Source organism: Lacerta agilis, chromosome 13 (assembly GCF_009819535.1).
Source record: "Lacerta agilis isolate rLacAgi1 chromosome 13, rLacAgi1.pri, whole genome shotgun sequence".
NCBI classification, from domain to species: Eukaryota; Metazoa; Chordata; class Lepidosauria; order Squamata; family Lacertidae; genus Lacerta; species Lacerta agilis.
Window position 1 is genome coordinate 15,463,328 of NC_046324.1, and position 248,655 is coordinate 15,711,982.

At 44.5% G+C, this 248,655-nt stretch overlaps 5 protein-coding genes and 1 pseudogene across 7 annotated transcripts; 1 reads left to right on the forward strand and 5 right to left on the reverse strand.

Moving 5' to 3' along the window:
• Positions 1–6,714: 6,714 nt before the first annotated feature.
• TLNRD1 (talin rod domain containing 1) lies at positions 6,715–10,167 on the reverse strand. Its single transcript, XM_033167164.1, has 2 exons — positions 9,039–10,167; positions 6,715–8,857 (listed from the first exon to the last, which is right to left on the reverse strand). Exon 2 carries the CDS (start codon positions 8,448–8,450, stop codon positions 7,392–7,394), a length of 1,059 nt encoding a protein of 352 aa, XP_033023055.1. The 5' UTR covers positions 8,451–8,857; positions 9,039–10,167; the 3' UTR covers positions 6,715–7,391.
• A 3,853-nt stretch (positions 10,168–14,020) lies between these two features.
• On the forward strand, positions 14,021–21,940 carry MESD (mesoderm development LRP chaperone). The gene is made up of 3 exons (XM_033167480.1): positions 14,021–14,218; positions 19,668–19,900; positions 21,215–21,940. The coding sequence occupies exons 1-3, from the start codon at positions 14,036–14,038 to the stop codon at positions 21,477–21,479; spliced, it is 681 nt and encodes a 226-aa protein (XP_033023371.1). The 5' UTR covers positions 14,021–14,035; the 3' UTR covers positions 21,480–21,940.
• Positions 21,941–30,091: 8,151 nt separating this feature from the next.
• CEMIP (cell migration inducing hyaluronidase 1) lies at positions 30,092–190,662 on the reverse strand. Its single transcript, XM_033167983.1, has 29 exons — positions 190,329–190,662; positions 100,372–100,478; positions 94,118–94,267; positions 91,757–91,895; positions 90,587–90,823; positions 88,448–88,627; positions 85,532–85,602; positions 83,067–83,162; positions 81,262–81,380; positions 80,125–80,266; positions 77,826–78,017; positions 61,833–62,008; positions 60,833–61,042; positions 54,222–54,427; positions 52,302–52,371; positions 51,420–51,548; positions 50,183–50,268; positions 46,225–46,356; positions 43,476–43,511; positions 43,211–43,366; positions 41,971–42,151; positions 40,497–40,712; positions 40,088–40,299; positions 39,210–39,395; positions 36,916–37,120; positions 35,805–35,888; positions 34,688–34,845; positions 32,632–32,732; positions 30,092–31,664 (listed from the first exon to the last, which is right to left on the reverse strand). The coding sequence occupies exons 2-29, from the start codon at positions 100,427–100,429 to the stop codon at positions 31,537–31,539; spliced, it is 4,056 nt and encodes a 1,351-aa protein (XP_033023874.1). The 5' UTR covers positions 100,430–100,478; positions 190,329–190,662; the 3' UTR covers positions 30,092–31,536.
• LOC117057223 lies at positions 83,621–83,691 on the reverse strand (annotated as a pseudogene).
• On the reverse strand, positions 113,528–190,154 carry LOC117057164 (cell surface hyaluronidase-like). Of its 2 annotated transcripts, XM_033167985.1 has the most exons (22): positions 189,344–189,982; positions 186,778–187,336; positions 184,061–184,230; positions 180,449–180,637; positions 179,164–179,333; positions 178,630–178,839; positions 176,012–176,217; positions 174,315–174,384; positions 173,458–173,586; positions 172,075–172,160; positions 169,828–169,959; positions 168,982–169,017; positions 167,592–167,744; positions 161,653–161,830; positions 159,166–159,381; positions 151,978–152,186; positions 134,962–135,144; positions 131,038–131,260; positions 127,029–127,130; positions 126,158–126,318; positions 122,504–122,613; positions 113,528–114,102 (listed from the first exon to the last, which is right to left on the reverse strand). In XM_033167985.1, exons 1-22 carry the CDS (start codon positions 189,531–189,533, stop codon positions 113,888–113,890), a joined length of 3,897 nt encoding a protein of 1,298 aa, XP_033023876.1. In that variant the 5' UTR covers positions 189,534–189,982; the 3' UTR covers positions 113,528–113,887. The 2 variants fall into 2 exon arrangements, with proteins under 2 accessions (XP_033023876.1, XP_033023877.1); XM_033167986.1 differs by lacking the exons at positions 113,528–114,102; positions 122,504–122,613; positions 126,158–126,318; positions 127,029–127,130 and having other exon boundaries at positions 131,151–131,237; positions 189,344–190,154.
• Positions 190,663–214,512: 23,850 nt separating the features above from the next.
• ABHD17C (abhydrolase domain containing 17C, depalmitoylase) lies at positions 214,513–238,611 on the reverse strand. 2 transcript variants are annotated; one of them, XM_033167965.1, is made up of 3 exons: positions 237,401–238,610; positions 220,924–221,103; positions 214,513–216,038 (listed from the first exon to the last, which is right to left on the reverse strand). In XM_033167965.1, the coding sequence occupies exons 1-3, from the start codon at positions 237,919–237,921 to the stop codon at positions 215,819–215,821; spliced, it is 921 nt and encodes a 306-aa protein (XP_033023856.1). In that variant the 5' UTR covers positions 237,922–238,610; the 3' UTR covers positions 214,513–215,818. The 2 variants fall into 2 exon arrangements, with proteins under 2 accessions (XP_033023856.1, XP_033023857.1); XM_033167966.1 differs by lacking the exon at positions 220,924–221,103 and having other exon boundaries at positions 237,401–238,611.
• Positions 238,612–248,655: the final 10,044 nt, after the last annotated feature.

A 248,655-nucleotide genomic window follows, 5' to 3' on the forward strand; every position in this document is an offset into this window, starting at 1 on the left:
GTGCTGGAAATTGTTAGAAGACCCCTATCCCCCCCCCCTCACAATCCCCAGAGTTGTGGCATCGTAGTACTTTTAATGTGTACTGTGGACAACAATGCACAGTGCAGTGCAAATGGAGCCCGGGTCGCCACCTTATAAAACACGGCACGGAGCACAGGCACCAAACTCGAATTCTGTGCCTGTCACTGGCGACTCCAACTGCCCTTGTCCTGTATTTCCAGTGCCAATGGATCCCAGCCACTGCTGCAAGGAAGCCTCCGCACAACTGCGAAGAACCCTGAGAAAGCAACAGATCACATGTACAGGTGACACTCGAAAAATCAGAGTATCGTGGAAAGGTTCATTTCTTTCAGTAATTCAACTTAAAAGGTGAAACTAATATACGAGTTAAGACTCATGACATGCAAAGCGAGATATGCCAAGCCTTTACTTGTTATAATTGTGATGATTATGGCGTACAGCTGATGAGAACCCCAAATTAACAATTTCAGCTTTGGGGTTTTCATCAGCTGTACACCATAAACATCACAATTATAACAAATAAAGGCTTGGCATATCTCGCTTTGCATGTCACGAGTCTATCTCATATATTAAACTCCAGTAGCTAATGAAAACAATTGCTTACATAAATGGACTTTTCCATGATATTCTAATTTTTCGAGTTTCACCTGTAGAACACCCTTTGGACGTTGCCCCAAGCTTTCTTTCCGTCAACCACTTTGCCACCCCTTCCCTACCATAGATCCCTAACCCTGCGTACACTTTCCTCGGGATGTCGCGTACAAATGTAGCAAGCAGGGAACCCACTTTCACAAACCACAGCTGAGCTGCAGGATCAAATACTGTACAAGTAGAACTTGGCCGCATTACTGCAACACCGCCGCGATTTTCTTCTTATGGTCTGCATCGGTACTGGAATTGTTTTCTGAAGTTTGGTCCGTTTGCTACCCTGGGCTCCTTTGGGAGGAAGGGCAGAATGTCTATTTAATAATAAATTGTGTGCTTGTGTATGGATGAAACAAAAGAAAAAAACAACAACATTATGTAGCAAAAATGAAGGGCAGGCAACATACAGGATTCCTTTAAGGGCCAGTTGTAATGGACCAACCCTGTGCCTGGGTGTGAGCAGGTGCCCAGCACTCGAAGAGTTAACACCCACTCTAGATGACTGGCAGCACAATCGCAGAGGCGGGTCTTTTCCACCTTTTAAAAGGGGAGAATGGCAGTTGGGGCGGTGGTTGTGGGTTGTGGGTCAGGGAGTGAGGGTGAGAGGGAGAGCGGGTTGGAGGTTAGGCTTAGGTTAGGAAAGGAAAACGTTTATTCCTGTTTAAAGTTGTATCCAAGCTTATGTACCTAAATGAAGAACATTGTAACCGCATTCTACCTTAACATCCTTGGTTTAAATGTTACCTCAATAAACATATTTTGTTTTGTTTAACATTCGTGGACTCTGGCAGTGTGTCAGTACCTCTAGAGGTGACATTGAGGGGAAAAGCACATAGAGGTTTCCTGAGAGAAAGGGGACGGGTGGCTTATTTTCCCTAACACACAGAGGACTGGGCAGGGAAGCCAAAGGTGGGAGGAAGGGCAGAATGTCTATTTAATAATAAATTATGTGCTTGTGTATGGATGAAACAAAAGAAAAAAACAACAACATTATGTAGCAAAAATGAAGGGCAGGCAACATACAGGATTCCTTTAAGGGCCAGTACATCCTAGAATGAAGATCAATGAAGCAAGAGCTGGATTAAATGAAGTCAGGTAAACCAGATATAATCCCAGCTCAAACCTCAGCTATCTAAACTGCATTTTTAAATATACTTACGAGAAGGGCTGTAGCTCAGTGGTAGAACATCTGCTTTAAATGCAGAAGGCGCCAGGACTTGGACAGACCCTTGCCTGAAACCCTGGAGGGCTGCTACCAGACAGTGCAGACATTACTGAGCTAGATAGACCAATGGTTTCACTCGGCATGAGGCAGCTTTCTATGTTCCTAAAAGGACACAGCTATATAGACAGCCCTGTTCTCTTCCAATGTAGGGTAGACGCTTTTTTTCTAATTGGCAGAGACACCAGGACTTTTTACTCATCTACCCTAGGCAGAAATTATATAGGCACAACAGTGATTTGCAGTGGTGAGAAATGGTTCCCCTCTTGGGTTTTTGCCTGTTCAACTATCTGTTATACAAACACTAAAACAAATTCTCTTGCATTTAACAATTACTTTTTTTAAAAAAGAGACACTTATTATAGATCTCCTCTTCTTTAGCCACACCAGGCTCCTTTGGAAGGGCAGGTTATGTAGTCGATGAAACAAATATACAAGAATCATGCCAACAAGCTTGCTGTGGGTATTTACTGGTTTGGTATCGTAGCATGGGAATAAGCCACATGCTTCCAAACGGAAAATAAGATCTACAAACCATTTTGATCCCCCAGCAAGTTTCAATCTGTACACAAACCACAAAGATGAAACCCACAAATATGGTGCATTTTGGTTATTTATTTTTTTAAGTCGCCTAAAATTTTTACTTCCAAAGCAGACAAATATTGCCTTTTCCAGAATTGTACATAGGTACTTGGTTGTATGGCACATCCAAAGTCTACAGGTGAGCAGTTATGGATGGATGATTTACACAGACTCCCTCCGCCTCCCTCCAGGGGCTGATGGGTGCAGTCACCACTAGGGATCAGCAAATATGATAATAATTTATTCTTTGTACCCCGCCCATCCGGCTGGGTCTCCCCAGATTTTAGCTTCTAATTTCTGAAATTCAGTTTTCTACATCAGTCTGCTAGGCGCAGGGGGTTAAACAGTCCTCTTGAAAATTAAACTGTATTTTAATACCAAATTCTCCCATCTTTATGCGGCAATTTCTGCTAATATTTGTATATGTTTAATATATGCGTTTATCTGCACACTTTGTGCATTTTTGTACATGCTCTTTGGCTGGAGAAGTGCATTACAAAATATGGAAGAGGTGTGAATTCTGAAGGTTTGTCTGCCTATCTTTTCAGAAAGTGCAAATTAAGTAAGCTCGCCTTTAAATATGAGCTGGCTCCAATCTGTCCCCCATCTCTTGTCATCACACACATACCACATATCACATCCGAAAAGTGGAGAGGGGGCATGAGTTTCCTCCCCCTTGTAGTGCTGGGTGCAGAAAATTAAAATTATTTACCCAACCCAGCACTGTGATGTTGCTTGCCAGCCTCTGACCCCATTTACCATAGGTGGAGACAGTGCACAAAATGTCTCTCCTCGCTACAATTCAGAGTAAATCAGATCCCTATAGGAATAGGAAGGAGCACTCTGGCATGCTCTGATGTAACCCAAGCACATGACCATCACTCTCCCATTCTCTGAATGCTCCAAAACTACAGGATTCTTTGGGGGGAAGCCATGACTGTTGGAAGTGGAATGGTGCAGCACTAATTGTACAGTGCAGATGGAGCCTCCGTTGCTCTAAACTAGTGGCTTAAAAAAAAAAAAACAGCACACATTTTGCCTCTAAGGAACACTTTCAACATAAGTGCACCTGCCACAGAACCCCTACAGAGACAGGGAACTGCCCAGTTCCATAACACCACTAAGAACATGCCCTATAAATGCACCCAAAGCTCCTCTGAGTGGAGACCAACAATGTGGAGTGGGCAGTTTCCTAGGGATTTCCTAGGGACAGCGGACAACCAGACACCTATGGGAAGCTTGTAAGCATCACCTAAGGACAACAGCAGTCTCTCCATTTATGACTCCCAGGGACTGGTATTCAGAGGCATACTGTCCGCAACGATGGAGGGAATATAATGAACAGAGGCCAACTGCAAATAAATATTAGGCAAGCTTGGCCGCTCAAGGGTTTTTAAGCTTTGTACAGAGACATCACCTTGCCAACAAAGGTCCGTATAGTTAAAGCTATGGTTTTCCCAGTAGAGATGTATGGAAGTGAGAGCTGGACCATAAAGAAGGCTGATCACCAAAGAATTGATGCTTTTGAATCAGGGTGCTGGAGGAGACTCTTGAGAGTCCCATGAATTGCAAGAAGATCAAACCTATCCATTCTGAAGGAAATCAGCCCTGAGTGCTCACTGAAAGGACAGGTCCTGAAGCTGAGGCTCCAATATTTGACCACCTCATGAGAAGGGAAGACTCCCTGGAAAAGAACCTGATGTTGGGAAAGATTGAGGGCACAAGGAGAAGGGGACGACAGAGGATGAGATGGTTGGACAGTGTTCTCGAAGCTACGAACGTGAGTCTGACCAAATTGCGGGAGGCAGTGGAAGACAGGAGTGCCTGTCGTGCTCTGGTCCACAGAGAGTCGGACACAACTAAACGACTAAACAACATCAACACTAAATACAAGTAAAATGAACATGCTAATATAATTCCCTGGGGTATCACAAAACTTTCCAATGCAAACCAATATTGTTCCAGTGCAAATTACACTCATTTTTAAAAGAAAATCTTCGAATTCAAAAATTTCCAGAAAACCCACATTCCTGGTAAAGACTGAGAACATTGGGAAGGCTCTTTCAGAGAAACTTTGCCACCATTACCAATAACCTCACATAGGAACCCCTGATAGGTGCCCAAGGGACACCCTAATAAACTTCCATGCAAAATTCAAGCCACTACCCTAGATGGCTCCAGCAGGAATGGATCAATGTGCTTTTTGAAAAAGAAAAAAAAGAGAGGTGCTGGTGCAAAGAGAAGATAGAAATTAATGTTTGAGCAAAACATTAATCAGTACCAAACTAGCTAAAAAGGCAAGTCAACGTTCAGGACAGAGGGGGCCTGAAAGCAATATAAACCCAATGTCAACAACACAAAGCAAAACACACCTCTTGAACAAATCAGATCACAAAATGTATTATTGAGTATGATACTAAAGCCTGGGAGTTTTAGTTTTGGAGCCTGTCCCTACAGTATATATGTTGACTCAAGAGCAAGTTCCATTATTATTGATTTCATTTATATTCTACCCTTTCCTCAAGATCAAGGCGACCTATTTGGTTCTCTCTTCATTTTAGCTTAAGAACCCTGTGTGATACGTCCATAATCACCTAATGAGCTTCATGGCCAAGTGTAGATTCAAACACAGATCTCCCCAACCTACGTTCAAAACCCTGTCCACTACACACCATGCCAACTCACTGGCTCTTCCTCCCTATACGTGCCCTCAGGATTCCACATTTATAATGCAATCCTATACAATTCTGCTCAAAAGCACGTGCCGCTGAATTCAATGTGGATCACCCCTCTGTAAGTGGGTATGGGATTCCAGCCTTAAAAAGTTAAACTTTCAAAGGCTGCAATACCTAACATACTTTAAGCAGCAAGTCCCACTGAACACAGCATAAGACCTATTTCTCAGTATACGTGTAAAAGATTGCAGAGCATGTTCTCTCAACAGCACAATCACATACACGCCAACCTTGAAGTAAGCTCCACTGAGTTCAGTGAAATGAAGAACACAAGAGCCCTGCTGGATCAGACCAAAGACCCACCAGTATCCTGTTTTCACAATAGCCAGCCAGGTGCCAATGGGAACCCCACAAGCAGCATCCAAGCACAACAGTACTACCCCCATTCATGTCCCCCAGAAACTGTGGCTTGAATGTACCACTGTCTCCAACCCTTGAGGTAGGAAACAGTCCACTATGGCTGGTAACCACAGCTAACCTTATCAACCACGTACCGTACTTTTCCGTGTATAAGACAAGGTTTCCCCCCCCAAAAAAACAATGTTAAAAATGTGGGGTTGTCTTGGCGGGAGATTGGTGGCTGCGGCAAGGGCTGCTGTCGATTGGTTGCCGCTGCAGCAATTGTGTGGGCGATTGGCGGCTGCTGGCGGCGAGCGGGCAGACGGTTGTTGGCTTTGGCGACACGTGTTATTCAGGCGGGTGAGTGATTTTCAACAACCCTGGGAAATCAACAACTCTGGGCAACCCACCAAAAAAAAAAGCAACCTCCCATTTTCTTAATGAGGAGTCCCAAAAATAGGGGGCGTCTTATACATGGGGGCGTGTTATACACAGAAAAATATGGTATTTGTCTAAGCCATCCAACACTGTGGTTATCACTACGTTTTGCACAAGCAAATTCCATAGTTACCGAAACCCTTAGGCCAATTATCAATTAAGCGCAACCTGAACCCTTCAGTGCCACCAATACCCCACTTTGAAATATTCTCTTCAAACCCCCCAGTTTTCCGATTCAACCTTTAAAAAACAAAATTCACCTAAGCAAGGTGGTTGGGGAGGGATGAGAGAAGCGCAGAAAACCGGAAGAAAGTGCCGTGCTAGACGCCGTACGATTTTTACCTGTATTTTCATTGCTTCTCTTATTACTTTATGTTATATTTTTATAGTACAGGTATTACAATTTGAACCCCACAGAATTCAAATGGTAAGCGTTCTCCTCAGCCACATTGCGAACCACCTAAATGGAACTTACGCACCACCGTTTGGGAATCCCTCCCCTAGGGATCAAGGCCTACAGCAGAAAACAAGGAAACTGTTGTCATTTCAAGTATTAAGAGTCACAGAAAGACATCTGAGAAACAACATTTTAATAGATGAAATAAATACTCCAGTACATGCAAGATTTTTTTTAAAAAAAAAGACACTGAAAAATAATAATAATTAAAAAACCCAAAACATTTTCTTGTTAGGAGTGTATTATTCCCCCACCCCGTTTTAAAACACTCACAGTAGCTTCCCACCCCCACCCCCAACTTGGAAATCACATCCAATCTCCACTCTTTTCCCACTCGACACAGCCAATGCACTTCTAACCTAACACTTGATTCAAAAGTAACCATACAGAAACCAACATAAAAAACAAAACAAAAAGGTAGCTACATCCATCATTTAAAGTTCTGCTTCTTTCAGACTGTATGAAAACTGAGGTAACGGGTTTTTGTTTTTTTCCTTCCTGCGCAACTGAACAGTAAAATTTAGAAGGGAAATTTTGGAAGACCAACGAAAAAGAAAAAAAGTTTTAAAAGCACACCCAGCGCAATTAAGGCCCTTTATCCCACCCAATCTCGATAAAACCTTAAAACTGTTATTACCACTCGCTTGTTTGTAGACCTTGTATTCTACAAAAGATGCAAAACTGAATCAACTTTGATGGTTTCTCTCTTCTTCTTTTTAAACAATCCCTCGCCCCAAATTATCAGCCATTCAATGCTGATCTGTTTCTACATAGGTTAAAAGGTAAATCTTTTTGCTGCCTACCCCATTCAAAAAAATATTTTTTTAAAAAAAATCAAAAGATTGGGCTGATCTACACAAATTCTTTGGTATACATAAAACAAAGGGCCAGTTGAGGGGAGCCTAAGTACATTTGTGTTAGCAGTGACCAAGGTATACCTAAACTGAAAAGATTAATTCACAGAAATTGAGTTCGCTGGCGGTAGAGTCCGAGGCGAAGATCTTTCCCTCAGTGCCTGAGATAACAGATTGCAACCATCCGAGACGGCGCAAGCCGAGTTCCGCAACCGTTCCCTGTATTCAGTTGTTTTGGAGCTACTTTCGGAGTGTTGGGCTATATCCCTGAGGCATTGGGTAAGGAGCACACAAGCCGAGACGACACTCATTGCGCCCCCTAAAATGGCGGTCTGCACGGCTTTACCTTCCGGGTTGATGGCGGCCGCTTTGCCCAAAAACTGAGGCTCAGTGGCAAAGCCCACCAGCGCACAGACAGACTGCACCAAGGGCCCGCTGAACAAGACGCAGCGGTTCCGTGTCAGCTCGCTGGGCGAAGTCTTGACCTCCTTGACGCAGGCCAATAGGGCCGAGGCGCTGGTGCTCATGCACTTGACGCTCAGCTTGAACTGCTCCTTGGCAAACTTATCCTTGGATTTCTCACTGGCCAGGACACAGGCGTCCGTCAGGAATTTCAGGTTCTTGGACATGTTCTGGGAAACCTCCAGCAGGAGCTGAGGGCTCATGTCAGCCAAAGGGGTGGTCTTCAAGATCCCACAACCGTGCTCCACCTCATGTTTGCACCGGGTCACCTTGTAGCGATCCACCAGGCCGGGCGATGCTGGCTGAGCCCCCGGGGTCTCCACCGCCGCCAGGTAAGCGGCATGGGCAGAGCACTCCGTCAAGGAGACCACCAGGTCCCCCATCTCCACCAGGATGTCCCCCACCTCCGCGAAGCGCCCCATGTTGAGCTGGCTTTGGACGTCGTGAGTCAAGATGGAGAGGCCTTTCGTCCTGGCGATGATGGTGTCCCGGCATTTCTCGAAGGACTCCCCAAAGACAGACAGGCTATCCGTATTGACCGGCCGGCTCTCGCTGGACAGCAGCAGCAAATCCGCCACCAGCTGCATCTTGCTCTTGCAGTGGTCGCAAATTGAGATGAGCTTCTTCCGCTGCAACGCACCGCTGCTCGGGGTGGATACCTCGCTAGTGGACTTGCCAGAGCCGCCGCTAGCCATAGCGCCTGGGGGGCACACGCATGCCTCTTGGGACCCCACTGCTGCCGCCACCCCTCCCGCTCCTGATGCCTCCGGAGGAGTCCCCACTCAGCCTGGCAGGATCTCTCTGCCTTTTCCGCACCATCATTCCATTAATCTCCGCAAGTAAAAGTAAAGTCTTGGTGGGCCAGAGGGAGAGGCGTGAGCCGGCCGGAGAGCAACCCAATCCAAAGGGAACCTGATGCTACTCCACTTTCACAGTGAACTAATAGGCTTGGAAACAAGCGACAGGTTTCCTGACTCTTGGGGAAGACTGGATCCTCAATTCCACAACGGCATGATCAATTATCGTTCCCTTTCCTTCCCCATCTGCAGATGGACCGTTCTTTGGAGAGAAGCGTTATTAGCAAATAATCCAAATTGAGCTGCTGCAAAAATAACAACAGGAGCAATCATTTAAAATTTTAAAAAAGTTTCCAGCTGAATAAATTACAGTGGCACATTTAAATTCATGAGGAAAAGAGTTTGGGTGGGATGGGTTTTCTTTTTTGTTTTTTTTAAAAGAAAAGAAATGGGAAGAGGGGCTGAAATAGGCGACGATCCTGTTACCGTTTCACTCCTTTCCAATCCAAGCTGTCCCCGTGGCCCGGAAAGCGGCGAGCCAACGCCATAGGCTCCTTTAACAGCTCCCGAGAAGGCAGGCAGGCATCTCTTCCTCTCCCCGTTGCTATCAGGAAGAACAGCAGAGGGTGTGGCCCGGCGGAGCTGTGGCTGGGGGAACTGGCCGCGCGCAGGAGGAGGAGGAGGGTTGCCGCTTTGATTTGCTAGGCTGGCCCCGAAGTGTTTTGTGCGCACCTCACCTCCGGTGCAAAAGAGGACACGGCAGATCGTGGAAGGCGAGGCGAGGAGGGCGGGCGGAAAGCAACGATTTCCTCTCCCCCAACACCACCCGGATCCAGCCGCTGGTGGAGAAGGAAGGCAGGAAGGAGGGAGGGAGGGAGGAATCCTCAGCTTAGCTTGCCGCTTTTGCTTTTCTTTTTCGCCACCTCTCTCCTCTCCCGCTTTTCGCTCCGATCACGACGCCCAGCGTCCCCGGGAAAAGCGGCGGCGGCGGCCCTCCAGGGGCGTTGGCGTACCCGATCTCCGCTCGACGGGGAACTTCAGGCTCTGCCCGCGAACAAGGGCGGCGGCGGCGGCTGCGCTGGGTGGCCTTTGCAACAGCTGCTGCGGGAGCCCAGCCGGCCTCCCTTCGCCTCCTCTCTCACCATACTGTATTTCCTCGCTCGGCTTTTTCTCCTCCTCCTCCTCCTCTCCAACCCTCCCCGGCTGAATCACCAACTTCTGCGGGGTGGAGGGAGGGAGGGAGGCAGAGGAATCACGAAAGGAGGGCTCCCCGCCCGCTCACCCGCTTTCCACTTCCCAAACTCTCTTTCCAGCCTCTGCAGTGGGGCTCTTATCAGCTGCCTCGGCGCGGCTGCTCCTGCATGGTCGGGGAAAGGGCGGGCGCCGGAGCCAACGCGCCTGCTGCTGCCTTTTTTCCCTTCCTCTCTCTCTCTCTCTTTTTTAATGCTTCCTCCCCGTTGCCTCCACTGTAACCTCCCTGTAAGCCTATAGCAATCTTTTGTGCGGCCTGTCGCCGCCCTTCGTTTTAAACGCTGCGGTCTTCTCCACGCCCGCTGCTGCCTTGAAGGCTCCACCCCAGCAGGAGATGGGGCGGGTGGGAGAAGGGAAAGAGGCGGTGTCACCGCCCGGTATAACAGGCGGCGGCGCCCTTGCTGTGGTCGCCGGCTCGATTGCGCTTTTACGCACGCAGATGCGCTTGGATCAGGAGAGGGACGTGGGAAGGTTCTGGCCTGTGTATTCAGCCCAGCCTGCCCGTTGCTTCCCTCCCCACCCCCGATTTTTTTTAAATTAAAGGAGCATAATCTATCCCCGCCCCCTTTTTGCAATATTAGCTTCCCAGCTGTCAGCAAACATTACTTGGAAGTCCTGTTGAAATCTGGGATACCTTTCTAAGGAACCAGGCATAGGATGAGGTCTCTGCCTCTTTCCCACCGGTGTTGGAAAAACCACGAACATCTTTCGAGCTACGAGATGGGCGCTGCCAGTGGTTTATTGGAGCGTTTTGAATACAGAAGCATTTCTTTTGGTTTCTCCTTATGGAGGAGAAAATGAAAGTGTGCAAACCTAACGGGGTCAGCCTGTGGGCACTGCCACCTGATTGGATTGTGGGTTTTTTGTTGTCCAACTAGGCTAGAGAACACTTTACTACTACTTTAAAAAGACAATATTAGCATCCTCCCATTAGTTGTTGGAAGCTGCCCAGGCTTTACAGAGATGTTAACAGTCCACATAAGTGACCAAAACAATGTGTGATAAAGATAATTAGCAGACCACAATTTAACAAGCTGAGAGCGTATAAAGGCCTGTGGGAGATTGAAAGCATGGTTCCAGAAAAGTGTTTTAATGTATCCCTGAGAGGCAAGCAAGAATGAGCAAAGGTGAGCTTGATAAGGAGAGAACAGGGGTCTCCACCATGGTCTAGGCCCTGCTCCATGTATCTTTGCCACTTCCCTCACAAACCAGGATGTGATAACTTATTTACTTCTAGCTATTTATCAAGATTGAATGAAGAAAATCTCAGTGGTTTACATTAAATAGTATAAGCTGACTCTCCTTCACTGGAGAGGTTGGATGGTCATTGTCAGGGATTTTTAGATGTGATTCCTGCGTCGCAGGAGCTTGGACTAGATGACCCATGGGGTCCCTTCAAACTCCACTCTTCTATGATCCATTAAAAACAGCAATTAAAAGCAAACTTTTAAAAGCAAGTAGATGTAATAAAATTGTGAAAATACAGATAAAACCAACAGTTTTGGAAACATAGAATCATAGAATCACAGAGTTGGAAGAGACCACAAGGGCCATCCAGTCCAACCCCCTGCCAAGCAGGAAACACCATCAAAGCATTCCTGACAGATGGCTGTCAAGCCTCCGCTTAAAGACCTCCAAGGAAGGAGACTCCACCACACTCCTTGGCAGCAAATTCCACTGTCGAACAGCTCTTACTGTCAGGAAGTTCTTCCTAATGTTTAGGTGGAATCTTCTTTCTTGTAGTTTGAATCCATTGCCCCGTGTCCGCTTCTCTGGAGCAGCAGAAAACAACCTTTCACCCTCCTCTATATGACATCCTTTTATATATTTGAACATGGCTATCATATCACCCCTTAACCTTCTCTTCTCCAGGCTAAACATACCCAGCTCCCTAAGCCGTTCCTCATAAGGCATTGTTTGACTATTTTGGTTGCCCTCCTCTGGACACGTTCCAGCTTGTCAGTATCCTTCTTGAACTGTGGTGCCCAGAACTGGACACAGTATTCCAGGTGAGGTCTGACCAGAGCGGAATACAGTGGTACTATTACTTCCCTTGAGCTAGATGCTTTACTCCTATTGATGCAGCCCAGAATTGCATTGGCTTTTTTAGCTGCTGCATCACACTGTTGACTCATGTCAAGTTTGTGGTCTACCAAGACTCCTAGATCCTTTTCACATGTACTGCTCTCAAGCCAGGTGTCACCCATCCTGTATTTGTGCCTTTCATTTTTTTTTGACCAAAACAAATGTGCATAATATTGCATGTCCAGGTAGGCTCACCTAAACAGAAAAGTTTTAAAACTCTAAAAGTTTAAATAATAATAATAATAATAATAATAATCAAAAACTGTCATCACCACCCCTGACCATTGGCTAGGGCTGATGGGAGCTGCAGTCCACTGGCATCTGGTGGGCCACCGGTTCTCCACCTGGGACCTTCAGCGTGCAAGTGCCTTGTCTTGTCATTGAGCTACACCTGCTCCCATGGCATGTTTAAGTATATATTCTCAAGAGCCACTTTGAGCTTTTGATAGGGGAAAGCCAGGGTATAATTTCTGCAAATAAATTAAGCTCTACTTGCCATTTCCAAGGCATGTTTTGGTGTGAATGGAGATGGTACTATCGAAAGCAAAGGGGCTGCTTTAAAAATTATAGCTAATCTATGGGTCTGGAGAATACAAACAATGCCTTTGTGAAAAGTCAATCTAATGCATTTTAATATACTCCGGAAGGCACCCAGAGTCGCTGCAGGACATAACACTTCAATTATATAGTCCAGCTCAGGAAGGGTGGGGGTCCGCTTATTTTGTGCTTGTGCACTGTAGTCTCCTTTGATGTTTTTTTTTTTAAAGGCCTTAAGGGTGCGCCCGCAAATTCCTGTTCATGGTAGTGACTCTTTTATTTAAATCAGTCATGTTATCCATGCAGACTGCCCTGAAAAGTGCTTATGTTTTTCAGCCTAATAAGACATCGTGACTAAAGGCATCCAGACATTGTCTGCTGTGGTCCTGCATTTGGTGCGTAAAATGATATTTGTCTCTACACCAAACTGGTGACTTTTCTGTGCACAAAACACTAATAAAGTTCCATACTTTTATTTTCTTCTTCAGAAGTAAATACCTATCTGCTACTTTTTGTAAAGTAACTTAACAGAGCAATCCTAACTACAGCAAGCCAGTGTTATTATGGGATCCTCAGAGGAGAGAGCTTGATGGGAGTTGCTGCCCCTTCTCAATGATGTCTGTTGTGGTTGGTCTCTAAGGTGCTACTGGAAGGAATTTTTTTTATTTTTTTTATTGTTTTGACTATGGCAGACCAACACAGCTACCTACCTGTTGTGGTTTTGGCTGTCTTGGCCTCAGCAAAGAAAAATCTCTCCCTGGAAAACACACACACACACACACACACACACACCACTTAGATCAGGAAACAGAAAAGATACCGGTACTTGGTTATTTTATTCATATACCATATTTCTGCCAAGCTGCTGCTTGTCAGTGTAGACCAGGGTTTCCCAAACTTGGGTCTCCAGCTGTTTTTGGACTACAACTCCCATCATCCCTTGCTAGCAGGACCAGCGATCAGGGATGGTGGGAATAGACAACACTGGGTTAGACCAACATTAAAATAAAACAAAAACACAGGATTAAGATAATTGCTAGGCTTTGCTAAGTATAAAATGTTTTGTTCCCATTTATTTTGCTGCTGGCCTTCATGTGTTTGAGAGCCACCTTAGTATTTCTTCTGGAAATGGAAAGGCAGTATATAAATTTAAAATAATAAGAATAGGCATTAAGGAGATTGCATGGTTGGCTGGATTCTGCACCTACAGTTGTCAGGTTCTCCATTTTATTATTGTTATATTTATTTTTATTATTTTTATTAAATGTGCATTCCGCCCTTCATCCAAAGATCCTAGGACGCTTCACAACAGAGAAATATGGTTTCCTCTTTCCCTTCAGAAACAAATGTAAACGGAAAAGAATTTCTGTTCTATTCAATTTCGAAAACATGGTTCGTCCCGCTCCCCCCGCAGTCTGAAGTGGTACAGCCCTCCGCCCTTCGTTCTTTCCGGCTCCTTCCCACTCTCCCACCCACCTCCGCCCGTAGTTTTCAAATCTGGCTGTCCCGCCCACTTCCTCCTGGCGCCTGCGCAGAACTGGTAAGGAGGCGGGAACGGGGCGGAAGAAGGTTTCCCAGCCAGTACCGGCGGCGTCGCGCGGCGGGACAAGATGGCGGCGGCCCACCGATGGCTGGGCCTGGTCTTGGCCCTGTGTGCCTTGGCGGCCGCTGCCTCCGCAGCCGAAGAGCCGAAGGAAAAGCCCACTGAGCAGGCGAAGAAGGAGAAGAAGAAGAAAAAGGACATTCGGGACTACAACGACGCCGACATGGCGCGGCTGCTGGAGCAGTGGGAGGTATGTCCGTGAGGGAAAAGGGGGCATACCTATTTGACTGGGTTGCCCCAACAATTCCGGGGAGCTTCCATATATAAACATAATATAGCACTACATATGAAGAAGCTTCCCTATGGTTATTTTTATTTATTCATTTAGCAGGATATAAATGTTCCTAACTGTTGTGTGTGTGTTTTTAAGTAAAAGAAAAACATTTCCGTTATTTTTTAAAAAGGACAGATTAAAACAAGACATTTAAAAGCATTCAGAAGGTGATTACAATTAGCAGTAGCTAACAGAGAGTGGGCACTTGCGACTTCTGTGTGCCCAATCCATTAATTTCAGTGGGTGTGCTCCGAGTAGGGCATAGGCACAGGCACAGGGGGAATAGGAGGAGAGAAGTTGGTTGGAAGGGGGTGAGGTTCAAGCCTAGAGCTAGTTTAATTGAATGTGGGGATAGTAAGGAAATAGTCCTGAAGGAGAGGCTGCCTCTGAGCATGTGTGGAGTGTGTTGGTCTTCATTGGGGAAGAGTAGGGTTGGCAACTGCAGTGTGATGGTCTAAGAAAACCAGGTACAGTATTATGGAAGTCAGAACACTTCCAGTAATTTAACTGGGGTGTACTGCAGGGGCGTACCCAGGATCAAAACTAGGGGGGGGCAAGCCATGGTCCCCCCCCCCCGTTTTCCCAGAGTTGTCGACCTTTTGGCTGGCGGGGTGGCATGACATGGGCCCAGGACTCCCGTGATGCAGGGGGCAATAACCAGAGGCGTAGTAAGGTTAGGTGCAGGGGCATCTTAAGCATATCCGGCGCCGGAGTACAAAGATCCCTCCAGAGGGCGCCTCCCATTTCCCACATCATACATTCAACACACATTTAAAGCACATGATTTCACCCAGAGAATCCTGGAAACTGTAGCTTCCCACTCACAGAGCTACAGTTTCCAGGATTCTCTAGAGGAAGTCACGTGCTTTAAATGTGTGGTCTACTCTAGAACTGGCATCAGCGGCTGAACATCTGCTTGACATGCGGAAGGTCCCTGGTTCGGTCCCTGACATATCCAGGTATGCTGGAATAGGACTGCATAAAAATCCCAGAGGGCTGTTGTCAGTCAGTGTAGACACTATGGAGCTAGGTAGGCCAGTGATACAACTCTGGTTAAGTTATCCCTCTATAAAAGTAATATTTCATTTCCTCAGGTCATGTGTCCCTTGTTAAACTGGCAGAAAAGGAGGGGCCCCACCCATTTTTTGCACCTGTCCTGCCCACCACTAGTATGCCACCCCTGAGAAATGGCCCTTCATGGAAAAGGTTACCCATTCCTGGTTTAAACTACCTTTTTATGAGTAAAAGTAATCCTAGCTTCATTCCAGAATTACAGTATCTGATGTTTACATAAACATTTTGGAAACAGATTTGTCAGGGGTTGGCTTCATAATTTCTCAAACTTTTTGGAGTCCTCTGTCCATAGGAAGCCCAAGTGAGCCAGTAGTATTTGCTCAAGTTTGCTTGGCATTCTTCTTCCTCACTTACTGGAAAATTAAGTGTCTTCCTTGTATTTTTGAAGTAAAAGGTAAAAGGTAAAGGACCCCTGGACAGATTAAGTCCAGTCAATGGTGACTATGGGGTTGCGGCGCTCATCTTGCTCTATAGGCCGAGGGAGCCAGTGTTTGTCCGCAGACAGCTTCCGGGTCATGTGGACAGCATGACTAAGCCGCTTCTGGCGAACCAGAGCAGTGCACAGAAACACTGTTTACCTATTTAACTACTTGCACTTTGACGTGTTTTCGAACCGCCAGGTTGGCAGGAGCATGAAAAAAAAATGGATTAAGCAAATAAGAGAGCCAGGGAAGTATAGCAGTTAAGAATGTTGGGCTAGGTCGGACCTGAGGGAGGCCCAGGTTCAAATCCCCACTCAGCCAAGAAGCTCATTGCATGACCTTGGACCAGTTGTCCTCTCTCAACCTTGCCAACCTTGCAAAGTTGTTACAAAGATGAAAAGAAAATCATGTTTACTTCCTTGGACACCTTGTGGGAAATGGAGGAGTATAACTGTAGTAAATAAAGAAAACAAGCAAGCAAACAAACAAACAAATATGGACTGTGTTACTGGAAAGGTACTTTTCCCCAAGTCAAACCATCTAGCTCAGTACTGCATACACTGACTGGCAGCAGCTCTCCAGGGTTTCAGGCAGGGGAGATTCTTAGCCGTACATGCAGATGCCAGGGAGGAAAACTTGGGTGCAAGGTGTTCTAACCACTTAAGGGGATGACCCTCCCCTTAAGACATAGATACATTGGAAGCCACATTATGCAAAATCAAACTCTTGGTCCATCTAGCTCAGTATTGCCCACACTGACTGGCAGTGGCTCTTCAGGAGTCTTTCCCACTTCCCAGCCCTAACTAGAGATGCCGAAGATTGAACCTGGGACCTTCTGCATCAAAGCAGATGCTCTGCCACAGAGCTATGACTCCGCCCCCTGCTTTATTTGCAGATTAAATAAATAGCTGGAATGTTGGGAATTAGAAAAAAACGAAACAACCAGTTATTCCCAGACTAGCTGGTGGGGGGGGGCACTCCAGCCATGCTTAGGGCCATTTGCCCCTCTACCCGCCTTACCCAATTCCCCCTTCCCTACCTGGCTGACTGGGGAGTGGGCTCCACTCTGCCAAGGGGGGATGCAACAGAGGTTGGCACCCTCTTCCAACAGAGCCAAGTTTGCTCATCTAGTCTTCTCTTGTTTCCCCCACCTGGCATGGACCTGGGCTGGGAGGGATGAGATGGAGCTTTACTTCCCTCCTTCCCCTCCCTCTTTGATTCCAGGGTGTTGGGAGGGGGGTGTTTCCCCCAATGCATTGCCTTTTTAACCCTTCTCTGGCCCCTTCAGCCACAGATTCCTATGAAGGTCACTATGTAGCATCTTGGTCAATGCTGAGGTTCATGGACAGGAATTTTGAAGTCGTTTTTATATGTTGCAAACCCCGTTCTGCCCTGTTATGCCTTGTTCCTGCCCCACCACTGTTACAGTTTCACAATATGAGTATTTATTATCATCGCCAGCCCACCTTTTATTATTTTCACAATATGAGTATTTATTATCATCGCCAGCCCACCTGGGAAATCCTTCCCAGGAAAGTAACGTTTTTAAATGCATTGAGAAATTCATTTTAAAAAATTAAAAAAAAATTCCTTCCAGTAGCACCTTAGAGACCAATTAAGTTTGTTCTTGGTATGAGCTTTCGTGTGCATGCACACTTCTTCAGATACACTGAAAAAGAAGTCACCAGACTTGAATGCAAACTTGATAAAGACTTGAAGGCAGGAAAGTGGAAAACAAAGGGTTAAATGCTGCTGGGCAAAACAGCAACTAAGGAACAGGGAGAAGCCACAACAAGGAGGGTCTTAACAACAAGGTGGTTTTAACACAGCAAAAGGCAGGGAGGGCTGAACAACAGTAATTGCTAGCGGCAGGTAAAAGGACGCTGCGAAACACCAACCCAGGAGATATTTTTGCTAGCGGTAGAAAAGCAGGGATTTTAAACAACTCAGAAAAAGGGGGACAGAGGGAAACACCAACTTCAGAGCAGTAAAGTAACTTTAAAAGGGGCGAACCAGAGGAGTTGGGGTGAAGGAATGACAGACAACACAACGCCAGGAACAGGCAAGCCCTCCAAACGTGTTAATATTCCCAGAACACAGGGAGGGAGGGAGGCGTGAGAGGGAAGAGCGAAGCCTGACGCAGAGGCAAAAGCACAGCGAGCAGAGCCGTCCCCACAGCAGCCCGCCGCTGTGAGCGCGCTCCTCCTTGCCTCCGGGACAGGAGCTGCCTTGGGCAAGGGGGGGGGGCAAAGGGAGGAACTTGGGCGGCAGGGACAGCAGCCTCCTTCTCCGCTCCTCTCCTCCTGCCCCGCTTCTTCCTCAGCCTAAATGGACGCGCCGGGCAGCCCGGGATGCGGCTCCTCTTGCCCGGCGCCGATCATTTTTGCTTGGGGGGGGGGCAGCTGGCTTCTAGGGGGGGGCAGCTGCCCCCTCCTGCCCCCCCTTCGGTACGCCCATGGTGTACTGTCCTTGCAATGTGTGAAACTTAAGTTGGGGTTTCAGGTTCATAAACATAATATTAAGTTCAGTAGCTTGAACTGTTTCAGTTTTGTTTTATGTTATACATATGTTTGTTTGTTTTATGATATTGTGTAAATGTGTGTTTGTTATATAGAGAGAACGCGAGAATGCTCCTGGATAGCTCAGTTGGAGCATGGTGCTGATAACACCAAGGTTGCAGGTTCGATCCTCGCATGGGACAAGCTGCCTATTCCTGCATTGCAGGGGGTTGGACTAGATGATCCTCAGGGTCCCTTCCAACTCTGCAATTCTATGATTCATATATGCATGCTACTTTGAGCAGAGTATGGATTTTAAAGTTTAAATTAGGAGCTGTTCTCTGAAATAAGGAACAGGAAGCAAGCCTACTGAAAAGTTTAAAGGACTATAAGCAAAACTCGATAATAATTAGCACCCCTCTTTGCTTTTGTAGTGACAACCACCAGTGCATTTTGTATAGCAGAATAATAGATAAAGCAGTAGTTTCATATGATTCGGCTCCTGCATTTTGCATCAATAGGCTTTTGGACACATTTCAGGGGTAGCCCAACACAGGCTGCATCGCAGCAGCCCAATTTCTTTAGTATCCAATGCACATGTGATTAGCAGGTTAATCTTTTCCCAGAAAAAGCTACAGGTGGTACACCAGCTGTACTTGGCAAAAGCACTCTGCCCCCACCTATCTAAATTTCAGGAGTAGTCTGAAACTGCTTATTTTTTCAGATGGAGTTTCATGTAGGTGGGATACATCTTTTTGAGTCAGTTTTCCCATTAGCGTTCCCTTATCTGAATTAATATTTCATTTTGCTTCCCACATCTAGATCCTCTGTGATCTCTGGTGCTGTTAACTAGCTTGTTGAGTTGGCAGCTTCACACATAAAGTAATGCCATGCACTCATTATCCAGAGTGCTAAATTGAATACCAGATTTCTATTTCTGAAACAAAAAAGGTAGTATTCTATTATCTCAGCAACTAGAAAGCTAAATTAGATAAACTATTCCTACATATGCATACAAAATATGCATGGTCTTCTAAATTTGAGATCTTTCAATAAGCCTAATTTTTCTAAGACATACAGTGGTGCCTCGCTAGATGAAAATAATTCGTTCTGCGAGTATCTTCGTCTAGCGAAGCACCAATGCAAGTAGCGGTTTTCGCGACGAAATTTTTTTTTCCGTCTTGCGAGGCAGCCCCATTGACAATTTCGTCTTGTGGGGCAGCCTTCCGCTAGCGAATGCCTTTCGTCTAGCGAGGCATTCGTCTAGCGAGGCATTCGTCTAGCGGGGCACCACTGTACTTTGTTGCATCAGGATACGACAGCCTGTTCCATTGCATTCTTAAGTGTTCTTTTATTTTGTTTTCAACACAGAAAGATGATGATATAGAAGAAGGAGATCTTCCTGAGCACAAGCGTCCATCTGCACCAATAGACTTCTCCCAACTTGACCCGGGCAAGCCTGAGAGTATCTTGAAGATGACCAAGAAAGGGAAGACTCTTATGATGTTTGTCACTGTGTCAGGAGAACCTACAGAAAAAGAGACAGAGCAAATTACTAATCTGTGGCAGGGAAGTCTTTTCAATGCCAACTATGACGTACAAAGGTAAGATTTTTGTCTTGGAGTTACACACCTGCCCTCACTTGCCTGGTTTAATTTTCATTTTGTATGGGCTGTGTTTATATGTCTGACCATCTAAATTACTGCTTGTTTTAAATCAATACCTTCTTTCTTGTATTTTGATCTGTATTAATGAGGATATGAAAAATGGTTTGAAAGTTTTCAAAAGAATGGCATGCTCAGTTAGGAAAATGGATATAGTTATCATAATTAATAGCTTTATTCTGTCTTTTTCCTTTGATGTAACCTCCCCCTCCTGAGACAGAGCCGCAGTGCTTATTCTTGCTGAATACAGTCTAAAGCAGTGTGGAATTTTATTAACAATTAGTAAAAAAATTTTTTAGTAATTTTCATTTGGTAAAAATAAACTGTTGAAACAGCCTCATATTTTCCTATATGAGGAAGGAAATAATCTAGAACCCATTTCAAGCATGTTTTTTTTTAAGTGCATGACTTATGGCTGCAATCTAATATACACGTACCTTGTAAGTCCCATTGAACATAGTAGGACTTAACTGTCGTAGAAACATACTTGGATTAGTTTGGAAAAGCATAGTCAACTTTAAAACCTGTTACAGTTTGCCAGTGGCCTGTGAAAATGGATGCTTGTGGCTATTTATAGGTAATACTCTTCTCACATGTGGATACACATATACTCTCTCCCCCCCCACCCCCACCTCGATTGGAATTTGAAGAAACAATGTAAGAAAAGCCACCCTGACTTGGATCAAAGCCCTATCTAGTTCAAAAAGAGACAGAGAAACAAATGTGAACTTGACCTTTGTACAGTAAGATAGTTTCTGCACATACCCTACTCTGTCCTCCATCAAAGCAAAGGGCCATAACACAGTTCAGGGACACATTCTCTTGCTAGGCAATAACATTCAGCGTGCAAAGCAGGGCCAGTGCGGGATGAAGAGTTTCAAGGGCCAGATAGGGAGACTTGGAGGGCCACATTCAACCTTGTGCCTGAGGTTCCCCATCCTTTGTTGCATCTGTATGTCTCCCCTCCACCATAAATTTGAATAAGAAATGCAATAGGCTGTATTTTCACAAGGTAGTAAATTGTAATATTCTTACTTAGGAAAGGGGTAATAAAGCCTGCAGTGCAGTTTTTTGGTTTTTTCCATTCTGAGACAAACACCTTGCTTTTAAGAAATGCAACATGCCATTTAATCCTTGGGGTTATTTATCATTCCTTTTTTGTGAGGGATGGGGCGCAGACTCTTCGCTACCTGAAACGTAAATGTTCATAACTTCAAAGGCCAGGCACTAATTGTATGCCCTTTTAAAACCTAGGTTTATCGTCGGTTCAAATCGTGCCATCTTTATGCTGCGGGACGGAGGCTATGCGTGGGAGATCAAAGACTTTCTGATAAAACAGGAGAGGTGTGCGGACGTAACTCTGGAAGGTCAGGTGTACCCTGGTAAAGGAGCCAAGGAAAGTGAAAAAGGGGAAAATGAGACCAAGCCCGAAAAATCCAAAAAGAAGAAAGATACTGAAAAGAAATATGGACCCCTCAAAGACGACAACCGTGCAACCAAGCCAAAAGAAGAGCTCTGATAAGTTAATTTGACTGTAGAGGAGGATGGTTTGGAAGTTTAGGAAGGAGAAAATAGGGTGGCCTTTCTGGGTTTCAATTCAAGGGACCAGTTTACTTATTAATGAGAGGCATTTGTTCAGTAACAGCAACGTTAATACTTAACATCAGTGGATTGCTTCTTTTAGATCTGGAGTTGGTATATTGTGCCTTGTCTACTTTCAAGCAGTTGGTTTTTCCCCCCAAACAGTTGTCTGTTTAAAGTTTAAAACAAGCACCTGTATGTTTACCTTTAGTATTAAGGACATTCCTCAAAGTATGAGAGGGGAAGAGGTGTTGCAGTTGGATTTGTGCTGTCAGCTATTTTGGAGGAGTCAACAAGGTGAATGTTTCATTGGTGATAAGAAACAAGACTTTACTTTCTAGGAGTTTCTACCTTTGCAATATTTCCATTAATGAAAATAAATGATACCCATTATTGAAAGTGGCAACCTCAGAATGTCAGCTGTAGTGCCAAAGCAGATTCTGGAAAGCACAGGTTTAACACATGCAATAAGTGTTTTCACTTCTGGTGGTCAAATGCCCAGCTGAAGTGGGAAGAAACTTGTCTATCGAATTAACAGATTTAGGGTTTCCATAGGCTCATGGTGGGCCAGTTCACTTACTCCAACCTTTCTCAACCTGGTGCCCACCAGATGTTTTGGGCCACAACACTCATCACTTTCTGAGCATTGGGCTTGTTGGCTGTGGCTGTTGGAAGTTGTAGTTTAGAACATTTGGCAGTAGGCTTAGCCATGTGATAAAATGCCGAGCCAATCCAGTAAGAGGAATGTAACAACAATAGCAAATGTATGAAGATGCAGTTAACCCTGACACTAATTGAAGAGTTTAATTCCAAAAGGGGCTTAAGTCAATTTTGACCAGTATTCCATTTGGAAGAAAATTATTTCTGACTACATTAGTACCTTGGTTGTCAAACTTAATCTGTTCCAGGCGTCCGTTTGACTCCCAAAACAGTTCAAAAACCAAGATGCAGCTTCCGATTGGTTGCAGGAGTTTCCTGCACTCATTGGAAGCCGCGTTGGACGTTCGGCTCCCGAAAAACGTTTGAAACTGGAACACTCACCTCCGGGTTTGCGGCATTCAGGAGGCAATTTGTTTGGGAGCCAAAGTGTTCAACTATGAAGGTACCACTGTACAGTCTTTCTGAATGCCAACACAATTTTCAAGGCTTTTATACAAGTTCTCCGCCCCGCCCCTTATTTGTAGCACTCATGGCAAACATCTACAGGCCAAAATTGGATTGTTTTTGTTAAAATTGACTTAAGCCCCTTTTGGAATTAAGCTATTCAATTGCAAATGGGCTCAAGGCATTCCAGAATTGCAGTGACTATAAACGGGGGGCTTATTCTGTTTAAACACAAGAGGTTGTGCTGGTTTCCTTCTTAATGTTAATTTGAAAGGATGCTGCCTTGGTGCATTTCAGATTTGTGGACACCGCACCAGATTAGATCATGCCACGTTTGATCTTTTTGAATATAGCTTGCATTTTTCTGGTGCCAAAAATACTTCCAATACTTAGGGTGCCCTAATTTGTTTATTCATATATAAAGTTTATAGATAATTGGGAAAATATTGCTGTCAACATGAACACTCCCTCCGGAATGTCAATAAATTTGTACCTTTTTCAGAACAAATTGCTGTTTGACATACGGAGTCCTGTGTCTGGGCACAGCTGTCTTGTGATGTCTGTATCTGCTCAGAGTGGCCACTAGGTGGCACCATTATGTGCCAAATTCAGATGTTGAGAAGCCTTCAGTGGCTTCTATCCTCTCTTGATTCTTGGACCAATTATATATGAATACCATTGATAAAAGCTCTCTCCTGCCCTAATTTAAGGCTTTGAAGCAGATGAGAGGTTAAGTGTTAATGAATAGCTGAGTACCATGTTTGTCCTGAGACTTCTATTTATTCCTTCCCCCCCCCTTTTACTTTCATTTTTACTTGATTTTTAGGGATTTTGCTTTGAAAGGGCTCTCCTGCATTCCATTCTGTTGTTACAAAAGAACAGGGAAATGTTGAGAAATAGAATCACAGATGTGGAAGGGACCCCAAGAGTCATCAAGTCCAATCCCCAGCAATGCAGGAATCTTTTGCCCAATGTGGGTCTCAAACGCATGACCCTGAGATTAAGAGTCTCATGCCATACCAACTGAGCTAAATGTAGATGCATTTTTTGCTGTTCAGAGGCGCTTAAAACTCACATGCAAGATGTGCTTTTTAAAAAGATGCCAGTTTTCGAATATGCTGCCTGCTAAATTTGTCTGGTGTGTGCCTGATGAAAAGCTGGCTGGTCACCTGTGGTAAGTAAAAATTTCTTCCAGGCGACTAGGTGGCAGCTTTTTTAAGGACACAAACAAAAGGCATAAGCATAGGTGGCAGCTTAGCAGGCTACAAAATGCCCCGCAGGGTTTGAAACAACCAAATTCACATACTTTATATCCCTCTGATTTTAGTGGAGGGGGAACACTTTTGTGTTGGGGTCACTGGGGCTTGAAGAGCACCAATTTTCCCTGGTTGCCTTTGGCTGGGAAGCATTTGAACTGAGAGGCAGTGTGGTGTAGTGGTTAAGAGCGGTAGACTTGTAACCTGGGCAACCGGGTTCGCGTCTCCGCTCCTCCACATGCAGCTGCTGGGTGACCTTGGGCTAGTTACACTTCTTTGAAGTCTCTCAGCCCCACTCACCTCACAGAGTGTTTGTTGTGGGGGAGGAAGGGAAAGGAGAATGTGAGCCGCTTTGAGACTCCTTTGGGTAGTGAAACGCGGGATATCAAATCCAAACTCCTCCTCCTCCTCTTTTGTGTGTGCCTTTTTCCAAGCCATCAGTATGTCCAAAACAACTAACCAGGTTAGATGTGGGCATTCAGACTAGCAGTTCTTGATGATTGATTGATTGATTGATTTATTTATTTATTTATTTATTTATTTGCAAGGCTTAATCGTTAGCTGCATCATGCCTTGGTCTTTTGGTTCTGCTAAGTTCGTGTGACTACTCTGCACACAACTCCCAACTGCAATTGTTGCAATTGGTTTTTTATGCAGATTGCAGTTCCTTGAAGCTAGCATCCCGGTTCTCCGGTTTGAAAGTTAGAGATGAGTGGCTCTGCAAGATGCATTATTCAGAATTGATTTTGTCAGTTTCTTTGACTATTTAAGAGCAATCAGGTGTGTTTTATTTTGTTAGACTTTTTCTAATTATGGGGCCCATAACCCCAACATCTTCTTTGCATGTGCACTCCCCAATTCAAGTTGAGGGAGGCAGGGGAAAGAGAGCGGAGTTAACACAACTGAGAAGACATCTGCCTGAAACTTTAGAGACCCATTAGTAGTTGGTACAGTGGTACCTCAGGTTACAGACGCTTCAGGTTACAGACTCCGCTAACCCAGAAATAACGCTTCAGGTTAAGAACTTTGCTTCAGGATGAGAACAGAAATCGTGCTCTGGCGGCGCGGCGGCAGCGGGAGGTCCCATTAGCTAAAGTGCCTCAGGTTAAGAACAGTTTCAGGTTAAGAACGGACCTCCAGGACAAATTAAGTTCTTAACCTGAGGTACCACTGTATAGAGAAAACTATTACTTTTACCAACTAGTGGCCTGACTTGGTATCAGGCAGCTTTCATACACAGGTAAGTAGATGAGCAGCCAGAATGAAACTTTTTCTCAGCTTGATTAATGCCATTGTTATGAAACCTACAGCTATTTCAAGGACAAAGCATCCTTTGACAGAGAATCTGGTCTTGCTTTCATCTCTTCGGTTGGCGTATGGCCAGTGACATCCACTCCTGTCAGCACTGCGGCGAAGAGACAGAGGTAATTCTGTTCTTTGTAGCAGATTTGGTGAGTGACAGGTGGGACTTAAAGGGCAACTCATTCAAGTAACGGTGAAATTGTAGGAACAGGAAAAACAAATGAGTGCCATAAATAAATCAGAACAGTTTCTGTACATAAACACTATTAATGTAGGGGTTTACATAAATACAGGAAAAACATACCTTTTTTCTGATTAGCTGCTATGTATCTCCTGAATGAAGAGGACACAGGTGGCGCTGTGGGTTAAACCACAGAGTCTAGGGCTTGCCGATCAGAAAGTCGGCGGTTCGAATCCCTTCAATGGGGTGAGCTCCCGTTGCTCGGTCCCAGCTCCTGCCCACCTAGCAGTTCGAAAGCACGTCAAAGTGCAAGTACCGGTAGATAAATAGGGACCGCTCCGGCGGGAAGGTAAATGGCGTTTCCGTGTGCTTCTCTGGTTCGCCAGAAGCGGCTTTGTCATGCTGGCCACATGACCTGGAAGCTGTCTGCGGACAAACGCCGGCTCCCTTGGCCTATAGAGCGAGATGAGCGCCGCAACCCCAGAGTCGTCCGTGACTGGACCTAATGGTCAGGGGTCCCTTTACCTTTTTATCTCCTGAATGCTTTTGTAAATGCCATGTCTCTAACAGTGGCCCTATGTCATGTGGCAAACATGTTTTGAATCTGAACATTGAGAAGAAGCTGGATGTGGCATGACTGAAGTCTGCTGTTAAAAGTAAAACAAATTCCACAGGAGGCATACAAGCTCTAGAGTGAGCTTGAAGTAGTTTTACAACCCAGCTAGAAAATATTTGTAGTGTGTTTGAAGTGGACACCATCTTGTGGTTTTTGATCACATGATACACTTGGTATTTAGCTGCATGGAAATGAATCCAAGGCGTAGGCTTATAATAACGAAACTTTAATAAAGTTTTAAGGCAATAAGGGCTTAAATGGCATGAAGTTAGAGAGGTCAAGAATAACCACAAGCTTCCTACTACCCTACCTGGGTTATGATGGTAGCCTTCCCAGGAACCACCTCCACCCATTGGCTGCAAATCTAAACACGCTTACTAGGAGACAGATGCCACTGAACACAGTGGAACTTCCTTCTGAGTAAACATGCATAGGATTGCAGCGTTAGTAGCAGAAACTAAGCCACCTCAAGATTTTATTAAAGCTTTTTCGTAATACAGTGATAAAAGAAACTAAAAACAAAAAGAGAAAGAAGAGGAAAATGCAGTCTCCTCCCTCAAAGTCTTCTCTTAACCCTTGTCTCACACTGAAAGTGGTGGACCCTGCCAGTTCTCAACTGGGAGTTTTCTTCTCAGTTTCTCACTCTGGAAAGTCTTCCTTTCCCTGCCTCTCTTTTTTTTTGATATAATTTTTTTATTTTTTTATATTAAACTACAATTAATACCACATTCAAACAAAAATTTCTTACATTCATCTTTGGCTAACAAGCCATGACTTCCCTCAACCCCTTCACATGGCTTTCTAATTATATCTTAACATTATACTTCTTAAATCAACCATTGCTTACCACTATCAAACAAAAAAAAGGTTTTTTACTTCTATCCTACTTACAATGATAACTCTACAAATTAGCTACAAAGCTTCTTGAAATCCTATTAACGTATTCAATTGTAAATTGTCTTTTAAATAGTTCGTAAACTTTAACCAGTCTTTGATGAACTTCTGGTCCCGCTGCTCCCGGATTCTTCCTGTCAATTTGTCCATTTCTGCGTATTCAGTCAGTTTCACTGTCCATTCTTCTACCGTTGGTAATTCCTCTTGTTTCCATTTTTGTGCTAGAAGGATTCTAGCTGCAGCCACAGCGTATTGGAAAAGTCTAGTATCCTTCTTTTCAATGTCTGTACCTACCATACCTAGTAAAAATGCTTCAGGTTTCTTAACAAAACTATATTTCAACATTTTTCTTAATTCAAGATATATCTTATCCCAATACATTCTCACCTTTTTACATTCCCACCAAACATGATAAAAGGTACCAACATTTTCTTTGCATTTCCAACACTTATTATCTGTCTTATACATCTTTGCTAGTTTAACTGGGGTAATATGCCATCTATACATCATTTTTAACAAATTCTCTTTTATTGATGTGCTTGCTGTAAACTTCATTCCTTCCCTCCACAGTTTTTCCCAGTCTTCTAGCATAATATTATGTCCAATGTCCTTTGCCCAATGAATCATCACCGACTTTACTTCGTCATCTTTCAAGTTCCATTCCAACAGCGTTTTATACATCTTAGCGAGTACTTTAAAGTCACTATTAAGTATTTCTACTTCAAACTTTGATTTTGTCTCGCTAAATCCTGCCTCCTTTCCCTGCCTCTCACGCACGGTTGGTTCTTCCACCAGCTTTGTGTGTGTGTAATCCTTGGACCCAAATAATGGCCCAGTACAGAGAACACCAAATAAAAAGAGAGAGATGGAAGAAGGGGAAAAAAGGACTTCCAACTTTCCGATGGTCAGTTACATAAAATAAATTATTCAAAACGTTCACTCTAGGGTGACAGCCAACTAACTGTTACACTTTCCCCGGTCTTCAGATCCAAATGTCTCAAATAAGCCCCCTCAAACGGATGGGGGCGGGGGGGGGGAAGAGAGGCAATATTGGGTTGTTCTTACTAAATTTATGTAAATACAGAAGAAATAAAAAATTAGCTGCATTTTTAAAGTATCACCAGCTAGCTTGACTATTTGAGGTGTTAAAAACCCTTAGAAGTGGCCTGTATAAGGTGTGTGCATGTGTGCCATTCTGTTCATGTATGCAAGTCCATCAGGTGGATCCCATGAGAGCTTTTTTTTGCTCAAGCAAACTTCTTCTTGCCTGGAGCTTTGGCAGGATGTTTCTGCAGCTGCCGCTTGCATCTTTGAGAGATCATGTGTTCATCTCTCAGGTTTATCTTTGTCTTTGGGATTCTCAAGTCTGCTTGCCATTTAATTAATTTCCCTGCATTTACAGCAGTGGGAAATCTTTTAAGTCTATGAGACTTAGGTGGTGGATATGCTCTGCTATTGGCAGCAAACCACTAGAGGGCAGTTGAGCATAAGGAAATGTCGCAGTAAATTTCTGCTCTTGAAGTCCAAATCGGATTATATTGGCTTGCTTTGCCTTCCAGAATGGCCACCTAGCAGGTTTTCAAGTGCCTTGGCCAGGTTTTCAATATTTTTGATTTCTTTAGACCCACAAGATGGGAGTTTTGTGCGCTTCATCTCTGTTGTATACTTAAAATATCAATGGTGATTTTCAGTGTGTGAATTAGATTTGTACAAAGGAGCAGTGACTGAGTAAAAACCCCAGGCAGGGCTGTCATTTTAGATAAGAGCAGGCATATCCAACTCCAAAGAGACTGTGATCAACTCACGTTATAAAAATATTGGCTGTGGTCTACCCATTGTTATTGACAGGCGAAGTTGTTGAGCTTTTTTTTTTTTGGGGGGGGGGAGGTAAAGTTGTTGAGTTTTCTTTAGGGGAGCCAAATCTTTCTTTGGGAGAGGGGGAATCACTAAGCGTCTCGCGATCTACCACAGATGTACCTGTTGGACATGCCTGAGATGGAGGAACAGTTTGGACGGGTTTTCTGCCCTTAGTATTTCAGTCACTTGGGACCAAACTGCAGGATTGCTTACATTTCTGGTCTATAGGGCACATTGGTGAATATGCACCAATCACCCTTCCCTTTGTCTGAAATTGGTGTCTTCAGGATATATACTTCACTACCCAGACATGGAAAAACCAGAGGTGGCTTACAACACCTCTGTGCATGGGAATCTTGTGACCGTGAACAAAATAAATTAATTCAAATGGTACTGGTTAGGGATGGGTGAATCTGTTGACTTCAGTTTCTCTGTTTTTATTTTCAGTATTCTTTCCCGTTTTCCATATCAGTTTGAGGTTATTTTTACTCAACACTGTTTCAGTGTAAGTTTCTCCTAATGCAGTTTTGCCTAGTACATGGTTTTTTTTGCATAGCGATTTCCCCTAATGCAATGCATTTTCTATGTTAGTGAAAATATGCAAAAGAAAATGCACACTTTACCTCACTGTGTACATTTTTGTACACGTTATGTGGCTAGAGGACTGTATTGCAAAACTTGGAAGTGTGAATTTTAATGGGTGGCTATCTCGTTTTGGAAAGTGAAGATTCTTTGAGTTCACCTTTGATTTAAGAGAGCTTGTCAGCTTCTGTGTATGGAAGGGTTGTGTGTTTTTGTTTTATTTTGTGCTGTGCCTCAAATGGCAAAGTACCTTGGGCTGGTCCTGCTCATTTAAGAGGGACTGAATTATCATGTTCAAAGTCAGACTTTTTAGCCTGTAAAACAGGTGATGATGGAGCCTCTTCTGCCCAAGAAGCTGGAGAGCTGCTGACAGAATAGACATGGTACCTACACAAGGAGCCATTGTCTTCATTGCAAATGTCAGCACAGTTTCTCCTCGCTTTGTCATGGCCTCTCCATTGTGGAAAGGAGAGGGAGCTTAACAAACAACCTGGATAAGTCAAGGTTCTGGATCTGAAGGGTTAATAAGGGCCTCCTGCCACGGAGGGTTGTGGCAGTAAAGGGAAATAGTATCATGGTGGGATTACTGATGCTACGCACCTTTGGGTTAGGGTCTAAGTGACATGACACCATCCACAGACTGATAATATGCATTATGCTGGCAGGTGTAGATCAATTGTTTGTGGGTGATGATGGTCTGTGCTATCAGTTCATTGTGATAAAATAATCCAACACAAGTAAACGGCACACACACATGAAAGAGTTGCATTGAAATTTTATTCCAATAAATGTGTATTCCAAACAACTAAATGTTAATTAAGTTGTAAGCGAAAACATTTGGAAGTAACATTCCAAGAGTTTTTGTCCTCATACAAAACAGGCTGCCAGGGGAAGTACCACATTCTGCAGCCCTTTGAAGTTTTCAAGTGCAAAGCAGATTAGCTGAAGAAACATTTCCATGACCTTACCCTATTGTACAATTCCCCCCCCCCCATAACAACATTTATCTCTTCAGCTTTAATCTTCTTTGTGCCTTTTGCAATAAATTAATAGAAAATTAAATCTTTTTCAGCAGGAGCTTTTAAGAAAATATACAAAACACTATACATCTAGTTCCGAAAAAGGACCAGCTATTTCGGGTAGAATACTTGGAGTGACGAACACACACATAACACACAACCTTCCCCAAGGCTCTCGGAAAGCAGTATTTCTACAATGCAACCTTTGAAAAGCAATTTTACAGATTGTGAATGGTCAGTTGCTAGTAGAGACCATTCAAACTTCAATCAGTCACTCAATTAAAAAAGAGCACCCAATGAAGGCAATTTGTTGATGACCCACAAATATTTTCTCCTCCCTTTTCAATTCTTTTTTAAAAAAAACTTTCTGGGTGACAGCTTCACTTCTGAAGCAGTTACATATTGGCAGGGTGAGGGGACATACTTTGATGTGCTTTTATTAATAAAAAAGTGGCTGGTAGCAGGAAGCCCAAGCACAATTTTTTCTTTGAGAAACTGATAACATTTGTCCTTCAAAAGCTGGTCCTTCGGCACAGTGATTTGGTCCTTTGTCACAAGAGACTCTTTGTGAAGATCAGGCAACCTCTGCAATAGCCTGAACAACTGCGGCATTCAGGTAATCGCTGATGCACAGGCAGAGATAGGATATCAGTCGGTGCTTATGAAATGTGCTGCTGACAGTGAACGCCAGCACACCAGAAAGTTTGTGAGGAGATCAACAAAGCATTTTCAGTTTTTGCCATTGTGTCTGATACTGACTTCTGCTTACATTTTCATATATACATAGCCAGGAGCTCAACTTAGAAGTGCATGTTTTTTCCTGAGTAGATGTCGGAAAGATGAGACCGGAGAAGGAACACTTTGTACATTTCTACTGATTCAAAACCTGAGACTCCTACGGACAGACACGAAGGAGACTATTGCAGTACACCAAGGCAACATGATGTGAAATCAAACCTTTCTTATCACAAATACGCTTGTGAGAGGAACAGACCTATTACTAACTGTATCCTGGACTGCCTACGGAATGTTGGTTGCCTGATGTGGCCATTTAACCCATTCACAATAAGGTTTCTTCTATGTACATCATCAAAATATACTACATCTTGAGCACACCATGTGCCTCAATGCATTTTCATTGAGGGCGTGCTAATGAGCAGGAACATACAATGCTGGTCACTTTCTCACAGTTTCATTTTCTTTACCACTGGAACTGGCAGAGCTTGGAAAATTCTCACTGCTTCGTCATCCGTCTTCAGCGTAACCCAGAAGGGCCGGAAGCTGCCCTTATATCCAACGAAACCCATTTTATCTGAACGAAAGGGAAAAAAGGATAGTTGAGAACCTCCAAATGACTGCTTTGGAACCAGCGAGAAGGGAGGCAACCATGGACATAATTTTAAGTGGTGCCGAGAACCTGGTGTATGATACAAGTGTTCTTGAACCAATTGGGAACCGTGATCATGGTGCTATCAAATACAACGTGTCTGTAAGTGGACAGCTGCCAAGGAAGTCCAACATAGTCACCTTTGACTTCAAAAGGGGAGGCTTCTCAAAAAATGAAGGTACTGGTTAAAAAAAAAAGGAATTTGAATGATAAAGTCAGGGGGTGAGTTCTCTCCAGAATGTTTGGAGAATGCTTAAAACCACAATAATGGAAGCTCGGCTAGAATGTATAATGCAGATCAGGAAAGATCCCACCAAGGGCAAGAGGATACAGGCATGGCTAAGGAACAGAGGCAAAGAAGCTATTCGAAGCCTCTCTTGGAAAACTGAAGTCTTGCCCCAATGAGAAGAACCCAAACTTTGGCAACAAAAATGCAAGCACGGTTGGGTATGCAAAGAAATAATTCTGAGGATCATTAAATAAACAACAACAACCCAATTTCAGAGTGCCATTCCAACACAAAAGCCCAAAGGTGTGCTGCCTGTTTCGTTAAAGGAGGTATTATCCCTTCCTAAAAATTATTTTGCTTTTTGAGGTACTGTTCTCTCCCCATGAATTCCCTAAGCCTTCGCATCTTGAAAATCAATGGCAATACAGCAGCTCAGATCTGCTGAGCCTGAAATCTGAAGTGGTAAAACACTTCCTCTAGCCCACTGTCCCCAACTGTTGAACTACAACTCCCATCATCCCCAGCCCAGTGGTCAAGGATGATCACCTGGGGAGCAAAGATTGAAGAACACAGTAAACTGAAACGCTCAACACTTTTGAACATCCTTATTAATTCTTGGAAATGTAACTATAACAAAGGTTATTTTATAAAATAGCTATTCACCTTTCAATTTAAAGCCCCTCTGTGCTCCAAGTTTCTCCAGGACGGTAGTCCACGGACCTCTTGAAACGAACCTTCCTTTAGATGTCATCACCACTATAGAACTGCAGGAGACAAAGGTATCCATAAACCATCTATTCTTCCACTGAGTGATTTAATTTGGTAAAAGCTACCAGTTGTGCAACTCTGGGGTGCTGGTCCCTGTATTAATCCAATCATGTCTCGCCAGGCATGCATAATTTATTCTGAAGATTAGCAAGTACATCCAATTAGGTCACCTTACATCTGTTATCAGAAATGGTTGGTACGTATAATGTTTGCAGGAGCAATGAGAAAATCACATGGGTGCTATACGACAGCATGTGGCTTGTTAGGCTACATCTACAACCACTAGGTTTTCCAGCTGTTCCATACATCCCAAGAATGTTTAGTCCATATGTGCCAGAACACAGACTTAGTTAATTTCCCCTCCCCCCCAAAAAATATATATCTGGATACATTTTGCCTTGATACAGCAAATGCCTACCCAATACCGTATCAAAAAGCATAACTCACATTGAATTTGTAAACTGCATTGAGGTGAGGTTTATTTTATCCCCCCCCCCCAGTAACAGTAGGTAAATTTTATTAAATGAGGGTTAGTGCAGAGTGGGTTTTCCCACACCTATCTTTAACATTGATCGGGGTGGGGCAATTTCCACTCTCAAATCAAGTCCTTTTTCTGGTTCATGTCTGTTTTGTATGTACTGTATCGATAAATATGTTGCATCCTGTTTTTGTGTTACTCTGCACAGATTTATTTTTGTGGGGAATCGCAAGATTTGTATGAATTTTACCCCAGAGTAAATATTGGGGGGCATATTTTGAGCCAAGAGCTATGCCACAAAATTCGGTGCAAAACCCCAAAGAAGAACTTCATTCTGATCCACGTATTAGTCTGAGGAGTGCAAATCAGGCTGGTTTGCTTAAAAATGCAGACTGAACTAAGTCCTTGAACATCCCTAACTCACTTTAGAGTGAATTCTGCTTCACAGTATAGCCAGGGTCTGGGTGGGAAAATGTGTTCATTTAAAAAACATTTTCCACACTAACTTTCTGAAACCATCATGGCTTCCATTTTGCCATGAGGGTGCTGGCCCTGTAGCAAGAAAAGCATGCATGAGTTGATGGGCACAGACCACACCACTTCCCATAATCCATTGCCCATTATTTCTGCTGAGTGCTCCATCTTTCAGAATATTATTATTATTATTATTATTATTATTATTATTATTATTATTATTATTATTTTGCTTTCACATGCAAGCTTGAACCGGTTAAGATGTTCAAGCCTTCCTATAATTAGTTATTTTCACTCTCTCTCTCTCTCTTCCTGGCCAGCAACGCCAGAACGTTTGGGTCCCTGTTCTGTACTGACTTTGTGTAGCCCGGGGTTGTTAACCTGGTCCCTACCGCCCACTAGTGGGAGTTTCAGGATTCTAGGTGGGCAGTAGGGGGTTCAACGGTACAAGCTGAATCCTCAAGCACTGGTGGGCATTAAGGAAATTTTACCATCAGGAAAGATGCATTAGTGGACAGTAGGTATAAAAAGGTTGACTACCCCTGGTGTAGCCATTCACTGTCTCTCTGCATACTCGCCAATGATGGTTTGGCTTGAGGAGTGCTAATCACCTGCTTTTATCCAGAACTCCACCGCTCTCCTCACCCGCTGTGTTTCAGTCTCTGCCTCTCCACCCTTCCGGTCCAGAAAATGTAGAATTATGTTGTTAAAGCTGACAACATAGAACACTGAGCACCATATACATAGCACACTAATATAAGGAGCCACCTGCACAGTTCAAGGTATTACATGTAAGGTTCCAGTAAGAGACACACTCTCCTCAACACCTTTTGGCCCGCAAGTGGTTGGATATGGATCTGGATCCAAGGCACAAGGGGCAAAGAGCTTCCATCGAAGTTTGTTGCAGGACCTTTATTTATTTATTTTTAAAAAAAATGTTGCTCAAAGATTTTATCTACTTTTCCTGAACTTGAATGCCCTCATTTCCTATTAACTTACTTTTCCCGAATGTTATGGACATAGTTGATCATCTGTGCTGGGATTCCTTGTAGAACTGAGTTTTTGAAACTCATCCGGTCAACAACTCTCCCATCATGCCCATTGATCACAACTACTTGGATACCATCTTCGGAGAGATAAAACTTCCTGCCGTCAACCTGGGGAACAAATCAGTTCTTGCTGTTATCAGGGAGACCAGAGCAGTAACAGCTGATAATTCTGGATTTTCAGAAATAGAGGTTGGTTTGAAATATCGTGTAGGAAAGAAAGAAAAGAAAAAGAGAGGCAGACCTCGAAATACGAAAAAAATTGCAAACTTTTACATTTAACTTTGTGTTGCTGATTTAAGGTGCAGCACTGGAAATAAGTCAAAATATATGTATTTCACACACCCCTTTCCCATATGTATTAAGCACCTGGAAACACTGATGAAAAGGGGGCAGGGAAATGAAATATAAAGTATCTACCAACCCCATAAAAACTTATTTTTGAACAAGTAATGCTCAAAAGTATTGCTAGAAAATGATGTGGCAAAACAGGCTGGTGAGGTATCCCAACAGACCAAAGAACTGAGTAATGATGGAATATTAAAAACTTACAGTATATTCCCCCCCCCTTTGATTCTAAGGCAGTCTTGTTGGGCATTAGGATAAGAAAGCAACAAACCGGCAGCAAGCTGATTGCTGCTATGAAAATAAGACTGGTTCCAAATTGCAGCAAAATGTTAAAAAAAAAACAATATTTATACCAACCAAGGAGCATGTGATCACGTATAAAATCAAACATCAAAGTCCAGCTTTAATTATGACTTGGTAGAAAATTAAGCCCAATTCTCAATACTGTATCAACTTGCCTTTCTAGTCATACGAAATCCATTCAGATTCTGTTCAACAGTACTTTAAAAGAATTCAGGAACAAATACAGATTCTTCCAGATAAGCCTTTGTTAGATCTGTTAGTTTGCTCAATTATTTCAAGTTTCTTTCATCAACTGTATTTTATATATATTATTACAAATTGTGTCCCATAGAAGACGACTTTTGGCTATGTTAAAATATAATGAAAAGTTTCTAAAACATAAGAGAGTGTTAAAAATACTCAAGAGCAAAGAGACTTACTGAGATATACGCAAAATCATCCCTGAGATGGAAGTATTTGGTCTTGTAGCTGTCCAGCTTCAGTTCTACAAAATGGTCCTTGTTCTGTTTTAAAACAGAAAATAAAGTTGGTATTTCAATTGACTTTCAAAACCTTTCTTTTAGACATGCATTCTTTCAAACACACATTTATTTTGGGAGTTTCATGAACACATTTTGTGGTTCAGTTCAAATGCCTCAAAATGTTATTTTAAACAGGGTACCCCCAGTTCATGTCTTGCCAGGAATTTAACTCGTCAGCAATTTTTGGGGAGTCTTATGTGGTAAAGGTAAAGGGACCCCTGACCATTAGGTCCAGTCGTGTCCGACTGGGGTTGCGGCGCTCATCTCGCGTTACTGGCCGAGGGAGCCGGCATACAGCTTCCGGGTCATGTGGCCAGCATGACGAAGCCGCTTCTGGTGAACCAGAGCAGCGCACGGAAACGCCGTTTACCTTCCCGCCGGAGCAGTACCTATTTATCTACTTGCACTTTGCCATGCTTTCAAACTGCTAAGTGGGCAGGAGCTGGGACTGAGTAATGGGAGCTCACTCCGTCGCGGGGATTTGAACCGCTAGCCTTCTGATCAGCAAGCCCTAGACTCTGTGGTTTAACCCACAGCGTCACCCGTGTCCCACGTCTTATGTGGAATGATCTACAAATCTGATAAGGGACATTCAGAATGCCTGGGGGCAAATGGAGAGCATTCTGGACCCCCTCTTGCAATAGCTTCTGACAGCCAGTGGAGGAGAGCTGTTGTACACTGCTCCCCCTACCCTGAGAGTATAATTCCAGGTCTCCCCCAGACCCTTAAAAAAGTAGCGCACAGCAAAGATGAAACCCTGGAGAGCTGCTGCCAGCCAGTGTAGCCAATATTACACTAGGTGGACTAATGGTCCAATTCAGTACATAGCAGCTACCTAGTTTCTCAATAGGAATGTTGACTTTCCACTTTGGGCAAAATAGACTGTCCATAAAATGGGACTGAAGTATGTTTGATGAGCTTCCAGAAGGAAAATTATCCAAGTATTCCAATTACTGGTAATTGGAAACAAAGACCCAGGAAAATGGCAACAGTAAATCAGCTACTTTACCAGGTGTGTGCTTGGCAACTTTTTGGGCATTGGCACATCCACCGAAGGTTGCTCCTCATATTTGGGGTAGGCTCTCGCTTGGCAGTCGCTGGACCCTGCTTTCCTGGGGATGTTGGCTTTGATCCTGATTCGCTCGCAACCTCTGACGGAGCAGAAGGCAAATGGCTCCTTTTCGTGCTGAGCCTTTAACTTGAGAAACAGCAACCTATGGGGAAAGATGGAAGAGCTGTGAGCGTCTGTGACGCTGCCGTAGCTGGAACGGAACAAAGCTCATCCTGGAAATGGCAGGTATTAAACCCTTCCACTGCACCATTAAAGCACATTGCTATTGCCAAAGAATCCTGGGAACTGGTTTGTTAAGGGTGTTGGAACTGTATCTCTGGAAGGGGGAAATCTTTTTTTTGGGGGGAGGGAGCTTTATATGCGCATTGGGTGTGCTTTAAATGAATGATGTGGCCCATTGATACAAGCATTTCTATACATCCATCCCAGGCAGGTGCTCTCCTACACATCATTCTCACTTCCAGGTGCAACCACTACATACTATTAGAGGCTGCTCAAGAAATTTGACATATACAAGTATCTGAAGAAGTGTGCATGCACACGAAAGCTCATACCAAGAACAAACTTAGTTGGTCTCTAAGGTGCTACTGGAAGGCATTTTTTTTATTTTGTAAGACAAGACTTAACCAGCTTGGCGCCCTCCAGCTGTTTTGGACAAAATCTCCCAGCCGACACCCAGTCCCTTCACTGCCACCGATGCCCAGCTTTTTCTTTTCAAAACTTTTGGGTGTCGGGGCTGATCTTCTATTTATCTAATCTTTAGTGTTACAGTCAATGACATCCACTTTTCCATGCTACCACTGCAACCTGCTTGCTTTAAACAAAAAAACAAAAAAGCACTTTTTGGACAGCTTGGCATGATGCAAAGTTCTCCAGCAGCCAAAGCTCCAGCTTTCTCCCGTTTTCATTTCCTCCAAGTGGCCCCAGGCCCCATGTAGGCAACAAAGACATTTTAAGGAAATGAACAAAGCAGGTGGCTGAAGACCAGCAGGCACAGTGATCTGCCACGCACACTGCAGCTCACTGCTATTGCCAGCACCCCATTAGCCGGCTGCTCAGCTACCACTGGTTCCCTGCTGCCAGCCCGATGGTCCAGATGTAACAAAGCAACTGGGCACTTAGCTTCTGCAGTGGGGCCACAGTTCAGTAGTGGAGCTTTGCACTGCACACAGAAGGTCCCAGGTTAAATCCCTGGCAGCATCTCCAGGTCAGCCCCAGAACGATTCCCTGCCCGAAAGCCATGGAGAGCTGCTGCCAGTCAGTGTAGACAGTACTGAACTAGAGGGGCCAATGGCAAACCCTCCAAGGGTCCCTATTTTCCAGGGACAGTTCCGTATTTACAGAAGCCATTCCGGTTTCTGATTTGATCCTGGAATGTCCTGCTTTTCCTTAGGACGTCCCTATTTTCATCAGAGAAATGTTGGAGGGTCTGGAGTTATGTGACCCCTGAGCCAAGGAGATAAGTAACAATACAACCTTTAGAAGTCATCTGAAGGTAGCCCTGTTTAGGGCAGTTTTTAAAAATGTTTTATTGTGTTTTTATATATTTGGATTGGAAGCCACCCAGAGTGGCTGGGGCAAACCTAGTCAAATGGGCAGGGAATAATAAAAATAATGGAACAGGAAGTCCCTATTTTAATCGGAGAAATTTGGATGGTATGCAATGGTCTGATTCTGTATAAGTGTCCTATGCACTTAGGCCCCATTATTTTAAAAACGGGGTACAAAGGAAATCGTGGCTACAGTGGTTAGTAGCCATAATGGGTATGCTCCACTTCCATTGTCAGAAGTAGTGTGTCTCTGAATTGCTGGGAATCACAAGCAGCGTATATATAGCACTGTTGTGCTCAAGTTCTCTTCATGGGCTTCCCATTGGGTCATCTGGCTGGCTCTTGTGAGCCCAGAATGCTGGACTCTGTCATCGGGCTGATCCCCAATTTACGTTCTTATGCAAATTAACCATTCCATATGACAAGGTGGTCAAAACACTGCCACAAGTTAAGAGGGACCCAAAATGGCATGGCGTTACTTGTTGAAGAGGAATGATCACCAAAGATGGAGAAATTGCCACCAGAGCTGAATCTGAGAGATGGCATATAGACTAGACACGAGGATGTCATTTGTGCATCCATTTAAAACAACCCTTCACCCAACGCATCTCTGCAATGCTCCAAAGCAATTCTGTGCTTCAGAGAGCTTTAGGACACGGGACATGCTTGCTCTTTCCTTACCCAGTGTCCTCATCCCAATAGTAGTATCCCTTGGAAGCATATCGATACTCAAGCTTGTCCATCTCATGAGCCTGGTAGAATGTCCCTGTTTTGCTGGTTTTCTTCAAAAGGCGATCGTGGATGTCGGAGAGAATGGAAAATGTCGTCCCTTTAGGATAGCAAAGCCCAACTTGGATCCAATCATTCCTAAAATGATAATAATGATAATGATGATGATTGCAACAATATCAACCCCAAGCTCTATGACTATGATTTTTCTGGAACATGTTGCAAGTCAAATCCCACTCAAAAATAAATACATTTACTTCCAAACTGGCTAAAAAAAATTCAAAGAGGGCCAGATTTGATGGAAGTGAGCTTTTTTTTTTAGGATTGAAGTTGTTGAGCTTTTTAGGATTGAAGTTGCTTTTTTTAAGGATTTTACCCCAGGACATATACTGCCACGGGTCCCAGATTGAATCAACTGGCGGGCTAAATTAGACCCCCAAAACGGACTTTGGACATGCCTGGGCTAAATGTTTACATGTTGGGCAGAGTCGATTCCAAAGAATCTAAAAATCCCTTACAGCAATACAGAGTAATGGCTCTGTGGCGAGCCACCACCTTCTGAGTCAGGGATTAACTTGGCCCACGCAGTGCCTCGAATATTTATCGCATGACTTCTTTACATCCATTCTAAGGGGACTTGGATGTTTAGGTGAGAAGATGGTAAAACTTGCAGAGGGTTTCCTGGAACAATGATGTCAGGCCTGGAAGAATGCAATGGCTATTATAACATCACCATCACACACACAACCCTCCTGGCTTTCTTTAGCAACTTGAAGCTATATTCCTGGATCGAAATGCTGTTTTTTTTTTTAAACAGGCCACACACTCACTTGTTGAAGTTAATGAGCCAGATAGCCAGTTCCTCGGGAGCCGTCCTGTCCCAATGGATGGTGTAGCCCTTTTGTAGAGTGATCACAGGCTGATATTGCTGGTAGTGGGCACTCTTACTCAGAGCCCCCTCCAAGTACAGAGGATGTCCGTAATGGTCGTTTTTTATTATTTTCATTCTCAGGTTGGCTGATTTGTAGGCTTGGATGTACACCTGAAGTCAAAGCAACGCAAAACTTACTTCCTTTTAAAGAGCTTTAAGGGATATAGCGTGTGCAAGAGAGAGAGAGTGCATGCATGCATAGGAGAGAGACCCGTAACCCCACAGCAATGACCTGCTGTCGAGATCAGAAATGCAAAAGAACTGTGAACCAGCAAGATCCAAATTCTGAACACGCCCATCAGTCTTACCTGTGCATATCGACCACTACAGATAGAACCCCTCCAGTCAGGGACATCAATACAGTCTGGGTGCCTAATCAGCCAGTTATCTTCCTTTATAAGATACGACCCAGGATATTCAGATACAGAGCCGTCAACATCATGGAAAACAGATGTTTTATCCCCATCCATATCCAGCCCATTGAACCAAGGTCCTGGTTCTCCGAAAAACACTCGAGAGGTTATCTGAACAGAAGGGGAAATATGACACATTAACCAATTAATTATGAACAGATAGCTTAGTAACTGCCTGGAGCTACCCCCCGAGTTCAGAGCTTAACACAGAAGCTTCCTATTTTTTCTGCAGTCCACTTGTGCCCTGAAAGGAACACAGCAGCCCTGTGTGAGTTGTCCTGGACTCTTGGCCATGGACTCTTTGAGTTCAAAACAGCTTGAGGGCTACCCATCCTGAAATCCTACCAATTAGTTTCCAGGCCCAATTTGAAGTTCTGGCTTGGACCTATGTAGTCTTAAATGGTGCAAGACCCCAAGGGAAGCCTCTCACCGCATGAACTCAGCTGGACCCTGCAATTGTCATCTGAGACCCTTCTTTGTGTGCCCCGCTCCATGCGAGGTCTGGAGAGCATCAACATGGGAACTGGCCTTCTCAATGGTGGCACCCTGCTTGTCGAATGGCTTTTTACAATCTATGGCTTTTTGCATGGGTGGGAAGTTTTAATGTATGTATGTATGTATGTATGTATGTATTGCTTAAAATATTGTAAGTCATTTGGAGTTGCTGTGGCAAAAAAATGACTAATAAATGTAATAAATAATTGTAATAAAAATACAGTCGTACCTTGGATCCCAAATGCCTTGGTACTCTGGTGTTTTGGCTCCCAAACGCTGCATGCCCAGAAGTGAGTGTTCCAGTTTGTGAACGTTCTTTGGAACTCAATCGTCTGACAGGGCTTCTGCGGCTTCTGATTTGCTGCAGGAGCTTCCTGCCGCAAATCAGAGGCCATGCTTGGGTTTCCGAACGTTTTGGAAGTCAAACAGACTTCTGGAACGGATTCCATTCGACTTCCAAGGTACGACTGTAATACTAAATTCACTAATAATAATAATTTCGCTAAGGCTTCTGGTCCTCAGGACTCTTTTTATGCCACACCTTCTTACAGGCCACATCTTCCTCACAGACTACCCCCCTCTCCAGTCCTTGCATTTCTCCAGTTCCTTAGCCTGGCTGCAATGTGTCCTTAAACTGTAATAAGGCCTCTTGCTTTCCTGGAGAGATGTACATGTAGGAACCTCTGACTTTTGTATGGCTAGACTACAGCCCACTGTACAAAAACAGGAGTTGCACCTGCTGCCACGCCCACCACTGCCACGTGACCCTCAGAAGGTGGCCAATGATGGATTGCGATTCTTCTGTTGCAAAACGTCCTCCCTCCACATGCACTGAGCCCCGTGATGGGTGAGCCTGCATTGAAAGCCAACTCACCGGGACGTCCTCAAAGAATATGTTTGTGACATTGTTGTTGGGGCAGCTCTGCCAAACGTTGTTCAGGCGGAACGCCAAAGCGCTGGTGTGACGGCCTTCCAACGCGGCAAACTTTCGGAAGGTGCAGTTCTGGACATTGATGGGTCCATCGTAAAACTGAATGCCTCTAATTGGGAAATTCCTAAAACACGTTTTTTTCAAGCGAGAGAGAGAGAGATACGAAGTTATTAATCTCCTTGCAGTGAGTTACTACTGTAAACGTAAATTGCATTGTAGCTACTCATGAACTTCAGCTGACAATTTCACACTCCACTGGAAAAACTAGCTTCTATAATCTGCTAGGTCTTTTTTTATATACATGAGGAAAACTGTGATTCTTAACAAGTTCAACTCGGGGTCTCTCATGCCTTGGCAGATCATACTTATTTGCTTGGCATTCTTAGAAGGAGCTTTGGGGAAAAGTTAGGCCACTGACCTAAAAAAGGAATAATATCCGCAAGCCAATCAAAAGCAAAATTTGAGCTTGGGCTCTGGTCTTTTAAGTAGTCAGCTGCTTTATTACTCATTCATTCATTCATTGCAGGGATAACATCCCCAAAACAGAGACTTAATGAGCTCCGAAATACAACATTAAACACAGAGCCATTAAAAGTGAAATAAAAATGCAGCTCTTTGTCAGAGGTGGTTTTAAATTGGCCAGGACGCTCCAGAGCCTGTTGGGCATGAAGCCAAACCCTAAATACCAACTCTGGAATAGGGGGGAGGGGGTGGAGAAGATGGGTTGCATCCAACATAACGCAAAGTTAAGAGTCACTCAGCAGAATGCTTGTCCCACTGGTGAAATGTTTGTGCCTGTGGGACGTGGTTGCACAAGAGAATGCACAAGTAGTTTGCTGGTAACTTTATTGTGAAATAGTGCACTCTGCGCAACAGGATTCCCTCTGTTGCACAACATAAAATCCAATTGCCCACTGGCCTAAGAACCCTTGCGCTAGCAGAAAGAGAATATTGGGCAAAGCCTACATACTTTGTGAAAAGGTACTTTCTTTTGTCCATCCTCAATCTACCAAGATTCAGCTTGGCTGGATGTCTCAGTTCTAGTGCTATGAAAGAGGGGGCGGGGAAACTTTTTTCATTTTCTCCATCCACAGTGATTTGGGGTGGGTGGGAGGGGGAAGCAAAGCCCTATACTCTCCTGGAAACCTGAACAAAATGGTAAATACAGAAACTTAAGACGCACTGGCCAATGGGAAGAGTCCGCCCGCTGTGGTCCAGGCCCCCAGGTCCCCAGACATTGTTGTCCATTGTTTCTGTCCCCGGGTTTCCACTTTCACCTACAAAGAGGCTGTTCTTAATCTCTTGCTTTGATCCGTCGTCATGTGGGAATGTTCCACCACTAGAAAGGATGGAATTGCACATTAGCAGAAGTGCTTTGGTCAAATCCTGCTTTCAACAACTTATGCAAGTGAAAATACAGAAAGCGTAGAAGCGCCAGGAGCACTTACCTGGCCAAAGTGAGCCCGATGCCATTATCAGCAAACCTGCAAGGAAAAGAGAACTTTAGAACAGATGCCTGGTGGGTCTTGGGTTCAAGACTGGGCTGTGACACATGACAAACTGGGTTATCTTCTTTCAATGTGGGTTATTCCCTCCCTCCTATCTATTATGTAGAAATGGAGGCATTTTCTTTTCTTACGGTGCATAAAGTGTGCTTGAAAATGCACATATCAGCGAAAGCAACATGAAAAAATATTAGCGAAATGGGTTTTGCAAAAATTGTATATTAAGGACAAATTCACACTAAAGCGCTAATGAATTTTCATGAGAATGTAAAAATCTAAAACTGATGTGACAATGTAGACAACCGAAGACTGGAAAAATAGGAAACCGAGAGAAACAAATGGAAAGTTTTTTCTATCCCTGCTCTGGAGTAGTTCCACAGACTGCAGAAATGTCTCTGAACAGAGGGAAATTATAAATGTGACTTATTGAAAGCACAGCAGAGGGGCGAGAAAGATCTGCTTTCACTGATGCTATTGTGCCACAAGAGGGCAGAGACGTCACACGACTACAGTTTGCACAGAATTCCTGTAGCTTCCAGGGCTGTCTAGTCAGTGTTGAAAGATGTTGAGTGTTGCAATTCACATTAGCATATATTGTTCTGGTGTAATATATTACTGTAACAAATATTAAAATGGCTAGAACCCCACGTCTATAAAACACTAGGTTACGAGAGCTGGAGGCTGATTTGAACTTTGCCGAAATAAACTCTGCCAAAAACTTAACAGCATGGAAAATACTTCTGTGCTCTGCTGAAGGGTTTGAGATATTAAGGGTTGCTTGGCTATGAGGACATTTGGGGGCAGCAGGGAGAAGGCAGCTAAACAGAAAAAAAGTTGGAAGCAACCCCATGTGGCTGCAGTGTTAGATAACCCTCCTCAAATTTTACTTATTTGTATGGTACTCTGGCTTGGTTCAGTCGTCACAGAAAGCCAAACTATGGCATACCAGGACCGCTCAAGCATGCTGGCCTCCAGAGAGGAGCTTGAACTCACTTTATTCCTCCCGCAAGTCTTTCTAGGTTGGATTTGGCCTGGCATATTGTCTGAACCCAGAATATTGATTCAGCTGCCTCTTCCTCTACCACAATCTGTAGTTTAAGAACAACCTTGCCCACAGATCATGGTTGGGCTTAGCGTTACCTGCAAACGCAGGTGATAGTTAAGGATCATTGATTCAGTTCCATCAACATGCATCAAAAAGCCATTTTTTTGCAGGTATCAGTATTGAGTCTGGAGCAAGGAAATGCCCAGGTATGGTTCTCACCTGCAAACAGTGGCATGAAATCAAAGCCGCATAGAGAGACAACTGTTAAGCATCTGTCTCTTGAGCGACATGCGCCATTGCTCTGTCAGAATTAGCTGGCTATGCCTCTCTTTAGCTCTGGCTCTGCCCACTTCCTGCACCAATCTTGCCCCTGCCTTCTGCGCTACCAGTCCCAGTGGGCACTGGCCGCCATTGGTGCAGGCCCCCCAAATTTGGGATTGTACCAAATAAATTGAATTTGTTGGAGAGCAGTGTTCCAGTGGCTCCCTTTCCCACAAAACCTGCCTTCGCCTGCACATTACTGCAGGGGGAATGAATGGAAGCCTTCGGACATGTGGCTGGTTGTCTCTCGGAGTTGGCAGGTTGCAACCATGAGAGCTTCCTCGTCTCTTTTAACACTGAGAACCTGCACCCCTTCCCCCCCCCCACCTCCGCATCAGCCTCAACCAGTGTTGCCAATGGTCAGAGACAATGGGATTTGTAGTCTGCCAACATCTGAGAGCCCCACGGGTTCCCTGCCCCTGCTTTAGGTTCCCCTCCATTTCCACAGAGGCCGAAGTCGTGGAAAGTTGCAGCTTCCTGCCTGTTAGAATAAGCATGGCTTTGATATGACTCTGCAGCAGGTAGCAAAGGAACAAGGGGCGTAAGGGCCGGAGGCAGAGAAAGGCAAGGAGGTTAACTGAAGAAGGGCCGTAGCAGAAGGCCCCAGGTTCAAGTCCTGGCATCTCCAACTACAGTTGGGGTGGTCCCTTGCAGGAAACCCTGAACTGCCACTGCCTGCCAGTGGAAACAGTGCTGCGCTTGATGGATCAATGGTCTGATCCAGTATAAGGAAGGATCCTAAGCTCTTATAGGTTTTCTTTGCTGGATTGGGGGGTGGGGGTGGCAGCTTTGCAGCCATGCAACAGACAGGTAAGATTTGCAGGAAGCAACCTGACAATCTTGTCTCGGAGAAGGAGAAGGCAGGAAGCGTCTGCTCCCATTTCCAGACTCTCTAACCGCCTGTTATTTACACAACCCTTCTCCAAGCTGCACTGTCTTATGTCTTACCTCCCTGGCACTGGAATTTTTGGCAATAACACGCTACCACATAAAACAAAACCATTGGCTCAGCTGCTTATATTTTATTTCAGGCTCAAGCAGAAAAGGTTTATTTAAAGTCCCCTTTCTGCCGCAGCTCATTGTAATGGGTCTCGATCACACGTGTATGCACCCAAACAACACGACAACCCACACGCCCAGGGGTTTGTTTCTGCAAAACAGCAAGGTGGTTTGCTTTCTTCCTGGTTCCCTTTCTTTGGATTCATCTCTGCCGGATGAAAGACGTGAAGCGTTATAAACAAGCAACACAGTCCTAGCCACACAGCCCTCTGCTTGCCCATAAACACCCAGCTGAACTCCGGAGGGTTGAACTGAGGCCACACTCACTGGCAGTCGTCCAGCCACACATCTCCTCCCCTCAGCCAGGCGCCGTGGTCCTGGTTCTTGTAAGCAATGAAGTGTCGGATGAGAGCAGGTTCTCTGGGCTTCAGAGGGTCAGCGTCCTTATGCGGGCTGTATCTGGAATTGCAACAGGTGGAAGGAAACGTCAGCAACCTGGAGACCACTGGCCCTCAAGAGATTTCAGAGCTGATAACACGGGGCGCTTCTAAGGCCACACTGCATATTTATTTCCAATATTTACAGACAAATGTTCACCACGGGAGGTCCCCTGTCACCCTATGACACTCCCAGACCCTCCAAGCGCCCCTATTTTCCACAAACAGTGCCAGATTTATAGACGCTGTCCAGGTTCTGATTTAATCCTGGAATGTCCCGCTTTTCCTTAGGAAGTCCCTATTTTCATCAGAGAAATGTTGGAGGGTATGGAGTTATGCGACCTCCCCAAGCCAAGGAGATAAGTAACCTGACAACCTTTAGGAGACATCCGAAGGCAGTCCTGTGTAGGGAAGTTTTTGAAAAACGTTTAATGTCTTATTATGTTTTTAATATAAAAACTGGAAACTAAGTTTGGTATCCCCTATCTACAAGAAGGGAGATATCCAAGATCCAGCAAACTATCACCCTGTAAGTCTCCTGGACATCGCATACAAACTTTATACCCGCTACCTACTAAATAAGTTGGTGGACTGGGCGGACCACTCTAACCTGTTCAACCAGGAACAGGCAGGATTTAGAAAGGGACACAATACGATAGGTCATTGCATGGTAAATATATTTTTGAAGCTGCCCAGAGTGACTGGGGCGGGGTATAAATATTATTATTATGTAAGACGTTCCTATTTTCATTGGAGAAATGTTGGAGGGTATGCATTGCTTATCCACTGAGAGGAGGCAAGGACCAGATTGGGACCCACAGAAAGATGCAGCTCACCAAGTTAGGCTACTTTCAGGTGTAGTCAAATTCTACAACTGAACATCAGATGAAAAGAAAAGCCTGTCTGCTCCGAGCAAAGGAGGCTTTCCTGAATAATAATAATAGTAATAATTTATTATTTATACCCCGCCCATCTGGCTGGGTTTCCTCAGCCACTCTGGGCAGCTTCCAACAAAATATTAAAATACAATAGTGCGTCAAACATTAAAAGCTTCCCTAAACAGGACTGCCTTCAGATGTCTTCTAAAAGTCTGGTAGTTGTTTTTCTCTTTGACATCTGGTGGGAGGGCGTTCCACAGGGAGGGTGCCACTACCGAGAAGGCCCTCTGCCTGGTTCCCTGTAACTTGGCTTCTCGCAGCGAGGGAACTGTTAGAAGGCCCTCTGCGCTGGACCTCAGTGTCTGGGCTGAACGATGGAGGTGGAGACGCTCCTTCAGGTACACTGGGCCAAGGCCGTTTAGGGCTTTAAAGGTCAGCACCAACACTTTGAATTGTGCCCAGAAATGTACTGGGAGCCAATGTAGGTCTTTCAAGATCGGTGATATGTGGTCTCAGTGGCCGCTCCCAGTCACCAGTGTAGCTGCCGCATTCTGGATTAGTTGTAGTTTCCAGGTCACCTTCAAAGGTAGCCCCACATAGAGCGCATTGCAGTAGTCCAAGTGGGAGATAACTAGAGCATACCCCACTCTGGCAAGACAGTCTGTGGGCAGGTAGGGTCTCAGCCTGCGTACCAGATGGAGCTGGTAGACAGCTGCCCTGGACACAGAATTGACCTGCACCTCCATGGGCAGCTGCCAGTCCAAAATGGCTCCCGGGCTGCGCACCTGGTCCAATACATTTGCTTCTGCAGTTCCCTATCCAAGCTACAAAAACGTGTTCATGTCAGAGATGCTTAGCCATAGCAACACAAAACACTTCCTTAGCGTTTTGAGGAGCTGTTGGAGGGGGAAGTAGCGAAAGGAAATTGTAAGAAGAGCTTCCCCACAGCTGCTGCCTATCAGCTGCCACTCTGGTGAAAGAAAACTGGGGTAGCCCTGGAGGGAAAATGCTGGGATGCCATCTATTCCTTTCTCTTCCCGGAGTTTCAGCTGCCTTGGGCTGTAGTGAAAGGAGTTGTCCTCCGTGGATCACAATGCAGCTTGGACAAACACGACGGATTAATAGTGTTAAGTACAGATAACGCTAAAGAGTAAAGAATTCATGACTCAGCAAGGCAGGCAGAGGAAATTTGCTCCGTTTGCTGACAGATATCCAGAAAGCCCCTTTGCTTCACTTAATAAACCAACCTCTTGAGCTAAACTGGGAAACGGGAACCTGGCAACCTGCAGAGTTCCAGAAAATTAACCTTATTTTGGCAGGCTTGCTGCAATCAGATTGTGGCCTTCACAGCTGGGGAGAGCAATTCCCTGATTAATAGGCTTTCCTTGCCTAAGTTGAAGCTACACACTGATGCAAATATGGAGCTGGTCCCAAATAACCTTCCCTGCTAGAAATGAGTCACGGTAAGATAGATGATTATCCAAATTAAGGTGAGGTGTAGATCTCAAAAGCTTAAGGGAGAACTTTAAGCTACAGATGCTAAAGGAATAATAGTGACTAGCTCAGTTGGTTAGAATGGGGTGCTGATAAGGCCAAGGTCGCAGGTTCGATCCTCATATGGGACAGTTGCATATTCCTGCATTGCAGAGGGTTGGGGGTGGCCAACTCCTAAGAGACTGTGATCTACTGGCAGTAATCTACTGCGATCTACTGGCAGTAATCTACCCCCTTTTGGGGGGTTCAGGTCGAGGTTGTTGAGCTTTTCTTAGGGAGGCCCAGTTTTTTAAGGGTTCCGGTCAAAAATGTTGAGCTTTTTTTAGGGGAACCAAACTTGTTGAGCTGGGGGGAGCCAGTGATCTACCAGTGATCCACCACAGACGTCCAGTGATCTACTGGTAGATCACGATCTACCTGTTGGATGTGCCTGGACTAGATGATCCTCAGCGTCCCTTCCAACTCTATTATTCTATGAATACCCTGAACCCATGACACAAAAGGGCAGAGTAGAAAAGCCAGGCATCAGGTGCGGAGCATCCTCTGTGCATCCCGAAGGTGCCAGCTTCAATTCCTAGGATCTCTAGGTAGGGCTGTGAATGTGCCCTGCTTGAAACCCCGAACAGCTGCTGCCAGCCAGTGTGGGAAGCAATGAGCAAAACAGACCAAAGGTCTGACTCAGAAAACAGATATGAAATATTGAAGCAGAGACAAAGGGGGGGCAGAGATATCAGCAATACATTCCAGACTTATAATAGAAATCATTAAATTAAAAACACCATTGGCATGGATACCTTCCAGGGAGATGAGCTGCATTTCAAGCAAACCTTAGTTTGTGAAGCTGCAGGCATTCCTACTTTATTGTATTGTCATTTATAGGCTGGCAAAGGGAGGGATTGACTTAACTTCTGCTTTAATAACTTAAGCAATAAAATAATACCGAGCAGAAAGAACTTTTATTTTATTGATATTTTTATGGCTCTTTTGTTGATTTTATCCTTATATGTTGCACTCCGCCTTGCTGTATTAAAAAAAATGAAAGTGTGGGTTGTAAATTCAAAAGTAAATCAGCAGGGAGAGGTTTAACACAGGACTGGAAGAGAACTTGGTGCATATATGGCAGGGGAACAAGAGAAGGACTTGAAAAGGCTGGCATTAAATTCTGCTGGGAGAAGGGAGTTGGCTGAAGGAAAGTTAACAGCAGGTCCCCGCCATGCATTTAAAGGACATGACTTTCCCCCAAGAATCCTGGGAGCTGTAATAAAGTACCCAGAATTCTTTGGGGGAAATCACATGCTTAAGATGTGGCTGGATGTATGTGAATCCGTTGCAAATCTCCCCCTCCACACAGGCACATAAGTACCCCCCCCAAGACAATTAAAAGGTTATAACGGTTATGATCAGCATTCATTCCCCAGCCTGAGCTGCAAAAAGGGGACTTTGCTTTCCAAATAAAACCGATCAAAATCAGATTACCTCCCCGCGATCAGAGTCAGGATGGGCCTTTTGTCCTTGGCAGACGCTGGCGTCGTTTTAACTCCATTGTCAATGATCATTCCAGCCTGGAAAAGAAGGGAAGGAGGGAGGGATTCTGTTAGCCAAATCCTTAGGAGGGAAATATATAAGCATGCAAACTTATATACGTATACGCACATATTTTCAGTGCATTCGCTTTACACCAGCAAAAGAATTTGGAACGTTGCCTGGCACAAAGCAGATTGTACCATCATTTTGTTTTAATGCACCTGAGGGCTTGAATGTTTACCAGCTCTCCATAATAACAAGCTACGTTAGAGAGCAGAAGTGGGGAGCCTCTGGCGCGGGGTCCAAATGCGGTCTCCCAGGCTCTCTATTTGCCCCTTTAGACTATTCCCCAGGCCCAAGCCCCCTACAAGACCTAAGTAAGTTTTATTTACGGCCATTGGCCCAACACATAAAAATACAATTCCAAAACAACCTATAATATTTAAAACCTTCACCAGAGGCTGAAACCCTCTGCTCGTTACTAAATAAAAGCACAGACTGTCCGACTATCTATTTTCGCATTTTGGCTCCTGGATTAGTGGGGTTCTCCTGACCTATTATGTGCCTTCCTTAAGAAGACTGAATACTGTAATTGTTTCAGCATCTACTCATTCTCTGCTCACCCCAAAGGCCAAACAACACGACACATTAAATGAATATTTTTTCCCCAACATGTCTAGTTTCACACCCCCTCCTCCTAAACAGCCCTTGGGGGTAACCAGCTACTGGACACATGGAATACATTAATGCATTTAACACCTTGTCTAGTTTGGGTCCTGAGTTCAGTACTCATTGTGTCACACACACGTTGGTTGCTGCTTCAACAGATCTTGGCATTTGAGAAACAGCACATGTTTGTTTGTTTGTTTGTTTGTGTGTGCATGCCTATTTAGTGAAACTTACAAATACAGACAACAGCTGGGAATTAAAAGAGAAAAAGGCCTCTTTATCCATCACTCTCCTCCATCTAGAGCCAAAAGTTGGAGCTAACTAAAAACAGCATTCGTAGATAAAAATGCTCGGAGTGGGGCAGGGGGAGAACGTACGCTGTTGATATTATGGAAGCAGGAATGGTGGCCAATAATGGCTTGACACTGAGATTGGAAAAGGGAGCTGGGGGTGGGTGGGGTGGGGACAGCATTTGGAAAAAGAAGATAGGAACTTAATTTCCAATTGCATGTGTACTCACTCGGTAGTTCGAATGTGCCCGATTGTTATAGAACGTCCCCATTGGAATGTGCTCGGAGTAGCCAGGGGGATACATTCCTGCAGAGAGTCCCGTCGGTACGTGATGCAAAACAAACCAAAACCCGGTTTCCTGCAAGAGAGAACACAACAGATTCAGCCTATGCCAGACTTGGGATATGTGAGATATTAAAAACAGTAAAAAGCAGAAGCCTGCACATTGGTGGGGTGGGGCGTGTGGAGGGAACAAAGTACAACCATCCGTTTTGGGAAACATTCTGCCAGCACAAGGATTGTTACTTCTGTCAGGGAACTTGCCCCCTCCTTTCCCTATGTGTGTCCCACGGCCTCTCCAAATCTGCACTTAAAGGTTGTGATGGGAGAGGTAGGGTTGCCATTATTTCAAAAAGTAAAAACCAGGACACCCCGGATGTATGACCAATGAGAAGTTGGTGGGGAGTTCCATTACGCAGCCAAAAGTCCTCACACTAATGGAACAGGTTATTGAATGCTTCCATCTGTGCTCCAAGATCTAGCACAAGGCAGGTGGGAATGAAATGAGTCAGGATTTTGTTTCTACCCCAAACTGAATTAAGGCATTGTGCCTGGTTTTCAGAACAGCCCCCAAACAGCTTTTGTTTCATCAAGTACCTGAAGGGTTGTAGTGGGGTGGAGGATTAGAATCCCAAAGTTATTCCAGCTGGAATCATAGAATTGTAAAATTGGAAGGACCCCAGGGGTCATCTAGTCCAACCCCCTGCAATGCAGGAATCTCAAAATACAGTCCCCCATCCAGTTTAAAACCATGCCAGACCCTGGTCAGCTCTGCAATGTGCTAGCCGTTTTATTGCTGCACCACTAGGCAATTGTTTCCCTTTGTACTCACTTCGGATCCTGCAGCTGCACAGTTTATAAGGTTGTTGTGTGGGTTGGCCAGCCAGAAGGTAGAGACTGCACTGTTGGTTAGATGGGAAAAGACAAGTGTAAACAAAAACAAAAACAAAAACACACAATTCCCAAATGGAGTGTGCAGAGGGACAGGCATTACAGCCGTGCCTTGGAAGTCAAACAGAATCTGTTCCGGAAGTCCATTTGACTTCCAAAATGGTCGGAAACCAAGGCGTAGCTTCCGATTGGCTGCAGGAAGCTCCTGCAGCCAATCGGAAGCCAAGGAAGCCCTGTAGGATGTTTGGGTTCCAAAGAACATTCGCAAACTGGACCAATCACTTTGCGGCATTCGGGGGCCAAAACGTCCGAGTATCAAGGCGTTTGGGATCCGAGGTATAACTATATTTATTTATTTATTTAATCAAACCAAGCCAAGTTATATAACTCAGCAGAGGCATTTTCCTTTACAAAGCATAGTAACTTTGATCTCTCTCTTTCTCTCACCACCACCATGGAAAAGATCCCTAGTAAAATGGCAGGACACCTGCTTTGCCTGCAGAAGGTCTGGGGTTCAATCCCCAGCATCTCCAGGAGAGCTGCTGCCAGTCAGTGCAGACAGCACTGAGGTAGATGGACCCATGTTCTGACTCAGCACAGGGCACCTTCCTGTGTCGCTGTTATAGCATCCTTACAGCTGTCACTCTTGCGACACAGCCCTGCCTTGAAAGCCTTTAGGAATCGCAGAAGGAATCTCTATGGCTATGAAACTATCCTATATCAATTCTCTTTTATGCCGCGATGAATGTTTCCGCGTATGGGTCAGCAAAAAAAGAAGCAAAGGAAAACCTCTAGGAAACCCCGAGTTTGCTAGGGGTTGCCTTAAGTAAGAACCTGATTGAATTTTTGTGCTTTCACAGTACCTGAAATTTAAAGGTACTTGTCTGGCAAACAGCTTGGTTTTCATGGTCACTTGCTTTGCCAAGTCCTGGCTGGCACTAAAATTATCTCTCACACTGCCTATTTCCTAGGATTCACATGGCTATTTAAACATAATGCTATAAAATGTGTCTGTTTCCAGCCAAACTCCCTTTTTGAAAAGAATGTATCTTTTTGCTCAAATCTCATGCACAATCCTACCATGAAATTGAGATATAGTTTGGATGCAACACTAAGCCAAACCACAGCTAGGAGTGAATGTGTGAACACGGGTATTTGCAAGGGGGGGGGGCGGGGAATCACACCTGCCTTGCTCCAGGGGCGTAGCAAGCCTCTTGAAATTTAGCACAACATGCTTGTATATCGGTCAAAAAGTCACAGTTCCCTAACACAGCAGGTACTGCTGTGTGAAAGGAACATTAGAAAACAGGAGAAGCACCAGCATTATAACCAGGAAAACTAATGCAATATTCCTCTCGCTTGAGTGTGTACCCAAGTCTCTCCCCACTGAGACTTGAAGGACTAAAAATGCTTCATTTTGGCTGTGATTTTCAAGGGGGAGAGAGAGGGAGATGCAAAGTGGAAATTTAGGTGATTTCTCTTTTCAAGCAGGGCATAGGCAGACAGATCCTGAAGCCGAGGCTCCAATACTTTGGCTACCTCATGAGAAGAGAAAACTCCCTGGAAAAGGCCCTGATGTTGGGAAAGATTGAGGACACAAGGAGAAGGGGACGACAGAGGATGAGATGGTTGGACAGTGTTCTCGAAGCTACTAACATGAGTCTGACCAAACTGCGGGAAGCAGTGAAAGACAGGAGTGCCTGGCGTGCTCTGGTCCACGGAGAGTCAGACACAACTAAACAACTAAGCAACGACAATAGGCATAAGAAGCTCCCCAATGGGCTGTAATGGTACACTAAGAAACACCAGGCAAATCAGTTCTGTAAGCCAAAGGAAATTAGAGGTTTATTTTTTGACTCACTTGCAGTCCTGTCTAGGTTTGGGGATGTATCCTGGGTAAGCTCCTTCTGTAATTGTCTTGCACATCCTTGTGTCTCGGTCAGAGGGCAGCAACGTGCTCGGTTTCACCAAGAGTCCAAGGCAGTGATCAAAAGTGTTGCGTACCTCAGGGCCATCTTCGGTAAAAAAGCAGTGTCCCAGCGTGTCGTACCCAACAACATCCTTGACCTGTGGATAGAAAAAAAGGGAGAGGGCACGGATATGAGGCTGGTCTTCCTAGATGCTCAGGTGTAATGTTAGGCATTAATGATGTTCAACTTAAAAACAACCTGTGAAACGATGCTGAGAGTATCTAATGGGACAGGATCATGAGAAGCTGCCTTATACTGGGCCACATCCAAACTATGCATTCACAACACTTTTAACAGTCAAGGCTTCTCTCCCCAAGAATCCTGGTAACTGTAGCTTGCCTGAGCTACAATTCTCAACACCTTAACAAACTACACTTCCCATGATTCTTTTGGGAGGGGGACCACGTTGTGGATGCAACCTTTGTAGATCCAGCCTTTGAGTATCTACTCTGGCTTGCAGCGGCTCGGGCAAAGTCTCTCTTATCACCTGCAAGCTGATCCGTTTTAACTCAGTGTCCCAGGGATGGAGCCTGAGGACCTTCTGCATGAAATGGATGTCCCCAAGATAAAAGGAACCCTGAAAGGGAAAGGAGGTACCATCTATAGCTTGTCTACATTACGGTTTGGACACATTTCTTCTTTAAAGCTGAAAATAGAGGCAAGTCATTACGTCTTATTTCCATCAGAGATGAAGGTGGCATGATTCAGATCAGCCGATGATGATTCAGATCAGCATATCATTCCATTGCTGGAGTGCATAATGCTCATTTCGAAGGGGTGGACACACACAAGGGTTTTCTTGCATCTGCATGTTGTTGGCTGAAGCCAAGTGTGCCCCTGAGCATGTACTAAGAGCCCTTCATTGACTTCATTGCCACTGTAATCAGGAACTCACATTGCAACATGTGAAAACCACGTCTGAGAAGATCGTCAGGATGCCCCTAGATTTGCTGGGAATATGTATATATTTAAATCACTTTCTGTCCATGCACATATAAAGTGGCATGGCTTTAAATCAGAGGGTTTATAAATGCTGGACTCCTAAATTCAGGGGCGGACTTCATTTGGCATTTGTCCTTTCCAGCAAAGGAGCATCGTCAATCTCAAACCGAATTAATGACACCAGATGCAAGCATTGCCGCAGCTAGCAGGCCCTCGTGTGTATTCCTCAGAGTATTATCTACCATGAATCTATAGAGTATGCCAATAGTTTCTGGCATGACATACTCCCTGCATTCATCCAATCCCCTCCGCAACAAGCCTCGGTATAAATCAGGCCAGAATTTAATGTTGTGGCTCAGCAGATTGTAACACACACATTTGCAAAGTAATGAGGAAAGCAGAATGTGGTGGGCTGTTAACGCACTGCTGCTGGCGAGAGTAACATTTCAGACGTTTTTACATGCAAAAGGTGGCATGAGCCCAAGCCTATCTAGATTTGCTCCGCTAGCAGAGGATGCAATTATGTAAGATCATTTAAATCTTCTTCTTCTTTGGCGATCACTCGTAGACGATTAAGATTGTCTTCCATAAACACGATTTTAACAATGAGTCCGTAAGTGACTGTGAAGGCCAATTCTGGATCCACACGTCCTTCCACAGTGGGGACATTGGTTTCCAGGCGGGAGTTGATCATTGTGTGGATTTGCCAAGCGTGCCTTCCTCTTAGCACATTTCTCCCTTGCGTCCTGAGTTTGAGTGTATCCACCGCCCATGTGTTGGTTCATGACTAGGGGCTTCCAGGTTTCTTTTCTTTTTTTTTATGAAGAATTTATTGGCATTTTTCGTAACAAAACATACACCCAAACCCACACCCACAAATACAAAACAAATACAAATATTGCCAGGATTCTTCTTCTTGTTTGCATACGTAAAGAAAAAATTTCTATTTCCGAATCTTGACCGTTGACTTCCCCTGCCTTTTCACCTTCGGTTTTAAATCCATAATCTTCTTTTTTTTAACCACTTTTCTCTAAAAATTAACTTCAGTTAGAAATAAAACAATCATCTTAATCCTCTTACTTTATCATAAATCTTAACAAAATGTTCTCAAAAAATCTATACTAACTTCTTCTGTCCTTTATCTTGCTGCTAATAACATAAAACCTCGAATATCTCCTTACTTATTCAAAATAAACTTAAAACTAACCACCTTCGCCCTCCGATTTCAGAATACCATGACAAACCATTTAAATTTTACATTTAATACTTTATCCCACTCCCCCTCTGTCCATTGTCCTTCTCTGTCTATCGCCGGAACCCATCTTCCAATTGTCCACTTTTCCCATATGTCCACAGATCCAGGCACAGTTCACATCAATCCTCGCATCGAGCATCAGGGTACCCATCTCCTCCTCTTTCGGCTCCTCCGCTTCTTTGTAACATTCTTCTTCTTTTTGTAGATATCTTAATTCCTTGTCCCTTGCCCCCGAGCTCACACCTCGGGGTCTGGATATAGCAAATCTTACCGTCCCGGGGCTGCCACCCCCAAAGAACGGATCATTTACTCGGAGTCGCCCTGTCATCTCTCTCCATCCTTCAAGCATCCCTTTCAACTCTTTGCCAAGGTTTCCTTCCATTGAATAAAACATTTGGAAAGCCTCCTCTGTGGGAAATGGATTTTTTTTATTTATTACCCCACTCAGGACTTTCAGTTTCCGATTAAGCAGTTCCAGCTCCAAGACAGTAAGCCTTTCTTCATCCGTTAGTTCAGAGTTCAAAATGAGTTCAAACACAAAGTCCAACATATTGGGGGAGGGGGTGATTGTCAAATTTCAGTTCCTGTCTCTATGTTCCTCCCTTTGTTACAATTGTTTCCCACGTCAATCCAAATTTTCCATCGCCATTTTTCCTGAAGCCAGAGCGCAAAGACCAAAACTTTAAACGGAGATATTTTCTACAGACTTGCTCCCCAAAGGGAGATCTCAACAGTCTCACTTTTCAAAGTTCAAATACTTTGTATCCATTACTGTAGCAGCAGTCACTTAAACTGGTTATTTTCTTTCACCCGAAGGGAGGGAGGCAGGCTTCCTTTCCTCTTCCCCCCGGATCGTCCAAAAAACATAAAGTCAAGCCATTCAAATACTCACGACCACCGGGTTCTTTAATTCCATTAAGCACAGGTAGAACTTTGACACTCGTCGCGGGGGTGACCGCCGCATTTGCGTCCCGGTTGGGGCATGTCCCCTATAGCCCGGCTCCGTTGTCCCTTCACCCCCACTCCCCCTTTACAGGGGGAGCGAGGGAAGGGTTCAGAGCACTAATGGGCACAGCCGGGGAGCCCAGGGTGCGGGACGCTCTTCCCGCACCCCACCGGAGCCCCGCTTTGTGGTAGCGGGGCTCCAACCCCCGGGACGGACTGGGTCGCCTCGCAGCCGAGGCAACCCACGACCGCTCCGCAATGGCGTCGCCGCCGGAAGTCCAGGGGCTTCCAGGTTTCACAGTCCTGCCCCCGTTACAATTAACTGATCACCATGGGACTTTTGGGGTTGGGGATGGGTTTTTGGAAGATGCCTGTGCGTGAATTTGTTTTATGTGTGTAGATCAGTGCACGATGACCAACGCACAGTCTTCGCAGTAGCGCTCTGTTCTGGTGGCATGAAGTAGTCACAACAAACTGGTAGATTCCTATCTGCTGCAGCCTTCATCTGCCTTCACAGCCGTTGTAACATACCACTTGTTAACATCCGCCTGTTCTGCCATTGAGGACTTCTTGGATCATTCTTTGTCTAGCTCCTTCCCTTTGACCTTACCGCCTTGGGTGACCCTGCTGGGAGTACGAGATTCCTGACGGCTTCGCTCACAAGGGTCATTGGAACACGCAAGTCCTCTCACCACGACAAGGTGATGGTCCAGCGAGTGGGATCATTTAAATACAAGATTAGCTAGCCCCTTAGTCTTTGCAATCCGGATAGTCACAGACAAGCTAAGGGGTGGTCAGAGAGCCACATCTTTACAATGCATCTTATGGTTGAAATGCTGACTATATATTTATTATATCATTTCTGCTGCAATAATTTTGTCAGCACTTTCGCATCCAAATCCCTAAACTGTTTTACTTGGAGAACAGCCCTGCTATTTTGGTGGAACCGATTCCCCAAGTACGAGCGGCAATTCTATATGCATTTGCACAAGCTCCCCATGTAAGTACTGTTTTACTCAGGAGTAATCTTAACCGAGTCCAATGAGGCTTACTACCACAAATGCAGTGTTATCCTTTGCTGGCAGTTAGATACACACAAGTTTAAGAAGAAAGAGAGAGAAAGTGGTACGTAAGGAGGTCAAATGGCAACGAAATGTAAAAAGAACAGGCTGTGAACATCCAATTACATCTCAAAATGGATGTAAAATAAGAGCAGCAACCAGAAAACCCCTTAAGGTAGCTGCTTTCTTCATTCCTATCAACTTGACCATGTTTCCCAGTTGCTTGCTTTTTGGCTGTGGATGTGCCGAGGAAGGAACGTGGCTCCTTACCAGAATTTCTTCGAACTAAATATAATTTTGCTCCTTGGAAAATGGCAAAAATGAGAAGCTGAACGCTTCCAAATCCTCTAAAACCGATCCGCCCATTTGAGCCACTGCAATGTCACACTCTGAATATTTGAGTTGGCGGCGGCAGCAGCACCACGAAAAAAAAATTGATCTGTGCAGGATCAGGGCTTAAAATTAGAATCGGTGATGAGGGTTCGGATTGGCCCATGTTAATCAGCAGCTGTGCGGCCACTGCAGAGCAAGTATTTACGGTACCATAACCAGGAGGCATTCTACCACTTAACAGGCCTCTGGCCACCCTTGCTTTGCAGTTAATACGTCCATTAGGTTCCTTGCTCATCTGACATGCTGCTCTCCCCATGTGGCTACAAATCGGAAATCAGTCGTAGTAACAGGAAAATATAGCCAAGACTTTGATCTATGGCAAATCTGACTGTCACATCTCTTCCTGGAGTCTATGACATTCAGTCAAGCTAAAGCTGTGATCTCTCAAAGACTGAGGGACATTGCTAGACAAGATGATATTGCCCTTGTGAAACCTGGGGTGTTTTTTGGAGATCAGATATTCCAGATTTCACCAGCCCCCTATCTGGCGGAAATCCACTATGTGGAATACCACAGACTCCTCACAGCCACTAGGTTAAATGTTCTGGAATTGGCGGTTTTGTGGGGAAGAGACAGGGGAGTTCCATATACCCAGGGATCCTGTCCCTGTGCCCAGGGAGCGGCTGAGTCAACTGAACATATCCTTTTGACCTGCCCATTTTATGCAGATCTTAGACAAAAATTTATAGCTCCACTCCTAGGCCAATTTAGCCTAGTAGACAGAGAAAGACAGGTTTTGTTTTTGTTGAACAATTTCACTGGTACCACAACTTTCTTGGTTGCCAAATTTATTTATTTTTTTGGCCCTTAAATGCCATAAGGTTAAAATCGACAGTACTGACATGGGTCTAAATGTATAATCTACTTCTCATTGTATGTTTTAGTGTTAAGCTCCTTGAGATGTTTAGACATTTTAATTTTTGTATGGATAATGATTGTGTACTGGCTGACGGTTGAATAAATTTTATTGATTGATTTATCGATTGATTGATCTATGGCAAATTAATAAATGCTTAATCTAAGAAGAACCCTCTCTCGTAACGCTAGAATCTGTAGACATGCAATGTTGGAAGATTCAGGACAGACAAAGGGAAACACTTCTGAATGCAGCACACAGTTAAACTTTGGAACTCCTTGCCACAAGAGGCAGTGGTAGCCACCAACTTGGATGGCTTTAAAAGAGAATTAGACAAATCCATAAGAGGAGAAGCCTGTCCCATCATTGCTATCCTCTGCCTCCATGGTTTAAGCACGCCTATCCAGAAATGTAGAATATTTATGTTTGATTTTAACATATTGCTGATTTTAATTTTTTTAAAGTGATAATTTCATTGTTTCATTCCCTTTGTAAACCACTTTGTGGTGTGTGTTTCTCACAGGCAGGCAGAATTTAATATTTATGAAATAAATAATAAAAATGTAGAAGGAAATGCAGCTAAAATCCCTGTAGCGGGGGCGTTGTTGTTGTTTAAAAAAAACCTGAGTAATAATAATAATAACAATAATCATTATTTTAATGTATCCTAATATCTGTTGGAAGCCACCCAGAGTGGCTGGGGAAACCCAGCCAGATGGGCAGGGTACAAATAATAAATTATTATTGTTGTTGTTGTTATTAATTATTATTATATGGTCTCGGCAGCCACTTCCTTTGCAAATTCAGTTGCAAAGGCCAGCCTAAAAAATATGGCTTTCAAAAAACTGGTAGGGAGTTTCTCAGGACAAGGCCTGCCAAAAGGAAAGCCTGGCCCCTAGTGATTGTTTTGGTGCATTAGGAATCAGCCCTTCTGGTACTTTGGCTCCAAGTTATTGAAGTGATTTTGCGCCTAGGTAGACCTGCAGACCAATAGCACCAACGCTTTGAATTGTGCTGGAAGGGGAGGTGAACGAATCTCAAGTTTCTTACCAGCAGACCATTGGAGCCATGGATGGTGACGCAGCGAGAAAAGGCATGGTGGATGGAGATGTCCTTCACGTAGGTAGGAGGGTGATAGCCGCCCTTCTCATCCACATCTCCGGACATGTGGAAGTGGATTGGGTAGTGTCCCAGTGACTGCTGGCCCATGTGCTTCAGTTCAATCCCTTCCATGTGGACAGCCTTGAATCCAAGGCCAAGCTAGAGAACAACACACACACACCATCATCATCATCAACAACAACAACAACTACCTGCGGGTTCAAAACTTGTGCAGGGCGCTTTCAGGGTTGTTGTTTCCGTTTGTCGAATGAGTGTGATCCAGGGCTTTTAAGGCCACACCTGCACTATACATTTAAAGTGGCATCAAACCACTTTAAGCACTCGTTGCTTCCTTCAAAGAATTCTGGGAAGCGTAGTTGTTAAAGCTACTGACAGTTGTTAGGAGACCCGTTGAAACTAATGGATCTTGAGTAGAACAGTGGATGCAATCCCATAAGGACATAGGAAACTGCCTTAAACTGAATCAGACCATCTAGCTCAGTACTGGGTCCATCTAGCTGATGTACTGTCTACACTGAATGGCAGGAGCCCTTGGGGATTTCAGACCAGGAATTTAACCTAAAACCTTCTGCATGCAAAGCAGACCCTCTACCACTGAGCTTTCCCCCAACAATTGCTTTTTAGAATTGTTTGCTATCGTTTTGTATGCTGCTTAGGAGACTGCTGTTTGGTACAAAAGGACACATCGGTACAGGAGCTGCATAAATAAATTCTCATCTTGAAAAGTATTGCACTTTAAATGCCCATAGATCTATTGGCATGATTGTGCCCACGCTCCATAAAATTTCTGCCGCCGACATAAAGTCTGAGATTGGATATGTTAGGTGCAAGTGTTCAATGTCATTTCAGACTCCCCCCAGCCACATGGAAGAAATTTCCCAGCGCAGGGGTGGGGGGAAGCCAGCAATACATAGACACCAAGCAATACCTTGATATGGCCTCCAAAGGTGTCAAAATCAAAGAAGGAACACAGATCACTGTTGTAATTGTAGCATTCCTTGGCCATCTCTCCCATCACGAGAATGTTGCGACTTAGCAAGCCTACTTCTGCTCTCATGTCCACTCCATCGATCACCTCTCCCGTGTGAAGGTAGTTTGCTTTCCCTAAAGGAGCAGGAAATGAAAATTCGCCATTAACAAATCCATTTTCTAACTTCTATTTATTTTAATTTATTCCACAAGATTAATTGCCCTACGACCACAAAGCAGTTAGCAAACATAACAAAGCAATGAAATTATCAGCAAAATAGGCACCCCTCCAGATCAGTAGCCCTTTGATTTGCTGGCAACTGGATTCCATACTTCCAAGTTTGACTGTTCCAACTATTCCAATGAGATGCCACAGAACTTCGGGGGGGTTTACAGCTTAAGTGTACTGCTAGGAACCTTACGTCACTTCAAAAATCGGTCCAGCTGATGATAGGAGGCTGCTTTGTACTGAGTCAGACAACTGGTCCCTCTCATTCAGCACCCTCTGCATCAGGGATGAGTCAACCTGTGGACCTCCAGGTGTTCCTGAACACCTATCAGCCCCCGACAGCATAGCCAAAGTTCAGAGATGATGGGAGTTGTAGTCCAGGAACAGATGGAGGCCACCACAGGGACTACCCACTAGTCTACACTGAACAGCAGAAGCTCTTCAGGGTTTTCTGGAAGATGTCTCTTCCAGCCCTACCTGGAGAGGCCAGCGATGGAAGCCTTCTGCATACTGAGCATGTGTTCTACCGCTGGGCTATTATGGTTTTATAATTTGTTGCAAACTGTCCAGAGTGGCTGGGGCAACCCAGTCAGATGGGCAGCATATACAGAAATCATCATCACAACCACCACTATGAATATTCACTGCAAAGTAAGTGGATTCATTTACAAGTGTACACACATAGGATTGCAGCTTACATATTGCAGTTCATACACAAGCACACACACACATATATGAATGATTCTTTCCTGCTTCTTCCCCTCACCCTCTACAAACCAGAGACGACTTTTTAAACTTATCCCTCCTCCATATGTCACTGTGTCTTTTACACACGGACGCACCATGTCTTCCCTGATTCAGCTGTTTTGCAATGGGGTGAGGGGGGGTGGGGGAGGAAGGAAGCAGGAAGAGATTATCTTACTGCCCACATTCTGAACTGGTCCAGTAAAAACAAGCAATACACTCATTAAATAAATGCTGTGCTCAAAGAGCATATATGTTTTACACTTGCAGATATTTTCTTTCGGGAGAGGCGTGCACACTCAACATTTATAACTGGAAACAAATGCCAAAAGCTCAGAAATAGCCAAGTCAAAATTGTTCCTTGCAAAGAAGATATAGGAGAAGTGTTATCTGCTTTAAAACAAGAAAACAGGCAGAATGACCATCATTTTTACAAGGAGGAATGAATATTTCAATGTGCCTGGAAGCTGCTATGTGTCTCTCTGGGCCTGCCATTCAGTGGCAGGGACGCGGGTGGCGCTGTGGTCTAAACCACTGAGCCTCTTGGGCTTGTTGATCGTAAGGCTGACAGTTCAAATCCATGCGACGGGGGTGGGCTCCCGTTGCTTTGTCCCAGCTCCTGCCAACCTAGCAGTTCGAAAGCATACCAAATAAATAGGTACCACCATGGCGGGAAGGTCAACGGCATTTCCGTGCATTCTGGTTTCCGTCACGGTGTCCCGTTGCGCCAGAAGCAGTTTAGTTATGGTGGACACATGACCTGGAAAGCTGACTGTGGACAAACACCGGCTCCCTCAGCCTGAAACATGAGCTCTGCACCACATAGTCAAATTTGACTGGATCAAACTGTCCAGGAGCCCTTTATCTTTACCTTTTTACCATTCAGTGGCAACCCACTGCAGAATTGCCATCAGTGAGAGGTGATGAGCTTCAGCATATGGTTTTGCCCTAACTGCAACCGTGTCCATGGGCTCAGTATTTAAGTCCTCTGTCACAGAACAAGGGTGGGTGTTGTAGCCCTGTTCCGTTGCCAAGCAAGCAGGAGCTAGGAGTCCCCGAGGAACTCTTGCCTGAGAGCAGAATCCACACACAAAGTCTCACAGTCCAGAAGTCAGGGGGTCCAGATGATCCAAGAGTTAAGGGTCCAGATGGGAAGCAGGAAGCAGCAACGTAGGACCAGGAACTACGGGCATTGTTTCCAGCATCTGGCTGCTGCTGAGAGCTCTGTTTAAGAAGGCTGGAGCCAGCTGGTTCTCATCAGTGCCTTCTCCTCTTGTGTCCTTGAAAGCTGCTCAGCTGCAGGTGGAGTCACTCCCCCTTCAGGCTGCTGTTCAGCAGGTGAAGGTGAATCCTGGCCCATGACAGTGGGGAAACTCTGGCCAGTGAGCAAATTTTTGCCCACCAGCCATTTCCCCCAAACCATGCCCGTCTGTCATCTGTTGACACCACTGTCAAAGTGTTCCCTGCAGGGAAAGAGCTGGAAAAGCAGAGAGCAGGACTGAACTATCCGCTTATCCTGCTTTGCTTTGCCATGGCATTTCTTGTGAGGAACACGCTGGTGAAGCAGACCCCACAATCCCAACACCGCCACCTCACAGGTCAACTTTGAAAGGAGGACAGGACTTCTCACCTATCAGTCAGCTCACACCACCAGCTGATTGACATGTAGGTGGCCCCACCCACCTGCCAAGTTTGCCCACCACAGTCCCGGGGCCGAAAAGGTTCTTCATTCCTGTCACAGAGGACAATATTCACTTATAGAGGAAACCTAACGATGGCTGCGCTAGAAGGACACTACCAAGTGAGGACAAAAACTGTCCCATCTCCTAGGTGGCTCCAACTTGAGACCCAAGCCTGCCATTTAACCTGTGCAGGCCCACTGTGGTTCCGAATTCTCAAGCCACAGTAGGATGGAACAAAGCAGGTGGCCAGAAGACTCTCTCAATGTGCACAAAGACCCTTGCTGCAAATTGCCATCATAGCAATAACAGATGCCAGCTCCACATCTTGGCTACAACATGCCTTTGTGTCACACAAGGAGGGCAGAGGGAGCTATCCCACCCACTTTCCGGTGCAGTTTTCAGTGAACGGAGAAGGTGCTATCATTTGAGCCTGCTGCGGCTGTTGTTTGCTGAAGCAGATCTGAGCACAAGGTGTTATCAGATGGAGACCTGGTGGAGCCAGAAAGGGGAGATCCCTGCAAAACTTCATACGGAACTTTGATAAGGAGGGCAAAAGAATTCATCTGTGTCCAATGGTGCAGATAGTAAATAAAAGTGAGCGTTTCTCCTCTGTAGTTGTTGCTGCTGTCCATCCATTTTCTGCTGCGTCCTCCCTCAACCCCCAATTCCTGCAAGGCTTCATCTCTCTCTCCCCTTTAAAATAAAAATAAAAATGTACCATTTCCTCCAGCCAACTCAAGTTTTATTATGTGCATACGGTCTACAGACAAAAAGCCTACAAAATTAACTGGAGGGACATACGTGCTTCAAATAATTGGCTATCTGCTCAGGGCCATTATACAGAAATACGTTTTCTGCTGTCAGTTTGCTATGTGTTTTAATCGCAGCAGTGAACAGATTTAGCTATTTTTCACCCTCTGACATAAAGGCCTGGAATCTGCAAATAGAACTGGCATAAAAACCAGAAGACATTCCTGGGTAAGGTTCAAGCAGTGGACAAATAATCACTTAACGTAACCCATTGCAGAAGTTGCATTATTCAATTCAAGCGCTCTCTCTCTCTCTCTCTCTCTCTCTCTCTCTCCCTCCCTCCCTCCCTCCCTCCCCTCCCCACTTCTAACGTTTTTTTAAATCTCCCACAAGCTCCAGCTTATTCTCGATCTTGTCTTGCTGGACGCATGATGTTTATATGGCACATGATTTTTATATTGCATTTTAAGTGCACTGGAGTGGTGCAGATGCATTGAAGCAATGTGGTTGCGGATGGGAGAGAAGTTCGGGTCTGTTCATCTTTGAAGGCAATTCTACCTAATTCACACTATTCCAAAAAAAGCAATATGCAAAGTGAAACACATCCATCCTTCAAAATTCACACTCCTCTAAATTTCCCAGTGCAGTTCTGAAGCCAGGTAACATGTGCAGAAATAGATACACTAGGGTAAATCATGCATAGAAATGCATATATTACTGCAAAAAAATACAAAAACACATTATATTAGGGGGAATTGCTTTGCAAAAAATGCACGTATTAGGCAAAATTGCATACAAACATGGTGAGTTGGGAGAAATTTGTGCTGAAATGCTGGTTTCAAACTAATATGGAAATCTGGAGCACTGAAAACTGTGGGGATTGGAAAAATGAGGAAAGGAGCAAAACCAGAATTTGTAAGATTTAGCTATCCCTAGGCATGGGGCAAGCTTCCCAAAATAAATGTCTTGGGGATTCTACAAAACTCTTTTTATGAAAGGTACACGTGCCTGGGATTTAGAATAAGAAGATCTCAGGTTTGCATGTGCTTGGGTTTTATTTAACACCTGCAGAGACATGCTAAGAATGCTAAATGCCAACAAGAATGTTGACTATGCTCTAAGGGAGTTCTATATATAAAACTCACACGCTGGGTGTTTGTTTTCTTGTTGTGCTTTTGCCGACTCGGGGGAAATTCAAGATAAGGAAATGGGTCTCAGGTGGTTTCTGTCCTCCGCTGCCCTCTCCTTACGGAGTATTGATACCACATTCACCCCAGACAATAGCTTTAAACTGGGTTCCTGGAATGCTTGATGGTAAATTAAAACACACCAAGAACGTCTATTTCTGCAGGAGGTTAATTTGGCAAGTGATGCCATCAGCAGGGAAACTAGAAATTTGTGTGACACACACACAAAGACACACACAAATAGCCAAGAACCAGGCTGGGATGTTCAATAGGACTGTTCCAGACAGAACCCAGGAATGACTTGTGCTTCCCTCTCCTTCCTCTTCTGGGTCTCGCATTCAGCTTTCTTCGTTTACCTGCTCTTAAAACACTGATTGCCTCCTTCTTCAATCCTATGCATCCCCCTTCCTCCTTCTCCTTTTTTGCCCTTACTCAATATTTGCCACGAAAATCCCAGGATTTTCCCACCAGAATAAACGACGCAGAATCAAATGAAAATCTTACTCGGGAACCGGTTCTTGCAAAATCTCGGCATTCTGTCAAGTTTACAACGTTTGCATTACTCACAGCTGAGAAATTTGCTCCCACAAATTGTCAGGATGGCCCCTGACTCAGCCAGTTTTAAAAGAGGATTGGTCAAATTCACGGAGGGCAACGCTATCATTCATCGCTAGACATAGTGGCTTTTTGTACTACCTCTATTGTCACAGGCAGGTTGCCTCTGAATATCAGTTTGCTGGGAATCACAAGTGAAGAGAAGGCTTTGGCACTCAGGTCTCGCTTGTGGGCTTCCCAGACATGTGGCAGCCCCTGTCGGCAGCTAGACTGGTGACTGCGAGTTGCCGCCGGGACCACATAACACCGGTCCTGAGAGATCTACATTGGCTCCCAGTGCATTTTCGAGCACAATTCAAAGTGTTGGTGTCAACCTTTAAAGCCCTAAATGGCCTCGGTCCTGTATACCTGAAGGAGCGTCTCCACCCCCATCATTCAGCCCGGACACTGAGATCCAGCGCCGAGGGCCTTCTGGTGGTTCCCTCATTGCGAGAGGTGAGGTTACAGGGAACCAGGCAGAGGGCCTTTTCGGTAGTGGCGCCCACCCTGTGGAACACCCTTCCATCAGATGTCAAGGAAATAAGCAGCTATCCTATTTTTAAGAGACATCTGAAGGCAGCCCTGTTTAGGGACGTTTTTAATATCTAACGCTGTATTGCTTTAACATTCGTTTGGGAGCCGCCCAGAGTGGCTGGGGAAGCTCAGCCAAATGGGTGGGGTACAGATTAATAATAATAATAATAATAATAATGCCGATTTTCCTTAAAAATAGTTCAAAAGCGGGTGTTTTTTGTTTGTTTGTTTTTGCAACATTGCCAAAAAGGCTCATCAACTTTTCTGCCCGGATTTTTGCCATATGAAGTATGGAAACCCTACCATAGGTACCTGACCACTGTGAGAACAGGATTCCTTGGCATTGTTCCCTCATTGGAAGTTCCAGCTTATTTAACATCTCTCTCTATTGCTAGCCACCGCTTTACTTTTATCAAAGCACGTTTTAATGACTTCCCCTCAAACGTCCTTTTTCATAGATTTTGCTAAGGGCCAAGTCTCGGCTTTATGTACCTGTGATAACCGCTCGATTGAAACCCTACATCACATAGTGTTTATTTGCCCTCTATATTGTGCTGCCCGAAAGAATTTATTGCTTCCACTAATTCCAAAACTGCCGGGGCATTTAGAAGAGGCTCACCTTGCTCTTTTGTTGCAAGATTCTGATACGATTGTAACTCAAAAATTTTAACCTCAGTAGTGACACTCAAGAGACGCAATGGATTGTTATACACAACTTGAAATTTTTAAATTTCCATTATAAGTTATTTAATTTGTATATCTTTTAACCTATTTTGTTGTTAGCAATTGTAAATCAGACTGTGCGCGTTTTCTCTGTTCTTGTTTGTTATGTCTATGGGCTTAAAGCCGAAATAAATAAACTGAACTGAGAACAGGATGTTCAACTAGATGGTCCTTTGGTTTGATCCAGCAGCGCTCTTCTTATTTTCGTACAATGAGATGAATCTGGAGTGGGTGCTGTAATATGGATTACTAGGTACGCATAGTGCCCTTATTGCAGGGGACCTAAATTATCCCGGAACCTCTCCTCATAGAAACTCCACACCATGACTATTAAAGGGTCTGATCCATGTTGCTTTGCTATGGGAAGTAAAATACATCTGTGGCATAGACCAGGGGTTTCTGGGTGGTTGCAATACAGTGTCCCTGATGAGATTTCTTTATGTAGCTCATTTCTGGCTTTTAGAAAACAGCAGAGTGCTATATTGGAAATCTCAAGATCATTGGATGGAAGAATGTTTTTGACCCAAACTGCTTTTAGATTTATTTATTGTTTATAATTGTTTTTAGAACGTTTCTGCTTTGTTTGCCACCCTGCTTCCTTATGGAGGAAGGGTTGGATATAAGTTCAGTAAATGACAGCTATCATTTTCATCATCCTGTTCCACCGCTGGGATACAGAATCCTAGAACTGTAGAGTTGGAAGGGACCCAGAGCTTGATAGTTTAATGCTCTGCAATGCAGGAATAGGCAACCACCCCATAGGGGGGGTTTGAACCTGCAACCTTGGCGTTATCAGCACCCTGCTCTAACCATCTGAGCTATATGTGTACTTTCTTATGCTGCTATTGTTTTGTACTGTTTACTTTTTAAATTTTTTATCCCTTTTAGCTTTTTTGGGGGGGAAGGGGCAGGTTTTATTTTCTTTAATGTGATATCCATAAACCCAGAGAGAGGCAGCATAGGGTTTTGTGTTTGTTTTTAACGCACAAGAGACCTGTTGTGGCAAGAAATTCTGTTTTTGCTCTGTTTGGGGCAACAAGAATGCAGGGCCAGCTGCCAATTTACATTAGGCGCTTGGTGAGCAACCAGCCCCATGGGGCACATCAGAGAGACAGATGTGAAAGAAAGCTCTTCATATCGGAGGCAAGAACATCTCACCCCAAAGAACTGTAAATGAGGTCTGCGGTTAGAGTGTACCGTCAAGGCTTTCGCTTGGTGGATGCAGACAAACAGTTATTGTGACACCAGCCACACTGTTTAGTTTTGCACACTCTTCCACACATGGCCTGCTGTATAAATTAGGGGAGGGGAGGGGTGCGTGGGTCGCAAGCAGAGCACGTGTAATGCATTCAAAAAGTTTCTGCTGGATTTAAGCCCCAGGTTGTCTGGCAATAAAAGACCTAAGGTGGCAGTTCCCGTGGAAGTCAATTCTGTTTCCTGATGTTTCCATAACTGTTAATTTCCTCACTATATTTTAGCTTCCCTGCCAAAAGTATAGCCAAATATAGCACAAGTTTAGTGCTTATTTCCATGTGATTTGCAAACATATTTTTTTTTTCTGAAAGCAAATAATGTGGAAACGAGCACTAAACTTGAGCAATCGTCTGCTGCATTTCTCGAAGTGACTTCTTTGTTGTGTAAAAGCTCAAATGTCATACGGATATTAACAGTCATGACTACATGACTACGAATGCAGCCTAAGACACATGAAGCTACCTTGTTACCGAGTGAATTTAGTGAATTTCGTGCATTGGTTTGGCAGGCAACAGCTCTGCAAAGATTTCGACACAGGGTTGTTGTTTTTTTCTGAAAGCTGTGCTATCAAATATTATGATGACCTTCCTCTTGGAGAATTTAATTTGGGGTTTTTTTTTACATGCAAAGCAAATCACTTAACACTGAGCTTCAGGCCTTGGAATGCAGTCAAAATATACTGTGCTAGAAAGAACAATCTGCATCCATTTGTAAAAGTAGCAGTCAGTCCACGTGCTGGCTAGAGCAACGATCTGACTCAGCAGAATGCAGTTTTATATAATTACATCTAGGAAATCCATGAAATCCATATGTACATTGCCGCATGGGATGACTATCTGCACACGCAGGTGTGATGATGTAGATTATCACACGTGTGCGCATTTCATTGCGTGCACATGCAGTGTACCAACAACAAAATAATTGCATGTGCAGCCATCAGAAGCGGCAACCTAGCAGAATATATTTCCTGTGCTCCAGTTAGCACTTTGGCAAACCTACTCGTGAAGAGAGAAAGAAGGAACACAAGCATAGGAGGACAGGTGGTAACTGGTGTAGCACAGATGATAGAAAGAGAATCAATTATGGAAACCAGGAAGTAGCTATAAGGGAGAAATTTGATTCAGTTCACATTTAAAGCAGCGCTTTCCCAAATCCCACTTTCTAAAACAAGATGCAAAGTGAGCCTGCAAAACTCACACTTCTCTGAATTTTGCAATGCAGATCTCCAGCTGAGTAAATGTCTACAAATAATGCATATACTAAGGTAAGGTTTGCATACGAATGCAAATATTTGTGAAAATAATATGCAAATACTATTAGGGATAATATTTCATTTGCAAAGATGTGCATAGTAGGCGAAACCGCACACTAAAATTCGCAGTAGAATGCTGATGAATTTGCATGAGGGGGGAAAAGTGGAGCACTGAGTTTAAGATTGGAAAAATGAGAAACAGAAAATGATAAAATCACACACCCCTATCAGGAAGTCTCTGGTTTAAATATCTCCTCTCTCATTAACTCAGTAGATGGCCTTAGGCAACTCTCTCTCCCCACTCTCACCATCTGCAGTATGTACTTCACTTATCTCAGGGACGGGGAACCTATGGCCCTCCAGATATCACTGGATTACAACTTCCATCATCCCTGACCATTGAACATGTTTGCTGCGGCTGTTCGGAGCTTAAGCCCATCTGGAGGGTCACAGGTTCCCCATCCCTACCTTGCAGGGTTGTTGTGAGAAATGCACCTAGATCATGTACACAGAGCCAGTGTGGTGTAGTGGTTAAGAGTGGTAGACTCGTAATCTGGGGAACCGGGTTCGTATCTCCGCTCCTCCACATGCAGCTACTGGGTGACCTTGGGCTAGTCACACTTCTCTGAAGTCTCTCAGCCCCACTCACCTCACAGAGTGTTTGTTGTGGGGGAGGAAGGGAAAGGAGAATGTTAGCCGCTTTGAGACTCCTTCGGGTAGTGATAAAGTGGGATATCAAATCCAAACTCTTCTATTATTATTAATTATTATTATTATTATTATTATGGATCACCACCTTTTTGTCCTATATGTTCAGATATTTTGTTACCACCAGACAAGTTTGGAGAAAGTTCTCCTATCACTTGCCATGATAACCACTACTCATTGACTGCTTTATCATATTTTATATACCTATTTATTTATAAAAAAATATATATACAGTTATTCATTAAAAAAATCAGAGTGGTTTGCAACCACAGCATATAAAAACCATGTAAAAGAGTTAAAACCAGAATTTTTCCAACTACTGTACAGTGATACCTCGTGTTACGTACTGTCCCCGTTACGAATGCTGCGGGTTACGCACTTTGCTAACCCGGAAGTAGATTCCCTTGTTGCGACCTTTGCCCTGGGATGCGAGCGGAAGTTGCACTCCGACAGCATGGCAGCAGCAGGAGGCGCCATTAACACAAGTGCACCTCATGTTATGAGCAGTTTCCTGTTATGAACGGACCTCCAGAACCGATTACGTACATAACACAAGGTACCACTGTATCTCAATTGCCTGCCTAGGCCTGATGAAATAAAAGAGTTTTCAACAGGCATTTAAAAATTGAAACAGAATTTGCCTGCTGAATCTCTATTGGCAGAGTAGTCGATAACTATGGATTATAATACATGTCCGAGATGCAGTCAGCCACCAAGGACAAAATGGCCTCATTTCCTTCTAAACAAATAAAAAGGGTATAGATGGGCAAACTCGTGAGAAACAAGCCCCACATCTGATTTGAGAAATGTCCAGTTCTAATGAGCTTTTCCCACACTTTTGGATTCCCACAGATTGAGCCGCCTCGGAGGTCTGCTGATAATCGGACTTTCACACAGTCAAGATACATTCACAGATGAACTGTAACCAGCCATCTATTATAAGGGTGTTCTGGTCTGAACAATGACACCCACCAGTTCATTCATGTTATTTATTATCTCGTACATTAGAAGGGCGTTGCATCATTTCTGCCCGTTTGTGAAACTTATCAAGGGTTGGACACTTCACATGTGGCTCCGTAGCTGCAGATAAGGCTGGGAATTATTGCTGTTTGATCTTCTACCCTGTCCCACCCTTCCTGCCTTCCATTTTGCTGCCTTTCGCTCTGGGCATCTCCAGAGTTCTTCGAAATCCAGATGCACAGCATGAAAAAATTTGAATCCATTCCCTGGGGGCAGCGAGGACACAAACCATAGAAAAACAACACCTAATTAGTGATAGGAAAGCTGAGAAACATCGTTCAACTGAGAGGGACTTTGCCGAACCTTTTTGCCCCATTCCCATGAACTGGAGGCAGAATTCTGCATGAAAATCAGCTGTGCAAAGTATGTAGAAGCGGCTTATTATAGGGTGAGGTAAGGAAAGAACAGTGCCCCCCCAAAAAAGAATTATGGGAACTGTAGTTTGTTAAGGGTGCTGTGAGTTGTTGGGAGGCACCTAGTCCCCTCACGGAGCTACAATTTCCTGAGTGGTTTAACAGTCAATCTCTCTTCCCAAGGAACTCTGGGAAATGTAGCTCTGTGAGGGGAATGGGGGCTACTAATAAGTCTCAGCACCCTTCACAAACCACATTTCTCAGGATTCTTGCAGAGAAGCTGCTTAAAGAGGTATCACACTGCTTTAAATGTATAGTGCAGATGCAACCTTCAGCTTGTATGATCCTCAAGACCTGGCATGGGCCTGGTGTGAGGAGGAACCGTGATCTTCCTGAAACTAAGCAGATGTGGTCATATGCCTGCTTGTGGGCTTTCCCATGGAACCCCATTTGTATTGCTGTAATATCTGTGAAGGAACAATGTTGAATATAAATGTACTAATAGATAAACCTGCTCCTTTTGCATATTTTTGCTCCACAAAGCACCATGAACAATGACAGTGCGGGACAAATTAAGTCCATGGAGAAGTTTTAAAAATCTAAATCCTTTTCTTTCTTTTATTAAAAAAGTACACTGTGCATTTTTTTAATTGTTTGCAATAATTTTCTATCATTTCTTTAAAAACCAATTTGTCCCCATCCAATAGACCCTGATTTAAACCTAAAACCTTCTCACATGCATCCATCACTGGAGGTCAGTGCAGCAAATCTTTACTGATTAATCTGTTCCGTCTGAGGTGGGTATTCAATGCTTTGGGAACACACCTTATTCCAAACTCATGCTTAGAGATAATTTGTGAGAAATTGACTCTTCCCCCACTGGCAATCTCTTCTGAACTTGTGCAGAGTCTCCTCTAGACCAAATAACCTGTGCCTGAAGTTCACATAATGATGGTTAAAAAGGGTGAGATTCTAATAACTTAGACATCCATGTTTCGACAACTTCACACGGAAGCTCACCTCACTTTTTCTGTTCCTTTGAAATTAAAATAACATCAGCAACATTGACAGCATACAGGAGTGCCAGCTTGGCCCCACGGGCGATGGGAGCCATGCTGTATGCATGTCCCTGGCACTGAAATTTGTGGGTGCCTGGCCCCTTCATGGGGAATTTTGTGGGTGCTCAGGCACTCAGGGCCCCAGGGAGTTGGCACCTATGACAGCATATGATGAAAGCATGAGGTGGAATTTTGCAGTGGCTGCTCGAGTTAGGCAACTCCTGTCCCGACATCAATTTATCAGTCTTCTTCTGGGTACAACGCCTCAATAGCTGTCTTCACTTACACCACTCAAGTTATTTTATCTTCACTCATTCAGGGTAGGTGTTCATGTGTGAGAGTGTGAAATACTTATTGCACACAGCTGAACGCTCCACTCCTGACCGCCTGTAGATGCCCAGTTCCCGTCTGTTTCTCTGAAGTTTTGTTTGTCAAGCCAGCATAATTTATTAGCAGGAACTGTTAAAAACAGCTCAACTCATTTGGCCAAATATCCTAATGCAGAGTGCATGAAAATATCGCTAAACGATGAGGACACTGGTTATAATTAGCACTTGACTCAGTCACAAAAGGCGTTATAAAACCACAAATCTCTAGTTTAACCATTAGGCGGTTGTATTAGGCGGATGTTATTCACGCAACAAACTTAACAGTTACCACCATTCCCCCTTTGTGTTTTTATAGTGGCATGGCAGAAATAAATTCAACTCATACCTGGTACCCCAGCAGAATCTCACCTTGCCCAAATTTTGCAAGATAAGGATCCTCATATGACCTTGCAAGTGGCAAGGTACCTGGTCGCTGTTCTCTCCCAAAAGTGACGCAAAGGATTACTGCACAACTAAGTAAAGGTATATTATGTTATCCCACTTTATTGTAAATACACATTTATTTTTATCTATTTAATTTTTTAATATCATTTGGGATGACTGTGGTATGCGATATGTTATATCAGCTGATGTACCTACCTTGCATAAGTTTGTTACCTACCATATTTTTCGCTCTATAAGATGCACCTGAACATAAGACGCACCTAGTTTTTAGAGGAGGAAAGCCCTGCTTTTTTGAGTATCAGCTGAAAGTGGTGCAGCTTTTTTGCAAAGGGAAAAGCCCTGCTTTTTTGAGGATCAGCTGAAAGTGGTGCAGCTTTTTTTGCAAAGGGAAAAGCCCTGCTTTTTGAGTATCAGCTGAAAGTAGTGCAGCTTTTTTGCAAAGGGAAAAGCCCTGCTTTTTTGAGGATCAGCTGAAAGTGGTGCAGCTTTTTTTGCAAAGGGAAAAGCCCTGCTTTTTTGAGGATCAGCTGAAAGTGGTGCAGGTTCTTTTTCAAAGAGGAAAAGCCCCGTTTTTTGGGGGTTCAACTCACAGTTCTGCAGCTTCTAGTCCTACAGCCATTTCTACAGTTTCCAGACAGATAATCTAATCAGCCAGTCACATGTCACTCGGGAAACAAACAGCCTCCTTCTGCATTCAACAATAGAGGCCAGGGCAAGGGGGCGGGGCTGGAAAGGGAGCCTTATCTCTCCCCCGATCACTTGCTGAACAGCTGTTCAGCGGCTTCCTTTCAACACCCCATTCTCTCTTTGTAAAAAAAAGAGCACAATCTGCTTTTGGCCACTAGGCAATTCGGCTCCAGGGACCATGCATTCGCTCCATAAGATGCACAGACATTTCCCCTTACTTTTTAGAAGGGAAAAAGTACGTCTTGTGGAGCGAAAAATACGGTATGTGTTTTATTTGTATGGGCCTATGGCTGTAAATAAACATCTATCTATCAACTGATACCGCTTTCCCCAATACCAGGCTGTAGCGGTGAGAAGAAAAGAATATTTACTAGTTGCAATTTTGTCTGCTTCAAAAACTCAGAAGCAATGCCTATCCGTAGCTGAGCTATCATCTGTTTAATAATATTACTAGAAACCATTACAGAATGATTGACTCCAAACCTGTTGAAGTGCAACAGGATTCCGCGGAAGACATAAAACTAAGTCTTTGTTGTTGTTCAGTCGTGTCCGACTCTTCGTGACCCCATGGACCAGAGCACGACTTAGAGTAAATTAATTAACATGACTAAGTTAGGTCCATTGATTTCTATGGGCCTATTTTGTATAAAACTTTGTTGAATACATCCTTTATCCCTAACTCTCCCTGACTAATGTTTATCAACACTTTCTATGAGAAGTCCAGGAAAAGATATTCAACAGTTCTCCTGTTTCTATTGCACAGGGCAGTGAACTAGAGACAGGAGGAATTTTCCATCGATGCCACCTCATTATGCAACCGAGGCCAGCACTGTGCAACCAACTTGGATTCTCAGAAGCCAGCCAACACTTCTCCACTGCAAAGCAGTGCTGGGAGGATGCCATTTTTAGCAGAGAAACTGCAAATGGAGGGGGGGGGGAGGTGCTTAACCCTTCTCCTGCCACTTTCCTTCTGCAACTCCCCACTAGCATGGTTTTCAGATACTAGTGGAACCCAAGCAATACACCCTGTCCCAGCTTTGTTTTCATTGACTACCGCCCAAGATTGTTCTCATGACGTAACCTGTGTCACAAGCATTTCATGTGGTTTTCCCAATCATCCAAGTGTTTCTGGGGAAAGGGGGAAAAACACCGTCAACGCTGCTGATACATTTTTCTCACAGAGAGCCTGCCATCTTTAGTCATGAGCCTATGATGCATTTGAAACCAGAATAACATTTCCCTTGGCACAAAGCACCAAGCTCCTTTCAGCCCATTTCACAAAGGGCCAGCTACAGGTCTTACTGAGCAGGTTACAATGTATATAATGGGGGCATGTGGTTGTCAAGGAGTGACCTATATTTGGGGCTGTGTTTTGTATAGCACGGTGTTGACCAAATTTCTGACAACAACAGGACCACTGCTTATATTTACATAGTGCTGGTTGTTCATTTTATCAATGATCCTTACAACAATCCCATAAGGTAGGCCAGTTTTATGCACTCCATTTCCTCCCTTTCATTAGGGTTCAACTTCTCTGAATAACACCTCTATCATCATCATCAACAACAACAACATCATCATCATTGCACTGACTCCTTCACTGTTACATTCAATCCAAGCTTTTTCTCTGTCTCTTGGCTGCTGTTATTTATCTCCTCTTTTCCTCCTTGTCCGCTTTGTTTATCTGCTATCCAATCTTATTTTAAAACCCAACATCCCAGTCCCTTTTCCCTAATGGAAAGACACAAGCTTACAAGGAATTTGAACGGTTCACTGATTTTTAGGCACGAGGTTTAAAAATAACGCAGACAAAAAGAGAGAGGGTGCTTCTAGACTGTTGCCATTTGTGAAATTAAAGCTGATTTTGTGTTCTTGCGCAACAAACCTGTCTGCACCCCTCCCCCCCCCACCATCACCAGACATTTTGCAATGAGGAAAGTAATGGGAAGAGATACTGAAAAGTGTGGGGCAACAACTGCTTGACGCAGTACAGTGGTACCTCGGGTTAAGAACTTAATTCGTTCTGGAGGTCCGTTCTTAACCTGAAACTGTTCTTAACCTGAGACACCACTTTAGCTAATGGGGCCTCCCGCTGCTGCCACACGGTTTCTGTTCTTACCCTGAAGCAAAGTTCTTAACCCAAGGTACTATTTCTGGGTTAGCGGAGTCTGTAACCTGAAGCGTCTGTAACCTCAAGCGTCTGTAACCCGAGGTACCGCTGTATCATCTAACCTCCCCACAAACACATCAGAATGAATGCTCAGTAAATGGGAAACCTCATCTAATCTCCCTGCAAATAAATCGGGCTGAATGCTTAATAAACAGGTCACTGGGAAGCAGCAAGAGACACAAACTGTGCAGCATCATTGACATCAAAATCATGAATTCCAGTACGATGACCTACCCGCCACTTTGACTTCATGGGGTCCACAGGCTCTGCAGGGCAAGATCTGGAATTCTTCGGCTTGATACATGGAATAATCTGTACTGGCCACAACTATCTTGTCTCCAACCTTCCATGACTGCGCATTATCAGCCAGTCTCAAGATGGTGCTGTTTACATTGGTGTCAACCATGACTGTAAGCTTGGGTCTCACTGGATAGCCAACACAGTACACACACACACAAAATAAATAATTGGGGAAGAGGGGGGGGGGGGTTGGAGAGACAGGATATTTAAAATACTTCACAGATTGTTCACTTAATCTTATAGGACATGTTTCACACCAACAAAAGTGAGTGGTTGACTGGCCCCAAGGAAATACAAGACAACTCCTCCAACCATGCCGCCGGGTTCTTTTTTAATGTGCAAAACTCAACAAGCGAAACAAAATAGGCTCCATTCATTATTTACTGGCAAGTGTGTTTTTCCACTAACCCCTTCACTAAATTTAAATGCAGCTCTTTGTGGGCCCACGGCACCACACCCTCACAGACCCAGCATTTACGGTTGCTCAGAGCTGTCATTTAAAGATGCTGCAGAAGCTGTCTTCAGCATAATACAATGGTTTCCTCATGCTGATCAACAAACAGCCATCTTTCTTTTCCTTCTATTTTTGCCTTTTGAAAAATGAAGGTAAAAAGAACTGCATGGAATCACTGGCTTGCTTAAAATGAACGGCTGCAAAATAAAACAACCGCTTTCTGAAATAATTGTCGCTTCTCCCGTGTTGATGGCATTCACCACAAGAATTAACCCTCCTGCTTATATTTGATGGAGGGAAGAGATATTGAGCACCTTGTGAAACACTTCAGTGGAGTTTTAGGTGGGTGTTGGTGATGCCAATGTGCCACTCTTGGAATTGTTGAGCATGTATAACGGAAAGTCCTATCTTGACTAGCATTCTATGTAGGCCACACTATTGTGATTTCCCGTATCCTTTTAGAGACCTTTAAGATTACAGTCGTACCTTGGTTCTCGAACACCTTGGTACTCGTACATTTTGGCTCCTGAACGCCGCAAACTCGGAAGTAAGTGTTCTGGTTTGTGAATGTTTTTCGGAAGCCGAACATCCAACACGGCTTGCATGGCTTCCAATTAAGTGCAGGAAGCTCCTGCAGCCAATCGGAAGCTGTGCCTTGGTTTTCGAACAATTTGAAGAGTCAAACGGACTCCCGGAACGGATTAAGTTTGAGAACCAAGGTATGACTGTACTAGATGCTTTGTGACTAACTGCTGGGAGATGTGTGTCAGGATAACTTTTTTTTTAAATTATATTTTATTAAGGTGATTTCAGTAAAAAGAAATTAAGTGATACAGAAAAGAAGGAGGAAAAGTGAAAGGGAGAAAAAATAGCAAAGATACATATGAAAGCGAGAATATGGAGGGGGGAAAGCAATATATGATATTCCCATACATTCTTATATAAATTGGTATAGTGTTATTGTCCTAGTGCTTATGTAAATGTTAATAAAGGTAAAGGTACCCCTGACCATTAGGTCCAGTCGTGTCCGACTCTGGAGTTGCACACTCATGTCGCTCTATAGGCCGAGGGAGCCAGCGTTTGTCCGCAGACAGCTTCCAGGTCATGTGGCCAGCATGACTATCTAAGCCGCTTCTGGTGAACCAGAGCAGCGCATGGAAATGCCGTTTACCTTCCCACCGGAGCGGTACCTATTTATCTACTTGCACTTGACATACTTTCGAACTGCTAGGTTGGCAGGAGCAGGGACCAAACAACAGGAGCTCACCCTGTCGCAGGGATTCGAAACAATGACCTTCTGATCAGCAAGCCCTAGGCTCTGTGGTTTAGACCACAGTGCCACCCATGTCCGTAAATGTTAATAGCCTACTACATTTTGTATAAACTCATTCCAAATGTTAACGTATTTATCCATACAGAGTCTGTGCCTGTAAGCAGCCCATTAATGAATTGTGAGTGATGTCATATCATCAGTCCATTGATTGAAAGGTATCATACTTTTATTTTTCCAATTCCCCAATATCAATCTCTTGGCCACAGTGTGTCAGTATAAGTTGGTGCATGAGGACTAGAAACTTGGTTGGGAGAATGGGAAGCTAGTAAGCAGAAATGGAAAGTGTTTGGATGAGAAAGACACCACAGAATTAGAAGGTGTTTCAAACTCATGGAAAGCCTCCATTGCTGAGGTATTTATAGTTCTGAGGTAAAATGCTACTTCCTCTACAATAAGTAGGCCAGTAGAAGCAACTTTTGCCCAAGCTTTTAAAATGATTCACATACCGGGCTTGCCACATAAGAAGCGCACTCTGTAGTTACGGCAGCCTCCGGGAGTCTGTCCTGGGCCACGGCAGAAAAACCTATAATCTCGGCCACTTTTGTAGTGAACCTCAGTTGTCAGATTCACTCCATCGAGTGTGACTGCCTGGAAGGGGGACAGAAACGCAAGTTGAGTAGTAATCGAGCGTGAAAAATAAAATAAAAGTTGTGTGCTCAACAACACCTGTGCAATGAGGGGGAAAAACAGGTGTTTTGCTTTCACATGAAACTGTACACCTGCTGGATCAGACCAAAGGCCCATCTAGTCCAGCTTTCACAGTAGCCAACCCACAAGCAGGATCCAAATTCAAAAACACTCTCTGCACCTGTGATTTCCAGTAACTGGTACACAAGAGACATATTGTCTCCAACAGTGGAGATGTTGAATCAAACTACAAGCTGCTGCATAACAATGTTTTTATTATTGTTTGTGCCACAGAGATACCAAGGCTCTCTCTCATTTTGGCAGCTTGTTCAGCAGTTACCTCCACTAGCAATTGTTTTATTTCATGCCGCTGCTTGTTTTACAAAGTACTGGGTCTGTGAAAGAGTTCGCTTTTTCAGAACAACATCTTAACCAGACCGGGAAAATAGCATAACATCCAGAGAATCCTGGGAAGTGTCGTTTGTTACGGGTGCCGAGAGTTGCTGGGAGACTCTCTCTTCCCCTCACAGACCCACAATTCTCACAGTCCTTTAAAATTCAGTTCCTGAAGCTCTGTGAGGGGGGAACAGAGTCTCCTAACAGCCCTCAGCACCCTCTCAGCACTTCCCAGGATTCTTTGGGGGAAGCCTTGACTACAGTGATAGGATAATGCGTTAAATGTATATTGAGGGCCGTGGCTTCAGTCCTTGAATGAGAAACAAGCCCTAGCTCCCAGCTGGCTTTCAAAGCGTCTCTCTGGCAAGCATCTCTATCACACCCATCTACATAGAGTAGTTAGAAAACCAGAGGCTACCCAAAAGCCGTGTGGTCTAATAAACTGTTTTCATTTTACAGCTATAAACTCAATATAAAATGGTTGAAATGGTTGGTTGACAACTGGAAAGGGGAAGAGGGATGCAGCAGCAGGGAGAGGTCGGTCCCCTTGGCTGTCCTACCTGGATGTCAATGGGGTGATCACAGACTTCGGGGTGAGCAGCCCGAAAATCTGAAAGTCGCTCTCCGTCTTTGGATTTTGCTTTTTCAGGCTTGTCAAACCATTCTGTCCATTCCACATCTGGGGCAGCATTGGAAGGGGAGGGGGGAGAAGAGAAGGAAAAGCAGTCAACATGAAGGAAGGTCATTTTGGACGGAACAACCTTAACCAATGCGACAAAAATGTGTTCCACTGATGTTGGTGCCAAGCACCGTTAGCAAGTCTCTTCCACAACTGCCCACTCCCTGGCTCTGGTTGTGGGTCTGTCAGCTGCTATTTGGGGATGCTGTGAAGTGCGTCAAGCCGTGTGTGTGTGTGTGTGTGTGTGTGTAGGGGGAAGCATGGTGCTATTATTAAAAGTTGCATGGATTCACAACACAAATACAGTATAAGCTTAACAGCTTACCCATTTGTGCTAAAGTTAAGTAACTTTAAGTCAACGGCATTCCAATACTGCACTAAAAGTGCTCTGCAGAAACCTAGAACAAGTGAAATGATGCAGCTTATAGGGGCTGACAGCCGCCTATGCTACTGCAAACTCTTAAAATAGTCACATTTTTAATCTGACACAAGCCATATACACACCATGCAACTGATGCCACTTTAAACTGTCAATGCTTCCCCTAAAGAATGGTGGGAACTGTAGTTTGCTAAGGGTGCTTAGGAGTTGTTGGGAGACCCCTATTGCCCTCCCAGAGCTCCAATTCTCAGAGTGGTTTAATGATCAATTCCTCTTCAAAGGGAACTCTGGAGAATTATAGCTCAACGAGGGAAACAATTCTCAGCGCCCTTAGCAAACTACAGCTCCCAGAATACTTCAGGGACAACCAGGACTGTTTTAAAGTGGGATCATAGCACTTTAGATGTATGATGTGAATGTGGTCATAGTTATTCAGAGGCCATTTTGCTGCCCTGCTGCAATGAAAGCCTAGAGGAGAGAGAGAGAATGAACTGATGAATGGGGAAAGAGGGGGAGGGTTGCCCACCCACCTTTTACATTAGCCCCACCCATTTTTATTTTTATTTTGCTGTGGTCCCACCTACTGCCACCCAGGGGAATGTGGCCCTCATGCCCGAAAAGGTGACCTACCCCTGGATCTGAAGGAATGGTTTATGCAACAATGAAGATGATTCCAAACTGCTCTATTTAGCTGCCTGCACAGTCTGATCATATAACCACACCATATAGTTACAGCACATTCAGTCCACATGACTTCCTCCAAAGAGTCCTGGGAATTGCAGTTTGTTGAGCATGTTGGGCGTTGTTTGTAGTTTGCGGACTCTTTGGGGAAAGTTATGTACTTTAAAAGGGACGCGGGTGCCACTGTGGGTTAAACCACAGAGCCTAGGGCTTGCCGATCAGAAGGTCGGCGGTTCGAATCCCCGCGACAGGGCAAGCTCCTGTTGTTCGGTCCCTGCTCCTGCCCACCTAGCAGTTTGAAAACATGTCAAAGTGCAAGTAGATAAATAGGTACCACTCTGGCGGGAAGGTAAACGGCGTTTCCGTGCGCTGCTCTGGTTCGCCAGAAGCGGCTTTGTCATGCTGGCCACATGACCCGGAAGCTGTACACCAGCTCCCTCGGCCAGTAACGCAAGATGAGTGCCGCAACCCCAGAGTCGGACACGACTGGACCTAATGGTCAGGGGTCCTTAAAAATGTACTTTAAATGTGTGTTGAATGTGCCCCATAATGTGCATTGTGGATCTCCCCACGCTTCAGGGTAGTGAAAAATAGTGATGGTGCCAGGGCTGGGGGTGAGGCCTCACCTTGAACCCACTCACTGGTTGAAGAGACATTGAAATGCTCTCCGTTGTCTGCTTGGAAGAGTTTGAATACCTTGGCAATGGCTGAGCCTCGGTGTCCTGCAAAAGGCAAAGTACAACAAGTTACTAGCAGCCCCAGCCCTTCTGGATGAGTACAGAGAGGCTGTCGACACTTCAACATTCCTGCTCCTCTTGGGATTTCGGACTGGTTTGGTAAGTACCTGCAACATTTCAAACACAAGTGCTAGATCTTGGCATCATTCCTCCCATCCATTATGGGGTGTTTGCTCCCCTGCTGAAAGGGAGAGTCTGCAAAATCAGCACAAATAGTCAGGGTGGAGAATTAGAGATTCCCCCCACCCACCCACCCCTCATCATATTCTAGCTCCAGAACAGGTCCCCCTGACGTCCTCCTGCAAGAACGTCTTAACAATACAGCAGTAAGGGCACATGGAAAGTTCCATTCCAATTCATCTTTTTTAGGTAACACATTCATTTAGCTTTTGCAAGAAATCCAAGCGTCTTGCCTCAAGAGGTCCTGGAGGGGAAACTGCATTTTCCGCAGGGGCCATGCTAATCTTCTCTGTATCATTCCAATTTTAAGTATATGTGCTGCCGAAGCGAGCACGGGAAAACTGCATTTTCCAACCACTCGAAATGCAGCCTTTAGAAACATCTAAAAGGATGAGCAATTCCCCTGACCGTTAGGTCCAGCCGCGGATGGCTCTGGGGTTGCGGCGCTCACCTCGCTCTATAGGCCGAGGGAGCCGGCGTTTTGTCTGCAGACAGTTTTTCCGGGTCATGTGGCGAGCATGACTAAGCCGCTTCTTGCAAACCAGAACAGCGCATGGAAACACTGTTTACCTTCCCGCCAGAGTGGTACCTATTTATCTACTTGCACTTGACGTGCTTTCGAAATGCTAGGTGGGAGCTGTGACCGAACAATGGGAGCTCACCCCATCGCAGGGATTCAAACCGTCAACCTTCTGATCGGCAAGCCCTAGGGCTCTGTGGGTTAGACCACAGCGCCACCTACTTAATTTTCCACTACTAGTTTCTTGCAGGTTCTGGGAGATAAACAATTTGACAGGTTGTTTTTGCTTTTTTTTTTTAAAGTTAACCAGGAAGGAGGAAGAACTTTGTGAAACGCCTTTGTGTCTGCATTCATGTGTGCTGTTTGCGTTTGGGGAAACAGCTCTTGCTTTATTGCCCTCTTTGCATGCCTGCCTGTCCTCCCATCCACGGCTTGTATATTTTGTACCCCTACACTTGTTACAAAGGCAAGTCATTGGTACACTCTCCCTGCAAGGAAATGGGCTGCGTAAAAACTGGAACTTCCTACTTGCTATGAAGTTGGGAGTGCAAAAGAGCAGACAACATCTGGGTTCAGATGTGCCACAAAAACAAGGTTTGTTTAGCTGAACTGTGGTTTTGCTTTATGTCTGAACCCAAACCTGCCCACAAGCTGTGGTTTATTTAGGGCCGACAAACTAAAACCACAGTTTGAGCCAGGTCTGCAAACTGTAGCTGTTACCGCATCTGAATTTAAGGCTTTCAAATGAAAGAGCCCCTGTTCTGCCTCAAGAACTATTGCACTATGAGCAACAGAAGTAAACTGATGAAGCTAAGTCCTGAGGAGATCGGATCCGAAAGCAGGCAAGCAGCTCTAAACCTTGATTTGCCTGCTCTGTTGTCTGGGAACTCAAATCATTGACTTGTCCACACCTCTGCTTGTCCCTGCACCGATCCGAGCAGCTTTCTGTTTGTCCTCCTACTTTTCCCTGGAAAACCCGCTCTTTAGCACTGAATCAGAGCAAATGTTGATCCGTGGAAAATCCAATTGACATTTCCTCTGATTTGGTGGTAAAGATCTCTCTCCCCCCCCCCCAACCCCGGGAAAATGGCAGCCTGGATTAGCCCCATGGTGTGGGTTCTTAATTATGATTTGAACAAACCATGGTTTCAGATTATATTTGCCCCAGGTCAATGCATGTACTGTGGAAGCCATTCTGGTCAGAATGACTAATTTGTGGAAACCTCTCATAGACTTTTCGTGCGAAAAAGAAAATGAAATAATGACATTTACAATTGAAGATTGAAGATACTGTTTGTTTCTAGAAAGTGGCTTCGTTGTGTGTAATATTCGAGTGGATGAAGTGAATACTGTTTATATGTAGTGGACAAAGAATCGGAAGTTCCTTACCTTCCGATTTTCTCTCTCCTCCTTTAAACCTCTTTTTATTTCTTTTTCTTTATTTTTCTCTCTCTCTTCCTTTAATCCTTTCTCTCACCACACCCTTTACATGTTTTTATTGTATTTATATCAAAGTCTTAATTTGGACAAAAAGGAAGGGGGGGAATTTGACGTCCAGTTTTGTATTATTCTCTATAAACCCTAATAAAATTTATTCCAAAAGAGAGAGACTAATTTGAACCTCCAGTTTCAAAAAGTTATTTACTTTAATTACCTTGGTACTCTATGTGGTCTTCAACAGAAGAGGAAGGGTTCCCCTTTACTGTAATAAAGCTCCAAGGATGCCTAGAAAATCAAAACAAAAAACATATTTCATATTTATTTATGTACAGCATAAAGAAGTGTGCAGTGTATTAGAATACTTCATTTCAATGCTGCCCAGCCATCCGGATTTATGAAATGTGCCAAGTTATATAAGGGTAATGCCCTTTCCTACCTCATTTTTTTTTCAACTAAGAAGAAAAGATACTGACAAGGAATGCTTTTCCTTGTCCAAATGCCCCTTATTTCCTTCAGCTCATAACACAGTTCCCACTTTTAACCGAGGATCCAGCCTTGCAAATGCCAGGCAAACATAAACCTGGGCAGTCCGAAAACTACTAAACATTCAAACTTGGTAGGGGAAGCTTTTTAAAAGCTCACTGACGATCCTCCAGAGAAAGTTGTTTGAGGGTCAGACCCATAAAGAATTCGTTATGTGACAGAGTTCTGCAGAAATAAATGTCCAAGAAATGGAAAATAGCTGGCCTGCACTCTATGGCCTTTAAAAGAATCTAGATTTGGCAAAAGATGCAACGAAATACAAAAAGGGTATTAGTGGGAATGTTCAATGTATTAACATTTTATTGATTAGCTGGCAATCTGTTGTTTTAAAGGGCCTCAGATGAATCTATGCTTGCCAGTTCTCTTGAAATGCTGAAGATTTAGGAATTAGAAATTAGTTGTTCTTGTCATAATTTGGCTATTATTGGGGGTATACTGGAAAACTAATAAAACGTGTGTGTGTGTGTGTGTGTGTGTGTGTGTGTGTGTGAATTAGGTTTGCGTGTTCTAATCAACTCCAGGTGAGCAATACGTGCTTTTTCATGGCTGCTGGAATTCTTAGGCACAGCTTTGGAGATCGCTAAGAACATTAGCAGAAGAATACAGATTGCATAGAACAGGCACAAACAAGGACTGGATAATCTTGGCAGTTCGTGCTTGGGAATGGGGTATAAGCAGATCACTTGATCAACCAGTTTCACTACATATATAGAAAAGCCACGTTGCAATTGTGCAAAGTCTTAAAGTCTATAGGTCGTCTAGGATACTTTCAGGGTCCCAGAAGACATATTGGACAAACATTCACTTGTGAACTAGAGTTTGTGCACTGGAGACATCTCTGTGTTGCAACGAACAGTCCAGAGGGTAGCATAAAGCTGTTGGCATCCTCCTCCTTCGTCTCAGCTTCCCCCCTTGCAGAACTCAGCAGGAAGGACAACACTCGAATCAGTTGTCTCTGCCTGTCATTGGCTCTGGCACCACCTACTGTTGGCCTCCCTGCTTTCCACCCTACTGGCTCCAATGGGCCCCAGCCATCACTGTCTCTAAGCACCACTCCTTGCAACCCTGTGCAGCAAACCCAAAGAAAGCTGCAAATATTAAGTTCTTGAGACAGATCTGCCAGGGAGCCAGGTGCTTCTGCTGGAAATGTTTTGCTTCATACCACATGGCAAAGGCATTTAGAAAGCTATGATCTCCCTCCAAATGAGCGGGGTGGGCTGGTGGGAGAAAGGGCATGTCAATTGTTTAAAATGCCAGGAGAATTGTTTTTATTTTATTTTTGCTGTTGTTTTTTGTACATGGCTCTCTGTTGGAATCTGAACACATCAAATGAGACCCATTTGATTAAGTCAGAATGGAGAGAGAGAGAGAGAGATTAAAACACACACACACACACACACACACACACACACACACAGACAAAAATATGGCCCATTTAGTTAATACAGGGCACAGTCTCTTGCAGTGCAAGTCTATGCATGTTTACTTGGAAGTAAGCCCTATGGTGCACAGTGTTGCTAACTCGCAGGTAAGTTTGCAGCCCTACTTGCCAAGAGCACCAGGCAAGCCTGAGAGGAAGAACCACCTGAGATGTGGGTATCAAAAGAGTTTCTTGGCTGATGTGGCTAGACTCCCTGCAGCTCGGTCTTTTTTGGAGAAGAGCAGCTGGATGGGGCACAGGGGGTGAATTGATGCTGGCCTGATACGGAATCAGACCCTTGATCTATCTAGCTCAGTACTGCATATGGGCACCTCCAGGCTGTGGAAGCAATCCAAGTGCGTACTTGGAAATTTAGGTATATGCAAATAAAGCAGAATAAAGTGCCATGTCGTGCTGGCACAGCAAATCCAGAAAAGAAACTGACTTTTTGCCATTACAAAAGTGACAAAGAAATGCATTGTAAAAACGTGGGATGAGCAAATGATTCATGGGTAGGAGAAATATGCTGCAAACAAATCAGGATGAATGCTCAGTAAAGAGTGGATATAGGCTGGATCTAGACACGTCAAAGAAGTGATTCAGTTCAATGCATTGTAAACTCATACAGGGAAATTCGATAGGGAAAGACAGGACTCCACAGCGCCATCTGGTGTCACAGTGTTATATCGCATATACAACACATATAAAACACTTTTTCTTTACCAATCTACCTGAGTCCATAGTCTAACCTCCATGTCAGCTTTGTGCTAGCAAATCAGGTTGAAGAATCAACAAACAGGTCATCTGGAAAATCCCTACTTTGACCTGTCAGCCGTGCTCCAAGCTTTCAGAGGAACCCAGAGATGCCAAGCCATTTAACCTGGAAATGTTTGCATGCAAAACAAGTGCTCTGTCACTATGGCTTTTCCACCAAGTTGGGCAATAAGTTCTCAAGTCTCATACTGAAACATGCTCAGCTGAGCTACTGAATCTCTTTCAAACGATCTAATTAACTTCTGAACACTCCAAGTGGCAAGAAGAAGGGAAAATCACTATGTGAGATGTTTTTGCTATTGGGGGTGGGGGTGGGGACGCAGAATTATTTTAGGTACAGGCAGGATACAATAGGGCCTCTGTGTTGGTAACATTGGCAGGCCAGACTCCTACCTAAAACCAAGGTGGAGGAAATGCTTGCTGCCCAGTCTGGTCATTGCTTTCCTGGCTGAATCATCCAAATTTTTGGATCCTTCATCATTGACCGCAACTGCCAGGATCATGCCGTTGTGAACTGCATTCAAATACCGGACGAGTCTGATGCTTTCACCTTTGAGTTTGTAGGTGTCAAACCTAAAGAAACAGGCAGGAGCACATTAACAGCAGTTTGCCAAGATAGATCCATCTACAGATATAGCTGGAAACAAGTAATAAGAAGGCAAAATGAAAGGTTTAAGACCATAAAGTAAGCTGTCCCATCAGGCTTAGTTCACCTTGTACCACTCAGTCTACCTGAGAAGCCATTCTTGTGTTCCTATACCAATAGCTTGGGGACTTTCACCGCTGTAACTAAGCCAAGTTTTACTGCCTGTGCGACCTTCACTTAATGCTGGGTGGAAAAGCACATGAATTTGACCTTTGGAGAGTTTGTAAGTAAACCATTTTTAGCTTACTGAACATGTGGTATTTTCCTATGCTGGGGAAAGAGGGTAATTCTGGACTTCACTAGGGCATATTTTAAAGGTCTAGCAGCTTATTCTTCCATGCTTTGCTTTGCTTCATGTTTTGTGACTTTAAATCTCTGCTGGGGTTCACTCACCAAAGGGTACTTTGGTGGTATTTCTTCCTTGCCACCAATACATTCTGGGGTGCTTCATTTCCAATCAGTACATACCCTGCAACTTCCTGCTGAAATCCTGCAACTATTTACAGCACAAATTGTTCTAGTTTCTTTTTTGTCCAGCTCTTGTTATGCTGTAGCGCAATAATGCAACAACCCCATGGAAGCATCGCAGAACAACTAATGAAGCGAAATTATGTGTGGATGGACCAGTATAATTTCCACTATCCATGCCGTATTACTATGTCAATGACATGTTGCAGAACATACCCTCAAAAAGCCCCTCTTAGTTTGGAGGGACCCAATGCTTCACTGGGCTTGCCACTGTGTCTCCCAAGCAGGATCATTAATGCAGTACAGAAAAGCTCATTAGCAATACACAGGGCTTGTCCACGCAGTCTAAAAATGTGACTTGTAGGTTGCTCGTTCCTTCGTTTTGGAGGTATGAACCACCTGATGTTTCTACTGTCCAGGTAGTAGCACAGAAAGGTGTTCTTAATCAATACCACGGCTCTGAAGTCAGCAGCCCAAGCAAGCATCAGTACATTAAAGCAATCATTCCTCCAGGAAAAGTCTTCATTCCCCAAGGGGGGGGGGTGGCATGCCTGGCTGACTCATGTCTGACCTCCAGAAGATGAGTGAATTCCTGAGAAAGGGAGCCACGGCAGAATAGGCCCTTATCAGGCCATCTGGGTTTACATCTGTTTCATGTACGTGCAGTAAAGTATCCAATAAATCAACGCAGAGAATGCCTAGAAAGTCCCATTACTAGCATTCTCCTTAGATGCTGCTAGTGTGGCAATTGGGAGAAGAAGTGCATGGGAGGGGGATCGCCCCATTTTTTGAGCACGCATATATTTAGGACCTATGTCAGCTAAAGCTAGCTCCATACAGGTACAGATCCCAGTGGGTTCAGCTACAAAGAGCACAAAGAAGAGATAAAGTAGCACTTGGTACAATTCGTCTATGCTGATTAAAATATTCACACAGTTAACGTGGGGTGGGGAGAAATTCACGTCAGTTCACATTTAAAGGCAAATCTGCCCAAATTGCACTTTATGAAACAGTATGTTTTGTGATATATAATTACAGAATCATAAGAGTTTGAAGGGACCCTGTGTAGACTAAATCACAGCCATTCTTCAAAATTCACACTTCTCTGAATTTTGCAATGTGGTTCTCTGGCCAAGCAATGTGTACAGAAATGCACACACTAGAGTAAAGTGTGCATCTATTTGTGAAAATAACATACAGAAAGGTACTGTGTTAGGGGAAATCGTTTTGCAAAAATGCGTGTATCAGGCAAAAATGCGTAGACAAATGTGTATGTTCAGGGGGGAATCGCATTAGAATTCTGGTGGGTTTCATGAGGACTAAAAAAATAATCAGATTGATGTGGAAATGTGGAGAATTGCACATAAGACTGGAAGAAAGAGAAACTGAGTAGAATTGGAATTGAGAGATTGACTCACCGATCAGAATGGACAACTGTCCCTGTGTTCGGGTCAATGACATGGACAATAACACCACGATGTCCCCAGCTTCGTTCAAAGTAGTAGCCTCCTTCTTGCATGCCACCTGGGTTCAGGGTCTTGTTTAGGAAAGTCCACGATAGCTTTCTCTCACCATGCACCTCAAGAGTCCCATTATCGATCACCCCAATATACTTCTTTCCAAAGTAACTGTCTGGTTGGCTGCCATCATCAGCACTAAGGGGTTAAAGGAAAAACTAGATCATTTGAGTACATAATTACTAATGTGAAGGTCTACATAATTTAAAACTGTCTAGCTAGATCTTGGTAGTTCTCATATTTTGCTTAGATCTTCTGAAAAGCGACACGCTTTAAGTATTGGTTCCTTGAAAGAATGTGGAATTGTAAGGGCCATCTCTAAACATTTTGCTGTCTGTGTGTGGCAGATCAGCACACTGAGCCTTCCTCCTAGCCAAAGCGCATTGTACACAAGGTAGCCAAGTTATTTTGGCACCAGAGGCAGAAAACCCCTTAAGTGCCTTTCCTAGACAGTAGCAGAATAATGATAATACTAAATTAAATAGCTAAGCATTTGCTGCTGTTCCTTGGCTACCTCACTCTGCCTAAAGGTAGAGCTGGCTTCTGAACTAGTCTTTCTTTTCATCTGAAATGGTGTCCAAAAGTCACACCATCATGATAATCTGCATTGTGTGAAATGTATGGGTGGCATCCAATTAAGTCCTACTTAGGGTAGACCCACTGAAATTAATAGACCCAAGTTAATTAGGCCTATTCATTCAAGTGGGTCTACTGTTAGTATGACTGCTAGCAGATGCAACCTTATGCTTTTATCGTTGTCCTAGATGTGGTTTAATTTTTACGGTACCCCAAATATAATCCTTCCTGTGCTTTCTGTACTTGGGATGAATGGTCTGTGGTTCACAATGTGTTTATAAACCTGTTAAATTTTGGGTGTGGTCTTTGTCCTGCCATGATACTCCCAGATGCCTCTCGGGAGATTAGCACCTCTTTATGCCAACACCACCATAGCAACTCTCCTGCCAAGAGCTCATGAGGAAGCTTGGACCAGTGTGTGTGTGTGTGTGTGTTTAAGGGGCCTAGGAAGCCTAATCTTCAAAATTATGGGATGAAGCCTGTCTAATTACATACCGCCCATACAAGATGATTGTCAGGTTGCTCCGGAAAGGACAGCTCTCACTCCCGACATGAAGCTCTCCATCATTTTCGATCAAAATATGTCGAGTGCGCAAAACAATAGGGCCTGTGTTGTCTTTAATCACTAGCTTTCCTGGAGGGGGAAAAAAGAGTTTTGCTTTGATGGTGTGGTAAGATTCAAATCAACCAGAATTCAGAGTATCTTTTTATTTACTACATTAGTTTGGGTTTCCTAATTTTGCCACTTTTAATAAGGCACAGCATAAACATGTCTTTATTGTTTTAACTGTGAAAAACTCTATATTGGGTCCTTTCTGTTTTTTTTTTAAAAAAATCTGTTGTAGGTTACCTTGGAAGCTGCCTTATATTGAGTAAGACAAATGGTCATTTTTTGTCAGTGTTGTCTACTGGGATTGAAACTGGGATTGAAACTGGGAATGTCTGCATGCAAAGCAGATGCTATGGCCTGTTCCCCTCTAAATTTCTCTAAAGATTTCCATCTCAGACTTTCAGTACAGGTTAGAAAACATGTCACATGTGAATGTGGCGTTGTCAGGGCCAGCCCCAAGCATTTTGCTGCCTGAGGTGGATTAGCACCTCCCACCCCCACCCCCGTGAATACATCTATGCAATCTGCTTTCGAGCCTAGATATTTGCACCTTGGGAACATCAAGGTTGTTTTCTTCTTAAGCCCATGCACACCGTGGTTTACAGCAGGCATAGGCAAACTCGGGCCCTCCAGGTGTTTGGGACTACAATTCCCATCATCCCTGACCACTGGTCCTGTTAGCTAGGGATGATGGGAATTGTAGTCCCAAACATCTGGAGGGCCCGAGTTTGCCAATGCCTGGCTTATAGCCCTGATTCAGTGTCTGTTTTTGCACTAAGAAAACCTGAATTCTGACACCAACATATATTAAATTATACAGATATGTTATTTTGCTTCCGATAGTCACAGGGAGGAGAAATCTACCATCAGATCATAGGAAGTCTTACTCAGCACCTCCCACTTTCCAAACCAACCTCTTGCAATTTCAGCAGGCAAATAGCCTCACACTTTGCCATAAAGACAAGAAACTTGTTTTTTAAAAATCCTCTGAAAGCTGAGAGTTTCAAAGTGCTCAATTCTGCTTTGAGCTGTTGGCACAGAATATGAATTATGAATATCCCTGGCCTTGCTTCTTAACCACAGCTCGAAAAATTATTGGTCACCCTCTCCCATCTTTGGAAGAACTATACCGTTCCCGTTGCCTTAAAAAAAGTAAACAATATTTTACAGGATCCATCTCATCCGGGATATAGTCTTTTTGCACCACTGCCTTCGTGCAAGAGATATAGAACAATTACATCAAGAACAAATAGATTGAAGAATAGTTTCTACCCAAGAGCTATAACCATCTTAAATGCTGTAACCAAATAATATGACCTTAGAGAGTTGTGATGGGTGTGTACGTATGTGCATGTGTGGGTGACAGTGTCTTTCCTTTTTTTGTTTTTTTGTGCTTTTTTTTTGTTTTGTTTTTATGGGATGGCATCCAATTTCGTTGCACTTGTACAACATTGTACTTGTACTTGTACAATGACAATAAAGAAATCTTATCTTATCTTAACGTTGGCCCTGCTCAGCAAAGCCAAAGAAGGACAGAATAAAACTCTATTTCAACATCGCGAGCAAGACCTTTGAATCAGAGCTTGAAAGGGAGCGGGCCAGAGTGCGTCCACTTCCTTATAGCTCTGCAGGGCAGTGCTGATCCTCTCCAAGTCCTCCTCCATGCAAATGGACTGATGCAACTTGAGCCATGTTGTTCTACAAGCAGAGAAGCACTTGCGGAGCAAAAAGCTCACATGGATAACATTGGTTGATGCTACCAGCCACTGCTGACAGCACCAGGGTGCCTTTTTATAGCAGTTTGTGCCTCTGCCCCCATCTTGTAATTACACACACAGTGCATAATTAGCAGGGCGTTGAAAGAGGAAGTCACAAAGCAGCAGTGATCAAACATGTTGGGTCGCCTTTGCAATTTCCCCAGCCAGAAAAGCAAAACAAGTTCAGATGCACACAACATAGCTGATCAAATCTCATGCGCCGCAACATCCCAAAGCTGGGTTTCTCCTGGATACGCTGCCTATTAAGTGGATTTGTTTTCATGTGCGTGTGTGTAGAGGGGAAGCATTCAATCCTGAGTGTGTGTAAGCTGCTTTGAAATTTTATTATTTTCTGCAGAAAGCATGCAAAGGACGTGCTGTAATGGTGAGCTTTATGGGCACCTCCTACAGAAGTTTCCCTCCAAGGCAACGTAACGCCACAGCCAATTTACCCAACTATTAACTTTGTTTTGGGCGACCTAAGCTTACCTCCATTCGTGATGTTGATGGAATGGACCGTGGCAGAAGACGATAAGAGGAGCTTTCGGCCTCGGCTGATGTTCACCTGGTTATCTTCGTCATGCCCAGGGTTCCAGAGTTCCAGCTCTGGATCCAGGTCAGGACAGGACGAGGCCGCTCCTGCGGGGATAAGCAAAGGAAGCGGTGAGAGACATGAGTTTGTCTGTCACTAGGCATAATGGGGGAAACGACACCACATTTGGCAGGCAAAGGGCCTGGCTCATCACAGTAGCTATTCTGCTTTCACCCCACATTTCCTCCAAGGAGCTCGAGGTGCCATATGTGGCTCTACCCCATCTTCATTTTATCCTAACAACAGCCCAGTCTGTTAGGTTAGACTGAGAGACAGTGACTGGCCCAAGGTCACCCGGTGAGCTTCATGGCTGGTTGGAGATTTGAACCCTGATCCTCCCAGGTCCTAGTCCAACACTCTAACCACATACCATTCAACGTTTTACAGCTGAACATTGGCACCACTATTCTTGCACTCCAGGTTCCGCCAGCCCCATTTCTGCCACCTCTTTCTCTTTGGGGATGGACCACCGCTCCATGGTTAGAGCACCTGCTTTGCATGCAGAAAGACCCAAGTTCAATCCTCAGCTTCTCCAGGTAGGGCAGGGAGAAGGAAGCCTGTAGGCCAGTGTTCTTCAACCTGGGGTCCCCCAGGTGTGGGCGGACTACAAGTGCCATCATCCATAGCCAGCTTAGCCCAATGGTGAAGGATGATGGGAGTTGTAGTCCACTCACTTCTGTGGACCCCAGGTGGAAGAACGTTGGTCCGTCTAACTCAGTACTGTATATACCAATGACAAAGCAGCCTCACAGGCTACACATGCACGCACACAGAAACCCCGAAGTTTATTCTATGTCTGCTGTGAACCCTAAACTTTACAATTTAACCTCTTCCCTGTTGGCTTCTGAAGCAGCCGTTTTATTAAAGTGGGCTGTAATCGTTCTCTTTAAATAAAAACCAAGAATGCTTAAGCATATCAAATCTCACAGTGGAACTGGCTGTACTTAAAGAAGCAAGCAGTAAAACCTACCAATATATAAATATACTTGCAATGCACTTGGAAGAACAAACACATGAAAATAGGACAACGAACATAGTACTAAGGAACAAGCAGTTATAGATCTGTTTCAACCGCCAAGTCTTTTTCAAATATTTCCCAATTAGTAGTAAGTCCTTGGGAAAGTGTTCTCAAAGCAATTTTCTTTGGGGAATGGGTCCAAATAATTCTAATTGTTCGTCAGGAGCTGGTAACAATTATTTTAGCTGATCAGTAAGTAAGCTAAACAGGGAGGATTTATTTGGGCACACTTCCCAAGGAATATTTTTTTGAAAATCTTTCTCAGTGAGTTAGAACTAATTGGGACATATTTGGAAAAAAAGACTTAATAGTCAAAATGATCCATAATTGGGTGTTCCATAGAATTAATTGCCATTGTCCTATTTTTATGAGTATGGTCTTTGAAATACTGTATAAGGACCCTCAGTGCATGTCATACTCCACTTAAAGAAGATCCGGTGCAACTCAGCACACATTCAGTCTACAATTCTCTGTACACTTTGCTGGGAGTCAGCTCTGGTGAGCACAGTGGGAATTACTTCCAAGTAAACATTACTTTCAAGTAAACGCGGGTGGCGCTGTGGGTTAAGCCACAGAGCCTAGGGCTTGCTGATCAGAAGGTCGGCGGTTCGAATCCCCATGACGGGGTGAGCTACTGTTGCTCGGTCCCAGTTCCTGCCCACCTAGCAGTTCGAAAGCATGTCAAAGTGCAAGTAGATAAATAGGTACCACTCCAGTGGGAAGGTAAACGGCATTTCCTTGTGTTGCTCTGCTTCGCCAGAAGCGGCTTAGTCATGCTGGCCACATGACCCGGAAGCTGTACACCTGCTCCCTCGGCCAGTAACGCGAGATGAGCGCCGCAACCCCAGAGTCGGACATGACTGGACCTAATGGTCAGAGGTCCCTTTACCTTTACCTTTAAACATGCATAGGGCTGCATTGTTCTGATAATTTTTGGATTGGCAGTGGGCTGGGGTTAGGAGCCAGTGTGCTTTCAAATGCGCAGGCTTGAATTAGAGATCGACACCCAACATGCTCAGAGTAGACTTACTGGAATCAATGGGTTCCCAGAGTGACTTAATCAATCTCTTTTCCCAGGGATCTCTGGGAATTGTGGCTCTGGGAGGGGAATAGGGGTCTCCTAGCGACTTTCAGCACCCTTAACAAACTACAGTTCCCAGAATTCTTTGGTGGGAAGCCATGACTGTTTAAAGTGGTATCGTGGTGCTTTAATTGTATGGTCCAGATGTGTCCTTTAAAATTAACCTGACAACCAACCCCAATTCCTCCCTGCCAAGTCTCTCTGAAAGGAGGATCACATTTCATTCTTTTGCCCTGTAAATAGTTTCCACTGCAACTATTCAGGAAATTCTCTGACTGACAAGAGTCATACTGCTGTGTGTGTGTTTTTCTTTTCTTCTCTTGTGCCATTGGAAAGATAAATTGAGAATTCTAAACAAACTCTCTCCATCTGCATTGAGTTTCCTGTCACATTCCAAAAAAACAAACAAGTCCAGGGCAGAAAAAGAGACCCTGGAAAGGGATCAGTCAATCTGCTGGCTTGTGGTTTCTCGACTGAATCCACCTTCGCTCTTCTCTAGCCTCAAGTGACCAGCTCTAAAGGACAGAGTTCATACGTTCTTATGAGTTCCATAGAGCAGGCATGGACACGGGCTATCTTGGTAGATCTTCGAGTGATTATCAATAAATCCGGAATCCAGTAATTTTATGATAGTAAGTAAATAGCAGAACAAAACCCAAACCGACTTTCATTGTGCTAATTTCTGTCCTGTAAAATATTAATGGTTGGCTTTGATCAGCATTCCCCTTGCGCAACTCTGCAGGTCAGTCTTAATATATTTCATTATGTTGGTTTTAACCGCTGAATGCAAAATATTACAATATTTTTTTGAAAAATTTTTTTAATGTAATTTTATCATTGCAAGATGCCCTGGATTCCCTCTGGGAAAGAAGAGCAGGATTTAACTCTGAAGTATATAAATAAGTGAAGAAAACATATCTCCTTTGTCGCACATGCTAATCCTCCCCTCCAGGTTACCACAGAGGCAAAATATCCTCCCTTTGTTTTCCTTCTTCCCTTTGACTGACAGCCTTTACATTCAAAGGTGCAGAGAGTTCACAGATTCCTACCATGCTGTAATTTACTTTTTAAAAAATAACACATTACTATATATATATATATATATATATATATATATATATATATATACATACATACTATGCAATGCAATATCCCAGCTTAACCCAGAAGCTAGGTTATCTGTATAATGTTGTTATATGTGGAATAGTTTTTTCATATTTTTTTAAAATGAAAAAAGATATACTTCTGCAAACCTGAGGAACCCTAGAGTATTCTGAAACCACTGCATTATATCTGGGTGTCCCGCACTTCCACACCAGGCTTCCTAAATTATAGATACAGAGCTACTTAGGCACAGTGTTAGACAAACTCTGAATAGGTAAAGGTAAAGAGACCCCTGACCATCAGGTCCAGTCGTGTCCGACTCTGGGGTTGCGGCGCTCACCTCGCTCTATAGGCCGAGGGAGCCGGCGTTTGTCCGCAGACAGCTTCCGGGTCATGTGGCCAGCATGACAAAGCCGCTTCTGGTGAACCAGAGCAGCGCACAGAAACACCGTTTACCTTCCCGCCGGAGCGGTCCCTATTTATCTACTTACACTTTGACATGCTTTCGAACTGCTAGGTGGGCAGGAGCTGGGACCGAGCAATGGGAGCTCACCCCGTGGCAGGGATTCAAACTGCCAACCTTCTGGTCAGCAAGCCCTAGGCTCTGTGGTTTAACCCACAGCGCCACCTGGTCCCTATAAACTCTGAATACCAGGGGCCAAAAACATCAGGAGCCGGGTCTCCCCCTCATGTTCTCTTCTAAACTTCCTTTTTGGCATCTGCCTGGCTTCTCCTGGAAACGAAACGTTGAGCTAAAGGGATCATTAACGAACAAACTAATGAAAGGAAGATTAGATGCTCTGTTGATTGGGCTATAAAAATATTTCAGGGAACACCCGTTTGGGCTCCTAGAAGGAGATGCACAGCTGTATTGAGCAGAAGGGACAGTTTTAATAGCCTATAGTAATGACAGCTTAAGCAAATAATTCAAGAACTGCATGAGAGAATTTCACCTAACACAGATGGCGGGTGGTTAGGGCTTAGGAAGCAAATCAAAGAACTGACCGCCTCCTCTTCTGCCAGGGAGAGAGACAGTTTTACAAGGTGCATCTTTGCATCTCTCCTCCCTGCTCCGGCACCCGTTTGCCTCCATCACAGATGAAATTCCACACCCAGCTGCGAATTTCCTCTTCTCTCCCTTCTCCTAGGTCAGATTGTATTCTATCCCTGCTCTGTCATTGCGCAGGGATTAGAAACAACGGGCCCGAGTATAGCATTAGGTTTTTTTTTGCTTCCTAATGAAAACTTCCTGAGCACGAGAAGCAAAACAGGTAGTTAAAGAGAGAGTAGCAATTTTGAATCCTGAGCGTTCATTTCTGGAAATGTGTTTCATAAAAAAAACAGGGCACGCTCTAAGGCAGAAGGTGGGAGCTCCTGCTCTCCAGATGTTGCTGGACTTCAATTTCCCTCTTCCCTGTCCATCAACCGCACAGGCTGGGAATGATGGGAGTTGGAGTCCAGAAACAACTGGAGAGCGCCTCCTGTTCTAAAGCAGTGGTTTTCAACCAGGGTGCTGTGGCACCCTGGGGTGCCTTGAATGATGGTCACAGGTGCCGCGGGCAACACTGGCCTCTTGTCCCTCTTTCCTTCCTTCCTTCCTTCCTTCCCTCCCTCCTCCTCTGCCCTCTCGTGTCTCAGCCTCCCAAAGGCTTGCACAGCTGTTTATTGCAGCAGCCCAGGCTATAAGCTCCGTAGGTGAATGTTGCCTCTGGGAGGCACCTCTCTTTGGGGAGGGGGGTGGGCAGCTCAGAGACCAGGGGTGGCAGCTGTGGCTGCCTGGGGGACTCCCAAGGAGAGGGGAGAGGAGGCTGAGGGAACCCTCCACAACGGAGGGTGTTTGAAAAAGGGTGAGAGGCTGCCAGTTCTGCAGGCAAGGGGTGACATAACTGGGCTCCTGTGCCCCACAGGGATGCCGCAGAAAGAATGTGGTTGGTTAAGGGAGCCGCCATCTCCAAAAGGTTGAAAACCTCAGTTCTAAAGAGTAGATACTGATGCAGCAGAAACTTTGATGAAACGAAGCAGGACTGGGTCTGGTCTGGGTCTGGATGAGACACCTCACCGTGGCCCCACAAATGCCACCCTGAGTTCCACAATGGAAGACATGAAGAATAGAAACCAAGGAAGACAAAATAAAAATATGTTCAATAATATGCAGCTTCTGTCGGTTTGAGGGAGTGGAGAGTTGTGGGGGGGGGGGGTTCTTTAAAATCCTAAGCCACCCACTTTGAACCTATGGGATAAGCAGCATTTCCATTTAAACAAACTCTAGCACTCCGTGTTTAATGGCTTGAGCACCCGTACCATCCGTGTAAATGTAGAAAAACATCAACAGAGAGGAACTTTAAAGCTATTTTGGCCCTGAGATGAGTTTTAAAGCTGCCCAGTGACTGAGAAACTACAGGGACCCATACAAATACCTTTAAGCCTTTCAATGAATTATCTGCTTGGGGGGGGGCAAAACAGGTGACACTCCTTCCCAGAATAAAACTCTATTAGTATTTATGTGCCGATTTAAAAATAGATTTGTGTGTGTGTGTGTGTGTGTCATTGTAGTTGTCATTTTTTTGAAACAAGCAAATAAATAAAAAGGAGGGTGTTCCTAGCACTTTGGGGTTATGTGCAATTTATGAATCCCATCATATTTCACAAATTAAAATTATGGGAAGTTTTTAATGTTATAATGTTTTATTATGTTTTTGAATATGGTGGAAGCCACCCAGAGTGGCTGGGAACACCCAGTCAGATGGGTGGGCTGCAAATTATTTATTATTATTATTATTATTATTATTATTATTATTATTATTATTATTATTATTATATATACAAACAATTTTTTAAAAAGTGTTTTATTTGCAGCCTCATGAAATAAAAAATAAAAAAAGCAGAACACAAAATGTGGAAAATAAAATGAATATTGTGGCCGTTCAATTAAATCCATCCAGACTTACCCATGTGTACAGCAGGGAGCATAAATACCAACACAACTAAGCAGCTGGTCAGGAACATGTTTGGGTGTGGAAATGCTCTTTGAAGATACCCCTTGTCTTCTGGAGACCTGTAAAAAGGAGCAGAGGGGACGAAAAACAGTTTGAGAATGCTTCATATATATTTTTTGCAAAGATATGGATATTTAGTTATTTATTTTCAATAAAATAAAATAAAATGAGGTAAGGTTAGGCTTGATTGTATGACTAAGCCTATATTGGTTTATCCCTTTTCTTGACTCAGCAGAGCTAAGATAACAAGTGTGCTTTCCATACCGCACCTCAGTCTTAAATTTTATGCAGGCTGCTTAAGATAACATGAGCCGCCATTTAGGATTTTATATATATGTACTAAGTATTTACAGGCAGAGGGGAAGCTAGCTGCTCCATTACCTGGAGCGGTGCATATACTTTGCACCCGGGGGCAGGGCTAGCCACCCACGGGGGCGGGAAGAGCATCCCAAGGGGGCGGGGCGAGCATCCCAGGGTGGCACCGCCCATGACAAGTGACAAGGGGCAAGGGGGGTGCTGCCCACAGTGAGCATCCCAGGGGGCAGCGCAACGATGTCACCCCCCTCAGGCATGTAGTTTTAGAGACATTGCTATAGCCAAGCCTCCCCTGGCCCGTTCACCCATATGGTCGCTAGGTTTTTGACTAATGTGCTATTTACAAAGAAGAGGAATGGTTCTCTTCCCATTTATGACAATGCAGAAATTAATTAAGACCTATTATTGGGGCGATAAAATGGGTGATAAATTAATTTTAATGGGTGTTTTTTTAAAACTATTTCAGTTGGACTACTCAGATCTCAGTTTGACTTAAAGGGAAGGGTGTAAATGGGTTGTTTTAAAATTGGTTTCGCACTGTATTGTTTAAATTTGTTAAATTGTTTCACTCTGTGTGTGTTACGATGAATGTGTTTTGCGATGTGATATGGGCCACATGACCGAAATAAACCTACCTACCTACCTACTACCCCCCTCAGGGATGACACCCAGGGCAGGCCACACCCACCACACACCCCTTCCTCTGCAAGTGTTTACAGGGTGAGGCAGAAGAAGGAAGAATGTGGCGTGTTACAGGATAATCCAGAGGAATGCGGCATGGAGAACACACAAGTGATACAGCTCAGCATGTAAGGAAGGAGGGAAAAACTCGGTAAAAATTATTGCCAAGGTTCAAATTCGGCAAACTAGTGTCAGCTTGAAGTACATACACACCACAGCACAACAAGCAACAGCAGCCAGACTTTACAACCACACAAGCAAGCATTCGGGAGAATCAAGTTAACTGGCTCCAACAACACAAATGAAATCACAACACTGTGTTTGTGTGCGTAGGGTTTTTTTGTTTGTTTGTTTTTTAAAAGTATTTATTAGTAGGAGTCACATTCATTTATATACCGCTTCGTTGCCAAAGTGGTTTCTAAGCAACTTACAAGTGTAAAACCAATTACAAACATACATTTGTAACAAATGCACAAAGAAACAATTCCATCAAAACATTCGGCGAAATCTCCACAATTATAATGTGAAATAAAACAAGCCCATTAAAACAGCACAAGAATTAAAGCAATTAAATCCAGGAGGTTCAGGACAGGTTCATTCATTTCCTGGGCAGATGACAATACCTCATAAAACATGACAAAGTAATAATGAGGAGAACCACTACTGACGACAGTATGAATCACAGCACTTAAAAAAAAAAATGCATCAGAGTTTAAAAGCCCAGGGAAATCAAAATTATTATTATTATTTTATTATTCATTGAATTTATATCTCACCTTTCTCTCCAAAGAAACCCAGGGCAGCAAACACATCCGTAATACCCTGCCCCCCCCTTGCAAAGTATTCTAAAACTGCAAAATGCTTTAAATACAGTTAAGAGTGGAAAAGATCACCTGATGCCTGAAAGACTATAGTGTAAGGACACTCCGAAATGTCCCTATTTTCTCGCAGGATTCAATTACATACCAGCAAATGGAAGTTGTTTTGGGCTCCACCTTAACACAACATTGTATAACCACCCCACCAACAAATCAGAATGAAAGCTCAAGAAATAACCGGCGTAGTCTAACCTCCGTGTAGACAAATCAGGACAAAATGCTCAACACACAGGTTGTCTGGAAGCAACCTAGGAGACACGTCAGCTTCCCTGGGTCCCACAAACGAGTCTCACAAATGGGGAAACATGATAGAGAAGGCATATCCCTAACCCAACACACTGTCAAGATGGTGGGGGCACCCATACAATTGGGGGGTGGTTCTTAAGTTGTTGTGGACAGTATGATGGGGAGGAAGCCATCCCCAAAAGTATAAAACGAATAAAGTCGGATGCAAACCAGAATGTGCTATATAGGAATAAGCTTGTGCTTTCCGCGATTGTAAGGTCGCAAGAGGTTAAACTTCTGAGTGGCCTCAGCCCTGCTGCTCCCTGACAGGTGCTGCAGTCTTTAGACCAGCAGAGATGCGGCAATTAAATAAAAGGATGCCAGAAAGCTTGTTAGGGAGGGGCTGAGCAGGAGGGGTAGTCGGTGAAAGCACACACAAAATGGGTAGGAAGCTACTGTGCCCAGTTTTACACTTTAAGGGAATCAAAATGCGGGGGGGGGGGAATTAATAGGATTGTGCAGAAACCAAGTGCACGGCCAACGTTTTAACAGTGTTGACATTCAGTAAGCCAAGGATGTTATAACAAGACTTTGCTGCAATTACCCTAAAGCACACCGGCCGCCGTTAACACTGGCCAATTTTTTTAAAAAAAATATTACTTCAGTTTGAAATACTACCACTGCATATAGGCAAAACGTTATGATTCATTATGATACACATTACCACGCCACTTTAAATGTAGATCGGTTGTGGGCACTTTATTTTTTGGCAAATGTGCTTTGCAAGCGTGAGCAGAAGTTTGGATAGTGCCCTCTTAGTGTACAAAATAGTGCCAGGGCAGGGTGGTCTGTTATGGCAAATGGGGCACTGCCCCATCAATCTTAGTTTGCCCTCGGCCAGTCTCCACCCGCCTGCCTCTTAACAACCAGTTCCAGGGATCGGACCAGGCTGTCAACTCCTTTCCTCCTTAGGGTCACGTGTTGGCTTTGAAAAAAATCAGCAGGTAGGAAGATGGGGAGAAAGCAAGAATGAATGGTCTCTGCCTATCAATGGCTTCAGCTCCACCTACTTGCGGGGCTCTCTGCCTTCTGCCCTCCCAGTCCTCATGGTCACCAACCCTTGTGTTGATAAGGGAAAATGCAGAGCCAGAGAGAGAAAAACTCAGATCCAACTCCAAAATTTCTTGTAGATCCTGTTTTACAACAGTTCTAACACAGGTCTACACGGACTGCCAAGTGGCTCTCCTGGGTATTAATTAGGAACATTTCATAGTCCCATCTGGAGATGCCAGATGGGATCTGGGTCCTTTTTGCATGTGCTTTACCACTGATTTTAGATCATTCAGGGAGAGTATGTTGGACCCTGGAAATATCAAAACTGGCCACTTCTGAGTCAATTCTTCCAGCAGGCTGATTTGGTTCTGAGAAAGAAGCGAATTCTCTGTCCAGTGGGTGTTTAAATCCTCCGTATGTCAATCAAATTAAAGTTTTCCACCAATTTGAAAAGGGTTACGGGTAGTCTCCCTTCCTTAGTTTCAGTTTTCCTTATTGTCCTGTCCATTTTTAGGGAGACTACCCCATTCTAATGGAGATATGAGCTCAACAGGGAATTTGGCGAACAAGACACACACTTCAGGCAAAAGACTGACAGTACTAGTTTAGAGTCATGCATAAGTATTTGATTTGGGGTGGGGGTGGGGAGAGTAATTGCATTCTTTCAAATTGGAAAAAAAGCCCTAACTCTTTTATTTATCAGCACCTAAAGCCAAGAAGAATTTCAGAATATTGCCAGCTGGCTGTTTTCTTAAGCCTTACGACTCCAGAGTCATGTGGAAATAAAGCAACTGCATTTTATCTTAACTTGAACTGCTGCCCTGCTATTAAGATCTACAGTGAAGTAATCATTTCTGTCATCAGCTGGCCATATATTTGAAAAATATTATATAGGAGGGCCAAAGCTGAACAAGAACACTAACTTGCCCTCTTGCCGCAGTGAGCATATTGCTATATAAAAATGTTTATATACCACTATGCAGTGCTTTTTTCGGGGGGACGGACGGACGCAGGGGTACGGATACCCCTAAACATTTTGTACTTTTGTCCATTTACTGTATTTATTTCCCCCGATTAGAACTATAAAATTTTGGTTTTCTTGAGTCAAAATGAGAGTACCCCTAAACATTTTTTTAAAGAAAAAAGCACTGCCATTATGCCAATAAAATAATCAAAGAGGTTTACAACAATAAAATATACATCTGTGCAATATGAACCACATGAAAAGGCACACTTTGAATCTCTATTTTGCATGATGGTTCCTGAAATGAAGAAGCGGGTTTTCATCTGTTTGGATACAATTGGGTGCCGTTTTATATTAAGATGGTGGACTGAAGTGCACTGATTTTAACCACTGATTACAAAGCTGCAGAGATGGGTTGTTGTTGTTGGTTTTAACTTACAACTCCCATGCAATGCCAGGTACAAGGCTACTGATTGACCTATAAAGCCCTAAGTCAGGCATGGGCAAACTCGGCCCTCTAGATGTTTCGAGACAACTCCCATGATCTCTAGCTAACAGGACCAGTGGTCAGGGATGATGGGAGTTGTAGTCCCAAAACATCTGGAGGGCTGAGTTTGCCTTTCTATGCCAGCCCTAAGTAATTGTTTCCTGTCAAGGAGCATGGAGCTTGATTCTGTGTCCATGGGAGCCCTCTGCCACCTCCTGTTACCCCTGTTTTTCTCCAAGCCAAGTCTTCCCTCCCAAATGGTTGCTTTGGGATGAAGGGAGACGACTGGTTAAAGTGCAAATGCGTTTTTTAAAAAGTCCAATTCCTTTACAGGACAATCAGCACGACGCTTGCCCATCCCTAATTAAAATAATGAAGTAGGACCTCGATTATTCCCATTTGTCCATTGTTTAACCACTCACAGAAAACTTTCTTGTTTTCAAACATTCAGCGTGACTCCAGATGGCAGAAACATGTGATGAACAACAAAAGCCAAGTCCTGCAGACCTTACATAACTGCTAGGTTTCAACCTTCGCCAGGACACTTGCTACGTGTCCTGCTTTTAAAAATGAAGTTTGCATTGATTGGCAAGGGGAAAAAAATCAAACAGCAGAATATAGAACAGGGTTCCTGAGTAACCAAATTTGGCCACGATCAATGGTAAACATGCATTTTAAAAATGATCTTGATATTGTGTGTTTATATTGTAAGCCTCTCTAGAACCTTAAGGCATGAAATAAATCCTATCAAATACCTATTTGCATCTCTCTCCTGCATGTGTGTATACATTCACACATGGAAAAACACTCAGCAGATGAATTAACCTGCACTGTCATTTGAAGTTTGCTACCACTTCCTGTTCAAGGCAGAGCTAAATAACAGATTAGTGGGTTTATAATATCTACTAAACCTTCCTCATAGCACCCAAATGTATCAACCCCTTTCTCTTACTAGGCCAACTAGTAAGAGGTGAACATCACTGAGCACCAACCAAGACCCAGATCCATGCTGTAGTACCACTTAGAATAATGGGATTTTAGAGTCAAATGGGACCCAGAGGAACATCTAGCCTAGGGGTGTCCAAACTTTTTTCAAAGAGGGCCAGATTTGATGAAGTGAAGGGCCAACCAAAGGGCCGAGACCAATGCTGTTGACCTTTTTTAGGATTGAAGTTGTTGAGCTTTTTTTTAGGATTTTACCCCAGGAAATAAACTGCTACAGGGGCTGGATTAGGCACCCAAAATGGACTATGGACATGCCTGATCTAGTCCAACTAGGAATATGCAGCCGTCCTATGCGGGGATCGAACCTGCAATCTTGGCGTTATCAGCGCCATGCTAATTTAGAGACACTCCCTAACAGTGAACATAGAGATAGGGAATTTAGAATTTAGAAGGGATCTCTAGAGCAGTGTTTCCCAAACTTGGGTCTGCAGCTGTTTTTGAACTACAACTCCCATCATCCCTACCTAGCAAGACCAGTGATCAGGGATGATGGGAATTGTAGTCCAAAAACAGCTGCAGACCCAAGTTTGGGAAACACTGCTCTAGAGAAGACCATGCAGCTGCAGAGCCCATTGTTGCCCTCCCACCATGAGCTTCCTGGGCATCTTTTCCCTTCCTCCTTACTTGCCTTCTCCAAGCATGCAAACTATGGCAAGAGCGAGGGGATGAATGCAGCATCACAGCAATACGAAAAGAGGCCTGCTACATCAGGGTAACGGCCCTTCTAGTCTCACAGTAGCCAATCCATTGTCAATGGCAAGCCCACAAGCGGGATCTGACTGAGTGCAACAACATTTTCTGCACTGTGATTCCGAGCAACAGGTATTAAGAGGCATATTCACTCCAACAGCAAAAGTAGAATGTAGCTGTTGTGGGAGCTGTACCTTTAGCTTCTCGGGAGGCAGAGAGCGATGCATTTTCCAGCATGGAAATGCAGTGATGGGGAAAGCAGCATCAGCTTAATTTCTGCCTCCAAGGCAGCACTTTAAAAGGTTTTTTTAAAGAAAAGAAAAGAAATAAAAAAGTGGCAGGCTTATCATGCAGCCAGCACAGTGAAAATCTTGAAGGTCTCTCCAGTTCCAGCTGCAAATTCTCCACTCGGCAGAAAGAAAGCAAAACTTAGCCATTAAAAAGCTGTTTGGCAACAGCGAGAGTGGGATTTACATCTCTTATTCTGGCTAGAAGCTCGCTTTGAAAAGATTCCCAGCTGTTGGGATCTTTCCAAAGAGCAAATATTAGCAGACAATGCTAAAAGTAGATACAGGAAGCAGTTAGTCAGGGACCTTCAACAGCTGTTTACTGCAGGTGTCAATCTCCTGATATAAAATGACTGCAGCGTGAGATCTCAACCCTGTCCCTATTCCGAAGGACAAATTAGCAGGATTAATTGTATAAATTAAAACCCCACAGCACCCAAATATGATGGTTCCTGTCCTCCTTCCCCTACATCTGCCCGATTTGAGCTATTCGGGAAAGGTGGGTGCTCAATGGGCTTGCTCTGCAATCTTCAATATCAAACAAAAAAACGCATTGTCAATAAGCTTTGATTTTAAAATTAAACCAATTAACCTGAGTTCACTTGCTCAAATTACTTTAGCCAACCAGTACTGGGGGAGATGCAGCTGTTCAAACAGAAGCAGATGTTCTGCCCTGGATGTGTCTTGCATCAGACCATTGATATTATCTAGGCCAGTACACGCTAGGCTCCAAAAGACAATTTTGGCACTTGGCGTGGAAGGATCTGTCTATTTTGGTTCACACAGTTTTTCACTTAACCCAGGTTAAATTCAGGTCTGCACATTTTGGCAGCAATTCACATTTTATTTTTTACAAAAACCATGAGCATTCACCAGCATTTTTTTCCTAATGCATGAATGCCCCCTAATAAGTACATTCCTGTATGCAGTTTTGACTAAAGTACACATCCCCCCCAGCAATTAATCCTAATATAATACCTTTTTGTACGTTATTTTCCAGAGCGTATTTTAATGCACAGTTCCCCTTACTACATGCATTTGGTTGGAGAACAGCATTGCAAAATTCAGTGCGAATTCTGCAAGGTGGTATATTGTTCCAGAAACTGCAAATTTGATTAATTCGGCTTTAAATGAAAGCTGATCAACTTTATCCCCAACCCTTACCTAACTTGGCACCAATGGATTCCCATCCGTGGCTAAGATAAAAACAAAAACTTCTGGAGATCAGAAGCCGGACAGTCCTAATCTATTCAGAAAATCAAATTCATTGCAGACAGGACAGGTAACAGCTTGAAGAGTACCTGCGATCTTCCTGACAGCTCAGCTGCATTTGGGCTTCCTCCATCGATTCTTTGTGGATCAAGAGATTATTATTTTTCCTACTCGGCCCAACAATTGCCTTTCCAGTGGCCCAGCAGGTTAGCAGCTGAACCCATCTGCCATTCCCTGCTCCTGCAACTGCTTGCTTTTATGAAGGAGGGTGGGGCCCTGGTTGTTTTCCTTTGTGCCTTGGTGGCACCAGCCTTGTTTACGTGTGGCTCACCTCACCTGGCCTCCCCCCTCTTTTTGGAAGGATTTAGTCCATATGTAATTTTCCAGAAGGTCAAGCTTATTGTTCCTTCTGCTTCTGTGCTGCGAGCAATTCTGCCTTTGCCTTGGAAGGAAAGTTTAGGGCATTATCATAGTGGTGAGTAGAGGGCAGGCTTCTCAGACATAGCAAAAAGGGGGGGGTGTTATCACAAAATATGCTTTAGAACAGTTTTGTCTCAGTTTAAACCCAGGAGTGCTTTGTTTAAGTATGACTTCTCTCCTTCCCACCGCTTCCACCTTCAACACAAAAAAATCCATTTCTGTGTCAGGGGTAAAATTATTATGTTTCCTGACATGATGGTAGCAGCAAAAAATGTCTTCTTGGAAACATGTAGGCAAAAATCTGGAGCTGCTCAGATTGGTTGCCATATGACAAGGAAATAAGTAATTGGCAGGTTTGTGGGTTTTCTACAGTTGCATGAAACTGGTTATTAGATGCAAAATATAGCATTCTAAGCACCTCTAGGTTTTGTTTCCTTAAAAAAAACCCCAACAACTTCTGGTCCTGAAGGCTATAGACGTAGGCTTGAAAGCATGTGGGCAATGCCTGAAGGAACCGAAGAAGAAGAAGAAGAAGAAGAAGAAGAAGAAGAAGAAGAGGAGGAGGAGGAGGAGGAGGAGGAGGAGTTTGGATTTGATATCCCGCTTTATCACTACCGGAAGGAGTCTCAAAGCGGCTCACATTCTCCTTTCCCTTCCTCCCCCACAACAAACACTCTGTGAGGTGAGTGGGGCTGAGAGACTTCAAAGAAGTGTGACTAGCCCAAGGTCACCCAGCAGCTGCATGTGGAGGAGCGGAGACACGAACCCGGTTCACCAGATTACGAGTCTACTGCTCTTAACCACTACACCACATTGGCTCTCAGGAGAGACTGAGCACATTTTAGCCCCATGTCCACTGGTAGAGCTCCTACAGCCCACAGAGTTTTCTGCATCCTGCCGTGATAGAGGTGGGGGAAGAAATTCAATTCAGTGCCTATTTAAAGGCAAATTTGCCTAATTTGAACTTTCTGAAACAATATGTAGAATGGAACACAGTTGTTGTTCAAAATTCACATCTCTGAATTTTGCAATGTGCTTCTTCAGTCAAGTAATATGCACATTTTTTAAAAAAAATGGTGAAGTACGCATTAGTGAAAATAATTTTCAAAAATGCATTATATTAGGAATATATAAATATTAAGAGGGAAATGCTTTGCTAAAATGTGCATATTGGGCAAAATTGCTTACTAAATATATACTTTAGGAGAAACTTACACAAAAATGCTGATGCATTTTCATGAGGAATTAGAAAAATAAATAAATCACAAAGTGAACTGGAAATGTGGAGACCTGGATTTCATATCAATGGGGGGAAATGAGAAACTGAGAGGAATCAAAATCGACAGATTTGCTCAGCTCTCCCCACGACAAACACAAGCAGAATTCTATAGGATGTTATGAAACTCATAGCAATCATTTAAACACAGAGATCACAGAATCCAGCATTTCTTGCTGTAGAATTTCTAATTCCTTTTAGTGTACAGTGTAGCCAAGCTGCCTCACTTACCTGGCTAGGTACCCAGTTCAGTGAAGAAAGCTTGCTTGCATCTGACCTTTTATTATATGAGGTTTTCTCTGCAGAAACCTGCAGCTGAAGCTTTTCAGGGCACAGAGTTTAAAAACAATCAGCGACAGCTGCTAATTGCTGCAGATCAAGCAGCACCCTCCCCAAACAAGAATACCAAGGATTTTCTTTGGCCAAAGGCGCGAAAAGTCAAAACAGGTATAAAACTGGTATATATTCGTAGTGGGCATAGAGGTATTTGAAGAATGCATATTCTGTGCACCACTTCGTTTGGTTTCCACCACCTCTAAATACTCCCAAGATACGGTACATTTAGGAATTCACATTTCTGTCAGCAGTGACACATTTATTGTGATGGATATGCAATTACTGCTGGGCTATTGTAGCACACAGTGTACGAAATAGGAAGCTGATATAACAGCAGTATTAAGCCTGGAGTGCAAATATGCAAGATGTGTTGGGTTATCATATGTCCAAGGTCTCCTCTGACAGCTCTCTCCAGAACTAAAAATACCTAAAAGGGGGGGAAAGAAGAAGAAAAACAGCTCCCTTACCTGCCCGTTCAGCAAATCCCTCTTGGGTTCTCCTTCTCTTCCTCAATCTGTTTCCTTTCTGGCAGTTATCAGGTGTCCTTTCTGCCACACAGCACTCAGGGGGGAAAAGGAACCCTGTTTTATTTGACACACTTTTGAGCCGCGTTAGCAATTGGTGTGCCGTGGTTTGGAAGCAAGTCAGTGGAATGATGTCAGGCGGACAGGCAAGACGGCCAGCTCAAGAGGGGAACTTACTCACCACCAGGGAGCCAAACTTTGGCCAACAACAGTTAAGCTTAAAATGAACAGGATATTTCTATGTCTTTTAAAGGCAGGGGTCAGGAAACCTTTGTGCCAGGGCTCAAATGTGGCCCTCCAGGTCTATCAAGTCCTCAGGATACCCAGAAGGCCATGCCTCTTGTCAGCCCTGCACCGTGTGCTCCTTGAGTGCTTTGGCCTGGATGGAGGAGGGATGGACATGTGTGTAAATCTCTGATTTGCGTGTGGAAGGCAGCTTGCTGTACAAAAACGAGAGTGGCATCCATGGCTCCGCCCACTACAAGCATGGGACCTGTTCAAGAAACCCTACTCTGGTTACCTCAGCAAAAGCGACCACAACTCAACAAGTTGTGTGCTGCACCAGTCTCACCAAGAGTTACCATTTCACGTTGTCCTTCACAATCCCACTATATAATTATACGGGAAGAAAATATTTACCCCCTCAGGAAGGGGGAACATAGGAAGTGCAGTTTTGTTCAAAACAAGCCTCAGAAACCAAAATAGACCTTTCTATCAAGGTCATTTTTTATATGTAGATCAACGTACAGGGTTCCACAACACCTGGGTCAAGAGACCATAAGCTTACCAGAAAGAAAACAGTGGTTTTCAAAACTGCCCCCCCTTCAGATAAACCTGTCAGCACCAATTTTCCACTAAAACATGGAATGAAATCCCTGAACATTGCAGATGACTCTGGATCTTGTTAGGAACATAGGAATTGGACCATTGGTCCATTTAATGCAGAATTATCACTGACTAGCAGTGAGCCACCAGAGTTTTAGACCAGGGTGTTTCTCCACAAGACTTGGGAGATGTCAGGGAATGGTAGTTTGCTAAAATAGCTGAGGGTTATTAGGAGGCCTCTATTCTCTCCACAGAGCTACAATTCCCAAGTTCCATGGGAAGAAGGATTAACTGTTAAGCCACTCTGGAAAACTGTAGCTCTGTAAGTGGAATAGAAGGTCTCTTAACATCTCTCAGCATCCTTAATAAAGTCCCAGTCTCACAAATCTTCTAGGCAAAGTCCTGGCTGTTTAAATTGGTATGATACTGCTTTAAAATGCAGAGTGCAGATGGGGCCTGGGTGACCTTGAACAAGCCACCCTTCTCCCTCTGCCTAAACTACCTCACAGGGTTGTTCTGAAGTCAAAATCGGGAGGGAAAGAATCGTGTTCCTTGGAAGGTGCGGGTATATATAAATAGGATGGCATGGTAAAGAACCTGGAGCCTGAGCCCAGGGAAGGGAAATTTATTCCAGACTGAAATGCTTACAAATCCAGCGCAGAATTCACAAAGCAGATGGATAAAATTATATAATCGTTCACTGCGCGGCACATGCCAAGTTAAATGGAAAAAAGGAAACTTTTACTCTGAGATTAGACAACTAAGTAAGTGGGTTTGTCGCCTTCCATTTCGCTTTATATAAGTGGAGCTCCACACCCACGGAGGTTTCTTGAGACCAACAATTATTTATTTATTATCACATTTATATCCCTCCAAGAAGTTCAACATGAGGCACACATAGTTCTCCCCCTCATTTTATCCTCACAACAGCCCTGTGAAATAGGTTAGAGACTGGCCCAAGGTCGCCAAGTGAGTTCCATAATTTGAAACCTGATCTCCTATGTCCTAGAGCACCACTCTAACCACTACACCACACAGCCCAATGGCACAATGAATGTAATTATTACAGTGACATTCCCCACCTTAGAAGGTGTTCTTGTCATATACTGTATATTATTAAGCTTTAGATCCATTCACTGATGAACTGTTTTGTGCCTGGATCCCAGAAGCAGTAATTTTGTTTTGTAGGAAATCCTATAGGATTTCCTATAGGTAGGAAGCGATTCCTACTGCAAGCGATTCCATCTAGGCATGTCTTAATTGGAACTTAGTCTTAGGCCCATAATATGTAAACTGTCTGGATTATGGATGCAAGGAGGAAGCCATTTATGTGCTGTCCTGTGTTCATCTCAACCAGCGCCGTTTCTGTTCCACTACAGTTCAGCCTCTGCTGAAACCCACATTATATGTCTTGCTGGCTGAAGGTGACATAATTTTCAACACATTTCCATGGAAGGGAAATGCCAAGGCAATACAAAAACAAACAAGTGGTATTCAATTAAGTTTTATTCAGAGTAGACCCACTGACACGAATGAGCATAACAGGTCTACTGTAAGTAAAACGTAGTTGAATACCAACAAACACAGTTACTTACCTAAATTCATGCATTAAAAAACAATAGTGAATTCCGCTCATATCTGCTTGCATAATATCCATTCCTGACCTTGGGTGAACATGCAAACTGTGGCAATGTCTGCTCTCATTTCAGTCTTTGACAGAATTATCTGACATGCCTAGTCTGGATTTCTCTTAAAGCAATTGAAAGAGCAGATACAAGATGGGCTGCCATTTCCCTGATTTTGCCATTTAGAAAACACACATCAACTAGAAGAAAGGGAGAGGAGCTACATTTAAAAAAAGAAAAAGATGTTGGGCTAGCATTACCCACCCCCATAATGAGATTGCCAATGCAAGCACTCAGTCCTGGAATACACTGAAGTGACAACAAAGAGTGCCTCTGTGCAAATGCAGAATGCATTTTTGTTCTTCACTGATTAATTGCACCTCACCTCCGCATTTATAGGATTAAAGAACAAAGCTTCCAGGAAAGAGGTCTGGCTTCCAGCCAGACTTAAACCACAGCACTATTCTGGATAGAAACGAAAAGAGTACAGGCTCTGAAAAACAAACACACACACACAAACTACACTTCCCCTCCCACTTTGTAATATCAGAATATATTTATTAGCTGCAAAATAAAGTTTTTTGTTTTTTTTTACAATCTTGTAAAAACAAGAAGACTAGACTTATGCCCCCTCCTTACAGGCAAGCCAATGAACACAGCACGGTTCAGTTGTGTTTGTTTTCTAGCCTTTGTGGAGTTTTGCCCTCCTCGGTTTTCACAAAGTCTTGAAGTTTTGTTGCATCAACTGAGCATCTGTACTCTCTCAACATCAGGGGCACGTAATATTGGAGAGAAGCGGATTTCTGATCAGCAGCGTGGTTGTGGATTTTAATCCAGGAGGGTGTGGGGTTTCCTTTATATCCAAGCATTGCAAAACTACCTATAAGGATGGAGAGAGTGAGAGAGACAGTGAGAGGGAGGGAGAAAAGGAGTTGGGGAGAATGGATGTGATTACTATCAGACAGTCACGCAAATAACCTAAGATAATCCTTACAATTTTTGCAATCTTAGATTTTCCAAATTCCTGTGGAGTCTTGATCACATTCCTTGAAAAAAACTATCAGTAACCAATTTGTTCTCCACATAACCAACTTTTTTCTGTCTTCAAACCTTGCGTTTTAGTTCACAATAAATACAATGGTTTGTATTTATGGAAGGAGAAAATGTCAAAACAACAACAGATCCATAAAAAGTCCATAAGCATAAATAAAACCATAAAGAATACATAGACATAAAGATGGATATAAAACCATTACATGATACTTTCGTATTATCACTAAGATAGAGGTATTCCTCTAACTTATTATGCCATTATATACCAAAAAAATGAATGCACTCAGTTTTTCAAATACATAAATAGGTTGCATACTTCCCCCTAACTCTTGTACGAACCAGCTATCAAACCCTTAAATCCAATCCTTTAGCAACGGTGTTTATATCCCCCCCCCCAATATTGTGGCATACAGTGGTCCCTCGACTTACGAAATACTCAACATCTGAATTTTTCGACTTACGAATGAAAAAAGTGGCCACACGCCAACGAATTTTTTGACATCCGAATGGAAATCCGTTGGCATTTTAGATGCGGTTTCCTCAACTTACGAATTTTAGATGCGGTTTCCTCGACTTACGAATTTTTCTTTTTAAAACTGCTTCAATGCATTCCTATGGGGAAATCGCTTTTTCGACTTACGAACTTTTCAACCTACAAATGTGCTTTCGGAACAGATTAAATTCGTAAGTCGAGGGACCACTGTATTATTATGCTAGCAGCTGTTAAGAGATGTATTATCATTTCTGTATCCTCTAACTCTTTCATACTGCCAAATAATAAAATTAGTTGATCGTAACCTAAAGGGGTACTAATTTTATTTAATACAGCAAAGCAGAAAACCCTTATTTTAGAGCAGAACCAAAATATTAGACAACCAACTTCAATTTACCTTTTTCAATACATGCATGCATCTGAGAGGAGCTATTAACAAAAGCAGACACAGGTTCTGTATCACATACTCATGCACACACTGTAAACATCCCTTATGTTGGACACTGCTCAGCATAATTACAGCCCAAGCTTCTTAAAGCCAGTTAACTTGCAGATCTGATATCTGAGCGCCCCTGAACAGAATCTGAAGAATGGAATCATACAGACAGAATAAAAGGACCCATTGCTAGTGAATCAATTCTTAAGAGTTTGCATATCGATTCCTGGACCAGTCCATTGCCCACACTGGCTTTCATCCCAGTATTAGTGGAAATTTCTTAACATTTGAGTGGCACTATTTATTTACCCACTCATTTATTTACTAATTAAATATCCACTTGCGGACGGCCATCTGGGGTGTGTGTATTAGGACCCACAAGACTCTAGGGGGCCCACCAGCCCCAGAAACCACCTTAAACTGTCACATATGATAATCTGATTATATATGCAGCAGTTATCCAACATTTCTGGTTTGTTTTTAATTTTCCTCTGACAGAAGCATGCCAAATCTGAAGCTTGTCTGCCACTACCAATCAGAGAGGCCTGCAGTGGGAATTTCCCAGAGGCTAAGACATGCACTAATGTAGTGACATCATGGCACATGTCTTAATGCCATCCGGCTTTCTAGTACTTTTTTGGAGAGCTTCTTGCCACGGGCTTTCCTACACTGGAGACTACTTGTTTGGTCTGCCTCCCTTTCTGACTGCTATAGTTGCTTACGTTTAAATGCAGAGTGGCAACGTGAAGGAACTCCTGCTCCTGGCGTGGAGCTTTGTTTAGTTTCTGTTTCAAAGTGTTCACCTAACTACTCCAAAGCGGAACTTTCTTTCCTACCCAACTCACATCCCCTAAATCTGTTCTGAGGGCTCCTCAAACCCTCTAAAGCAGATTTGGTGATGATTTGGGGGTGAGAGCAGGGAGAGGAAAGTGGGGAACAGAGGCACCGCCTTGTGCCCAAGATTGAGGGGACCTGGTGTACACACCATGTTGTATCGTCAGGAGGAGACCAAGCATGGAGCCCAGCATGGTGAGGTTTCACTAGCCAGCAGCTCCTCCTCTCTCACACTCAGGAGGAGTTTGTGCCATGCTTGGCTCCACACTCAGCCTCCTCCACCCCCCAAACATTGAGGAGGTCAAAGACACCTTAGCCTTAATTGGTGCACCCAGTGGGGAAGAATCCCATTGTGCTAGCACAAGAATTGAGTTGAATGCCGCCCTGGTTTACTGTATATAAATGCAGCTGTTAGCAGACCGAGTTGCTAGATGCTGAGTTGATAAGATGCTCTCCCATTCACAAACTAAATTGGGAAGAGGGACCAAAACGTCTTTCACACAATGGCCTACAACGCAAGTATGGCTATCACTGATGCTTTGCCAAATGTAGGACTGGGGAACCAGCAGCCTTCTAAATGTTGTTGGATTCCCATCTCCCATGGTCCATGGTCCATGCTAGCTGGGAGTTGAAGTCCACAAACAGCTGGAGGAGCACAGGTTCTCCACACTCAGTAGCCTAATGTACTTACAAGGACTCTTCTCTAGAATTGCACAATTGCAACATGATATCATGAATTTCTCGTATATCCAGTTACAGGTAGGTAGCCGTGTTGGTCTGCCATAGTCAAATCAAAATAAAATAAAAAATTCCTTCCAGTAGCACCTTAGAGACCAACTAAGTTTGTTCTTGGTATGAGCTTTCGTGTGCATGCACATTTCAGTGTATCTGAAGAAGTGTGCATGCACACGAAAGATCATACCAATAACAAACTTAGTTGGTCTCTAAGGTGCTACTGGAAGGAATTTTTTATTTTATTTTGATTCTCGTATATCACATGGGTATCTTGAGAGGTAGGAAATTGCCCCGGAGACCTCCAGAGGAGAAAGCATACCTAGATGACTTTGACTGCTAATGCTAAGAATTTCACACACAACTGAAATTGGGATACTTATTGACACAGAGATTTTGAAAGACAGCTCTGTGCCAAAACACAGAGGGAGATCAGGATTGCTTTGGTCAGCACTGCCCTGACTTCCCTGTTGTTCCTGTATTGGGATTTCCAATTTGCAAATGATCTAACATACCGTAAATAGGCCAGAATTCATATGATCAGAACGTTGCAAAATCCCATGGTGCAATGGGATTAGCCTATTTGGACCTCTGTTAATAACTCCAGTGCATGATGGCAGGGAGGGAAGCAGGATCCTAAGGGAAGGGCAGGTTGCCGCAACTGCACTGCAAATATTGGTTGGATGCCAACCTAAGCCTAACGAATCCACTGACGGGGAAAACCTGGTATTGTAATTATATGGAAAACATTTCTTCTCCCATTATCACTTGCATGTGGAATGTGACAGTGCTTTTCAAAAATGTAAAGGTAAAGGGACCCTTGACCGTTAGGTCCAGTCGTGGACGACTCTGGGGTTGCGGCGCTCATCTCGCTTTATTGGCCGAGGGAGCCAGCATGACAAAGCCACTTCTGGCGAACCAGAACAGCGCACAGAAATGCCGTTTACCTTCCCGCTGGAGCGGTACCTATTTATCTACTTGCACTTTGACGTGCTTTCGAACTGCTAGGTTGGCAGGAGCAGGGACCAAGCAACGGGAGCTCACCCCGGCACAGGGATTCAAACCGCCGACCTTCTGATTGGCAAGCCCTAGGCTCTGTGGTTTAGACCACAGCGCCTTCGCATCCCTTCAGAAGTGTAGGACAATGTAATTAACAAGCGTGAAGGCAAATAACACCACACACCTTCAGACTGGCAGGCGATGGGTTTTTAATCAGCCTGACCGTGATGATCCAGACAGGAATTTGTCTAGGATGGAATGTGGACTATGGGGAAAGTTTAAACACCCCTTCTCTGTGGTCCCTCCTCCAAGTGCTCTCAAAGTCGTGAATGACATTGCCCCACTAACACTGTGTTGAGGAATTTATGCACTGCTAAGGAAAGCATTGCCTACCACAAGTCCAGTGCCTTTTGCTTACAAAGGCATTTTTGTGAATGTGTTTTCTAATTGCCACCCCACCTTAAACTAAACTCTGTATTTCCACTACAAAAGCAAAATACTGTATTGCCAAATACTGTAGGAATGCACAACTCTCACACAAGTGCAAAGTCAGTTGCTTAGCTGTCAATAAGGGCCAGAGGCAAAATTAGCTTGTCTGTGCCTAAACTATTCAGCAATATTACAGAGGCAATTCAGCATGACTACTTTTTAAGTTAGGCATAGGGGAAAAAATTGTACCAGTTTGCATTTTAAGGTGAACCTATGTAATGCACATTTTCCAAAGCTATGCAGACTGAAAGGTATTTGTCCTTCAGAATTAGCTCATCTCTGAATTTTGCAATGCTGTTCTTGCACTGCAAAGAGAAAGAAAGAAAAGTGTATATACTAGGGCAAAGCATGCATACATTTGTGCAGTGTTTTTTTCCCCCTTAAAAAATGTTTAGGGGTATTCTCATTCCATCTGAGACTCAGGAAACACCATGACAGGAAATGAGGCCGCTATCAGAGGCAGCAACGGAACTGACAATTCACGGTGCTAGAGAAGAAACTAAAAAAAAATTAAACATTTTAGTTTCTTCTCCTGTTAGATTCACAAAATGTTTAGGGGTATGTGTGTTCCTCCAGGAAAAAAGCACTGCATTTGTGAAAATAACACAAAAATGCATTATATTAGGGGAAATTGCTTGCAAAAATAAGTTTATTACGATCAAAAAGCTGATAAATTTTCCTGTGGGTCTTTTTTTTTAAAAAAAAAAGTTTGAAAGCCAGTGTGGAAATGCATCAAACTGAACTTAAGCCTGAAAAAAATGGGAAACTGAGAAAAACCTAAACCAACAGATTCATCCATCCTTATTTTGACAGTAAACTTCAGGCCAAATTTCAGTCTGAAGTTCTTGTTTGATAGCATCAGCTTTCCAAGGGTGGTGCTAATGAAAACCACAGAACCAAAAAGCAAAACAACGCTACTAATCTCTGGCTGGAAACAAAATCCAAGTCCACTGTTGACCTCTTAAGCAACTAAGCTGACCCACAGGCAGCTGGCTGGGCTGACGGCGTTATCAATTAAAGAGTGTTACAATTTTTACAAGAAAAAGGAAAAAGAAGTGAAATTTGGCTATATTGCCTGCCTGCTTTTTCAACTGAATTGCTGTAGGGAAAAATCAAGGTACAATAAGGCATATACAGGTGAAACTCAAAAAATCAGAATATCGTGGAAAGGTTCATTTCTTTCAGTAATTCAACTTAAAAGGTGAAACTAATATCAATCAATAACAATTTATTCAACCGTCAGTCAGAACACAATCATCCATACAAATTTTAAAAACCTGAGACAACTCAGAGGGGTTTACACTAAAACATACAGTAAAAGTAAATTATACATAAAAACCCATATCGATACCATCGATTTTGACCTTACGCTGTTTAAGGGCCAAAAAAAGAAATTTGGCCACCTCAAAAGTTGTGGTGGGTGAAACTAATATGTGAGATAGACTCATGACATGCAAAGCGAGATATGCCAAGCCTTTATTTATTATAATTGTGATGATTATGGCGTACAGCTGATGAGAACCCCAAATTAACAATCTCAACTTTGGGGTTCTCATCAGCTGTACGCCATAATCATCACAATTATAACAAATAAAGGCTTGGCATATCTCGCTTTGCATGTTGTGAGTCTATCTCATATATTATACTCCAGTAGCTAATGAAGACAATTGCTTACCTAAATGAACTTTTCCACGATATTCTAATTTTTCGAGTTTCACCTGTATGCCAATTACCTTTGCACAAAATACCATTTAAAGCACATTTTTTATGTCAGACTAGCTGAAACAGATTTTCTGACCTGTTGGGAGATCACTGGGATACTTTATAAAGATCCTTACAGAATGAATGGATTGGTCTTGCTGAGTCTGTTACTCTGAAAAGACAAGCAATTTCCAGCTGCACAACTGCATGGTTTCTTGAAACAGATTCCAGCAAAACAGCTTTCAGGGTGTTCAAGGGCAAGCAAAGTAAAATGATGATACAGAAGCTGGCATTTCTTGCACACCAGGCCAGATTTATCACATCCCTTTCAAACTGAATGCCCAGTCCTATTTTGCAATGAAAACAGAACAAAACAAAAACTCAGAAAATTAAACTAAACCCTGCACCCCCTTTCTCCAACTGCAATAGTGAGGGGCCTAACATGTCCTTGTCCTTACATGACCCCTGGGACCTAATTCCACTTGTGCACTTGAACTTCAAAAGAAAAAGCGCTGCAGATTGGAATGCCAGAGAAGAAAGCTTCGGCATAACTTTGCAGTTTGGCCTGAGGAACAAGCAGAGTTATGAAGAGGCAGCTTTTGGTTCCTAAACGACACAGATATGTAAGGCTTGCCCTAAATGGTTTTATAGCTTTAGAGCAATGGTAGGGAGTTTGTGGCTTTCCAGATGTTGTTGGACTACAGCTCCCATCCAGCAAGGTCAGTAGTCAGGAATTATGGGAGTTGTAGTCTAACAACGGGGGTGGGTGGGGTGGGTGTAGACACAGGTTAGTGATAAGGGACTTCAACTTCCTGACTCTTCAGGTGACTAGACTGGAAAGTGAGTTGTTGACAAGAGTCCTCATATTATAAAAGCCCTTTCCTGAGTTACTCCTATATTCAGTTCCACCTAGTAAGGTAATATGAGAATATGCCTTGTTTGCAGATTGTGGCTTGTTTGAGTAAAACAATCCTGACTCCCCAAGCTTGGGTGCAACAGTAAGCCAGAGATGGTGACTTGTTTCTCCCACTCGTTAGCAGGCAAGACTGACACACTAACAGCAAGCTATTGGCTACGGTTTACTGTGACATGCTAATGTACTCAGTGTATTTCAGATGCAGTTGGGGCATTTTAGACTCTTCTTAATGGTCTGAAGGGAGGTGTCCCTCTTTAGGTATAGCTTTGAAATGTGCTCAAGTTCAGCCCTGATACAGTTGAGGCCCTGCCCCCCACTGCCCCTGTTCATTCTGCTATGGGGCACTAGGCTTCTGCCATGCTGCCACCTCCATCACAGAGAACTAGATGTTGGGAACAACTAATAGGGGAGACCCACTGCCTTCATGCTGCACTTAAGAACTTCAGTAGGCATCAGGTTGTCTATTAGATGGACTTTTTCTGAATCAGCAAATGAAGTCTTATCTTCTGATTTAGCTTTGGGGAGCCGTGTGCAACCAGTGTGGCACCAAACCTTGGAATAATCACTTCACTGAAGCCAGCAGGGACAGCCATCGTCGTCAAGCACCCGGCAGTCAAGGCTAGCCAATTCCATCTGGAGTAATCTGAAACTTATCTGTTCCTTTTGGGTCTGAAAACGAGCCTCTGGCATAACAACTTCAAGGATACAGCTGAACAAGGACGTGTGTCTGATTTCCAAAAACGTCTGTTTCTAACCTTGAGCAGTGAAGAATAAAAGGTCACTTAAAAATGCTCTCCATGCAAATGGTTTTCACTGAATAGGATCAATACTGAAACACAACTGCAAAGAGCCCATGTCACCTTTTCTTACATACTTGCTTCTGAGCTACAGAATTTCCCACTATACTGAAATCATTATTATTTAAATGGAAGGTGGCAAAGGTCACATCTGCACCATACATCTAACAGAAGAACACAAGGACAACCTGTTCTATCAGGCCTGCAGCCCACCTAGTCCAGCATCCTGTTCTCACAGTGACCAACCAATGCCCAAGGAAAGCCTGCAAGCAGGACCTGAGTTCAAGAGCACACTCTCCTCCTGTGGTTTCCAGTAACCGATATTCAGAAACACATATATGTTAAGACAGATGCAAATAATTCACTCAGCATCTCTCCCTTAAAATACTATGATACCACTTCAATAGTCACAGCTTCCCCCAAAGAATTCTAGGAATTGTAGTTCATTAAGGGTGCTGAGAGATCCTGTTCACCTCACAGAACTGCAATCCCTTCACAATCAATTTTTCATCCCAGGGAACTATGGTCTCTGGACTACGATTCCCATCATTCCTAACCATTGGCTGTGTTGGCTGGGGTTGATGGGAGTTGTAGGGCAAAACGCCTCAAAGGCACCTGGTTGGAGAAGGCTGCTGGACACAGCCAGCACTGAAACAATGGTGGAAATTGGAATTGCACTAAATATGCATACAAGCTATTTTTCTCTTCTTTAAATGAAGACAGCACTGGAATGTTGCTGTCAGAACGATTTCAGCCAAAGGTTGCTGAGCAACGGCTTCATACAATTTATGTATTTCACCATATGTAAAGTCACGTAATTCATATAGTCACCTTTTTTGTGGAACGCAATCGGCTTTGCAGAACCTAACGTGGTGAACACAGGCATTAAAGAGGTTCCCATGACTTTGGCAGGGTCTCTAGTACACACAAGAACAATAGATCTGGAAGAGAAGAAAGAGAAGAGAACAGTAGCATGCATACCACAATGGGAAGAATGGCATCCTCTTTCTCTCCCCAGGAATTGTTAATAATTCAAGGAAAGCCTTACACAAGACGACCCCCAGAATTAAGTGATAAGCATGAGCTCCGTTTCCATGCGCTGCTCTGGTTTGCCAGAAGCGGTTTTGTCATGCTGGCCACATGACCCGGAAGCTGTGCGGAAGCTCCCTTGGCCGGAAGCTCCCTTGGCCATTAACGCGAGATGAGCGCCGCAACCCCAGAGTCAGACACGACTGGACCTAATGGTCAGGGGTCCCTTTACCTTTATGAGCTCCACTTAACCCACAGCATCAATAAGACAGGGAGTGTGTCGCAATCTTAACTTAGCAAAAATGTCAGGTGTATCAGGCAGGGATTTAGCCAGCCAGTTGTCACAAATCTCAGAGAGTTTCTCCCCACACATTCTTTACTACTGCCCAAACTCTTGCTGAGTCCATCCTGCCCATCAGCACTGGCATTCTGCCGGCTATGTTTAGGGCAAGCATACCCCTGAACTTGACCTTCTGAGCCTGTTGTGTGAATTGTTATGCTTTTCAAGTGGCTTATTTCATTGTACATTTCAATGAAGGATGTTTTCTTGTATATTTTATTCATGGGTGTTTTTTTAAAAAAAAAATTGATTGTAAACATCTTAGAAGCCATTTTGGCATGTATGCAATATGTAAATTTAAATGATGAAGTGACTAATAATAATGTTGAATACAAGACAGCTCTCGGTGCTACAACCCCTTCTTCCTCAATCCCCCAGGGAAAGGCAGTTCCCCCTCCCCTCAATCTTGAAGAGTTAGGTCTTCCTTAACCTTTTATATCCTTCTCCCTGAAGCTTTGTACAGCTGGCTAATGTGGTTTCTGAACCAGAATTGTGATATCTGGTTCCTCCCACAGGATCTTAACGCCTTTTATATCCCGCCTCTGCCTTGCCCCAGCTCCCACTGAGTCACCAACAAGTTCTGGCTAAAAAGCAAGGAATGGCAGGCCAACACTACAAGCCAGACCAACAAAAGAAACCTCTCGCATGACAAAAACTTTCCCTCCCATCCCGCCCCCACAACTGCAAGGATTATATAAAGGCTGGTGTTGGACATTCAGACAAAGATCTAGGCTCCAGTTCCTGCTCATTCACAAACTCCACTGGGTGTTTTAGGACAAGTCACTGCCTCTCAGCCTACTCAGCTTCACAGGGTTGTTATGAGGAAAAAATTGGCTGAGCCTGTACTGTACTTGCTGCCTTGATCTTCTTAGAAGAAAGATGGGGTGTAAACAAGGCTGTACTTCTTAGAATTAGTACAAAGCAACAAATACTGCATGGGCTTCAACCTGGGAAGTCAGGAGTTCAAATCCCTCAGGTTACATAACATCATCTCAGGCACCTATTCATAAGATGTTAGCAGCCTTTATTAACAAATGGTGCTTGCAATGTGCAATAAATGTGAACAATGACAACGGCAGAAACAACTATGCTGCTGCTACTGTGGGCTCCTTTGGGAGCAACAGCAGGACAGATTAGCATTATTAATTAATTAATTAATTAATTAATTAATTAAATTTCTATACTACCCTTCAGCTGATTTACCACAACAATTCATACCATAATAGCAAAGAAAAACAAGAACCAGTTTAAAAGGTTTAAACACACAGTTTAAAAGGCCATAGATTGTTTAAGTAGCCAAAGGCCTAGAGAAGGGGAATGTTTTTGCCTGGCAGCTAAAAATATGGAACGAAGGCACCAGGTGAGCATCCCTGTGGAGAGCATTCCACAAGAGGGGAGCCACCACAGAAATGGCGCCATCTCATGTTGTTACCTTCTGGGCCTCAAGTGATGATTGCAGGGACCAGGTCAAGTCATAGGCCAGGTCAAGAAAAGGCAGATTTTGAGATATTGTGGTTCTGAGCTGTTTAAGGCTTTATAGGTCAAATCCAGCACTTTGAATTGGGCTTGGAAACTAATTGGCAGCCAGTGCAGTTGGACCAGGATGCTCAAGCTATCTTGCCCCAGTGAGCGATAATAAACCATCATAATAAATATTCAAAAGAACATTGAAGTGATGCACAAAACAGAAATAAATATAACACAATAGCAATAACCAGATGAAGTCCGATTGAAACAATATTATACAGTTCCAGAATAAATAGCAACCAGGCCAGGATTATCCTGCTAGAAAGGGCTAGCGGAATAAAAATGTGTTGTATCCAACCATATTCATACTAAAGAGTAGATCCAATGAAATCAATGAGCATGACCAGATTCAATACTCTGAATAGAACTTAGTTGGCGACAAAGCTATGTCTTCAAAAGCAGTCAGAATCCCCAAAGCGTTGGCATCTGCCTTAAATTCATCAGTGGGGACTGCTTCTCCAAAAGCCACAGGTTCTACTTATAACAATGGAATTTCTCTTCCCTCTCCCTGACATCTGCTCTGGAAGTTCCCCAAAGCCTCTGGAGCAAATTTGGGCCGGGGGAGGGGGGTGTATGCCAAGGGTGCACAAGAGGGCAAGCTCTTTTGTGGAACACAACCATTTAGTTGGATTTTAAACCCTCATCAGTGTTGCTACAGAATGCATGTCAAGGGCAAATGGCACTATAATAAGTGCTTCCAACCCCTCATGACTACACCAGTTATACACTGAGATATGAAAGCTGCAGATGAGTCAAGTCTGTGGCCATGAACTGCTCTGGAACGTCCTGGACACAAAATCTGTTTTCAGGTTACTTGACCTGCTTTTGCCTGCAGCCTGGGTTTGTGTGTGTGTGTCTATAAACCTCTGTTGTTCCATGTTTATGTGGCGACGCAGAAGAAACCACAAGGAATGTGGAACAGATGCAGAAAAGGAGAGGAACCCGCTCCACTTCTTAAAACACATCCAAGTTGCAAAAAGACTCCGCAGGGCAGACGGACGGGGCATGTCCAGTCGGCAACTTGTGTTAAAAAAAAAAAAAAGGAGAAAGCTGGGGGAGAGAGAGAAAAGGAGGTTGGGGGTGGGGGAAATCTCACACCAAGTTTTATTGGAAAGTCTAGCAGCACCTCTGATTCTAATCTCTCAAAAATGAAAGAGAGGGAGGAAGGGAGAAAAAGAGAACCTGGCAGGAACAAATAGGACAGGATTCAGAAATGGAAAAGAAAGAGAGAGAGAGAAAGAATTATTGGCTGCTGGGAAATTATAGACTTGGGCACTTGGTGAAAGTTACAGAATCGAGAATGCTTAATAAGATGACAAAAAAATAACCATTCTTATCTATCGTTTGGTGGAAAAGTAGTCATTAACTTCCCAGTGGCTGCCAGCTCCTTTGTCGCTGCCAACTTTCCAGCGCTACATTTCCACCCGCCGTGACCTAGGAGGCAGCCTTTTGAGACACACATAGTTTGAAGTTTTCATTAGCTTTTGTTAGATTCTTCCAGACGTACATTTTAAGTTGCAAAAAAAGTAGGTCATTTCCCTCCTGCCGACCCCCACCCCCATTCAGCAAACTCTTGCTCCATCGCCCACCTCTCGTTTATAGTTGTTTCAACATAATTGGTTACGGTGCTGGCAGCCTTTGAAGTGGTGGCTGCATCAACATGCTGCCGGCTCACAACTGCGCCCGAGCATGCGTCTAGAACCAGGAAAAGTATCCCCTGGCCATGGAACAAGAAAAGGTCGTCGTTGACCTGCAACACAGAAAAGGGCAGAGTTAGCTGCAGGCAATCTATATGCAAATATCAAAGGGTCCTATGTGGCAGTTCCCAGTCTACACTGGGAACTTAACTAAGCTAAGCTCTTGTCAAATCCAAGGAACAGCCTGGGAAATCTGTGTGTAACAGTGGTACCTCGTATGAACTTTCGTGTGCATGTATCTGAAGAAGTGTGCATGCACACGAAAGCTCAAACCAAGAACAAACTTAGTTGTTCTCTAAGGTGCTACTGGAAATAAATTGTTATTTTGTTTTGACTATGGCAGACCAACACGGCTACCCACCTGTAAGTGGTACCTCGGTTTAAGAACAGTTCGGTTTAAGAACGATCTGGTTTACAAACTCCGCAAAACTGGAAATAGTGTCCCGGTTTGAGAACTTTACCTCAGTCTAAGAATGGAATCTGAACGGTGGCAGGGCATCAGGCAGCGGGAGGCCTCATTTGGGAAAGTGCATCTCAGGGTTATTTGTGGGGCATAGGAATTCGTTCTTTTTTATTTATTTTTTTCAAAATATAGTCCGGCCCACCACATGGTCTGAGGGATGGTGGACCGGCCCATGGCTGGAAAAGGTTGCTGATCTGTGCTCTAAACAACTACCAGTATAACCCTCTGCCTCTACTGGTATAACCCTCTGCCTTTCACTGTAACGCATTTGGTATAGCTGCCATGCCTATTTGCACATACCTTAACAAAAGCCGCCTTTGAGTAGTTCTCCAGGTCTGCCCTTCTGACAGACTGGATTTGGATCCGAAGGTATCTAACTGAAGGTGTACTAGTAACAGCAACCTGCAATTATAAAGGAGGAATTGCCACCTCAGTTTAAACACACGACATTCATTGCCTTGGGATGTTAGTGTGAAACCCTGCAGGACCCCAGATGTTGTCAGGCCCAGATGTTGTCAGACCATAGGGCCGTGCTGGCTGGGGTCGGCAGGAGTCATGACCAAGGATTAAGATAAATCAAGACCGCTGGAGCCTGAGAGACAAATAAATTTCAGGGAGAGTAGCTCCCTCGGGGCCAACAGCTGGAAGCAAATTGTTTTATTTATGAATGAAAGTACTTGTGTGCTGTCGTCTTGTGAAGTATCAAGGCGGTGTGCAGTAATATAAAAAACCATTTAAAGCAGTGGAGAACAGTGAATGGCTACTCTAGAAAAGGCTGAACACAGGCCTAGGTGCATAAAAAAAAATACTTCCAAGTGTGCACATGAGTTGACCCAAAGAATTCTCCCTCACAGAGCTAGAATTCCCAGCACCCTTAAACTACAGTTCTCAGAATTCCTGGGAGTGGGGCAGGGTGTTCTTTAAATGTGGTTTAAGTGTGGGTTTACATGCATGGTGTGTAGGCAGCTCAAGAGACAGCCCCTGGAGGTCAACCTGCAGCAAAATGGCACACTGTGGAGTATTCCTGTTCAGACAATCATGAACTTTCCCAAGACTACTCCATCCTATTCTCTCCCCCTTGTTTTTTATCTACTCCCCCCCCCAACCGTCAATGCCATTGAGCACGCTCAGTCCTCTTTACCCGTATTTGAGGGTTCTCTCTCCTCCCCATTTTTATCTTTTTGTGCTTCTGCAAATCCCTTGGGGTTCCCCCGAAGCCTGTGGATACCTCCCCCTCCTGTATGCCATTTTGGCTACATGAGGATTCGCGCCGAGAGAAAATGCATTTGCTATTAGTACATGGGATGGAATGCCTGTGGTCAGGGTGACGACCTCATTCACAGTTGCTGGGCGACTTCAAGAGAAAACAGCTCGGTTCAAAAGGTTGGCAGACCACATGCAACAGCTTGCAAGGGGGGGGTGTATAGCTGCACAGCCCCACCCACTCCCCAAATGCTTGCAACCAAGCAAAGGATCACATAGAGGCACTGGTTTTATGAACAATAGCTATACCGCACATATGACGGTATCTGCTTTTGTACTCTGGCACACATGGAGGAACCAAGTTTACAGACTCCGGTGCAGGCTGGAAGATTTGTAAGCAAGCTCTAGGGGCTCATACCAGGATATGCATGGGATCCACAGAATGTTAGGGGCAGGCCAATAGGGGTATGGGTTGTGTGGCTCCTTCAGGCACGTCCTCCCCCCCCCCCCAAGTATCCGCATAGGAGGCACAACACTAGGCCTTTCAAATGACCCAACATGGCAATTATATTCCTAAAAATGAAGTCAGAGGGCACATCCTTCAGCAGATGGTTTAAGGGTAGCAATTTTGCACAACTGCAATTTGGAACACTCATGGCAGCCACAGAGCACACTGTTTCCCTGTAGGGCAGGGGTGGGCACCGTTTTTAATCTCACAGGCTGCATTCCTTCAAGAATGATCCGTCAGGGGTCGAATGCCAACCACAGACAGGGCTGAGCCCAGTAGTGGGTGAGCCCACCTTCTCTCTCTCTCTGGCTGCATACACACTATACCATTAGAGCACAATGGAAGCACATTCTCTCCCTCAGAATTCTGGGTACTGTTGTTTGCCCCTCACAGAGGGGTTACCATTCCCAGCCAGTGGCGGAGCTTCATGCTCTGGCACCGGGGGGGGGGGCAGAGAGCAGGCGGAGGTGGGGCTGGCGCGTGTCCCGGGAGCAGGGCGCACTGCCCGCAGGGGCGAGACGCGCATCCTGGGGGCATGGTGCCCAGCGTGGGCGGGGGCAGCCGCGATGGCACCCCACCGGGATCGCGCTGCCAGGGACGTACGCTCCCCCCGCACTCCTCTTCCTCCGCCAGTGTTCCCGGGAACCCTTAAACTACAGTGCCCAGAATTCTTTGAGGAAAGGATGTTCTTTCAAGGCACAGTGTGTACACAGCCAAAGCCTGCTGTTTTTTTTTCTGCCTCAAGCCCGTTTCCACCCAGAGGTCTGAACTGATCACTTGCAGAGAGCTTTTTGAAATCAGGCTGAGGGTCACAGGGTACCCATAGGAGACCACTGGATCAACACACACACACACACACACACACATGGTGTCTGTAGCTAATAGGGCTTACAGAAAAGGCCTCAGCACAAGGCGAGGAAGGGGAAACCCAAGGATCGGTTTGACTCTGGATAATCTTCAGTCTGCCATAGCAATGGAAGATCCTGCCTTTCAAGCAACAAACTCTGAGATGCAGGAAAAGGGGAGAAATTGACAAAAACAGAAAGGCTAAGAAATATCTCTGATGATTGTAGCAAGCTAAGGATCAATACAACAATGATATTCTGTAATTACCACCTTGGGCTGTTTTCACAAGTGTAAGGTGCAGGGAGGAGAGAACAATCTTTTAAAAATTTGTCAACTCTGAGTGATAACTGCATAATACAATTACTTGCAGGATTGCCTGACCCCCTTATGTGCTCACTTGACTTCTTTGATATGTGGAGATGGCACTCTTACTTGTCCCGCACTCATGAGAAATTATTATTTTTTTAAGGGTGGCAGCACCTACACTTTGGAACTCCCTGCCTATTGACACCGGGAAGGTGTCTTCACTATGCACTTTTCAACAACTGCTTAAAATAATTTCGTTCAGGCAAGCCTAACCACATACTGTAGATGTTGATGTGATTCAATCTTTTTTTTTTACAGTTCATTTTTATTATTGTAAAATGTTTTTAATTGACAACTCCAATTATTTATTGCAAATTTATATATAAATTTAGTTCAATAAATAAAAGGTACTAGGAATAACAGGAGCTTGCTCGGATTAGCATGAGGAGATTCGCTGTACTGCATTATTGAATCAGAAGAACTGTTAATTGCCTGGGACTCAAGTTTCCAAAGGAATTTTAATTACATTTGCTAAGAGCTTGCAAGCAAGGTATTTTCCACAGATTATATATTTAGGATGCACTTGCAGTTCTTCTGTATAAAATACCATTCTCGTGGGCTGTTGTCTGGCTACAACGAAAGGAAATTACCCACCACTGATGTTTTCATGCACAATAGAGAAAGGAAAGTATAGTTTGCACAACTATTCTAGAAATTATTATTTTTTTTAAAAAAAAAACAACTTTCAGTAATATTCAGGATGAAACTACAGGGATTGGAGCCCAGGAGAGTGGCAGCGGACAACATATCCCTGCACTCTGCAGCTGGGGTACTGCTAAGGGTGGCACATGCCCCAAAAGTGTCCTTGGTACGTACTAGATGCCAGGGTTTAAGTGTTGCACCTCCAACCCTCTGGAATCATCTACCAACTAAAATTAGACAAGCACCTCGTATTTTGACATTTAGGCCAGTATTGAAGACGTTTGTTTAAGAAGGCTGCTACTGAAGGTTGACCCAGTCATTTTATGTGGAAAAAAACAAACACAAAAATTCAACAATCGGTTTTATGGCTTTTTCTTTACCGAGTCAGTCGTCTCTTGCATCTTATTTTGCTGCAAACCGCTTCAGTAGCCTTTGGTTACTGTCTGCTCAGTTCAAGTGCCGCTAAGTGCCGAAGGAAAACTTACTCTCCCCCTCTCCCACTTTTACTGGTTTTGCATCTTGAAACAGGACTTGGGATTGTCCATCCCTTACTATGGAAGACACAGGGTCCCCTATATTAGACTGCTATACTGAGGCCCCAGCTTAAGAACCAGGTATTTTGGTCAGAATGGGCCTCAATGTGAGGGAGGGACAATGGGAGCCAGGGACCTCTCCCCAAGAATTCCCATAGAACACCTATCTTTGTCCCAATTCAACCAATGAAAGAAAAACACTATACTGTACCCAAGGAGCTCCGCAATGACTGCAAGGCACAGCCTGGTGCTGAATTTTTGCAGGCTGTGAAGCTTTCCTTCCGATGTCTTTTTCCAAAAAGGGATTAGGAGCACAACTCCAGGGACGTCCCGCGGGCATCGAGGCTGTTATCTTAAGGCGTTCGCAGCCATGTTGAGAGCAGTAGCTGTGTCCCTTCCGAATTTCATGTGCTTGAAGTTGGACAAAGAGATACCTATTAATATGAAGAGCATGACAAAGGGGGGGGATTGAACCACAGTTGCTGGTCAAGTTCACACATCACATTAAACCATAGTTCAAAGCAAAGCTATGGTTTAGCGTGAATGAGCAGCAGTGTGCTGTTGCATGCAACTCAGAGAGTTCCTGCAGCACTCCTCCTCCACTCCTGTGGCTGACTCGGTGTAGACAAAACAAACCTGAATCTGGTTTGTTGCATCATCTTGAACCTAGGCTTCATCCTTAGTGAGTTCATGGTAGAAGCAAAATTGAAACCCAGAGACTTCCCAGTTTGAAACTCCTTCTCTTAGGTATACATAGAAGAAGCTTCCTTCCTTATAGACCACCCTAGGGATTAAGATCACAGTAGCTTATGCCAGGGCCTTCTCAGTGATGGCTCCAAAAAATGTGGCACTCCCTCCTCATAAAGGGACACCTGGCACCACCTCTTTTCAGCTCCTGCTGGCTGCTGAAGATGCACCGCTTTATCTTGACCCTCAAAAATCGAAGAATTGATTTCAGTGTCTTTCCTGTAATTTGTTGTATGGGTGGCTGATTTTGGGGTTGTCGTTGGGATTTGTGTTTTGTTTTTATGTACTATAACCTGCCACCTTTTGGTGAAGGATGATAATGATAATTTAATACTATTTTTTAAATATATATATATATCAATTATTAATTTAAAGCAAATAATAGTGTTATCAATTATTACCGTGCATTAAGATGTACCTGAAAAAAGTGAAAGGAAGATTCACTCTCAACATAAGCTACAAAAAAAATAATATCTCACCTGGTTCTGTTAACCTAAGAAAAACAAAAAAAACAACCCCCAGCAGAATTTTGCTGCTACAGTACTTAGTAAACTTGCTGAACCCTGGGATTCCATTCAGGTCACAGCCAAGATAAATAAAAATAATAATCAAATCCATGTGCTTAGCTCTTAAGGACAACAGATGACACGTCCTCGTAAGTAACTGCAACTAGTAAAATCCGCACGCTGGTAAACAACAAGTTTACATAATTTGTAGACATACAGTTCTACAAGGAAGGGCCAGGAAAAAACAAGCATTGCCCAATTCTCATTGTGAAAGGCGCAGGTACAAGAGAGTCCTTTCCGATCTGGGACACTCGTGCACTCCAAGCCTTGACGGGTCAACGGTGCCGTGTCTAAACATAGAACTCAAGGTTCTATTTTTAACTCGGCATTCATAAATCGAACGCAGCCTCCGTGGTCGGAGTGAAGCAATGCAGATGCAGAAAATACATTTTTGAACACAGTGTACATTTGCCCTTAAAAAAAAAACAAAAAAAACCCAAAACCCTACTTCAGCAGATGATTCTATTGTCTCCCCTCCAGTCACACTGGGCTTAAAAATAAAAATTTAACTACAAGCATGTGGTTTACACTGTGGACCAAACATATGTAGCTGTTACTATTATTAGTAAGCTTCTTTATTATTGATACCAGAGACGCACCAAAAGTTCATAACTGAGCTTGGGGACACATAAATATGCACATGTGCAGCACATGGGCCATGAGAGCACTGGGGCCGTACGGAAAGCACAGTAACTCTGTGGTACATCACATGCTATGGATACAGGTTCAGTCCCCAGCATCTCCAGACAGGCATGGAAGAAATCCCTGTTTGGCAGCCTCTGTGTGGACAGTACTGAGGCAGGCAGACCAATGGTCTGACTTGGCATAAGCCACCTTAGTGTGTCCTATGCTCGCCCAAAGCAACTACAGGCTTGATAGCAGAGTAACTACTAATCCTTATAGCTTGCACCACCACTAAGGCAGTTTTAATATATATTAAAAACGTGATCTTCTGTTACACTTTAGCAGGGACAAGAATGAGCTCCCAGCCTACACAAAACAGGAGTATGCATGGCTTTTAATGTCTTGAGTCACCAGGGAAGTCAAGGGAGACCCTACTGAATGCTGGGGGGATGCTAAGGAAACTTCCCTCCAAATTTCACCTCTGCCATGAACTCAGTAATAGATTTAGGCAAGCCCTCTCTGCTTCAGTTCCATCCCCAAACTCTGCAATATGGAAAATAATATTATTGTTTTACCTTACGCAGTAGCTGTAAGGATTGCAACGAGACTATGCATGCGAAAGACTCTAAACGCTTTGACGGACTGTACAAATGCTCAATATTATCATTATCACCCTAATTCTGTCCAATGGCACGCACGCACACACACACACACACACACACACAAGGACTTGTTATATTCTGAATGGATCCGCTGAAATGAACGGGAGCTAAATTAGTCACATCTATTAATGTCAGTGGGTCTTCTCAAGAGCATGACGAATATCAGATACAACCCAAAGCATACAAAACAGCAAAAAGAGATACTTAATTCATCGTTATGCTTAAATATATTCAGCATACCGAAAGCAGGGGGACTATTAAAGGCTAAGTAAAGAGTAGGAAAATGTAGTGGTCCAGGTTCAAATGTTTGCGATAAACTTTAGATTGAAAAATGGACAGACTGGAAGGATTAGGCATCTCGCATCAGATTCAATATACTCAAAGTGGTGATGGCCACCAGCTTAAATAAACAAATGGCATTCAAAGCTGGTAAAACAAAGGAACATAGCTAGACCACTGAGCCATCCAAATCAGTATTTTCTACTCTACACTAACTAGCAGCAGCGCTCCAGGGTTTCAGACCTACCTGGAGATGCTGCAGGGACTGAACCTGAGACCTTCTGCCTTCCAGGAAACTGCTCTGCCAATGAAATACAGCCCTTCTGGTCATATTCATGGAGGATAAGGCTGTTAATGGAACCTCCATCTTCAGGTGAAGTGTATCTCTGAATATCAGATGCTGGAGGACAGCAGCAGGAAAAGGCAAGCTGCCTTCATGTCTTGCTGGTGACTGGTTGGCCAATGTGGAAGAAGGATGCTGAACGAGATAGAGCTTTCTGGTGTCTATGTTTTTTGCCTCTTTTAAACTTTATCGGACACACAAGCAAATAGGTGCCATTCATTTCTATGGGGAGGAAGTAAAGTATTCCACTCTGAAGCACGACCTCCTTCTAAACAGCCACATCTCCAAATGCAGCTTCTGGGGTGGGGAGAAGAGAATGCAACCCTAAGGCTCCCTACGAAACAGAGACATCATGTGTCTGTATTTAGGAGAAGGGACAGCAAGGGAGATTTGGAATGGAATAGCTGGCACTGCGCCTTACAAATCTGCTGACTGCTCTGGCCTTCCAGCGCACAGAGGGGATTTCTCTGCTACAAACAGATTCTCCACCAATGCAAATGGAGAGGCCTGCCCATGCAGGAGTTCTTGACACACACAGGGCCATGGATCGGGACACTTCAGCATGAAAGCAATGTGGGGGAATAGGGCACACAAGCTTGCCTGTGAACCATTGGCACATTGGCAGTAGAGACTGACCTGACATATCTGTGCTCTTTAGGGAAAGGCAATGGCTTAGTGGTTTGCATGTAAAAGGTTCTCTGGCAGCTCCAGGTAGGAGTGGCAGAGCCCTTATCTGAAACCTTGGAGAGTCACTCTAGACAGTAGGCCTACTGAGCTAGATGGACTAACAGGCTGACTCTTCTCTTTACGTTTTCTCAGATGACAAGGATTAGGTGTATGCAATACAGGTCTTTGCGACTCACCGGCAGCACTAACGGTAAAGGAAAAGGCGCCAGGTAGACAGGATCACTCACCCTGTTGTGTTGTCAAAATAAAAGAGCCGCTCATCAGTCCCATTCAACACACTATGGTGGGATGAGGCTGCCTGGTAGCGCATTACGCTGTGCGCTCTCCCCGTCTGCCGCTGGTAAATGTCCCCCACAACAGTGAACACCGTTCCCTTTGGGTAACACAAAGCAACATGGAGCCAGTCTCCCCTGATGGCAGAAGAAAAGAAGGTTAAACATGTACACCGGAAAGAAAACGTTTCTCATCTTTCAAGAAACTGGCTCCAAGCTGAGAGATCTATCTTCAAGGGGGTGCGGGGTGGGGACCATGAATGTTCCTTGCAATCCCCAACCCAACCCTTTCTCTCTCACGCCATGGAAGATTCACATCTGCTGCTGGTTATTATTACTGGACTGGCAGAACATCCAGGGAAGCTGAAAGGAAAAGGCTCCCTTTGGTTCTTCAGGCGCCTGGATTAGGCCTCAGACAGTTGCCCCAGGACTGCTTTGCAATGACTGGCGTCTCATAAATTGTGATGAGCAAATAGATTTGTTATGAGAATTGAGCGTCTGGGAGCATCGGGGAAGAGGCCTTAGCTCAGTGGTAGATCATCTGCTTTGAATACAGGTAGAGCTGGGGCAGAAGCCTGTCTTGAAACCCCGAAGAAATGCTGTGCATCAGGGTAGACGATACTGAGCTGCAGTCTGACGCAGCAGAAGGCAGCTTCCTATGTTCAATAGATATTTCCTCCACCTACCGCCTTCATGAAAGAAGGTTGCAGGTGGGAGGGTCCCCCATGTTGTTAACAATAATGTGGTGAATTCAGTTTTGTGGGCCTGTGAAACTTCCTATCGACTGAGATTAGACAGGTAGCCTCCTTGCTGAAGTTCAGGTACATGGCTAATAATTTCTTGTGCAAGCAGGCATTTAAAGGCAGTGTTCAGTTTTATAATTTTTTTCCCTGGGGATTTTTTTTTAATGCACCCCACTTAGAAATCTGAATGATTCAAGCAGCATATTAATATGTTAAATAAATATATCCTGTAGGCCTAAAATTCAAATACAAAACCCAATGCCTATCAGGAATAAGTGCTTTCAGCCAGCCTTCTCCTCATGCTAGCTTTCCAATCGCATGGACATCGTTTTGGAGAATTCACCAGGCGTGGTGTCATCCATAAAATATGGTGCCATAAGCCTTTTCGTTTTTGTTAGGAGCATCTGAAAGCTCTGTGGTTTAAGAAAAAGGCACATGATTTGGATGAAAGCTCACAAAACACTGGAACAAAATGTACAGTGGTGAATTTGTCATGGCACTCTTCACGGTTAGCGTTCAAATAGGCCTCAGTTCAATTTACCACAAAGCCACAAGTGGTTTCAAACGTCACCTTCCACATTCATATATAAACTCCTGTCTCCCAAAATGGCAGCCATCTTTCTGATGACAGCCATACAAGGAGAGACAGAGAAGATCAAGCTTGAGGCCCTACACTCCTGTTCATCCTCTCTGTATTAGTTTCAGCATCACCATGGCTACACGGGCAAGCAAGGTATAAACCCTATATTAAGCCAGGGCCAACAACCAAGCTATGAAAGGAAACACAGCTCAGAGAAAACTCAAAACAGTGAAACCTTCCCAACAAATGTCTTCCTGGAATTTATGCAACCTGAAGAAGTCTTGCCAGAAAGAACATGTTCTGGCCTGGTCACAACGTATATATATATATATATTTAAAGCACAAACCAAGATCACTTGGGTAGTTTCTTGACCCATATTCCATTTTCAAAAACTGTGACTCACTGATTCTATGTGTGAATTCTGGTTTACAGAGACAGAGGGGGAAATGTCACACTGTTGTTTTGCCTTAATGATACATTCTTCTCCCCAAATTCATATGCTTCACCAATTGCCTCTTTGGAGAATCTGTATTTTTCGGTATATGGTCCTATTTTGGTGCTCCCATTTTGACTTTGGGGGAAACCTTTTTAAAATGTTGTGGGTGGCTGGGATTAGACCGACAGCTTGCTGTAATGGTGGCCCTGAACTGCAGATGTGTGTGTACATCCCTCTTCACATTTAGGCAATCCAATAAGGCTCACATGTGCATTGCAGTATATAAATGCTTATTCATTCAAGTGCCCCTTAGTGGGGGAGACTACCACCCCCCAGACTTAGTGTCCCTATTCTGGGGCATTATGGGAAAACAAAATGGAGGTTAACTGACTCGGCCACCCAGCATGGAGAGTCCAGGGCAAGTGGCTTACATCTGCCTTGCTGAAATGAGGCTTAAACTTTTTGCTATTTATTCAATTTATTAGTTGCTTGCTACATGAAGGCTTCATATACATCATACGTTTAAATCACATTCCACAAAAATAATACTGGGAGATGTAGCTCTGTGTATGGTAAACTCCAGTTGTTGTTGTTGTTGTTGTTCTTCTTATTATTATTATTATATGCAGAATTCATCATGCGAAAGGCTGGACTGGATGAATCCCAAACCGGAATTAAGATTGCCAGAAAAAATATCAACAACCTCAGATATGCTGATGATACAACCTTGATGGCAGAAAGTGAGGAGGAATTGAAGAACCTTTCAATGAGGGTGAAAGAGGAGAGCGCAAAATATGGTCTGAAGCTCAACATCAAAAAAACTAAGATCATGGCCACTGGTCCCATCACCTCCTGGCAAATAGAAGGGGAAGAAATGGAGGCAGTGAGAGATTTCACTTTCTTGGGTTCCATGATCACTGCAGATGGTGACAGCAGTCACGAAATTAGAAGACGCCTGCTTCTTGGGAGAAAAGCAATGACAAACCTAGACAGCATCTTAAAAAGCAAAGACATCACCTTGCCGACAAAGGTCCGTATAGTTAAAGCTATGGTTTTCCCAGTAGTAATGTACGGAAGTGAGAGCTGGACCATAAAGAAGGCTGATTGCCGAAGAATTGATGCTTTTGAATTATGGTGCTGGAGGAGACTCTGGAGAGTCCCATGGACTGCAAGAAGATCAAACTTATCCATTCTCAAAGAAATCAGCCCTGAGTGCTCACTAGAAGGACAGATCCTGAAGTTGAGGCTCCAGTACTTTGGCCACCTCATGAGAAGAGAAGACTCCCTAGAAAAGACCCTGATGTTGGGAAAGATGGAGGGCACAAGGAGAAGGGGACGACAGAGGATGAGATGGTTGGACAGTGTTCTCGAAGCTACTAACATGAGTTTGGCCAAACTGCGAGAGGCAGTGAAGGATAGGCATGCCTGGCGTGCTCTGGTCCATGGGGTCACGAAGAGTCGGACACGACTGAACAACAACAATTATTATTAAGTTATTAATTATTATTAAATGGATGGTGTGTACACAGCCAAGAGTCTCTAAATGACTTACAAAATGTGGGGTTTTTTTTTTAAGCATAACATACAATTGGTGGGAATTGTTGTTATCAGTAGCGGAATAAGAACACAGGAAGAGCCTGCTGGATCAGGCCAACAGCCCATCCATCCCAGCCTTCTGTTTTCACAATGGCAACCCAGATGCTTGCGGAAAATCTGAAAGCAGGACCCAAGCATAATTGCACTCTCCCCTCCTGCGTTTTCCAGCAGCTAGCATTCAGAAGCATTACTGGCTCTGACCATGGAGGCAAGATATAGTGCAGGAATCATCAGATCACTGGGGGGGGGGGGAAATACACCAGACAGGTACAGAATCAGCACACGGCATCTGTGGGCAACTGTTGTGGTGCCAGCATTGTCCAGCCTGGAGGCCTTCTGTATTAGATGGATGGGTCTCAACGCTTCTCTACTTTTAATTACCCACAGTGCTCCCAATGTACGTAGCACTGCTTCAAGGCACCGTGGAAGATTTAAACAGTTCCAAGTTGCCTGGCATCTGCTGCAATATTGCTACCGCCCACCAACCCTGCCCAACTACATTCAGAGGCACAAGGAGCAGAGAGTGCTTTGCTGAGGGCTTCGTGAAACCTACAGCTGGCCTCGTCACCATCCCTGTCTCTGCGTACTTAGATGAAATATTGCTGCATCGAATGGAAAATATGCTCTCTTTTGCAAGCCTCCCTCGTATTAATTTTTTGCTAAAAACAACAACACCACAGCAGAAAAGCAGCAAATCTTAGTAAGAGACTGCCAGAATTCAAATAAACAAAGGGGGGGCATGATTTGCTCAACATGTAGCACAAAGTCGTCTTACCTCTACCCCATACTTTCTTTGCCAAAATATCCATTATTGTGGGGTCATTCTCTGAGCTTATTTGGGCTGCTGCTTCTTCCTTTTTTTTGGTGCACCACCACTTACTATTTCTAAAATTGGTCATGAAAAACAGTCTCTTGAAAGCAAACTGGATTTTCAAAGTCACTCCCCCCCTCTTCTGTCCCCATCAAAATCAAACCCCCCGCCCCCGGTCAGTTAACTCACTTTGGCCAAACAGCTTGTAACAATTGCAATGGGAAATGTGTCCAGAGATTCTTCACTCAGCTGTTGTTATACCCCACTCTTCCACATTCTGTACATATTCTATTTTTATTTCACACTTCTCCTTCGGATGGCAACATCCAAAATGTTGTAATGCTGCAAAGCTACTGCCAAATTCCCTGAACTTGAGAACGTTACGGTAGTCCTAGCTTCAGGAACTCAGTGAGTGTAAGATAACGCAACTTGGGGGGGAAAGCCTTTCTTATAACAACAAGGGAATGGAATGGAATGGAGTCATTATCCAAAATAAAGAAAAGAACAGAGCAGTTGTGTCTGCAAATTTCTCCATTTGCAGTAAATTCACAACTGAAATGGCTTTTTTTAAACGAACAAATACCAAGAGGGCACTGTTTGGTGTAAGCTGCAATAGACAACAGAAGGTCTATGAATCTGAATTTGGTTTCCACAGCCTAGAACAACTTGTCCTTAATTCTTCCTCCCTTGTAAAATATGATAGATCTGTTGACCTACTACGCAGTATGATGGAAAACCCAGGAATCAAACAGATCACGAAGGCCTGACTGGCGCTTCCCCTGCTACTAATGCAGCCTAAATTCATGTTTCGTACTCTTTGTGTTTGCAAACACATATTTGTTTGGCTCCATTTGTTTGAAAACAGAGGGGGCAAGTAATTCAGGACTTGGGAGTTGTTAGGAGACCCCTAGTCGCAGAGTTACAATTTGCAGAGTGGTTTAACAATCCATCCCTCTTCTCAAGGAACTCGGGAATTGCAGCTCTGTGCAGGGGGAAAGGGGGGTTCTAACAAGTCTCAGCACCCCTAGCAAACTGGAGGAAACCCAAGACTGTTGAAGTAGTGTGATACTGCTTTAAATGTATAGTGCAGATGGAGCCTAACTTAGGTCCATTAATTTCAAGGCATCTGCTCTGAATAAACTGTAATTGGGAGGCAACCCTCAGGAAGTAGACTGCATGAGGCGTCCACAGCACTTCCAAAGGAAAACTAATAATAATAATAATAATAATAATAATAATGTATTGAGGAACTGGGCATAAAATTGCCAGCAATTAAGAGGATTTATTCTTGGGAGAAAAGCAATGACAAACCTAGACAGCATCTTAAAAAGCAAAGACATCACCTTGCCGACAAAGGTCCGTATAGTTAAAGCTATGGTTTTCCCAGTAGTAATGTACGGAAGTGAGAGCTGGACCATAAAGAAGGCTGATCGCCGAAGAATTGATGCTTTTGAATTATGGTGCTGGAGGAGACTCTTGAGAGTCCCATGGACTGCAAGAAGATCAAACCTATCCATTCTTAAAGAAATCAGCCCTGAGTACTCACTAGAAGGACAGGTCCTGAAGCTGAGGCTCCAAGACTTTGGCCACCTCATGAGAAGAGAAGACTCCCTAGAAAAGACCCTGATGTTGGGAAAGATGGAGGGCACAAGGAGAAGGGGACGATAGAGGATGAGATGGTTGGACAGTGTTCTCGAAGCTACTAACATGAGTTTGGCCAAACTGCGAGAGGCAGTGAAGGGTAGGCATGCCTGGCGTGCTCTGGTCCATGGGGTCACGAAGAGTTGGACACGACTGAACGACTGAACAACAACAACAAGAGGATTTATCCAAGAGTATGTGACAAGATTGCTGGGTTTTTTTCTCCTCCTCACTTCATTCCTACGCCTTTAAACAACAGTCTGACTAATAGAAGGCTTTTCCCATCACACTTCCATGGCCGAAAAAGCCTTACCACCAAGACGTCTGCCTGAATGGCAGCTGTTAATGGCACATGAGCAAGGCCAGAAGTTTTTTAAGAAAGGTGGCAAACCATATTAGTAATCAAAAGACAGATTGTCTGTTTAAGCTGATGGTGCGTCCACTGAAATGAAACTAAACTTAAGTAGAAATCAAGCAAAGGTAAGGAAATATATCTGTTCACTGTCTGTTCTAGCAATATGGTTCAGTTCACTTGACCATCAGGGTTTCTTTGGCTTTTTATTATCAGAAACATATTTGCTTCTCTGCCTTCCATTCCAAATATTTGCCTTTGAAGAAGCAAAGCTGAATATTAACCGCTGCAAAGTTACCAAATAGCATGGCAACATGAAACATCTCCAAAAGTGGTGTTAAACTTAACAAAAATCCAGTGACAAGAATTTCAACTCTACACTTCTCTCCTAGCATCACTGCCATCCAACAATCCAAACAGTTTGCTTTATATTATATATATACACGTGTGTGTGTGTGTGTGTGTGTGTTTACATCCTCCAGGTAATGATTGACAAGTTAGACCTAGTGGCTGTTTTGTGCTGTCTCTTCTTAATTGCAGTGTTGACATTTGCAGGGTTTGGCATGCCTGAGTGAAACACACACACACCTGGTGTAATGCTAAAAAAAAAAGAGGTCTCTTTGGAAGGAAGCACAAAAAGGTTGTATTAGTCAAGAGCAATGATGCTCAAGGATTTCATCATGGCATTTTAAAGCAAACCAACCCAACTTCCCAAAGCAACTCATGAATTGGAACGCAGGTGTCCTTGAGTCCTAACTTCAAAAACTGTGCCAAACATGCATAGGAAAAATATATGCATATTTCAGGATAAAAATCAAATGCAAACAAAAATGTGCCTTTTGTGAGAGGCAAATATGTTTAAAATCATGCAAATCTCTATCTGGTGAGGGTTTTTTTTAATGGCGAGTTGATGCAAAAATGGGATGGAATGGATTGATGGATTGATACATGTAAAATCAACATGCACCAGAAACAGACTGGTCCATCAGCATCCCTAAGAAGGAGACAGACCCAAGCATAGCTTCCTCAGAGGTTTGCTGACAGCAGTATGAGAACCAAGAATTGCTTATGGTATATATGCTTGGGTAAGTCCCCCATACTATGGACTTCTAAAGGTTTCATACCGGTTGAACTTGGATTTCTTTCCCTCAGAGAGGAAGGAAGGATCCTGGGAAAGATCAGGTCTGGATTTTTGGCAGGAGCCCACACTGCATTCAGTTTAGCAAAGGGCACATAGAATTTTCAGGTGGGGAAAGTTCCTCAAGGGTTGGGATTGACTGTCATGCCAATCTAATGAATTTACACACAGAATAGCTACAGAGTTGCCTAATGGTCTTGTGGTGGTGCTCTTCAGATGGAATCGGGCTAATTATTCACTCACTTCAAAATTTGGTAACCTGGTCCTGCTGAATTTGAGGACCCTCCAGCAGCTCATCCTATCTGGACAACTACTTCAAAGTCCAGCCAATGGCAAAAGGAAAAAGAGAAACCACAGTACGTATCACAAGCACAGGACATTTGCCCCACAGCATCTCTCATTCTTTCTTTCTTTTTTTTTGTCCACCTCTAGCCAATATAGTGGGACGCGGGTGGTGCTGTGGTCTAAACCACAGAGCCTAGGGCTTGCCGATCAGAAGGCCGGCGGTTCAAATCCCCGCGATGGGGGAGCTCCCGTTGCTTGGTCCCAGCTCCTGCCAACCTAGCAGTTCGAAAGCACGTCAAAGTGCAAGTAGATAAATAGGTACCGCTCCGGCGGGAAGGTAAACGGCGTTTCCGTGTGCTGCTCTGGTTTGCCAGAAGCAGCTTAGTCATGCTGGCCACATGACCCAGAAGCTGTACGCCGCCTCCCTCGGCCAGAAAAGCGAGATGAGCGCTGCAACCCCAGAGTCGGACACGACTGGACCTAATGTTCAGGGGTCCCTTTACCTTTACCTTTAGCCAATACAGTATAGAAATCATTGCTGCTGTTCACATCTGCTGTGAAGAATACTGCTGCCCAGAGTACCACAATATATTATTTTGAGGGAATAAGGGAGATCAGCAGCTGATGTGCCCTTTCCCAAACTGACCTCTATCCCCACTCCAATGGTGGTAACTACCAGAAGTGAAGGGGGAAGGATTCACTTTGAGATATCAATTAAATGTGAGAATCAGCCCTAAGGGTCCACATTTTGTATAGGCAATTATAGTTGCAGGGGGCACATGTTGACGATACAACAGACTGTAACCCCGAAGACCTAGTTTTTTAACCAAGATTGACAAAGCTGTAGCTCAGCAATGGAGCTTCTGCTTTGCAGGCAGAAGGTTCCAGGTCCAATCCCTGATTTCTCCAGTTAGGAATAGGAGAGACCCAGGTCTAGAACCCTTGAGAGCTGCAGCCGGTCAGTGAAGACCAGAGATGGGGTAACTTTTGCATCCATAGAGGACTGTCTTTCTTCATGGGCAACCTTCCAGAGGCAACATGGGCAGAACAAAGAACATGACTCCTTGCTCTGTAAGCTATGCTGCAGCCATGTGAATGCAGATATTTCTTTCTACAATATAAACACCCCACATCCCTCCAGGAAACCAAGAGACATTATCAAGTTCAAGAGCACTTGCAAAAACACTTCAAGAGAGTATGGAGTGGGGCTGGGCCCAGGGGTCGGTCCTGAGTGCCAGACATGGAACCCTGCACTTGACCTCCAAGTCTAAGGTCTCTCTCTACTGAGCTAGATGGACCACTGGTCTGACGCAGGTGCTACTATGCCAAGGCCGCTGTTGAAGGGCCGGAAAGGAATTTCCCTGAACTAGCAGGTTTTGCCTTTCCCATAGCAATTTGTCACAACTTTGGCGGTTTCAGGCCTTGGGCGGAATCCTTTAGTCATCTTCCTAAATGGGGTGTGGGGCAGTGATTCCATGCCCCCAGTGTGGTGGCGATAACAGGGTTCCCCGTTAAAGGGGTATTGGGGGGAGGCATTGTCCATACGCCGAGAGGTTGTCATTGCTCTCCCCCACCAGTGGCGGCAAAACAGGGGGTGGGCTCTCTGCTTGAACATATGTTCTCCAGAGCTAGCCCAATCCCCAGACATTCTGGATAACCCTGACGTTTCCCAGATCCCCGGCTGGGGGCTGGGAAGGATAAACACCCAATGCCTGAGCCAAGGTCTCCCTACATCTGAATCTTAATAAAGTTGTGGCCAATTTTAATCCCATAGCACGTTGTCTTGTGTCATTATTCCTCTCGGGGGTCGCCTAGGGTTTGGGGGACTCCGCCTGTCCACGCAAATAAGGGAGCTTCCTATGTTCCTAAGCGATAGCATCCTTTGCCATTGCTTCCACATCAGCTAGGAAAAGCAAGTCTGTTAATTCTGCCCACAATGGAAGGGGCCAAGCAAAGGCCTTTCAGAAAGAACTTTGGTGTAGGTCATTTTAGGTGGAACCATCAGCTGAAACACTAATTGGAATCCTAATTGCAGAGCGCATCAAAGCACTCAGCTGCTGATGGTTCTTAAGCTCGCCAAGAGGTTTTTCTGCCCTCCCATCCTCATCCTCCTCCTCATTTACCCCTCCCCTACCAAGTGTAAACACAGAGATGATTGCTCACGAGCCGGGGTGGAGAGAAATAAAATAATTATAGGAGCTGGGCATGTTTGCTACAGGCTTGCTCAAGCCTGGTCTATTATCATCTCTTTTCCCCCTGGAACACATCACTGGCAAAGAATTTAATCACTGCATGATTAACAGCTTAGAGAGCAAGGAAGAATAACACTTTAAAAGGAGGGTGTGATCAACAGAGGCGAGCAGGACACATGTTCATGAAGACTGAGCAAGCAGTAGCATTGGCAAAGGCAGAATGAGGCATTCAGAAGATGTGCATGGGTTGGGGAACGTGCCCCAGACCACAGCTTCTTCCTGAAAATGCCAGGCCCGAGCTGTGGGCAGAGGTTGATTTAAGCACCCGTCTTCCCACCCAGCACTTCAAATTGCACCTACCAAGCAGCCACCCACTCTGCTCTCATTTGCTTACCTGGGTCCACATCATCTGCCCAGATGTTTCTTTTGGAAAACTGTAGTATGGCCTTGTGGTACCCTGGGCCAAAAACATGCAAAATTCTCCTCAGGGTTTCCCAAACTTGGGTCTCCGGCTGTTATTGGACTACAACTCCCATCATCCCTAGCTAGCAGGACCAGTGGTGAGGAATGATGGGAACTGTAGTCCAAAAACAGCTGGAGACCCAAGTTTAGGAAACCCTACCCTAGTTCAACGAAACAAGTTACACTCCCAAGCAAAACTAAACTTCTGTGTTTGTCTATAAAACTGAAATCCGCCTCCTCTGTTTGCTACTGTTGCCTTCAAAGCTCTTCAAACACTCCTAAGTGTTGTGCCAAAAATTCCCCCTGCATTTCCCATCCCCTCGCAACCATTCTCCAGCAATTGACCCTAAAGAAAACGGAAAACTATCAATGAGGAGAGAGAATCTTGGTGTCTGCAGGAGTGTCCTTTCGTTTTACAAATCAGCTCCATTCTGCAGTTCTCCCAGATTCCCATACTTCAGTCCAAAACCCAGGAGGAGACAACATGAGGCAAAGCCTCCCAAGGGATTTTTCCAGGTCAGGAAGTGTGGGCAGCTAGGAAGGTTGCGGAGTGTTGGAGAAAACTTTACCGGAAAGAAACACATATATATCTCTTATCTCAGAACCATAAAATAATCTCAAAACCGCACACTGACCCACATTATAAAGAAACTCCCAAGCACCCTGAGAATGAGGCAGGAAAATTGAAGCCTCTTTCACAGAGGAGGGGAAAGCACTCGCAAGAAACTGGAGAGCACATTTCTGCACAGCACTAGAATATACGCCAACACAATCAGCCCACGTAGGAAACTGAGTGGGGGGGTGTTGAGGCTGAGAGATGTCCTAATGCTACCTTAGCAAGCTCGTGGCCAGGGCAAGATTTGAACTGGTGACTTGTGCCGGACCATGATTCATAGGTCTGCACTAGATCTTCAAGGATTCTCATCCTCTCTTCTTCCTCCTCTATTTCCCATAATGCCCAGCCTGGAAAAAAACCAGTCAGGGGAGGACTGAGCATGTTCATTGGGCATGGAATGGTGGCTGACTATTGGGGTGGGAGGAATGGTCCATTGGCGGCACCCTTAACAAACCACTCTTCCCAGGATTCTTTGGGGGAAGCCATGACTGTTTAGAGTGGCATAATATTGTATAGTGCAGATGGGACCAATGATGATGAAAAAGGAGCTGCCCTTCTTAGCAGGACCCCAAGAGCAGTAGAGCATCAACTTAGTATGCAAGTTCAATCCTCAGCATCTGAGAAAGATTCCCTGCCTAACATCCCGGACAGATGCTGCCACTCAGTGCAGACAACGCTGGTCTAGATCAGGGGTAAGCAACCTAAGGCCCATGGGCCGGATGCGGCCCAATCACCTTCTAAATCCGGCCCATGGACGGTCCGGGAATCAGCGTGTTTTTACATGAATAGAATGTGTCCTTTTATTTAAAATGCATCTCTGGGTTATTTATGGGGCATAGGAATTCGTTCACCCCCCCCAAAAAAAAAAATATAATCCGGCCCGCCACATGCTCTGAGGGATGGTGGACCAGCCCACAACTGAAAAAGGTTGCTGACCCCTGGTCTAGATGGACCAATGGTCAGACTCTGTATGAGACAGCTTCCTATGTTCTTCTATCTCCTTTTGCAGCCTCAGCCACTATTTCTACGTTACAATCCTTGCCAAACTCGCCCTGAGGAGTCCCACCTCCTGAGGCCATGCCAATAAATCTTAAGCAAAGAATTTTAATATGCGCATTCCTTCCAATCTTATGTTAAACATTCCAGCACTTCATATGGCCGGAGTTTTAGGCTGAACAGCCAATTACAGCCTCTTTTTTTGGCCTTTTGTTCTGCTCAGTTAATTTTAATCTCAACCGACTTGCGACGAACCAGCTCAGATAAGCTTCTTACAAGGATCTCTGGTTAATGTTGCTATTGTTGGTTCAAGATAGAGTATGAGCCTGCAAACTTTACTGCACTTGACTTCACTGCCAATTACACTGCGGGAGAGGGGGAAACTTATGAGGGTTTAAGATCAGAATCAATAGTGGCAGACATTCAGAATCTGCCCACATTATCTGCAGGCTTCTCTCGGTCCCAAGTTAAGAGGCAGGAGTTGCTAGCTTTTCCAGAGAGAAACCGTGGCTTCTTTGAACCTTAGATATGAAACGTGCGAAGTCCATTTACAGACTTAGTCCATATACCAAGCTCAAGCTCCAATCCATGGTGTCTCCGCATCACATGACTTGTGCTAGTACAGCAGATATTCAGTTATCATGGAAGAAAAGCAGTGAACTCCAGCACACCCCTGGAGTGGAGGAGGAGGCAAGATCCTAGTCTGGTCTGGTTCAGATGTAATGCTAAACCAGAGATGGGGAACATCAGGCCCAGGGGGCCCCAGACATCTCTATTGGGCTCTCAAGTGGCTTTGGGCTGCCCCATCCCTCCTTCTAACCTACTTCACATGTGAGAGAGACTAAAATGGGGGAAAGAACTACATATGATGCCTTGGAGGGTGGGTGGGGTAAAAACAAAATAAGTAACGCATAGAACAGGCTTCCTCAACTTCAGCCCTCCATATGTTTTTGGCCTACAACTCCCATGATCCCTAGTTAGCCGGACCAGGGGTGATGGGAACTGTAGTCTCAAAACATCTGGAAGCCTGGCATAGAATCATAGAGCTGGAAGGGAACCCGAGGGTCATCTAGTCCAACCCCCTTGCAATCCAGGAATCTCAACTAAAGCATCCATGATATCATCAGTAGTGTAGATGAGATCCATGCTAAATAAAGACCCCAAGCTTTATTGAACCAGCCGTGCCCCATTAAACATGCCTAGACTTCTTAGTAAATATTGCAGCGTTTTTGGAGCCCAATTAACAGCGCCACAAAACAGTCCACCAAAACGGCAAACGCAACCCACCACTTCAGTTCTCTTGATGTTTTAAATATGTGTGCCTTTCAGCCTGCAAATAAAGCACCGATGGGCCAATTTACTCAGAGTCGGAGATGTTATTCAATTTCACCACTTTCCAAGCAAGTAAAGGCAAAAGACTGGTGTGCAGGCAGTAGCTTGTTACACCAAGTCCTTACACCTTGAGTTCATGCCATGCCCATATTTCCACCCACTGCCAGCTGTACCTATCCCCCCCCTCCTCCTCCTCAACCTCTCCTTTTGACAGTCTCCTCTTAACAAGTTTAATGTCTATCTTGAACATAGGTGTGTTGGGGTGTTTTGTATAGTTCTGGTTTTGTTCCTGCAAATGGGCATTCCACGTAAGCCAATTCCTTTGAGCAATTCCCCCCTACCTGCAATTTTGGTCCTTAGGCGATGTGTGCATGAAAGAGAAGGGGAAAGAGTATGCTAAGTATGAAGTTGGCCTGCAAACAGAAAGAATCCATTGTGCAAAGATCCTAGGCCTCTGGACTTGGAAGGACTTTACACGTGTAGTCAACACAGGCAAAGAACAAGGACCTTAATCAGTTCTACAGAAGACTGACTTTTGTTCTGAGCAATTAAAATGCCAATCAGCCCTCTATGTTCTTCTGCCAAATATCATCAGACTGTCCCGCTTTCTCCTCCCGCCCTACCATGGAACAGTATCAAGAAGTTTTGAATTGCACAAAGGTTACTATTGCGTGTCACTGTCTCAAATTTTTCACCACTCGTGGTGCTTCCATGCATCGTATTTTGTTCTGAACAATCCCTGTGATAACTCTTGGTGGAGGTGAGGCAGGGGACCATAATTCCCCCCATCCCAGAGTTTAAGTGTCAAACGTTCATATGCTTTGGGGATTTTTAGTTTAGAGAAAAGGCAAGTAAGAGGTGACAGTACAGAAGTGAATAAATTTATGCACAGGGCAGAGAGTTTTCCTTCCTCTCTCGTAGCACAGGAACTCGGGGACATCGAATGAAGTTGAACATTGGAAGATGCACAGTTAAACTACGGAACTCAATCCCACAAGAAGCAGTGATGGCCACCAACTTGATTAGGCAAATTCATGGAGGATAAAGCAATCAGTGGCTACTAACCCTGAAGACTATTTTTGCCATGCTGCTTTCCCCAGGAGAACTAACTCTTTAACGCTATATCGGAACAAACTGCAATTCTGATTTTCCACAGAATTGTTTTCAGTAGTAAAGAACAGGTGTTTTTTTGCGGGGAACACACCGGGGCAAGAACACAAAGAAGAAGAAGAAGTTCTTGGCTTTAATTAATAATAATTTAAAGCGCGGACCTGTACCTGGAAACGTGGCAAAAAAGTAAGGCTGGATGAGCCCATAGGTGAAAACAAATACATTGGACAAAAGCTTATCTGGTTAATAAAACAAACACCTTCCAAAACAGAAAGGCTTATGAATTATAATTCCCACAATTCCTGACCATTGACTATACTGATTGGGGCTGATGAGAGCTGGAGTTCATTATCATGTGGGGGAGCCACAGGATCCCCATCCTTGGTATATAGAGTTCTGATCATTAGTGTGTTGAGTTAGTACTATACCTTCAAAGCATATTCTTTCCCTCAAAGAATTCTGGGCACTGTAGTTTTATCACTCACCAAGTTATAATCCCCAGAAACCCTTAGCAAACCACAGTGCCCAGAATTCTTTGAGGGGGGCAGGATTGCTTCGAATGTGCTTTAAAAATATAGAGAGTACATAACCAAAGCTGTTCCTCTTAAAAAAAATCCACCTCTTCCTATTCATTCCAGGGGTTTTTTTTTTCACACCTCTCAGGTGGGCGCCATTGCCATTATAAGAGAACATGGGAGGTGTTCATGGTGAATTCTGGCACGTATTTTCCTAGGAAAACAGCAGTGATTTTGCCCTTCCATTACTTCTGGTGGATTCTTGGCATTCTAGCTTCAGGAGAGGAGTTAACCAGGGAAGTCTTGAGTGTCAGAATTACAGATGACCTCAGGAACAGTCTAAATTCCCGTCGTTAAATTCTTTATTCCCCTATGAGCTTCCCTTAGCCAATGTCAAATACGTATTCCAGAAACATGACTGTTGCCTCTCTGAAACCTCAGCATCCCCCGCTATCTCCGTCCATTGGGGTAAAAATAACTTAATTATGCTATCAAGCTGTGCTTAGCAAGACCAGGAGACTGACATTAAGAGTGTCAATCATGTTGTCTCCTCATTTTGCACCATATGCATTTTGCACATTCTTTCCTGCATCGAAAAAGCCACTGGTGTGTCGGGGCTAATCATCAGCCATATTGTTTGTACAGTTTCCCCCATCAACTTAAAAAAAATGGGAGACCTACTAAAGAAGGTACGACCTGTCTAGTCTTGTTGACATATGCAAACATTCTAAAAGTAACTGCAATGTGCCATTAAAAAAAAACAAACAGGTCAGTTGCTAACATGAGAGCTTTGCGTAGACACGTTCATTGATTCAGCAAATGACTAGGACTACCATTCCATAACAACGCACACAAACAGGTATTCAGTGCAGAACACAACTGATTTCTAGTCTTTAAGGGCTTGTGCAAAACTTCAAAACCTTAAATTCTTTTTATATCTGCTGCTTTTAACTTTTCAATTCTGCAAAACCACTTGGGATAGTTCAGTCAGAAGGGCATGAGACTCTTAATCTCAGGGTCTTGGGTTCAAACCCCACATTGGGTAAAAGATTCCTGCATTGGAGGTCCCTGTAACCTCGCTTCTCGCAGTCTGAGAACCAGCAGGAGGAGAAGAGTTTGGATTTGATATCCCGCTTTATCACTACCCAAAGGAGTCTCAAAGTGGCTAACATTCACCTTTCCCTTCCTCCCCCACAACAAACACTCTGTGAGGTGAGTAGGGCTGTGAGACTTCAGAGAAGTGTGACTAGCCCAAGGTCATCCAGCAGCTGCATGTGGAGGAGCAGAGACGCGAACCCGGTTCACCAGATTACGAATCTACCGCTTTTAACCACTACACCACACCGGACCTCAGTGCATACAGGATAGACAAACAACTTTCCAAATATACAGCAGACATAGACATATGCACTGATAAGACACAACTGCACTGATTTCTTGGGGTGTGTTTTTTTTGTTTTGTTTTTAGAATTCCTGAGCCATGTCAGGAAAGAGGCAGTTAGTGAGTGTGTGTACACACATACATATCCTTCCTAGCCTTTTTTTGTAACAGAAAACAGCAGAGAAAAAGATGGAATCTGGGCCTCCCTTCTTGTTGCACTCAAACCTATTACTCTTCCAAACTGCTGTCTATCAGTTCTGAATTATTTCAGTAGGGAGGGTCCCGGTGTTTTGTTTTTCAGGTTTATATAACAGGGGGGAAATGAAATAGCAATTGCAGTGTTTAGACTACTGGGGAAATGCAAGCCTGCATAGGCAATCTTCATAATCACTGCTGCCCTTTACAGAAAAAGGGAGAGGTGGGATATAAATCACAAGCGGAGCAGCTAGTGTAAACTAATGAGAACGAACAGCATGCCAGGGATCTGCTGGATTTAATCTTGAGGCCGGAATGCCAACAGTAACTCAAATCTCTTCCCAAAAAAAACCTTACTGAAAGGGAAAACAACACTGCACATCAGAGAGATGGCAGCAAAAGTTAAAAACAGAGGCATAGCTTCTTTGTTGGTCTTTTGTTAATGTCATTTTTAGAAGCCTTAAGTAGGCCAACTTTCCCAAAAGTTTGAAGAAGAAAAGTCAGCAGGAACCTGGAACAGCTTTTAAAAACAGAAACCCCAGGAAACACCACAGAGCTCATCGCGCCACACATTTTCCATCAATGGTACCTATTGAAGTTGACCGGGTAAAGGATGACATCTTCTGGTGCCCTGCCATCCCACTGGATAATATAGCTTTGCTCCAGCATCACCACAGGCTGGTACTGTTGGTACGGCACCCCTCTGTTCACTCCGTGTAGCCTCAGAGGATGGAAATGGTATGCGGCTCTGGCAATTGATAAGGTCAGATTCTCAGGACGCCTGGCTTGAATATAGAGCTGAAAGAGAAAGCGGGGAGAGACCTATGTTGCAGCCAATCGAGCTCAGTTTTCACATATGCATTCGATCAGCAGCATGCCCCTTTCAAGACTTTTGCCAGCAAAGGGCTCTGGGCATCCATAGCTGTAGCCAGGGGACCACTTCCAACATAAATAGCGACACAAATAGCATTCTGAAGAGTTATTTCTTGGAAAATAATAATAACCACAGGCAATAGAGGTTGTCCCCAAAATGGGAATCACTTAAGACCTGGGATAGCTCAGTCGGTAGAGCATGAGACTCTTCGCCTCAGGGTCGTGGGTTCGAACCCTACATTGGGCAAAATATTCCTGTACTGCAGGGGGTTGGGCAATATGTTCCTCATGGTCACTTCCAACTCTGTGATTCCCCAATGGGAAAACAAGAGAATGGGCAGTGAAATGCTACTTGCAGAAAAAAACAAAGCCATGTAAGGTGCCAAAGAAAAATGTGGCCTCTGCAAAATGAGCCAGGACACATAAGCAAAGTTTGGGAGCTGCGAGGAGTTATTATTCTAGAATTATTCTAGAATTGTCAGGTTGCTGTATAAACTTAGAAGGTTTATAATCTTAGAAGGGGCCGGTGGCTGTGAGAGGGCATGGCTGTGATAATCGAGAAGGGATCCTGAATTAGCCACTACACTACAGATGACGGCGTAAAGGTCCGAGTAAGTTCACACTGGGAGAGACATCCCATAAGGTATGTGCCCCCAATATATGCTAACAAATGGCATTTATGGTAGTTCTGCATTACATGCTGTGCTTCACACGAGGCAAAGAGACTAGCAGTTGCTGTTTCTCTGACAAGGATGCAGTGAGTGTTACGAAAAGAGAGAGAGAGAAGAAAAAGAGAGAGAGAAGCTTTGCGGTTAGTCAGAAATATTTCTAGACTGACTGCACTTCTAACTGCAGCCAACACATGCAAAATTTCAAGGATTATAATCAAGACCATTTCTCACTTTCCTATATCTAAGCAGTCAACATCGAGGCCTGCATGTTCATTCTTTTACTATGTAGTTTGGAATGACTGACAAGTCCTTTCTTGCATTGCAACTATGATTAAGAAATGGTAGCATGCAGGTGAACGCAAAGATAACCTGACTGCAGGCTGGTGACCAATGACATCCTCCACCACCACCACCACCCCAAAAAATACCTGGTTTAAAAATATAGGGTAGTATTCAGCTAAAGTTTACTTAGAGTAGGCCTACAAACTTCTATTGACCCGCACATTTTGTGGCCTTTTTGCCAATGCTTTTAATATAGGACTACTAGATGACAACAGGGAGATTTCTTATTGATGGAGGACGGTGGGAGGTGGGAGAGATTATCCCACCTTTTGGCCCGAAGATACTGAATGAAACTCACACCATAAGCTAACGCAACCAACAAGATATGGCTAATGACGGATGGCGGTGAAATAAAATGGGAAAAGGAACAAAACACCACAAAATAGGGCAGGAATATAAAATAATGCCGGTGGTAAGGAGAGGCTTTAAAAGAGGATTAAACAAATTCATGGAGAGGCTAGCCATGATAGCCATGCTCTGCCTCCATGTCTGGAAGCAGTAATGTCGGGGTTCGGTGCTGGAGCTCCTCGTGCACAAGCTTAGGCTGCCCATACACGAGGTACCAGTAGCGGGGGGAAAGCGGCCAGCGTTCCGTGTGCTTATGAGCACGGGCGCCGGCCAAGTCTCACAATCTGAAGGAAGCTGAGTAAGACGGAAAATGACTCCGAAGGTGCATGAGTTCTTAATTGCCTTCTAACTAAAATAATGCCTCGAGAATAAGCGGATACCCTGAATCTGAATTAGATAAATCAAACCAAGGATGTTAAAAAAATTTCTTTAAACCTTTCTACCCTTTTTCCCCCAAAGGAAGACAGACACCGGCTATATCTTTAGTGGCTTTGGCAAAACCCGCGTAGGCTCGTCTTCTTGCCCTAAGCTAAGTTTTCCTAAGCTCACAGTCCATGCGCGCCCAATCTTCCACGAGGCTAACTAAATAATACTAAACCGAAATATCTTCCGCAAGCCTAGCCCTAGGCTAAACCTAAAAGCCTAACTAAAACTAAACCGAATAGATCTTCCGCGAGCTAACTCTAACTAAAAGAAAAACCCATCCAACCCATCCAGCCCGCTCCCAATACCCTTAAACTAAACTTGACCTAACTGAAAGAACCAAGGAAAAACGTGCGACTAACCAAAAAGAACGTGCGACTAACCAAAAAGAATGTGCCTAAGCGGGGAGCCTCAGCCTTTTATTAGGGAACAGTTGTGACATCACGATCAATACTTCAACCAATAAAACCACTGTTGCTGCCCTCCAAAAAGGCGGGAAGCAGATTTAACGTTCATTGATAACTTCAAATATTGCCGGAACTACAAATTAAAGGCGGATTAATCTTATAGGTAAACCAACTATTCATTCTTACTTTCACTTTTGCTTTCTCGTGTATAGATACCAAAAGTAGTTCTCAAAACCCATTAAAATAAATGAACAATCGCGGATCTTTTGACGGATCCACGCAGCGTATTCCGACACAGTAATGCTTCTGAATACCAGTTGCTGGAAACAACAGGAGGGGAGAGGGCTCTTGTGCTTGAATCCTGCTTGTGGGTTTCTCATAAGCATCTGGTTGGCCACTGTGCAAACAGGACGCTGGACTAGATGTGGCCTGATCCAGCAGGTTCTTCTTAGGCTTTTCGTATGTGATTCATAGTGTACGGCAGTGGTTTTCAACCAGTGTGCCGTGGCACCCCGGGGTGCCTTGAATGATGGTCAGAGGTGCTGCAGGCAACACTGGCCTCTGTCCCTCTTTCCTTCCCTCCCTCCTCCTCTGCCCTCTTGTGTCTCTGCCTCCAAAAGGCTTGCACAGCTGTTTATTACAGCAGCCCTGGCTATAAGCTCCGCAGGTGAATGGTGCCTCTGGGAAGCACCTCTCTTTGGGGAGTGGGTGGGCAGCTCAGAGGGGTGGCAGCAGCAGCTACCCAAAGGACTCCCAAGGAGAGGGGAGAGGAGGCTGAGGGAACCCTCCGCAAGAGAGGGTGTTTGAAAAAGGGTAAGAGGTTGCCAGCTCTGCAGGCAAGGGGTGACATAACTGGGCTCCTGAGCCCTACAGGGGTGCCGCAGAAAGAGTGTGGTTGGTTAAGGGAGCCGCGGTCTCAAAAAGGTTGAAAACCTCCCTCCCCCTCCATCCCTAATACATGTGCACACAGAACATACGTGTAAGTTTGGACTAAACTCAAGAATCAGCATAAAAATGATCAAAACACACGTTTACTAAAAGGGGGTTTCACCTGTCTGTTACCACCAAATGAATACAGGGTCTTTGTCTCCTGAATCCAAAAACAGGAGGGGAAAGAAAAGCAGATTTGGTCATGGAGTTTCCAAAGATCAAAGGGAAGCAAAGGGTTTCGCAGTCCTCCATGATTGGAACTACTCCTTTTTATGCCTTTCAGAGCAAAAAAATTCAGAGCGTGCACATAACACCAGTCTGTCTAAGCAAGACGGATGCTGCCTTTAGCTTCTGAAAGTTGGTGGCATTTTGAAAGCTAAAATTTGTGCTCCGTTTCAAAGCAAATACCTCTCCCTGCGCTCGTGCCAAATTCTTATGCGTTCCCTTCAGTCCAGGCAAGTCCTGAACTAAATTTCCCCGCAGCTTAGATGCTGATTGGATGGGAAACTCTAGTAAAGAAGGGACAGGTCCCAGAGAAAATGACTGTTTGTTCTTGCCTTACACAGCCAAGGAAAGTTCTTAGGACGGAAAAAGGGTCTCACTGCATGGAGTGCCATAATGCGCTTATAAAAATAGACCCAAAAAAAAGAAGAGAGAGAAAGAAAAAGGGGAGGAAAGAGCTTATCTTGTTTACAGTTCAGAATTTTTATGCAGCACCAAGTAGCTAGATGCAGAGCCATTGCCCATGTGAAGGGTGGAGCTGTGGCTCAGTGGTATGGAACATGTTTTGCACACAGAAGGAACTGGGCTCAAGCCTAGGCATACTCAAGTAAGGATGGGCGGATATGTCGATTTCAGTTTCTCATTTTTTACAATCCTAAGTTCAGCTCTCCACATTTCCACATTGGTTTGCAATTTTCAGTTCATGAAAATTCATCAGCATTTTTGTGCTAATAGCTTCTAAAACTGATTTTTTTAAAATGCAGTTTGACCCGGTGTACATATTTATGCAAAGCTATTTCTCCAAATAGAATGCATTTTTGAATGCTATTCTTCCTAATATAATCATTCTTTTGCACACTTTATCCTAGTGTATAGGGTTGGTTTTGTGTGTGTGTGGGTGTGTGTCCGTACGCATTATTTGGCTCGAAAACTGCACTGCAGCATCTAGAGAGGTGCGCATTGCAAATGATTGCATTTGTTCCGATTTACATATTGTTTTGAAAAGTGCAACTTCTTTTTATATGTCACCTGAATCAAATTTCCCCCACATCCCTATAATAATAATAATTTTTAATAATAATAATTTATTATTTGTACCCCACCCATCTGGCTGGGTTTCCCCAGCCACTCAGGTTGGGATGGGAATTGCCAAAATGCAGCACCCGACCTGGCCTTTTCATGCCTGAGATGTATATTTTCAGGATCCACTCTGGGTTTTTTTCTAATTGCATCTTTAATTTTTTAAAAAAATAATATTGTTATTAATGTTGCTTTTTAAATAGTTGTAACCCATCCTGGGATCTTAGTAGATCATCCCTGTCCACGAGATTGCTACTTGCCAGTGTAAATATGGGGACAAGCTTGCCCATGACGGGTTTCCAACATAGACGTCAAACTCTGTGTGTCCCTTATGTACAGTGCCACATATACTGAATGTAGATGTCTGTTTCACCATGTTGGATAGCATAGGAACCAATTCCTAGGGGCCAAGGTCCCTTCAGCCCCCAAATAAAATATTTGAGGGGGCCGGGCCACCACATAGTTGTTGGGCATTGCCATTCAAGTGGTATTTGTGCACCGTGTCTTGTGATCAATTATGCAGGGTGGGGCTTACCTGCCCCCCCCATATTTTACACAGCAAGCAGTCCCGATGGATTCTTTTGCCAGGTACACAGGGCAAAATAGACACAGAGGATGGGACACAAGAAGCATCCAAAATCAGGGCCTATCCACACTTTACATTTGGTGCAGCGCCATACTACTTTAAACAGTCATGGATTCTGCCACAGAATCTTGGGAACTATAGTTTTTCAGGCTGCTTGGAGAAGACCCCTATTCCCCTCGCAGAGCTACAATTCCCCGAGTGGTTTAACATTCAACCCCTCTTCCTAGGAAATGATTTTAAATGGTAGTGCAGATGCGGCTTAAGAAGCACGGTGGCAGCTCTTACAGACAGATTTGTGAAAGCTGGGGTGGGGGGTGGGGGCAGAAAATGGGTCTGGGTCTAGCTCCTTTGCAGTAGATCATTAAAGGCTTCTGGCTCTCAGCTGTCTACCAATAACAATTAAATGCTTCCCCCCCCCCTACCCCTGAATTAGGTTGCTCAAAAGGATTGCTATTCAAGCAGAATTGGATACATGGGTCACAGACTTCTTCTCCTTCTCATGCACAACTGTGGTTCAAATTATTTCTTAAAGGAATAAATAATAAGAGCGGAGAAGCCCAAATTTCAATGAAACTGCAGAACATAGAGAGGGGAGGTTTAACTCTTCCCTCCCCAGCTGTGGTTCCAGAAAAAAAAAAAACCCTAGCGGTGCAAATAGTGTTAGAAAGCTCCCATTAGTACCCATGAGAGTTTCCTCCTCCTCCTCCTCCTCCTCCTCCTCCTCCTCCTCCTTCTTCTTCTCCTCCTCCTCCTCCTCCTCCTGCTCCTCCTCCTCCTCCATATATATTCATTTAATCTGGGGTGGGGACACCGGTGGTCCTCCAGATGTTATTGGGCTCCGTCACTCCTCATCAGCGTGGCTAATCTGGAGGGACACAGGCTCCTCATCCCTAATGTCAGGCTTCCTCAAACTCGGCCCCCCAGATGTTTTTGTCCTACAACTCCCATGATCCCTAGCTAGCAGGACCAGTGGTCAGGGATGATGGGAACTGTAGTCTCAAAACATCTGGAGGGCCGAGTTTGAGGAAGCCTGCCTAATGTATTGTAACCTGCAGCTTGACCCTTAATCATGCATCGACTATGTTCCCAATCGAAATGGTTCAGCCAGGGCAGGTAAAATGTAAAAAATGAAACTACTTTAATCCAAAAATGAAACTATATGGATGAAGATGTAGGGTGGCCTCAGGCCAATGAGGACGGCCAGAACATGCGCGCGCACACATATATATCTCAGCTAAATTGACTTTTGGGGACAATAAACTATTCCTATTGACAGGTTATCCCAGCACTACATGCCAAGGGGAAAATTGCCCTGTAAATTATTCAGGGAAGGATATTAAGCAGATGCTAGCTGGATCTGCAGCCCAATGTCATGTTTTAAATTCCCTTGTGCAGCCAGGAATTCTCCTTGCTAATGAGAAAGTCCTGGAGAATGTTAATCACATATCTGAGGCTCTGAGAGACAACACACAACAACAACAACTCTCTCCCGCCCTGTTTTTGGCAGCTTTTGACGCTCCTGCTTTCCAAACGCTCTTCTAATGCTAACCAGCAGAGCCATGCAAAAATGTGCAAGAAGTGAAGAATTGAGAAAAGGAAAAGTTGGACAAGGCTGTAGGTGGATACATTCATTTTCTCTCTGTCCTTCACTCTCTCTCCATCCATCACTCCTTCATTCTCTCTCACAAATCCCCATAGAGGCCCCTCCCTTAGCAGCTAGCTTTTCTCTCTCTGGGACTCCCCAGCCTCTGTTCATGCCAGCCTCTCTCCACTCCCTCCCTCCCTCCCTCCCTCCCTTCTTTCCTTCCTTAATTCATCCCTTCAGCAGCACCAAAGCTTCCTTCTATCATCCCACTGAGAACATCTCTGCATAACCATCAATGGTCCAGCCTTACCTGTGCATATTTCCCAGCACATATCATTCCGTTCCACCTCGGGACGATAAGGCAGCCCGGGTGACGAATCAGATAGTTGTCCGACCTGCCCACAAAGGTGCCTGGATAGCCTGTCACTGAACCATCCAAATCATGGAAAATCGAGACCTTGTCGCCATCATTATTATTGACTCCAAACCACTGGCCTGGACTGCCCAAGAACACTCTGAGCCCAACCTTTGGAGAAAGACAGATAAGAACAGAGAGTCATTATTACTGCAGGAACTCTATTGCATTTCAGGCAACTAAAATAGCTATTCCGTGCTTATGTCCCAAGTTCACCTATAGATTTCCATGGTGGAAATGACAGGCCCCCACCATGAAGGCTCTGTGATTTATCAACTGCACAGCAGGCAGAAACTCAACAAGTGCGGCCTTCCCATCACTGCACCTCTGCACTGGAATGAATGCATCTGATGAATTTCCACCTGCCATATAGCTCTTAAAGCAGGTTTGGGGGACCGGGGAGCCCAGATGTTGATGGATTTCAATATCCGCCATCCGGCGTGGCCAGTTCTTAGGAATGGTGGGAGTTGTGATCAAACAACATTCAAAGGGCTACTCATTCCCCAATGCTATTTTAAAAACAGAAAAGTTATGTAAAGGACAAAACATGGCAGTCTTGCATTGTTTGCTTGACAGTTTCCCACTACTTTAGGGTACTTGGTGTATGCACCAAGGAGCTCCAAAAGATGCAATGGGGTATCCCATTTGAACCTCGCAACCACCATGCAAGCTGATTTAAGCTGAGAAAGAACCAACGTGGCCAAAGGATACCCAGTGAGCTTGGTAGCCAGAGAGAAACTTGAACCCAGGTATCTGCAGCCCAAATCCTGTTGGATGAGGAGTTTGTGCCCATCTAGATGCTGTTAGACTCTAACTCCCATCACCGCTAGCCAGTATGGCCAATAATCACAGGATAATTGGAGTTGTAGACCAAGAACATCTCGAAAACCACAAGTTCTCCATCCCTAGTCAGTCTTGCCTGGCAATGACTCTTCCCAGTTCCAGACAGGGTTCCTCACAAATCTTTGTTGGAAATGCTGTGGATGCTGAAACCTTCTGTCCTATCTACAGAACCCTGCATCTACATTGCTTCTTCATTGGCATCCTTGCACTCTGTGCCCCCACCAAGCAGCATAAAATGAAGCTGAGCAAGGGAACGCAAAACATGATTCCACCCCGACACATTCAGTTTCTCCAGATGTCTAGAGGAGAGCAGGAGGAAGAGTGAGCCATCCTTGTGGTGAAGGGAAGTTCTGGTCCAAGTCAACTCAAGCAAAGTTTGTGATATTCAAGAAGCAGACTGCAAGAGCAGAGCCTCTTGCACTTGCTCTCCACAGCTATCAAGCTCCACGTGGTTACGGGAGGGCGCAACCGAATGAATTCCTCACCCTCCGTCTGACCTTCAACGGGCAACGTTTAAACAAGTTCAAAAGTGTGTGATTCACTGGAAGGCAGGAGGCCAAAAGAACTTCCCTTTACCACAAGGATGCAAGGAGCAGGCACACCTAAACTTTGCACACAAAAATTAGGAACCCTAATTATCAGTGCTGACCATGCACTATGAACATTACTCAGGCACCTGAATGCTATGTAGGAATCTGCCTTACAACAAGTCCAACCAGTTGTCCATCTAGCTCAGTGTTGTCCTCACCAATGTTCCTCAGCTGTGGATGTTGCACGACAACTTATATCATCCCTGACCACTGGGCTAAGTTCGCTGGGAATGATGGGAGTTGTAGTCCAACATAATCCGGGGAACCAATGTTGAAGAACACTGGTCCACGCTGACTGTCAATGGTGCTCAAGGGTTTTGGGCACCGTTCATTCCAAATCCCAGTCCTATCTGGAAATACCAATGTTTGAACCTAGGTCCTTTGGCATGCCAAGCAAGAGCTCTGCCACTCAGCTATGGCCCTTCTCCAGCTTACCTTTAAAATCATCTCCCATTAAAAAAGGCCAGCTTTGCCCCAGCTTCACAGATGTTCACAACATTCAACAAACCACGTGTATTTCTGAAGTGTAGGCCTGAGATTTCCCTCACACTCACAATCAAGGTAGGCTATTTCCTCTCTTGCCAGGTCTGTCAAATGCCGCTGTTTTGTGTTCACCAGCCTCAGAAAGATTAGTCTCACATTTGCATACAATACTCCATAGGAAGTAAAAAAAAGGGGGCAAATGAACAATTGCGGCCCTTTCCACCACGCCCAGGGGAAGTTTAAATGACCGGTGTGGGGGGCCTTTCAGCCTCTGTCTCACTGGACCGGTTTGACTATTCAAAATAGGTGGCAAACGGCGCAGAGATTCCTTTGGAAGTGAGAAGCGGGCACAGAAATTGTTTAAATAAAAATAAATGCACACAGGAGAATCAAGCAGGGGCACATTCCCTATTGCCAAACCCACACAAAAAGAAGATGGGCCCAGTTAACATCTCCCCTGACTTACGCTTCTCTCCATCCTGACCAGCGAGGCGTTGTTCTGAGGGCTTATCTGCCAGGCGTTTTTCATGAAAAAGCCAATGGCACTCGAGTGCCTGTCTGCAGTGGGGGTAAACTTTCTAAAAGTGCATTTTGTCAGCCGGACAGGGCCGTCGTATATCTGGAAGCCACGGATCGGAAACGTCCTATGAAAGTTACAGAAACGAAAGCAAGAAGGGGTGGGGAAACATGGGTTTTTAGCTCTTCCAGAAATGTGTTAGTTCCATTTTATCGTTTATCAGGTTTTATTTACCCTCCTGAGGGGCTCACTAAATGAGACTCTCTCATTTCCTCTTCCAAGAATTGTGCAAGGCAGATTAATTTAGCAGATAAGGGGGGTTCAAATGATAACCTTTATATGTAGGAATAGACAAATCTGTCAGTTCTGGTTTCTCTCGGTTTCCCAATTTTCAGTTCTGCACATCAGTTTGCATTAAAAAAAAAAATTCCTCATGAAAATTCATCAGCATTTTCGTGCAATTTTTTTGGCAATATGGGTGGTGGCCATTTTGCACATGACCAGCGAAGCATGGGTTCTTTTGGACCCAGAAGAGGGCAGAACCAAGGTGTAATGGAGTGGGCTGGGGTGGGGCATAAAGGGTTGTAACAGGGCAGGATGGGTTTATGCATGCTCTGCCAACCCGCATGGGGGCCAGGAACAGAACCCCTGCACAAAATGGTCACCACTTGTATATGAACGTTCATATGCAATCTTGCAGACAATTTTTCCAAAGAATAATACATATTTGTACGGTACTTTCACTAATCAATGGCATCTTAATGCACACTTTAGTGCATGGATTTGTGAACACATTACCTAGTTGGAGAACTGCACTGCAAAATTCAGAGAAGAGCAAATTTCGATGGATGGCTGTGTTTCAATTTTTGCATTCCTCCCCCCCCCCAATGTGAATTAGGGTGGGTTTGACTATGAATGAAAATCAAATCAAATTTCTGCCCCTTCCTTAGTCAGGTGTCTGCTGGCCACGCCTCCTCCAACAGCTCACCCATTCACAGTGTAAGTGAGAAAGGGCAGCAGCAGCATCTGTAGGGTTTTTCCACCTGATTGGGCAACCCTGGCCAATCAGGATTCTCCAGCCAGGTGGAGTCCATTGTACGAACTGCCCCTTCCTCACTAAATCCAAATTTGTAGCTGCCAGGGGGGCATGACTAGGGAATGGCCAGCACACTTGCCCTCAATATCACTTCACATGGTCATTCAACACATGGAGCATGTTTGACTACCTGTATTTAATTTCCCCCTACATTTATTTTGTCTATTAAATTTCTATAATGCCCTTCGTACGAGGATCACATGGCAGTTACGATATAAAACCACAAAAGCACATAACATACATTGCTCTTACTGCTCCTGTGCACTTTTATAACAATTCTGTGAGGTAGGTTTGGCTGAGAGACAGTGACTAGGCCCAAGGTCACGCTATATGAGCCTTGTGGCCAAGTGGGGACTTGAACCCTGGTCTCCCCAGTCCCAGTTCAACACTGCAACTACTATGTCTTTCTGGCTCTTTTGCTACTCTGAATGGAGCCCCTGCATTTTGAACAGCATGCCAGGCTCTGGCCGTCTTTCTCAAGCATTTCGGACATGGCTAAGCAACACAGACAAACACATGTCAATATTTATACAGGTGGTTCAGCGTTCTGAAATGCCCCTTTTAAGCACACACACAACCTCATTTGCACGTCAGCCAAACCGTGGCTTAGACTGCACTGAGCTAAGGTATGGTTTGTCTTAACATGCTACTCAAACCCAGGCTCGTGGCTTAGATTCCTCCAAACCAAAAGTTGGAACCAAGATTTGTCTTCTGGTTTACAAGTTCTGCTTTGTTTGGAAAGAGGGACCATGTGCCTGGGTTCCAATGACATTCCAAGTCAAACCATGGTTTAGCTCAGCACAGAACCAAGATGTCTGAGGAGGAGCAAAGCAGCTGTGATCTCCTTCCTAGGAGCCTGCAAGTTTCCTCATTTGCACCGAGCTGTTGTCTGCCTTAGTGTTACGGGCAAACCGGGTCAGTATACGCTTCCGCGATGCTCTCGAAACTCTGCTTTCTACATTTCCTTCTTGTTTCTACTCAGCGATTGTGCATCTGTTCACAGCTTTGTTTATTAGCTCGTTATTCTTGCTTTTGGTTTGGGTTTGACTTTTACAACACTTCCCTCCCTCGTTCTGCTCTGTTAGCACATGCACACGTACGCATCTTGGAGATCCTCTCTCCTTCGCTTTTGGCAAGTTCCCGCCTTCCTCGTTCTGCTTCCTGAATACATGCCAACTTAATTCCCCCATCTACAGTCAGCGTATTGTACAAATTTTATCTATGACTATTTATCTTTCTTTTCCGTATGACAAAAGACCATTGCAATTTATTGAGGCATGGTCCTCTGCAGCTTTTCACACCCAGACACCCCCACCACTCAAATGCGCCCCATCTGCACTGGGAACTGTAATTTGTTAAGAGTGCTGAGAGTTGCTCAGAGTCCCCTGTTCTGCTCCCAGAGTACTTTCATCAATCCCTCTTTCACGGGGAACTCTGGGAATTGTAGTTTAGGGAGGGGAAGAGGGGTCTCCTAACAACTCTCAACACCCTTAACAAACTACATCTCCCAGAATTCTTCAGGGGAAGCCATGACTACTTGAAGCGACGTCACAGTGCTTTAAATCTATAGCTCTTGTTGCAGAGTCCCACTTGTTGAACTCTAAGCTCCAGTGTCCACAGGGTGCAACATGAGGCACAGTTGGAGGGCTAAACTCAACCCACACTCCAAACACTGGAGCCTCCAGGGCATATCCTCCAAAATTTCTCTGATGAAAAGACGAATGTCCTATTCAATAATAATAATAATAATAATAATAATAATAATAATAATAATAATACCCCGCCCATCTGACTGGGTTGCCCTGGCCACTCTGGGTGGCTCCCAACACATATAAACACATAATAAAGCATTTAACATTTAAAAACTTCCATATACAGGGCTGCCTCCAGATGTCTTCTCAAGGTTGTATAGTTACTTATCCCCTTGGCTCGGGGGTAGCATACATTTGTCCAATGAAAATAGGGACGTCCTAAGGAAAAGCAGGACATTCCGGGATCAAATCAGAAACTGGGGCGGCTTTTGTAAATCTGGGACTGTCAGTGGAAAATAGAGGCACTTGAATAGTCAGCTAGGCTCGGACTTGCCTACCAAACAAGTATGTGCCATTCCTGTTACGTGAAAAGCAAGGCACTGCATTTGGGGGCAACACTGTAGAGGGGGCGACTGTCCCCCACACCTGTGAGAAACATAAGAAGCTGCCTTATACAGAATCAGACCATTGGTCCATCAAGCCCAAAATTGCCTGAGCTGCCTTGCGGTGGCTTTCAGGCAGGAGGCAATACCAACCGTACCTGGAAATGCTGAGGATTGGACCTAGGTCCTTTTCTATGTTCTACCATTCAGCTTTGACATTCTGCATGCCAGGCAGATGCTCTACCCCCAAGCTACAGCCCCCCTTGATTCCCACTACCCACTGCCAGATTGTTCTTCACCCTCCAACCAATAGGAACAACTTCCCTTCACCACGAGGATGCAAGCAGCAGACACACCTAAACTTCGCACACACAAATTAGGAACCCTAATTATTAGTGCTGGCCATGCACTATGAACATTACTCAGGCACCTGAATGCTATGTAGGAATCTGCCTTACAACAAGTCCAACCAGTGGTCCATTTAGCTCAGTGTTGTCCTCACCAATGTTCCTCAGCTGTGGATGCTGGACTACAACTTTTATCATGCCTGACCACTGGGTTAAGCTGGCTGGGAATGATGGGAGTTGTATTCCAACATAATCTGGAGAACACTAGTCCACACTGACTGTCAGTGGTGCTCCAGGGTTTCAGGCACCAATCTTTCCAAATCCCAATCCTATCTGGAAATACCAATGGTTGAACCTAGGTCCTTCTGCATGCCAAGCAAGAGTTCTGCCACTCAGCTATGGCCTTTCTCCAGCTTCCCTTTAAAACTATCTCCCATAAAAAAGGCCAACCTTGCCCCAATATTCAACAAACCAAGTGTATTTCTGAAGTTTAAGCCTGAGATTTCCCTCACACTCATAATCAAGGTAGGCTATTTCCCCTCTTGCCAGGTCTGTCAAATGCCGCTGTTCTGTGTTCACCAGCCTCAGAGAGCTTTGTCTCACATTTGCATATAATACTTCATTGGAAGTAAAAAAGGGGGCAAGAATTGGGTTGGGGACAATGGTATGATTGAAATGATAATTTGGTTCAAAACGGAAGTCAACCATAAATTTGTTTTGTAAGGGCTGAGGTGACCTTGTGAACAGAAATTCTTGTTAACTGGTTGGGCACACATTGGAAACTGAGTTGAACCAGGATGTGTCCATTCACTTCACTTCACAAGTGAACACTCTGTAAGGCTGGTTTCCATATGCACTGTTTGCTAAGAGTTTAGAGGACAATCAATCTTTTCCCAAGTTTGACTAATCCAAATATTCACTGGAAAGAGCAGCCTAGTCGTTTCACAAGACCATACCACCTCAGATCTGAAAGGGGAAGTCAAACGTCTTAAATCACCCCATGTTAAAACTTATTGCCTCAGAGAAGATAACCAGTGAGATAGGGTGTTTCCCCCCCCCCAGAAGTGTTCTGTTCTGGTATGGGGCACAATTTTTACATGACAATGTTTTTAAACAAACATCTCTTCACACGAGAAACTGAGGTGATAGAATCATGAGAGAAAACAGTAGCAAGTAAGTCAATGAATGTTCCGATTACCTTTCGGTCTGGCACCCCTGCCCAACAACATACTCTGGACAACCCAGGTGCCAGAAAGACCACCTCTCCCCTTATACACCTGCCTGGAATTCAAAGATCCACAGTCCTCTGAGAATATGGTACATGGTAACTCACAAGGGAGCATTCTCAATGCTGGAATGCTGTCAGGTGCTTGACGCAACACTAATGGAGTTTTGGCGCAAACAAAAATGTGCATTTGGCCAGAGCCATGCCCCATCACCTGGCTGATTTACTAATGTAGTTAATAAAGAAGATCAAGAAGATCAAACTTATCTATTCTCAAGGAAATCGGCCCTGAGTGCTCACTAGAAGTACAGATCCTGAAGTTGAGGCTCCAGTACTTTGGCCACCTCATGAGAAGAGAAGACTCCCTGGAAAAGACCCTGATGTTGGGAAAGATGGAGGGCACAAGGAGAATGGGACGACAGAAGATGAGATGGTTGGACAGTGTTCTCGAAGCGACTGGCATGAGTTTGGCCAAACTGCGAGAGGCAGTGAAGGATAGGCGTGCCTGGCATGCTCTGGTCCATGGGGTCACGAAGAGTCGGACACGACTGAACGACTGAACAACAACAACAACAGTTAATAAAGTGCTTGATCTGATGATGAGTTGTACTTAAACCAAATATTGATTTATTGTACTTTAATGTTCCTCACGTTGTGTTAACCACTCCCTGGAAGGCCCTTTCCATCTGGATCAGGGGGCCAGCCCAGTGACTGCTTTTAGATGTTTTTAAATAGTTGTAATTTGTGGCGTTTTAAATTTTGTTTTATGGTTTGCTTTTTTGCAAAGCAGATGCTCTACCATTCAGCTTTGACATTCTGCATGCAAGGCAGATGCTCTACCCCTAAGCTACAGCATCCCTTGATTCCCACTACCCCACTGCCAGATGTTTCTCCAACCTCCACCAATAGGAATGGCGCAGGTGTTGCAGCCCCCAGGGCCACCACCCACCAACAGTCTCCTCATCATTATAATCATTACAATTTTAAAAAGCATCCACGATGCATTAGTCCCTTTTCTGGAAACTTGTGTACCAAATCATATGGCAATTCACCTCCAAAGGAAGCCACGATCCGTGAATAACCTACTTGTTTCGGGGCAGTGTCCTATATTCTCCGCCAGCTCCTTTCCCCCAGTAGCTGTTTTGTCCTCCCTGAGAGCCAACATTGTTGCTCTCGCCAACAAAGATGGAATGAGTCACTTCTAGGCTGCAGCCTTCATCGATGGGGAAAGTTCCATCGCTATAATTAGATGAACACGGACAAAGAAACACACAAAAATCAGATGGCAAGTATTAGCGCAGTCCAAAGCTATTCTGCCAGCACAGGTGTAGCTGTCTTGAAATTAGGTAACAGGAAAAGGACAACCTAAATTGGGGTTTAATAAACTTGGATCTCCAGCTGTTGTTGTTTTTCCAGACTACAATTCCCATCATCCCTGACCACTGGTCTTTCCAGCTAGGGATGATGGGAGTTGTAGTCCAAAAACAATTCCAAGTTTGGGAAACACTGACCGAAATGATCCAAGACACTGAAAAACCTTCTCTCTTGAAGAAATGCTAAATCGTTTAGGGGAAGGGGTGTAGCTCGGTAGCAGAGCATCTGTTTCGTATCTTGGTTCAATCTCCCGGCATCTCCAGGTAGGGCTGGGAAAAGCTCCTGCCTGACACACCAGAGAGCCACTGTCAGTCACTGTAGGCAATACTGAGCTGGATAGAACAATGGCGTCCACTAGTATGAAGCAGCTTATATGCTTTTTTCATTTGCAGGGATACAGAAAAACTGCCTTAAACCAGCTCAGAGTTGTCTTGCATCTAGGCCAGTATCATCTACCACAGAGTAGGAGAATCTGTGGCCCGTCCAGATATTGCTGCATGCCTCTCCCATCACTGCTGACCACTGGCTGCGCCACCTGCATCTGACAGGAGTTGGAATCCCAAAACATCTGCAGAGCCACAAGTCTCCCATCCATGACTTACTCCAACCAGTAGCAACACTCCAGCGTCTCAAGGCAGCCAGAGAGAGGGGTCATTAGCATCAGCTTAGATTAGAGAGATTTACAAAGGTGTCAGCTGATAAAAAGAAGTTTTTCTCCCTCCGTGAAATGGTGGGGTATCCAATGAAACTAAAAGGAAATAAATTCTGGGCTGACCAAGAGATTTGTTTGCTCAGTGTGCAATATATGAAGGGGTTTGTTTGTTTGTTTGTTTTGAAAAGTCTACACAGTTCACTTAGGGCAGATCCATCAATGGCTATTAGCTATGGCAAGATACAGGCAGAACTTCTGGCCCTCCAGATGTTGGCGTACTCCCATCAATCCACACCAGTATGGCCAGTTGATAGGGCTGATGGGAGCTGTGGTCCTCAACATCTGAAGAGCCACAGGTGCCCCCCCTTTCATTAAGAGACCCTCTACCACCTATTACTAGACAGCACTGGTTCCTTACAAATATGCCTCTATTAAGAAAGGACAACTTACCTGGCTAAAGTGAGTCCGATCCCATTGTCTGCAAAGCTAGGAAGTAGAGAAAACATATGAAAAAGTAAGTTCGAGGGAATGCAAAATGCTACCCCCCCACAAAAAAACCTTACAGAGTCATTTATTTATTTGCAGGTTCATAGAACACCCTTTAGGGCACAATCGTCTCTCCAAAGCAGTGCACAAGCTATTGAAAATGCAAACCAACATCCTTCATTTTATTTATTTGACAAATTTCATATACCGCTAAATTGTCACAAAACCCATAACTGGTTTACAAGAAATATTTAAATTATCAATAAAAGCAGTTACAAACAAGTACAGTGGTATTTTGGTTGTCGAATGGCTTAGTTGTCAAACAAATAGGCTCCCGAACGCCGCAAACCCAGAAGTGAGTGTTCCGGTTTGCGAACGGTTTTTGGAAGCCAAACGTCCAACGCAGCTTCCGTTTGAGTGCAGGAAGCTCCTGCAGCCAATCAGAAGCCACACCTTGGTTTTTGAATGGTTTCAGGAGCTGAACGGACTCCCGGAATGGATTAAGTTTGACAACCAAGGTACCACTGTAAAAATATTTTTAAAATAGTTAAATTTATCAAAAAAAAACCTAAATTGCATCATAAAATCCACGTGTCTGGATAGGCTTGCTTAAATAAAAATATTTTAACCAGGTGCCATAAAGAGTGCAGCAAAATTGATCTAATTTCAGAGTGTAGGTAAAAGATCTATTAGTCACAACTGTGGAACGAGGGAGCAGGTAACAGTGCCAGTTCCACAGATCAAAGAGGACAAGTAACTTAATTTTAACGCGGCAGAAAGGAACAAGCCTGGCGTTCTCAAGACACCTACCCACAGTTGCGGAAGATAACGTCTCCTCCCCTAGCCCAGGCTCCATGGTCGTTATTTTTGAAAGCAACAAGGCCATCAATGAGAGCGGGAACCCGTGGCTTCGCAGGGTCGGCGTCCTGATGTGGACGGAATCTAGGGCAAAGAATCCAGTCAGATCACCAACAGCCCAGGAGAATGGGAAATAAGGGACACAAGGGGGAAACATCAATCAAAAACCACCATCCATGATCCCAAAATACTTGAACTGAAACAAAGCTCCAGTCTTCCAGCAATTTTGGCCACATAAAAACGTACGTTGGAACGTGTTCAACAATGCAAACTGAGTTTATGTTACTGCATATGGTACTTGCATGGCTAAAAATAGCAAGTGTTGGAATTGTACAGTAGAAAGAAACCTCTGGGCTATACGCCCCGAGGGATTTCGATAGTTCATCGTTTTGGAAGCGGTCCCAGAAAACTCTTCACGTAACTCAGCTTCCCAATTCTTCTCTCTTCCCAGATCCCTGACCAAATGCCAAGTATCTGAGATTCTCCAAATGCTCCAAACCCTGGGCTACTTCAGACGTGCATATTGTTGTTTTAACAATTTATACAGCCCTTAATTATATTCATCCCTGAGCAAACAAAAAACCCTCAATGCGGAGAAAATAAAAGTCGGTTAAAATTATAAAATCAAAATTCAGTAAAAATGCCTCTGGGAATTTTTTATTTTTTATTTTTTTAAAAAAGTTTTTGGTAGACAACAAGAGATGGGGTCTATATGACCTCAACTGGAAGGAAGTTTCATTAAACAGAGCCCAAATACAGATTGCATGGTGGCTTGTGACTCCCCACCCTCAAGTCCTCCGTGATCAGCAAAAGATATAAGGAATCAGGCATCCCCGGGGCATGCTGGGCCCAAGTTGTTAAGGGCCTTGCAAATTAATACAAGAACCTTGCACTCGCCATGGTAGCATGCAGGGAGCCAGTACATGTTTTCGAGCATCAAAGTTATGTGCTGGCAACAGCCTAGCTGTAGCATTTTGTGCAGTGTCACTGGGTTTCTCCTCACCTGCCTCTGTGAGCTGATGCCACTGCAAAGCACTGTGTGTGGAATTGGCTTAGGCCACATTCACAACGTACATTTAAAGCACTATGATACCACTTTAAACAGTCATGGCTTCCCCCAGAGAATTATGGGAGCTGTGGTTTGTTAAGGGTGCTAAGAGTTGCTTTTTGTTGTTCAGTCGTTCAGTCGTGTCCGACTCTTCGTGACCCCATGGACCAGCGCACGCCAGGCACGCCTATCCTTCACTGCCTCTCGCAGTTTGGCCAAACTCATGCTAGTCACTTCGAGAACACTGTCCAACCATCTCATCCTCTGTCGTCCCCTTCTCCTTGTGCCCTCCATCTTTCCCAACATCAGGGTCTTTTCTAGGGAGTCTTCTCTTCTCATGAGGTGGCCAAAGTACAGGAGCCTCAACTTCAGGATCTGTCCTTCTAGTGAGCACTCAGGGCTGATTTCTTTAAGAAAGTATAGGTTTGATCTTCTTGAAGTCCATGGGACTCTCAAGAGTCTCCTCCAGCACCATAGTTCAAAAGCATCAATTCTTCGGCGATCAGCCTTCTTGATGGTCCAGCTCTCACTTCCGTACATTACTACTGGGAAAACCATAGCTTTAACTATACGGACCTTTGTCAGCAAGGTGATGACCTCTATTCCCCCTCCCAGAGTTCCCCGGAAAGTGGGACTGATAGTTAAACCAATCCAATAGGAGCAGTGTTTATTGTCAAGGAGTGGGGTGGGGGGAGTCTTAGAAGCAGAATCAGCCCCACCACAATGGGATACACACTTCCTTCCTGCACACCAGACAGACAACACACAAGCTATTTGCGGGCAGTTCCCCCCTCCCCATCCCATCTGTCTCTAAGGAGCTGACACGCACCTCACCAATTTTATCATCACAACAACCCCGTGAGGTAGAAAAGGCTGAGGAAACAGTGATTGTCCCAAAGTTGCCCAGTGAGAGTTTTGTGGCTGGAGTGGAGATTTGAAATAAAGCCTCCCCAGGCATAACCTGACACTAACCACTCCGCAACACTGGCTTGCACATCCCCTCAGATTTCGAACATTTTGCTAGTTAGTAGACTTGAGTGCCCACCCCCAAAACACGAAGGCAGAAGCGCCGAACAGACTGGAAATCCCCCTAAAGCAATAAAATTAAACTCAACGCACCGCAAAGGCAGCATGACACTTTGTTTACACACCTGGCGTTATCCACTGTCAGATATTCTCGAGGATTTTCAGCACTGGCTTTCGTCGTCTTGACTCCTTTCCCAATAAACAAGCCAGCCTGGAAAATTATTTTATACACACACAGAGACAAACGTTCACCATCTGAGTTCAATTATTTCTGAACAAGCAAAGTGTACCATACTTGGTAAGGAAGTTCTGGAGCCTTTTGCTAAGGGAGCGGAGATTAAAAAAAAAAAAAAAACATAGGCAGGTATTGGCACAAAAAACAATGGGCATGCTAGCACCTGTGGACCTCCAGATGTTGTTGGACTCCAACTCCCATCGTCCCCAACTGCTGGCCATGCTGACTGGGGCTGATGGGAGTTGGACTCCCATTAACATTCTCTGAAAGTCCCAGAAGCTTATGTGATATTTTTGCTTACAAAACCTTTCATACTTCTGCACACCTAGGGAGTAGGGATAAATGAATTTCTCAATCTTTGGTCTACCTCATTTTTCATTTATCTTAAATTCAGTCCTCCACATTTCTGCAGCCATTTGTGATTTTCAATTAAAAAGAAAAACCTTACTAAAGTTCCCCAATGTTTCAATTCCAATTTCTCACAACATGCACAATTTTTGACAAATTTGCAAGCCATTTCCCCTAATACAGAGCATTTTTTAACATTAGCTTCACCAATATACACAGAATTATTCATGTTCTGGTACTGTATATGCATTTTTGTACACATAGCTTGGCTGTAAAAAAAAAAAAAACACACTGCAAGATTTAGAAAAGTGCTAATTGTGAAGGCTGGCTATGTTCCAGTTCACCCACTATTTCAGAAAGTCCAACAGGGATGAGGGTACAGCCCGTGCCAACGAAGAGGTAAGAGCAGGCAGAAAACTGCCTCTGAGCCTACCACTGACTGCTCAAATCCTAGAGCAGGGATGGAAAAACCAGTGGACCTCTAGATGTTGCTGGACTACAGCTCCCATAAGCCCTAGCAGGCATGGCCAATGGGCAGAGATGACGGGAGCTGTAGTCCAAAGCAACATCTGAGAGGATCCTTTTAAGAAGGCAGGGGATGAAGAAGGGAAGACAGTTGACCCAAGGAAAAGAGAGGCACAAGCACCACCTAGACCATGGTTTGGGTCTCCAGCTGTTTTGGGACTACAATTCCAATCATCCCTGACTGCTGGTCCTGCTAGCTAGGGATGATGAGAGTTGTAGTCCAAAAACAGCCAGAGACCCAAGTTTGGGAAATTCTGAGCTAGACAAAGATAAAACCCACAATCCTCTTGTGACCATGTCCATCAAGGCACGTACGTGGTCCTTGGAAGGTCACCCACAATGGAATCTTGGCCTTAGTTCACCACCCTTGCCCTGGTATTTACAGAAATTTGCAACATGCCTTGAAGTTGGAGTGGACTCGGTTGTTGTGAAATGCCCCCAGAGGAGTCAGTTCAGACTGCCCGGCTGGATACTGTCCTTCAGACTGTCCGGTAGGAACCCGATGGAAGATATACCATATTCCAACGTCCTGGAGAATAGGGGCAAGGAGAAGATGCATAAGAATCTCCAGAGTGAGCAAACGTTACTGAATTAAACTTTGCTGCTAGCTTACACTAGCAGGGGGCAAGGGCATTGTATTATATCAGGGGTCAGCAAACTTTTTTAGCAGGGGGCTGGTCCACTGTCCCTCAGACCTTGTGGGGGGGGCGGATGATTTTTTTTTTGGGGGGGGGGAATGAACAAATTCCTATACCCCACAAATAACCCAGAGATGCATTTCAAATAAAAGCACACATTCTATTTATGTAAAAACCCCAGGCAAACCCCACAAATAACCCAGAGATACATTTTAAATAAAAGGACACATTCTACCCATGAAAAAACACGCTGGTTCCCAGACCGCCCACGGGCCGGATTTAGAAGGCAACTGGGCCGCATCCGGGCCCCGGGCCTTAGTTTGCCTACCCGTATTATATTCACTACAATGGGCTGTATCCAATTTAAATCCTACTCAGAGTAGACCCATTGAAATTAATAGACCTAAGTTAGCCATGTCCATTACTTTCAGTGAGTCTATTCTAAGTATTGGATATGACCCCATATGTCTGGCAACAGGCCTGTAAGAAGTTCACAGAACCCAAACAAAACAACAACAACCCCACAATACCATGGAGGGCAAAATGGAACCTGTTTAAAGAACAAGATTTAAGATTCAGGACTGGAGACAAGCAAGCACACAGCCTTTATCTGTCTTACCTGAGCACCTGCAGCTGCATTCTCTATGAGATTATTATTTGGGTTAGCAATCCAGAAGGAGCTGACAGCCCTGGGGGGAGGGAAGCGTGGAGATTTATTTTAAGTCACTGAACAGGAAGAAATAAAAAAATGTTATAGCACCGCAGTGGCTGGCGTTTGGCCACAATACTGCCATGAATCCTTAAAAGTCTGCAAAGTCCTATAAATGACACTCTTTATGAGAAGTTCAAGGCGTTAAGTGATGTCAGGCAATCCACGGAAGCTCATTACGGACCGAGTTGTAAATTACAACTAAGAAATCGTTAGCGGAGAGCTCGGACCCACGGGAAAAACAGGATCCCCTGAATTCTTTGGGGGGAAGTCATGTGCTTCAAATGCAGGGTGTGTACACAGACTAAAGGCAGCCCACTGGGTCCATCTAGCTTAGTAGTGCAGACTCTGAGTAGAAGCTGCTCTCCAGGGTTTCAGGCATGGAGTTCTAGCTGGCGTCGCTGGGGATTCAACCTGGAACCATCTGCAGATGTTCCTTCAGAACAAGGCTGTTCTAATTGAATCACTAATGACAGCAGGGAAAAACAAAAAGATTTGTCCCAGAAATTATATGCATCCCCCCAAGAACGGATCCTGATTTCGCCATCACTTGCTATTGAGCACTAGCTACAGTACCTATGCAGTCTCTCATTATTCAAACTTTCTCATTCCCAGATCGCTCTGCTGGATAAAAACATGATCTCAGCTGGCAGAACAGGCTCAAAACCTAGCCGACTGCACATAACATCTGCGACAAAGCAATCTCCTTAGTCATCGCCACCAATTTGATGAGTTACTCCAGGAAAACTTCAGTAGGAGGAAGAGCACTCGAGAGTGCTATCTTATCAAAAGTCCAGATATAGATACATCGTACCAGTATGTCTGCATGACTTCTCCATCCCGGCTATTCCACTGCCTCACATGCAGACAGTGTAAAATGCAATCAACGGTTAAACATTAAACTCAAATGACATGTGTCATTAGAGGAGTGCCAGAAGGTAGACCTTGCTGGTAGATCTCTGGGTGGTTTACAGTAAATTGACACAGACTCTTGACTCCCAAAGGTATAACCCTAACAACAACAAAATGACTCTGTCCCTAATTATATTACTGAGATAAAAAGAGTGCTTGAGGTAGCCAGGAGCAGAATTATTTTCGGGGGCGGCGGCGCTGAGCTTTGTTCAGTTCTTCCCATTCCATTTTTTCCAGTATTAAATTCAGTGCGCCCAATCTGCAACTTTTTTTTAGTGCATGCATGTTGCCCAACAGATGCCATTTTTGCATACTGGCTCAGTCAGCAGACCATGAGACTCGTGATCTTAAGGTCGTGGTTCGAGCCTCGCATTAGGCAAAAGATTCTTGCACTGCACTCTCCTGGGCCCTTCCAACTCCATGATTCTATCATTTCTTCTGCAAACGGTTTTGCAAGCGAACACTGTCAGCGCTGCAAGATCCTGCGTGAAAGGTTCTTGAGGAATCCCCAAATGCTGCCTCTTTATGGGACAGGTGTGTGGATGAAATAAAACCCCTTAAGTGAGCTACCAGGCTGTACAAATCAACTGCTTGATCCTCTACCCAGCACCTTGCTTATATTAGAAAAAACCCAGAACAATTCCATGCATTCTATGGAGATGTGCAACAATTCCCCCGGCTGGAGTTTTACTTACATGCAATCGGTGCTCGGGACAGGAACATACCCTCTATACACATTCTCTCGCATCGCGAGGCACATGGCCTCGTTGCGGTCAGTCGGCAAGATTGTGCCTGCTTTGGTAAGGAGAGCCAGGTTGTGGTGAAATGTGTTCCGCTGCTCTGTCCCGTCTTCCAGGAAAAAACAGTGTCCCAGAGTGTCATAGCCGATGGTATCTTTCACCTAAACAAGCCGCCCACGTCAAAAGAAGGAGGGACAATTGTTAAAAATAGGCTGCACTCATCAGAGGCGAAGCAACCTGCTTCGGTTCCCCGAGTGGCACTCGTCCCAGAGGGCGTGGCACACATACCAGGGGGCATGGTGTGCCGCCTGCAGGGGGCATGGCGTGCATCCCGGGGGGCATGCTGCCTGCGGGGTGGGGCGCACCACCCAGGAGGGTGCACAGCGAGTGGCTCAAGCCCCGGAGGGTGCCGCTGATCGGGGGTCAGCATTTTGTGTTCCTCCCCATTTGGAATGGCACCAGGGGCGGGCCGCTCCCCCGCCCCCCCTCGGAACGCCCCTGGCACCCATGAGCCTGTGTGTGGAGACAGCCAATGGAGTGATCTACAGATGCTGCTGGGCCACAACTCTCTCTCTTTGGGGGGGAGGGTTTCTGCAAACATAATTTTTAATTCTCATATATATATATATATATATATATATATATATATATATATATACACACACACACACACACACACACACACACAAATTTTATTGAATTTTCTGTTTTACAATTCAGAATATTCATTTAAATATTCTTACGATGTCAGAGACTTCCCTTCTTCTCTTTCTGTGGTTCATTTTGCGAATCATAAACTAAACCATTCAGTATTCCATTATTACATCCATCAAAACTTGTTTATGCGGTTGAATCTATCTTAATGCTGCCAACGTTTTCAAGCGTACACAATTTCCCCCAATATATTCAATAAACATTTTCCAATCTTCTTTAAAAGTGAAGGATCCTCATTCAAGAGAAGGGAGTTGTAAAAAAAAAAAGATCGATTTTTACAGCTTCCTTGAATGCCCACAATGATAAGAAGATAAGATGCTAAGCATTTCAGCTGGAACAGTTTCTTGGGCATGGGGCTAAGGAACCCTAAAAAGGTCCTACTCCTTGCACACACCAGTCTGATTGCTCTCAAAGACAGGAATACAAAATCTATATCAAGTCACACTGAAGGAGAAGCATTTGACATTTGGGATTATTATTTTTTTACATTTTAGGTTTAACCCGAAACACACACCTTTAAACATATGGGACTACTTGAATTAAGGTTTTGCTTACGATCCCTCCTGCTACATACTCTTTGACGCTACACACACACACGCAATCACACACTTCTGGCTGTGAGCCTGGGTGATACAGTCCGAGAAACATTTTGGCCAGGTTCCTCCCGCCTCATGTTGCGTGATAGGTTGAGTGCCAAAACCTAACCATGATTGAGTGTCATAAAATAGCCATCAACACACATTGTTGGAGAGCACAAAGGTCATTTATTGTGTTGCAGAGCTATATATAAGTTAGCTATTTGGAGCCATCCCAAATCATCTCATCACTAAAAACTGAGATGGATAGAAGGAGCAGACTTAGCCATGCTATTGGCATCCATCTCTGGAGAGAGACAACGGAGTGCGCCTCTGGGGGGTCAAGTCAAACCGCTGTATTAGCAAGCACCAAAGCGACCCCCCTGGGGCAAAAGCCTGGGCAGTGTCTATGGAGGGCCTGGGCTGCCAAGACAACAAGACCCCCCAACTTCGGCTTCACCAATGTGGTCCATGTATTATATCATATTTCCAAAACCTTCCAAAAATGCAATACAGAATTATCCTTATTTAGACTTCTCCATTTATCCTTCTGCATTTTAACTTTCCGCATAGAATACATACTGCAACACGTGCCATTTTCAAATACGACATTATATTCTTTTAACACTATTAAATTTCATGTTGTGCAACAGAGGACTTCAACGCCACTGTTGGTCTAGCACAGGGCTATCCAACAGGTCGATCGCAAACTACCGGTCGATTGCGGGATGCCCCTGTTTGATTGTGGTCAATCACAGAACCCCGACCCCTCTGGCTCCCTAAAAAAAAGCCCAACAATTTTGCCTCACAAAGAAGCTCAACAACTCTGGTCAATACAATGGGTAGATAACTGCCAGTGTTTTTTTTACTGGGAGCAGGTCACAGTCTCCCAGAAGTTGGACATCCCTGGTCTAGCAGAAACTCTTTGAACTGCCCAATCTATCGTGCAACAACATTCCCAGCAACCTGTTTATGCATTCTCTTGCACAACAACATTCCCCTAGTGCAGGCATGGCCAAACTTGGTCCTCCAGATGTTTTGGGACTACAACTCCCATCATCCCTAGCTAACAGGACCAGTGCTCAAGGATGATGGGAATTGTAGTCCCAAAACATCTGGAGGGCCAAGTTTGGCCATGTTTGCCCTAGTGCAAAACATTCCACCACTGCAACAAGCGTACTGCTAACTGCCGTTAACTTAGGGGTACCCAAACACTGTAACAGAACTGAATGCAAGTGGACATGCGAGTTATTATCAACAGGAAACACGAAAACAGCTGCCTACCCAAAGGCCATTGGCTCCATGGATGGCGACACATCTCGAGAAACAGTGGTGGATGGCCAGATTGTCAAGGTAAGATGGTGGGTTGTAGCCTCCTCTCTCATCTACATCTCCTGTCAGATGGAAATGTACTGGATAGCTGCCTAGGACCTGCTGGCCCATGTTCTTCAACTCCACCCCCGAGATGTGGACAGAGGTAAAACCTTTTTGGATCTATTCAGACAAACAAGAACACATAAGGAAAGAGTCTGTGGCAGAATGAAGAAGCACTAAATGATCATCAGCACCAGCAAGTGGTACAGCATTTGTTGACAGGGAAATGAACAGTAGCCAGAAGTGTGGAGAGCAAGAGGATATTAAGTTTCTAGTCTTGTTTTAGAATCTGCAGGTGCCTAAAGTAGATAGAGGACTAGACCTACAATACCGTATTCATTTTGTTAACAAATACTTTCGGAGCCTGTCTTTTTAGGGCTGGGAAATTCAGGTCACTAAATATCTGGGCTAGGTTTGGTCAATGTCCACCAAAAACACACTTACTTTAATTTGTCCTCCAAAAGTATCGAAGCTGAAAAACTGGCAGTGGTTTGGTCCGTAACAAGAGTCCTCCATTTCTCCTTGGATAAGTATATTTCGGGTTAAGAGGCCAACCTCAGCCCTCATGTCTACTCCATCCACAATCTCACCCATGTGGAGATAGAGGGGACTTCCTGGCAAAATAATTTAAAGAAGTTTGAAAGGGTCTTCCTCATGCCCAATCCCAACCCACTGAGCCTTGCAATATTGACCAAATAGCAAATGAGAGAAGGAAACTGGGTAAGCTTTAAAAAAGACTATCTCTTAGGGTGGAAGAGCGAGGGAAATTCATTTGAAGGCTACAGTATGTGAACTGTGCTTTTCTCAAGTAGAGCATCTCCGTTGCCCACAGATGGCCCCAGGTTCAATCCGGAGCACCTCCAGATAGGGCTACGAATATCCCAATTTTGAACCCTGGAGAGCCAATGCCAATCTATGTAGACAACACCGAGATACATGGATCATTGGTCTGACTCGGCATAAAGGAGCTTCCTATGACCCTAGTAAAAGAATCATAGAACTGTACAGTTGGAAGGGATGAGAGTCACCCAGTTCAACCCCTGAAATGCAGGAATCTTTTGCCCAACGTGGGGCTCGAACTCACAACCCCAAGGTTAAGAGTCTAACGCTCTACCAAAAGGAGAACAAATCAAATGATTCCCCAGATCCAGCTTAGCCCACTTTCTCTAGCTCAGTGCTTCACAAGCTTCCCCCCCCCCCCGGACCATTTGAAAATCTATGAAGGTCTTTGCAGACCATTTAATGTTTTTTCTGCCTGTTGTAGCAACATGTAACAGGCTGTGCTAGACGCTGCATTGTTTATAAACTTATTTTTTACAGCTGCTTTTATTTCTTACATTGTAGTTTAATTATATTCACCCCACAAAATCCAGCTGTTATACAATAAAATACAATATTAGAAATAAAAGAAGCAGTGAAAATATGCTTAAAAATCAATATGAATATTTACTGAGGACATCTCTCAAACTACCTGAACAGAGCTCCCAGACCATGGGTGGTTCACGGACCACAGTTTGGGAACCCCTGGCTCTAGCTCACTGTTTACACTGAAGAGTCAAATGGCTGCATGAACCAGTGGTGGACACTGAACTCTCCATGCTACCAGTTCTCATTACTTGAAAACTGTTTCCATTTTTAGCCCTTTGATCAATTGGCCACCTTCATTCATAACATAAACTAAGGAGCTCTGTCGACAAAGGAGACCTTAGGGAGGCATTGTGGGTCGTACCATCAATCTTCACTTGGTTCGTCTGACATTCAGGACAAGGCAGAAGATGAAACTCTTCAGCCTGGTGCATGGAATAGTCCGTGCTGGCAATGACGACCTTGTCTCCGGGGAGCCAACTAGTCACTTCGTCCACCAAATCCAAAATTGCGCCATTAGACACTTCCACTTTGAATCCATGATGGGGTACTCCTAGAAAGGGGGAAAGTGATCAATAACATTTGCTTTTGGAGCTCTTCGCTCACCAACAGCAATCTATTGGGTCAAGTCTACCTCGTCTCAAGTCCCACTTCAGCAAACACCAACCTCAACCATCTCAGTCACATTCCTACTGTCCCCATTCTCTGTTTGGGGAAGGGCAAAAGCTCAGTGGTAAAGCATATGCCTGGCAAACAGGAAGCTATCTGATACAGAGTCAGACCATTGGGCCCTCCAGCTCTGTATCATCTACAACTGACTGGCATTCACAACCCTACCTGGGAGATGTCAGGGATTTTACCTAGACCCTCTGCATGTAAAACAAATGCTCTGAAACGGAGCTGCGGCCCTTGCCAGATTCAATCCCTGGCATGTCCAGTTACCAGCATCGGTTAGCAAGTGAAGCAGGGGATAGAAGCTCGCAATATTGGGATAGACGGACATAAAATCTGGCCCTGAGTTGAACAGTTCCCTGTGCTGCTTCTTTTTGCTATTCCTGCATTGGAGAGAGCCATTTGAGCAGTCAAAACTAGCCAGTGAATTGACAGGTCAAATGTTATACACGTACCCCAAATGGGCCTAATATTTGAAGCAGAGGTCAGCAGCTGGAAAAAAAAAAACCAACAGCACCTCTTCACCTCCCTCCCTGGCAGTAAAAAAATAAAAAATAAAATAACATTTGCTGCTCTTTCGTGGCATCCAAGTTCATTTGCTTCACTCTGCTTAAAGGCAGGACTGGCCCCAATTCTGCTTAGCTTCAACCAGGTACCTGGTCTGGGTAATTGTAGCTCCAGGACAGAAGGCTCAACATTTGGTGATTTGAGCTCCAGCAGGGAGAAGAGGCAGGATATAAATGAAATAAGATTAAAATCTGCGTCCTCACCCAAGCACGGCACCTTGGCTATGTAGGAAGTGAATTCTGTAGGAGAATGGGGTTGAGGCACTGACCTACTATCCTTTACATATATATCAGAATTTGCAGCCTGATACCCTCTTGATATTTGGACTACAAGCTCCTATCAGATAGGAGTCCAAAACATCTGAAAGTTGCTGGGCTGGTGAAGGCTGTTTATAGACTCAAAAGAAAAAAGCCAAATTGCTGACCCGGGACATAAAGTGTTAATTTTGTAACAAGGAAAGATACCAAGGGGTGGAGGGAGAGAGAAACCCAGCTGAACTGTTATCAACAAGAATTTTGACAGCAGATAACACTGAATACTTCAATGGAAGAACAGAAAAATCTGTTAACTAACATAATGAGCAGAGTTTCGACATTCAAGAGATCAAACAGTTCTTGCTGGCTTCCACCGTTCTAAATTTGTGTGTGTCTCCTGTGAGTGTAGTCGGTAGAAGACACTGATCTTCAACTGGTGAGTTAGGATCCACTAAGGGGTCATGGCCTGATCCAAAGTAGTGTCACAGGTGTGCTACCACCATGCATATATACCTGGTAAAAGTTTGAGAAAAATATCCCCAAATGCATGTTTGGGTTAAAAGAGGGTTCCGGGTCTCAAAAGGTTGAAGATCAAAGGCATATCTGAATGGTCCTATGCTAACAGAAGCCGGTGCAATATAGCAGATAGTGTGTCAGATTAGGGCTGGAGAGACCCGGGTTCAAATCCCTGCTCAGCCGGCAAGTTCAGTGGGTCAACATTTGCCAGTCACAAACACTCTGCAAAACCTAACTCACAGAGTTATTGTGAAAATATAATTGTATTTTTCTTAGTTTTTATTTGTACTTTTCAAGTTTATACATCTCATTAGTTTTACAATCAATTTAACATTTAACATTTTTGACTTTCTTCCCCCTCTTTCTGTGGTTCCTAAATTTTTATTGTTTTTAAATATTCTGCATATCCAAATTCATTTCACTTGCTCATTTAATCATCTGCTGTAAATATATATACTCGTGTGAAACTGCAGGTTATTACAACGATCCTGCTAATGTTTTTATCTGTTCACAATTTATCTGCAAATATTCAGTAAACCCTTTCCATTCTTTTATAAAATGTTTGTTATCTTGATTTCTTATTCTTCCGGCAAGTTTCGCCATTTCTGCATATTCCATGAGTTTTTGTATCCATTCTTCCTTTACTGGGACTTCTGCTTCTTTCCACTCTGGGGCAAGTAGCATTCTTGCTGCTGCTGCTGTAGTAGCAGCATACAAAAATAAATTTATATACAATTTAGGTGGTTCTGTCCCTATAATTCCCAATTATAATTATATTATAGGAAATTCTTGTGAAGATATAGTTGTTGGAATTTGGTAAATATGTTGCAGAGGTGTGCAGAAAGAAATTGTCTGGTAAGATTGCTTGGTGAAGATTTATTTTTTTCCAAAAAAAAATGGTTTGCTTTTTTTTTTAATGCTTTATTAACTCATCACAAACAAAGCCACTCCAAGTATACGTGGCCAAGATGGAGCAAAAAAGTTAACACTAGCACAGGCTAACTTACACTGCAGATCGCTTGAAGTAACTAATTGGGAGAAGAAACGGGAAGGAAGCCTAAAAGGAAGTGATCTGCTTTACCAACAAGTAGTTACTAAAGGAGGAGGGCTCCTGGATGAAAGAAACCTGCGTGTGTGTATGTTTGTGTGTGTGTGTGTGTGTGTGTGTGTGTGTACAGTTCTTAACTCACACATGGTTGGGAAAAGCAAGCAGCCTTCATGCCTTCTTTTGACATACAGTTCACTCGAAAATGCACATCATACACCAAACAAGGATATTCTTAGCCTCATGGAAGATTTGACTGCAGCCAAGTAATAGATCATCAATTGACTGCCCCAGGCTATGACCTTGTCTGGCTTTCAGAGGTAAAAAGATAGAACAGCAGGGTTTAATCAATAAACTGGTTTGTAATCTATCAAAGGCTCTTTAAAAAAAAATCAGTTAAAGATCTAAAAATGGGAGTGTGGATTTTGGCTCAGCCTACTGGTTTAAAAAGGACCCCTGACCATTAGGTACAGTTGTGTCTGACTCTGGGGTTGCGGCACTCATCTTGCATTACTGGCCAAGGGAGCCAGTACAGCTTCTGGGTCATGTGGCCAGCATGACTAAGCCGCTTCTGGTGAACCAGAGCAGCGCATGGAAACGCCGTTGACCTTCCTGCTGGAGCGGTACCTATTTATCTACTTGCACTTTGATGTGCTTTCGAACTGCTAGGTGGGCAGGAGCTGGGACCAAGCAACGGGAGCTCACTCCATTGCGGGGATTCAAACCGCCGACCTTCTGATCAGCAAGCCCTGGGCTCTGTGGTTTAACCCACAGCGTGCAAATTTAATCAATCAGATATAGACTTGAGATTTCTATAAACTGGGCAGACACCTCAAAACACAGAGAGGGGCACATACTCAGGGAGGGGAGAGAAAGCAGATAAACACCACTTGAACAAGAGATTAGAAAAGGGCTTTAAAACCTTTGATCCATCCGCTGTGAGCAGCGATTGTGAAGACAATGCCTTCGTATGTCTTAAATTCTCTTGTCGCTGTTGCCAACCTTGTTGTCCCATTCTGTTGAGAAGGCGTTGCATCCTCTGTGATGGAAGATGCATCACTGCCAAGGATCCCAACCAGAACCCAGGGCTGCCTGGAGGAAGGGGGAAAGCAGACTTGTGATGCAGAAATGGAACACCCTGTTAGCATCTGAACCTCAAATTCATTCAGATATTCAGTGTCCAGCATCGTCTGAAGGCCAAGTCCTGCTCCAAAAATTTGCAGTCAAAATATACGACGCTCTCTCGCAAAACCACTTGCTTCCAGGGAAGTGGGACACCAGAAGAAATCCTCTAAAGTTTAGCTTAACAGTGGAGGTAGCTAACTCACGCTGCCGTAATGGACTTTCAGCTAGCTTTGAGAAATTCTGATTAAGCAACGAAGCACCGTAACTGCCAAGAGTAACAGAGTCCAGCAGCTATTCTGAAGGCAACCTGTGGCCTTAGCCCAGAAACAGCAAGCACCTAGAACTGAATATAATTTACCTTGATCGGCAAGAGTACAGGCAAAGTCCCCACTGAGCTTGCACCCAGTTATCTCAGAAGCGGGAAATGGGACCAGCTTATCAGGCAGAAGGCAAACTCTGTCCTTAAAACCACACAACAGCAGCGGCAAAAGGGTAACACGGGCTTCTGAGTTTGATAGTTTCAAAACTACACACCATATCCTTTAAATACGGGCACAGGTTTTCATGCCATTTGCTTTGGGGACAAAACTTCAGAGGAATGTGGAAGCGGAAAGACTTCTTGCATGAATTGCCAAGCACAAAAAAGGGAAGGGGGATAACTCTGCTAGATTGGACAGCAGTACAACAGTTAGGAAAAGGGGCCAGGAGCTGTCCATGGTGGCAATGTTAAGTTTTTCAACAGAACCATTTTCTGGAGGAGCTCACTGCTACAGGCACATAAGCATGCTCTCTCTTTTGCGCCAAGTGTCACAGGTTAATAGACTTAAAAAGAGTTTGCTGGGACATCCTATGCTTAGATATCCCCATAACTTCGTTTTAAACACCACAAAATTTCTGGTTCCTTGCACGCTGATCAAAATGCCAAGACTATCAAAAATATATAAGAGAATACCATTCACTTTAGCCACTCTGGGCAGCTTCCAACAAAATATTAAAATATAACAGTGCATCAAACATTAAAAGCTTCCCTAAACAGGGCTGCCTTCAGATGTCTTCTAAAAGTCTGGTAGTTGTTTTTCTCTTTGACATCTGGTGGGAGGGTGTTCCACAGGGCGGGTGCCACTACTGAGAAGGCCCTCTGCCTGGTTCCCTGTAACTTGGCTTCTTGCAGCGAGGGAACCACCAGAAGGCCCTCGGCGCTGGACCTCAATGGGTCCTTTCAAGTTCCTTTCAATGGGTCTTCAAAACCTGTGCAAGAGATTCCCTGAGTCTTTTTCTCTTTTCTAACTCCAGAGTCGCCAATCCAGATCAGATCACAGCGCAGTTTTCCTCCACGCCATTTCCCACCCACCCACCCACACTGGAGGGGGGGGGGACTTCTCCTCCCTCAAGCTGCTGCTGTTTAGCCCCTATTTGCTTCCATTACCAGCTTTGGGGAAATCGGCTGGGAAACAGCACCAAGGAGAAAGTGCTAAATCCAGCCTTGTAAAATCAAAGAACATTAATAGCTAGCAAAAGAAAGAAATATTGTGCAGGAAGCTGCTGGATTTCACTCATCAGTCAATAATGTCAAGTTCTTGCCTGCCTGCGATTCCCTGTCATCCATGGCTGCCAGGAAAGCACTTGAAATACAACACTGGTTAACCTCCATCTCCACCAAGATTACAGTCGCAATCCAAACTGAGATTACCGGGAACATTTAGGGGACTAGCCTAGCCCTCCTAGTCCACCAACGGCACAACACTGGTTCTAAATCACCAAGAGAATCTACGTGCGCAGAAAATGAGGCCCATTTCAGAAGGGAGGAGAAGTGGGCAGAGAAACACTTTTCTCCTCCTCTCAGCACACCAGAACTCAGGGACAACCAACATAGCTAAATGGGGGGAAATACAAAAAGGAAAGGGCTCCATCCGCACAGCACATAGTTAAACTATGAAATCTGCTCCCACAAAAGGCCACCAATTTTAATGGCTTTAAAAGCCATACCCATTTTGATAAGTGTCCATCAGGTGTCCCCAACCTGAAACCCTCTCAGTGCTTCAGATAATAATAATAATAAATAATAATTTATACCCCACCCATCTGGCTGGGTTTCCCCAGCCACTCTGGACGGCTCCCAACAGAATATTAAAAACACGATAAAGCATCAAACATTTAAAACTTCCCTAAACAGGGCTGCCTTCAGATGTCTTCTAAAAGTCAGATAGTTGTTTATTTCCTTGACATCTAGCGGGAGGGCGTTCAATAGGGCAGGTGCCACTACCGAGAAGGCCCTCTGCCTGGTTCCCTGCAAGCTCACTCGCAGGGAGGGAACCCCCAGAAGGCCCTCGGAGCTGAACGATGGGGGTGGAGACACTCATTCAGGTATACTTCAGGTTTAACTCCCATCAGCCCTGGCTGTTAGTCATGCTGACTGGGAGTCAATGCAAGCTGGCATCCGCAGGGCACCAGGATGGCCTACACATTTGCAGAATTTGCACGCATGAAAGTAAGAAGCCACGTTTGCAAAGTTACCTGTATTGCAGGTGCAGGATGTATTTGCTGTGCAGCAGGTTCTTGAGGAACAGCCGGGTCTCCAAGGTCAAACTCTTTGCTGCAGAATCCCCTACTGCCACGGCTACCACGTGGCCTGGAGACTGGTGGGCAAGGAATTCCCTCAATCTGCGGCTCTCGTCAACAAGGAGGTGGGTGTCAAAGCGTTCAGCGGCCACTACCTGGGCTGTGCCCGCATCCACTATCCGGACGTTGAGGCCACGACTACTCCAGCGCTTTTCAGAAGTGTACCGGCCATACCGAAGTCCGCCCGGGTACAAGGTTTTGGCCAAAAGTGTCCAGGATCGAGGCTTCCTGCCGTGCAACTCCAGAATGCCACCTCTGCCCACTCCCAGGAATTTTCTGCCATAGCCATCCACACTGGCCTCGTCGGTGGCTTTCCCGTAGAGAGAAATGGTGGCCTTGGAATGGTATGGGCGGCATTCGGAGCCCACATACAGTGCCCCGCCATCCTCAAGAAGGATGCTGCGAGCTCGTAAGGTGATGGCTTCTTCCGGATCGTCTGCAAATACTAAGATCCCTTGATGGGAAGCAGAGAGAGAGAGAGACACACAACAATTTTCTCAGATTTGTGAGCCGGCAAAGCATATTGCAGTGCAGAGGTGATGAATCTACGAGCTTCCAGCCATCCCAAGACTACAAATCCCATCATCTCTGACCACACTGTCCGGAGCTGATGGGAGCCCAATAGCACCTGGAGAGCCACAGGTTCCCCACATTTAGGACTCAGCTACATTAGTAAAGAAAAAGCGTGACACCAGGTGGCGCTGTGGAGTTCCGTCTTTCGCCAACGTGTTTCCCCACTTTGAGCTTTACAGCGTGTTTTCCTGAAACTCTGTTTTGATGTGTCTAGATCCAGCCTTGGCGTAATGGCTAAGCAACAGATTGGCAAGTCCCCAGTTTGAATCTCGACCATGCCAGCTTACTAGGTGGCCCCCCAGGAAGTCACATTCTCGGTCTCAGTCCCCGACATCTGCAATATTGATGATAATAAGGACTAGAGGAGGAGTGGGCTCAGGAGTAAGTTCTAAACTGCACCGGCAGGTCAGGCTTCGGCTATAAAACATCCCCACGTGTTCAAAGAACAGGGGATGGGGAAAGAATCACAGGAATCACATTCAGGTGCAAAACTTTCCAACACCAAAAGAGCCTAAAATATATTTGCAGTATAAACTTACATCACAATAATGAGCCACAAGACGTCCCCAATCTGCTGTTTGATGTGACAAACTAACATAGCCACTACAGAATCTGTATTCTTATATAGGTTCATTGGGCAACAGTACAATCACCTCTTGGTTCTAATGTAGCTCTATGCAACCTACAGCATCACATGCAAAATGCCTTCAAGTACCAGCAGCTGGGGAGCAGGAAAAAGCTGCCTTTTCCTGCTCCCCAGCTGCTGGTACTTAGAGGCATTTTGCAAGTTGATGCTGCAGGTTGCATAGAGCTACATTAGAACCAAGAGGTGATTGTACTATTGCCCACTGTCTTTTCCCAGCCTCAACCAGAGGGCCATTGGGTGGAGGAAAAGGATGCTGTGTTCAGCTGGTCATTGGTCTGATTCAGCAGGCCGGCTACTCTGATGTTCTTATTACGGAATTAATGCCCACACTTTGTGAACAAAAATATGCCCTGAACGGAGGGGAACAATGCTTTTGCCCTTTTGAAAAATTGCAAATATAAGGAGGTCACAAGAACCCGAGAACATTAAAGGGCAACCAACCCCCATTCAATTTATGTCACTGGAAAGCTCAGGACTGGTTGATTGAATGACTGGCTGGTTTTATTGATATCCCACTTTCCCCCCCCCAAGGGGCTTAATGCAATATACATGCTTCTCCCTCCTCATTTAATCCCCTCAACAACCCTGTGAGGGAGGTTAGGTTGAGAGGCAGGGACTGAGCATCATGTTTTAATGTATTTTAAATCTTTTGTTGGAAGCCGCCCAGAGTGGCTGGGGAAACCCAGCCAGATAGGTGGGGTATAAATTAATTAATTATTATTATTATTATATAATATGACCGAGTGGGTTTTTGAACCCTCGTTTCAAGGGGCCTAGTCTTACATTCTGACCACTACACCTCGCTGGTTCTCAGCCTCTTTCCTCTGTCTTTTAACTCCAAGTTACTTGCACCTGGTGCATAAAATGCAATCTGAATCAGTTAGACGCATTAATCAATCCACTCGACCAATACAAATGCAGAGGGCTTTTTACAGCCAAGCAAATAGCTACCCATGAGATCAGGCCGCAGCACCTATTCGAGTTTAGATCCTATTTAAGTTTACCTTTGGAAATAACCACCACCAACCTATACACTTTCCAAGTTAAATACAGAAGTCAGAGAATAAACACCTGAACTTAAACTGGCATGGGTTTTCCTACATGGGATTTGGCCCCTTGGAGTTCCGTGGGGGGGGCGCAGCTTGATCTCGCACAAACACACACCTCCCCTCCCCAATGCCAGCTTTCCCCCTCGAGGTTAACAGCCTGCTGACCGCGCATAAGCCTCTCTCTTCTTCTTACCTCCTTCCTGGATGAGCAGCGAGTGGAAAGTGGCCGAGCTCTCCAAGCGCAGAGCCTCCCCTCGGCCCACGACGGCAGCGTGGCTGCTGTTATGTCCCGGACGCCACGGGGTGAGGTGCGCGGCGGGCGGAGGGCAGGAGCTCCCTGCAGAAAGGAGGAGAGGGAGAGAGGAAGACCCCCAGGCTTCCATCCATCCTGGGCACGCTTCCCAGGGAGTAAGCGCTGCCGCCCCAAGCCCGGCGTGCAAGAGCACAGCCCTCGAAGGAGAGGGAGAGCGCGAGCGTGGAAGGAAGGAATCGAGGACCCACCTGCCTGCGCGCTGCGGCTCCGCTCCGGGATCGGGCGCTGTAGTGACGACCAGACCGCTGCCACCTGCAGTCTCCGAAAGGAGCAGCGCCCCGGGCTGTCGCGCCCAGCCCAGCCTGACCCCTCCAAGCGGATCCCGGCACCTGCTGGAAGAACAAGCCGGCCGGGGCGCCGCCGGAGGAAACGCGCGTCCGCACCGTCGAGGTTCGTAACTTGTTGCAGCGACTGGGACGCGGTTTTCCCCCGTTCCTCTGCTTCTCCAATCAATCGTCGGCTGCACGCAGGAATCCCAGCCAGGGCGAGCCCGGATTTCGCACAGGCGCGCTCGCCGGGGGGAAAGGCGGCGTTAAGCAGCACGTGGCTGCGCAAGCCGGAGTGCAATCCTAAACCGCGCCGTTCCTTACCTCGCCTTTGCAGCCTGTACCTGCTGCCTCGTCCAACAATCTCTGCAAGAGCTTCGTTATGGTCGTCATTATATGATTACAAAGGACAAGTTCTCCCTTCGGATCACACACCACACATACACACACGCGCGCACACATACACGGGAACCGGGCAGCTCGTTCTCCCTTCTCCCTTACAAGCGTCTCTAACTCCCTGCATTTCTACCGACAGCAGCGCCTCCTGGTGGCGATTTGAAAAAGAAAGCCCTCGAGAAAGTCCATCATCTCGTACCTACCTCTTGCGCTCTCGGCAGAAAAGCGCTCAACGCTTTTATTGAACCCTTTGGTAACAGAAGAAGCGATGTTTTTTTTTCTCCCCGTTCCCACCCAGCTCTCTGTTTTAGTTGGACGGTTTGAGCTGGTGGCGATCCTCTTTTTTCCCCCAGAAGCAATTAAGAGAAGCGACGTGGATTATTTAGAGACATCTATATTTTTAGACGGCTCTGGAGAGAGACAGACAGAGACGCGCTCGGAAACCCAAAGGCTTTCTTTCTCCTTTGAGCGCTCCGCTGCCCGGCTTTTTTTTTTTCCCTGCCCGGCCACCAGCCTCGCTATTTATAGGCGATCTCGGAGCCGCGCTGTTTACACCAGCTGAGCGCTTGGCTCCTCCCCGGACCGTGACGCCGTTTCGCATTCTGGACATACCGCGCGGCTGTTGGCGCCGAGTTGCCAAGAAAGGGGGGGCGAGAGGCTAGCAAACCCCGAAAAAAAACAAGGGGGGGGAGAATGCCGCGCGGATCGCGATCTCTCTTCCTCCCAGTCGATCGCTGAACTTTCCTTGGAAACGAATCGCCCTCCCCCCTTTCTCGTCGGTGTCCTTGGCTGCTACTCAGTTGCTCGGAAGCGAACTGGTTGAGGTCCAAGTCTGCGCAAACTTGGAGAGCATTCGGAGCGAGGACTCCCCGGGATCCGCACCCCTGGGCGCCTCTTCCAAGCAGCCCAGAAATCACACGTGCCTTTTCCCAAAAGCGACGCGTCCCCTTCCTTTTGCGCTGGAAACGTGAGCGTGGGAGGTATGCGCTTCCAGGGGGGCTTGCGCGCAGGTTTGCGCCATCACGCCTGCCAGAGAGAGGGGGCTCAAGTCTCAAGGAGCCAGCGACAGGTGCCACGCGATAGCCACGGACACTCTCGCCTGCCATGCAAGCTACACCTAATGAGATTTCCCTTCCTTTATGCTCGCCCACAACCCAAACGTGCACTTGGACACTCATTTCTTAATTGTTTATTTGTATTTAACCACATATTGGCATGGTGGCGATGCTCCTGTCGCAACGCACCTTGAAGCAGACCACAACCCACTAGGGGCTCATAGAATCAGAGAATTGTAGAGTTGGAAGGGGTCCCGAGGGTCATCTAGTCCAACCCCCTGCAATGCAGAAATCTAAACCAAAGCATCCACGCCATGACAGATGGCCATCCAACCTCTGCTTTAAAACCTCCAAGGAAGGAGAGTACACCACCTCCCAAGGGAGACAATTCCTCTGTCAGAACAGCTGTGTCAGAAAGTCTCTCTCTCTCTCTCTCTCTCTCTCCCCCCCCCCCCAATGTTTAGTCGTTATCTCCTTTCTTGAAGCCTTTGGTTCGAGTCCGACCCTCCGGAGCAGAAGAAAACAAACTTGTTCCCTCTTCCATGTGACAGCCCTTGAGATATTTGAAGATGGCTGTCGGATTCCCCCTTTCCCCACCCACCAGGTGAAGAGCAGTGCTCTCTGTATGTACAATGAAAGGTGCAGGAGCCCCTGCTCAAATTTGGATCGGCTCACCTTTCCTTCTCTGTATCATGGGATCTGAAATAAGCGCCCACACAGTGGCTGACATCGTGCTCTCAAATTTCAGCGGTGCTCTGTGAGACACTAACATTTGCTCCCCACATGCACACACCTCTCATGCCCCATCAACACCATTGTTGCCAAACTGGCCGCGCTACCCTGAAATTGCCTCTGACCCACAAGCTGGGAATGCAAGTCCCATTTGTGTTTCATAGTGATTAATCGGGACCAGCTTCAGATTAGAGAGGACCTTTCTCAAGTGCCCCCCCCCATCCTCCCGGCAGGCTTATCCAGCAAAGAGCAGCATCACTCTGATCCAGCACTAGGTGTCTGCATCTGTGAGTCACCATTTTAATTTCCCACAATGCCCCACCACCGGAATGCTATGGCAGGGGCATTGTGGGAAATTAAAACAGCAGCTCTGCTTCGACTCAGCCGGAACGGAGGGGCTGTCCATGCTAAGTGCTGATGCTCAGCCTGGACTTAATCCCAAATCACAGAGTTGTAGATTTGGATGGGGCCCTGCGGATCATCTATTCCAACACCCTGCAATGCAGGAATATGCAGCTGTCCCATACAGGAATCGAACCCGCAACCTTGGCATTATCAGCACCACACTCTAACTAGCTGAGCTATCCAGGCTTGTTAGTGTGCCCAGGAAATACAGTCCTGTACCAAGCTCAAGAAAGAAATCAAAGAGGGCAGTTGACTCAGGATGCCCATAGCAAAGGCAAAAGAGCAACAGGATCAATCAGCCCCTTTCCCCAAAGGTGTCATGCAGGGGGTGGGGAGCAGGACCATTGCTCAGTGGTTAGAGCACGTGCCTCTCCAGGTAGGGTTGTGAGGAAGCCCAGTCTGAAATCCAGCTGTGCTTCTTGCCCATCAGTGTAGATGCCTCTGAGCTAGATGGACCAATGGTCTGACTCAGTACAATGCAGTTTCATGTGTTTCTACGAAATTCTGTTACTCCTTATAATGAGACAGGATGTACCGTTTCTTACAGATGCTTATCAAACCTGAGATGCAGGCACACCCACAGTGGAAAATGCAATGTCTGCTGGCAATGGGAGGGCTGTCATGTAGCAAGACATACATGATGATAATTTGTACTAACATTTTGTTCTTCCTTCCAGAATGAAATTACCCAACTGACTTGGAGGAGGGCTTGTTGTTTTCACCCACAATGTACACAACACTCCTCCTTCATGTTACCACACTGGTTTTGCAGAATCGTGTAGCCACAGGTCCCGATCCTGTGAGCAAATCTTCCTGGGAGCTGATGGCGTCCAAGAGACAATGGAGTGTGACTCCAGGGGTGAAGTCAAACCGCCGGAGAATCGCAGCACCTGCTGTGGCTGCAGATACCAATAACTCATCACTGCTGCCTCTTGTGTTGTTTTTGTTATGTTAGCAGCAGCCAAGTGGCCTTCCCAGGGCGCAAGCCTCAGCAGTGTGTATGGAGGTCCTGGGCTGCCCAGATGACAAGACCCCTCTCTCGGCCTCGCAGGAAAGCAGGAAAATTATATTTAATATTCAACCAGCCAATTATATTACCTTCATTAAAGGACTGTTTTTCCCACATTGCCAAATTAATTTTGCACTTTAGAGATTTGTAAGGACTGCCTTCCGGCATCAGACCAAAGTTTCATCTAGCTCAAGACTCTGCTTCCAACACTGACTGGCAAGATTCCCCTGGGAATCCCAGGGGCACCAAAGCAGATGCCTGACCTTGCTGCCTTGTATTGAGAGATGTACTGCCTCTGATAATGGATGCTCCACTAAACCATCAAGGCTAACAGCCGTTGATTGACCAATGCACCATGGATTTGACTAGAGCCTTTTACTATTGGGTAAAAAGGTAAAGGACTCCTGGACAGTTAAGTCCAGTCAAAGGCAACTATAGGGTGCGGCACTCATCTCGCTTTACAGGCCAATGGAGCCGGCGTTTGACCGCAGACAGCTTTGCGGGTCATGTGGCCAGCATGACTAAACCGCTTCTGGTTCAAAGGAACACCATGACGGAAACCAGAGTGCACGGAAATGCCGTTTACCTTCCTGCCAGAGCGGTACCTATTTATCTACTTGCACTGGTGTGCTTTCAAACTGCTAGGTTGGCAAGAGCTGGGACAGAGCAACAAGAGCTCACTGTGTCACGGGGATTCGAACCGCTGCCCTTCTGATCGGCAAGCCCAAGAGGCTCAGTGGTTTAGACCACAGTTTAGAGCCCTACTATCACCACAAGCACAGTGGCTAAGAGATATAGAATCACAGTCCAATCCCCTACAATGCAGGAATATGCAGCTGTCCCATATGGGGATCGATCCTGCAGCCTTGGTGTTATTAGCACCAAGCTCTAACCCACAGAACTATCCATATGCAGTACATCAGGATGGCAATTCACATGATCCCTGTCCACAGGCCATGCTGGCTAGGACTGATGGGGGAGCTGGGAGAGTCCACCACATCTGGAGACCTCACAAGTTTACATATATAATATTTATTCTCAGGCACACGTGTATAGGGTTGCAGCCTAAGCTACAAATCAAGGTGCCTGGTTCAAATGGACACACACTGGCCATTGGGCTCATTCCCAACCTCACCTCTGCAGTGATAACACTGACCTACCTCGGAGGGCTGTTGTAAATTCACCAGGCCAATGCATGTGGACTGCTTTGAACACTCAAGCGCAGTGACGAACTCACAAGCAGGTTTTGAGCTATGAGCAGCAGAAGTAATTAGATGATAATACAGTTTGACTATGATTTAATAGTTAGAATGTGGGGTGCAGCAGAAGGGGAGAAACAGCAACTCCATGGGGAAAGGGGTGGGAAGTCGGTAAGAATAAGAAAAAAGACAAAATTGTGTTTTGATGGTATATGTTAAAAATGTTGAAGCAATAAAATATAATGGGTGGGGACCACTCAAGAGCACCACATAAATACTAACAATTAACAGGACTCCCCCCCCCCAAAAAAAACCCTGTACGCTCCAGTGCAGAGTACTTGCCCCCACAGAGCAGGGATGAGGAACCTTCCACCATCCATGGGCCAACTAAGGCAGGTGGGCGGGCCATGCACTTGTCAATCATCTGGTGACAGTGTTCATAAGCTGAAATCCTGCTTTCTAAGCAGGGCTGAGCTGTGCATGGAGTTCTCTACCCATGATCTCTCTCAGGATTGAAAACCCCCTGCCATCAGCTGATGGATGGAGTGGGTTCGATCCTGCTTTCTGCAGACGTTGAGTTATGGCACCTCCCCCCCCCCCAATATGCCCTGATTATGAATAACATATCGGGACCATGAATTTGATTAGTTAATTATGCATTGTCTATATGAAAAAGACCTTCCCACCTCCCTTTTAAGGTCGTAAACCTACTGCCAATAAATTTCAGTGGGGTCCCCAGATTCTTGAATGCTGAAATTCTCTTTGCTCTGAACAATTTCACATATCTCTGTCCTGTCCTGTCCTCTCTCTCTCTCTCTCTCTCTCTCTCTCTCTCTCTCTCTCTCTCTCTCTCACACACACACACACACACACACACACACCCTTTACAACTTAACCCAGGAATGGAAATCCACCCGCAGGCCTGGGGGACTGAATGTGGCCCTCAGAGCTCTAACTGGCCCTCAAGACTCTCCCCCTCACCAATCCTTCTCCACACCATCCTTGAGTGCTGTTGCCTGGCTGGATAGTACAGTTTGATTGGGCCCCTTGCTTCCTGGACAGAGGACAGAGGGGGTGTGTGTGGAACTTTCTGACTTTCGCATGGCTGCATTGGTTGCTCCCCTTGGCCAACCCACTACAGTCGCACCTCGGAGGTTGAATGGAATCCATTCCAGAAGTCCGTTCGACTTCCAAAACGTTCGAAAAACCAAATCGCTGCTTCTGATTGGCCGCAGGAAGCTCCTGCAGCCAATCAGCAGCCGCGGAAGCCCCGTCCGATGTCTGGGTTCCAAAAGAACATTTGCAAACCAGAACAGTCACTTCTGGGGTTATGGCATTCATTGCTCCACCAGCCTTGTACTTTTAAAAAACTTAGCACACAATGGAAAGCCAAATGATGCTCAGTTGCATCATCCAACATTGTGGAATGGAATCCATGGATGTTCTACCCAGCTGACCCCTGGGATGGATGTCCAACCAGGCTTCTTGGGAAAATCCTGGTTGATTATTACCTAGTCATTAATCCGGTTCTTTCGTACTCAGAACAGGGGTGAAAATGGTTCCCCACCCCATGACTTAAACACACCTAATCTTTAATAGCTGCAGTGGCAGGAGCTAGCACAAGGACAGGGAAAGCATGCGGCCCTCCAGACCTCCCTGACTGGCCCTTGGGATTCTCCATAGGCCACACCCCTCCTTGAGTGTTTTTGCCTAGCCAGGATGTGCCCTTGAACTCTGCACATGCCTCTTGAGTGCCTGGATGGATAGACAGGGAAACTAGCCCGCTGTACAAAGGTAAGGCTTACAGTCATTCCTTCATCAACCCGGGTCCTTCCAAAGTGTTTGTCCCCCATGGAAAGTCAATTCATGTCCAGTTATTAGTGTTCCTTAGTTAATCATGCCCATTCATTTCAATAGGTCTACTCTGAGCAGGACTAGCATTGGATGCAACCCCAAACATGATTTCTTGGCACAATCCAGTTTATGTTTACCTAGTCATTACTCGAAATTTTCATGATTTTCCAATGTTGTCACTTCTTAGGAGAAGCAGGTCGGCATTTACCTAATCATTCACCTGAATTATTTCATAATCCTTTATTTATCTTTGAGTTTGGTGGCTATTTAAAGACATGGGAAATCTAAAATCCCCGAAATCATTATATTTTGCAGCACACTCAACCAATCATGTTTACTGATAAGTCACCCCCACAAATGTCAATAGGGCTTGCTCCTGAGTAAATGCACAGATAATTGCGGTCTCGGACCACTTCTGATGCACTTACTATATGCATAATCTTACTATTCTGCTTTTTACATTGCTTTTATAATACCTAGTGTATCATCTGAACAAACAATGTTTCTGGATTCCTCATTTCTTTGGGAAGATAAAATAAAAAGCCTCTACACACACATACACACCACCCAAATATCTAAAGTGGTACAGCCCTAGAAAAGCTTGGGCACATGATTTTCTTGACTATGAATGTTAGCACTAAAATTACAGGGGGCACAGAGGAACCCCACTCCCTAATTTTCTTTTTCTCTTTTTTTTTACACCAATCTTCTTAGCTATTGGTTTATTAGGCTACAGAATATGATATGGCTGAAAGCGGGAGATAAAACAACGGGTTGGACTCAGGCAGTGTTTTTTTCTGGGGGGACACAGGGGTACACATACCCCAAAACGTTTTGTGAATCTAAGTTTGGCCTCATCGAGGGGCAGTATTTCAATATGAGTAGGAAAATGATAGTACCCCTAAATATTTTTTTATTTTTTATTTTAGAAAAAAAGCACTGGACTTAGGATAGGGACCGCTTCTTTTCTACCCATAATTAGGGGTGGGCGAATATGTCGATTCTAATTTATTTCACAGTTTCTTATTTTTTTCCAGTCTTAAATTGGATTCTCCCATACTTCCACATCACTTTGCAATTTTTCCCCTAAAAAAAAAAAATCCTCATAAAAATTCATTAGCATTTCTGTCCAAATTTCTCCAATACTGTACACACATTCTTGAGCAGCCATTTCCCCCTAATATGTGGTCCTGTATGTTATTGCCAGTGATATATGCATTTATATGCACACTTTATCCTAGCATATGCATCGCTTGGCCTGATAACTGCTTTGCAAAATTCATGGAAGTGCAGATTTCGAAAGAGGGCTGTGTTTCGGTTCTCACATTAAGTAAGTTCACATCTAAGTACAGACTGTATAGAGTTTCTCCTCCATCAGTATCCATAATCCAAGTGTGAATCTGGTGATGGTGTCTCCTCATAAGAATCACCAATGGGCATGGTTTTCAGAGAAACCAAAGCTCTAAGATGCTTCTGACAACACAATTCAAACATCTTTTTTTTTTTCCTTTCCAAAATCTGGAAAGAAATATCATGCAGGAACAGAGAGGTGTGGCCCTTTCTTTACTCTCTAGTCCACTCCCTCCTGACAAGTGTCCTACTTCCTTCTGTTTGCACAGATGGAGGAAGAAAGAACTAGTCACTTTTCACTGATGAATGAGGTTCACAGGGATCAAGTCAGTAGCCACGCAAATTTGACGTTTTACATAATGTTCTCTCTGTGTGTGTTTTGCATTAGGAAGTCCCCTTTAAGATGCGCAACCCAATAGCATTCTAACGATAAGCCACTGAGTTCGTTTGGACTACATCTTTAGTAGGGATAGGGGAGATTCAGTTCAAACTAACATTTTCCGAAACGATACACAAAATGAAACACAGCCCCTCTTTTGAAATCCACACTGAATTTTGCAGTGCAGTTCTCCAGCCACATGTGTGTCCAAAAATGCATGTACAATATGGTACAGTATGCGTATAAATGCATACACTGGTGAAACGAACATACAAAAATGCATTGTGTTAAGGGGAAATGGGTTTGCCAAAATGCGTACATACATCAATCAGGCAAAATTGCAGATAAGAATTGCGTACGAGAAATTCAAACCCAAAAGTGCTGATGAATTTTTGTGAGGACGTTGCGGGGGTGGGGGAGGGATTGCAAACTGATGTAGAAATGTGGAGAACTGGTTGGACAAATGAGAAACTGAGACCAGGTTGACATATTAGCTTATAAAAGGTAAAGGGACCCCTGACCGTTAGGTCCAGTCGTGTCCGACTCTGGGGTTGCGGCGCTCATCTCGCATTACTGGCCGAGGGAGCCAGCGTACAGCTTCCGGGTCATGTGGCCAGCATGACTAAGCCGCTTCTGGTGAACCAGAGCAGTGCATGGAAACGCTGTTTACCTTCCTGCCAGAGCGGTACCTGTTTATCTACTTGCACTTTGACATGCTTTCAAACTGCTAGGTGGGCAGGAGCTGTGACCGGGCAACGGGAGCTCACCTCATCACAGGGATTCGAACCGCCGACCTTCTGATCAGCAAGCCCTAGGCTCTGTGGTTTAATCCACAGTGCCACCTGGGTCCCTATATTAGCTTATACCTTCTCTCAATTAAGTGTCACTAGAATTCAGCTTTCCCACACTTTCTGCCCTGACCATACATCAGTTTGACAAGGGAGCACATGGTATTAGGAACCATGTGTGGCTGGGCCTGCAGAGTTCTATATCATGGCTGAAACCGTATGACACCGAAAATACCAGTTGCCAGGGAGTAAGGGGAGAGCGTCATATCTTTTATATGCCTGTTGTCTTTGTCCATGGAGTTTTCTTGGCAGGGATACTGGAGTGGGTTGCCAGTTACTCCTCCAGGTGGATCACGTTTGGTCCAAACTCTCCACTATGACTTGTCCATCTTGACCTGTCTATAGCTTCCCTGAGTAATTCAAGCCCCCTCGCCACGACAAGGCAGTTTTCGAAGCTACTAGCATGAGTTTGGCCAAACTGTGAGAGGCAGTGGAGGATAGGCGTGCCTGGCGTGCTCTGGTCCATGGGGTCATGAAGAGTAGGACATGACTGAACGACTGAACAACAACAACAACAACAACAAGGGGAGAGCTGTTGCCTTCATGCTCTGCTTGTGAGCTTCCCAAAGGAATCTGGTTGGCCATAGCAGGGGGGAAGATGGTTACCCTCTGCTCCGATCCACCAGAGGCCTTTTCATGATTGTCCTCCTTGAATTTGCCCAAACACTATCAGCAGGCACTGGTCATTGCAATTAAACCGAGTCTCCGTGCTTAGGGAATAGGACGTTGCATTAGCATGGTCCTTTGGCCGGATCCAGCCAGGTTTTTCTTATGTTTTCTTGGCATGATGATAGCTAGGCCAATAGTGAGCCAAATACCAGAGCTGTGCCTTTGAAATCTGGCCAGTAGATTATTCTTTTCAGATTTCACAATGGTTCAGTCTTTAGGAAGACACAAAATCTGCCTTTAATTGTCATGCCCTACAACTAGAAATTGCAATTTTTGCAGGGGGGCTGGGGGGAGATAACCAGGTTTCCCAACTACATAAATTCCCCATCCGGCAACTTACAAAAAGCCAAATGAATAGGAAGTGTGTTTTGCTCCTTGATAAATATCTGGGTCATATTTACATCGTACATTTAAAGGGCTGTGATACCCCTTTAAGTAGTCATGGTTTTCCCCAAAGAATTCTGGGAGCTGTAGTTTGTTAAGGGTGCTGGGCATTGTTAGGAAGAGACCGCTTTTCCGCTCAGCATCCTTAACAAACTACAGCACCCTGAATTCTTCAGAAATGAAACAGGGACCCTCTGATCTGAATCTCACTTCAGCCAGGAACTCACTAGATAGGCAAGCTGGTTTCTCTCAGCCTCACTCTTCCCCCGCCAAATCTGCAAAATGGGAATAATGATACCATCATAGGTTGAAGAGTGTTTGTTAAATGCTTTGAACACCTGAAAACACCATATAATACTAAGTATTATTGGAACCTTCAAGCCCAGATCCAAAGGTTGGAACTTGGACCAATGTTTTTGCCAAGAAATAAAAGCTAAGTGTCCTGTTAAGGGGAGTGGGGGAAAACAGAAAGAGAGAGGAGAATAATCAGAGAAAGGAGGAATCAGATTTAACACATTCAAAGAAAAAGAAAAGAAACACGGGACCCTATTTTGCAGGTAAGAATTAAAGAGAGGTCCCCTTCCACAAAGCGATCCTCTCTAAGAAAAGACTTAAGATAGACAGATTTGTGCAAATATTTAAGTGCTGCAATCTCACTTTAACCAACAGAGGCCGCCTTTACACACCAATCACCTCCCTAATGCCTTTCCAATTGATCTTATCATGGAAACGTTTTTGCACCGGGGATCATCAATACGCCCTGTGTGTGTTCCACTTAAATCAAATTCATAAAATGGCAATTTTAGATGTAAATGCCATTTTAGATGCAAGCGCTTTGCAGGGGGAAACAGGTTAATGAATGACAACAATACAGTAAACCTGTGACCTACACACATTTAACTTGTGCACATTCAGCCTTGCCCGCTTAGCAAAATACCGTATTTTTCCATGTATAAGTAAGTTTCCCCCCCCTTTAAAATGTCAAAAATTTGGGGGCGTCTTATACATGGATAGCCATATCTCTTCCCCATTTTCTTAAATCGGAGTCCCCAAAAATAGGGGGTGTCTTATACGTGGGGCGTCTTATAGACAAAAAATGCGGTAATTTTTAAAAAATTAAAAAGGGGGTGGAAAGCAAGCAGACATCCATAATAGAAGACTCTGGCAATCTCACCCACCATTGCACCCAATGTGTTTTTACTATACGTGATTTTGGCTTTAGGTGCGATCTCCAGAACGTAACCCCCATGCAATATTTCTGTTGGGGAACTGTCCCCGGCGCAGCGCAAGGTGGTGGAAGGGCTCTCGGGATGCTACAGAGAGCCCCGGTCCCACCTGACCAGCAGCACCTCCTCTGGCAGCAGAGGAAGCAGCGAGGCTTCCACCGGGGAGGGGCTGGTTTTTCGGGGTATGGAGGGAGAAAGCTCTGAGGATGCTGTAGAGACCCTGCACTCCCCTAGTTCAAGGGGCGATGAGGGAGACAGGCAGCTTCCGGCGCCCCAAAGGCGTCGAGGGGTGAAACGAAAGGATGGGAGGCAGGGTTTTCCGTATACCGAAGCTCTTTTGTTGGGGTCAGAACCGGAAGGGGCCATTCCTGGATTCTGACGATGCTTGATACAGACATGAACTTATTAGCTCTGCTCTGTACATAGTATGCACAATAAAACTCTTAAAGGAAACTTGGAGTTTTGCCTGCTTACTCATGAGCAACCTACAGAGGACTTTACAATTTCCCTCTATTTATAATGTCCAGGCATGGAGTGCCCTTGCAAAAAGCAAAAAAGGCACACTATCCACATAGAACAGGGAGGTATCAGCAGGCTTAGGGGAGGGGGAACTCAAGTTTTGCGGGGGGGGGGAACCTTTTAGAAAGTGGTTTAATAATCAATGCCTCTTCCTAAAGAACTCTGGGAATTGTAGCTCTTTGAGGGGAGGAGGTGTCTCATAACAACACTCAGCGTCCATAACAAACTACAGTTCCCAAGATTTTTGGGAGGAAGCCATGGCTGTTGAAAATGGCATGATACTGCTTTAAATGTGTCAGTTTGCATTTCTTAGTACAGAAAGTATTGATCTGATGTGTAGAGATCTGCCTTATTCTAATTAATTCAAGAGGGTTCTGGAAGCTTCTCTATGTGAAAGAAAGAAGCATAAGGTTCCTGGTGTTTGGGTTATTCCTTCAGAGAAGCTGAGTACAGCTGGCTTAAACTGGTTCTGTTATCTCTTTCAGTCAAGGCAGGGGTCAGCAAGCTTTTTCAGCAGGGGGCCGGACTATATTTTGAAGGGGGGGGGGATGAACGAATTCCTATGCCCCACAAATAACCCGAGATGCATTTAAATAAAAGAACGCATTCTACTCATGTAAAAACACGCTGATTCCCAGACCGTCTGCAGGCTGGATTTAGAAGGCAATTGGGCCATATCTGGCCCCCAGGCCTTAGTTTGCCTACCCATGAGTCAAGGTCATGCTGACTATAAAAGTAGGACCAGAAGGAGCCTATCTCTATCTCTGTTCCTTCTGGTGTGGTGTTCTGTACATAGTATGCTTAGTATTAAGGTTAGACTTATTATAAGTTATTGTAAGTTTAAGTTAAGTCTGCTGCAACTGGATTTCTTATGGACAGTGCCAATCCTGAATCTATTGGATTTGTGACCATTGTGCTCATTTGCCTTCAGTAGCAGTAAAGCTCTGCTGGATGAAATACAATTGCCTCTGGTCTATATTTGGGGATCCTGCAACGTGTAAATTGTTGCTCTGCTAATTATACATTGGAATCTACTCTGGATCAAACTGAGTAGAATTCAATGACAAAAAATGTATGGTGCAGATGGGGACTTCATGTGGCTCTCAGAATGGCTGGAAAGGTTCACACAAAGATGCTACAAAATCCGCCCATTTTGGTTCTGGTCCCACCCACCACCAGCTGTGGCTCCACCCACCATCCAAGATGGCCTCTGTGTGGTTTTCCCACGAGTCAATGGCCCTTCACAAAGTAGCGTTCCCCCGCCTTTGCCGCAGAGGAACATGCATAATCTCTTTGCACACCTACCATTTTGTTTCGCTTCAGACTTAGCCAGATGTTTCTTTGTTTCAAGCAACCGGTTCCTTGAGGACATCTTGGAGGGATTCATTTCGACCGCCACTCCCACATTTCTCAGCAGCCGATGGACCCAGTGCAAGAACGAAGGCTTTACTTTGGAATGCAAGAGTTTGTGAGGATTCAGCTGGATTTGGGGTGGGTCGTCTGGATGGGCACAGCTTTGGCGCTGAACAAGAGCAGCAGCTAAGCTCGGCCCGAAAGCTTTCACAAAGACATATCGGGAAAACTTCAGGAGCAGATCACACGTTCCACGCTCAACCTCCAGCTTCGCCGTCAAGTTCTGACTTGTTAACAACTGCATTTGCTCCTCGCGACTTAGCGGGCTGTTACTTCTGAGCGGGTCCATGAATTGATAAGATTCAGGGGCCTCTGGGAGAATCCTCTGAAACAGCTCCTTATAATCTGTATCCCATAAAGAACTGTTTGGATTCAGGCTATTTTCTGAAACAATAAATAAATATAGTAAGAACTCGGTTTGTGGCACTTCATTGCCTCTAAAATATTTATTTCTCCGATAGGTTATCACAAGATTCATTTGACCACATGCAGCTGTTTTTAAAATGCATCCCGTTGACATACTCTCTCTCTATCTTTTCTTGTAACCAAACAATCAGGAGCCAGAATAACTTTTAGGTGTGTTTTCTGCCATTACATAAATATAATCAATGAATAAGCACCTCCTTGTTCTGTAAGAGCAGCTCAGGAAGGTTCACTACGGTCCAGTTCTGAGGGCCTTCTGCCTGGTTCCCTGCAACCTCACTTCTTGCAGGGAGGGCCTACTCGGTAGTGGCACCTGCTCTGTGGAAAGCCTTCCCATCAGATGTAAAGGAAATAAACAACTATCTGACTTTTAGAAGACATCTGAAGGCAGCCCTCTAGGGAAGTTTTTAATGTTTGATGTTTTACCGTGTTTTTTTTAAATATTCTGTTGGGAACCACCCTGAGTGGCTGGGGAAATGCTCGTGAATAAGGCACCAAAGAGATCCCTGATGGATCAGGTCAAAGGCCCATCTGGTCAGACATTCTGTTCTCACAGCGGCCAGGAAACAGACGTAGAATCTCAAGCTCAGGTGTGGGCTTCTGGATCTCTCTATCTGGCCCAGCCCACACCCTCTATCGTCAGGCTACACCCCTTAATGGCCCATTGTGTACCCTCCTCAAGTGTTTTTGCCTGGCTGGACTGTGTCCTTGCAGTGCGGAAATACCTCATGCTTGCCTGGGTGGAAGGCAAAGTGATTGGGGTGGTTGTATGTGGAAACCTCTGACTTTTTCTGTACAAACTCAAGGTTCACTCCTGTTGCTCACTTCAGCCTCTGGTTCCTCCCAGCACTGGCATGCGGCCCCCAGGAGGTTGCCCAGGATGTAAAGTGGCCCTCGAGCTGAGTTAGATTCCCTGCCCCTGAATCATAGGAGCCAACTCCTAGGGGCCAAGGTCCCTTTGGCCTGCCAATAAAAAAATTGAGGAGGCCACCCTCCAACCCAAATTTGATGGGCACCACCATTCAAATAGTGTGCGTGTGAGATCAATTATGTGGGGTGGGGCTTATCTGCCCCCCCCAAAATATTTTATTAAAGTTTGCAGCCCTTCCCTGAATGAAGGGAAGTATAGTTGTACCTTGGTTGGTGAACGCCTTGCGAATTGAACATTTTGGCTCCCGAAGTGAGTGTTCTAGTTTGCGAATGTTCTTTGGAACCCAAACATGTGATGCAGCTTCTGATGCAGGAGCTTCCTGCAGCCAATCGGAAGCCACGCCTTGGTTCCAGAACATTTTGGAAGTCGAGAACGGAATGGATTCTGTTCAACTTCCAAGGTACCACTGTATAAAAACCTAAGAAGAGCCTGTTGGATCAGGCCAATGGCCCATCCTCACAGCGGCCAACCAGATGCCTGTGGGAAACCCGCAAGCAGGATCCGAGCACGAGAGCGCTCTTTCATCATGGGTGCTTTAGCTGAGGTTCCTGCATTGCAGGGGGTTGGACTAGATGACTCTTGGGGTGCCCTCCAACTCTACAATTCTATGCTCTGTCCTGAATCTTGAAACATCCAGCTCCCTTGCGCAAACAGCCCCATCCGCAAAACTGGGGATTCACTTGGATTCCATTGGCCATGTAGGGGTAAAGCAGATTTATTTCACCAGGGAAATGGATTTAAATGGTTGTTTAAATGTCTTACGTAAGCACCTGGCCGGCACGCAGGCAGACAGGAGGAGGAGACAGCCGGCTAATGCCAGGACACTGGACCCAGGCACAGGGTGGTGAGTTTCGTCCCTCCAATGGTGCCGCCATTTCTCAGATCCTCTTCCTGGTCGGAGGGAGGGTGACTTTGGAAGTTCCAAAAGGAACAAATTGGTCAGTCTGGTCCCACGAGGGGCTACTCCTGCTGGCAGCAGATTCTTAGAAGGAGGAAGCAGGAGAGAAGCAGCCCAGGGCCAGGGAAACCCTGCAAGAAACATAGAACACAAATTTCCTCTCCAGAATCTGTACACTTTCTTCCTCAATGGGAGAGGATTTGCTTTGTAGGCAGACGGTCCCGGTTTCAACCCCTGGTCTCTCTAGGTCAGGGGTCAGCAAACTTTTTCAACAGGGGGCCGGTCCACTGTCCTCAGACCTTGTGGGGGACCCGACTATATTTTGGAAAAAAATAATGAACAAATTCCTATACCCCACAAATAACCCAGAGATGCATTTTAAATAAAAGGACACATTCTACTCATGTAAAAACACACTGATTCCCAGACCGTCCGCGGGCCGGATTTAGAAGGCATTTGGGCTGCATCCGGCCCCCGGGCCTTAGTTTGCCTACCCATGCTCTGGATAGATCAAGGAGGGACAGGCGAGAAGAGGAACAGCAATCCCAGCAACTGCTGGAACTCTACCTTGCAAGCGTTGAAAAATGAGGACCACATTGTACCCAAAGCAGAAGGTAATAAAGAAGAAGAAGAAGAAGAGGAGGAGGAGGAGGAGGAGTTTGGATTTGATATCCCGCTTTTCACTACCTGAAGGAGTCTCAAAGCAGCTAACATTCTCCTTTCCCTTCCTCCCCCACAACAAACACTCTGTGAGGTGAGTGGGGCTGAGAGACTTCAAAGAAGTGTGACTAGCCCAAGGTCACCCAGCAGCTGCATGTGGAGGAGCGGAGACGCGAACCCGGTTCCCCAGATTACGAGTCTACTGCTCTTAACCACTACGCCACACTGGCTCTTGGCTGTTGGCTGAGGCTCGTTTCTCAACAAACCATGCCGGAGTGAAGAAAGAAGGACAATATGATGGCATTGTACACCTTGTATACGTACCGCAACCATGTACCATTTTCTTTTTATTTTGAACAGTGGTCACAAACTGTTATTTTCCACCACTTATTTAGCATAAGCAAACACATATTACACCAATATGTAATAGTTTTGTGCAAACGAACTAGACTCCAAGGCTGGCCCTATCATTAGACGGCTGATTTGGGTGTCATGAATGGTCATCAAACTGTTGTTTAATTAATTATTATTGTACTTTTGCAGGGAGAGAGAAACCATAGGGCTTTCTTTCTTAGGTGTCCAAGTAACTTGGCTGGCCATGGGCACTCTAAACCTTGTTTAATGCTGATATTAGATTCAGAAAGATAAACAAATGGAACCAGGTTAGCTTTACCATGGTTTAATGTATTTTTAATCTCTGTATTAAATGTATTTTAATGTATTTTTAATCTTTTGGAAGCTGCCCAGAGTGGCTGGGGAAGCCCAGGCAGATGGACAGGGTACAAATAAATTATTATTATTATTATTATTATTATTATTATTATTATTATTATTATTATCCTGTCTGAAATCCTTGGCAGCTGCTGCCACAGGGTAGACAAACTTAGCTACTGGGTCCAATTATAGCACATTGTATTGCTGACTCCTATGTTCGACCTTTTAGGGAAGGACCACAGCTCAGAAGCAGAGCTCCTGCCAGTGGCAGACCTATGTTTATGGGTACCCCTTTCCAACCAGCAATGAGGTCTGGGTAACCAGTGTTAGCTTCTTCAATTGGGTTGCTCCATGACAGATCACTGCATTAAATTAAAAATACTACATCTTCAGATTTTGATTAAAATGGCTGTCCAGGATTATCTCAATTGTCAAAATCACTGGGGTGAATAAAAATGCCCTATGTCTTATAGCTTTCAAGCCCCACATTGGGCAAAAGATTCCTGCCTCACAGGAGGTTGGACTAAATGACCCTCATGGTCCCTCCGAACTCTACCATTCTATGGTTATTATTTTTATTTTTATTATGGGGAGATGAAAATGAGGGAAATGTTTTGTACATCCACGGTGCATCACCAAACGATGAACTGAAACCTAGAAAAGACTTTAGTCAATATAATACTTCATCTTAGACACCTGTGAGAATGCATACTACACAAAGCACAAAATACAATTCATTCAGGCACTGCAAGTGGTTGGGCTAAGTGAACCTCAAGGTCCTTTCCAACACTGTTGTTGTTGTTGTTCAGTCGTTCAGTCGTGTCTGACTCTTTGTGACCCCATGGACCAGAGCACGCCAGGCACGCCTATCTTTCACTGCCTCCCGCAGTTTGGCCAAACTCATGCCAGTCGCTTCGAGAACACTGTCCAACGATCTCATCCTCTGTCGTCCCCTTCTCCTTGTGCCCTCCATCTTTCCCAAAATCAGGGTCTTTTCTAGGGAATCTTCTCTTCTCATGAGGTGACCAAAGTACTGGAACCTCAACTTCAGGATCTGTCCTTCCAGTGAGCACTCAGGGCTGATTTCTTTAAGGATGGGTAAGTTTTCCAACTCTACAATACTTTTATTCTTTGTTTTCTGGTTTTTCGAGCAACGTACAGTGGTACCTCGAGTTAATAACTTAATTCATTCCGGAGGTCCGTTCTTAACCTGAAACTGTTCTTAACCCGAAGCACCACTTTAGCTAATGGGACCTCCCGCTGCTGCTGCGCCGCCAGAGCACGATTTCTGTTCTTATCCTGAAGCAAAGTTCTTAACCTGAAGCGTTATTTCTGGGTTAGCGGAGTATGTAACCTGAGGTACCACTGTATTCATGTTCAGTTTTGTCATCGGAGAGCATAGCAGATCCACTCCTTACCACCAATTGATAGTGCGGTGGACTCACCCCGCTAAGTGCCCCCCCCATTATATAGAGCACACACAATTCAACGTATGCCAATTACACCGAGTTTGACGATTTACCACAAGCTATTGCATGGGGGAGAGCAGAGACATCACCTTGCTGACAAAGCTCCGTATAGTTAAAGCTATGGTTTTCCCAGTAGTAATGTATAGAAGTGAGAGCTGGACCATAAAGAAGGCTGATCGCCGAAGAATTGGTGCTTTTGAATTATGGTGCTGGAGGAGACTCTTGAGAGTCCCATGGACTGCAAAAATATCAAATTTATCCATCCTTAAAGAAATCAGCCCTGAGTGCTCCCTGGAAGGACAGATCCTGAAGTTGAGGCTCCAGTATTTCGGCCACCTCATGAAAAGAGAAGACTCCCTAGAAAAGACCCTGATGTTGGGAAAGATGGAGGGCACAAGGAGAAGGGGACGACAGAGGATGAGATCGTTGGACAGTGTTCTCGAAGCGACTGGCATGAGTTTGGCCAAACTGCGGGAGGCAGTGGAGGAAAGGGGTGCCTGGTGTGCTCTGGTCCATAGGGTCATGAAGAGTCAGACAAGACTGAACGACTGAACAACAACATTGTATGGGGGACTTGTGTAAGGTTTGCTGGGCTGCAATCATGCAGTTTGGGAATCTGCAGTTTTAGACTTCGGACTTAATTGTCTTGCAAGAAGCTTCTCCCCTAGAAATGCTTTTAGTGAACGGCCTTTAAAATTGTAATGTCAACCTGCTTCCTGCTGCCTTGGGGGCCTCCCCTGCTCATTCTGCTGGACTTCTGCCCCCAGAGTCCTGCCCTGTGGGGAGAACCGCAGGAGAGAAGTAAAATGACTCCAGAATACATTTTAGAGTCATCCCTGCAGACGGGGAAGCTAATGCAGAGTTTTCCCTAGACAGGAAGAGCAGCTGCTAAAACCTCCTTGGGGGTTGGGATGCCCGGATCACGGTCTCTCTGTCTCGCCAACTCCACAGATCCAGGGAATGAGCTTCATTCATTCTCACCGCCTAGGAAGGCGAGGTATGTTTGCAATGCTCAGGAAGAGCGGGGCGCGGGAAGGACCGTCTAAGGACAAGCGAGCCGCTTCTCCCCGGCAACCGGCTGAGCCTCCCTTGCAACAGCTTCAGCCGCTCCGATTCTTTTTTATAGACCTGAGCAGGCGGCGAATATGAGCTGGGCGCACATGGAGATGAAGCGCATTCGGTACGCACCCACCCCCTTGGAAGAATTCTGGGCACTGTAGTTTCTTAAGAATTGGTGGGCATTGTAGCACTTTGAAGGATAAACTACATGGCCCAGATGTCTTTGGGGTAAGGTGGAAAAAAACGCGCTTTAAAGGATTAGTGTTCCAAAACGCGGGCACGTGCCTTGGAAGATTCCTTGGCGCATCTTGGACTCCTATCCTGGATCACTCCTTAACAAACTGCAAAGCGATCCTCCCCGAATTGGAAGGACCCAGCGAGGTGAATGTGGCTTCGTGCACTCCCGATCCCATGCATGGTTACTCGGGAGCAAGCTCCTTTGAGGTTTGCTCCCCAGCAAAGTGTGTGCCGAGGATTGCAGCCTTGTTTACCCGGCTAGCTCAAATGAAGCTTACTCCCAAGGAAGCGTCCTTGGGATCGCAGCCGAGCTAGCCCATCCCAGTTTAGGCGCAGTTCGGCTGAAGTCCCACCGAAGCCTTCCTTCCCCCTAAGCGTGCCTAGAAATCTAGCCGGATAGGCCCCAATCCACTTGCTCTCGTTACTCGGGCGTCAGCCGCAAGAAGAGACACAAGAGGTACTCTTCCTGCCCCGCCCCCCAAGGATGTTCCCATAGGATTCCCGCCGCCCGGCCCGATCCGCGTGCACATTTTGCTCGGGAGCTTGAGTAGCGTGAGTGGACATTTCTACCAAAAGAGAACGCAGCGGGCTGGACAGTCTTGGTCTGATCCTAGGCAAAGAGAGGCACCTTTGCAATGCTCTTATCCAGCTTTTTGCGCCCTGATGAGGGAGTCTCCGGGAGGAGCTAAAGAACCAGGCAGGAGGAGCTTGGGCTGCCATGCTTTTCTATTCACTCCCCCACCCCCTACGTGGAACTAGGCTGCGGGTTCGAGTCCTACCCTCTCGCTCCTCACCTGGACGATCGGGTCGTCTGTGCAACATCTTGCAATGGACGTTGGCGGCTGATCCTTCCTGCACGGCCTCTCTCTCTGTGTCACTCTTCCTCCTCAGCAGAGACGCCTCCGCCGCCTTCACTGCCTGCAGCCAACTTGGAAGAACTTGGAAGAACTAGCTGCTAGGCTTGCGGCCCTTCAGTCTCTTTGCATTTTAAGTGCCAAAACTTAGGCTTTCCCCAAGGCGAGAGGATGCGAGGCCACCTCCCTCCCGCGTAGTTGCTTAGCAAACAGCGATCTTCAGCTTGCAATCAATTTTGCCCCAGGCACCCCGTTTCTATCCTTGCTTTTAGCTTCACCGTGTCTCCAAGGCACCCAAAACCATTAAAAAAATAAAATAAAAATAAGGATTACTCATCGTAATAAACACACACCGGACGTGCACCTCGCGTCTGCTTTCCAAATTTACCCGGCGGCTGTACTCTGAATAACCTGGTTTGCGTTATTTATTTTCTCTCCTTCGCTGAGGTTTCAAGAGTTGCCGTCGATGCAAAATTCCAAGCCTGCATGCCCTTCTTTCACACTTCCTCCAAAACTAAACTAACCCTTTAGCCAAAGAAAAACACAAAAACTAGGGCTGCTGCAGTTCTGTTCCAACTCACCTGGGACTGAGCCCCATTTAATTCGACGGGATCGGCGTTGCAGGTGTTGAATAGCGCTCTCTGCAGGGCTGTCAAGCAGTGATGCTGACACCAAGATCACCTGTGCCTTGACCAATCAATTCAGGTTAGAGAAAGGTCCAGACTGCTTCCGTAGACTTGGAAGTTGTATTGCATCTCTCCAACAGCAAGATGTCCCTGCTGGCAACTTACTTCTTTTTGTGAATGACTATCAATTACATAATACTGGGGGTCCTGCCCCAGTGGTGGTGGGGAGATTGGGACAGGTGACATGAGAGGGGGCAGTCGGACTGGCCGGGAAGTACAGCCAGGCCCCTATTTCAGGGTGGGGGTGAGGGGGGGGGTTGCCTTCAGTGGGGGAAGGGGGTTGAGTTTGGAAGTATTTTCAGGGTGGGAAGAGGTTAATGATGGAGGCATGTTGTTATTGTTTTATATTATGTATTTTGCTTTTCTGTTGTGATTTTATGTTATGAACCGCCTTGAGACCTGCAGGTATAGGGAGGTATACAAATTGTAATTATCATTATCATCATCATCATCATCCCATCTGAAATTTGCATTGCATTTCCTTCTAACCTCTCTTTTTTGCCACATATAACACACTCATAATGCACATTCAGGAGGATTTTTTAAACATCCCTGTTTGCCCAGGCATTTGATGGCCGAAAAATACTGTTCCTGGCAACCTTGAAAATAGCTTATGAGGGCATGTGAGGTTTTCAAAATGCTTTTAGATATCCTTCATGTTTATATGTGTTCTAACTAGGCTTTATTTATTCATCGCTGTTTGCTGCCCTGGACTCTGTTGGGTGAGGTAGAAATGTAAATAATAAAATGATGGAGTGGACCCACGAAAGCTTATGCCATACATTAGTTTGTCCTTAAGGTGCTACATGTCTCTCTGAAGCTCCTGTGATGATGCAAGTATTTATGACATCTTAACTCACTCGTTTAATATCATGCACCCCAAACCAGCAAAATGTTGAAAGCTATATAAATATCATTTTTTGTGAAAAGGGATAGAAGTCTTTTGTAGGCAATCTTTTAAAGGTATTTACTGTGGCTGTAGAAAGAGGGAATGGAATTCAAGTTCAGAGGATGAAAATTTACAGAGAAAGCGTTGGGTTTGTTTTTGTTTTTTTGCCAATTCCTCCCCACCAGATACAAATTCAGCAAGGAAAACCCCAGCCTGCTGCAGTATAACACCTCCATAGATTTTTGCTATAAGAAATCTCACTGCAGTGGACTGAAAAAGACCAAGGATTGTGATTATCCCATAAGGCCAAGTTAAGACAAATAAGTTATTCAGCATTTGAGCAGAATAGGTAGGTAGTACTATAGCAGTGACGGTAAACACATAGTGTGCTCACAAGTTGCTCATGAATAAGAGTTAATGTGCGCAAAAAGGAACTGCAGGTATCCACTTATTAAAGATGCTACTGTGGTTGGCCAAAAAAGGGTTGTTTTTAAAGAGTTTGAGACTTTTCTTCTGTTCTTTTCTCTCATTTGAAACAGCGAACATGTAATCTACTTACAGTACAAGAAAATGCATTACAGAATGTTCTCGAGTGAGGAACCTTAGCCAAGGGGAGCTGCATCCATAGAGGCCGTCCTATTATTTAAAATGGACTCACCAGACCCTTCTCCTCTGGATTTCTCCGAGCGCTGAGCTGGGGCAAGTGGTTATTAGGGAGAGGATTTTTCCAGCACTTTGTGTCCTGGCTTTGGAATGCTTTTCTGGCACCAGACAAACCCTTAATATTTATTTTACTTGGAATTTTTATTTTTTGTCTTTTATAGGCTTGTATTAGTCATTTTATTTCCAGTTAGCCATGCAAATACAACTAAGTTTTGTGGCACCTTAAAGAGTAACAGATTTATTAAAGGAAAAGCTTCCATAGTGGTGCAGCAAGAAAACTGCTAGCACATTCACAAAGCTAAGCAGGGTCTGGTATGGTTTCAAACTGGATAGGGAACAGCATGTGGATATTCCTGGGGTTGGGCTAGATGACCCTTGGGGTCCCTTCCAGTTTTATGACTACACAAGAGCTTAAGCCATAAGAAGTTTGGTTCATCTTTTTAAGGGGCCACAAGACTTCGGTTATTTTATGGTGTTAATAATTTGAAGAGTGGAGTACAAATAAAATAAAATAAAATAAAATAAAATAAAAATAGCTGGATATAAGTTTAGAGCTAGGCTGGCTATTTCAGAGATTGACTTGCTCCCTAGATGCTGTGGATTAACAGGAAGATGTTTTCTTCTCGTGTGTTCCGGGTACTGAAAGGAAGCTCCACTCTCATGTTAATTACTCTGCCCCTGCGGTTTCATGAAATCAAATCCGTACACACTTGCAGTACTGACATGAGTTAATTGCATTCCTGTCAAAGCAAGGCCACGACGGCCAAACTGAAACACAAGTACCAAGCTGTGATTTCCAATGAGTGAATAGTTCCCTCTGAGCTGATCAAGTGTCACTCATAAGCAGTTGCATTACACAAGTCAAAAGGAAGGCTTCCGTTTTAGTGTAATGTTCTGTAATGGGTCACATTCCTTAACATGAGGATGGTGTATCATAAATAGCCCTTCAGGGTAGATTAGGCCAACAGCAGCCTGCATCCTGTGTCCCAAGGAATGGTGGGGCTCAATCGGCAAGGAAGTTCATAACAGCAGGCTAAGGATCTATGAAAGACAGCTTGCAAGCCCACTGCTGATCTCCTACAGCAATTGTGGAAGTAAGTGCCACTGCCCCTAAAACATGCAGCAGACTGCAATGTGCTGGAAAGGGCCAATCTGTTCTGGTGATGTGGAAGGGGTCCATGAAGGCAAAAAGTCTGAATGCCCCTGGACTGGGATAGAATGCCTGCCTAGTTCAACGTTGAAGATGAAGATGCCTTAGGCTGAGTGACATCACCATGCCCTCCAACATTTCTCCAATGAAAATAGGTGTCCTATTCTATAGTGGTAGTAATAATAACAACAACAATAATTTTATTATTTATACCCCGCCTAGCTGACATTAAAAAACTTCCCTAAACAGGGCTGCCTTCAAGGTTGTATAGTTATCTCCTTGGCTCCCTTCCCAAAATTCCTCTCATGAAAATAGGGATGCCCATGGAAAAACGGGACATTCTGGGACGACTTCTGTAAATCTGGAACTGTCCCTAGAAAATAAGGGACACTGGGAGGGCCTGCATCACTGGCCCATCATTTTAGGCCAGAATAGCCTATCGGTAGCAGGGAAAAAGCCAGAGATGGTTTTCAACATGAAAAGCATGCAGGCTACTGGTGGCTAACGGAGAGTCAAGATTTGAATGCAGGACCCACTGGACTCAAGCCCAACACCATAGTCATTACACTACGGTAACAGTCTCCAGTCTACACTGCAGCACAATACTGTCTGTACCTCTTCAAGTCCTCATGCTTTGGTGTCAGTAATAAAAGACTCACATATGACCTTTGGTGCAATTTGACCATGGGACAAAGTGAAGCAAAGTCCAATATTCTCTATTCCATGCATCCTTTATTCCATTACAATCACTGTTGTTGCATTCTGGCAACAAGAACACAAACCATAATCCATCGCAATCCATTTTTTACAACAATCAGAGGCTTACAGTACATTTAAGGCCGTACAACTTGGGAAAAAAACCTCAGGCCTCTTAGTGTAATGATTTAATTGTCTTGCATATTCTGTGCGATTCCAGTGTCAGAGAATGAAAAATTTCCCCTAAACAAAAAGGATCAGTTTCAATGAAAGTTTCTTACATAAATTTGTCAAAAACAAATGTGTAAATATTTTTAGTTGTCCTGGAAATCTTATAAAACTTTTAATAGCAAAATAATGCAGGGATAAAAACTTTAACAAAATGTATTCATATACAAACCAGAATTTGTTAACTAGACTTAAATTTTAAACTACCAATCAGGAGTTATGCATAAATGTAAATACACTTATGTACAATACTTTAAAAACCTCTATAAGGAATGCTTTACACAAGGAAATGCCAAAGTTGGCTTTTATTCAGAGTGTAAACATCATCTGAATAACTGGGTTTAGTAAATTTACACATTTCTTAAAAAGTAAAAAGAATTAAAGAAAGGGTTTAGCCGGTCAGTTATTATTCCTTTAGGAATATTTTGTAAATATGCAGAAAACCGGTGAAAGGTCATTTCAGAATTAGCCCCATTTAGAAATCAGTGACCCTGGGAAATTTTCATTAATTAATTAATTTACTTAGGAAGGTAAGGTTGGCAAAAAACAAACAAAAAAACACAATGAGAAATCACCACAAAAAAACTTTCCAGTTACAATAGCACAGCTAGAAATTTTACATGGAGAATGCTCTTAGACTGGTTCCATAAATCAGTAGGAAGCTATCATCCAGATTTCTTGCATTCCAGATTGTGGGAAGATTTTTTTCTCAAAGAGAAAGAAAACATTATAGGACAAGCAACTTGAAGGGTTGGGTAGGGAAAAGGCTGGAAGTATTATAACTGCTAGATTAAGTAGTATCCCTCAAGTTTAGCTAGCACCCCTTCTAAAACTCCCAGCTTTTCTAGTGTATTGAAGGTAAAAACAATTGGGATTACTGTAGTGACTGTTAGAACAGTTTCCTGATATAAAAAGACAGTCGAGAGCTGATTGGATAAACCCTAATGAGGGGGCATTTCTTCATAGTATAAAGCTATTACAGCTAAGCCAGTTAATGCATGTGCAAAAACAGGTAAATTCTTCCATTCACAGTTAACTGAGGTAAAAAAAAAAGAAGAAGAAAAGGAAAAGGAAAAGAGATCAAGTAGGTTTCTTCAGGAATTAGGGAGTTCGTGAGATATGAACTGTTTTAGTCGTTCTAGGTACTGTGCATAAAGCTCTATGTCGTTGTGGCCAGCCCCCTCCACCCAGAGGGGCTCCACCGCCCGGGGACATCGCTCGTACATCGCCAAACCATGTGAGAAATCTATTACTTCATCTTCGGTACCGTGAATCACCAGGACGGGAGAGGTTACTTTAGAGATCTTGTCAATGCTGAGGATGTAAAAGACAAAAACCAAGAGAGCATTACTGGTTAAGTTCATTAACCAGAGAAAACCAAGGTTGTCATAGTTGTTTTGGAAAACTCTGGGAAAGATTAATAAATAATAATAATAATACTTTTATTTATATGCAGCCCATCTGGCTGGGTTTCCCCAGCTACTCTGGGCAGCTCCCAACAGAATTAAAAACAATAAAGCATCAAACATTAAAAACCTCCCTAAACTGGGCTGCCTTCAGATGTCTTCTAAAAGTCAGATAGTTATCTATTTCCTTGACATCTGATGGGAGGGTGTTTCACAGGGTGGGCGCCACTACCGAGAAGGCCCTCTGCCTGGTTCCCTGTAACCTCACTTCTCGCAGTGAGGGAACCACCAGAAGGCCCTCGGAGCTGGACCTCAGTGTCTAGGCAGAACGATGGGGGTGGAGACGCTCCTTCAGGTAGACTGGGCCGAGGCCATTTAGGGCTTTAAAGGTCAGCACCAACACTTTGGATTGTGCTCAGAAACGTACTAGGAGCCAATTTAGGTCTTTCAGGACCAGGGTTATATGGTCTCAGTGGCCACTCCCAGTCTAGCTGCCGCATTCTGGATTAGTTGCAGTTTCTGGGTCACCTTCAAAGGTAGCCCCAGGTAGAGCACATTGCAGTAGTCCAAGTGGGAGATAACCAGAGCATGCACCACTCTGGTGATACAGTCCATGGGCAGGTAGGGTCTCAGCCTGCATACCAGATGGAGCTGGTAGACAGCTGCCCTGGACACAGAATTGACCTGCACCTCCATGTGCAGCTGTGAGTCCAAAATGACTCCCAGGCTGCACATCTGGTCCTTCAGCAGCAGCACCTGAAAGAGAACTCCGTCTCCCATTGAACCTGCTCCTTAGCAACAAACAGCTACAGGAGAGCACTGGTTATGTTCTATGGCCCTTATATATAAACTCAATATTTTAGAGGTAGACGACCTCTAAAAACCAACTGGAGGGAGGAAGAGAGAGCAGGAGAGGGCAAAAGTCTTCATTCCCTGCTTTCTGGAGGCATATTGTGGACCATTATAAGGAAGCAGGGCGGTGGTCTAATTCAACCACTGGTCTTATCTACTATTCTTGTGAAAAGGGTTCCTGGCAGGTAACTGAAAAGCACAGGGATACACAAGTCACAATTATTGTCATCTGTTTCCAGCATTCCAGAAGGAGAAATGGCTAATTCAGCCTGGCCACTTCTGAAGCCCGGATGAGCATTCATGCTGTTGTTGTTAAATTAGACTACTCTCATGTTCAGAGCTTTACGCTCTGCGTCTTTCCATCAATATGTCCCTAAAAAGAAAGTGCCATTTGTTCATTCTTTTCTGCCAACGCTGTCCAACTGTGCCTGGCAGGAAGGCTACAGCTGCTCTTTCTAAGAAGCCACTTGGAGATCCGCAGTGGATTTTGGAAATTCACAACGTAAATAAATAAAATAAATACAAGGAGGTCATCGGAGGCTCACAGTTCTCAGATTTTGAGGCAGGCCTCTCTGAGGCAACAATGGGCAGTTGTTGCAGGAGATGCAAGAACCTCTTGTGAATCTTTAAAGAGGAAGAAAGCAAAATGTTATGTTCAGCTCTCCCTGGGAGTACAGCATAGAGGGCTGGATGTCACCTCACAGCTATTGCTTTTATTAAAGGGTGACCGTATTCTGAATTGAGCAAAGGGTGCTGGCAGAAATGGCTGTCCATCCTGACTCCCACAGGAAATGGGGAACAGAGAAGGGGCCATTTAACCCTCTCCATCCCAGTGTGCACAACATCAAAGTCTCTGTCTGAAGTCTCTCTTTGTGCAACACAGAAGCTGATGTCCATGCCAGAAGCAAATGGGAAGAAGAGAAGAAACGAGACAAGCATTCTGCCAAAACTTAGATGCTGTTCCCACCGGGGAGGAGGGGGTTAGCAGGATATTTGCCTGTACGTTGGAGTGAACAGTTGAGGCACACTGGAATTTGATCGGAGCTGTGCTGGGGAGAGTGTGCATAGAAAACTGCCTTATATATACCATGCTGGACCACTGCCCATTTTGCTCTGTATGGTCGACACTGACTGGTTGTGGCTCTCTATGGTTTCAGACAGGATTTATCCACCTTCCCTGGATATACCAGGGATTGAACCTGGGACCCTCTGCAAGCAAAGCACATGCTCTTTGCTTTCAGGCTTCCCATAGGGCACTGGACTAGATTGGCCATTGACCTGACCCAGCAGCCAGGCTCTTCTGATGTTCTCTACCACCGAGCCATGACCCTTCTCCAGGCTGGTGCTGTTCCCAAGTTGCCAGCTGGCTACCCCTGCTGTACCACAGCATGCAGCTCCCTTTCGCTTTTCCCGCCAGCAGGTTTCACTATGCATCATTCTGTTGGAGGCACCAGTGCTAAAGAGAAGCGACATGGAAGCAGCCAGGGAAAGCCAAAGGGAATGAGGAATGGGGGTTGCTCTCATCTTGGATGGATGGTCATTTTGCTGGCAGAGCAGAACCTGGGCGAGGGAGGGAGACCAAGGAGCCTCCAATGGATGGCAGCACTGGACACGCCCTGCACCAAAAAGCCTGCCACTCAAGTGCCTCACACACCTCCGATGAAGGGCAAAGTTAGCCGCCACCGTCCCTCTGCCTTGCTGGAATCCCAGCCCTCAGCACTTGCCCTCCTGTCCTGGCTGTAGCCTCCACCCTGTCACCCAAGGGACTCACTGTCCTGTGCCACTGCTGCTGACCCCTTGGGATAACCCCACAGCCCTCTGGAGGTCTGCCAACCACCATTCCACAAATATACATTTCCTTTAAAATGTATCTTACCTACTTTTAAAACACAAGACAAAAGGCCAGCACTAGGCAAATGCACCTTGCTGACTTAAATTTTGGAATCCTTGACACCGCCACAAATGGGATTCTCCCATACATGTATAGTAACACTTAATGAAATCATGTATGCACAGACATCACAGCAAGATTGTCAGTCCTCACTTTTAGGAAACTCGAGGGGGGAAGTCTCTCCATTGTGGTGCTCACATAATTAGTGTCATTCATCCCTAATCAGGCATTTCAGCAAAACAGTATTTACAGCTTGCAAAACCACTGGAAGGCATCCCACTGCCAGCTCAGCTGCTTGGGAACGCAGCATTCAGAAAGCACATTAGCCTCACTTGGTATTCCTAACCACACCGTTCTGCAGCTAGAGAAATCTACAGAGACTATCGGACATCAGCAAACACAAAAGATTTCTGTGTAAACTGCAATTAACAATTTTCTCTCTCTTACAAGGGCAGGGAGGGGGGAATTCGTTCAAGTACCAAAGCATTTAACAGATCAAGTTAAATTGGTAAGAAACAGCTCTTGAGAAAGCAAAAAGAGAAAGTGAATGATATAATACCTCCGCTGTCTCTGCCCCGATGTTTTTCACCTCCTATTTGACTTGGCCTATTTCATCCAAGCTCTGTTCCAAACCTTGTGAATAATTTTTTAAAGCCTGAATGTTCAGAGGAAGAATTTGTCATATAGTAAATATTTGTAACTGTTAGAAAGGCAGGAGGGCAGAGGAATTATACCAAGACACGATAGCAAAAGCACATAATTCCAGCGCACCCCACCAGAAACTTCCCTCCAAGAATGGATGAACTGCTCCAGTTCAGCTCTGGTTCTCAAAGCATGGCCCATTCATTTCAGTGGATCTTGTACTATCAAAATGCTTGCGTTCTGGACCATTTTCAAAGTTGCTAACTGCAGAGTCTATTAAGTGCTATGCATTCTCTCAGAACAAGACAAATGAAACCAGTTCAGCTAAGTGACTTTTCATATTCTGAAGGTGGGGGTGGAAATAGAACATCAATATTGAAGTGGGTGCCTACTATGGAGGTAGAAATGGTTTTTGTAACCAGTCATTGACTAATACGCAACCACCGCTACAAGTTGTATGCAATTACACCCATCATTCTAACCTTCAAGGTCAATACAAGTTGAACTACATATCCCCTTCACAATTCTCCAGTCCAGTCTAGTCCAGTCCAGTCCCCACTCCCTCCAATGTGGAACAAAGGCACACCCAACAATATTTTTAAAGAACATGCAAAAAGCATTTACAGGAGAAACACAGAATACCTTTGGTTTGCAAAGGTCAGCAGTCGATCCACACTCAAGATGCCAGTTCAAGTTAAGAAGTATATAGCAATATGTGAACATTTGAATATATTTCTGTTGACCCATAATGCTTGCCCATCTTGCCAAGCATGATCAACTGTGGCTGCCAGAGGCTTCCCACAGTCTCAGAGGTCACTTTCTGCTCTTCACCGCCTCTGGAACTCCCTTCCCAGGGAAAATCTGGCAGTCCCCTTCACCCGACTACTTTCAGGCAGATTTTTAAGACACTTTTATTTTCCCAGGCTTTTTGAAGGGAATAGTTACACCTAGGCACTGTGATTTTTATAGGTTATTTTCATTATAGTATGCTGGATATGGTTTCAACAGATTTTATGCTACTTGCGACCCTGGGCACCCTTCAGGGAGGAAGGGTGGAATATAAATTTAATAAATAACGTGAAGGTGCCAAGCAGTGAAAATGGAACCCTCCTGGCATGCTTTGCAGGTGCTGTTTCCCAAAGAGGCCACCCTCATTAAATCTTCACCATCATACTTCACGATAAACATTAAATGGAGGATAAATCTAGCAGAAAGAACCATCAAAGCATCACAGAGCAGGGGGCTTTTTACCCTCTAATATGCTGGTATTCCTGAGGCCACCACATCTACTCTTGGTTAAGTAATGTATCCATGACTTTTGCTTAGTTTTTGTCATTTTTAAAGGTACATGCCCAATTTAAGTATTATAAATGAACAATGGCTCCCTGGGAGCAAGTTCTGCACATACCTTGGGAAAGCATCAAAGCAGTATGTTTTCCTGGTGTCCGGGAATGCTACCCGCAACCCAGACATCAAGGGCGAGTGAAGGATAACAGCGGCACACTCATACCGAGATGCCAGGTCCACAGTGGGAACGGTTCCAATACTCTGTCCATACAGAATGATGTTCTCAGGACTGACCCCATACCTGTAAAAACAGAAGAGAGGAAAACAGAAGTGTATTTTGTCTTTGTTTTTTGGGTTGTTTTTTTAAGGGTATTCCAGGAGGGGTGAACTGGTGTTTTTATTCTCTAGATGTAAACTTCATATTTATTTATTTAAGCTGTCAATTTATGGGATTTTGAAGGTCCTTGCAGCCAACATGATGCCCTCCAGATGTTGCTAGCTGGGACTTATGGGATTTGTAGTCCACAACATCTGGAGGATACCATGTTGGTTACTCCTGTCTTGTATGGAATACCTGTCTGGATATATATTCTAAGTGTTCAATACTCTTGCCTTCAGTTCTGCATGAGCTCATATGTAAAATACCTACTTGCCCACTTGGGATACAAAAACAGGAATGCAGATGGGGAAGGCAAATGCAGTGGGAGACTATCAAGCCTGCAGTTGGACACGACCTGCCATTTTGACTTGGACCATGAAAAGGAGCTGCTTTGCTGCATAAACACATTTAATATATAGCCACATTACTAGAAATGCATTTGAGGTCAGGGACAATAACTGCACTGCTGCTGCTCAAAGATGTTTAGTTTCAGCCAAGTGGAAAAGATTTGCATGGTCAACCCCCACAGCTGTTGGAGCTTCCAAGCCCCACATGTAGGTGGAAAAACAAAGAGAGCCGAGCAAAGAAAGGAAAGCAAGAAAGCAAAGGAGATCTTGACAGTGAACTGACTTAGTGCAACAATAAGAAAAAGTTCCAGGAAGCAAGTGCATTAAAAAACATAGACTTCCATTCTCAATACTTATGACCATGAAGCAACACTCAGAATTCTTTACTAATGCAGTAAGTGACCTTGAACAAATAACTGTTCCTTGTTCAGTTTGGAAGCTACTATCCATTTAATAAGGCTGTTGTGAAGATACATTGTGAAGTAAGAAATACATAAATTCTACATAAAGTGTAAATAGCCATAAGCAGGACAAAATTGTAGCAAATATATCTTATATAATCAATAATACAGTATAGGAATTTTTTTTTGGGGGGGGGGGTTATACAAGACAGCTTCCTAGATAGTACTGAATATTCAACAAGGAAGTTTTAGAGCACTGCTCCTGTACAAAAACATTTGACCCGCAGTATAGCTTGAAGCAGACTGTCCTAGTCAGCTCTTTGGTGGTCTATCTTAGAGAGAGTGCCCAGTGCATTTTCAAGGAGACTTACAGAGTAGCTACTAAAAATACCTTCCTTGAATCAACAGGGTTGTTGTCTCTGAGCAAAACAGAAAACCAAATGGAATGTCCAGGTTGAAATTTATGGGTATGCAACTGAGTTGCTCCTGTAAAGATCATCTCCTCAGAACAGTCCCAAAAACAACAGATGGAGAGCACATTAAAAAAATATGGAAGGGGGGGGGAAGCACAGTGGAAAGATACTACAGTTTACTCTTTAGCTTTACATCCTAAACAGTGTGTTGAGAAAGGCTGGCTGCAGTTATGAACAAGGTATTATTTATACATAGTTCAGCCAGAGAGTAGAAGGGGTGAAGGAAAAGGTCCAAAAGGTTCATTGCTCCAATGTACTTTATTGCTTCCTCTAATAAGGCTATTGCCATAATTCTTTTCAGCATTTGAACACATATTTGTATTCCAAAAAGCAGGGAACTGGTCAGCTGGCACAATTCTGCAGAAACATTGGTCTGGTGCACAAACTGAGTGTTTGTCATATCAAGCGATAAGTTGCATGTTTGAGGGAGCTGTCACATAGCTAACAACCCTCAGCAGAACTGGCACATCTTCTCAAATGCAATGCTTTTCAATGGAGTGACGGTTCACACATTCAGCTGCCTATCATCAGCTGCAGAGAAATCATCCAAGCAGTGTACAAGCATGTGTAAACCACCCCACAAATCTACATATAACCATCACATAGCCTAGCCCCAGGTGTAATTAAAACTCAGCAAGTTCAATGGGATGCACTTGAAGGAATAATGTTTACTCTTTCAGTCCTAAATGATAATGACCCACGTTTTAAGTTATAGGTCTTGAGAACCGTAACCTCAGAAATATCGGAAGCACTCTTCAGTTTAGAGACTGCTGTGATTCTCTGGTGCACTTGAAATGGTTCAATCCAATTCAGCTTGAAGCCTCCAGCCATGTCCCAATGCACTTTGCTCTGATGGAGATTAAGTGGCGAATCTGAAGATTCGTTGCTAGCCAATATTGGTTAGACTAACGAATTATCAACAGCTTATTTCAGAGAAGCAGACCCTTTAAGTCATATCCTCCTCTTGAAAAACAGTGTTTCTGTTCTATTTACTCTGAGTCAGAAACTAGCTTTACTGAAGTCACAGCAGGGGGAGAGCCATGTCTGCAAGAGAGACTGCTATAGTCAGTCTCATGGCCACAGAACCCATACAATCAGGCACAATGGGATTGATTATGGGTGAAGCCCCCCTATTAAGTCCACTTTGGCCATTCTTAAGGTCATTGTGTGATGGCACTAGAAAGGGGTTCATTCGTTCATTTGCGGTGGGAATGTGAGGAGAGTCAATAATTCTGGACCTGGGTTTTCTCAATAATAGTGACTATTACTCAACAACATTTGCCTCCAGATCCCTTCTTTCTTTATCAAATTATGCTAATCCTCGCATAACTTATAAAAGTCTAGTACTTATGTTACTATCAGCAGCCAGATTGGAAAACATCTAAAGTTCCTATGCCTGAAGCATGCTTTACTAATACAGTCGTACCTTGGAAGTCGAACAGAATCCGTTCCGGAAGTCCGTTCAACTTCTATAACAGTATGGAAACCAAGGCACAGCTTCCGATTGGCTGCAGGAAGCTCCTGGAGCCAATTGGAACCCGCGGACGTCACAACCGACATTCGGGTTCCAAAGAACGTTTGCAAACCGGAACAATCACTTCCGGGTTTGTGGCATTCAGGACCCAAAACATTCAACTCACAAGTCGTTCAAGATCCAAAATATACCTGTATATGGAACATTGCTTTATCTGAACAGATGTTAATGCATAGTTTGCGGCAAAACTAAATCAAGACAGTTTGACATGGTCTGGTTTCCAGTTTTGAGTTATATAAGGGAGAATCACATTACTCCTCCTCCCATGATTCACTCTTCATCGTGGTTGGGCTATATAGACTCATCTTAAAATCATAGCTATATGGAATTGCATCTTTGTAAAAAAACAATTGTAATACTGATTATGCTCTGTGTACAGTCCTGTTATTGTTTGTACGGTTTTGTGCTTGTAGATATGCTAAATGATAAATCAATATTATATACATATATTTAAAAGATCCCTCCCCACTACACATAAACACATGCTTCTGGATTGGCTAAGGCAGGTATGAGGAGCCCATGGCCCTCCAGGTTTTGTTGAATTAATCCAAAACATCTGGAGGGCCACAGGTTTCCCAGCACTAGACTAAGGGAACTGGACAGCACTTCTTAGGTGGGTCAGATTTAGCCCCGGGTCTGCTAGTTGTTGGTGCCTACTGTATGTTTTAAAAGCATTTGTGACACGTGGGCTAATGGAAACAGCATTTAAACATAAAGATTACTAGGTTGTCTTGCTCAACCATCCTCGTCCTTGAGACAGCATAAACACAATGTCCACATTCAAATGTCTATGCCATCTCTGTTGCCACAACATTTTCTTTGTATAAAAAAAGCCCAGCTGTTTTGACTTAGTTACTGATGACATACAAAGCTGGCTACAGGCAAGTGTCTTTTGCCCCACACCCTCCACAGGTTTTTAAGGTAATATCACAATGTGAATCCTTGGAATGGGAATGAAAATGTATAATCAGGAAATAACCAGTCAAATCTGTACACTAAGTTAGGCTCTTTCTTGAAAAGTAAGCCAATCTTGCAAAAGTCTACAGCAATTTTCAACTGTATCTGTACAACAAAACTAACCAGCACCCCAAAGGTTTTCAGAGAGCTAGATTGAATGAATTCATTTGATTTGCAAACGGAAAAATGCAAACATTAACAATAATTATCTTAAGAGAGCCCACCTCAGCTGGCCCTACTCAAGCACAGGGGTCAGAATGTTTAAGCAGCTTAAGTTCTGCTAATATTGAAAGCTGCAGCCCAGAACCAGTTTTGGTCCATAGTGCAGAGGGAGGAAAAGAGAGGATACACAGCTCCCACTTAGGCCTGAAAATTCCTACTTTTACCATGATGTCCAAACCACCACTGCCACCACTAAGAGAGAGTCCAGTGGCAGTGCAAGCACCACAAGCACCATGCATAGCACTTATCACACCTACCAATGCAAGAGTAGGGGGGATGCACAATGACACCATGGTAGAAACCATACACCTGTATGACAGAAAGCAGAAGTCTGGAACTGGCTAGAAACAGAAGGAAACCACAAACTGACTTGGAACAAAAACATGGAATGCATCTTGCTATAAATAATCAGGGGAAAGTGAATTCCCTCCCCACCCCACCCCCCAAAACCCATGACCGTGCAAGCAGCTTCTCTTGTGTTGAATGCACAGCACAGATCTGCAGAGTTCACATGGCAAAACCAGGGGAGAACCAGAAAGTATGGAAAACAGCTGTTCTTTCTGCACTAGTATATTAAAATGGAACTTGGCGTACTGCGCTTAATTCCTGTGTATTTGCTCTATGGCAGTTAGCATAACACACACATTTACACTAGCTGCTTATTTAGGAAGTAAATGCAGAGCTTAATGGCTTTACGACTATGACTGCGGTACTTGGGTGTTTTTTTCTTAATGATACGAATGAATGGAAGAGTTAGTTTGGTTTGCTACAAAATATACTTGCGTGCTTCAAAGAAAAATATCCTTGCTGGTGCTACAAGGTAACCCTGCTGTGAGGAGGCAACAGAGGCACCAGAAGACTGTCTATTCTGCTACGAAGGAGACTCCGGTGGAAAGACTGTCAAAGGATTTTCTTCCTTAAAGTTCCAAGTCAGACAAATAAGGATGCAATGGTTGAGTCCCTCATTTTACTTTCTTTTCATTTGACTCCTGTCTTATGTGTGAAATGTACACCTGGAGATTTAATCCTTTAAGTCTAGACAAGTAGCTGAGATGTTGTACAGTAAAGCAGAGAGGAAACAGTGGAATAAGCAAGATAGAAGGGAACTGTCATGCCTTTCACAGGTCCTGCTTTCCCCCCTCCATTAATGTTTTTGCCTGACTGTAAATGCATTCTTGAACTCTGATCATGCCTCTTGCTTGTCTGGATGGAGGGCAGAGGTATGGGAACATATGCGGAAATTAATGCACTGTACAAAGATAACATTCACATTTGTTGTTCTGCCTCTGACCCTCCCCACCACAGGTATGTGGCCCCTGGAAGACTGCCCGAAAGGAAATGCAACCCTGGGGTGAAAATGTCTTCCCACCCCTGCCCTAAAATCTAACCAATTTAGTATGGCGTAAACTTGCAAGGATCACAGTCCAATTCAGATAAATGAAGTGTATTCCAAAATTAGCAGGCATTTATTCACATGGTGGGAAGGTCAGAGGGAAATTAAATGCAAAGAGAAGAGAGATTGTGCATGTCTTATGAATTAACTTTTACTACACAACTTCCCTAACATTATGGCATCATTTCCCAAGGAACAGCGAGAAGATAAACATCGTCTAATATCGTATCAATGTACACAGATTTATTTAGAAAACCACACACAGAGCACTAAAGTCACTTTAACTGAGTTAGTTGCATTTAATTAAACATGCCCTGTAGCAAAGGAATGTTAGCAACAGAAAAGCTTACTTATCACAGGCTGCAAGGATTTGCTGGTCGCTAAGGAATCCCTTCACTGACCGAAGTATCAATAATTCAGAAGAGCTCAGCTACATTCCATTATATACTTTTAACTGGATTGGTGTATGAGTTCTATACGGAGCTACTCTCTGGGGGATTTTTCTGCAACAGATACCCCCGGACAAAGTTATCTTCCCTGATCTTTAGGAAAGTACAGAATTCATGATGTTTTCTGAAATAGGAAACATGTGTCTCTAAATAGTCTTGCTATTTGGATTCCTTATAAAAACACACTTTCTCTGGCTTTTAAATAGCCACTCACCTATGGTAAATAGTGTTCTGAGAATATATTTCCCCCTTGATTTAGAAGTATAAAAAGAATTGTAGAAGTAAATCAAGGGTCTCCAGGAAATCAGAATGGTTTTTTTGAGCACATGTACATGCAGAAGAAGAAGAAGAGTTTGGATTTGATATCCCGCTTTTCACTACCCGAAGGAGTCTCAAAGCGGCTAACATTCTCCTTTCCCTTCCTCCCCCACAACAAACACTCTGTGAGGTGAGTGGGGCTGAGAGACTACAGAGAAGTGTGATTAGCCCAAGGTCACCCAGCAGCTGCATGTGGAGGAGTGGAGACACAAACCCGGTTCCCCAGATTACAAGTCTACCACTCTTAACCACTACACCACACTGGCTCTCTTTAGTAACCTGCCTACGCGTAGCAGTCTTAGTCTCTGTAACCAGATCATTTGCCTGAAACAAAAAATGTAGCAACTTTTCAGTTTTACTGCCTTTTCTCCTTTCAGATAGATGGCATTGTGACAGCAATTTAAGACTGTATAAGTGGGCAGATTATTATTTTTAATGAACTAGCAACTTTTGTAGATATTTTATTCTTTGAACACCACCACTAAATGTGGTGCTTAACAGACTAAAACCAGGAAGAGATAGTCTTCTGTCCTGAAGTGCCCAATCCCAGTTAATTAAAATCTTGTATTTCTCAATTGATTTCTATGGGTAATTTCCACTTCTATCCCTAGGACATTTAAAAATAGCTTCTCTCCGTGTGAACCACGAAATTATATATCCAGTTTTTATCCATGCAACAGTCAGCCAACCTGTTCAGTTCTGATTAAGCAGGGTTCGCCCCCACCCCCACCCCGGAAGTTATTTTTATACTGTTGCAAACTGATTAAGCTTACTTATATGCTGCTTTTCAACAATGAGCTGTGCCCAAAGCGGCTTACAGCAAACATTCATAACATCAAAATACAGTGGTACATCGGTTTAAGAACAGCCCTGTTTACGAACTATTCGGTTTAAGAACTCCGCAAAACCGGAAGTAGTGTTCCGGTTCGCAAACTTTACCTCGGTCTAAAAACAGAAGCCGAATGGTGGAAGGGCACCAGTGGTAGGAGGCCTCATTAGGGAAAGCGCGCCTCAGTTTAGGAACTGTTTTGGTTTAAGAATGGACTTCCGGAATGGATTAAGTTTGTAAACCTAGGTTATACTGTACTTTTAAAAATGAAAAAAACAAAAACCCAACAATTCAACAAACGCAGAATAAATTCAATACTACAAGAAGAAAAATCCACAATCTAGGTTTAGGTATACAAAGCAAAATAAGAGTTAACTGACAATAAATGATACTGATACCTCCTCATATGGGGGCTCTTGCTGTTTTAACTACTAAAGCAATGACACTTAAAGAACTGATTTGGAATTATAACATTCAATATACTTGCTTAAATGACTTTGCTTCACTGGTCATGCAGTATACTTCCAGGAATTTTAATGTTAGCTGACCAACACAAGCACTGCAGAACAATTATGGTTAATCTACCACTGCTGATAATCATATGCAAGTAGCTGGGGACAAATTTCCTTTAGTACTGCTGGTAGTATTTCACCCTCACTATAGTATATTTTGACTAGTGTGCTAGTCCCCTTCTCTGGCAACATGCAAGCCTTTTCCCACCTCACCCCCATCCATAACAATAGTTACCAACCCTTGCCATGCTTTTTGTTGATATTAACATTTCTGACATTAGTTATCACCAATATGTGATTAACTTTATTGTAAAGCTTGATTACTTGTACAGTGGTACTTTGGTTCTCGAACTTAATCTGTTCCGCAAGTACATTCGACTCCCGAAACAGTTTGAAAACCAAGGCATGGCTTCCAATTTGCTGCAGGAACTTCCTGCAATCAAGCATAAGCCGTGTTGGACGTTTGGCTTCCAAAAAACATTCACAAACCGGAACACTTACTTCTGGGTTTGTGCCGTTCAGAAGCTGGTTTGTTCGGGAACCAAGCCATTTGAGAACCAAGGTATCACTGTATAATATATTTCTGGTAAACCCTACCAGTTAATCAGAAAGTGCTAATCCACCCCACTTTGCTATTCAAAATTGGAGCCCATGTTTTCCTAGGGGGGCCTTCCATTGCTGCCGCGCCGCCGCATGATTTCTGTTCTCATCCTGAAGCAAAGTTCTTAACCCGAGGTACTATTTCTGGGTTAGCTAAGTCTGTAACCTGAAGCATCTGTAACCCGAGATTCCACTGTATGCTGCAAAAGGTCTGCCCAACCTGTTGCCCACAAGCCAAATGTAGCCTACCAGCTAAAGGCAGTTCCTACATTCCTCTGCCACCTGCAGAGTAGTGTTGTTTTACAGTCATAAACTGCACTCACATAGCAATCTCTGAAGTTCCCCTACCTTCCTTATGTGGCTCACAGCAGCCTGTGACAAGCAATGGTATTTACAGGTAGGAAGTGTATTCAGTTACACAAAGTTCCTGTCAAGCTGCCCTAAAACAAAACCTCCCTGGTGCTATCAAGTCAGCCTGGCTGCAATCTGAAGTTACGGTCCTAGAGTATTTAGGCATTTGAAACCGAATGCAGACCTTGCCAAGATATCCAATCCAGCAACTTTCAGAAGCTTGTATCTAGGCAACTTGAATGCTTGAGGAATCAAGCTGGTCAAAAGCATGTGGCTCTCCTACAGCTTGCAGACTGTTGTACTACAGCTGCAGATTTCTAGTGAGTTACTGTATGCAAGGTGCAGCTGAGAGATTTCTAGACAATGCCCAGTCTGCAGAGCAGAAACAAGATGAGCCCCAATCCAGGACTCTAGACAAAAAACAGAAACAAAATTCAGCTATAAACAATTACAACTCAGCTGATGAGATCTACCATCTGGAGGGGCAAAAGTTCACTCTATAGGACCCATCTCTTTGAGGCCTAAAACCAGCCATCTTAGCTATTTCCTGATGTACATTTAATGGTCAGATATTGTGTATGCAACACAATCAATTTATTCCATGATGAATAAAAAGGCTACAAGACTAGTCTGGAAGAAAATAAGTACTTAATTCCTAGAAGTGAACAAACAACACCTTTTTTTAAAGCCATCTATAAAACAGTTGCATGAGATCATTACCGGTAAGTTCTCTTCAGTAAGGCACCCACAAGAGAAGAACTACACTAGTGGCCAAAATTGTGGAAACCTTTTGGAAAAAGTGTATTTCTGAGGTTTGGTGGCTCATAGCACCACTTTCTTCTGGAGTAATACCATAAAAGTAATACCATATATATCAATGGAAAGATAATTTAATGAAGAATGTAATGCTACAACGTTTGTTCAATTACCTGTATTATTTCAAAAGATATTGCCAAATAACCAGAAACAGGAGTGTTTAGAGAGTCAATCAGGTGTCATCTGGTTTTGATAGAATACAGATAACTGAACAAACTTTGTTGCATTATATTCTTCATTAAATTATCTTTCCATTGATATATAATTTTATGGTATGACTCCAAAAGAAATTGGTGTTATGAGCCATCAAACTTTGGAAATACACTTTCTCCAAAACGATTCCACAATTCTGGCCACTAGTATAGCTTTAGGCAGGATGGCATGGTGCCAACGTGGTTGCATTCCTGTCTGTGCTGCGCTTCAGGGGTACAGGGGCACATGAAGCACTTATTATTAAAATGAACATGGCTATGCCAACATGCACAGCCCACCCTACTTGGCAATGTCTGATTCAGCTTGCAACACTTGGACACACAGTAGTATGGATGGGACCATGGCAAAAGAGCTTCAGCAGCTACATGGTGTCTCTCCTTCCCCACTACAGGATTGTATTTTGACAGCCATACTGCGCTTGTGGAAGAACACTTGGCTGAGTTGCCTTAGTGGCAGCATCTGAACCCAAATCCTTAGATCTGAAAAAACACTACAACACTCATATATTGCAAGCTGTATTTGTTTCTATGTTGGTTTCTAACAACCTCTTGGTACTTCAAAAGTAAGACCAGCAGAAATGACTAAAGCCTAGCTTTTGTTTCCACACACTTAAGGGCCGTAACCTCCTTCAGTATCATTTGGAAGGGATATTATGAAGCTGGCACAGTCTGTTTTTCCCCATGCTACAACTTCAAGTGCTTCTGAAAACTGCTTTGTGCCCTCTTGGCATGTGGCAGGTTAACATGCTATGGCACAAACCTGTTATTAAAAAGCCACAGGGACTAGCCTTTCTACTAATTTAGCACGCAAACAAGTTTTTGCTGTAACAAGACTTAAGAGCTTCCCTACTGTGTTTCTTTTTAGGTCTGGTGTGGATGTGAGAACAGGCTATGGAGCAGCAATAAAACTGCTAGCACATTTGGAAAGCTAAGCAGGGTCTGGTATGGTTTCAATTTGAACAGGGAACCGCATGTTAAGATCCCTGCATTGCAGAGGGTTGGACTAGATGACCCTCAGGGTCCCTTCCAACAATTCTATTATCATTTAACCATGGTTAGGAAATGGGGAACATGTTGCAGGCTCCTCCCTTACAGTTAACCATGGTGCAGTGTTAGAGCTACACTGACCCCAACCATGTGTAACCACTAGTCAGGACTTGCAAAGAGTCCTGGTTCCATTTATTTTATACTTTGAACTACCTGAGCTCTATATTATACTCCATTTTCATAGAAGCAGAATCATAAATATTCTTCACCAGATAACATGGTGATCATTTTCTTTCCATCTCATAGGAAAACACTGATCTGTCCATTAACCACCAGACTTTGCTACTGAAAAGTTCTGAATACCTACAATAGAATTCTATGAAAGTTTACTTGGCAGAAATTCTGAAATGAGACATTTCTAAATAAATGAATTTAAAACTGTACTCTAAGCAAATTGTCTTCCTTAGTAGCCTTGCTATCATTCCCCTTGCACTAAAGAATATTTTTAAGTTTCATGACCAAAGGACTTATTTATGGCCCTAAATAGTCCAGGGCTTGCCGATCAGACGGTCCGCGGTTCAAATCCCCACGACGGGGTGAGCCGCTGTTGCTCGGTCCCTGCTCCTGCCCACCTAGCAGTTCGAAAGCACGTCAAAGTGCAAGTAGATAAATAGGTACCACTCCGATGGGAAGGTGAATGTTGTTTCCGTGTACTGCTCTGGTTCGTCAGAAGTGGCTTAGTCATGCTGGCCACATTACCTGGAAGCTGTACACCGGCTCCCTCAGCCAATAAAGCAAGATGAGTGCCGCAACCCCAGAGTCATCTGTGACTGGACCTAATGGTCAGGGGTTCCTTTACCTTTACCTTTAATATGCTGTTTAAGCAACCAGTTGGTATCATGCTTATTTAGGAAATTTTGAGTTTGTTTTTAAAGTCCTTTCTCAGTTCATTAAAAAGAAGAGTTAAGGCTTTCCCTTCCTCTAATGCAGGAATTGGAAACCTGTGGCATTCCAGATGTTATTGGATTCCAGCGCTCATCAGCCCTAGGCAGCCTCAACAATGATCTGAAATGATGGGAGCGTCAGTCCAACAATCACCTTCTAGAAGGGTCCCCCACACCTGTTCTAATGCCTTGAGAATGTGAATGCCTGGTGGTTTACTTTTAACTTTATAATAAGTTTTGTTAGCACTTATATCAAGCAGCCTTGAAAGATTCCACAAAGGTTTACTAGCCCACCTGCACCTATACTAGTAATTTATGACAGACAGATGCCACAAAGCGGGGAAAGAACCAGTTCTCTGATTTGCAAAAGTTTCCCCGTTTGGTTGCTTGCAAAAGATTGTTACTAGTCATAGGGAACTAGGTACAGCTCCAAGTAAGTTCATGCATTAAATTTTTTAAAACCCACATATTCAGTGTCTTTCAGTGTAATCTTATAGATGTATTCACAGAAGCTAAGTGCCACTGAGTTCAATGGGACTTACTGCCAGGTAATTGTGTATAGGACTGCAGCTTTAACTGTAACAAAAATATAGGCCATCTGCCTTAAGGGGTTATCACTCTTCTATTTATTACTATTCAACTTGGGAGATCTCAGTGGAATGATTACACGCATAATGAATTTCTGGAAATTTAGTTGAGCAATGAAATGCATAATCTGTGTTATATATAAATGCTAAGTATGGAAGAAAATTAACTGCAAGCTGTTGTTCTGGTATGAGGGGTGGGCGGAGATAAAGAATAGGCAATAGGCACCTATTTAGCCATCATTTATGCACAATAACACACAGCTAGCCTAAGGTACTTTTATATTTCTATCAAAATTATTTTCCACTCACTGAAAAGCAGATGCGGAGTTTAGTGAAGACGTTAAAGATCACAATCTCAAATAATGAATATGATGCCATTTTATATTGTTTGCAGTAGAAAGAAAGAGGCAATTGTTAAAGTCCCAAAGAATTCAAATGCATTCAAGAATGCAATGTAAAAAATCCTAAGTAGATTGTAGTTAACTGTACACCTTGGCTGAAAGCCGAATTTAATTTTCTCCAAGTCAGGCTGAAATACTCTTCCCTTGTTCACATAATGTCATTAAGAGGTATTATTGAAACACGCCATAAGCCTACTAACAAAAATTTATTACAGCAGGCAATTTTGTTATGAGATTACTTATCAAGAACCTCCCCACACAATCAAAACATACTATTTAAACTCATATATCCAAGTATTCCATTCTTCGAAACAAATCGAGGCAGCGCGACCTAAATTAAATTAAGCCTTTAATGCCACACAAGTGAAGGTTGCTAGACAAGGAACTTTCAGTGGGAAAGCATTTATATTCTATTTATGCATTTACAACATTTATAATCTGCTTTTTAGAATAAATGTCCTCAGAAATTGGCTTCTACAAGACTAAATAAAATTACAAATCACAAAAATATACAACATAAAAAACCTCAGCTAAATCATAAAACCAGTCACACACCATTTCTTTTAATGACCATTTAAACATCACTAAAAATCAATAGGATCACACCACTTACTTAGAAAATGCAACCTGAAATAACTTAGTGGCTGCCTGAAGGCTTGCATATAAGGTGCCTTATATATTCCGTAACTGTAGGGCTACTGCTGATAATAACATCTCTCTCATGCCCATCTACCCAAATGAGAACTCACCAGCTGGCAGACCAGTAGAGCCCCAAGGCCCATCTCAAAGCACAGGCAGGCTAGTATCAAGGGTGGCCCTTTAAACAGCTTAAGCCAGAAAGGTGTGTGGCCACTTTAAACCACCAGATCAAGATTTGATGCCAATGAACAGTACACGGGTCCATAAAACCCACTCAGGAATCTTAAAATAAAGTACCAAGAATGACTAGAGGAAATTAGGCATAGAACTTTACAGAAAACAAATTTACCTGATCTCAGAAACGGGCTTCTAACAGTACATTCATCAGATGCCAAAGAATCATATAAAAACAAAAAGGCCATATTAGCAAGTTAGCCTCCTTTAAAAATGTGAATGCAGCCTCTGTCATTAGCTAGAGTAGTCAGCTTGCGTGCCATTCATAGGAAAAATGTGATACACAATTGTTTTAATACACCCCACCGCCACATACTCAAGACAAGACTGCACAGATTTGAGATGTTTCAGTGGCCAAATGTCCTTCCTCATGAATCCAATCCCAAATCCCCTATTGGCTCCTTTCTGCCCTCTAATACTGTTCAAATTCCATCCCTCCCTGGCTACTCCTTGAACATTAATTTTCAATTAAGACACAGAGCCTCCTTAGCTTAGTTAGTCTCTTCTCAAACTGAATGGATTATCAGTGTTTCTTATTACGGTACATCAAACACATGCATAACCTGTGTTAATTACATAACTGATTATTCTGTTCATCTTCCTGGGTTAGATAAGTTTGTTGTCAATCCTAAAGAAAGCTAAAGACAAAATGACTTGTATTTGAAGACTGCAAAAGTTATTACAGACCCTAAAAACAGGTATAAGGCAAGCAGTTGTTCACCTTAGTTGGGAAGCGAGTCGCCACATTCTGAACAAGTTTATACAACCTCTCCCACTAGTCAAATCTCAAGCCAATAAAGGTGAAAATAAATCATTCTGAGCTGAAAGGTCACAGTTGTCTCATCAGGATAAGTATGTTTGTTTGGAGGGAGGAATGGGGAAGAAGAACACTTTTAGTAATTTATACAACCTGGGTTTCCACATGCAATAATGGGTTCAAGAGCCTCCCAGTTTAATTGAGTTTAAATCAGAGATGGGTAACTTTTGGCCTTTCAGATGTTTTGAGCTTACAACTCCCATCATCATTGGCCATTGGCCATGCTGGCTGAGGATGGTGCAAGCTGGAGACCAACAACATCTGGAGTGCAACAGGTTCCCCCACCTGATTTAAATGCTTGGGACAGTAAACAAAGCAAAGTAAAGAACTTTTTCACTTTTTTCAACAAAATTACAAGGCATTAAACTGGTTTCCATTTGCTAGTGAAAAGTCTGTATACCGTGGTACCTCGAATTACAAACGCCTCAGGTTACAAACACTTCAGGTTACACACTCTGCTAACCTGGAAGAGTTACCTTGAGTTGAGTACTTTGCCCCAGGATGAGAACGGAAATCGTGTGCCGGCAGCGCAGCGGCAGCAAGAGGCCCCATTAGCGAAAGCACACCTCTAGTTAAGAACATTTTCAGGTTAAGAATGGACCTCCGGAACGAATTAAGTTCGTAACAAGAGGTACCACTGTACTGAAAAACTGCAAGGAAACATGTAAGACACATAAGACTATAAAGAAAAGGCTATTTGATCAGGCTAGTGGCCCTTCTTTTCCAGCATCATATTCTCACAGTGGTCAACCAGATGCCTATGGAAAGTCCACAAGTAGGACCTGAGCACAACAGCACTTGCCACTCCTGAACTTTCCAGCAACTGGTAATCTGAAGCATACTGCCTCTGACTCCTACCTCCAAGTAACTGGTCTTCTTAGCCAGCAGCCAATCTAGCACAGCCTTTCAACAGTTCAGCTCAAAGCTATACAGTATCTACTCAGCATTTGCCCCAAATCAAACAAGTTGCATTGAGGGCAAGATCCGTCTTGGCTTCATTGGAGCAAATACTCAAAACTACACCATCAACTACCTGCCAAGAACTAAATCTAAAGTAAAGACAAAGCCCTAGAAACAAACACTGATAGAAACTTCCTTGTTATAGGTAGTTATCAAATGTACCTGAACTTTGGATCTTTTAAAAATAGACAGACTGTGTGGGTGAAAGGTCTTTGTATAAGTTCATCACGTACTAAATAGATGAAGAACTGTGAAGAGTGCAGCACACCAGCTCTGGTACTCCCATACCCACCTCAGTGCTGAAGCTGCATCATAGTATTCAATGATGCAACTGGTACATTTAATCCTTGATAATGCTAACTAGCATTCTAAAATGTCATATTTCACCCTGTTGCACTGTCCAAGAATACAAAGAAACCATGATGTATAATAATTAGCCATTACTGTTCTCTTGTACCATTTAGCTTAAGGTTACCAGACGTCCCTGTTTCCCGGGGACAGTCCCCGGATTTACAAATCAGTCCCCATACAAAATCAACTATAGTTGAAAAGTATCCCCTGATTCATTGAAAAAAATCTGGTAACCTTAATTTAGCTGTCATGAGTACATACAAGCTATGTTATATCTCCGCTGTTGGAAGCAGTATGTGTTTGAATAGCAGTTGCCAGAAATCACAAGTGGCTATCTCACACTTCAGGCCTGCTTGTGGGATTTCCATGCATATCTGGGTGGTCACTATGAGGACAAGGTGCTGGACTAGATGGGTCTAAATCTAGCAGGGCTTTCCTTATATTTCTTAACGCCATGTTTTTACATTGAGCATTTCTTGCTCCATGATCAGAGCAGCAAGTCAAGAATACCACCACCTTCCAAAATCTAGGAACTAACGATACTTTAGGTTCAATTACGACCCCCAGCATTCCCCACCACTGCAACTGTAGCTCGCAAAGCTATGCTACAAGCTGCTTTTGAACACCCTCTCAGTTTCAGGAGAGATTTGCTAAACAGCATGGGGGGCTGCTGTTCAAGGAACATAAACTCCCTTGAATGTCAGGAGCTTGTATGATTCTGAGGTCATGTAAAGTGGTGGAGTGGTCAACCTTACTGCATCAAAGGAGACCAGTTTACAGTGATTCCACAACAAGGGAAAAGTATAATGTCAAACAAGCAGCCCCTAAGAAATTAGAAATACCCTCCACCATTTTCATGGGCATGTTTACCCAACAGCCATTTACCTTGTTCTGAGGGCCTGCCAAGCTGCATCGATGTCTGCATAAAGGTTTTTTTCAGATGGTTTACCAGTGCTCACTCCATAACCAGAGTAATCATAGGAGAAAACATTGCAGTTGATGCGGGAGCCTAGACCAATATAGAAGCTGCACATCTGGCCCAGGTCAACAGCATTGCCATGGGAGAACAGCAGCGTATACCGGCTAGAAGGAGCACAGCGTACAAACATGCATCCCAGCCGGTTATCCCGGGCTGTGCGTGAAAAGAAGACTTCCACGGCATCCAGCTCTCTCTGGGAATACTGCCAGTCCGCCCGCTCAGTCAAGTGCAGGCTGCAGCTACCTGTCGGCGTCCCCACTGCAGCAGCCCCACCTTCCTGCTGTTCTGGTTGCATCACAGTGTACGTGGGCTCTGGGGGCAGAAAAGCCAGCTTGGCAGCTATGCGGCTGGGGCAAGGTGGGCAGCAGAAGAGCCAACATAGCTCGCCCAGAGAGAAACCGTTCATTCTGGGGCCTTGTTCTGGCATCAGAGGCGCTTGATGGAGAACCGCACCAAGGAGAGATGGAGGGAAATTCTCAGCGGATATGGGATGAACTGTCTCACCCCAAGCTACACAGGCTAATTGCAACCCGTTTCATTAACTACCAGTCTAATTACTAGACTACCAGTCTTCCACACCCAACAAGCCAACTACCTGCATGGAAACCCAAGATGACACCCAAAATTCAACACCATTCTCTATAGCTCCTTGAAAACTGCCTCCCATCCAAGCCCCCACAAAGTGCTTCTTTCTTCCAGCAACCTGAAGCCGCTGAAGTTCAATCTTTACACCCTGTAAGACCCTCCACCTCATGCGCTACTAGGCCCTCCTCACCTCCCAACATTAAAACTGTCACCTAACCCAGATTTGGAAACCCTGCATGACCCCAATACAATCCTGTCACCGAAGGAGCCCAAAACGCACAAGGATTTGCTCTCCCAACCTGTGCTATACAGATCTATCTGAACTGAATGGGTAGAAGAAGCCCCTCCCAGAGCTCAGCCAAAATACCAGGTCCTCCCCACCCCTTAAAAAAAACACAATTCCCCTTCAAACAGAAGACCACGAACTCTCCAAATAAAAAAGACCTTCCCAGTTCTTCCCAGTATCTACCTAGCCCTACTCTGAAAACCTTCCCTTCTATAGAGTCCCATAGGGAGCCTCGCCCCTTAATCGGCTGAAGCCCACTTGTCCCAACCTCAAAAAGGGAAAACCTCCCCCCGCTTCCTGCAGACCCCTCAGCCTCTCCCCCCTAGCCTCAAATGAGAGCCTCACCAAACACCTGAGCTCACTAGGACGCCCCCCCTTCCACCTCCCTCTCCACACTGAAGACCTAACCAGGCCACAAACAACACGCTCGCGACCTCCAAACTGCTCCCCCTACACTGACGGAGGCCTCGAAGGGACGCCTAGCAGAGCAGGGCAGGAGGAGGCCGAGGCCCGGAGGGGAACAGCTGGAAGTCTGAGTGTCTGCCTGTCAGTCAAGGGATGGAGAGTCGCCCCGTTCCCGCTCGGCCGCAGCTGCTTCCCTGAGGCGGGCAGGTCCACTTCGGGGAGAAAGAGTGGCTCTCACACGGAGCTGCCGGCGGCGGCCATCACGTCTCGGGTCCCTCCTCGTCCTCTTCTTTTTCCCTCACCACCTCCCCCCTCCCCCCCTGCGACACCACTTCCGGGTTAAGGCCCGCCCCCTCTCTTGACCCTCTCTAGAAGCAGACCCTTGCGGCGGCCGGCGGCGGCGGAGAGGAAGATCGAGATAGCGCGAGGGAGCGAGGAGCCGGGCGGACCAATCAGGAACGTGGGCCGACGGCGGCGTGCGCATGCGCTCCCCGCGCCCCTTACCTTTCCCACACACCCCGTTCCTCTCAACCATAGAGTTCTAAGCACCATAAACTCTCTTCTGCCCCCTGGATTGGCGCAGGTGTAATAAGGCGTGACTGCGGCTGCTGCCGCCTTCGGCGCGCGCCGGGATGTGGCGCTGGATTGGGTGAGGAAGGTGCCGGCCTCTTTAAGGGAACGGGCCAATCACTGCTTTGTTCTCTCTCCCTGATGTAACCCTCATAGGAGAGAGCTCGCGGAGTGTTTCATTTTCTGTCCCTCGCACGCCGCAGCAGAGCGCAATGCGCACGCGCAGCTGACCTTAGCTTTTTTTTTGCCCTGGCGCTGTAGCAGGAGGGGGTCGTTGTGTTGCTTTCGCTCACTCGTGTGCCTGTCAGCCATAGAATTGTAGGGTTGGAAAGGGACACAGAGGGTCATCTAGTCCAACCCCCCTGCAATGCAAGAATCTCGAGACGTGGTGTCCCATCCAGTTTGAAACCATACCAGACCCTGCTTAGCTGTGCAAATGTGCCAATGACCTAGCAGCTTTATTGCTTTCGCTTTCCAGGAACTTAGGTGTCCTTAAAGGCTCCTTGCCCTGCAGATTTAAAGTCAGTAGAGGTTTTCTGTCTTCCATTCCCAGTTGACCCCTAGAGCAGAAAATGTGAAACAAGAATTACAAAGTGTGTTTCCTATTTAGAATCCTAGAATTGTAAAGTTGAAAGGGACCCTGAAGATAATAATAATAATAATAATAATAATAATAATAATAATAATAATACTTTTATTTATATGCAGCCCATCTGGCTGGGTTTCTGGGCAGTTCCCAACAGAATTACAGTGGTGCCCCGCAAGACGAATGCCTCGCTAGACGAAAAACTCGCTAGACGAAGGCATTTGTCTTGCGGAAGGCTGCCCCACTAGACGAAAAAGTCTATGGGGCTGCCTCGCAAGACAAAAAAATTTCGTCTTTTTTTTTCGTTTAGCGAAAGCGCGGCTGTCATTGCCACTTTGCTAGACGAAAAAACCGCAATACGAAAAAATTGGTAGAACGAATTATTTTCGTCTTGCGGGGCACCACTGTAAAAGCATCAAACATTAAAAACTTCCCTAAACAGGGCTGCCTTCAGATGTCTTCTAAAAGTCAGATAGTTGTTTATTTCCTTGACATCTGATGGGAGGGCGTTCCACAGGGCAGGTGTCACTACTGAGAAGGCCCTCTGCCTAGTTCCCTGTAACCTCACTTCTCGCAGGGAGGGAACCGCCAGAAGGCCCTTGGGGATGGAGACGCTCCTTCAGGTATACTGGGCTGAGCCCAACCCCCTGCAATGCAAGAATATGCAGCTGTCCCATACAGGGTTTGAACTTGCAACCTTGGTGTTATCAGCACCACTCTAACCAACTGTGCTATTCAGGCAGACTGTCTAAAGCAGGGGTCGGCAAACTTACCCAGCCTCGGGCCGGTTCCTCCGGCGCCGATCGCACAGCGGGTCAGAGGGCAGGGGAGCACGCACCCATACGTGCACGCACTTGCTTTTTTCGGCGCACTTCCGGGTCGGCGCAGCACCGGAAATAGCTTGTGTGCATGCGCAAGCAGCATTTCTGGCGCACTTTCAGGTCTGCGGAGGCCCGTGTGCACGCGCACAAGCTATTTCCGGTGCTCCGCCGACCCGGAGATGGGCAGCTGCGCCACGCTACACCAGTAGGAGCGGGCAGCGGCAGTCGTCACAGGCTGGATAATTGGCTCACACAGGCCGTATCCGGCCCGCGGGCCTTAGATTGGGGACCCCTGGTCTAAAGTGTCTACACTAGACATGCTCGGGGAGAAAGCCTTGCTCCCGAATTCTAGATCTGTTTGGGCAGGTGGTGGGTGCTTGGTGATGAGGGAAAGGCACTCTGTACATGCTCAGTTGTGCTTTTCTCCTTGTGATTTGCCATTTCTGAAGTGCCTAAAATTTTACTGAGGGCTGCGCAAGGCTGACCCTGCAGGGATACAGTCCCAAGACCAAGGTGGGGAATCTTTTTTCAGTTTGAGGGCTGCATTCCCTAGGCAACCTTCCGAACGGCCACATGCCTGTGGTGGACATGGCTAGAGGCAAAGTAGGTGGAACAACAAATGTCAATTTAACCTTTGTACGGTAGGCTGTTTCTACACACACACACTCGATCCTTAATCCGGACAGGCTGAAAACATGAAGATGAAAACACAACAACTCGGGCAGCAATTCTGCAAGTTCCATAGTTCTACATACTGTTTCCCTGAATGGAAACAGTTGGGAAAGAGGGAGAGTTAAATGGCTTCTGGTCCTCTGCACTGAGCCGACAGATCAAACCCAACCTTGGTTGAATGCATCTTGCTTGAAAGCTTAAATTGGATGAGTTTTCTACATGTCAGAATACTCCCTTCAGTCATATCCTTCTGCAAAGTCTCATTTTTCCTTGCCTGTCTCTGCTTCATTCAAAATATAATGTGGTTTTTTATTTTTGATAAGCTGCTGAATTCTGAAGAGCTTTTGGGAATAACCAGTTTTTGGGGGGATTAAGCAGAGCATATATTAAAATAATTTTGTGTTTTGTATTTACCTTTGTGTGACAGGGCAATACATGTGAATGTCAATAACTGTCTGAACTTGGCTTGCCATACGTCAGGAAAATTCCTGCCATGTTCTGGTTTTCAGATGTAAAAATGGTATTGGGGAAATTTTTCCGAATCAGATGTATGTCAATGTGATGGAAAAAGCAGTGGAAATAGCTCCAAAAGCTTAAAACCAATCCAAAAAAGCTCAACAACTTTGAAATATGACAACTCTAGTCTGACCATGTTTATCTAAGTCTAGAGACAGACTGGGGGCATCACCACAACTGGAGAAAGTGGTGCTGAATGTTGTTGTTCAGTCGTTCAGTCGTGTCCGACTCTTCGTGACCCCATGGACCAGAGCACGCCAGGCACCCCTATCCTTCACTGCCTCTCGCAGTTTGGCCAAACTCATGCTAGTCGCTTCAAGAACACTGTCCAACCATCTCATCCTCTGTCGTCCCCTTCTCCTTGTGCCCTCCATCTTTCCCAACATCAGGGTCTTTTCCAGGGAGTCTTCTCTTCTCATGAGGTGGCCAAAGTACTGGAGCCCCAGCTTCAGGATCTGCCCTTCCAGTGAGCACTCAGGGCTGATTTCTTTGAGAATGGATAGGTTTGATCTTCTTGCAGTCCATGGGACTCTCAAGAGTCTCCTCCAGCACCATAATTCAAAAGCATCAATTCTTCAGCGATCAGTCTTCTTTATGGTCCAGCTCTCACTTCCGTACATTACTACTGGGAAAACCATAGCTTTAACTATACGGACCTTTGTCGGCAAGGTGATGTCTCTGCTTTTTAAGATGCTGTCTAGGTTTGTCATTGCTTTCCTCCCAAGAAGCAGGCGTCTTTTAATTTCGTGACTGCTGTCACCATCTGCAGTGATCATGGAGCCCAAGAAGGTGAAATCTCTCACTGGTGCTGAATAGGCATTGTTAAAGGAGGTGATGTGCTGCCACTAGAAGACCCAGAGCAAAGGTTAGGAACATCAGGGCTAAGTCTCTTTTTCTGCCCCTTTAAACTAAGTCTCCCTGGGCCTAGGCCACACTCCCTCTCCTGAGGCAATACGCATCCCCAGCCACGTTTCACATCCTGTAATCAGGGATGGCAACCGATGTTGGCAGTGTCATTTTTGTCGATTTCCCTCTAAAATAGCTCACAAGCGTTCAATTTATTTGGGATTACAAAGCTCAACAACTTTGCCAAAATCTGATTTTTCACTTTTTGAAATATGGCAACCCTAAATAACTTCCCTGTTACAGGCGCCACATTATACTCGTTACACAGTTGTAAGGAATTGATCTTTTAGAGCAGTGGCGCCTACACTTTGGAACTCCCTGCCCATTGACATCAGGCAAACACATTCACTGTACAGTACTTTTTCTTGGGCACCTGCTTAAAATGATTTAGTTAGGCAAACCTATTCAGGCACATATAAGTCGATGTGTTCGAATCTCCTTTACTGCTAATTTTAATTAAGTTTAATTTTAAATGTTTAAAACAGTTTCTTTATTGGTGATTTTCAATATTTCTTGCAAACTGCTCAGAGGTTTTACTACCATCAAGCGGTACATAAATTTTGTAAAAGAAATAAAACCCTCCTTGGGTATTTTGGCCTGGCCGTGGAGTGTGCCACTGAACTCATTGATCTTAGACAATGCCTTTTGTTCACCTCGAGGATAAAGTGGAGTGGGTGCAGAAACTAGCCTGTTTTAGTAAGGTAAAAATTACATTTGTTGTTCCACACACGCTTGCCTCTGGTCTAACCCACCAGTATTTGGCTCCTGCAAGGTTGTCCTGCAGGGATTGCAGATTTTGGGCTGATATAAGGTTCCCATCTAGAGTTTCTACAGTACTTTTTCATGCTCCTTACCCCAATGAATATTGTTCATTTGTACATGTAAAGATATGTAAGGGGAAGGGAGGATTTGAAGCCCTCCAGACCATAATATCTCGCGCACACCCCACCCCCAAGTCTGATCTCCCCTTGATAGGAAATGCTGAATGCTTCATTTGATAATCTGTGTTTCACCTCCAGGAAATTTTCTTAAGGTCACTGGAGATAAAAGCTCCAGCTTCCACTCACATATTTCCACTCTTCTAACAGGAAGAGAAAAGTGAAAGTAAGCTTATGCAAACAGAACGTCTCCCAAGATTAATCATGGTCTGGCCGGTTCCTTTGGAAACTGCTGAACTGTTACCAAGGGAATCAGGCTTTGCACTTGAGCGGCGGAGAGGATTTCTGCTCTCTTCTCAGGAACCTCCAGTCTAGAGTTAGATTCATTTGCCTGCAGTGCTGGAAGAAAGTTTAGGAGTTGATGCAGTCCCACAAATCTGAATTGATCCTCAGTAAGTAGCTGCTAACCTCTCCCGCAAATATTGTGCAAACAGAACAGGATGGAGGCTTAATAAACAAGTTGCCTGGAAGTGACTTTCGTCCACAGCCTAAAATTATATTTAACTGCACCACCGCTGTTATCTCCCACTTGTGCAACTTGTGAACGTTATGGTCTCCTTATTTCTGCACCGAGGTCAACGGCAGACAAAAACATCACCACCTGGATTTGATCCACTGAGAAGCATCCCTAGTTCCCTGAATCCCAGTAAATATAAGCTACATGGTTTGATGAGCAACTCGCAGTTGGATCTTCGATCCCTGCATTAGCCGCCCAGAATGTCTGGAGCAACCTAGTCAGATGGGTATTATATCATCATCATCATCATCATCATCATCTCATGGTTGATACATCTAGGTCTCTTTGTTAACTTTCCACCAAGTGTGGCAATTATCATGATAGTTTTAGCCTGACAAAGCTATCAACCATGTGTTCTCGAGGGTCAGATAGTTACAAATCACTAGGCCCATCTGATGTATTTTTTCGGGGTGGGGGGGAATGTTTATTTCAAGCCACAGAAGCCGTTCTCTGATAAGAGACATCTGGCATAACGAAGCAGAACTGCCATTAATCTGCTTTGCATCTGTTTCCTCTTTCACTCATGTGTCCTCATATGGTGTATTTAGTTTTAATCTCCCCGCTACTCACCCACTCCCCCCCCCAGCTGTAATGATTTGTAATTGTGCGTAACATATGGCCTGGTCTACATATGTAGCCAAACTTGGGGGCGGGGGTTGAGATAAAAGAATCCCCCTATGGTAGAATGGACTGGACCATTTCAGACTATGGCAGTGGAGGCTGTTCTATTTGCGCCAATGAGGGGCTGCCCCACCCATTCTCAAGCCTGCCCTCAGCCAGCCCCCACCTCCCTGTTTGCTTACTCAGAGTTTCAGGAGTTGGTATTACCCGTCTCCTTCCACCTCATTAGAGTTTCCCCCTCACAGAGCTCAGCAGGGAGGAGGATGGGGACAAAAGTAGAACTAATTGGCTCTGACCGTCATTGGCTCTACTGCCACCTACTGTTGACCTCCCTGCCTTCTGCCCAATAAGAGAGCTGATGCCGTTGGAATACAGCAAATGTCCTCAGTAGCAATGAATGTTCTACAAACATAGGAAGCTGCCTTATCCAGAGTCGTACAATTAGTGCCTCTGGCTGAAGTGTAAAATCCAGATTGCTTAGTCATGGGCCATCATCAAACTATATAACAGTGTATGTGTGTATTTACAAAAAAAATGAGTTGCTTGGCAGCCATCTGTCTTGGGAGAGAATGGAAGAGTGCGCCTTCGGGGTTCAAACTATTCGAGAGTTACAGTGCTTGCTGTAGCTGTAGAGACTGATATGGAAGAGACATGTTTTGTTGCAGGTGGGGCAGATGAAGGCATCCAGTTGTGCTGATGCAGGTGTACCATGGCATTTCTTTCTGGGCTCCCTCAGCACAACCCATTGCAAATTCCAGTCTAGGTCAGTATTCTTCAAAGCAGAGGCGTAGGAAGGTCAGGTGGTACCCGGTGCGGAAAATTTCTTGTCACCCCCCCCCCATTGTTCCCCCCCTGCAAAAATGGTTTTACGTTATTTCATATATTCTTACAAAGGAATAATAACAAGTAATAATAAAAATAAAAAACTTTTATTTATATCCCGCCCTCCCTGGCCGAAGTCGGGCTCAGGGTGGCTAACATCAGATACATAACATTGGTATCAAAATCAAACAATAATTAAATTACCTCCTAAAAACACCTCAAAATCAAATTAAAGTCTAATTAGATGGCTTTCCACAGGGTTAGGGTTGGGAACAGTAAGTGCTCCACTGAACTGAAATTTCAGCCTTCACAACATAGGAAAACAGCTATTTTGGTGGAGGAGGGTCAATATATTAACCGATATGCATGAAATTTCATACATAGCTATATAATCCCTAGTATAGTAAAATAAGACCTTTGGAGCAGGCATTTAAAAAAAAGTTTTTTATGAACCGCCCTAGTAGGGCAGTAATTGTTCCTTGATAATTTGTCACCCCCTCCATTATGGAAACTGGGGCGGACCGCCCCCTACGCCCCCTTGCTACGCCCCTGCTTCAAAGCTCTCTACCGCTCTCCAAAGGTTGTTGGCCAGTGGATGGGGATGATGGGAGTTGGAGACCAACATCTGGAAAGCAACGGGTTCCCTATCCCTGGCCTAAACCTACTGGAAACAGATCTCCAAGGCAACCAGAGACAAGGGCTGTTTCCAATGCTGGCTCCAGGTTTGGGCAAGATATCTTCCAATGGGCCCCTTTCCTTGACTGTCACTGCTGCTCATTCCCTCCACATCTGGGCCCAGTTTGCAGCAGCACCTTTTTCAACCTAAGGGTGGCATTCCTTATGGGCAGCCTTCCAAGTGCTGTATGCCAGCCAGAGGAAAAAGTGGCTGGTGTAAGAGGTAACAAAATAGAAAATTCTTTCCAGTAGCACCTTAGAGACCAACTGAGTTTGTTCTTGGTATGAGCTTTCGTGTGCATGCACACTTCTTCAGATACGAAATCTCATACCAAGAACAAACTCAGTTGGTCTCTAAGGTGCTACTGGAAAGAATTTTCTATTTTGTTTCGACTATGGCAGACCAACACGGCTACCCACCTGTAACTGGTGTAAGAGGTGTGACTCTTATCTTTGTATAGCAAAAGTCAGAGGTTTCTATGGACAGCCGCCAGCCAAACACATCTCCCTGTTCTCCACTCAGCAAGCAAGAGGCATTAGCTCAGTCAAAGGTCACATCTGAGCCAGGCAAAAGCTCTTGATGGGGACATGAAGCGGTGCCAGTGAGAAGTGTAACCTGGGAATAGAGGGGGATCTCATGGCATGAGGTTTGTTTGTGTAATGCTATAACATAGTTTTGCATTGTGTCTGAATGAGAAGGTTGTTAGCTGCTTAGGGGAGAGGTGGAGAGGTCTTTTCAACATGCAACTAGGCATATGCTATGCAGCGTAAAGAAAAAAAAAGTGTGCCGTGAAATCGTTTTTGTGCAGTTGAGGATATGGTATTTAACAAGGAGCGATTTGTTGTTGTTCAGTCGTTCAGTCGTTTCCGACTCTTCATGAACCCATGGACCAGAGCACGCCAGGCACGCCTATCCTTCACTGCTTCTCGCAGTTTGGCCAAACTCATGTTAGTAGCTTCGAGAACACTGTCCAACCATCTCATCCTCTGTCGTCCCCTTCTCCTTGTGCCCTCCATCTTTCCCAACATCAGGGTCTTTTCTAGGGAGTCTTCTCTTCTCATGAGGTGGCCAAAGTACAGGAGCCTCAACTTCAGGATCTGTCCTTCTAGTGAGCATTCAGGGCTGATTTCTTTGAGAATGGTTTGATCTTCTTGCAGTCCATGGGACTCTCAAGAGTCTCCTCCAGCACCATAATTCAAAAGCATCAATTCTTCGGCGATCAGCCTTCTTGATGGTCCAGCTCTCACTTCCGTACATTACTACTGGGAAAACCATAGCTTTAACTATACGGATCTTTGTTGGCAAGGTGATGTCTTTGCTTTTTAAGATGCTGTCTAGGTTTGTCATTGCTTTTCTCCCAAGAAGCAGGCGTCTTCTAAAGGAGCGATGCTGTTCCTTAAAAAATAGATGTGAAAAAGGTTTTTAAAAGACTAGAAATGAAAATGAAAACTTGTTTCCTTTCCATCTTCATAACCTTTTTTTGTAACAGTATGTTATGGGACTAATTACGTGAGTAGTCAAAGCCATTTATTGACTCATACTGAGCTCTGCTTAAACAGTATATGCTGCAATGCATCACTACAAAATAGTTCAAAACAAAGAGAAGACGATTATGGGATTGTGCCATGGTGGTCTCTCGCCTTGCATTATGCTGAGCACCCCAACATTTATTTTGTGCTGAGATGGTTTCACTTTAAAAACTGAAAGTCTTGGTGCACCCCGCCCCCCTGCTGAGAGATGGCGCAGATGTGTCCCCCATAAGCCCTGCCCTCTATGTTTAGGACTGCAGCTCAGATTTGCTTTCACTGCAGCACAGCTGATGGGAACGGAAGCATTTTCTGGGCCAGTGGGGGAATTGCATCAACTGGATGCTGTCTCCTCCCAGTTTGAATCAATTTAATTTTGCCACTGCTTCACAATTCATCCCACTTATGAAGAAATTACTAACCCTGAAATCCCAAAAGGTTTGTTTACGGATTTCTCAGTGGCACGGTTCTCGGCCGGCTTCTCTCCACTGAGGATGTTGATGCCTTCAGCTATTATTCCGTTAAAGGAGCATTAGGGAGGCATTGAAATGGACAGGAAACACAGGGGGGGAATCTCTTGCGTAATGACGAGGGCGTTGGCTTTCCCCATTTCTCCTGGAAACTGGATTTATTGCTGGGCACAAAACCGCAGCTCACAAAGGAAGAGGATTGTTGACGCATGAATGTGCATTGAAAGTCCAGTCACCTAAACAA

Bases quoted from the DNA above. Each gene is read 5' to 3' on its own strand.
- CEMIP (XM_033167983.1), bottom strand. From the start codon at position 100,429: ATGTTCCTGACCAGCTGCTTAGTTGTGTTGGTATTTATGCTCCCTGCT. The intron at 40,713-41,970 runs GTGAGTTGGCTT...CCTTCTGTTCAG, and splicing joins TATTCTTTGAGGACGTCCCG to ATAACCTCTCGAGTGTTTTT. The intron at 39,396-40,087 runs GTGAGTGTGTGG...TTATCATTTTAG, and splicing joins TGGCTCATTAACTTCAACAA to GAATGATTGGATCCAAGTTG.
- TLNRD1 (XM_033167164.1), bottom strand. From the start codon at position 8,450: ATGGCTAGCGGCGGCTCTGGCAAGTCCACTAGCGAGGTATCCACCCCG.
- LOC117057164 (XM_033167985.1), bottom strand. From the start codon at position 189,533: ATGGAAGCCTGGGGGTCTTCCTCTCTCCCTCTCCTCCTTTCTGCAGGG. The intron at 187,337-189,343 runs GTAAGAAGAAGA...CTTCCCATCAAG, and splicing joins GCTGCTCATCCAGGAAGGAG to GGATCTTAGTATTTGCAGAC. The intron at 127,131-131,037 runs GTACAGTATAGT...TTATAATTGCAG, and splicing joins GTCATTGCGGAGCTCCTTGG to GTTGCTGTTACTAGTACACC.
- MESD (XM_033167480.1), top strand. From the start codon at position 14,036: ATGGCGGCGGCCCACCGATGGCTGGGCCTGGTCTTGGCCCTGTGTGCC. The intron at 14,219-19,667 runs GTATGTCCGTGA...TTTTCAACACAG, and splicing joins GGCTGCTGGAGCAGTGGGAG to AAAGATGATGATATAGAAGA. The intron at 19,901-21,214 runs GTAAGATTTTTG...TTTAAAACCTAG, and splicing joins GCCAACTATGACGTACAAAG to GTTTATCGTCGGTTCAAATC.
- ABHD17C (XM_033167965.1), bottom strand. From the start codon at position 237,921: ATGCCAGAACAAGGCCCCAGAATGAACGGTTTCTCTCTGGGCGAGCTA. The intron at 221,104-237,400 runs GTAAATGGCTGT...CTGTTTTTACAG, and splicing joins TGGCAGGCCCTCAGAACAAG to GTATGGGGTCAGTCCTGAGA. The intron at 216,039-220,923 runs GTATGTGCAGAA...TTACATCCTCAG, and splicing joins TGCTTTGATGCTTTCCCAAG to CATTGACAAGATCTCTAAAG.